We start from the raw sequence: 288,358 nt of genomic DNA, 5'->3' as shown, positions 1-288,358 counted from the left end.
ATGAGTACCGTGATGAAATCTCATGCTGTTTCATTCCATTCCACCCAAGACATGAATTCTCCCTTTGTCCATTATATCCATACTATACACGCCACCCTCATATTAGTCACTTAGTAGCTCTCTAGGTTATCAGATCTACTGTTGTGTTCTCACAGTGCTGGTGTTCAATTAACCCTTATTTTACTTAATAATGACTCCAAAGTGTAACAATGTTGATGCTGACATATTGTTATAATTGTTCTATGTTATTGTTAGTTATTGTTATTAATCACTTGCTGTGCCTAATGTATAAATTAAACTTTATCATAGGTATGTGTGTATAGGAACAAACACAGTATATGTAGAGTTCAGTACTATTCATGGTTTCAGTCATCCCCTGGGTGTCTTGGAACATATTCCCTAGGGACAAAGAAGGAGTACAGTATCATCTCCCCTACTAAGGATTCCACACATAATGAAAGAAGAAATCTTACATCTTACGAGTTAGTTAGAGAAAAATAATAACTTTTCAATGGTAGAGTCAAGGTGAGAAATTATATTATTTGACATCTTATTGAATCCTGAAAGAACTATATGATTCATTTTTCCTAAAACAAAATCATTGATATGTCCCTCTGGTACGGACCGAATGTTTGTGTCACTGTAACACTCAATGTGAAGGTATCTGGAGAACAGGTCTTTGGAAGGTAATTGGGGTTAGATGAGGTCATGAGGATGAGCTCCTCATGATTAGTTTAGTGTTCTTAAAAGAGGAGACACAGAAGGGCTTGGTCTCTCTCCCTCTGCAAACATAAGAGCATACAGAGGGAGCATACAGTGAGATCATAAGAACGTACATGAGAAGACCATCTACAAGCCAAGAGAAGATGCCTCAGAATAAAACCCACTTCACTAGAACCTTCCAAGCCCCTAGAGCTGTGAAAAATACATTTGTGTTGTTTAAGGCACTCAGCCTGTGATATTTTGTTATGGCAGCCCAAGCAGACTAATACAGCCTCCTATTACCTGACACATTTTATTAATAAAGTTATCTCTATAACGCTTATAATTCACTATCTAACAGCACATTATATGTGATATCAGCACATCTAGAAGGTAATCTTATAGGGATTTGTCTTACTTATCCCTGTATATCTAGTAATTAGAATACTCTCTATTGTGGGTACCAAATAAATAGTTTTGAAATAAATCAGAAAAAAATCAAGAGGCTAAAGCCATCTTCTGCAGAATTCAATTATTGGCTTAACTTTTTGTGATCATTTCTTGTTCTGTTTTGTCATTAAAATATATTCTGAGAATACATTTACCAATGAAAAATCTTAAGATTCTTTAACAAGCATGTCTATACCTCCTTGCTTCAATATAATGATGAAGAGGATGGGGGCGGAGAAAGAGAGAGGGAGAATACTGTGTTATTAAAAATTGAATAATACCTTATAAGACTACTAAATTGAACCTTTGCGAACCTTCAATCAATGTAAGAACTAAAACATCGCTAACAATCTTGAAGTTCACCATATGCTCCTCCACGATCCTATATCCCATTTTGCTGGCTATCCTTCATATGACTAAGCTCACATTCATATTTTCATTACCCTGTCTCTCAGTCCTCTATTCCAATGTATTTATTTACTTCTACCTTCCAATTAATGATTCTGTTTTTGCTTGCCGATTTTAACTTCATCATCATCTTCTTCTTTTTTTTTTTAGATGGAGTCTTACTCTGTCGCCCAGGCTGGAATGCAGCGGCATGATCTCAGCTCACTGCCACCTCCCTCTCCTGGGCTCAAGTGATTCTTCTGCCTCAGCCTCCCAAGTAGCTGGGGTTACAGGCTCCCACCACCACGCCTGCCTAATTTTTGTATTTTCAGTAGAGAAAGGGTTTCACCGTGTTGGTCAGGCTGGTCTCAAACTCCTGACCTCAGGTGATCTGCCCACCTCGGCCTCCCAAAGTGCTGACATTACAGGCATGAGCCACTGCACTCAGCCTTCATCTTCATTTTTAAATGTGTCAGGCCTAGATGTTTTATATTCTTGTAATACTTTGTGTATTATTTATATAATCTAAGGCTACAGTTTCTGCTGAAGCTCATTATAAGACACATTCTTTCATGGTTGATTATTCTCTTTTTACTGGTCCAACATATTAGATTGTATCCAATTTGTGACAACTCTAAGAGACTTCATTAGAAATTCTTTCTCCCAAGAATTGAGGTTTGTTTTTGTCCAGGAGTCAATGGGCACTGATGCAACCATGTGGCATGCTGTGGGGGCCCTAGTTGAATGTGGGCATCTGAGTACTGGCTCCTACACATTGTTGCTGACCACAGGCTTAGTCTCTTAATCCCAAAGCAAGTATCTGTAGCTTCAACACTAGTTTTGTGTTTGCTTATTGCTCATAATTCAGGTCTTTGCCTTTTGTTTGATTTGTTTATGTTTATTGCAAACCCAGCAATGTTTTAAACATTAGAAATAGAAAGATTTTTTAACTTTTTTTATATTGTTAAAGTTAAATCTCATTTTTCTGCATTGCAGAGCTCTAACTTCTGTGCATATCTAGTTAGGCCCGCATTCTTGAAAATGTGTGCCCTGGATCCAGGAAAGAATGTGGGACTGTATATATGTATATGCACACTCATGCACATACATCTTGCAAAACTTCGTTTATCTCTTCCAGGAATTTCCTGAAGCCCTACTCTAAGGGAACCCTTGGCTACCTTTTTGTGACAATCAAAAGACTTTCTCTTACTATCTTCTGAGAATATTTTCCCTCAAAAACATTCCTTCTTGGCAATAGATCATTATCAATGGCCCTTTCTCAATTGTGCTGCTATTAGCAATCACAGACTGTGGTAGTAATACAGGCACAGGCATCAAACTTGCTTTCCTGGAGCGGGGAGATTGGAATGCATTTGCTCCCCCTCTAGTCCACCTTTTCCCTCAGCCCACAAGACTAACTGTGCAAGGCTTTATCTAAAGAAAATAAATTACTTCTCTGTAGGAACGATAGTTTAATATCTAAGTATCTTAGAATTTCACCTAGATCTCTCTGGGGAGTAACCCCCTTTTAAATACTTAGAGTTTCACAATAAATAGTACCCTGTGGACATTTCTTGCTTCTATTCCTGACCTGGCTTTTATGCCCAACTGATGGCATTTTCTTCAGTTCTCTTAGACCACCAGTCCTACTACCCTTCTTTGAAAATATTCAATCTCTTCTATAGAAAGACTCCGTGTTCTTTAAGCAGTCTTCTTTCTCCTTTTTCCCTAATAAAGTTTTATTCTTTTTCATGTGGTCTCCATTAAAACTAATTACCGTCACCTTTTTTCACTTCTTGTTAGAGAGGTTAGGTGTTGGAATGATGGGAGGCAGAGGTTGAGGAGAGGACTTTTTATGCCTCAGTGCCGTGAGCTATGATTAATGTGTCCCTCACTTTGCTATTTCTCACTTTCCACCTTTGAGTATTAAGGTTCTCCAGATTAACTTGTTAAAGCCACATTCACTTTTTCCTAGAGAAAAATTTGGTAAATTAAGGAAAACAGATATTGCCTATTGGTGATACTCTTTACTTACCCAAAGAAAAATGTATTTATTTTACTGAAAGGTGCTTCACTCCTTTCTGTGCTTTTTTCAGATTAACATGAACACAAATGAGCTTCTTGAATTACCATGGCAACATTCTTTGTTAAAAGAAATAATGACACTCTTGATTAATTTTTTTTATTCCCTTTTTGATAGAAGACTAGAAGGGGTTATTAAATTCTCAAGCAGTACTTGTTACTAGATAACAATATTCCCAACCTAAGGCCACCTGATCACGTTCTCCAGCTTCTCTTCTCTCAGTTCCTTGCTTTGCACCTTCCTCCACCTGATACAAGTCTTTTCTTGCGCATCTGAGGATTCTCCCCTTCTCAGTCATTGGATATTCAAGCATTGAAACCCCAGTTGGCATGGACAAAAACTTTCTCATAGTTATGTGTCGCCTTAAAAGCAGTCCTTGAAGACAGTGTTGCATTAGTTTGATTTGCCTCACAAGTACATCTTAAACTATTTCTAAGAATTCATCATGAACATTTTTGATATAGCAAATAATATCCACAATGATTTTAAAATAAAAAATTTCCATTATGGAAAAAAAAACTTTATTAACTTTTGTAAATCTGTTAATAGCCTGCTTCTTTTCATACTGTCTTTAATTAAAGACTACCCTATTCAAGATGACGGCTTGAATACTACATGTATTTCCTACGTCTTCTTTCGCAGACTTTTGGAAGTGGCATTTATATGGATTTTATATATAATAATAATTGTAGGCAGAGAAAAACTAATAGAAAATGATGTAGCTTTATGTATGAAACAATCCCTTTGTGTTCTTTTTTTAATCACTATATTTTTTCTATTTCAGAATATATGGATTTTGTTGTTTTCACCAGTCTATACACTATACCATCAGATTTTCATCAGAAACTTTCTATAGAATTAGTTTTTAAAAATATTATCAGGGGATGTTCCTGAAAGATTTCTAGAGTTAGAGAATAGGCCTATAGGTGTACATTTAGATGAGGTTAATATTACGTATGATTACATAATATGTAAAACATCTGAAAGTATATAAAATCCTTCTTAAATAATTTTAATTATATATTCTATGCTAACTGAGTAAGGCTTTTCTATTTGATATATGATATATTTTACAAGGTTTTTTTTTAACAGTGGTTCTCAAAGTAGAGTCCCCAGATCAGGAGCATCAATATCATTAGGGAACATCTTAGAAATGCAAATTTTCTCAGCCCCACCTGGAATTCAGAATAAAATGGGAAACGCAAGGATAGGAGCCCAATAACGTGTGCTTTAATAAGCCCTCCACGTTATTCCGATGTACGAAATTTGAGAACCATTGCTTTAGTGCTACTATGCCTAAATTATCAAGGCTTTCCTTCAGTGAAGAAAATCACTGGTCTCTCTTTAGTTGCTTTTTCTATCCTCCAAAGCCGTGTATAACAGAAAGCAGTCTCTTTTATGACATGTAGCTTTGCAAAGTTATTGCATAAAAATGAGTCTAAAGCATTAGAAGCCCAAGACAATTAAAAATATACTTGAAAACAGGTTTAATTTAAAAATCCACTATTTGTTGCTTTCACTTCTATTAAATACTCAATTTATCCAGTATAATCTACAATATTTCATAATTTAAAAAGCTTTGTTTTATCTTATCCCTAGTCTTTTTATTGTAAATTCCATTGGTATAGTTTCCATTTTGGAGAAACTTTGTAGCTGCAAGAGAATTTGTGGTTTCAATTTGAGGAAATGTGAAAGTGAAGCAAGATAATCTAAATCAACTGTCTATCGTCCTTCCTAAAATCCCGTTTATTAAATATATGTTTTATACATCTGTAAAATCACATTTTAAGTCCTATGTTAATATGTTATATATATAATTCCATGTAACATTATATAACAAATACCATTTATATGCATAAACTGAATTATATATAATTATATATATTTAATACATTTGTGTTCATGTGTGCACCTGCATATGTGTTTCATAAAAGTTTTGAAAAGACAAGAATAGTTACAGGGAGACTGAGCATGCCAATGTATAAGACATGAAGAATGGAAACTGGTGTGGCTTAAAGCCCAGTACAAAACCCAAAAGATTTTCTTTGAAATGACATGCTGAAAGGTTTAAATCCAGGAGTCTTCAAATAAAAAGAGCAAGAGGAAGCTCTGCAATGTAAACAGTATGTCAGCCAAACCTTTTTCCTCTATCAATCCTGAGAGGAACGCAGCAAGGACATTTGCCTCCAGGGTAAAAACCAAACCAGATTTTCAAACTAACTAGGAAGTGTTGTAATATAACTTTGGTAGCTCAAAAAAATTGAACAGCACCGTTTGACATAGTTTTCTTCACCCCCATGCATACAGGAAGAACAAGTGGAGGTAGAAGTATGGCACTCTAGTCTCTGAAGAGGCTGTATGACAAACAAGACATTAGGCCAGACATTCAAGTAGCTTCTGAGGTCTGTGCGTGTCAGTGAAGCAAGCTTATTGAACCTACTTCTTAACTCTCCCCCACAATGACAAGAAGCATGCCGCTGCCATCAGTTCTGGTTATTAAACTTTTCTGTCTGAACCTTAAATCCAACCATTAATACTGTGCTTTGTGATTTTGGGGACTGGGACCCTGCAAATGGCATTGTTCCTTTTTCAGCCAGCTTTCCCATGGGATTTTCCAGTGTGAGCTTCTGGAAAGACATCGTGGTGCTAGAGAGACACATGACTTGCAATTTCTTTTAAGCTTCCTGTTTTATAGTCTTTGTCACCCCAAAATTTCCTTCATTCTTTCAGTATCATAATATTCTTTCATAAATACCAAGCCATCTAGGCAGAATTTTCTCAGTAATCTGTGTCTCACCAACATGGAGCTCTTCCTCCAACTCTACCTTAGGAGAATGGATTAAAAATTGTAGTAAATATGTACAGCAGAACACTGCTCAGCAACCAAAAAAAAAAAAAAAAAAAAAAAAACAACAGCAACTGCTGCATGGATAAATCTTACAGAAATGTTATGGAGTAAAAGAAACCAGACACAAAATAATATATATTTAATGATTGAATCTGTATGTAAGTTCACAAACAACACTGATTTATGCTGACAAAAGTCAAAATGATGTTTTCCTCTGCAGGGAATGTCAAGCAAGGAGGATGTGAGAAACTTCTGGGTTTCTGAAAATATACTCTATGTATCAGTCTTAGAGGTTGTTGTACAGGTGCCTGCATATATCAAATCTATAAAGCTCTATGTTTATAATTGATATATTTTATGCAATTAATACACTTTATGCACTTACTATATGTTATATCACAAAAGCAAGACAAATTAAAATGATAAGTCATATGGTTTTTGTTTTCACATTGGATTATTACTGACATAAATATTTGGGGAAAGTCAATATCATTAATACTTGGTTCTAAACTCAAAATTTCAGCAGCAATAACAAAAATAATATTGAAAAAGTAAAACATAAATCTCTGCAGAACAGAAAAGATAAAATACAAATTCAACAAACATTACTGAAGAAAACCTACAAAGAATTATTGTTAATTCATTCAGACATATTGAAGTAATTATATATTTATATTTACTTTCTGTTATTCTTGAGTGCTAGTTCATAATGGGTTTAGAATGCTTGTTTTGAAGTCAAATCAACTTAAAATGTTTAAAGGAATATAAATTTGAAACAAAAAATGAAAATGTGTTTTATAAATGTAGTAGAAAGCAAATATTATAAAAAATAGTTAAGAATACCAGTTCCATCATATACCAAATACTAAAAACAATAAGGTCTTACTATTTATGACAATGAAGGTGGTGGTGAACTGGAAGAAGTGGAGTGAAAGGATGCTACAGTTTGTTGTTATTAATTCAAAATATTTATAGAAAATATAAGCTTAAATGTGTTTTAAATACTCAAAGAATAGAAATAGATATAAACAAATTTTAAGAGGGGGAGAAAAAGATAGACATATTGAACAATTCCAAGATAAACATGGTAAGAAGTTAAAGGATAATATGAAAAAGAAAAATAAGATGTTAAAAACATTTTTTGAAATATTATGTGTGAAATGACTATATTCCATATTATATTCTAAGACTTAAAAAGTTTAAAATAAAACAAAAATAACTAAAGAGATCACATCAATATACAACGTATGCTATATATAAGGAATATCAAGTAAACAAAATGACCAGAAATGATAAAAATATAGAACCAGAAAATATACACCAGGCAAATATTAACAAATAGGTAACAGGTGTGTAAATATAAATACTAGACAAAGCAGAAGCCAAGGCAAAATCTTAGAAAGGTCAAATAAGTATTTTATGTTGAGAATGGGTTATCTATTAAGGTAACAAATTATGAGACTGTATTGATGTTTGAAATTAACTTTGAAATAAATTACAATCATAGAACATGGAACATGAAACTGGCAAACATAATCTTAGTAAAAAAGTTCAAATAATGTTAAATTAGCTCAAGAGAAACAAAAGTATTTACAAGCTTAGAAATATTTCAGTAACATAATTTATTCACACAAAATCATACATGCACATATGATTTTATGATACATATACTTTCACATGCATATTTATATTTAAATTAGTTTGCTAAGAATAATGGCCTCGATATGGTGTCGGTCTGTGGCCCAGGGTTGGGGACTCCTTTATAAGCTCATTTAATGCTATTAGAAACCTCATGAGAGAAGTTTTATTTTTTCTTTTCCAATCTATATAGTTTTTCTTCCTGTCTCCCTCTCTCTCTTCATCTCTCCCTCCCTCCCTTTCTTCCTTTCTTCTTTCTATCTGTTCTTCCTTTCTGTCAGTCTGTCTCAATGTACTGGCTAGGACATCTAGTACGATGTTGAATAGCAGTGAAGATCTTTGTCCCTTGCCTTATTCCTGATCTTAGAATAAAATAAATAAAATTACTATCTTACCTATAATGATGATGTTAGCTGTAGGTTTTTTGTAAATGTTATTTATATTTTGTAAATGTTATTTATTGTTTCAAGAAATATTCTCTATTCATTGTTTGTTGAGTGTTTGCGTAGTAAATAAGTATTGAATTGGATCAAAAGACATTCTTCAATAATATGCTCATATAATTTTACTTCTTTAGCTAGTTGACACTGTTAATTTAAATGATTAACATTTAAGTGATAAAGCAGTCTTACATACCTGGAAAATATCCTATTGGTCTTGGTGTGTAATTCTTTATAACATCGTTGGAAGCAATTTACTAACACTTTCGAGGATCTCTGTGTCTATACTGATGATATTTATTTGTCTGTAGTTTTCATTTCTTGTAGTCCCTCTTCGAATTTTGGTATTAGAGTGGTGCTGGCTTCATAGAATAATATAGGTAGCATTCCCTGTGTTTCTATTTTCTACTTCAAGAGACTGTGGATAATTTGTATTGTTTATTCCTTTAAATGTTTGAAAGGACATTCTTTCAACAAATCCTTTGATTTATTCCTTTAATTGTTTGAAAGCACAGTTTCATCTGCACTTGGTGCTTTCTTTTTGAAGGTTTTTAAATTATTTGATGCATTTCTCTAATACATATATGTCTTAAAATTATTTTAGTTTGTATAAGTTTGGTAGTTTGCATCTTTCAAGGAATCGACTTGTTTCATTTAAGTTATAAGTCTGTAGATACTGCATTTTTTTGGTAGCATCCTTTTAGTATGCATGAAATAAGTTGAAATAACTACTTTTTCCTTTCTGATATTGGCAATCGGTGTCTTCTATCTTTTATCTTTGTTAGTCTATTACCCAATAGTTGTTTTATCTGCTCCTCCCACCCTTCACCATCAAGTAGACCTGGGTGTCTCTTGTTCTCCACTTTGTGTTCATGAGTTCTCATCATTTAGGTTCCACTTATCAGTGAGAACATGAGGTATTTAGTTTTCTCTTCCTGTGTTAGTTTGCAAAGGATTATAACCTCCACCTCCATTCATGTTCCCACAAAAGACCTCATCTCATTCTTTTCTATGTCTGCATAGTAGTCCATGGTGTATATATACCATAATTTATTTATCCAGTCTAACATTTATGAGCATTTAGGTTGATTCCATGTCTTTGCTATTGTGAATAGTGCTGCAATGAACATTCATATGCATGTGTCTTTATGATAGAATGAATTATATTTCTTTCGGTATATACCAGTAATAGGATTGCTAGGTCAAATGTAGTTCTGTATTTAGCGCTATGAAGAATTATCATACTGCTTTCCACTGTGGTTGAACTAATTTACACTCCCATCAGCAGTGTATGTGTTTCCCTTTTTCTGCAACCTAACCAGCCTCTGTAATTTTTTGACTCTTTAATAATGGCCATTCTGTTATGAGATAGTATTTCATTGTGGTTTTGATTTGCATTTATCAAATGATCAGTGATATTGAGTTTTTTTGTATGATTTTTGGACACACATATGTCCTCTCTTGAAAAAAGTCTGTTTATGTCATTTGCCCACATTTTGATGCAGTTGTTTTTTCTTCTTAATTTGTTAAATTTCCTTATAGATACTGAATATTAGACCTTTTTTGGATGCATAGTTTGCAAGTGTTTTCTCTCATTCTGTAAGTTGTCTGTTTACTCTGTTGAAAGTTTCTTTTACTTTGCAGAAGATCTTAAGTTTAATTAGATCCCATTTGTCAACTTTTGCTTTTGTTGCTATTGCTTTTGATGTCTTTGTCATGAAATCTTTGCCTGTTTCTATGTCCAGGATGGTATTGCCTAAGTTGTCTTCCAGGGTTTTTATAGTTTTGGGTTTTAGATTTAAGTCTTTAGTCCATCTTGAGTTGATTTTTTGTATATGGTGTAAGGAAGGGGTCCAATTTTAATCTTCTGCATATGGCTAGCCAGATATCCTTGCATTATTTGTTAAACAGGAGTCTTTCCCCATTGCTTGTTTTTGTCAGCTTTGCTGAAGATCAGATGATCATAAGTGTGCAGCCTTATTTCTGGGCTTTCCATTTTGTTTCATTGGTCTATGGGTCTATTTTTGTACTAGTGCCATGCTATTTTGGTTACTATAGTCCTGTAGTACACATTGAAGTCAGAAAAAACCTGATGCCTCCAGCTTTGTTTTGTTGTTGTTTTTTTTTTTTTTTTTTTTTTTTTTTTTTTTTTTTTTTTTTTTTTTTTTTTTTTTTTTTGCTTATGATTGCCTTGTCTATTTGGGCTGTTTTTTGATTCCACATGAAATTTAAGTTAGTATTGTATAGTTCTGTGAGAAATTCTGTTGGTAGTTTGATAAAAATAGTATTGAATCTGTACATTGCTTTGGTCAATATGACCATTTTAATGATATTGATTCTTCCTATCCATGAGCATGGGATGTTTTTTCATTTGTTTGTGTGTTTTCTGATTTCTTCAAGCAGTATTTTGTAGTTCTACTTGTAGAGGTCTTTCACCTCCTTAGTTAGATTTAATCCTAGGTATTTTATTGTTTTTATGGCAATTGTGAAAGAAAATGCCTTCCTGATGTGGCTCTTGGCTTTGCTGTTTTTGGTGTATAGGAATTCTATAATTTTTGTATATTAATTTTGTATTCTGAAACTTTACTGGCATTGTTTATCAGCTGAAGGAGCTTTTGGGCCGAGACGTTGGGGTTTTGTTGATATAGAATCATGTCACCAGGAAACAGAGATAGTTTGACTTCCTCTCTTTCTATTTGGATGTCCTTTATTTTTGTTGCTTATTGCCCTGGCCAAGACTTCCAATACTATGTTGAATAGAAGTGGTGAGAAAGGGCATCCCTGTCTTGTGCTGGCTTTCAAAGGGATTGCCTCCACGTTTTGCCCATTCAGTATGATGTTGGCTATGGGTCTGATGTAGATTGCTCTAATTATTTTGAGGTATGTTTCTTCAATACCTACTATATTAAGATTTTTTAATATGAAGGAATGTTAAATTTTATCAAAAGCTTTTCTGTATCTATTGAGATAATAATGTGTTTTTTGTCTTTAGTTCTGTTTGTGCAATGAATTACCTCTATTGATTTGTGTATGTTGAACCAACCTCACATCTTAGGGATGAAGCCTACCTGATGGTGGTGGATTAGATTTTTATGTGCTGCTGGATTTTTTGCATGTATTTTGTTGAGGATGTTTGCATCAATGTTCATCAGTAAAATTGGTCTGATGTTTTCTCTTTTTGTTGTGTCTCTGCCACGTTGTGTTATCAGAATGATGCTGGCCTCATAAAATGAGTTGAGGAGGAGTCCCTCCTTCTCACATTTTTGGAAAAGTTTCAGTAGGAATGGTACCAGCACTTCTTTTTGCATCTGGTAGAATTCAGCTGTGAATTCATCTGGTCCCGGACTTTTTCTGGTTGCTAAGCTATTTATTACTGATCTAATTTTGGGGGTTATTATTGGTCTATTTAGAGAATGAATTTCTTCCTGGTTTAGTCTTGGAAGGATGTATGTGTCCAGGAATTTATTCCATATCTTCTAGGTTTTCTAATTTGTGTGCCCAGAGGTATTCATAATAGTTTCTCATGATTATTTTTATTTCTGTGGGATCAGTGGTAACATCTCCTTCATCATTTCTAATTTTGTTTTTTGGATTGTCTCTTATTCCTTATTAGTTTAGCTAGCTGCTTATCTGTCTTATGAATTTCTTCATAAAACCAACTTCTGGAGAGGGCTGGCAAGATGGCTAAATAGGAACAGCTTTGGTCTGCACCTCCCAGCAAGACCCACACAGAAGGTGGGTGATTTCTACATTTCCAACTGAGGTACCCAGTTCATCTCATTGGGACTGGTTAGACAGTGGGTGCAGCCCATGGAGGGTGAACAGAAGTAGGGTGGGGCATCACCTCACCTGGAAAACATAAGTGGTTGGGGAACTCTCTCCCCTAGCCAAGGGAAGCCATGAGGGACTGTACCATGAGGGATGGTGCTATCCAGACTAGATACTATGCTTTTCCCATGGTTTTTGCAAGCTGCATACCAGGAGATTCCCTCGTGTGCCTACACCACCAGGGCCCTGGGTTTCAAGCACAAAACTGGGTGGCCATTTGGACAGACAGCTAGCTAGCTGCAGGAGTTACTTTTCATACCTCAGTGAGGCCTGGAATGCCAGAGAGACAGAACCGTTCACTCCCCAGGAAAGGGGGCTGAAGCCAGGGATTCAAGTGGTCTTGTTCAGCAGATCCCACCCCCACAGAGCTCAGCAAACTAAGATCCACTGCCTTGAAATTCTTGCTGCCAACACAGCAGTCTGAAGTTGACCTGGGACACTTGAGCTTGGTGGGGGTAGGGGTGTCCACTATTACTGAGGCTTGAGTAGGCGGTTTTCCCTTCACAGTGTAAACAAAGCTGCCTGGAAGTTTGAACTGTGTGCAGCCCACCACAGCTTGGCAAAGCCTTTGTAGCCAGACTGCCTCTCTAGATCCCTTCTCTCTGGACCAGGCATCTCTGAAAGAAAGGCAGCAGCCCTAGTCAGGGGTTTATAGACAAAACTCCCATCTCCCTGGGACAGAGCATCTGCGGGGCAGGGGTGGCTGTGGGTGCAGCTTCAGCAGACTTAAATAGTCCTGCCTGCTGGCTCTGAAGAGAACAGCAGATCTCCCACACAGCACTTGAGCCCGCTAGGAGACTGACTGTCTCTGCAAGTGGGCCCCTGACCCCCATGCCTTCTGACTGGAAGATACCTCCCAGCAGGGGTTGACAGACACCTCATATAAAAGAGCTCCGGCTGGCATCTGGTTGGTGCCCCTCTGGGATGAAGCTTCCAAAGGGAGGGGCAGGGAGCAATCTTTGCTGTCCTGCAGCCCCCACTGGTGATACCCAGGAAAACAAGGTCTGGAGTTTTACCTCCAGCAAATTCCAGGAGATCAGCAGAAGAGAGGCCTGACTGTAAGAAGGAAAATTAATAAAGAGAAAGCAGTGACATCAACATCAACAAAAAGGATGCCTACACAAAAACCTCATTTGAAGGTCACCACCATCAAAGATCAAAGGTAAATAAATCCATGAAGAAGAGAAAAACCCAGTGCAAAAATGCTGAAAATTCCAAAAATCAGAATGCCTCTTCTCCTCCAAAGGATCACAACTCCTTGCAGCAAAGAAACTAAACTTGATGGAGAATGAGTTTGATGAATTGACAGAAGTAGGCTTCAGAAGGTAGTTAATAACAAGCTCCTCTGAGCTAAAAAAGCATGTTCTAACCCAATGCAAGGAAGCTAAGAACCTTGATAAAAGGTTACAGGAACTGCTAACTAGAATAACCAGTTTAGAGAAGAGCATAAATGACCTGATGGAGCTGAAAAACATAGCATGAGAACTTCATGAAGCATACGCAAGTATCAATAGTCAAATTGATCAAGCAGAAGAAAGGATATCGGAGATAGAAGATCAACTTAATGAAATAAAGCATGAAGACAAAATTAGAGAAAACAGAATGAAAATGAACAAACAAAGCCTACAAGAAATGTGGGACTATGTGAAAAGACCAAACCTACATTTGATTGGTGTACCTGAAAACAACAGGGAGAGTGGAACCAAGTTGGAAAACACACTTCAGGATATTATCCAGAAGAACTTCCCCAACCTAGCAAAACAGGCCAATATTAAATTTCAGGAAATACAGAGACCACAAAGATACTCTTTAAGAAGAGCAATCCCAAGACACATAATCATCAGATTCACCAAGGCTGAAATGAAGGAAAAAATGTTAAAGGCAGCCAGAGAGAAAGGTCAGGATATCTACAAAGGGAATCCCATTAGAGTAACACTGGATCTCTCTGTAGAAACTCTACAAGCCAGAAGACAGTGGGGGACAATATGCAACATTCTTAAAGAAAAGAATTTTCAACCCAAAATTTCACATCCAGCCAAACTAAGCTTCATAAGTGAAGGAGAAATAAAATCCTTTACATAAAAGCAAATGCTGATGAATTTTGTTACCACCATGCCTAACTTACAAGAGCTCATGAAGGAAGCACTAAATATGGAAAGGAAAAACAGGTACGAGCCACTGCAAAAACATATCCAAATGTAAAGACCATCAACACTATAAAGAACTACATCAACTAATATGCAAAATAACCAGCTAGTATCATAATGACAGGGTCAAATTCACACATAACAATATTAATCTTAAATGTAAATGGGCTAAATGCCCCAATTAAAAGGCACAGACTGGCAAATTGGATAAAGAGTCAAGACCTATCAGTGTGCTATATTCAGGAGACCCATTTCACCTACAAAGACACACATAGGCTCAAAATAAAGGGATGGAGAAATATTTACCAAGCAAATGGAAAGCAAAAAAAGCAGGGGTTGCAATCCTAGCCTCTGATAAAACAGGCTTTAAACCAACAAAGATAAAAAAAGACAAAGAAGGGCATTACATAATGGTAAATGGATCAATCCAACAAGAATAGCTATCTTAAATATATATGCACCCAATACAGGAGCACCCAGATTCATAAAGCAAGTTCTTAGAGACTTAAAAAAAGACAATACTCCCACACAATAATAGTGGGAGACTTTAACACTCTGCTGTCAATATTAGACAGATCAACAAGACAGAAAACGAACAAGGATATTCAGGACTTGAACTCAGCTCTGGACCAAGCAGACCTAATAGACATCTACAGAGGTCTCCACCCCAAATCAACAAAATATACATTCTTCTCAGCACCACATAGCACTTATTCTAGAATTGACCACATAATTGGAAGTAAAATACTCCTCAGCAGATACAAAAGAACAAAAATCATAACAAACAGTCTCTCAGACCACAGTGCAATCAAATTAGAACTCAAGATTAAGAAACTCACTCAAAACTGCACAACTACATTGAAACTGCACAATCTGCTCCTGAATGACTACTGGTTAAATAATGAAATTAAGGCAGAAATAAATAAGTTATTTGAAACCAATGAGAACAAAGACACAATGTACCAGAATCTCTGGGAGACAGCTTAAGTGGTGTTCAGAGAGAAATTTATAGCACTAAATGCCAACATGAGAAAGTGGCAAAGATCCATAATCGATACCCTAACATCATAATTAAAAGAACTAGAGAAGCAAGAGCAAACAAATTTGAAAGCTAGCAAAAGACAAGAAATAACAAAGATCAAAGCAGAACTGAAGGAGACAGAGACACGAAAAACCCTTCAAAAAATCAGTGAATCCAGGAACTTGTTTTTCGAAAAAAATTTTTAACAAAACAGACAGACTGCTAGCCAGACAAATAAAGAAGAAAAGAGAGAAAAATCAAATGGACACAATGAAAAATAATAAAAGGGATATCACCACTGTTCCCACAGAAATACAAATTACCATCAGATAATACTATAAACACCTCTATGAAAATAAACTAGAAAATCCAGAAGAAATGGATAAATTCCTGGACACTTACACCCTCCCAAGACTAAACCAGGAAGAAGTCAAATCCCTGAATAGACCAATAACAAGTTCTGAAATTGATGCAGTAATTGATAGCCTATGAACCAAAAAAAGCCCAGGACCAGACAGATTCACAGCCAGATTCTACCACGGGTACAAAGAGGAGCTGGTACCGTTCCTTCTGAAACGATTTCAAACAATAGAAAAAGGGGGACTTTTCCCTAACTCACTTTATGAGGCCAGCATCATCTTGATACCAAAACCTGGCAGAGACACAATAAAAAAAAAATTCAGGCCAATATCTCTGGTGAATATCAATGAGAAAATCCTCAATAAAATACTGGCAAACCAAATTCAGCAGCACATCTAAAAGCTTATTAACCATGATCAAGTGGGCTTGATCCCTGGGATGCATGGCTGGTTCAACATATGCAAATCAATACACATAATCCACCACATAAACAGAACCAATGACAAAAACCATATGATTATCTCAATAGATACAGTAAAGGCCTTCGATAAAATTAAACACCCATTCAGGCTAAAACTCTCAATAAACTACGTATTGATGGTACGTATCTCAAAATAGTAAGAGGTATTTATGACAAACTCACAGCCAATATCATACTGAATGGGCAAAAGCTAGATGCATTCCCTTTGAAAACTGGCACAAGACAAGGATGCCCTCTCTCACCACTCCTATTCAACATAGTATTGAAAGTTCTGGCCAGGGCAATCAGGCAAGAGAAAGAAATAAAGCATATTCAAATAGGAAGAGAGGAAGTCATATTGTCTTTGTTTGCAGATGACATGATTGTATATTTAAAAAACCCCATCGTCTCAGCCTAAAAACTCCTTAAGCTGATAAGCAACTTCAGCAAAGTCTCAGGATACAAAATCAATGTGCAAAGAATCACATGCACTCCTACGCAACAATAATAGACAAACAGAGAGCCAAATCATGAGTGAACTCCCATTCACAATTGCTACAAAGAGAATAAAATACCTAGGAATACAACTTACAAGGGATGTGAAGGAACTCTTCAAGGAGAACCTCAAACCACTGCTCAAAGAAATAAGAGAGGACACAAACAAATGGAAAATCATTCCATGCTCATTGACTTTCTTCATGGAATTAGAAAAATCTACTTTAAATTTCATATGAAACCAAGAAAGAGTTCGTATATCCAAGACAATCCTATGCAAAAAGAACAAATCTGGAGGCATTATGCTACCTGACTTCAAACAATACTACAAGGCTGTAACCAAAACAGCATGGTACTGGTACCAAAACAGATATATAGACCAATGAAACAGAACAGAGGCCTCAGACATAACACCACACTTCTACAACCATCAGATCTTTGACAAAACTGACAAAAGAAAGCAATGGGGAAAGGATTCCTTATTTAATAAATGATGTTCGGAAAAACTGGCTAGCCATATGCAGAAAACTGAAACTGGAGCCATTCCTTACCCCTTATACAAAAATTAATTCAAGATAGATTAAAAAATTAAATGTAAGACCTAAAACCATAAAAACCCTAGAAGAGAACCTAGGCAATACCATTCAGGACATAGGCATGGGCAAAGACTTTATGAAAAAAACACCAAAAGCAATTGCAACAAAAGCCAAAATTGACAAATGTGATCTAATTAAATTAAAGAGCATCTGCAAAGCAAAAGAAACTATCATCAGACTGAACAGGCAACGTACAGAATGGGAGAACATTTTTGTAATCTATCCATCTGACAAAGGGCTAATATGCAGAATCTACAAGGAACATAAACAAATTTATAAGGAAAAAACGAACAACCCCATCAAAAAATGGATGAAGGATGTTAACAGACACTTCTCAAAAGAAAATATTTATGTGGACAATAAACATATGAAAAAAAGCTCATCATCATTGGTCATTAGAGAAATGCAAATCAAAAGCACAATAAGATACCATATCATGCCAGTTAGAAAGATGATCATTAAAAAGTCAGGAAACAAGAGGATGTGCAGAAATAGGAACACTTTTACACTGTTGGTGAGAGTGTAAATTAGTTCAACCATTGTGGAAGAATGTGGCAATTCTTCAAGGATCTAGAACCAGAAATACCAATTTTCCCAGCAATCCTATTACTGGGTATATACCTAAAGGATTACAAATCATTCTACTATAAAGACACATGCACACATATGTTTATTGCCCCACTATTCACAATAGCAAAGACTTGGAACCCACCCAAATGCCCATCAATGATACACTGGATAAAGAAAATGTGGCACATATATACCATGGAATACTATGCAGCCATAAAAAAAATGAGTTCATGTCCTTTGCAGGAACATGGATGAAGCTGGAAACCATCATTCTCAGTAAACTAACACAGGAACAGAAAACCAAACACTGCATGTTCTTACTCATAAGTGAGAGTTGAACAATGAGAACACGTGGACACAGGCAGGAGAACATCTCACACGAGGGCCTATCAGGGGATGGGGGGCTAGGGGAGGGATAGCATTAGGAGAAATATCTAATTTAGATGATGGTTTGATGGGTGCAGCAAACCACCGTGGCACATGTATACCTGTGTAATAAACCTGCACATTCAGCACATGAATCCCAGAACTTAAACTATAATTAAAAAAAACAAAAAAACAACAAAAAAAACTTCTGGAGTTCTTGATCTTTTGAATAGATTTTTGTGTCTCAATTGCCTTCAGTTCAGCTCTGATTTTGGTTATTTCTTTTTTTTTTATTATTATTATACTTAAAGTTTCAGGGTACATGTGCACAATGTGCAGGTTTGTTACATATGTATCCATGTGCCATGTTGGTGTGCTTCACCCATTAACTCGTCATTTAGCATTAGGTATATCTCCTAATGCTCTCCCTCCTCCCTCCCCCCATGCCACAACAGTCCCCAGAGTGTGATGTTCCCCTTCCTGTGTCCATGTGTTCTCATTGTTCAATTCCCAACTATGAGTGAGAACAGGCGGTATTTGGTTTTTTGTCCTTGCGATAGTTTACTGAGAATGATGGTTTCCAGTTTCATCCATGTCCCTACAAAGGACATGAACTTATCATTTTTTATGGCTGCATAGTATTCCATGGTGTATATGTGCCACATTTTCTTAATCCAGTCTATCGTTGTTGGACATTTGGGTTGGTTCCAAGTCTTTGCTATTGTGAATAGTGCCGCAATAAACATACGTGTGCATGTGTCTTTATAGCAGCATGATTTATCGTCCTTTGGGTATATACCCAGTAATGGGATGGCTGGGTCAAATGGTATTTCTAGTTCTAGATCCCTGAGGAATCGCCACACTGACTTCCGCAATGGTTGAACTAGTTTACAGTCCCACCAGCAGTGTAAAAGTGTTCCTATTTCTCCACATCCTCTCCAGCACCTGTTGTTTCCTGACTTTTTAATGATGGCCATTCTAACTGGTGTGAGATGGTATCTCATTGTGGTTTTGATTTGCATTTGTCTGATGGCCAGTGATGATGAGCATTTTTTCATGTGTTTTTTGGCTGCATAAATGTCTTCTTTTGAGAAGTGTCTGTTCATGTCCTTCGCCCACTTTTTGATGGGGTTGTTGTTTTTTTTTTTTTTCTTGTAAATTTGTTTGAGTTCATTGTAGATTCTGGATATTAGCCCTTTGTCAGATGAGTAGGTTGCGAAAATTTTCTCCCATTGTGTAGGTTGCCTGTTCACTCTGATGGTAGTTTCTTTTGCTGTGCAGAAGCTCTTTATTTTGGTTATTTATTGTCTTCTGTTAGCTTTGGTGTTGATATTGCTTCTCTAATTCTCTCAGTTGTGATACTAGCTTGTTAATTTGAGCTCTTTCTAACTTTTGGATGTAGGCATTAAATGCTATGAATTTCCCTCTTATGACTGCCTTACTTGTTTCCCAGATTCTGGTATGTTTTATCTTTGTTGTCATTCATTTCAAAGAACTTCTTGCTTTCTGCTTTAATTTTATGATCTACCCAAAAGTCATTCAGGAGTATGATTTTTAATTTCCATGTAATTGCCTGGTTTTTAGCAACTTTTTTAGTATTTACTTCTATTTTTATCACACTGTGGTCCAAGAATGTGTTCGGTATGATGTCAGTTATTTTCCATTTGTTGAGGTTTGTTTTTTGTGCAATTATGTGGTCAGTGTTAGAGTATGGAGTGTGTGTCATGTGGTAATGAAGAGAATGTATATTCTGTTGGGTTTGGGTTGAGATTTCTGCAGAGTGCCAACAGATCCATTTGGTCCAATATTGAGTTCAGATCCTGAATACCTTTGTTAATTTTCAGCCTTGACAATCTATCTAATGTTGTCAGTGTAGTGTTGAAGTCTACCACTATTATTGTGTAGGAACCCATGTCTCTTTGTAGGTCTCTAAGGATTTGCTTTATGAATCTGGGTGCTCCTATGTTGAGTGCATATAGAATTATGATAGTTATTTTTGAATTGAACCCAGTACCATTATTTCATGCTCCTCTTTTTCTTTTTTGATCTTTGTTGGTTTAAAGTCTTTTTTGTCTGAAGTTAGGATTGCAACTCCTGCTTTTTTATTTTTTCCATTGTCTTGGTAGATTTTCCTCCATCCCTTTATTTTGAGCCTATGTGTGTCATTATGTGTCAGATGGGTCTCTAGAAGACAGCATACTATTAGGTCTTTATTTCTCATCCAGCTTGCCACTCTGTGCCTTTTAAGTGGGGCATTTAGCCTATTTACATTCAAGGTTAGTACCAATATGTGTGGATTTAATCCTGTAACTATGCTGTTAGCTGGTTATTATGCTGGCTTGTTTGTGTGCTTGCTTTATAGTGTCACGGATCTGTGTATTTAAGTGTTTTTTTAATTAGCTGGTAGCAGTCTTTCTTTTCTGTATTTAATGCTTCCTTTAGGAGCTGTTGTAAGGAAAGTCTGATGGTAATGAACTCCCTCAATATTTGCTTTTCTTATAAGGATCTTATTTCTCCTTTACTTAGGAAGTTTAGTTTGGCTGAATATAAAATTCTTTGTTGAATTTTTTTTTTCTTTACTTGGCGAAACATGAAGAATACAACAGACAAACCAAGCAACCAACTCAATGACAACAAAACAGGTCTACCCTGGAGTCATACTCTAATTTTTTCTATTTTCCTCCCTTTCTGATCCTTTATCCCACTTTCTTTTTCTTCCTCTTCCTTCTCCCTCTTCTTTGTCAAGTAGAGGATTGAGTTATTATCACTGATCCATATAAAGTCCCTCTCTCATTTATTTTAACTCCCACCCCCATTTCTATTCCACGACTTCCCATGTGCAACCTTCCTAATATGTTTGATACGCATCTTTTTGTTTGTATGTATTTTTAGAAAATGTTTATTGTTTTTGTATGCAAAAAAAATTAATAAAAAAAAATAATAAAAAAATAATAATAATAAAAAAAAAAAGAATGTTGATATAGCTTCCCATTGTTTTCTGGTTTGTGTGTTTCAGCTGAGAGGTCTGCTGTTAGCCTGAAGGGATTTCCTTTGTAGGTGACCTGCCCTTTCTCTCTGGCTGCCTTTAACATTTTTTCTTTCATTTCAACCTTAGAGAATCTGAAGATTATGTGTCTTGGGGATAATCTACTTGTGTAGTATCTTTCAGGGTTTCTCTGTATTTCCTGGATTTGACTGTTGGCCTTTCTAGCAAAGTTGGGGAATTTTTTATGGATGATATCTGAAATATGTTTTCCAAGTTATCTGCCTTCTCCCCTCCTTCTCAGGGATGCCAGTGATTCATAGATTTGGCCTCTTTACATAATCCCATATTTCTTGGAGATGTTGTTTATTTATTTTTATTCTTTTGTCTTTATTTTTGTCTTACTGTCTTATTTCAGACAGACTTCAAGTTCTGGGATTCTTTTCTCAGCTTGGTCTATTCTGCAATTAATACTTGTGATTGTATTGTGAAATTATTGTATTATGTTTCTCAGCTCTGTCAGAATTGTTAGGTTATTTTTGATACCAGATATTTTGTCTTTTGGCTCCTGTGTCATTTTATTGTGATTCTCAGTTTTTTGGATTGGGTTTTGCCATTCTCCTCTTCTCCTGAATCTCAGTTATCTCCATTCTTAATCATGTTTTCAATTCTATCTCTGTCATTTCAGACAGCTCAGCCTGGTTAAGAACTTTTGTTCAAGAACTGTTATGATCATTTGGAGGACGTACAAAACTCTGGTTATTTCTGTTACTAAAGTTCTTGAGTTGGTTCTTTCTCATCTCTGTGTTTGAGTATTTCTTTAACTGCAGTGTAGATTGAGCACACTCATAAACTTCTTCACTGGATGTTTTCACAGTACCCAAGCCTTTGTACAGGGTCTTTATTTGGAGCTGACACCTTGTCTTTGGTTTCAGAGAGGATATATTAGTGAGGTATTTTTGGTGTTGAAACTTTCGGGTGATTCAGTAGGTGGCACTTAAGCATATTGGTCAGTTGGTAGACTTGCTGCGTTGTGTGTCTCCCCTAATTTTCCTCACATTTCCAGCTGTGTTTCCTCTCAATGATCTGAACATGTGGGCTCCTCTCCCCATTGAGTTCTAGCTATAGATCATGGCTTGGCACTCCTGAACTGCCCATTGCAGCTCTGGGACAATCTCAGTGTTTATGTTTCTTTCCCAGCTTGGAGGCAACAGAGGCAGGAACCTTAGCAGTGGTTGTGGCCAAGGGTCTTTTGCTTCTCTCCTGGGTGTTCCACCCCAGTGAGATGCAGGTCAGTAATCTCTCAGTGCAATCAGTCCAGGATGGAGGGTCTGTGCTCTTGGCCCAAGCCAGGGTTCCCTTTCTGGTAATGAGTGGTGTGGGTAGATGGAACCCATAGGAGTTGGACTGATCTTTTCTCTTTGGGTTGACTGCAGCTTGTTAAAGGTATGGATAAGGCACTTAGGGTCTTTAGTTTTTTGTTAGTCTGAGGGTAGCAAGGGCAGTTCCACTGCAGAGGAAGTGGCAGAGAGGCTTTCAGTTGCCCCTGGGGGCTCTGTCTAGGGAGTTGCAGGGCTGCTCTTGCTCAATAACCTTAGCAGGGGTGGCTGGAGGCCGAGGCCTGGAGGACCTGCCCAGTGAGCTCCTTCTCAGAGAGATGTAATGCTGCTGCTGGTGGCTGGCTGGAATTCCAAGTCAATGGGTCTTGTCTTGTGAGGTGCCATGGAAGTGGGACCTGCAGACTGTCACTGCTAAGCTCCCTGGATTCAGCCCCTTTCCTAGGGGGTATACATAGGGGTCTAACCTGCTTTGCTAAAGTTGCAGATGCTTTTGCTGGGAAGCCCGGAAAGCCTAGGTATCTAAGGCTCCCCATGTGTGCCTGAGTGGCTGCTCTACTGAGACTCAATGTAACTGTGTGTCAGACTGAAAGCCCTGATGAAGTGGGCTCATGAGGAAATCTCCCTACCTGAAGGTTGCAAAGATTCATGGGAGAAGCATGGGTTCCCAGGGTCACTTGTTTGCTCACCACTCCTCTGGGTGGTTTAGGTTCCCCTGGCTCTGTGTCACTCCAAGGTGGGCTATTGTCCTACCTTGCTTTTCTTCATTCTCCATGAGTTGAGTTATTTACTTGATTAGTCCCAATGCATGTACCTTGATGTTTCAGTTGAAGGTACTGTATTTACTCACTCCTTCTGTTTTTCTCCATGAGAGCCACTTACTAGCTGCTTCTAGTCAGCCATCTTGGCCACCCCCATTTTTTATTTGTATTACTTCCTTTTGATTATTTATATGAGTTTCATTCTCTTTGCCTGCATTACCCATCCAACCTTGCATGTTATGTGCTTTTCTATTTGGACCATTAACTTATGACACATAGTTATTTTAAGTGCCCTAAATACCTTGCCAAATAATTACATCTGTGTCATCACAAATTTGATTCTAATGATTGCTTCATTTCATTAGATGTGCATATTTTTGCATTTTTATATGCCTTGTGATTTTTTGTTTTGTATTGATTAGTAGAAAATAAGGTACATAGATCTTTATTGTGCAAATCTATGTTATTCTGGATAGAAATTGGGCTATGTTTGATGTTTGTTTTAAGTATAGGGTCCAAGAGCTGCAACTTCCCTTTCTGTTCTCTTGACTTTAAGCTTCCCAAAACACTCTCCTTCAGTGACTGTCTCTTTCATCTCTTCAGCTGTAATCCACTCTTTTTAATGGAACTCAGTAACTTTGGTAATATGGTGTGGGGTAGGGACAGTGTTCTAATATTTGCTATCAGTCTTTTTGATGATTTGTGTATCAGGTTTGTGAGCTTCACTGGTTTGTTTTCTTTTACTTCCCCCAATTGTAGCTTTCTTCCTCCCTCCAACCCTGCCCCACCACCAAACCCTACTCTTTTCCCTGACTGTAGTGTTCTCAATCCATTTTTTTAAAAACCTTCTGGAAAAACAGGAAGGCTGGGGACAGCTTGAGTGCAAAGGAATTCCCTTTCCTCACATGAAATAAAATTTTGAACTGCACTCTGACAAAGTTATTTTCCTTAGAGAGTAGGACTCTGTTACTGAGAAGAATTTGGCAGTATATCACATAGTTACTGCTAGAGCCTTGAGGGAATCTTTCTAGTGTCCTCACCATAAAAACCCAAGGCAGGGTATGGGTGGTTTCCTGGTGCAAAAGCCCATGAAAATGTGGTGTCCTCCAGGGGTTTATAACTCAGCCTTTACCAATTAATGAAAATAACAGTTTAATACTTCTATCAGTTTATTGCTCCAGCCACTTCTGCTGCAAGTAAACAGATCTTAGTTGGTACATCTCTCAGGCTGCACCTATCTGTCCAGTTGTTGGAGTGATGGGTTGTTCTATGGCTCAAATTTTCTAATGGTTCCAAGAAAAGTCACTAATTTTTTGTGTAATTTTTTATTGGCATAAAAATGGGAGTGAAGACTTCTCAGTTCCTTTTATGTTGGAGCTGAAATGAGAAGTCCTACTCAGTCTCTTTTAAAGGTAAACTCACTGTAAGTGACTTAATTTAAAAGTAAAATAAAATGGATATTCATGTGTTGACTCTTTTGTGAAATATCTTAATGCGAAAGTCTGGATTATCTAAAATAATCTAGTTAAGATACCTGAGAGTCAACCAAATAGAAATCCCCAAAATGTAATAAACTTTTACTTAAAAAATAAAAACATTTATGGAATAAAGAATTTGAAGAATAGTAGAAGTACAAAGTACTCTGAAAAATGGCATCAGAATAGATGGCAAGGTATGGATGTCAATACCTTACCAATTTTAATTACCCCTGCATTTTATTAGCAAACATTAAAATATTTATCTATTTTCAATAAAGACATATGACTGTGAAAGCTATAGTTTAATTTATTTTTGCTGTTTTGATTGATTTTGTTTTGGTTGATTTAAATACTGTCCCAGAGAGACTTGCACAACTTTTGAAAAACATGGCCAGAGTTAATAATAATCCACAGATTCCTCAAACAATTAGTAGCAACAATAGCAACAATAGTTTATGATAAACTTTCGTTGTCTAGGAGATACCAAAACATGAAGATTTTGGCAGATTTAAGTGAATATTAATTCAATCACAGGAGATTTTCAGGGCTTTATTAAATGTTACTAATGTAGATACTTCTTTCCAAGATAAGCAAAGTAGAATCACACAGTATGTATTTGCAGATATTGAGTAAAAATGATCATCTAGTGAAAGAAAAGTGTGTGATTTTTTTTTTGCCAACTTCTCTTTTTATATTAAGTCCAAACAATTTCAACTAAATTAGCAATACAGAAAAATACAAAGTCAAGACATGTTACATGTTACCATTCTGAATATAAGCAATTTTATAAATAATTTCTAATGAAAGAAATTACAATTTGGTAATTTTGTGTATCATAATAACACATTATTAATTTATATATTGCCAAATTTTACTTCAAATGGGTATTTATTGATCTCAAAAAGGCAAGTTCCCTTTTTCTAAACATAGACATATATTTCTGTCTAAAATAAATGTTTTTTTAATTTGAATGTATAGGGAAGTTACTGTTAACATTATGACAGATGTATTTTATTTCATGGTTTTAAGTATTTCGATGAGACATATAGATTAAAATTGTAAGGAAACATGAAAAAATAAAAATAGTAAATCAAGGCCAGGTGCGGTGTCTCACACCTGTAATCCCAGCACTTTGGGAGGCTGAGGTGGGCGGATCACGAGGTCAGTAGTTCAAGACCAGCCTGGTCAGCATGGTGAAACGCCATCTCTACTAAAAATACAAAAATGAGCCGGGCATGGTGGCACGTGCCTATAGTCCCAGGTACTTGGGAGGCTGAGGCAGGAGAATCACTTGACCATGGGTGGCAGACGTTGCAGTGAGCCAAGATCATGCCACTGCACTCCAGCCTGGGTGACAGGGTGAGACTCCATCTCCAAAAAAAAAAAAAAAAAAAAAAAAAAGTATGCTTAATGGGTTTAATAGACAAGAATTAGTGCTTTTTTTAAAATCAGAAAACATTAATTTTATTTCTTTTTACTTCATTTTTAAAATTATATTCAGTTTTGTCTTAGTGCTGCCTAATTACATGCCTAATAAGCATAGCCAGGTGCAGATTGAGCCACTGACTCTAGCCTGGGTGACAGAGCAAGAGTCTGTCTCAAAAAAAAAAAAAAAGAAAATAATAAACACACAAAATACTAATATTAAAATGAATACATAAATACTAATGTTATAATCTTATGTTTATAATTTTATCATAACGTTTGATTATATAAATTACCCAAAAAACAGCACTTAAAATACGTGTTTTTTAAATATATTTAATTAATGTAATTATATTATCAGCTTAATGAAATTTATAAATGTCTTAATTAGGCCAACTATTATTCTACTTGTAGAAGAATGTGTGTGACATTACCTGTTACCAAATAGACTGTTAATTTATGTATTCAATTTTTTTTCTTTTTATGTAAGATAATGTTTCAGGATCCTCACAGAAAGACCTACTCACATCTATTTGCATGTATGGGAACCCAGGTGCAGATATTTGAAATAATCCTAATTTTATGCCATTCTATATTATGTGCTAAAATTTTATTAAAAATAAATATATTTTTCCTTTGTCTCTAACTTTCTACTCCTAGCCTATAATTATACCTCTTATATTTTGTTTGATATGCGTTTAAATCTGTACATAAATTGTTAAGCTATATATTTTTGCTTCACGTTTATAGGTTTTAAAGTTATATAAATAAGGTATGCTTCAAATTTTACTTCCCTCATAATGTTTTCACTTAACAATTTTTGAACATGTGCATGTAGCCTGTTTCTTTTAAATGTTGCATAACATCAGTGGTATAAAATCTAAAATATTTTACATAATCATTCTTTAAAAAGTAGTCAGCTAGGTTGCCCCCAAATCTGTATTACCAAAAATAGAGCAATCTTTCTACTACTTACAAATGTAAGTAATTTGCATGAATCTGTCTGGGATGTAAGTTCGTGATGAATTTGCTGTGTTGTAAAGTGCAGGAGATTTCTCCAGGTGGCCTTGAACTGACCTAGTTTTCCTCCTTTCTCACTTAGAATTCTCAAGAATAACTGTGGAATGTGCTGGGAATGTAATTTTAAGCGGAAACCAGCTGGAAGAGTTAAGGCTCTGCTCTAGTCCTCTAGGTCTCCAACCCCGCTCCCCAGAAACCGATGTCTTTCATTGCATTAGCCCAGCAATTCTCAACACCCTGTGTAACTGAACGCAAGTCCGGATGCTCTCCACGTACAGAGTCCAGTTACGAGCAAGTTCTGGGAGAAAGAAAGTGACTTTATTACCCAAAACTAGTAATGGGGAAATGTCCGATTCATGTCCAAAGCAACCACTTCAATTTGGGGGAAGAAAGCAGGGATTTAAAAAGAGAAAACTTGATTAGGAATGCATGCAGGAATTGTTCTGAGTACATTGTCTGTGTGTCTTGCACTGTGGCTATCGTGGGTAACAGTCCACCTGGATCTCGGACTGCTGTCATCTCAAAAATGTCAGAGTTGTTAACTACTGCCTCGAAGTAAACTCTGAAATTTTGCCACTGGATCTCCAGGCTTGATTTTTGTGTCTCAATATTAGCCCCTGGAACTTCTAAGAAGGCACATAATTAGAAAATAGCATACAGTTAGATAAATGTGAATAGAGTATATATATGGTGAGAAAAGGCAGGACATGGAGTCTATTTTATTTTTTTATATTTTATTTTATTTTATAATTATAATTTAAGTTTTAGGGTACATGTGCACAACGTGCAGGTTTGTTACATATGTATACATGTGCCATGTTGGTGTGCTGCACCTATTAACTCGTCATTTAGCATTAGGTATATCTCCTAATGCTATCCCTCCCCCTCCCCCCACCCCACGACAGTCCCCGGTGTGTGATGTTCCCCTTCCTGTGTCCATGTGTTCTCATCGTTCAATTCCCACCTATGAGTGAGAACATGCGGTGTTTGGTTTTTTGTCCTTGTGTTAGTTTACTGAGAATGATGGTTTCCAGTTTCATCCATGTCCCTACAAAGGACATGGACTCATCATTTTTTATGGCTGCATAGTATTCCATAGTGTATATGTGCCACATTTTCTTAATCCAGTCTATCATTATTGGACATTTAGGTTGGTTCCAAGTCTTTGCTATTGTGAATAGTGCCCCTATAAACATACGTGTGCATGTGTCTTTATAGCAGCATGATTTATAATCCTTTGGGTATATACCCAGTAATGGGATAGGTGGGTCAAATGGTATTTCTAGTTCTAGATCCCTGAGGAATCACCACACTGACTTCCACAATGGTTGAACTAGTTTACAGTCCCACCAACAGTGTAAAAGTGTTCCTATTTCTCCACATCCTCTCCAGCACCTGTTGTTTCCTGACTTTTTAATGATGGCCATTCTAACTGGTGTGAGATGGTATCTCATTGTGGTTTTGATTTGCATTTGTCTGATGGCCAGTGATGATGAGCATTTTTTCATGTGTTTTTTGGCTGCATAAATGTCTTCTTTTGAGAAGTGTCTGTTCATATCCTTCGCCCACTTGTTGATGGGGTGTTTTTTTTTTTTTCTTGTAAATTTGTTTGAGTTCATGGTGCTGGGAAAACTGGCTAGCCATATGTAGAAAGCTGAAACTGGATCCCTTCCTTACACCTTATACAAAAATTAATTCAAGATGGATTAAAGACTTAAATGTTAGACCCAATACCATAAAAACCCTAGAAGAAAACCTAGGCAATACCATTCAGGACACAGGCATGGGCAAGGACTTCATGTCTAAAACACCAAAAGCAATGGCAACAAAAGCCAAAATTGACAAATGGGATCTAGTTAAACTAAAGAGCTTCTGCACAGCAAAAGAAACTACCATTAGAGTGAATAGGCAGCTTACAGAATGGGAGAAAATTTTTGCAACCTACTCATCTGACAAAGGGCTAATATCCAGAATCTACAATGAGTCTATTTTAAAGCGGAGAAAAAAGCCTTCTGCAGTTTGCTTCAAAGTTATCTCTTGAAACCGAAGGGAAAGAAAAAAAAAAGTTTAAAGTGCATTTTGACGTTAGGTTGCCCAGTTACCCTTGGGGTACATAACTCAGAGCTAGATGCTTTCTGGGTTCTCTCAGCTGGGGTGCAAATGGGGCATGTGCAATTGAGACTGTATGTGTATCTGCCCCAGACAGATTTTCTGAGCCTTGGAGGACCACTGGCCATGAATCTTAGGTTTCTGTTGTTCCTTGATGCCTATCTGTTAGTAGCAGATGCACTTCATGTAACTTGTGGAAGGCAGGCAATTAGTTGTTAACCCATGCACATAAACAGGCTGCTTCACATAAGACCTGTGAAGTTTTGTCAGTCAGAAATTTTAAATTTATATTTAGAATGGTCCTACCAAACTAATCTTTCAGTAGCATTTCACATCTCCAGATATTTTGCCATTTCAGTTGGTGGAATATGTTTTAATTTGTATTTTCCCTATTATTAATGACCTATGAAACCTGTTTTATCTGTTAGGTGGAACTTCAGATTTCTCCCTATGAAAATTGATCATTCACATCTTTTGCCTATTTTACAAATTTACTATTTTTTTCTGGTTAATTAACAGGTGTTTCTTACATATTCTAGAGAAGAATCTCTAACTTATTTTACTTTGACTATGCTTTTGCCATGTTTATTTCTTTGACTAAATGATTCTTCGATGAAGAGAAATCCATAATTTTGTTGACAAATTAATTTATTTCATGCCTTATGATGCTTAGACTGAAGATATCTTTTTCCACGAATATATGTGTAATATATATTTGGTATATCCAATACCAAAAATCTGTCATTTATTTATACTGCTATCTTTATTATATAGGAAGTTCCGATAGTAATAAAGGTCTTTCTTGTTATTCTGTTTCACTGATCTGTTTGCTTCAACACAAATTGATTTAATTAATTTGCAGTTGTTTTTAGTAACTCAGAAACTTTTATTTATATTTACCTTTAAAATTAATTGAAAGAAGTTTAATGGATAGAAAAGTGTATGGTCCTAAAGGTAGAGAATAATTACAAAATGAACACACATGTATAACCACCACTGAGGTGAACGAAATGATACATTACCCTCTGAAGGACATTAGAGGTCTTCCTTAATTTCCTACACAGTCATTACCTAACTGTGCTCAGTATATATTAATTTGCTTGTTTTAAACTTTATGCAAATAAAAGTATGCAAAATGAATTTTTAATCTAGCTTTTTACACTCAAAATTATGTTTGTGAGATTTATTCATGCTGAGTATAGATGGTCTTCATTAAAAAGTCATATTCCACAATAGAAATAAGCTAAAATTTTTTATTATAATGTATCTAGTATTTTCAATTTGGGGCTATTTGAAAAAGGGCTGCCATGAATATGGTTGTCTTCATCCTTAGATACACATATTAATAAGTGTTTGTTGGAGATACACCTGCAAAGGATAATTGTTGTATCCTAGCATATGCCATAAAATACAAGGAATTCCTCAAAGTGATTTTACCAAACTGCCCTCCTTTTGGTCAATGTCTTTGTTAATGCTTGGTGTAATCACATTTTAACTTTAGAAATTATGGTTTTGGATAATGGTATCTTATTTTGGCTTTAATTTTAATTTATCTGATGATAAATGATTTTGAGCATTTTTTCAAATGTTTATTGCCCATTAGAATATACAAATTGTCTGACTTTTAATTTTTATGGTATCACTTTCATTTTTACATTGTTTTATGGGGAGAATATATATTTGGGGTGATGTAGATATATAATACATAAAATATTGAAACTAATATATAAATTACATATATTTCAGTTTCATATATTGAAAATGTTTCCTCTGTGTCATGTTTACATTTTTACCTATTGATGATATTCTTTAGTAGAACACAGTATTTTTTCTTTATAATTTATGTTTTTGTGTGATGATTAAGGAATCTAATTCAAAGTTTGCAATGTTATCTTTCAGAAGCTTTTTCCTTATACCTTACATTTATATTTGAATCTGGTAAGGATTGATTTTTGTGTATGGTTGGAAGACAGAGGTCCAGTTTTTCTGTTTCATAAGACTACCTAATTGATCCAGGTCTTCCTTTCCATTTCTCTGGAGCGCTATCTTGGCCAGGTGATATAAATCAAGTGACTATAAAAGTGTGGGTCGTTTTCTGGACTCTTTGTTAATGCCTCCAGCAGGCAAATAGGCCCCATTAGGCTCATTTTTCTGGGATTTCATTCTTCCTTTCTTGAAAGTTATCAATGCCTTGATAATTCTCTAAGACCTTCAGCAAGGTTTTATGTTTTCTATTATTTTTTCCATCTAGGTATTTTCAGTGACCATGTAGTTCTGAAATAAACTTCTCTGCCACATAAAGAAAAAGAACTGAACATTTAGTTTTGCTTTTAATTACAAATAATTGATTTATACTATTTGACACTGTTTCTAAGTATATTAAATTGATCATATTTTTTTCCTTTAGTCCATTGTATAGACTAAATGGATAAAACTAATCATCCCTATTTGCACAAGACTGTCCCCATTTTAACACTGTAAATCCAGCATCTTAGGAAACTCCTTGGGCCCAAGCAACCTGAGATACTTGTTTACCATATTAATATTGGCCCATATATTGATAGATATTCTAATTTTATGTTTTTCATTTATTGTTGGGATAAACTCTACAGTATACTCAAACTTTAACCTTAATTGTACTCTAGTAGTAAGTAATTTTTTTAAAAAGGGTTTTATATTAGTGTAGATTAGGTTTGGCTACACTTAACAGATGAACCTAAATAATGGTGGATAAATAAAATACTTGTTTTTATTCTGTTTCTCATGTTTTGAAATTCTAGAACTGGTAGGCTCCAAGTTGGTATGGTCTATTCTCCATGAAGTCAAATTCCCAATTCCCTCTTACATTATTTCTTCCTCATAAATGGCCTTCATTCCAAACCACTACTCATGGTCCAGCATGCCTACCAGAGTTATGACCATTAAGCCGTTAATCAGAAAGTGTGAGAAGGCCTCCAACTTTCCATTTATAAGAACATTTCCTATGAGATGTGCAAACCACTTCTATCTTTTTAGCCAGAATATAATCATATGGTCATATCTATATGAAACAGATATTTAATATTTTCGTGGACTCTTCTGTTCATTATGTGTTTACTATTGAGGAAGATAAGAATGGCTATTTAGTAAAAATTAAGTATTTGCAACAGATATTTTAGAATAAAAAGAGTTTATATTCTTATGTTCTTTTATTTTGATATCTGATTTGTGGAATCTAGAATACATAAGCATCACAGAATGGTGGAAACAACTCTTTATTCTTTTTTTCTTTTCTGGAAAACCTGGTCTCTTAAAGTTTGTTAGAAGTTATTATAGTGTTTGGCCAGACTTGGTGTCTTATGCCTGTAATCCTAGCACTGTGGGAAGCCACGGAAGGAAGATCACTTGAGCTCAGGAGTTCAAGACCAACCTGGGCAACATAACAAGACCTTGTTATTATTAAAAAAAAAAAAAAAATTAGCTGATCATGGTGATGCACACCTGTAGTCTCAGCCTCTCAGGAGGCTGAGACAGAAGGATCCCTTGAGCCCAAGAGATTGAGGTTGCAGTGAGCTATGATTGTGCTACCACACTCCAGCCTGGTGACAGAGCAAGACGGTATCTAAAATATTAAAAAAGAAAAAAATTAAAGAAATTCTTATAGTGTTTGCACCTTCAACTTTTTAGCAAAAAAGCATATTCATCTAATCAAATGTTCTTTTCAATTTTTTGTGACAATAGGTAAATTGCATACTTTCTCAGAAGTTTTATTAGTTTATTAGCTTATCAACTTTATTTACAAAATTTTTAGTCATATTATTGTTTTATAGTAGCTTCCAAATTTACATTCTGAGTTTCTTTTCACTCTTCCCAAACTTCCTTTCTTTCTCTTGATGAGTCTTACCAGAGGTTTGAAGAGCTTGTGTTTGATTTCCTAATTTTTTTTCCATTTCAAGTCTTATTTCCTAGAATATTTTCATTGTTTTTTTTTTATGAGTTCCAGCTTTCTATTTTACCTTAATATTTATTATTTCAGAATCTTAAATTTAATGTGAAATAGCTAGATTATCCATTTGCCCTTTTAATCTGAAGCTTTCATCTGTAATTTTATAAATTAGCTTTCATATTACCCCCAAACTTTCTCATTTCTATTTATTTTATCTCTGTGTGAATCTTCAAGTGACTTATGTCCTCTAGATTATCCAACAGTGTTTTTGTTTTTCAGTACTTTCCATCTCCTTATCAACTTCTGATGCCTCATAGGAGAGTTCATCTACCTATGATTCCTTGTTATCTACTGGTATATTTATCCTGTTTCCCAAGCAATTATTAAAGTCTGTATTTCAATGATTGAACTTTTCACACCTCTTCCTTTTCAATTGGTGTTTCTTTATATCTGCTTGCTCATGTGGAGGTTTTCAGAATCTTTCTTTATATACCTGAGGATATTTATTATGCTCACGTGAAATCTCATTTCCATGTGATCTTTAATTCTGGTTCTTTTAAAATAAGATTTTTTTAAATTTATTTTATGCTGTTTTTACTTTTCTGAAATATTATATTCCATGTGACTCATATTCTTCTAGAGTTTAAGCTGTTTTTGATGGAAGTCTATAATTAGTGAGATAAAAATTCTAGGCCCTGACTTCTGTTTCTTCTAGTGAGTTTAATGAAAAATGGGCATGTCATAGTTTGGGAAGCTCCTATTCCTACAATCTTGACTTTAAAACCTATTTGCAAAACCAAGTAAACTTGTCTCTTGAATCAAACACTACTTTTCAAGAGTTTCCCTCATCTTGAATATGTTCATGTCTGTGAGAGTTTGCAAAAGATACAGAGAAAATACTAGAAAAAATGTATGATTTCAATAAAAATCTACTGCTACCACCCCTCACCCTAACTAGGGTCTGGTGACATCCAGACATGGTAAGGAAGCAGCACAAGTTGAAAGTTCTACTTTAATTGATCTAAATATATGTGGGGCCTGGCCATAGTCTACTATGGGCTGTTTCCTCCTTAAACTACATTACTGCTTTTTTCAGTCCTTTTGTTTCCCAGCGTTTTCACACTTGATTTTTAGGTCTTGCCACTTCTATTGGAAGTATGATGTACTCAAGTTTGGGTACAGCAGAAAGAGTAAACATAAATTGCAATCCTATTTTATAAAAGGAAAACCAGCCTTTTATAGAATACATTTTACAGTTATGGGTACTTTTGTATTGAATACAAATATTCTGTCATAATGAATATTTAATAGAAGCAATATACTAAATCCAGCTGAGAATAAATTAAAGGAAAATATATAATGCATAAACCACACACAATTATATAACATTTATATATAAATTTATTAAGTATATGAAAATTTAATTCATATATATATAAATTAAATTTAAATTTTTTTTAGTATTTAAAAGTAGAAGCAATGGCAATTAGGTATTTTTACATAACAACATACATGCTTCTTGTGTTATATTCCTTAGTGTTCTTTAACTATTTTAAAGCCTTAGCTATTTGTATCCTTGTTTTGTCATGTTGAACCCAAAGCCAGGGTTATCCCAGCTAATTTGCAATAGAAACAGCCTATGAAGGGCATTCTGTTAACTCTGAGGCTATGAGTGACAAAAGAGATGTATAAAATCCTTGACTTTTGGCAAGAAGAGGCTATCTTTTTTCTTTTTTTTTTTGAGATGGAGTCTCGCTCTGTCACCCAGGCTGGAGTGCAGTGGCGCGATCTCGGCTCACTGCAAGCTCCGGCTCACTGCAAGCTCCGCCTCCCGGGTTGACGCCATTCTCCTGCCTCAGCCTCTCCGAGTAGCTGGGACTACAGGCGCCCGCCACCACGCCCAGCTAATTTTTTTTTATATATATTTTTAGTAAAGACGGGGTTTCACCCTGGTCTCGATCTCCTGACCTCGTGATCCGCCCGCCTCGGCCTCCCAAAGTGCTGGGATTACAAGCGTGAGCCACCGCGCCTGGCCAAGAAGAGGCTATCTTAAGGTCTAAATATTATCAGAAAAAGTGTCTCTTAGTAGATTTCCTTATTGCATTAATTTTTTAACTACTTCCTTTAGTTTTGAACTTCATCTTTTTGAATAGGCTCATAAAAACTAATTTTCAGATTATCAAATTTTTTATTCCTCATAGGTTTTTCAGAACATACTTATTTTACGTAGTAAAGAACACATATTTGGGATTTTGCTGAATAACACTGTAATTTTCTCTTAAATCTCCATTATTACTAATAATCACCCTACACATACATCTGATGTTCTTTTTAATAACAAGGAATCACTCAGTTGTTTTAATCAATTACCCACTGTGAATGATATGTTCAAATAGAACCAAATTCTATCATGTGTATCGTATTGCCTTACCAGTTGATAGAAAAGTATATGATAAATGTTTGCACTAATCTTAGCAACTAATTTTTATTACTAATTTTGCTAGTATGTATCATTTATTCATACAGATCTATTTTATAACTACAAAGTAGTTCATTTTTTGAAATTATTTATTATCAACAGATTTCATATGTATTAGAAAAATATCTAAATGTCTTTTTGCCTAGGTAGTATCGTAGTAGAAACAATATACTTTAGCTTTCTTATAGACTCTATCTGCCGTTTTAGTCAAGTTTAAAAAATTGTAATTGCTTACTATAAAGGATACATTTAAAAAGTTGTATTATTTTTGTCTCTGGTCCATTATTGTTTGCATGTGGCAAATGGTGTAACAATGCTCTTAAGGAATAACTTTCTGAATAAGATACTCATGCTATTTGTTAATGGCGGGGTTAGTATCAATTTTTTAGCATGTTATAGAATTTATTATAGATTTATTATGAGCCATATTTATCTCATCTTTCTAAAGATACATCATTTTTTAATGATACGTAACTCAAAATATACAAAAGCATGTGAAATCTCCAAGATTAAAATATTCTTACAAATGTATCTAGCTTCATTGCATAAAATATATGAAAACCTTCCCAACAATTGATTCTTATCTTTAGCTAGAAAATGTATGAAGATAGGAAACTCTTTAAATCTCATAGCAAATCATTCAATTTTTGACAGGTCTTCCCTATTAGGTGTTTCTGCTACAAGTTGGTCCTAAATATATTTTCCATTTCTCCAAGTTCTATTCTTTACATTCTTACTATAGAAATCTACCTGCTTTCTAAAATTATAATTCTCTAGAGATTTCTTTTATAGAGATCATCTTCCCTTACAAATTTTCCAAGTTGTATCTTTCTAAGTGATATAGAAATTATCACTGTTCCCAAATGGGTTCCACTTTGCTTAAGCTAGTGAAAATTTATGAGCTAAATTAAATTTACCTAGCAGAAAATGAATATATCATTTTTCTTTCACTGTTAATGATACATTATTAAATGTAGTCTAAGGTCATATATGTTCTTTGAACAAGAATGTCATATTTTATCTTCTCTCAATTAACTCATTTTTGACTATGTGACTAGAAAGCCCCTTTTAAAGCATTGAGTTCTATTCCAAATCTAGACTGCTTTAGTATTTGCATTTTTTAAAGGACTGGGGAAAGATAAAGGCAAGAGTACAAGCAAGGCCTTACTTACGATAAATGTGTGTGTATTTTTCAAAAATATAGTCAGTTCAATACTCTAAATTATCACATGTTCAGTTTTTTGGAGTTCATTTGAATAAACTTCATGAGATCCAAAAACTGAAAGATAGACATTGAAGAGGAGACATCAATCAAAATTTAGAGTATTATGTATATGCTTCTAGGATGGAGAGCGGACATGATTTAGAAGCATTTGGTGACATTTTAGTGCTATTGGTAATGTTCTTATTCTTAAAGTGGGTAACTCTATTAAGTGTTCATTATTTTTTTCAAAACCAGCATAAATATTATACATATTATTTAATGTGTATCTAATTACAATTATGAAAGTATAATTTTTCACAAAAAGCTAAAATCATAACTGCTAATATAAATTAAAAATACATCAAATATTTTAATTTAATTAATATAGGAGAGATTAATAAAGGAGAGATTCAGAAAAACATTTAGACCAATTCAAAAAGCAGTTGAGAAACTGTGTAGTTAAAGGCAAGCTGATAAGGAAATGTCATTACAACATTATGGGGTCAGATACATCCCTAATTAATATCCTATAAAGAAAATGAAGTGTGTCTTTAGCCCACTTGATATTGTCAAGATGTACAACTCAGATGTTTGCCTTGTTCTCAAGTTTTTTGGGTAATTTTTTAAGTAAGTTTAAAAACAGAAAGAAACTAAAATTAATAAATTAAAAAGAACATGTATATTTGTACAATAAAAGATTTGCTTCACATAAGATTATGTTAATAACCCACATCTCATTAGATATTAAGTAAGACATTTTCTTTTCTTTTTTTTTTTTTTTTTTTTTTGAGATGGAGTCTCGCTCTGTTGCCCAGGCTGGAGTGCGGTGGCATGATCTCGGCTCACTGCAAGCTCCGCCTCCCGGGTTCACGCCATTCTCGTGCCTCAGCCTCCCGAGTAGCTGGGACTACAGTCACCCGCCACCACGCCCAGCGAATTTTTTGTATTTTTTAGTAGAGATGGGATTTCACCGTGTTAGCAAGGATGGTCTCGATCTCCTGACCTTGTGATCCATCCGCCTGGGCCTCCCAGAGTGCTGGGATTACAGGCGTGAGTCACCACGCCTGGCCTATATTTTCTTAAATTGTCTCTTTTATCAATGTTTAAAATGGAAATGAAGATAGGAATATTAAATAAAAAATCAATAGTATCTTAAGAATGTTTCTTTTTCTGCATGACTCATCTATTCAACAGCTGTTTGTTGTGTTCTGTAGTGTGTCTTGTACATGTTGAGTGCTGCTCTGAGAATTTGGAAATATGAAGGAAACAAAATATAACAATTATTTCCTCTTGTTGCATTTACATTTTAGTGGCAGGCAGTAGATAACACTTAAATAAAACTAATAACAGAACTTCACATAGTGATACATGCAATGTAAATATATATATATAAAATAATAAATAAAATTTGGATAATAGGAGAGAAATATGGGGAATGGATAAAGAAGACTGTCGGTTTAGGTCAGTAAAGCCTTCTTAATGAGAAAAGCTAGTTGTGCTAAGATCACATGTGCTTCTGAATGGAATAAGTGATAAAAATCGCATCTTGCAATTAAAAAAATAGGTAACTAATTTACCTCTCTCAGATAAATTGAACTTAACTAATATACTGTGCGGTCAAATTTCCAAATAGAAAAGGCTGGTGTTTCTATCCTGATACTCTGTTTCAAAGCCATTTTTTGAAATATGGAATAAAATATGAATTATCTTTGGAGTTGTGGGAATGCCATGGATTATAGTATTAGATTAAGTTTAACAAGATTGTTTAATTGTATTGCAAAGCAAACCACAATTGCTGCTCAATCTTAAGATGTGGTGGAAGTGTTTATATTATCTTTATCTCTATTGCTATAATTATCATTAATCTTTAAGGTTTGAAATGAATAGCTTCTTTTTTTTATTATAAAAGTGATACATGTACATGGGAATAAAATTTTAAACCATATAGAGGGACATATTATTGAAAGTAAAATTTCCTTCCCTGCCATTCCTCAAATTCTTGCTCACATTTGTCATTTTCTATTTTTGGTTCATCTGACATGTTATGTTCAGTAGACTTGATTAAGTTTTCTCAGTTTCATATATGATTCCATATTATATATACATTATTTTCTCTAAATGAAATACTATGATTGAATCATAGAGAAAGAAATATTTGTATGTTACTGAGCTCATGCCACTTGGTTCAAATTTCAAGATCAGATGGAATATGTCTTCTTCAACTGACTAGAATGTTTTATCTCATTTTTGAATTTTCAGTTTCTTGTTCATCTTCTTCCCCCAATCCCTCTTACACTTGAATTTTCTACTGATTTTCTATTATTTTGTTATTAAACAAGAAATTTTACTTAATAAACCATTAACATGTTTATTTAATCAAACAACTAACTAATATACTTCCTTCTTTTTAGGTGCATTATATGGCTGTTGGCCTGGGATCTTTTAAAGTTGTGTATTTGGCTACTCTTTAATTCTAATATCTTACACTTTCTTGACTCCTTTTTTTTTTTCAAGTCATATTGCAGCACTCCAGAAACATACTGGATGCTTGCATGTTATCAATTATTTTCAATTTATCCTTTTACTAATTGATAATACATGGCATTTTATGTGGAAAATAATTTTTCCTGAGAACTGTACAGACATTGTTTTTTCTAAATTCACCAATAATCACCTCTTCCCCCAGCATTTTTCTTCCTTAGTTTGGGTTTTCCCAAAGGAGCCTTTTAAGCAAGAATTTGATTTCAGATAGTTGATTTTGGAAATGAACCTAAAAATACTTGCAGTGTAGACAGGAAATCTCACAGAAAAGGGAAGGCAACCAATACAAGGTTTGTTATCAAGTGAATTATCACAGTGGGTATCTGAAACCTCATCCCGCAGAGGATCCTTGAGAATCAGTGTAACTGTTGTGCCTCAATGTAATTCCCCCTGAGGAGTGAGGAATTAGGGATATTTACTCTCCAGTTTTTATCATGCATCGAGCGGGGCATTGGATTCCCTGGCATGGGTTCTATGAGCTGAGAATCTTAGACAAAGAAACTCAGGTGCTGGCAGTTGGACTTTGGGTGAGGAGTTGGAGCTCTGACTGCATATGCTATGTTGTTTATTTCTACATAGTCTGTCATCTTGTATCTGTTTTCCTACTCTAGAAGAATTTATGAATTATCTTTATTCTTTGAATTTCAAAATTTCAGAAGAATGAATCTATGTATATGAGGATCATTTAGTCTGTCTAACATTTGGTAGTCTAAAGTCTTTCTTTAGCTCTGTGAAAAGTTATTCTGTTATTATTTTGATTATTTCCTTCACTCCACTCTCATTCTTTTTTTCTTTCAGAAACCACTGTTAGACAGATGTTGGTAGATTTCCTAGGCTTTATTTTCTCACACACATATTGATTTTTCCCTAAACAATTGTGTTTTTATGTTCCGTGACCTCTATCTTGTTTGCTGCTTTTTTTCACAGCAAGCTGTTAGGTTTTATATATTCTTTTTTATCTTTTTATAGAAGGAATATATTCTGAGGACCTTTTAGGAGCATTCTCTGATTGTCTTGCTCCCATCTATGGCCTTATTCTCAAATTAGTCTAAGTATTATTGAATAGAGGCTTTATTATTGTGACAACTTTTTCCAGAGAAAACTCTTTCTGATGCAGGATGCAGAGAGTGGTTTTTCAACTCCCAGCAGCCACTCCTATTTTTTGGTATAGATGTCAAGTACATGTCAGGTATATTTTATTACAGATTTCTCTTAGTTTTGATGTTAAATATTCCTCCCTCCTTTTATCTTATTTAAAATTTTAGTTGATTTCGATAGAAGGATATGAAGTAGTTCACTAATTTTATCTCAGGTTAACTCACCTTAAAGTTAATTCATATAAATAGAACCTAAAAGATATACCTTTTTTTGTAAGTAGCTTTCTAAATAGCTTTCTTTCTTTCTTTTTTTGTATGTAGGTTTCTTTTTTTTGTAAGTAATTTCTTATCAGTTATGAATATTTGTACTTAGTTTCAAAATGAAGTGTTTTTCATCTTTTATTTATTTTGTTTTGGGACAGCGTCTCCCTCCATCTGAACTCCAGGCTGGAGTTCAGTCATGTGATCATAGCTCACTGCAGCCTTGACCTCCTTGGCTTAAGCGACCTTCCCACCTCAGCCTCTTAAGTTGCTGAGACTACAGGTGTACACCACCACAGCAGGCTAATTTTTTAATGTTTTGTAGATATGGATCTTGCTATGGTGCCAGGACTAGTCTCAAACTCCTGGGCTCAAGTAATCCTCCTGCCTCAACCTCCGAAAGTGCTACGATTACAGACGTGAGTCACTACGCCTGGCAAAATGATATTTTTCTAATTATAGAAGTACTATCAGTTCATCACAGAACTATTTTAAATACATGAATATATATAAAAAGTAATGCCAGAATATCTATTACAACAGCTCAGATGTTACTTAATCTTAGGTAGTTTTCTCCATATATATTTTCACTAGTGCAGTCCTTTAAAAAATATTTTAATGTGCATATTTTCATTATTATAATTTATGGTAAAGAGATTAACACATACGTTTTCTAATAAAATCTATGTTTTTAGTACTGTTAGGGTTCTCCAGAGGAACAAAACTAATAGATGATACATGTATATATCCTATTTGTTTATGGATTTTTTTGTTGCTCTTATAACTAATTTTTTAGTAAATGTGTATGTATATATACACATATATATACACATATATACACACAAATACATATATGTCAGGTTACAAATTATAGAAAAGGGCATGTGTATACATACATATATAATTTATACATACATATGTATGTGTATATGTACCCTTTTCCATAATTTTTAACCTGAAATATTTTGTCTGTTGTGGACCTAATTCTAAAAATGAGACAAAGAAGTCATGACCATGGCTTATACCCATTAAACCATTCCAAGAAATATTACAAACGGACCAAGTAACAGAGCAACTGGTTGTAATGAATTCAGGATTTGAGCCAAATGTCCAGCTCATTTAGTCTGACTTTAAATATATATATTAAAAACCAGCTGGGCACAGTGTCTGTAATCTCAGCACTTTTTGGGAAGCCAAGGCAGGAGTATTACTTGAGTCCAGGAGTTTAAGACCAGCCTGGGCAACACAGCAATACCTATCTCTACAAAAAAATAAAAAATTTGCTGGGCATGGTGGTGTATGCCTCTGGTCCCAGCTACTCAGGAGGCTGAGGTGGGAGGAACATTTGAGCCCAGAAAGCTGAGGTTGCAGTGAGCCATGATTGTACCACTCCAGTTCAGCCTGGGTAACAGCAGGACCCTTTCTCAAAATAAATAAATACATATATATACATATATATATATATAGAGAGAGAGAGAGTGAGAGAGAGCGCGCTAGAATTAGGTCTACAACAGACACAATGTTTAAGCTTAAAAATTATGGAAAAGAGCACATAGGTACATATATATGTAATGTGGCTTAGGGCATATATATACATACATATAAACATACATATATATGTCATATTATATGTATGTATATATGTGCCCTTTTCCATAATTTTTAATCTGAAATACATAGAGGAACAAAGCTAATAGGTAGTTATAGGTATATATCCTATTTGTTTATGGATTTTTTTCATTATACAATATAGTTATATATATAATTGCCTATTTGAAACCTTCAGAAAAAATAAATTGCATTAAATATAGTTTTGACAGGCCTCACTTATATTTTTAAAAAAAGGAATTACAAAGTAGATTGAGCTAGAATAAGATAAAGATTACTGTAAATTCTGTATTTATTTGTTTTATTTGTATTAAGGGAGTAACAATTAGCGTAATTTAAAATTTTAATATTTTTCATCTGCAAATCATTTCCTAAGACCTTAACATGCTTTCTAGTTTCTACTTTATTTTATTTTAAATTAAAAATCTCATCTGCTATTTGACATTAATATCATTATCCTGATTTTTAATAATAATTTTAAAAATAATATTTATTATGGCAATGATGGAGGCTAAAAACATGAAATAAGAAAAAGATTTGGAGTCTGTACTTATGTTGAATAGAAGTGAAATAACCAACGTTAAGAAGTGTGAAGAAGGTAAATGGCGTTCCTTCTAAAAGACATTGCTTATTAGCAAAGAAGCGCTATTTGTTTTTAAAAGCAATCCAAGTGTAGAGAGAGGAAAATCTGATTATTCATAAACACGTTCAATTTGAGATTTTTTCTTCTACGCTTTCTAGTGGTGACATACATGCGATTCTAGTTTAAATGAGACGTTTGCACTGAATCTGTAGACAATGTGTATCTCTTCTATATTGAGTCTGTTCAATTAGGAAAATTACAGAAGAATCTACAATTAAAACAATAACAACAAAAAGTGGTCCACACATGAGAACTTATTGAAAGACACAAAAGAGTTCATAACGTTAGAATGAATTGGGAAATATAAATAATATTTTTCAAATAAATATGTAAAGGAGGCTGATAAGAAGTCTTCTGAGATGTAAAAGAATCAAGAGATTGCTTTGATATGGACACCAAAGGGGAAAAAAGATTAAAAAGACGTGCTAAAGTGTAAAATATGATTAAAAGGAGAAAAGAGGGAATTTGATCCTAATAAATAATGTTTTCATGTTGTTTGTTTTTTAGGCAAGCTCTTACTCTGTCATCCAGGCTGGAGGGCAGTGGTGCAATCACAGCTTGCTGCAGCCTGGACCTGCTGGGCTCAAGTGATTCTCCCACCTCAGCATGCGCCACCATGCATGCCCAGCTATTTTGTGTGTTTGTGTGTCTGTGTGCAGACAGGGTTTTTCCGTGTTGCCCAGGCTGGTCTCAAACTCCTGGGGTCAAGCCATTCACATGCCTCAGCCTCCTAAAGTGCAAGGATTATAGGCATAAGCCACCACATCTGGGCTAAATAATGTTTTCACAAAAGGTGTACTATAATTGACAATTAAATTTTAATCAGGTAACAAAAGATACATTACATAGGACCAAAATAAAATTATAAGAAGACAATACAAGAAGCAAGAGACCCAATTCTCACTGGAGAGTAAAGAAAGACTATAACAAGTAATAAGTATATAGAAAGTAATTAAAAACAAACAAACAAAAAACTGATGGGCTGGGTGCTGTTGCTCATGCCTGTAATCCCAGGACTTTGGGAGGGTGAAGAAGGTAGATGTCTGGAGCCCAGAAGTTCAAGAGCAGCCTGGGGAACACGGAGAAACCCCATCTCTAAAAAAAAATAGTAAGCCAGCAGTGGTGGCGCATGCCTGAAGTCCCATCTACTCAGGAGGCTAAGATGGGAAGATCACCTGAGCCTGGGGAGGTTGAGGCTGCAATTAACCGTGATTGTGTCACTGCACTCCAGCCTGGGTGACAGAGTGAAACCTTGTCTCAAAGCAACAACCACAACAAAAGGAGTGGTAATTCCAGTCTTAATTCAAATCTGAAAAGAGTATTACATTAGTCAGAAAAAAGTAAATGAGAAAATAATAATCCTTGACATTCAATTCATATGCAAAATGTTTCACAGAATATTTTTACAAATTATTTTCACAGAAACTGTCACTTACATTATACCGTATAATTTTCCACATCGTACATCATATAAGTGGGCTTTGACTTGTCAATTGGATGCACATATGCAATGCTTAGAGTTAACAAAAGACCATTGGTTTTTCCAGAGGAAAAAAGAAAACTTAATTTTCTAAAAGCCGTCTGCAGACTAGGGTCACACTAACTCACCAACTTCAGGGCAAAAGAAAAGTGCACTTTTATGGGGGGTGTTGGAGAGTTAGAGATTATAATGTTAAAAATCTCAGGTCAGGAGAGGAGTGAAGAGAGTGAAGTATAGAGTCTTGACTGAATGACCTTTAAGCCCCAAATCATCATTCTCTCTTAACTGGCTAATTCCAGGTGGTTGGTGGGATGGCACCAGCTTGTCTGTTGGTGGCCAGGTGGGGAATCTCTAGCTAGAGTTGTTTTTGATATTGTTTTCAGGAATTGCTCTTTGATTTGGTTACAGATAAGCAGTGTTGCAATATTCTCCAAGGACACACGGAGTATGACTACTCGCTCACCCTACCATGGCCTCTTGGTTCTACTTTTCACTATTGAGACAGGGAGTTCATCTTTTCATCTTGTCTGTCAATTGAAAGCATGATTTGACATTAATAAGGCCTTATGAATGCATCCCTAGTGTCCTTTCGAAAGGATTTTGGAGTGAGTAATGATAAAAGGAGTTACATCGTAGAAAAATGTGTGATCTTAAGTAGGTTTAACAGGATTACAAGAGCTACCTGTATAGTCAGCACAGTTTATATATATTGGGAATTGATTCTCTGTCAACTTTTCTTAAATCTGAACTAAAGTTGTGACTGCTGGGTATGTCATCATCATTAGTACCGCTTCAACTTAGTAGCATTTTAGCTTCCTCAGAACTCGATGTTGGAAGAGTTGATTTCATGAACTGTCATGAGATGGTAAACTAGACTTCCTCAAACTTAAAATTTTTTCTAACATTATTTCAATCATTTCTTGTGCCATAACAGTTAAAAATGGTCAAAGTATACATGCTTAGATAATCAGCTATTACCCTGCCTGTTTGACTAATTAGCCAGTGATCATTTCCATCAGACAAAGGTTCTCTGGCATGCCATTAAAATGCATAAAGACAATAGAAGGAATTCTCAATTATTCTGTAACACTCAGTACAGATCCTTGCTTGCCATAGATTATTTGTAAGAAAATCACAAAGCTGTACTCTTTCTGGTACATAGGTAGTACTATGATATTCTACCTCCTCATTATGACTGGTTGTTACATTTAAGCAATTTGCTTTCAATGGAGCTACCACCACATTTCTTTGAAGGACCTGTGTTTTATCAACTTAAAGTAGTTTTGACAACTCTTTGACTCCAAAACATATTAGTCCACTAGAGGAGAGTGTTCCTACTTATTTTGAGCTAGTCTTTTCCAAATGTATCTACAGAAAATGAGAAAGGAAGATGTAATTATATATAGCAAGTACGTGAATGAAATTCATATACTGTTGACTGTGAAAAGAAAAAATAGCTTTCATAGATTATTCCAATATCTGTTTTATTCATCAGTACTTTAAAAATATCTGAAATGAGTAAGACTTTTTTTTTTTAATTTCAACATTTCAATTGGCTTTATTCAGGATTCTGCAATTGGGCATTTCATTTAATAAAATAGAATAAGTGTTCAAATGAGCTGAGCAAAAGAAGTGGGATTTATATACAGACAAAGACTGAAGAAAGCAGAAGCAAAGAACAAGGAGTGTATTAGTTTTTTCAAAGCCATTTTTTTTTTGTAAGGCAGAGATAGGAAGACAAAACAATAAAATAATGACTGATAGCTCATATTGGGTTACTTCAGCCTTCTTTTGTGTAAGGATTAAAGCAGAGGGAACTTCATTACAATGCCCATTGAAGATTTAAACTGGCTTGTTTGGGTAATTGGCTGTTATTTCTCCTGATTTTTTGGAAGGTCAGGTAATAGCTGAGATTATTTGGATTTGGTGACCTGGAACTTTAGCATGGGTGACTCCATTTTGATTTTTAGTCTAGTATGTTGGGGCCTAGACTTTTAAAAGTCCTTTTCATGAGGAACTTTTGAGATATAATTGTATAATTTACTTTTTTTTAACACTTACACAGTCAACATACTAGATTACCATTAAGAGAGAGTGAAATTGATTTACTGTATTTTCAATTTGAGTGTGTATGCTCTCATGTCACGTTTTGGAACAATACATGTTTCAAATAAAAAATAATGTAACTAATTGCATTACATAATGTAACTAAGTCCAAAAAGTATATACAATTCATCCACAAACTTCATGGCATTTCATTATGAAATAATGGTGTACGATTACTACATATAAAAAATTAAAAGCACATTTCAAAATCAATCATTTTTAAAAAATTCTAAGATGTTAAAAATCTTATATTCTAAGACTTTTTCCTAGGCAATTTTTCCTGTGGCATAAAACATCTATATGGATAATTTTCTGAAGAGAAATTAAAGGAGGAAAAAAATTATTATATTTAATTTATACATGTATGTATATACAATGTGTAATAAATACTTACACACGAATGTCAGCAAATATACATTCATATAATATAAAGGAAAACAAAAGTGCAATTTTAGAGGCGATTTCATCTTAAGAATAAAAGAAGGAATTTCTGACAAAAAGGCAATATTTAAAAAAATTATGTGCTTACTTTTACATTCTAATAATAACACTGATGGCTAAATTACTCTATTTGTTGAAACAGAATGAGGAAAGGTCATTACTGTTTTTCACTGAGCACTTTTAAATGTTCACACACACAACACACATACAAGGTGGGGCACGGTTTTTTAGTTCTAAAAGATGCTTCAGTGTTTATTATCATGTATTTCATCTGGTTTCTTCTAAAATTGTTTATGCCTACAGCTTGGAAAATTATAGTTTAAGTAAGAATAGTTATTTCTTTGTGCCACACTTTTAGAGCAAAATTGGAAATCACAGTTTGAATCCTCTTCTTTCTCTGATTCTTAAATGCAAAATCTACTAGTCATAAATGTCAGTTTTACATTGGAACACATCTACTTAAAAATACAGTACATACAAAATGGAAAGTGTCTTCTTTGTTCTTTCCTACAACTTGAATAATGTTGAGTCAAAGGCATTTGTTGTTTAATACTATTAAACTTCAGTCCTATATGCGTTATCAAATAAGCCTACATTTCAAGTTTAAAATCTTTTTAAAACATGCCTTTTCCTTCCTACTGTTCTTTTAATTTTGCACGTTATAAGCCTAATTCTCCAATCCACAGGTTTACACAGGGGGTGCGGAAAATTGCAATTCTCACCCCTGTGGGAGCTTTGCCTTTCTCTGCAAGTCTGTTCTACTCCAAGACCCAGGAGAAGTTGAGGAAGCAGTGTGTGTCCCCTGGCAGAGTAATCTACTCCTAGTCTGTGCTACATCACATCTTTGTGTCGTGTGTGTGTGTGTAATATTGTGATACTGTGCCAGCATACCATGGCTCAATAACTTGACACCTGCAGGCAGGTGGAATTTACTGCTTGTAACAGGGAACTAAAAACGGTTTTGATGTGGAGATAAGTTTTTTACCACCTATAGTTAAGGTGGAACCCCATGTAGATGATAAGAAAAATAAAACAGTAAATGGAGTATGATCTTTTTTATGTAGTCTTATTATGTTGCATAATCTTCTAAATATGTTATACAACATAAAAAAATTTTAACTTGCCTTAAACATTGCATTATATTGAGAATCATAGTGCAACAAGACAGGGCTAAGTATCTCAACAAGCAGTGAAACCAAGTACTCCAAATATTTGTAAATTAAGAACATCTCTATAAAGTATTTTAGGACACTATGTCTGGGATGAATACTTTTCCTAAAATTAATTCTAATGACTGAAACTTAATTAGACATATTGCATGACAGAATTTAATAATAGTTCATAAAGAAAACCATGCATTAGGAGCTGCAGATTTTGAGCGAGACAAAATAGGAGTACCTTAATAATTAATAAAAATAGAAAAAATAAAAAGAAAACCAATATGTAAACCTACTACCAAATTTCTGTATATTCTTTCAACAGGTAATGGGGAGATGAAGGAGAGTGTAGATGAATAATTTCCCCTAAAATATTCTTATCTATGTTTCAAGTTAGTTCAAGTGTCCAAAAAAATAAAACGGAGAGGGAAATGACAAGCTTCATTAATAAGAAGAACTAAAACACTCAATTAGTATTTTTTTAAAAAAGCATTTCCTCACATATTGCAGTCATTTGTGTTAGTGTGGTACACACATCTGTGGAGTATACAAACATCTGTGAAGTGCTATAATTGTTTTTGGTAATAGGTTCTTCAGAGCTAACATCTGATGCTCTGCAATTCCAGAATATTTGATGCTTCTATCTAGATGAAGAACTCACATTATAGGCCCATACCCCTGTCTCTCCCTATGTCCACCCTCACTATTGGTTTGAAACATTTTAAAAATCTAAATGCATACCAAGTGTGTCACATAGAGTTTCCTTCTCTAGACTCCTTAAAAATTCTACCTGTCTCCAAGACCTCTGGTGGCCTTTGATTCTCTATTTTAATGTTTCGAATATCTATACAATTAGTTGGCAAAGAATTGTTTCAAATCAGATTTATTGTGATGAATTTATATTTAATACTTAGAAAAATTATGATGTCATGTTCATGCATACTGGCTATATAAATGAATGTCTAATATCAGTGAAGCGATGGATGGATTGAGGACCCATTGAGTATTTCACATTACTAGTCTAAGCATTTAACAAAATCAATTCTTATTCATAGTGTTGTTAGAAGAGCACAGGTCTTGAGATGGGATACACTTGCTTTGGAACACTTATCATTGTCTTTAAATGTGACTTTGACTCAGTTTTCCTTAATTTCCTTAAGCCTCTTTTTCTTTATCATGAGAATGATTATTTATGAATGCAAAAACTGTGCCAGTGTTAGATGTTCAGTTCCCTGCCACCTTCCCTTTTCAGTGCCAGCTGAAGTATCAAAATATAAGAACACAAATGATATGTTTATATAATTGTAACATTGTCAATACATTTTTTAAAAAAGATTTTGAAATATGGCTCTATGGTCAGAACTCATTAATATCTAGTGAATAGGAAAAATTATAATTTTCTAATTTGTTATTAATAATTCATGTCTAAGAAATTTATAAAAAGATGGGTAAATGAATTAGTTCTGTATTTTCTTATGACATTGCAAATTTTCTCACTTTGGAAATGTTACTACTTTTCTGGCACTTTGATTCTGAATGAGAACTACTTAAATCATTGCAACTGACACTATCCAGATTTGTTAAAAGTAAAATACCATTGATAGAGGTGGGAGACAGCCAAGTGCCTAGGCAGACAGGGAAGGGTCCCCCAAGAACCTCCAAACCACCCAGGTCATTGTGCACAAGGGGCTTGCCTAAACACACACACAGTGAAAAATTCCATGCCTTAACACAGGCACAGTAAGGGAAATAAATCAATGCGAGTGGCTCAGACTATGGGCCTCAGTGTACACTGGATGGATGGCATGGAGCCACCAGGAATTCACGCTTTATGCATGGAAGGAGTCTGGCCTCTTCAGCTCTTGTGGGGAAGTCCTGGTACTCCATTGTGAGGGGGAAATCTGCTTGGAGAACCCCTCTCTTTGCAGAGAGCTTTCCTTTCACTTAATAAATTCCAACCTCCTCACCCTTCAATGTGTTCTTATGCCTAATTTTTCCCTGTCCTGAGAAAAGAACCTGGATTTAGCTGAACTAAGGAACAAAAATCCAGCATCATTTTAGTGGTCTGTATGGGGACACATCAGAAGGGTGAGTAAAATGCAGACACAAAAATCTCTTTTACTTTTGTTTCTGAGCTTTCTCGTCCTCAGACTTTTTCTGAGTGCGAGGGAAACTGTCCATTCCTACCGTCATTCTCAGGGGTTGGGAATGTTGGCCTTGGTCCAACCCAGTCTTTTCTTTGGCATTTTCCGTTTTTTTTTTTTCAGGACTGTAATGACATCGATCTTTTCTTTTATAATATTGGGGGTGTTCACCCCCCACCCCAATGGCCATGGGCTCACATGCAGAACAGATGGGCAAGTGGTGGCTCCTGCCCCCTGCCCGTGCATGTCCTCCTGGCCAGCATTTCCCGCTGGCCATCCCCTCCTGCCAGATGCCCATGGAATGTTTCCTCCTCTGGATGAGTCCGGAAGGAGAAGACAGCAAAAGTTTCTCTCTTTATTGGAGAAATCCATTTGAATAAGAATAAGAGGTTCTTCCCCCAGGCATCTTCCCTGCCCAGCACTCAAACTGTTCTTTTTTCTTTTCTCCACCCTGTCAGCAGTTAACACAGCCCTACACTTAAGCTGATTTTTTAATTTTTTTTTTTTAATTTTCTCTACCAGGTCAGGAGTTGATAGGTTGGCATGAAGGTAGTTGTGGGTTTTTTTGCCATTAGAATGGTAGGGATGGCAATTGCTTTTGCACCAACCTAATAACATATCCCTGTGAGTACAGGGGGCTTCTTTATGCCAGAGGATTTTTTTTGAAAGGTGTTTTACTAGGCCAGGACCTCAATTCACAAGATACCTTTCTCTTCCTTGTTTGAGGAGGTAGCAAAGGAGCAACGCTGCTGACTGGTGGCTGCAGTCTGGCGAGGGACACCTGACACTTAATAATGAGTCCATTCAACCTCCTGAGGGAGTTCTTTTGCCCCAAACTCAATTCCAAGCTTTGGGTTGAAGCCCTAGGAAAGAAAACTGGATTGGAGGGATCCAGAGGCAGACAACAACAGAGGTTAGAAGGCACAGTGCAGGTAAGCATGACTAATTCCTGCTGATTAAGGCAAGCCTCCCTTTTCATGCATGGAGGTCATGCTAACATCCATGGAATAGATGAGGTCTAGGCAACTCAAAGGTTACAACAGCAGGGTGGGGCAGAGCGTATGTGGGTAAGAGTAGATGATCCCAGCCCCTAGATTCCCTGTTAACATGAGTGAAAGCTGCATTGGCACCCATGGTGGCATGCTGTTGAGGTCGCCAGGACTCGGGGATATAAGGATGGAAAAAAGAGAATGGATGCCTCCTCTCTCTCCCTCACATACTCTGAGTATTCACTGGGAGGAGAAGGGAATTAGGAGTGCCTTATCCCCTCTTCCCTGATTGGTAACCATCATCATCTTCAGTCTATAATTCTCTCAAATCCCTCCTGAACCCCTAGGACTTTGAAATAAAAAACAAACAAATAGCCTTCCTTTTCCTTTTTTCTCCTCTGTCCTCTCTTCACAGATAGGTAATTGTGTCCTCATACTACAGGACACTTCCCTTGGATGCATACTCCAAACTGGGAAAACTTAAATTTCCTAAACCTTAAACTGGTTGGCTTAGAATTGAGCTTGGGGGAAGGGAACCCAGAAGCCCGAGATGCCAGAAAAAAGGTAAAAGCTTTTTTACCACTCGGACTTTTGGTTTCTCTCTCCCTGTGCAAAACAGTAAAAGGAATGGTAAGGATCACTGTTTATATTCTCTGTAAAGTTTTGATTAATGAAAAAGGATTTGTGATGTTGGTTTTAAGCTGAAGCCAATCTGGTGTGCTTTGCATATCTTTCTATATGGTTCTGTTAGAAAGAAGGATATCTTAAGATAAGATGCAGACCTAGGACCCCCATAAACTAGCTGTTCAAGTCAGCCCAGCAAACTGGTCAGTAACAAACTTTGCAGCAGGCCTCCATCTTGTTTTACATTAATTGGGAGCATGACCTGTAACCTCTGCAGTTTTACAATAGTGAGCCAGGTTCAATCCTAACTTGGGGAATGAGTACTTTCAGGTTAATAGCTGTGTGAGTTTTGTCATTTGTTAATTCTCTTCCCCTCTATGAACAACCTCTAGCTTCCTTTCTTAAATCTTCCTTTCTCTGAGTTATCCTTAAAGATTCTGGATGTTATAAAAACTGCTTTCCCCACTTTGAAAGACTTTTTACACTCACGATTAAGTCAGAACCTTAATTAAGGCTTCTTGGTTTTACCTGTGAGGTTACTTTTGGTAAAGCACAAAAGCCAGAAATATTGGCCACTTGATATGGCTAAGGTCAGGTAACAAGGGATCTAAAAGGATTTTCTTAAAGAGCTCTCAGCTTAATTAAAAGTGGATATCCAAGCTATAGGTATATTTAGAAGGTGTTTATGTTTTTCGTTTCTTGGATCTTGTTTTTGTGGAAAAGATTTTTTTCTTCTCAGTTGACTAAATTACTTTTCTCCACTTTGTCTTGCTACTCTTAATGCATGTGTGAGTGGCCCTAATAAAATTCCTGATGGTCTGGGACTCTTTGGAAAAAAACGGAAAAGGTGCCATAAATTCCATTTTAGTAGAAACCTGTGTTTTTCTCATAGGACTCCAGGAATTAGAGGCGGATAGATTCCTCTCAAAATCTGTTTTGTCTTCTAGCTGTATCTGTTTATTAGACCCTAGAAATTGCATGCTTTCCAAGCCTTACTCTTAAAGGGTGCTCCCCAGAGGCCAATAAGCCAATTGGGAGATTGGCAAATGAAAAATCTTGTAACTACTGAATCTTATTCTGTCTGTCTGTGTAGTTACATATGTGTTGTGTGTTTTGCATATAAAAAAGAGCTCTAATGAATTGGCTTAAAAATAGGCATTTAGATCAAATGTATTTTTAAGAAAAGGTAAAAGCTGTAATACCTTTTATTTCACGTGGCTTGAATCTTTGAGAAATAAAAAGTCTTAAAGATAATTGGTGAAATGCAAATGTTGTTAAAATGTAAATAGGTGATCTAAATTGTGCAAGTCAGATACTAGGTTTGCTAAATGTTTTAAGGTTGTAAACTGCTTCTTTCACCTTTGAGAACTGTTTGACTTGCCTGCTTTACATCTTGGTACGGCCTCAGGAGATATGGAATTAACCACATCCTTAACTATGCTGGAAAGAGTCAAATTTTTTCGGGACCTAGTGCATAATTAAAACAACTTACCAGATTTTTTATTAAAGTTAAAAATTGCTAAATGTTACCATTATAACATGTAATTGAGGCCACTGAAAACAGATTTACCTGCAAGATATGTAAGAACAGTAAAATGTGTTTTTAGTAAAAAATTTTAAGAAGGCATGGAAATGTACATTTTTGCCTAGGATTAAAGGATTGTTTTAAATTAGGTAAAATAAACTAAAGATTTAAGCAAGTTGCGGACGTTTGTAAAAATGAACTTTGCAAAAGAAATTCTGTGTGTAAATATATTGACTAAACTCAAAAGGACATTATATGTTTTTTCCATAAATTGTGCATTAAAATAAAAGCACTACAAGGTTCTCGTAAGGCACTAATCTGCTCTTTAGCAAAACTTTTAAAGGGTTATACAAAGCTTATAAGAATCTTACCTCATGGTCAATCTGGTTAAGAATGGGAACAATTGTCTTTTAGGTTTCTTTAGGAAATTGAAGTTTCGTTGGGCATGGTGGTTCACTCCTGTAATTCCAGCATTTTGGGAGGCTGAGGCAGACAGATCACCTGAAGTCAGGAGTTAGAGACCAGCCTGGCCAACATGGTGAAACCTTGTCTTTAGTGAAAAAACAAAAATTACCTGGGTGTGGTGGTGGGTGCCTGTAATCCCAATTACTCTGAAGGCTGAGGCAGGAGAATCACTTGAACTCAGGAGGCAGAGACACAGTGAGCTGAGATTGTGCCACTGCATTCCAGCCTGGGCAACAAAATGAGAATCTGTCTCAAAAAAAAAAAAGAAAAAAAGAAAATTCAGGTTGACATTAATAGTAAACTAATGTAAGGGTAAAATTTGGCTTTCTCTTCCTTGTACAAAATTTTCATGTACTAGTAAACGATAATGAAAGATTTTCATTTGCCTTTCAAATAAACTGCCAAGGAAAAGAAAGTGAAGATCAGAGACAAACTGGAAAGCTAAGTCTTCCCTCTTAATGAGTAAAAGTTTTGCTTTGTTTTAAAATTTTTTCTAATCATTATTTTGGCTAAATAAATAGCTAATGTTAGTCTGGAATTGTAGTTCATTATTTCAAGTGTTTTAACCTTCTAACATATTTAACAGGCTTCCCAAAATCAAACTGCAGTTTCAAGGTTATCTTTTCTGATCCCTAGCTTTTGGATGCTACAAAGGGCCCTTGGAGCATCCAAAAGAGAGGTAAACAAGATTATTTGACATTTTGGGGTATAGGGGCTTGCCAAAATGATGCTGAATCTTCCTCACATTATACTTCAGTGAATAACATTAATATATGTTCCAAATATATTTTCCAAAATTGTATGGGATTTTTAAAGTTTTAAAGTCTGAGTATATGCTATCAATCTTAATTACCATTAGTAAGTTATTGTAAACCACAGAGATAGTGAAATTTCTTTGTCGTTTGTGTTTTTAACTGTAAAAACGCTGAACATTATATTATTTACAGACAATTGTCTTGTTTTGATACTCTTCAAACGATAGTTTATTATAAGCTATAGAACTTTGACATGTGCTCTCAAATGCAAGTTTCTGGTAACTTTGGAGGTTGTAACATTGGAATAGAGGAAAAAAGTACAGGACTCTTGAAGAGCTGAAATGTTCATGAATAGTAAGCAGAACAAGAACAAACAGAATGGACTGAACTAATAGAAAACGGAAGTAATCTTTTTTTCCTTTTGCTTAAAACATTGCTGATCCTTGTTTTGTTTTTCAGAGTCAAGGAAACTTATTTTAAGCTATTTATAGCCTTTAATAATTGACTAAGGTATACTCTTGTGATCATAATTTTGAGTGTATTTCTTTCTTTCTGCCTGTCTTCTCCAAAATTTTGAAACTATAGTTGTAAGTATTCTTAACTTATGGCAATATAGTTATTTGCATTAGTGCAGTAAGAATCCATTTTCTTTTTCAAAGGAACAAAATTGCAGAAACTGGTTGTTTTACCAAGGCTTTGACTGAAAGAGTGTGCTTCCCTTTAAGGAATCAAGCTTAACTTGCAAAGCCAATAAAAGCCCCTTGGGAAAACTGACCTCATACCTTGTCTACATAGTCTAACCTGTGGTGAGTAAAGAATGCCACTTTCTAACAGCCCCAGGAACCCCATGTTCTTGGGACCTCAAGAAGAGAGGAGTTTACCCAACTCTTAGATATTTGAGGGTACAAATCCATGGCTTGGCTCAACTTTAAAAGGTTTTATCTGAGGTTCCTTGTGGAAGAGAGTCCCATCAAAGCCAATTTAAAAGGCCTATGTAAAGATAATTATCTTGCTGCACTTTGATCCTCTTCAAATGATAGTTTATGATAAGCTATAGAACTTTGACAGGTGCTCTCAAATGCAAATAATCAAGCCAAGTATAAGGCTAAAGTTTGTTTTACAAACAATATGGTCCTATCATGATTTGTTTATAACAAAAAGAGGACTGGAGAGAGAATTATGTTTCAAAAGTTATCATGCGTTTGCCACTAAATTCTAATCTCAGTTGTTTTTAAGTTCTTTCTCTACATTTTAGACTAACCCTGCTTATTTTATAAACCAACCAGTTATCTCTGGCTGCAACTCAGAAGACACAATAAAGAATCAGTAATATAAAAATCTGGATCAGTATTCTAGTTCTGGGCAATTATCCTGCAAATCCTGCCTGGTGATAGGAATAAATAGGGTGCCCATAACTCAGATATTTCGTTTGGGAAAATAAGACCACAGTAGCTAAACAAAGCTAAGCCCCATGCACCCCAATCTTAGTAGGCATAACTGTAGCCAGTTATCTGGGTGTGGCAGCAGCCTTGGGATTTTTGAGCTGTCCTCACCCTACCCCTTGTTTCATTTTGATACATACCTTCTAATAACCCAGTTTGTATAACCAGTTTGTCTCTTCTCATTTTCAGGCCATCAAACTCCAAAAGATCATGCAACTAGAGCCTCAGACAAATACCCCTTTAACCCGGGACCCTTAGATTGGCCTCTGAGGGAGATTTAAGTGCCATTTTCCCAAAACAACACCCCCTGTCAGAAGGAAGCAGTTAATGTTGGTCATTGTCCTTATCCCCCAACCCACCTAAGTCATTGTGCACAAGGGGCTTGCCTAAACATGCCCATGGTGAGAAATTCCATCCCTTAGCACATGTGCAATAAGGGAAGTAAACCATTGTGGACTGGCTCAGACTAAGGGCCTGCATGCACACTGGAAGGACAGGGTGGAGCCACCAGAAATTCACACCTTATGCAAGGGAGGGGCCTGGCCTCTTCAGCTTATGTGTGGAAGTCCTGGTATTCCACTGTGAGGAGTAAGCCTGCTTGGAGAACCCCTCTCTTTGCAGAGAGCTTTCCTTTCACTTATTAAATTCTGTCCTTCTCACCTTTCAATGTGTCTATGTGCCAACTTTTTCCTGGTTGTGAAAAAAGAACCCAGCTTTAGCTGAACTAAGGAGTAAAATCTTGCATCACCATTAAGAAAGCACTGTAAGCTTTTTTGAAATACATTTTTATGAAAATAGAAACTATAATAATTACTAGAATTGTGCCAAATTACAGACATACCAATACAAAAGAAAAAAAAGAAAATACCAGTTATGAGAATTTGCTTCTCAACTGTAATTTTGTTCCATATTTTACTCTTTCTTTAATGGAGTAGTTTCTAGGTGAAGATACAAAATATTTATCATATTGAGAAAAGTGTGGCTTCATTACAACTGATTTGCCAAAACTATAATGTCATCAATCTGAATTTGAATCCATTATTTCATTTTGGTCAATTTAGCTTCAGTCTCAATTTTTGACATGGACTTGTATTTCATTCCCTTCTTGTAGGAGTTAGGGATATTTTAAATTCAAAATGTGGCTTCACATTTTACATTTTGATATTAGAACTCCGCTTCTATCAATGGTATATATTAGAAATGCTCATTTCAAGACGCTTTCTATAGATTTTGTAAAACCTATCTTGAGAATTCTATTCAAAATCGTTAAATATCACTTATATAATAACTACAACCAAATGATTCTTAGGGTTTGGTATTAAGCATTTTATTTATTCTCCTAAAAACGGGCTTGCACTTCTTAGACTGTGAAAGCCAATTATTCACTGTATTTTCACTTTTAATTTGTTTAAAGCAAGTGAATAATTAAGGTTTTATTAAAATGCAATAGTTATATGTATCTTAATTTTTGGCACAAATAAACACTCTCTCATTCTCTTTCATTAGTTGGGTCTTATTATTTTATTTGTTGTCAGAGTTCTAGTGCTTGTGGTGTGTATATGTGTGTGTGTGTGTGTGTGTGCGTGTATCTCTGGTAAATCATCTATATTTATGGAGGTCCTTAAATTATAGATTAAAAACAAAATAAATTTATATTTGTAAACAGGATCCTCAATACTATTTTTTATTCTGAATGAGAAAAGCAAGGTTACCAAGTGTAGCAATAGATTCTAATTTTGCATGGATGATTAAAGTGAAATAACGGGTAAGATCGTGGAATTTTTCAATACTTCAGAGCAGATTACTGAGGAAAGTTGAGAAATCTTTTTTAAAAACTTAGAGGAGGTAACAACACTTTGAAATTCCTGTCTATACACTGCAATTATTTTTGAAAAATAAAAGCATTATTTAATAATGATACACTTTGGACAGTGTTTTGCTGAAAATTAAATAGGCACCACCTTCCAGAGCAATATCACCATTGTGGTATTGCTAAAGCTTTCCAAGTTTGACCATCTGTACTCCTAGACTTATCCTAAAGAAGTAAATAGCTTCACTGAAAAATCTCCAATGCTTTTGTCTTCTTTACAATTGCCTTGAATATGAATAAGAACTTTCATCCTTTGAACAGTGTTTGAAAGAATCTACCTGAAACACAAATGATCGAAAACCAACAGTTGTATAGTAATGGTATGTAGAAACTTTGCAGAAGAGAGCAAATCTGTTTCTCTAACTTTATATATGAAGAAATAAATATGAATCAATTTTTATTTAAAATGTGTTCAAATATACTCTTAATCAAGAAACAGAATGCCTTTTATTCTTTAAAAATTAACAGGAGATAATTTCTACCGTTTACACTTTATTTCTGTCAATAAAGTATCCACTGTATTTGCTGCCTTTCTTCAAGTAACACACTATTCCATAACTTCCTTCCAAGAAGCGTTATGAGTATGCCTTTTACTAAAGTACCAGCTACAGAAGTCATGCATTTCTCAGAATTTTACCTAAAAACTACTGTTATATTCTTTCCCTCTTTCATTTAGGCATTTAAATGAGATGGGTACTTTACAAATACTCATTAGTGGATCTGATTCTTTCTCTAGCAGTCACCTTCACAGGAGGAAATAGAACTGGCATCATGCATACATTCAAATTCTAAAATTGTATTCTTTTGAGAGAATAAAAAAATTATCTTCTCTTCTTTCTCAATTTTAATTCATTTTCTCTTTTGGCTCACAAAAGGGGCACAATTAGGTGAGGTGTCATGGGAAAGAGGCCGGGGAGACAAAAGGGAAAGACATTCTCCTTAATTGAAATTGTATTTCCTGCTTGTTAATTATCTGGATGCTGAGCTACCTGACTTGAGAAAAGTAACTTTTTAAAACGTTGCCATGTCTTTGTAACAGATTATTAACATAAAGTTTAAATTTTAATTGGATTTTTGGTAAGTGACCTTTATTACTCCTGGAAGGGACATGATATGCAATAATTAAATAATCCCATTGGAGTCAAAAAGATTCCAAATGTCAAGATGGCATTGAAAGTGGAACAGGCTATGCTTCTAATTTTCAAAATCAAAATAGCAAAACAAACCACGCACAGCAAACTCATTGAGACAATGAAAATAAGACTACTGTCCACCAATGCATTACCCATACATCTTTACAAATATGTAAAAATAAAATCCTGAGTCTTTCATGCTTAACCGCAGTAATGAATAGGACCTACTACTTAAGTGTGATTAGATGTTCTTGGTGATGAGAAACGTATTGAATTAAATATAGTATTGAATTAAATATATATTTTATTATGTAAAAAATATATTATGTCACAATGCTACATGGGAGTAGGTTTGATGGAGTCATTGACATTGGAATTTACTCTGCAAAAAATTTGACTACTGCAACTCCACTAAACTTGTGATGAGGAAACTTGTGATGATGAGTGAGAGTATGAGATTGTTCAGAAAGTAATATAATGTGTACCTTCCCAAGAAGGAGGAAGTATGTCTGTGACAAGATAAATACTGTTTGGGAATTTTAATACTGTATTTTCTTCTTCCTAAAACATCAGTTTCCTCTGATCATATTTAAGAGGTTAGCCAGCCTTATATTTCATTTCCTCACAGTATGTCTAAGGCAGAGCAAAAAGTAAAGGGAGCAAATCAGTTTAGTTTTTGCTTTCTGAATGTTTAAGCTCTTGGAAGAACTTAGTAAATTTAAAGTATAAGTAAAAATAACAAAGAGCCTGGTGCAGATGTCAAAATAGGTTCCAATCTTGCCACTGACTAAAGTATTTTATCAAAGAGAGACAAGCTGATAAGGAAGACAAATTGTTTTCGCTACCATTACCACTTGTGAGGAGACCCGTGACAGGGCAAAATTTTCAGATTTATCATTTGACCTGAGAATTAAAAGCTCAAGGCTATTTAGTAATATGTTTAACATATATTTTAGCAAGAATGGTGTACAGGAGCAACGTAAGCCTCTCATTCTGTTGCTAAATATACTCAGTAGAGCCTTCAATTTTATCTCTGCTCCAGAGGGTTCTGGCTCTGAAGACTTTTTCTCTGACTGAAGTGATGTGATTCATCAATTTCTGCCTTTCACAATTGTAAACACAACTTTACATGCCATAAACTATTTCTTTCTACTACGATCACTGTTAGCAAATGATTACTCTTACTTTAGCTTACAACTGGACCCAATTTGTATATAGACTTACTTCCATCAAAACATTTGCTTTGCTTAAGCATTTCCTTAAATCAAAACCTACTGTTGGATTCTATGTTAATATAGCACATATGTATTGGGTAATGTACAAATGTATATGTAGAGTATAATTATGCATAGTTATAAAAGTACATACACACATGTATCATATGTATACAAATTATGAATTATTAGGTAAACAAACCACTTAAAGAAAATTTAGAATATACTTCTGATGGTTATTATTAAGTGTCAACTTGATTGGATTGAAGGATGCAAAGTATTGTTTCTGGGTGTGTCTGTGAAGGTGTTGATAGAGAAGATTAACATTTGAGTCAGTGGACTGGGAAAGGCAGATCCACCCTTAATCTGGGTGTGTACCATCCCTTCAGCTGCTGGCACAGCTAGAAAAAGCAGGCAGAAGGTGAAATGAGGAGACCTGCTGAGCCTTCCAGCTTTGTCTTTCTCCTGTGCTGGATGCTTCCTGCCCTCAAACCTCAGACTCCAAGTTCTTTGGTTTTTGCACTCTTGGACTTACACTAGTGGTTTTCCCTGGGCTCTTGGGCCTGTGACCACGGACTAAAGGCTGCACTGTTGGCTTCCTTACTTTTGAAGTTTTGGGACTCAGACTGAACCACTACTGGCTTTCCTTGGTTCTCAACTTGCAGATGGCCTATCATGGGACTTTACTTTGTGACTGTGTGAGTTAATTCTCCTTTATAAGCTCCCTTTCATATATACATAGCCTGTTAGTTCTGTGCCTTTACAGAATCCTGACTAATATGATACTCTATTTCCATTTTCAAATGGGAGGCATTAGCCAGTTTAGTTGACCATTGATTCAGATTTGAGGAGCATTATTTTTAACATGCACTAGTCAAGGTTTCACTAGGCATTTTTAAATTGCCCAAAAAATAAGCAACATCTTATTATTTATAAATTTTATTTTATTCCATAGCATTCATAAACAAAGGGCTTTATCTTTGTTAAAATGCTTAATCATAAACAGTTCACCCATAATTTTCTTTAATTTTTGTATTGGTACATAAAATATGTCTAATTACATACTGTGCTTTTCATGATGTATATATATTCTGTATATGTACTATATATAATACTATTCTAATTGTTTTATATCAATTATAAATATATATCTATATGGTGCATATTATATATATTCTAAACTATATAATATATAAATATGTATGTATATTATATGTAAAATAATGTTTAAATCAAGATGGCCATTACTTTTGGGAGAAAGAAGAGAATGTTAATTGGCAATTGAGAGGGTACAGGATGGCAACTTTTGCACTTCCAGTGGTAATTTATTTCTAAAACTGGTGGTGTTTAGGATAATTTATTGTGCTGTGTATGTGTTATATATCTCGTATCTTTTATCTCAAGTGAGAGACATCTTAAGTGAAATTAAAAAAAATAACTAAAAAGAAAGCTTAATTTACATAAATAAAGTATGGGCAGAAACTTGGGGGTAAGGTAGGAGGGTTGTAGGAGTGGGCAAAAGACTGCAAAAACATGAACAGAGACTGGATCCCAGATTTACAGAAATGATTGAGGAAATTGTTTGCAATGGCAAGTCATCTTTACACCTAGGTTAGTGTGGAATGGTTGAAAGTATCCTTTTGAATCCTCTCTAAAGAAAGCAGAGTAGGTGATTAGTTCCATTGGTCAGCACTTGCTGTTCCTCAATTTGATTAACACAAAACAAAACAAAATAAGCAATACAAAAGTGAATCACAATAATGCTTTCTCTCCAAAATCCCTTTCCTCTTACAGGAGAGATACATGTGCAAACAGATGACTTTTTGGCTAGAAGATCCTCCGTCTTCTCTAGATCTGGAAGGGATCTATGGTCAGCAGAAAGCTGACCTTTTTTTTGTCATTTAGATTGCTACAGCATAGGGATGACTTTTCATAATTGAGTGACATTTTAGAGTTGCACCTGTAACTATTGTAGTAGTTTCAATATTTGTAATTTCACTTATGACTATCATTATTATATGTAATTATTTTGAAATGCCTACCATTTAAAACATAATTTTGAATCAACTACTGCTGCTGCTGCTATTACCACCACTACAACAAATATAATTATGACTACAGCTAGACAATATTTATTGAAAATTTATTCTCTTCCTTCCTAATCACATTGTAAATAAGCTTTTACTAAGCACTTATTTTGTGTCTTTCATTATTTTAAGTGTTTTGTATGTATAAACGATTTCAATATTATTTTATTCCTTTAAGCTTCACAACGTATTAATGAAGCAACTACATTCAGTTACCTACTTTAGAGATGAGGAAACAAAAGAACAGAGAAACCCATAAAACTAATATGTTGCATAAAACTAACGTAACATTTTATAATATACCATTAAAATAATTTGCATTGGAAGTGGAGTTTTTTAAAAAAAATTGTTCTTTGAAGCTTAGAATATAGAGTAATAAATCATTTGAATAAAGTAACAGGCAACTCTTTATATATATATATATATATATATATATATATTATTTTTTTTTTTTGGGGGGGTGGCAGTTCGCTTACCCTTAAATAATTTTGTTGTACAAGTTTTCTCTACCTCAATAGAAAAAAGAAAAGTGAACTCTCTGGTACTGAATTCCCTAGTGTTGTCCAGAAGTCCAGCATTTTGCTACTAGAAGGAATCAATTAGGGGCATAGTATTTACCTTACTTAAATGTGATATTAAAATACCCTTGAATATGGTTTTTGTCTATTTTAGATTTCATATAATTTTATAATTACAATTTACCCTTAATTCATTTTTTATTTAAATATTCAAGTTTTAGCAGGAAAGCACCTATACTGAAAAAGATTCTCCTATAAGGTAGTAATCCGCCTCCAATTACTGTTCTCTCCTAGAATTCGTCAATTTTCTCCATTGACGTTTTCTTGTTATTTTAATTGTAAAAATAACACTTTTGGAAGAAACCTATTGCATTAGTCATTAAAATGTTTGGAAGAAAAGCTTCAGCCATCACATCATGTTTCACCTTACAGTTCTAGAAGACAAAACCCATGATTGTGTTACCAATGTGCCCTCCCATAGCATAGTTCCTAAATGATTCATCTTTATAAAAAAAGTTTTTTAAGACTAATAAGAAAGATTTAAAAGAGAAGAAATATGATCTTATCTTCTTTTCTACAATCCATAAGCCAATATAGAATAGGAAAGCACTTTTAAGTAATGCTATTTCATGCTGAACTTGAATAGCACAGGGAAGATTATTTTTCCTATAGAAAGGAAAGTCAAATGGCCAAAAGCTTATTACTTACTACATAGCCCAAGATACAAATATGAGTAGCAGTTATTTCCAAATGAAAGTGCCACATAAAGGCAGCAGTACAGTCAAATATGAAAATTTTTCGAAGAATCTGATGTATAAACACAAATACTGAAAGAAATTAGTTTCTATAATCTCTTGCTATTTGTGATATTTGGAATTAAATGAAGCCATTCTATTTAACTTTCTACAGACAAAAAAGATTATCCTGTATTTCCCTTAAAAGATAAATGAAAACTTATAAGAAAAGCATTGCTTGTAACCTACATAACCTACAGCCACAGCACAGTCATATTAAGCCTGTTTTGAACACAGTGGTGCAGATCATGACTTGGGAACATTTTTCATTATCTAGGCAGATGACATCACAACAAGTCAATTTAACATTTGGTAAAGAAAAATCTCACTACTTGATCACACTGTGATAAAAATAAGTTTATAGTTGGTTGACATTGTTCTGAAAAGAGAAGCTTCTATCATACAATCATTTGTACCTTACATTTAAATATTTTATATTTCTTTCACTTCAACTTTCATGCTTTCTAAACAGAAAGAAGCCAGGTAATGAATATTAAAAAGAATAGTATTTGAAAGAAAGAGATCTGTGTATTTACTAACACAAATACATAAAAGACACTTTTCCAGCCAGGCACCTTGACTCACGCCTATAATCCCAGCACTTTGGGAGGCTGAGGCAGGCAGATCAACTGAGGTCAGGAGTTTGAGACCAGCCTGGCCAATATGGTGAAACGCTGTCTCTACTAAAAATACAAAAATTAGCCAGGTGTGGTGGCAGGCGCCTGTAATCCCATGTACTCAGGAGGCCGAGGCAGGAGAATCGCTTGAACCAGGGAGGCAGAGGTTGCAGTGAGCCGAGATCACGCCATTGCACCCCAGCCTGGGGCACAAGAGCAAGACATCGTCCCCACCCCCGCCAAAAAAAAAGACACTCTTCCAACAGTGTGGTTATTTATGAACCTCTCATAAAATATAATATTTATGTATTTTAATTTTTATAACAAGTAGATGAACAATTCAATGCTACATTTGTTAAGTCTCATGAAATTATGGCACTTGAAGAATTTGCTCATCCTTCAGTTGCTATATAACTAGTTTATTCCAAAATGTCTCAATGTCTTCCCTAGTCATTAAGTTTGAGTGATCTCAAAAGCAATGTGAAGTTTTTATTTTTCCCCTTTATCTGTCAACACAAGTCGGTATTTTCCAAAATCCTAATCATTATCTATTAGATATTTTTGTTTCTCTGAGCAGCCCTGTGAAATAAATAGCGTTGGGATTTTATAGCTTTTAATAAATGAGGACCTAATGCTCATTGAAAGGAAAAATGAGTTGCCCACTCTTGGAAAGCCATTCTCCATGTATATCTTGCATTTCTGCCTATCCTTTGAGCAAAGGTATTGATATATTTTGATTACAGACTATGTTTTCAAGAATATTTGTATAGTAAATAGCCTGGGATAAGATTTTAACACATTCTCACTAGAATGAATCATATTGTAAAGACTGACAGTACCAAGCGTTGGTAAAGATAGGGAGCAATGCTAACTTTTATTTTAACATTGAAAACATGCGGAGACTGGGCATTTTATCTTTTGTGGTTCTACGATTCTTAAAATCAAAACATAGGTTTGATTTTCACCATAATCTGACCATAACTGCAGATATTGTGGGTATCTCTTTAAATACTTCCATAAAGGCTTTCTGGCTCTCCTGGTATGCCTTAAATTGTTCATTGTTTGACCTGAACCTGTCATTCTCTTTCTTTAAATTTTCTAGGACCCTAGGCAAAATCCAGGCAACTCCAAAATCTTTAACGCTATTGCTCCATTAAAACTCAAGTGCTAGATCTGTTGCAATGAACAATATTTCAGTTTTCTTCTTTCTCTGACGCAACATTGTTGTGTCTTTGGTGCCAAGGTAACATTTTAGCTAGCAGATGGCGTAAGTTTTAGACACTTCATAGTTCTTGACAATTTTGGTGGCAAAGCTTACATGCTAAAAGAGAAATGATTTTCTCAAACTGAAAATATAAAGGCTATCTATGTGATAGAAGATACGAAAACCCCCCTGGGATATGGTAGTGAATGCTCTTTCCTAAGTTATGGACAAGGAGGACTGAAATAGGATCCCTCCATTGTCCTATCTGTTAATGAGTATTGAAACAAGGTGCCCAAATGATTCTTTGGGTGTTAATCACTTTCCTCTTAGCAGGATAAAAGAAAAGGTCGAGGGGTTCCTAAAAGTGAAATAAGTCATATCAGCAATGAGGAGGTGGAGCCTTGTCTGGGCCAAAACCACAACTTTGTTTAGTTAAGTCCAGGCAGATGATATGATGCATAAAATGGGAAGCAAGTGCAAGATATTGCTTGCTGCAACAAGGCCACTCTCTCACTCCATACATTTTTAAATTTACCCTTCTCTCAATCCCAGCATCAGCCACTTTAAGGAGAAAGATGATTAAAAGTGGGGCCAAGGTCTCCTTGTGTCCAAGTAGGAGTGAAGGGCATACATTCCTAGATTTCAACTTCTATGGCTTTGCTCAGTCAATGGTATTCAATTGATTAACCTACTTAGCTCCATTGGGTATGAAGGTAAATTGTTTCAACAAAGTGAATTTAGGCAGGGTTTACAGTAAGAAAGAGAACTAACATGTCTCTGAGAGTTATTTATGTTATTTTGCTTCTTCAATGTTCTCATTCTGTTACTTCTAGGTCTGAATGTGTAGTAGAAATTATGTGGGTTAATATGCTTGTACTTCCTTATCCTGTGAGTGCCAAAGACAATTATCTCTAGCGGGGAAGAGCTGCAGGTGTAGAAGAGTTAGTAAGACAAACTTCCTGCCATTTGCCACCAGAAAGTGAGTCAGGATCTAATGCAAATACTTCTACCCTATGATTTGCAAAGTTTTTACTGTATAAATGACATTCTTTTGATTAATAAGTTAGAAGCCTCAGTTGCACTGTCCCTGATTGTGGAGTCATCACAGCTCTCTCAGAAGGGATGCTTAAATAACTTTGAAAAAATTCAGGATCCTGAATGCCAAGTAGTTTCCAAGGCTTATGCAGGTTGATTCACAACACTCTACCCCTTTAGCAGTGGTAGAAGTACTGCCACCACTTCAGTGCCAAGAGCCAGAAAGGTGACTCAACTCTCATTGTACTATTTGGGTATTGAAATTAGTCCAAGTCTGTATTTTAGTTTTTCCATCTGGAGCCTCCAGCAGCAGTGGCCTCTGCCTCGTAGAGCAATTCCCTGTTGTTCTGGAGTTGTAACCTCACTGACATGACTACTTTTTTGAAAAGCAACTTGCTACTGAGGGCTTATTTAAATGGGATACCTAACCTATAGAGACACTATGATTCTCTGGCCTGATATTTTTATATTGGGATGGGTCAACTAGTACTTAATAATTAAAATAGGGGAGATTCCTAAAGCCTTGCTATATGTGTCAGTTATCAATATATTGCCTCTAACCTTTAAATTCGTCCTTCATTACTGTGAAATAATAAGCCAAATTCCTTGAACCATTTCTCCTTTACAAAGTATATCATGTTTTCTGGATAAAAGGTACGGGAGAAACTGTTGCCAAACTTCTGCACACCCACACCAATAATTCCTGTTCAGTGGAATGAATGTGAGGACAAATGGTGGAGCTTTCCCCAAGCCACAGGTCCAGAACACATGGGCCCTTGGCAGCCTTGCAATTTTGGCTTGACCTGGCAATGACCTTCCTATGACTTTCTAAAGAGAGAATCCAGTATCCTGGGAGTCTCTGCATACACTAGCACCATCATTCTCTCAGCAGATTGAGTCCCAGAGGCTCATCACCAGGCCCTCACTGTTACTACTGAACACCCACCCTTCACCACACACTCCTGAAGGCATTTATGTAGTGTGATTGCTTCCCAGAGAGTTTCCACTTAGTTGCAAATCCTTCTGCAGATTTGTACATACACTGACTTTTTTCTCTGCAGAACAGCAGGCACTTACCTACGCCCTTAAACCACACTTTTCTGCATAACCTCACCACTAGTTCCTGGTTACCTGAATATCTTGCATGTACTCTGAAGTAAAAAAAGAAAAGTGAATTCATGAAGCCATCACTGTAGCTATGCTGATAGACATAAAAACCATGCACTTTTTGTGAAATACCTTTCTGTCACATATTAAAAATGCAGCTTTTATGGGTGGAGGATTTTTATAAGAAAGTCATTACTATAGACTCTAATGTCATTTGAGGAAAAGCAAAGTCATACATGATAACTTAAAGCAATAGGAAGATAAAAGTTCTAAAGCTGAATAATTTAATGCAAGCCAAAGATAATTCGATAACTTTAGAAAGAGATTTGGCTTAAAAAAATCAAGGTTACAGTAGAAGCATATTCTGCTAAGCAAGATGCAACAGACAAGTTCCTAGATGTCATTAAGAAAATCATTGAGAAGAAAGGCTATCAGCCTAAACAGATTTTTAATGCAGAAGAAATGGCCTTATCCTGGAAAAAAAAAAAAAAGCCACAGAGAACATTTATTAGTGAGAAAGAGAAACGAGTAGCAGGATTTAAAGAAAGAAGAGATCAGCCAACTCTACTGTTTTGTCCAAATGTAGTCATCTTTATGGTAAGTGCTATAATAGCACTAATCTACAAAGCTGCTACTGCCTACAACTTGAAGGGAAAAGATAAACACAAGCTTCCAGTTTTGGGGTTGCATCAGAAGAAAGCATGTATAATGAGAAGACTTTTTCTGGATTGGTTCCATTGATGTACCTGAAGTCAGGAAGTACCTTGCCAGTAAGGGACTGTCTTTTACAGTTCTTTTGATATTGGACAATGCCTCTGGCCAACCAGAAATCCATGAGTTCAATACTAAAGATGTCAAAGAGGTCTATATGCTCTTAAATGCACTGTCTCTAAATCAGCTTCTAGATCAGGGAGTCATGAGGGCCTTCAAGGCTCATGACACATGGTAATCTATAGAAAGGATTGTCAGCACTATAAAGGTAAACCCTGATAGACAGAACATCATGAAAGTTGGTGGAAAGATTTCACCACTGAGGATGCCATTGTTGTAACAGAAAAAGCTGTGAAAGCCATCAAGGGTGAAACAATAAATCCCTGCTGGAGGAAACTATATTCAGATGTCATGCATGACTTCACAGGATATATGACACAGCAAATCAAGAAAACCATGAAAGATATTGTGAATGTGGCAACAAAAATGAGGGGTAAAGGGTTTCAAGATACGGATCTTGGAGAAATTCAAGAGCTAACAGATACCACACCAGATGAATTAAAGGAATACTACTTGATGGAGATGAGTGCTTCCAAACCAGTGCTAGATCATGAGGAAAAAGACAGAAGAAGCAGCACCAGAAAACTAATTGACATTTGACACAGTGACAGAAGGATCTGATTATTCAAGACTGCTTGTGATTTCTTTTATGACATAGACCCTTCTATGATACCAGAAATGAAACTAAAGCAAATGGTAGAAGAAAGATTTGTACTGCATAAAAATATTTTTAGAAAAGCAAAAGTCAAATAGAAATTATTATGTATTACTGTTAACTTACATCAAGTGTCCCTGCATTTCCTGTCTCCCTTTCAACCTCATTTACCTGTTCCACCTCTGAGATAGCAAGACAAGGACCTCCTTTCTCTCCTCCTCTACAGCCTACTCAATGGGAAGACAATGAGGATGAAGTTCTTTAAAATGATCCACTTCCACTTAATAAGTAGTTACTATATTTTCACTTCCTTATAATTTTCTTAATAATACTTTCTTTCTCTGGCTTACTTTGTTGAAAGAAAACAGCATATCATATATATAACAGACAAAATATGTGTTAATCTGCTGTTTTGTTATTGGTGAGGCTTCCAGTCGATGTTAAGCTATTAATAATTAAGTTTTTGGGGAGTTAAAAGTCATACATGGATATTTGACTATGTGGAGGGTCAGTGTTCCTAATTCTTGTGTCATTCAAAAGTCAACTGTACTTACTTGGCTGCTAGGTATGCCATCCGTAACATACAGCTCTGACCATGATTTGATTGTTATTCCTCTTAAGCTTACCTGGAAGACAATCAGAAACTGCAGAAATGGTCCCTTTTTAAAGCAGCTATAATTGTGTTCTATTCTCCGTCATTCCTTTGGGTGGATGAATGCAACCTGGCTGGTGGCATGAACAAACAGGACAGGTGGTACTGACTGATCTCAGGTATTTCTCTATAAAAGGACTAGACTCAATTATTCTAAATGAACAGGGAATTGTAACTCCATTCAGCCTGTTGGGTGACCACATAGGGAGTATTTCACCTTTGTCTCCCTATTAATGCAGGTCCTATCTGGAAAGCCCCAACAAGTGTGAATATTGCTTTCTTTCCAGGGCACTATGTGCATCTTTGAGACTCTACTTTCTGTATATAAATTAGCCAATATTTGGCCTCTCGACTTGACACAGTGACTTGAATCTTGGGCAGGTCATACGTTACCTTCAAGTATTTAAAGAAATATCACCTCAGTCTTGGAAGGCATTCAGTTCAACTTTAACCCACTGGCTAGAGTGGTTATGGATGGCACATGTGCTGCCAACTGCCCCTTTGCAGGCCAAGGTGGAATGTGTGCAATCTTGCTGTACCTAGATTAATGCCTCAGGAGAAATGGAAATGTAGTAACTTGGCTTTATATGGTAGATGTTGATGCTTTAGCCAGTGTTCTCAGCCAGGACCAGGAGGGCATGGCTTAAGTCAATACTGCAGATCGAGCTCATCCTTTTGCTTGGAGTCCTGTTGATAACAACCTTATTCAATGAAGTACAAGAAAAAAAAAAGATCAGATTAGGTTTCAGCTCCTATTGAACAGATTAATCAGAGGAGATGAGTGAAGTGCTCATGAAAAAATTCATCTGAAGCCAAGTAGACATAAAAACATAGAGTTGTTAATGTCAGAAGAAAATTCTCAATGGATCCCTTATGTTTCTTCTGTTCTTCCGAGGAAAGACTTTCTTTCTGGACTATCTTCTCAAAATGTCTGTATAGCAGCTATTTTAGTAGTGTACTGGATAGTGTCTTCCTCCAAACAGATTTCTTTTCTGATCAAGCCAATAAAGATGTCTCCCTGATGGGCACAGATTGGCAGGTTTACCACCAGCTCATCTATAACAATTGGGGTTTCCTAAGCTTGGGGATACAGATCTGTGATGTCCACATTGCCCTCCTGTGATTGGGATCTAGTGGAAACCAATACAAACATGCAACTCATACTACCTGGTGTTTTGTGAGTAAAAGTCATTGTTAGAGCAAATAATTTTATATTTTCTTCCAGTATCCATTAACCTATGCAACCACATTGTTAGCTTGCAGGTAGTGTAAAACTTCAGACCCGTCACTGGTCACTGGTCTTGCTACCCACATTTACTCCTCTGTCATGCAAAGGAAACAAGACTAGAATCTATATCTCATATTTCTCAGTAATACGATTTTTACATACAATCATGATATTTGTTATTACTCCTAAGCTATCTACTGGGAATATACACTCTAAATATATTTTAACATAATAAAAAAGTATTCCTTGTGTCCTTATTTCTAATATTTAAGAATACATTTCTTGCAATAAACAGCAACATCTAGAAGTTTATTGAAATCATGTTGTCCTATAGGAAGAGTTCACCACAGTCATGTTGATTTTAAACTTGGGAAGCTTATTTTTTTATTTCAAATTGAAACTGAGAGAGTAATCAGCAACAACACGGCTGTAGGGGAAAACAGCATTCTGAAGTAAAAGTAGTTTTGGTTCTTTGAATTACAGAGATTTACTTTGTTACAAGATTTATGTACAACCTAAAGCAATGCACGTTAAAAAATACATCCTGGGTGATTAATCTGCAGTCTTTGGAAAAAACAATACAAACTTGAAATTTTTTTATAAAAACTTTAAAATAGTGTGCTTTGGGAGTTATATGTCATAATTCTTAGATAATTCAAGATATAAAAATTCTCATAAAAGCTATAATAGAAAAGTTAATGTTTACAATTTATAATACTGTATATAATAAATTAATTTGAACATTTGATTTTATGACATAAGATTATGTTATTACATATTTATAACCATCATGTAAATATAATGAATTTCTACAAACAGATTATTCTTGAAGTATATTTATCGCAAATCATACAGAGCCTTGTTTCTTCAAAAAGGGTAGGCTAGTTCTGAGAATAATTAACTGAGGATAACCTTAATAAAACTAACACAATAAAATACGTCTTATTTATTTTGATAGGAATTCAGTCGGAATCAACTGAGTCTAAATTATGAAATAAATTTAACCAGGTTACAAAAGAGCCTTTATATATTTATATTAATAAGAGACATAAATAATATATAGTATGTATATATTAGCCTACTTAAATTAATTCATGAATGTATTACTTCAAAAAAATCTTTGGATTCCTAGCTCTAGTTTCAATATGAAGGAAAAAAAATGTTTAAGAGTAGTGTATCCTGTCCAGGGGAACTGTGACAGTTTCTGAATAAGTACATCTTGTATTATGGAAAAGATATATATTTAATTCATCCTTCTCAAATTCTTGTGTTTTTACCAAGCTATATAATTTTAAAACATGAAGAATTCTCCATGTAATAAATGTTTTAAGGTTTTTGTTTCAGCCTAAAAGACAAAAGATATGTCGAAGTGTTAAACCCCACTGCTTATAAATGTGACCTAATATGAAAAGAAGGTCTTTGCAGTTGTAATTACGTAGGAAGTCATACTGAATTAGGGTAAACGTTACATCCAATATGAATGGTATCCCTATAAGAAGTCTCTCACACACACACATACACACACACACACACACACACACACACACACATGCTAGAGTGATGCTTCTATAAGCCAAGGAACACCAAGGATTTCCAGCAATAAACAGAAGCTAAACTAAACAAGTAAGGACTCTCCCATATAACCTTTACAGAGATGCTCTGCTAGGTGCTTGATTTCAGACTTCTAGAACTGTGAAGGAATAAATTTCTGTTGTTTTAAGTCACCGAGTTTGCAATCTTTTGTGCATAAGCTAGGAAACTAAGCCACCTACATACTCAGTATATTCCATTCAGCCAAAAGTATTGCAGAGAGATATTTATATAATAATCTCTATGCTATTTAAAAATAATGACCCCAGAAAAAATTTTAATTCTATATGACTTGGAATAATATTAACATGTTTAAACTAGATGGGTTTGATCAATTCACTGAAAATTATTAAAAATATATATCATTGAGTCAAGAACTGAAAAAACAAGTTTCATTCATAAACACAAAGGCATATAAAGATAGATGCTTATGACATACTCTTATCAACTTCAATCAGGAATGAAATAGAAAAGCTTAAGTAAAATCTGTAATTCCAATGTAAAAGATGTTTCCTTACATTTAAGAAAAAAGTAAAATAATTATCATGCATATATTTTTGCACAGTTGTTGTTTTTTCTTGCACTTTTCACTCATTAAATTTTTTCAGGCCTTGGATTATTAATAAGTTCTAGTCAAGAAAAAGGTCCTCAGCATTATGACTGATCAACTTGTATTCAGTTTCAGTAAAATTCAGTTGTATCTTGTGGGAATTGTATTGAAAAATGTTCAATTCCTGAAGCATCAATTCAGTTTATGATGCTGAAAAATGGCTAAAAAATAGTGTGCTAGATCCTTGGTCTGATTACCAGCAGAATTGGCAACATCAAGGGAAAGCTTAAGAAATTTAAAGGCTTAGGATTAATTCTTGAACCATTTTTTTAAGAAAGAATCTCCTTTTTTTTTTTTAATTCAAAGGGTACATATGCAGGTTTGTTACATGGGTATGTTGTGTGATGCTGAGGTTTGAAATACCAATGGTCTCATCACAAATGTAGTGAACATATACCCAATAAGTAGTTTTTTAGCCCATATCCTCCTTCTCCCTCCCTCCCTCACCCCCCAGTAGTCCCCAGTGTTTGTTGTTTCCATCTTTTTGTCCATGTTTATTCAGTGTTTAGCTCCCACTCCTGAGTATGAACATGCGGTATTTGGTTTTCTGTTCTTGTGTTAATTCACTTAGGATAATGGCCTTCATATGTATCTGTGTTGCTACTAAGGACATGATTTTGTTCTTCTTTATGGCTGTATAGAATCCAATGGTGTATATATACCACCTTTACTTTATCCAGTCCACCACTGATGAGTATGTAGGTTGATGTCTTTGCTTTTGTGAATAGTGCTGTAATAAATATGAGTACATGTGTCGTTTTAGTCGATCTGTTTATTTTCCTTTGGGTCTATACCCAGTAATGGGATTGCTGGGTTGAATAATAGCTTTGTTTCAAATTCTTTGACAAAGCTTCAAACTGATTTATACAGTGGCTGAACTAATTTGCATTCCCACCAGTGTATTAAGTGGTCCCTTTTCTCTGCAGTAGGGATAGCATCTATTTTTTTTTTTTTTTTTAGATTCTAATAATTGCAATTTTGACTGGTAAAATAAATCTTGGCAAATTGTGGTTTTGATTTGAATTTCTCCAATCATTGGTGATGTTGAACATTTTTTCATATGTTTTTTGGCCCCCAGTACATCTACTTTTGAGAAGTGTTGTCCATGATTTAACTGGATTGTTTGTTTTTTGCTTGTTGATTTATTTAAATTCTTTGTAAGTTCTGGGTGTTAGGCCTCTGTTGGATGCATAGTTTGAAAATGGTTTTTTTTTCCCCATTCTGTAGGCTATCCGTTGACTCTGTTGATAATTTCTTCTGTTATGCATAAGTTCCTTAGTTTAATTAGGTACTGCTTTCCAATGTTTGCTTCTGCTGAAATTGCTTATGGGGACTTAGACATAAATTTTTTGCCAAAACTCATATTGAGAAAGTATCTCCTGGGTTTTTATCTAGGATTCTTAATTTGAGGTCTTACATTTAAATCTTGAATCCAACTGACGTTAATTTTTGTATGTGGTTAAAAAGCAGGGGTCCACTTTCATTCATCTGCATATGGCTTGCCAGTTATCCCAGTGCTAGTTACGGAATAGGGAGTGTCCTTTTCCCGTTGCTTACTTTTTGTCAGTTTTATTTAAGATTCGGTGCTTGTAGGTGTGTGGCTTTTAAAGTCAGGTGAAGTCATGCCTTCAGCTTTTTTCTTTTTGCTTAGGATTGCTTTGCCTATTTTAGCTCTTTTTGGTTCCACATACATTTTTTTTTCTAAATTTGTGAAAAATGACATTGGTAGTTTGATAGAAAAAGCATTGAATCTGTAGATTGCTTTGGGTATTATAACCATTTTAACAATATTTATTCTTTCAATCTGTAAGTATTGAATACTTTCCCATTTATTTTTGTCATCTCTGATTTCTTTTAGCAGTGTTTTATAGTTCTTCTTGTAAAGATCTTTTACCTCCTTGGTTAGCTGTATTACTAGACATTTCACTTTCTTTGTGGCTATTGTAAGTGGGATTGTGTTCTTAATCTGGCTCTCAGCTAGGATATTATTGGTGCATAAAAATGCTACTAACTTTTGTACATTAATTTATATCCTGAAACTTTACTGAAGTCTTTATGGTTTTCTATGATTGAAATGATAAATGATGAAGTCAGCAGAGATATAGCTTCACTTCTTTCTCTGTTTGGATGTCTTTTATCTTTTTCTCCTGCCTGATTGCTATGGATAGGACTTGTAGCACTATGTTGAATAGGAGTGGTGAGAGTAGGCTTCCTTTTCCTTTTCCTGTTCTTAAAGAAAATGTGTCCAGCTATTGATCATTCAGTATGGTGTTGGCTTTGGGTTTACATAGACGGCTGTTACTATTCTGAGGTAAGTTCCTTCACTGCCTAACCTATTGAGGGTGTTTATTATAAAACAATGTTGAATTTTATTGAAAGCTTTATTTCTCTTGAGGTGATCATATGGTTTTTGTTTTTCATTGTGTTTATGCGGTGAATCAAATTTATTGATTCGCATATGTTGAACTAGCCTTGCATCCCTGGAATAAAACCTAATTGATCATGGTGAACTAATTGGTTATTGTGCATCTGGATTCAGCTTGCTACTATTCTGTTGAGGATTTTTGTATCTGTGCTCATTAGGGATATTGTCTTAAATTTCTGGCAGGTTTTGGTATCTGGATGATGCCAGCTTTGTAGAATCAGTTAGGAAAGAACCCCCCTCCCTCGATTTTTTGGAATAGTTTCAGTAAGGTTGGTACTAGTTCTTCTTTGTACATCTCATAGAATTTGACTGTGAATCCATATGGTCCAGGACTTTTTTTTAGTTGGTAGGTTTTTGATTACTGATTCAATTTTGTGACTTGTTACTGGTCTGTTCAAATTTTCACTTTCTTTCCAGTTCAATCACAGGATGTTGTATTTTCAGGAATCTGGAAGATCAGGTCACTTACAACCAGAGCCCCATCAAGCTAGCAGCAGATCTTTCAGTAGAAACTTTACAACAGCCAGAAGATGTTGGGGGCCTATTGACAGTATCCTCAAAAAAAATACATTACAACCCATAATTTTTCATCTTGTCAAACTAAGATTCATAAGTGAAGGAGAAATAAAATTTTTCTCAGACAAATGGACTTAAGGAAATTTGTTACAACCAGGCCAGCCTTCAAGAGGTCCTTAAGGAAATGCTAAACTCAAAAACAAAAGATCAATTCCTGTTACCACAAAAACAGGCTACAGAACATAGACCTCAGACAATACAAAGCAATTACACAATCAAGTCTACAAAACAGCCAGCTAAAAACATTATGACAGGATCAAAATCTCATATATCTTTCCTGACCCAGAATGTAAATGATCAAAATCCCTTATTTAAATGCCATTGAGTGGTGAGCTGGATAAAAATACAAGACTCCTCTGCCTGCTGTCTTCAAAAGACCCATGTCACATATAATAACACCCACTGGCTCAAAGGAAAGGAATAGAGCAAGATCTCCCATGTAAACAAAAAACAAAAAAGATGAGGAGTTAGTTTTCTTATATCAAATAAAACAAATTTTAAACCAACAACAATCAAGAACGACAAAGAAGGGCATTGGGTAATGATAAAAGCTTCAATTCAACCATAAGACTTATTTATTCTAAACATATACACACCAGTGATGGAGCACCCAGATTTATAGAACAAGTTCTACTTGACCTACAAAAAGACTTACATAGCCACACAATAATAGTTGGGTACTTCAACACCCCACTGACTGTGTTGAACATATTATTGAAATAAAAGAACTTAAAAGGAAATTCTGGACTTAAACTTTACACTTGACCAATTGAACCTAAGAGACATCTACAGAATATCCCATCCAGCAACTACAGAATTTACATTTTTCTCTGCACATGGGACATACTGTAAGATTGACTATGTGCTCATTTATAAAGCAAATCTCAATAAATTAAAAAATTAAAATTATACTAAGCATACTTTCATATAACAGTGCAATAAAAATAAAAATAAATACCAGTAAGATTTCTCAAAACTAAAAAGGACATGTAAATTAAATAACTTGCTCTTGAGTGAACAAAAAGTTAAGGCAGAGATCAAAAAATTCCTTGTAATTAATGAAAATAGAGATACGACATACCAAAATCTTACATCTAAAACAGTGTTAAGAGAAAGATTTATGGCACTAAATGCCTTCCTTAAGAAGTTAAAAAGATCTCAAATTAATAATCTAACGTCAAACCTACAGGAACAAGAAAAAAAAAATAAACCAACTTCTAATCCAGCAAAAGAAGACAAATAACTAAAATGAGAGAACTGAATAAAATTGAATATATAAAAATACAAAAAATTAATAAAACCAAAAGTTTGTTCTTCAAAGAATAAACAAGATTGGTAGACTATTAATAATATTAACAAAGAAAAAAAAAGGGAAGGTCCAAATATGATCAATGAGAACTGACAAAAATGACATTACAACCAATCCCACAGAAATACAAAATATCCTCAGAGACTGTTATGAATAAAAATTAAAAAATCTAGAAGAGAATCTCCATTTTGAACAATATCCCCAGGTGGTTTTTATGCATAATAGATTTTGAGAAGCAAGCATCAATCTAGAAAACCCCAAGCTATTTCCACTCTAGTTCCTCAAACAGAATTGTTGAACCCCAAAATAAAATTTTGTGTACATATTGAGCAATTCCATGGAATTAGATAATCCTTAGTTTACCTGTAATTACCTTGCTGATGACAGAGAGTCCTGACAGACTTCGTGAGGGCAGAAGCTTGAACAAAGTCCACTGCCATCACAGATTGTGGTAAAAGTGGTTGTAGAATGGATAGGGTTTCCAAAAACAACAATATGGTGCTGTAATTACTGTTCTCATTTATACTTTAGATAATTTGTGGTATAATATTATCAAATCCAATTTGAGGTGAAAGGGTTTTAGATTAAAACAGCCATTCCATTATAGAATGCAGGAGACAATGCCCACAAAATATTTTTTTCTAATTTTTTACTAATATAACAAATATTTTCAAAAATAGCTAAAACCAAAAAAAAAAAAATAAAAAAGCAATAAATCACCATTATTGCATCTTGCAGCTTTGATAATTACCAAACTTTACCCTAGGTGCTCCAAATATCTTTTTGTTGTAAAACATATATTTTAAATTCCAAACCACATTTTCTTTATAATTACATCTTTGGACATATTCTTTTATAACCACAATTTCCTTTCGATGCATAATAAAATGAACAATAATTATTTGGCATCATTTAATAATTCATATTATAAGTTCTCCAACTGTCTCAGAATTCATGTTGAAGTTTAAGTTAGCAGACAAACAAGATGTATCCATTGAATTTAATTGCTATTTTTAAAAATGTTTTCCTTTATGTAAATACTCTTTTTAATTCTTAAACTAATTTTAACATAATTAGAACTAAAGTAATATAATATAACTTTATGAAACCTTACGTGCTATAGTAGATGTTCAGTTTTTTTTTGCACAGGATGGATATTTCTTTTCTTCAAACACTAGTAATCAGAGAAATAAATAAAATTATCAGATTTTTTTAAAAAATTAGTAACGTAAGAGAGATATAAAAATCAATTTGCTCTTTTTTTTTCTATGATTGCTCTAAATAAAAATTCTGGCATCTGGTCAATTTATTTCCTACTTCTTCAAAATATTTTAAATATTTACATGTGTTTTTTTATATTTGAAATATAGAAAAAAATTACTATTTAACATTAACCCTTAATGAAAAACAAACAGTAGCTAATTACATTACATATTATTTATTTTATATTTTTATTTATTCTGATTGTATTGTGATTTTTAAATGTATAAAATACAGGTTCATAGAATGAAAAGGCAATAGTTAATTTTATGGAAGTTTTTAGTTTATTAGGAGTAGAATTTTACTATTTGTGATCAATGTCACCCATTTAGTACTACTATGATAATTATTGATCTTAATGATCTATATATGCTTTCTTGTGGTATATATATATATATTTTTTTTTTTTTCTTTTTTTTTTTTTTTTTCGAAACGGAGTCTCGCTGTCGCCCAGGCTGGAGTGCAGTGGAGCGATCTCCGCTCACTACAGGCTCCGCCCCCCAGGGTTCCCGCCATTCTCCTGCCTCAGCCTCCTGCGTAGTTGGGACTACAGGCGCCCGCCATCTCGCCCTGCTAATTTTTTGTACTTTTAGTAGAGACGAGGTTTCACCGTGTCAGCCAGGATGGTCTCGATCTCCTGACCTTGTGATCTGCCCGCCTCGGCCTCCCAAAGTGCTGGGATTACAGGCGTGAGCCACCGCGCCCGGACACTTCTTGTGGTATGTTTTTACACATATATGTATGTTATAATTTTATAATATGGACTAATCATATTCTTAATTGTTTAATGTAAATATAAATTGAAAATACATAAAATTAGTCAAAGTTAATTTCTATACATTGTTTACATGGTAATTTTTACGTAACATTAACATTTTTTCTCACAATTTTTAGGCAACATAATATTTGATTTATACATTAACTAAATTTCCCACATTAAAAATGAAAATAGGAAAGCATAAAACATTTTTTTACGTCTTTCACAATTTTTTTGGCTTATTAATTAATTTTTATTGTTTGAACTGCTTGTTTCTGTGTCCCTGACTACTTTAACAAGATTGCTCCTTAAATAGTTTTGTCATATTTTTTATTGAATATAAGTTACTTTTAAAAGTTAAGATTTATTTTGACATTTCATGTTATTATTCAAATTGGTTATATATCAAAAGTGAGTTGAAGGTAGGCAGATACGTCAAGGTTGGATGCAAAAGACAAATACAATATTTTTAAAAGGAAAAGTCCTTTCATCCTCTAAACACAAGGTTTTGCACATCTGAAATTAAGATCACTTGTTGAATATTTTAATGTCCACACATGTTCAAAACACCGCTCTGCACACTAAGGGCACACTCAGATGGAGTTAATATCTTGGTTTATCTGACAAGAAGTGAATTTATCAATCTGTAACATGTGCATGCTAAGGATATTTCATGTGCATGAAATGGATATTTCTACAGAAATGAAATAATGTAATTACCATTTCATTAACTGTCACAAGAATTTGTAAAATATATTTTTGTCATCTGAAAACAAAGAGCAAACTTTTTAGAACATTAAGAAACTTAACCTCAAATTCTCATCAAAAAGACAAAACATCCTCAATTAAAAATAATATTTTTAATGACCAGTTCCACATGCATGACTGCATTTAATTCTAAAGTATCACCTACCTTACCTTTGATATTCTGCTTGTATCTGTTAATTGAACTAAGATGTGTCTTGTGATTTTACCTTGTGACTAGTTGGTCCTGAATCACATCATGAATCTTAAAATGCTAACCTTTCCTGAGACAATCAAAGGGTACCTTGATCAAGACCATTTCTAATGGCTTTTGTGATTTTGTTAATATTTAAAAGTATGGACTATCTTTTTTTTCGCCTCAAAATGAGTATTAATTACTAATGTCTCTTCTCTCTCTCTACCTCTTTTCCCCCCTTTCTCCCCCTCTCCTTTTTCTTTTTTTTTTTTTTTTTTGTGGTAGGGGTGGTCCTACATTATTGGAGTGAATGTCAAAAACGTGCTTCAATTTTCATTGCCAAAGTGATCAATATATTTTGCTGCCTTTCAAAAATTGTACTTACAAATTTGTAGCTATTCAAATGCATAGTGCAGACTAAAGCTAATAGAATAGTAAAAATATCTTTTTATTTAAAAATACATCTGTAATCATTTTTCAGAAATTATCTTATGCTCTTATGATGCCTCAGATGAATCCACACTCTTGGTTGATACATATTTTGAACGTTGATACTCAGTATAGAATGACAGGTAATAGAGTTGCTACCCAGAACCATGCTCTGGCTAAGGAAAGAGTAAAAACTTGGAGGCTGCCATACATTATTCCTTAGTCTAGGGCTCTGCAAAAAATTTCTGTAAAGAGTCAGATAGTAATTAACTTAAGTTTTGCAGCTTAATTGTAAATTAAGAAATTTCTTTGATTCTTACATTTTCTTTGTCAAGGTAGTCATTTTAAGAATATTCAGCGCACAAATGCCGATACATAATCAGTGCACCGTATTTGCTTAGGCGAGTAATTAGGCAAATTATTCTTGCTGAATGATTTCCACGGCTTAAGTTAGAATCCTGTAATACTAAATTTTTAGCTCTCCAAATTTATTGAAAATGTTTACATTTTAAATACCTTCTTTCTGTGAGTAAATTAAAGACACTGGAACACTAGACTATTATTAGAGTGCTGTGCAGAAATGCTGATAGCATCAAATACATAATTCTTAGGGGAGAATTTCAAAGATATAGCAAGTGATTATAGTGGCATTAGTGGCTAGCAAATGAAAATTTAATCTCAACTTAACAGCAGGATGTAAGGAAATTGTGGTGAATATAGAAATATTTGGCGTATTTTTACAATGTCTTAGTTAATGAACGTTTATTTTAAATGTGGTAATTATAACAATAATAACATAATTAATGTATCCAGCTATTTCTAATATCCTAAAAGTATCTTCTAAAATCGTTTTCTTCAAATATTATTTATAGAGGAGCACATCAAATAACTTTAAACAAAATCTCTGTGAAGCAAGTTTACCTATGTAACAAACCTGCACATGTATCCTAGAACCTAAAATAAAATTAAAACAGGTAAAAAAAAAGGCTTTAATTTTCTGATTAAAGTTATGGAGGAGTAGATAGAGATTTATTGTGATTTTCAAGATAGTGATGTCTTTGTTGAGTAAATGCTTATAATCTAAGAGTCTATCACCTTAATATTTACCTTCACGCGTAAGACAAAACACACAGAACATTAAGTCATAAATAATATATTGTAAATTCTTATCTTGACATTAAGGGTTTGTTTCCCTCATTCAGCTTTAAGAGAGAACAGTGTGAGTTTATCTTTCCATTCCAGGTGCTTCTCTTCTTTCACAGTTTTAATTCAGCTTCACCTGCTGATTCCTGTTAAGTCATGTGTGACAGGGACCAAAAATATATAAGTAGAGATAGGTTTAATATGATACTACAGTTTGTCATGTAAAGGCATGGCTTCCAGAGTTAGACCCTGAAGGTAAACCATATCACTTACAATGGGTCCTTTGGTGAAGTATTTAACTTTTACTAGTCTGAGTTTCTTCATTTCTAAAATAGAAGTAATAATTATATACACCTCTTTAGGTTATTGTGTGATTAATAAGTTAATGAATGCAAAATATTTAGAAGAGAAACTTGGTGAGTACATTTGATCATAACCTCTACCTGCACTCTCATGCTCAGTAGAATGCTATTGCTTACTTATCTTTCAATTCTCCCTAAACACTCCCACCTCCAAACTTCAAATATGAATGGCAGGTTGTTTTATTTCTTCAAGGCCTCATTACACAGATTGAAGCAATGAGTGAGAGGTGGCCTGGATCAACTGAGAGGCTGAAAGAATTTGCATTGGAAAATGGAAAGGAAGGAAATGACAAACAGAGAGAGGCAAGAAGGAACTGGACTAGTTGGAGTATTTAGTGGGAGAAGTTTGGAATTAGGGTAAATAAGTTTTTGGAAGCAGCCACATTGTATGTGAGAGATATTGCTAGAGTAGGAGAGATGGGTAAGGGGGATAATTAAATAAATGTTACTGAATTGTAAAAATGACCTGTTATTTAGGTATTTCTTTTTAATGTCAAAACATGTTTAAATTACTTTTTCTAATTTTTAATTACATATTCTTTTAATAAAATACCCACTCAAGGCAAGAGGAAGCTACTCTCACTCTATGCAGATTACATATGTATGTGTGTAACATATACCAGTATTTCTGCCTAAGAAATATCCTACTTCAAAGATAAACTAGAGAAAATTATACAATTACAATGCACACCTATACTTCAAGGAACCAATTTTCTATTTGGTCCTGTAAATCTTAGCAATGCTGTAACATTAAGAAATGTACTTCACTCTACCGTAAATACTTGATAAAACTATTCTATTTTGCTGGGGAAAAAAGTGCCTTTATACTACATTTTGCTCTGTAGTGGAGCTAGCAGTTTAGGGGCCACTCTGTATTTTTTAAGAAAGAAAACACATTAATTCAGTAATGGTTTTCTGTTTTTCCCACTTAACCAATTGTTTTAACTATGTGTTTATTCTCTGTGGGATAGCAAGAATCCCCATTGGCTCCAGCATGAATGTGTTTATGCTTAAAAGTTATGTTGGATTGTAGCTAAAATGAAAGCATTATTTGGAATCTAGATTACTTAATACATACTGCTTTCTTTATCATTGTTGCACGTTCTTATCTAGAACTGTCTTTTACAGTGAAAACAGTACAAGCTTAGGTAAGAAATGTTTCTGGATGTTATAGTTCCCATTTCAAAACAAAGGAGTTAAAGAGACACATTGCTTAAGGAAGGAAAATTTCTTGATTTTCTCCTCACTACTCAGTATTAAAAGTATAATTTGCAGAAAATGCACGTACTGTGGAATAAAAGGGAACAAATCATATTCTTGAAGTACACAGAATTCATAATTAGGGCCATTAGAAGCATTAGTTGGCTTTTCACATGTATTTTGACAGTGTTTTCAAATATGTGCAGACAACACAAATAAACACGATTTCATCATTAAAAAGAGAAATTATTAAGCCTGAAGGCATTTGTATATTTCCTAGAGCTTTAAGACTACGGGGAAAAGTTGTATATATATAAAATAGTTATTTTTAAAAATTATAGTGGTTTCATGTAGATTGAGTAAACATTAGGCTTAAAACCAGAATTACAGAATTATAGAACTATCCCAGAATTCTTTGGACATTTTTCACACTATGTACTAACAAATCAATTTGTTTTGTGATTGGATATTGTATAACATTTATTTATGTGAGTCTCTGCAGGTCTAACTACTAATATTGCCAAAGAATAGGCACAGACCACACTGGCAGTGAATAATAGGAATATGTGCAGGATTTTCTCAGTTGTTATGCTATGGTCGGTATATGCAATCTAGCTGCTTTAAACACACACACACACACACACACACACACACACGCACTTACTAATCCATTGTTTAATTTGTGGTTTCTTTTATGTTCTCTTACTGGCATGATGGTCTGCAGCACTTAAATTAAGTACAGACATTTTATCACTGCAACTGAGGAGTAAGAAAATGGAAGCAATAACAATGAAATGTAGTTCAACTATAAAAATTCAATAGATTCTAAAATGTATGGTCCCCCAAAAATCACTGAGGAGAATAATTTGAAAATGATAATTGAATGTTATACACATTATCTGACAAGCCACAATAAATATTATAATGATATAAAATTGAATGTTTGCAAGAAATTAGCCAAATATTGTATTACAAATTATACAATATAATAATCTTAATAATTATTACAAATCAAATTATTAAAAATATTTTTTAAATAAACGAAGCTAGAGATGTCTGACTTAGATTAAGCACATCTGAGCTTTTCCAGACAAGTTGAGATTATAAATTCATTCAGCACAGTCCATCACACTAATTTTTCAAAAGTAGGAGAAAACTACAGTTGTGTTAGATTTCAAACACGGCCATAACTTTTTTCAATTTGTAACCCCCTTGCCTTGTGAACTGACCTCTGACACTGAATCTAGGCCTGGCCTTGTGATTTGCTTTCAACAATGCCATGTCAGCTAATGGGATGTAAGTAGAGGCCTGAATTGCTCTTGCAGAGGGCTTGTCCTCCCTTGCAGCTCTGGGTCTTCTGTCACTGCTGCTCTGAGAAGCCCAGGTTAGCTTATCAGATGATGGCAGACACATGACCTAGTCACCCCATCAACCTGGCTGACAGTCTGCAAACCATACATGTGAGGGAGACCATGCTGGAACATCCAGCTGCCAGCCCATCTACTTGCCAACCTGAATGCAAGAACAAGCTTTAGAGAGATGAGCTGAGCTGGCCCAATTCAAAATAATTGACCAGATAAATCATTAAAATATTGCAAAATATTGATGTAATGAAATGGTAGCTGCTTTAAGTCACCTTGTTTGGGAGTATTTTGTTAAACAGTAAAAGACCTAAACATATACAATGCACAAACTACACATCTTTGTTGAAGATTGTATGATGCAACATACACAAAACGAAAGGTTATAAAGCAGTTTTAACAAGTGTAGAGATAGATTTATATTTAGGAAATTGGGTTATAATAATAAAATTTAAGGATCACTATCATTTAAAGTGTACTTAATGCAGTTTCACTTACTTTACATGCATTAACACATTGTATTCCCACATCAACTCAATGGAGCAGCACTATTTTTATTCCTCTTTCTGTATAGGAGGAAAGAGAGGCCAGATTTGATAAGTAAGGCAGATCATTGATTTGAACCCAGGCAGTCTGGCTCCAGAAGCTGTATTGTTATTCATTATATTATTGCTTCTCGTGACAGATATTCACAATAGATTGTAAGGTAAATAAAACAGGAAACAAGATTATGTAAGTTACAACCCAACCCTTTTTTTTTTAATCAATATTTTGTACAGAGACAAGAATAAGAAGATGAGGAAATGGCATGTCTATTTGTTTCCTATTGCTACTGTACCAAACTACAAAATGGTTTAAAACACATATTTATTAGTTTGCAGTTCTCTGTCAGGAGTTTCACTGGACTAAAATCAAATTATTAGGTCGTGTCTCTTTTTTGAGGATCTAGGGGAGAATATGGTTCCAGCTTTTCTGGGTTGTTGGCAGAATTCAATTTTTTGAGGTTGATGGACTGATGTTCTTGTTTTCCTGCTGGCTGTAAACTGAGAGCTGTTCCCAGCTTCTAGACGCTGCTGCATTCTTTGGCCCATGGCCTTTTTCTCTATCTTTGAAGATAGCAATTACTGGTTGAATCATTCTCATCTTGAATTTCCCTGATGTCTTCGTCTTCTGTAGATTTCTAATTGGTTGGCCTGGACATTCCAGAATTATTTCTGTATATCAAGTACTTAACCTTAATCACATCTTCAAAAATCCCTTTTTTTCATATAAGGTAACATATTCACAGATTTCAAGGACATAGGCATTTTAGGAGTGCCCTTATTCTGCCTACAATAAGTTATAATGATAACCCCAAATGAGCAATTGTTATTTCTGAATAATGAGTTTATTATGGGTGAGTTTTGCTTCCTTTCTTTGGTTTAAGTAATTCTTTCATAATTCCTTAAAGATATTGTATTATGAATCTGATATAAAAATGTTTTATATATTACTTTAGGCATATTATTCAGATATACAAATTTTTGCATCCTTTGAAGATGGATACTATATTGAATTCATAGAACTTGTATCCTGGGCATGTTTATTATTTTATTGCTGCAGTCAAGATAATTTTGTGATATAACATAAAATTGGACCTGTTTTTACTTCTATAGTAATTCCAGTTGACATTTTCTTTTCTAGTCATTGAGGTGGTACAAAATAGGATTTTTAAGCTATTCTGACTTTCTTTAGTAACTTATTATGGTATTATCATTTATAAATTTCTCATGGAAAAAGTTAATGATCCTTTTTGAATATCTCATTTTCTTCCACAACTAAGTAGTAGTTATTAGTTATTCACTCTTAAGTATTATAGATGCTCATCAAAAAACTGGCATTTCCAAAGATATTTTAAGTAATGTGGTGACTTTTAAAGTGTGCTTGTTACACTGTTACTTTTTGAAGCTCTCATTATCTCATTTTCTCTCTCTCTGCCTCTCTCACTGTCTATCTCCTCTCTTTCCTCTTTTCCAGCCCTTGTAATTGAAATGCTATCTTTTCCATTAATATCTTAGTTCATTTGAATTTGTATTTTCAACTCCATTTCCTTTTTTTTTTTTAAATTTTGGGCTTTAGGAGACATAGTGTCTAATTGAAATCTCACAGTATTTGCATTGTGTACTCATGGGACATGAGAAATGCTCTGTGTGAATGGGACCGCACAGAACATTGGACATACATATTGCACACATCTCTTAGGCTCATGCACATGCTTCCTTGTTCCATCATAGTTCACTCACAGAACACAAGTTTGGAGATAAATTATTAAGAATTTCAATATGGTGACAGCAGTGCATTAAGCTAAGGGTGACGTCCTTCTGAGCATTGGCCCTGTGTGATCACACAGTTTGCATACCCATTAAGCAGCCCTGTTTCTTCATTTCCTGTCTCACTTGGGCTTCCTGTAATAACCTTTCAGATGAATGACTTCAGTCCCAAACATTTACTCATTGTTTTATTTTAAGAAAATCTATACCATGATGGTAATAGCAGTGGTCATCATGATGAAATACTAGTCAGATGGCACCAAGTACCCCAGTGATAGCGGGAAATGGGCTGGAGGTAATGTATTCAGAACTGAAGCATCACAATTATTTAGATCTTCATTTGTGGGGAATAAAATTAGATACAAGTACAAAGGAAAAACAACAATTTATGCAATACCTCTAGCACTTGAACATATTGGAGTGATAGGAACTATAAAGATATTGAAGTTAGCTACATTTCATTTACTGACCTAAAGGCCTTGAAGAAAGAGAATGAGAGGTGCAGGTCAGTTACCTATCAATTCAAGCCAAACTTTGCAAGATACAAATCCTTCCTGGAAGAATTTGAAGACATTCATACTGTCAGCAGCCAAAATTGAGATTGTGCTGAAAACAAAACTTATGTTTTGATTTTAAGAGCTGCGGAATCACCAAAGCTATTAAATTCACAGCCCCAGCATGTCTTCACTGAAAAAATTAAGCCCTTGATAGAGGGTACTGGGAACTGGAGACCAAGGAAAGAATATTGTATAGATCAACTTGAGAACTTTGTAATTCATATTCTTTTGAGTCCTTTAAACTTGTAGAAATGGTCCTCTGGCTTTTGCTATAAAAGAGAAAATGTACACTGCCTGGAGATCAAGGATGGCCTTATCTAAGACAGTGTTTAGAAAAAAAAGCAAACAGTTTTACTTCTGCTTTCATATCACAATAAGCATAAATACACACAGATTTCTGTAACCCCAAAATACGTGGGAATTTTTCCCTTCCCACAAACAATCAATCAAATGTACAGCAGACACCAGCTGAGTGTCCTCCAGTTTAATTCTGACACTATCTACCTGGAGATGGCATCAGATCTCACAAGTTGAAGGCTCAGTTTCCAAGATTGCCCCCCTTCAGACACCTGTTGCAAATCCAGGTCTCTGTAACTTCTGACCACCTGGCTTCAAATGGGTTCCCATAACACACTTTCTGGGTTTCATTAATTTGCTGAGTGGCTCACAGGATTCAGAGAAACATGTTTACTGGCTTATTGTAAAGGCTATTACAAAGCACACAGTTGACAAGATACATAGGGAGAAGTATGGGAAAGGATGCAGAGATTCCAGCCCTCCCTAAGTGCATCACCTTCTAGGAATCTCCACATGTTCAGCTCTCTAGAAGCCCTCTGAACTTTGTCCTATTGGGCCTTTTATAAAGGTTTCATTGGATAGGCATGATTGATAACTGTGTAGGAGTAAGAATGGACAAAAAAGTTATGATCTAAACCCAACAAGACTTGTCTGTTCAAATTGTTTTTGGCCTCTCTGTGCAGCATTCCTTCCTGCAAGGTATCAGCCAGGACTCCCTCTGGAATGAGGATCTCGTGATCCACAGTTGGATTAGAGTTTTGCCTTTGCCAACCTGCCTTTGCCAGCTGGAAGGAGGGCAGGAAAACATCAGAGAGAGATAGTCTGTTCACTATAACCAGGGCTATGGGAGTTATGACCCAGGAACTGTGGATAAAAACATATATACATATGTTTCATGATACCACAGGTGGATAGTACATTGGTATGGTTTGGCTGTGTGTTCTCACTCAAATCTCATCTCGAATTGCAATCCCCACATGTCAATGAGAGGACCTGTAATTCCTAAGTGTCGAGGAAGGGAAGATCATGGAGGCAGTTTTCCTCATGCGGTTCTCATGATAGTGAATGAGTTCTCACAAGATCTGATGGTTTTATAAGTGTTTGGAAGTTCATCCTTCACCCTTCTCTTCCTCCTGCCACGTTGTGACAAAGGCGCCTGCTTCCTCTTCTGCCATGACTGTAAGTTTTCTGAGGCCTCCCTAGCCATGCCGAGAACTGTGAGTCAATTAAACTTATTTCCTTTATGCATTACCTGATCTCAGGGAAGTTCTTCATATCAGCGTAAAAATAGACTAATACATACATTAATGCTGCTTTTCCTCACAGTTTTTTTTTCCTCTTGCCTGTATGACCTCTAAATCAATAACTAACCTAAAGCCTTAGCATGTATCATGTAGGTAGTATGGTTTATATTATATGAAAAAAGGAAAAATTTCTTCTAAGAACTGCAGAAGCTGGTCAACATGTAACGCAGAAACATGGAGAACATGTGTGAGAGTGAACCTTGATTGTATTTCCCAGAGAAAGAGGAGGAAGACTACAAAGCTGCTTATCATGAGAGTTTACTAATACGGTTGTGATTTCTCATGAGTCAGGATTGATAAATATACCTGTATCCAGTTCTGATTCACTACTGACACAGATCTGTACTAGTTTTCTATTGCTATAATAATTCTGTATAACAAAATAGCCACGAAACCCAGTGGCTTAAAAGAGCAATCATTTATTTACCAGCCAGTGAGGCAGCTAGATGTTTTTTTTTTTCTATTCCAGGTTGGCCCTATGTGTGTCAAATACATTTTCTCAGGCATATGCTATTACCAGATAAGTGGTCTGAATGTAGGTGGTCTGGCAACTCCTTGGCTGATTCTTGCAGTCTCATTCTCCAAGAGGTTAACTCATACTCACTCAGATGATGAGTGAGCAGAGTCAAGAGCAAAAATAAAAGTGTGAAAATATTTTTAAGCTATATGCTAGATACAGGCACACTATCACTTCCACTGTATTCTATTGGTCAATAAGTCAAAGATGCAGGTGAGATTCATGGAGTAAATTAATATACTCTGACTCTTATTGGGAGGAGCTGCAAAGTCATATTGCGAAGAAGTAGGTATAGAAAGGAGTAGATAATTGAGCCATTTTTCAAATAATCCATCTCCCTTGAAGCTTGGAAAAAAGATATAATCATTGCTGCCTTGAAAAAGAATTGCAAAAGTAGTCAGATAACTCAGAGAAGTGGGCATGATAAAATGCATTTATTACATGAGAATTGGGATCCTATCTGTGAATATGTTCCCTGATGGGGTCCAAGTGGCTTCCCTTTATTGAAGCTATAAGTAGTGCACCAGTGGAAGGACTGGGGTTGGCAGCATCCTTGAGAAGCTCTTAGTTGTAAGCATAAAAAATCGCCGAAAACCAGGCATCAAATTGATGACACAAATTACATTATTTCAGAATAACAGAGACAGTTATTCTGTCTCTGTTATTTAACCATCTGAGGCAAACCAGATATGATTACCATAGTGGTCAGCAAGGCAACAATAGAAACCAGGAAGGTTTTGTCTTGCAAGAAATTGTGTCAGTGGGAACATATCAATGTGTTTCTTGGTTGAGAAAGATGGCATACAATAATAGTATAATTTGAGTTACCTATTCTGCAAAATCAAGAGATAGTAAAAAGAAGATAATATCACTGCTTTAGAAAACAATTATTTCTTAATGCTTTCCCTCCTCTTGTCCCCTGTCCCCCAACAGGCCCCAGTGTGTGTTGTTCCCCTCCCTGTGTTCATGTGTTCTTATTGTTCACTTCCCACTTATGAGTGAGAATATATGGTTTTTGGTTTTCTGTTTCTGTGTTAGTTTGCTGAGGATGATGGCTTCCAGCTTCATCCATGTCCCTGCAAAGGACATGATTTCATTCTTTTTTATGGCTGCATAGTATTCCACAGTATATATGTGCCACAGTTTTTTAATCTGTTCTATCGTTGATGGGCATTTGGATTGGTTCCAACTCTTTGCTATTGTAAATAGTGCTGCAATAAACATACGTGTGCATGTGTCTTTATAGTAGAATGATTTATAATGCTTTGGGTATATACCCAATAATGGGATTGCTGGGCCAGATGGTATTTCTGGTTCTAGATCTTTGAGGAATTTCTACACTGTCTTCCACAATGGTTGAACTAATTTACACTCCAACCAACAGTGTAAAAGCGTTCTTATTTCTCCACAGCCTCATCAGCACCTATGGGTTCTTGACTTTTTAATAATCGCCATTCTGACTGGCATGAGATGGTATCTCATTGTGGTTTTGATTTGGATTTCTCTAATGATCAGTGATGATGAGTTTATTTTCATTATGTATACCTATGTAACAAACCTGCACATTCTGCAGATGTATCCCGGAACTTAAAGTAAAACGAAAAAGTAAAGAAGTAAAAGTAAAAAAGACAAAAAGCAAAAATAAACAAAGAAAATAATTATTTCTCACCAAGTTCCCACATCTGGCCTATTTCTCAGACACAGATCTTATCGTTTATTAGAGTTTTAGTCTCTTTAAGGACCTTGCAATGATACCAAAAGTATATAAAATAAATATTACCTCAACATTTCTCTAAGAGATACTTAATACATTTACCACTATAACTATATAGTAGACAAAAAATGACTTCAACAATAATTAAATATATCTGAGATGTATGCCATATTGAGTTTTCATTTGAATGAATGAATTAGTAAGTCCAAGTTAGATAAATGGAGACTTGGCCTAAGTGTTTTCATAGTGGGTCCAATAGGCTAGCAGACCTAATTCAGACCTGAAGTCCTTCCTTTAGTTCCTTTACCATGTAAAATAAATAGGATTTACTTTGACCTTGTTAAGGTCTTTCTAGTCAGGGTCCCTGACCTGGAGAGTAATAAAATTTATCACAGAAATTAGATCTACCCTAGAAAACTTCAAGGATACAGTAGTAGAAGTTCCCATTACATCCTCATTCCACTTTTTATTTTTATTTTTTTTTTTTTTATTTTTATTTTTTGAGACGGGGTCTTGCTCTGTCGCCCAGGCTGGAGTGCAGTGGCGCGATCTTGGCTCACTGCAAGCTCCGCCTCCCGGGTTCACGTCACTCTCCTGCCTCAGCCTCTCCGAGTAGCTGGGACTACAGGCGCCCGCCACCACGCTCGGCTAATTTTTTGTATTTTTAGTAGAGACGGGGTTTCACCGTGTTAGCCAGGATGGTCTCGATCTCCTGACCTCGTGATCCGCCCGCCTTGGCCTCCCAAAGTGCTGGGATTACAAGCGTGAGCCACTGCGCCCGGCCTCATTCCACTTTTTATATAATCCCTGAAAAAAAAAATGAGTCATGATGCAAATGGTGAGCTATATAAATGTGATCAAGTAGTAGTTTGGACATAGTGTCGTTACTCCGTTCTATCCACACAGCCTCTAACAGTTGATGTGCCGCTATTGATATGGCAAATGTGTTCTTTCTAATTACTGACAAAAAAAAAAAGACCTCTTGCATGTTCCATTCTTTTTCTGAGATTCTATCAAACCTGGGAAGGATTAAAGAGCTGCCTGTTTTGGATGGGGCACAGAGAAAGAGATGAATCTGCAACAGTTTCAGGTTTCTATGTGTGGAGTGGAGGGCAACTACAAAAGGTGTCTACAGTGCAGACCACTAGGGTTCTGGAGCCATCATACCTTCTGGAGTAGAAAATTATTAGTAAATAATAATTACTATTACTCTTTAAAAAGTAGTCTTTAGCTTTTTGTTAGGCACTAGATGAAACTAAGCAGCTAAAAATGATCCATTAAGTAACTATGAAACTGGTTCTGTTCTTCCTAAGCTGTGTTGTCAGATAAATACCTTTGTAAGTTTAGACGAGTACAGTGATGGCAGCAGTGGCCTTTCCGGGTTAGCTGCTGTGGTGATGCCAGCTGCAGTAGGGGAGGCATGACTGGTGCTGTGTGCTCTGTGGAGCCTGCAGGAGTCCGGCCCCCTACCAAATTGATGGGGTGGGAGCTCTGCTCTCCCGGGAGGGGGCAGCTGCAGCTGCCCAGCCATGGCTCTAGACCTGGTTTCCCCTGTGCTCTCAGAGACGCAGGAAACCCCCTGCTCTCCACAGGCTCGGATGTTCCTACTCCCTACTCCTGGCCTATCCCCACTCCTGGCACCTACTCTGATTTCAGAGCAAAGTTGAAGATGAGCCCAGGAGCTGTTGTGAACCAGAAGGGTGCACAGGCATGCCAGCCACACCACCACGTCGGCTCCCTCTGAAGCTTTGGGGACCCACGAGCTCAGGGAGGGAGGCGGGCAGGATGACACTGAGGGTGGCTCAGCATGGGCCTGCAGGCATCCCTCAATACCTGCAGCCTGGGTGCCATGGATGGCATGTTGATGGGAGCAGAAGGCAGACAGGTTCCTAGGTGGGAAGGACCAGGTCCCTGGTGAAGCCCTGCCTTCAAGCCAGGAGTGGCCTGAAGCCTGGGGACCAGGCTGCCAGTTCCAGGTGGAGTCCGTAACCCAGAGTGAGAACTTATGGTGCTATTTCCAGCCCGTGGTCACAAATGGACCAATCAGCACACACTTCCTCCCTTCTAAGCCCATAAAAATTCTGACTCAGCCATACTTGCACACTCGTCGGGATGACCTGCCTGCAAAAGGAGCTACCCACTATCTGTTTCTGGTCTCCTCTCGGCTGAGAGCTGGACACTTACTGTGATGATCTGCTGGCAGAAAGGAGCTACTCACTTTGGGGCTTCTGAGAGCTGTTCTGTCACTCAGTGAAGCTCCTCTCCACCTTGCTCAACCTCCAGTTGTCCACTTACCTCATTCTTCATGGACACATGGCAAGAACTTGGGACCTGCCGAATGGTGGAACTGAAAAAAAGTATAACACAAACAGGGCTGAAACATGCCCCCACTAGCCATGCTGGGGAGGGGACAAGAAGGAGAGAAGAGTTGCGACCCTTCTGGGATCCCAGACCTTGGAGCTCCCCAATCCAAGACTGTGATATGCCGTAACACCCTTTATGAGCCTCTGCAGTTCCTGACCTCCCCAAGTTTTCAGGCCCCATTGCATTTCCCTTGTCTAGACACTGGTGCCCACAGTGGAAGCCGCTTGTGATACATCTGGTCCAGACACAGCCTTGCATGGAGCCAGCACCTGTGCCAGAACCTGGAACTGACCACTCTACCCCAGCTGGCATGCCTGGGTGTGTGCAGTGGCTGGCTTACACACCCCTCACCACTCTGCACCTCATTTGCCCTTGGCAGTCATGGGATCTGGGTTGGTAACGTGAGTGAGGGCAGCCTGCTGGGCTGCGTGGGCAGAATGAGCCCAGCAGGCGCAAGCAAAACCCAAGCAGAGACATTGCTGGCCACAGAGGTTTCTGGCTGGTGAAGGGACAACCTAAGGATCCTGTGACAACAGTAACAATCTATCATATGATGGAAATTATTCCAACCCATGTGATTCAGCCATAGTAGGTATAGGGAGCATAAGTAAGTTACATAAAAAGAACTCAACATCAGCTACATTTCTTGCATCAATACCTTTCCCTCAGCTAAGACTGGTTTATAAATTAGCTCATGGAGGAGGAAAATACTGAGGACTAGCTCACGGAAGAGTCAGTGAACTATATACGTGAGCTGAAAATGGGCTGCAACAACATAAAGTGTAGAATTAAAAGATAATGTTGAGGGGAAATACCCTACTGGATGGAATTCCAAGCAGTATACTTGGTTAGCACTTTTAGCAGAGGACACAGGGTTTCTCTGAACCTAAAATTGCAATGGCCACCTTGTCACGTTGACTCCTACTACTGATAAGCCACTAAACCAGTAAAACTGATAAATCAGAAGATATGGGACACCACTTGGTGCATTCACATATAGTAATTATAGTAAGTGGGTGAATTTATTAAATATTGCTTAACGAAAGCAAGGTAGCCAGTGGCTTAGACTTCTCAGGGATGAAGGCCTGTGTCACCTAACTGGAAAAATAATGTGACTAAGAGTGATGGGAATCTTGAATGGATGGTAGAGGAAGAAGAGGATAAAAACCAATTCTGTCCTTAGGCCCAGGAAAAGCTGTGGAGTATGCGATTCTTCTATTAGCCCTAACATAAGATTTTTTTTTTTTTCAAAGTTGTGGTTACGAAAAATATGAGATTCTACCCTCTTGGAAAACTAATAAAACTGGCAGTTTTCTAATGCTGGATGAAGATATGAGAGTCCTCTGTTAGAAGCAAAAGGCATTTTTAAAAAAATTTTATTAATTATTATCATTATTATTTTAGAGATGGGGCCTCACTCTGTCGCCCAGACTGGAGTGTGGTGGTATGGTCATATCTCAGTGCAGCCTGGAACTCCTGGTCTCAAATGACCCTTCTTGGCCTCCCAAAGTGCTGGAATAACTGATGTGAGCCACTGTGCCCAGCCTAAGATAAAGGACATTATTATTCACAGCACAATGACCAGCATGAGCTTCATACTTGTATTGATTCCTCTTGCTTTCCAAGTTCATGGAGGAATTGCAGAGAGGGCAATTTGGATGCCGCACAGACAATGGGTCTGTGTTATAGCTGAGAAACCTCAAAGTTAAAGTACTTTAATATTTTTAAAGGGACCAGTAGGATTTGCTGCCCCACCTTTGTCCTGAAAGAAACACTACCTGTGTCATTAAAACTCCTTTACTATACAAACCTTACTTGGAAAGATAGTCAGGAACAAATGTTGTCATGAGAGTATAGAAATGCAGTGAACAATCTGCTTACCGAACAATGATTGGCTATCTGCCTGAAGAGTGACACAGTAGGCTCATTGTGGGTCATGAGTGAATTTCAAGAGTGCACGAGGTAGACTGTAGCAGATGTGGTAAATGTCTTGCCCTCTATGCTCATCTCTGAGTTTACCAGCAGCCATACATGCTGATAGCTTCTCAGTTCCAGTGCCTGTTTCCTATGTTCCTCTGACTGAAGGATTTAGCCACTGGAATCTGCTCAACCCACATTCAGTGAAGGCTGCATGTGCCAGGAATTTGGTGTCCACAGGGGAGTTCACAACACATGAAAAACAGAAGTTAGCAGATGTATTCCACACTTCTCAATTCCTTGGTGTAACTTTGGTGTAACCTCGGCATAAGCACATTCCATGTGCTTCCTCAGAACTGTTGACAGGATCAAGCACCAGTCCCCCATAGCAGTCACCTGCTCATTTAGACATACTTAATTGGACTGTCTCCCTTTCACAGCTCACTCTCCAGACCCCCTCACTTGTACTTCCCTCTCACTATTGTGAGTACTTCCCACAACTATCTGCGACGAGACCTTGCTTTAGGACCTGGTACAAAGGGAATCAAAATATTGACAATTACCATATTCATATTCTTCATCTTTCATTTCACTGTCTCTCAGGAGTTTGAATTTCTCTTCATATTTGTTCTAGTCTTAAGCATTTATCTTCTTATGAATTTTTCTTTATTTTTAAATTTCTTATCTATTCTTGCTGATTTATAAGAATTCCATGCATATTATTCTTGGTATCATTTTTTGTCTCTTTTGGACATTGCAAATATATTCTTTTAATATATCACTATCAGATTCTTCAATGACATCTTTCACTGATATGAATCCTTAATTTCGATGTAATCATATTCATCATTTTTTTTTTTTTTTTTTTTTTACTTTCTAAAACCTTAGTTGGATGATCCCTCTTTTAAAAATTTATTTTTTGGTTAGCACGTTAGCTCACCTGTTAGTGGATATTTGCTTCTCTATATAAATTGTGGAGTAAATTGATCAAGTTTCTTAAACAAATAACTGCAATGTTGGTAGATTTTATATTGATATTTAGGTTGTTTCATTGATGTAGTTTAAGTACATGGACTATATTTGCATTTATTCGGTCACCTTCATGTTCTTAATGGCTAGTTTGTATTCTAAAATAATATTTTTATTTTAATGCTTTCGAATGATTTCTACATAGTCCTTTTTCTATAATTTAAATATACACTGGCATCCACAGTTGTTGTCTAAAGATCTTATATCCATCTGATAATAGCGGTTTTTTTAAAAGATGATGTTATCTGTTTCTCAAAAGCTTTGAGAATTTTCTTTATATGCTTCATATTTATAAATAAAATGTTATGTGTCTTAGGTGTGGAATTTTTTCTATCTTACCTACTTGTCATGCAATGAATCTTTTGAATTTCCCAATTTTCATCTTTCTCTAGGTCTGAGAATTTTTTCTCTTTATTTCTTCAACACTTTCTTCTCTTCATTTACATTTCATTGGGTATGTCTACATCTCGATGCTGAAAATGCTGTAACTGCCACCTTTTGTTTAGAAAGAGAGGCAGTGAAGAATACTTTTCTCTCCTCAATATTTCATTTTAAACCCTTTTGTAAATGGTGGTAAAAGGTAATGGACCTTTTAGGTTGTAATCCACCAGGTTCAGGAGTTTGGACAAGGAGGAATTGGATAAGTGAAAGAACCAGATGATCTGAACTGAAGACTCCAGCAGGGCCTTTAGGCTGCTTTGATTTTACTCCAGCTATTGGCTAAAAGATAATTAACATTTTTAACGACAATGTGAAGAAAAGCCAAGGGCAGACATTTATACATTTCCTTCGACCTGCCTTTTCTCTGCTGCATCAATATGCCCCTGGCTCCAAGTTACAACCACTATGTTAGAAATGCAAAATGCTTGTTCCCCGGTGCTGCAAAGAAATAGCACTTGAACATAAATTTAATTCTCTCAGCAAGGCAATTTTTACTTTCTGCAGAAAGAGTACACTTGCCAGCAGTCTTGCCACAAGAGTACACCGAACAAAGAAAAAGCAGACTTATTTATCCCTGACACATTTGGGTTGTCCTTAATGCTGTGTCCTGCATCCATTGGTTGGAGCCAAACCTCACAGTATAAAGTGATACCTGATTTGCTAACAACCTAAAACTTTTTTAAGTAGGTAAAGGTAAGGGAAAACAAAGGAAAAGAGGAAGTTGCTTATGATAGATTTAAAGAAGTAATAACATTTCTAAATAAGGAAGGGACATAGGCTGTGAGCTGGAACATGCCTGTGAGCATGTTCAACAGCTACATAGAGTAGGGCTTAACAAAGAGCTATTAGCACAAAGCAAGGAGGCTTGAAGAAAGTCTTTAAAAGAAACTATTATTTCTAATATATAGATTAATATATTCGATTATTAATTTATTAGATTATTAATTAATATAATAATTAATAATAAATTAATATTAGATATCATTAATTTATTATGTTATTAATATATTAGACAATTAATATATATATTCTAATATATATAATATATAAATTATAATATATATAATTTATTAACAAGAAGGGAAACTTTGAAGAGGAAACTTTTTACTTTCTACAACTAGCCAAAACATATTCTACTTCAAGGCAGCCTTTACTTTCTCTAAGAGTCTTTCATATTAGGTTTGTTAGTTTCTGTTATTCATATTTGCTCCTTCCTTTCATAATTTTTTCATCACTTGTTTTGGGGTAGATCCAGCAAATTGTACTAGTTTACTATTTTGACCAGAGCTGGAAAACATCCTCAGTAGTCCTAAGAATGCCTAAAGTTATTCCTTTCCTTATTACACCCCTCTATAAATTTGTTTCAAGATTTGAAGCAATTCTTGCATGAGTGCATACATTAATCCAGCATCACTCGTGCTCTTTACAGGCATTTTCTTAAAATATGACAAAAAATCATTTATTTTGATCTCCATAATACAGTTTTATCCCAAAGTTATTTTAATGAGTATAGGATTGCCACACAAGTTTAAATTTTCTTCAGTAAAGTTATATAAATAAAACCTATTTTTAGTAGAACCCAAGACATTTTTCTAACACTGTATGTTATCTATTAAAATGTATTGGTCCATTTATAATACTTGCACAATCCTTGATGATGTATTTCTTTATCAAAGCAATTAAATAGCAAAATGAATAACATTTTTAACTCATTTTGGAAAGTATACCTAAAAGTAGACTATAATTTTTCTATATATTGAGCTAAACCAAATATCTAAAAACCTAAAAAGGAAAATAAGTTTTAATTTGAATATGAAAATTTAGTGCTTAATAGGAAAAGTATTTGTGCAAGGTTGTGCTTTTTTTCTGATTTTCACTTATTGAGACACTTTAGATGATACACTGGAAGCTAACAGAACAATAAAATGAATTATCTCATTTCATATCCATAATCACTGTTAATACCTTGGTATATTTCCATTAATATATTTATATCATATCCATTCATGCATACATTAATATGAACATATGCATGTAAAATATATCATATATAATCATTTACCAAACCTTATTTTATAGTTTGTACTTTATTACTTAACTCTATATTTTTTTCTTTATGGTTGCCTGTTTCTCTTAGGCTTGATTTTTTTTTTTTTTTTTTGAGACAGAGTCTCACTCTGTTGCCCAGATGGGAGTGCAGTGGTGTGATCTCAGCTCACTGCAACTTCTGCCTCCCAGGTTTAAGTGATTCTCCTACCTCAGCCTTCCGAGTAGCTGGGATTATAAATAAAAGGCAATTGGATAGTAAAAGCTTACATGTTTCTGGAAAAAAAAAAGAGAGAAGTAAAATACTTCTCATTGAACAACCCTGAAAACCAATATCGGCTAACCTCAAGTCTTCAAATATTCAGTTTACTCTCCTTCCAACTCAAAAATGCAGTCAGTTTCTCCTGGAGAAAGACAATTTCATATGGTCACAGCATGGAACTCAAAGTACAAGTCTTCTGGATCATGAACAATAATATTTTCACTTAATGTTATTGTAGTTATCAATATGGATGAAGATGATATTAAACTAAATATTGATTTCACATTTTTATTGAAGAATTGCTGCTTTAACATCTTAATGGATATAATTAGTCAACAGAATTGTATCTTCCCAAAATATGCAGCATATAATTTTTCTATGAAATTAAATTCACTATAGTCATAGTATAGAAAGTATTTGATTAAGTCAGTGGCAGATAGAGTACTGACAATATCTCTTAGCAACATTGCATCAAGATTTCATCAACTCTTTTTAATTTTTTTTGTACTTTAAGTTCTAGTGTACATGTGCACAACATGCAGGTTTGTTACATAGGTATACATGTGCCATGTTGGTTTGATGAACCCATCAGGTTGTCATTTACATTAGGTATTTCTCCTAATGCTATCCCTCCCCCACCCCCCCCACCACCCGACAGGCCTCAGGTGTGTGATGTTCCCCGCCCTGTGTGCAAGTGTTCTCATTGTTCAATTCCCACCTATGAGTGAGAATATGTGCTGTTTGGTTTTCTGTCCTTGTGACAGTTTGCTGAGAATGATGGTTTCTAGCTTCATTCCTGCCCATGCAAAGGACATGAACTCATCCTTTTTTATGGCTGCATGGTATTCCATGGTGTATATGTGCTACATTTTCTTAATCCAGTCTTTCAGTGATGGACATTTGGGTTGGTTCCAAGTCTTTGCTATTGTGAATAGTGCCACAATAAACATATGTGTATGCATGTGTCTTTATAGTAGCATTAGCATGATTTATAACCCTTTGGGTATATACCCAGTAATGGGATTGCTGGGTCAAATGGTATTTCTCGTTCTAGATCCTTGAGGAATCGCCACACTGTCATCCACAATGGTTGAAATAATTTATACTCTCACCAACAGTATAAAAGCACTCCTATTTCTCCACCTCCTTTCCAGCATCTGTTGTTTCCTGACTTTTCGATGATCGCCCTTCTAACTGGTGTGAGATGGTATCTCACTGTGGTTTTGATTTGCATTTCTCTGATGACCAGTGATGATGAGCATTTTTCATGTGTCTGCGGGCTGCATAAATGTCTTCTTTTGAGAAGTGTCTGTTCATATCCTTTGCCCACTTTTCAATGGGGTTGTTTGTTTTTTTTTTACTGTAAATTTCTTTAAGTTCTTTGTAGATTCTGGATATTAGCCCTTTGTCAGATGGATAGATTGCCAAAATTTTCTCCCATTCTGTAGGTTGCATGTTCACTCTGAAGGTAGTTTATTTTGCTGTGCAGAAGCTCTTTCATTTAATTAGATCCCATTTGTCAATTTTGGCTTTTGTTGCCATTGTTTTTGGTGTTTTAGACAAGAAGTCCTTGCCCATGCCTATGTCCTGAATGGTATTGCCTAGGTTTTCTTCTGGGGTTTTTATGGTTTTAGGTCTAACATTTAAGTCTTTAATCCATCTTGAATTAATTTTTGTATAAGTTGTAAGGAAGGGATCCAGTTTCAGCTTTCTACATATGGCTAGCCAGTTTTCCCAGCACCATTTATTAAATAGGGAATCCTTTCCCCATTTCTTGTTTTTGTCAGGTTTGTCAAAGATCAGATAGTTGTAGATATGTGGCATTATTTCTGAGGGCTCTGCTTTGTTCCATTCGTCTATATCTCTGTTTTGGTACCGGTACCATGCTGTTTTGGTTACTGTAGCCTTGTAGTATAGTTTGAAGTCAGGTAGCATGGTGCCTCCAGCTTTGTTGTTTTGCTTAAGATTGTCTTGGCGATGCGGGCTCTTTTTTGGTTCCATATGAACTTTAAAATAGTTTTTTCCAGTTCTGTGAAGAAAGTCATTGGTAGCTAGATGGGGATGGCATTGAATCTATAAATTACCTTGGGCAGTATGGCCATTTTCATAATATTGATTCTTTCTATCCATGTGCATGGAATGTTCTTCTATTTGTTTGTATCCTCTTTTATTTCATTGAACAGTGGTTTGCAGTTCCCCTTGAAGAGGTCCTTCACATCCCTTGTAAGTTGAATTCCTAGGTATTTTATTCTCTTTGTAGCAATTTTAAATGTGAGTTCACTCATGATTTGGTTTTCTGTTTGTCTGTTATTGGTGTATAGGAATGTTTGTGATTTTTGCACATTGATTTTGTATCCTGAGACTTTGCTGAAGTTGCTTATCAGCTTAAGGAGATTTTGGGCTAAGGAGATTGGGTTTTCTAAATATATAATCATGTCATCTGCAAACAGGGACAATATGACTTCCTCTTTTCCTAATTGAATATCCTTTATTTGTTTATCTTGCCTGATTGCCCTGGCCAGAACTTCCAACACTACGTTGAATAGGAGTGGTGAGAGAGGGCATCCTTGTCTTGTGCCGGTTTTCAAAGGGAATGCTTCCAGTTTTTGCCTGTTTAGTATGACATTGGCTGTGGTTTGTCATAAATAGCTCTTATTATTTTGAGGTACATTCCATCAATACATAGTTTATTGAGAGTTTTTAGCATGAAGGGCTGTTGAATTTTGTCGAAGGCCTTTTCTGCCTCTATTGAGATAATCATGTGGCTTTTGTCATTGGTTCTGTTTATGTGATGGATTACATTTATTGATTTGCATATGTTGAACCAGCCTTGCATCCCAGGGATGAAGCTGACTTGATTGTGGTGGATAAGCTTTTTGATGTGCTGCTGGATTCGGTTTGCCAGTATTTTATTTAGGATGTTCGCATCAATGTTCATCAGGGATATTGATCTAAAATGCTCTTTTTTTTGGTTGTGTCTCTGCCAGGCTTTTGTATCAGGATGATGCTGGCCTCAAAAAAGAGTTAGGGAGGATTCCCTCTTTTTTCTGTTGATTGCAATAGTTTCAAATGGAATGTTACCAGCTCCTCTTTGTATCTCTGGTAGAATTTGGCTGTGAATCCTTCTGGTCCAGGACTTTTTTTAGTTGGTAGGCTATTAATTATTGCCTCAATTTCAGAGCCTGTTATTGGTCTATTCATAGATTCAACTTCTTCCTGGTTTAGTCTTGGGAGGGTGTATAGGAATTTATCCATTTCGTCTAGATTTTCTAGTTTATTTGCATAGAGGTGTTTACAGTATTCTCTGATGGTAGTTTGTATTTCTGCAGGATCGGTGATGATAGACCTCTTATCATTTTTTTATTGTGTCTATTTGATTCTCCTCTCTCTTCTTCTTTATTATTCTAGCTAGTGGTCTATCAATTTTGTCGATCTTTTCAAAAAACCAACTCCTGGATTCATTGATTTTTTTGAAGGTTTTTTTGTGCCTCTGTCTCCTTCAGTTCTGCTCTGATTTTAGCTATTTCTTACCTTCTGCTAGCTTTTGAATTTGTTTGCTCTTGCTTCTCTAGTTCTCTTAATTGTGATGTTAGGGTGTTGATTTTAGAATTTTCCTGCTTTCTCTTGTGGGCATTTAGTGCTATAAATTTCCCTCTAAACACTGCTTTAAATGTGTCCCAGAGATTCTGGTACATTGTGTTTTTGTTCTCACTGGTTTCAAAGAATATATTTATTTCTGCCTTCATTTTGTGTCCCAGAAATTCTGGTACATTGTGTCTTTGTTCTTACTGGTTTCAAAGAACATCTTTATTTCTGCCTTAATTTCATTATTTGCCCAGTACTCATTCAGGAGTAAGTTGTTCAGTTTCCATGTAGTTGTGAGTTTTGAGTGAGTTTCTTAATCCTGATTTCTAATTTGACTGCACTGTGGTCTGAGAGACAGTTTGTTGTGATTTCTGTTCTTTTACATTTGCTGAGGAGTGCTTTACTTACAATTATGTGGTCAATTTTAGAATAAGTGTGATGTGGTGCTGAGAAGAATGTATATTCTGTTGATTTGGGGTGGAGAGTCCTGTAGATTTCCATTAGGTCTGCTTGGTACAGAGCTGAGCTTAAGTCCTGGATATCCTTGTTAACCTTCTGTCTTGTTGATCTGTCTAATATTGACAGTGGGGTGTTAAAGTCTCCCATTTTTATTGTGTGGGGGTCTAAGTCTCTTTGTAGGTCTCTAAGGACTTGCTTTATGAATCTGAGTGCTCCTGTATTCGGTGCGTATATATTTAGGATAGTTAGCTCTTCTTGTGAATGGATCCCTTTAGCATTATGTAATGGCCTTCTTTGTCTCTTTTGATCTTTGTTGGTTTAAAGTTTCTTTTATCAGAGACTAGGATTGCAACCCCTGCTTTTTTTTGCTTTCCATTTGCTCGGTAGATCTTCCTCCATCCCTTTATTTTGAGCCTATGTGTGTCTCTGCATGTGAGATGGGTCTCCTGAATACAGCACACTGATGGGTCTTGACTCCATATTCAATTTGCCAGTCTGTGTCTTTTAATTGGGGCTTTTAACCCATTTCCATTTAAGGTTAATATTGTTATGCATGAATTTGATCTTGTCATTATGATGTTAGCTGATTATTTTGCTCATTAATTGATGCAGTTTCTTCCTAGCATTGAAGGTCTTTACAATTTGGCATGTTTTTGCAGTGGCTGCTACTGATTGTTCCTTTCCATGCTTAGTGCTTCCATTAGGAGCTCTTGTAAGGCAGGCCTGGTGGTGACAAAAATCTCTCAGCATTTGTTTGTCTGTACAGGATTTTATTTCTCCTTTACTTAAGAAGCTTACTTTGGCTGGATATGAAATTCTGGGTTGAAAATTCTTTTCTTTAAGAATGTTGAATATTGGCCCCCAGTCACTTGTGGCTTGTAAGGTTTTTGCTGAGACATCAGCTGTTAGTCTGATGGGCTCCCCTTTGTGGGTAACTCAACCTTTCTCTCTGGCTGACTTAACATTTTTTCCTTCATTTCAACCTTGGTGAATCTGATGATTATGTGTGTCTTGGGGTTGCTCTTCTCGAGGAGTATTTTTGTGGTGTTCTCTGTATTTCCTGAATTTGAATGTTGGCCTGCCTTGCTAGTTGGGGAAGCTCTCATGGATAACATCCTGAAGAGTGTTTTCCAACTTGATTACATTCTCCTCATCACTTTGATGTACACCAGTCAAACATAGATTTGGTCTTTTCACATAGTCCCATATTTCTTGGAGGCTTTGTTCATTTCTTTTTACTCTTTTTCCTCTAACCTTGTCTTCTTGCTTTATTTCATTAATTTGATCTTCAATCACTGATACCCTTTCTTCCACTTGATTGAATTGGCTATTGAAGCTTGTGCATGCAACACAAAGTTCTCATGCCATGGTTTTCAGCTCCATCAGATCATTTAAGGTCTTCTCTACATTGTTTATTCTAGTTAGCCATTCATCTAACCTCTTTTCAAGGTTTTTAGCTTCCTTGCTATGAGTTTGAACATGCTCCTTTAGCTTGGAGAAGTTTGTTATTACTGACCATCTGAAGCCTACTTCTGTCAGCTTGTCAAAGTCATTCTCCATCCAGCTTCATTCCACTGCTGGCGAGGAGCTGTGAGCCTTTGGAGGTGAAGAGGTGTTCTGTTTTTTAGAATTTTCAGCTTTTCTGCTCTGGTTGCTCCCCATTTTTGTGGTTTTATCTATCTTTGGTCTTTGATGTTGGTGACCTACAGATAGGGTTTTGGTGTAGATCTCCTTTTTGTTGATGTTGATGCTATTCCTTTCTGTTTGTTAGTTTTCCTTCTAACAGTCAGGGCCCTCAGCTGCATGTCTGTTGGAGTTAGCTGGAGGTCCACTCCAGACCCTGTTTGCTTGGATATCACATGCAGAGGCTGCAGAACAGCAAATATTGCAGAACAGCGAATATTGCTGCCTGATCCTTCCTCCGGAATCTTTGTCCCAGACAGGCACCCACCTGTATGAGGTATCTGTCAGCCCCTGCTGGGAGCTGTCTCCCAGTTAGGCTACACAGTGGTCAGGGACCCACATGAGGAGGCAGTCTGTCCATTCTCAGAGCTCAAACACCATGCTGAGAGAACCACTGCTCTCTTCAGAGCTGTCAGACAGGGACGTTTAAGTCTGCAGAAGTTTCTGCTGCCTTTTTTTCAGCTATGCCCTTCCAACAGAGGTGGATTCTATGGAGGCAATAGGCCTCTATTTGCCTCTATGGAGGCAAACTGCTGAGCTGCAGTGGGCTCTGCCCAGTTCAAGTTTCCAGGCCGTTTTGTTTACCTACTCAAGCCTCAGCAATGGTGGACGCCCCTCCCCCTGCCAGGCCGCAGTCTAGCAGGTCGATCTCAGACTGCTGTGCTAGCAGTGAGCAAGGCTCCATGGGTGTGAGACCCACTGAGCCGGGCATGGGAGAAAATCTCCTGGTTTGCCAGTTGCTAAGACTGTGGGAAAAGCACAATATTTGGGCAAAAGTGTATGGTTTTTCCAGGTACAGTCTGTCACAGCTTCCCTTGGCTAGGAAAGGGAAATCTCCCAACCCCTTGGACTTCCTGGGTGAGGCGACGCCCTGCCCTGCTTTGGCTCACCCTCCCTGGGCTGCACCCCCTGTCCAACCTGTCCCAATTAAATGAACCAGGTACCTCAATTGGAAATGCAGAAATCACCCATCTTCTGTGTCAATCATGCTGGGAACTATCAACCAGAGCTGTTCCTATTCGGCCATCTTGGAACGGGCTCATCACCTCTTTTACACTGGTTACGAATATGTAACTATCAAAAGAAAAATCATCAGTATTTGTACCAAAGTGTCTCACAGGGAAACAAATAAACAAATATTTATTTCCCCTAGCAATCTAACAAAATTTACCATACCTTTGACAGAGAGTTAGACTGTGTTTATTTTTCATATTCCTGATATACTAGTTTTATTGCCTAGGGGGTGGTTGATAGTATTAATTTATATTTCAAAATCAATTGTACTTTCTTCTCCTTTATCTTTTTTGCCATATTTATTGATTATTCTGTCTACTGATTGAAGGTCTTATTATTCCTTGCTATTTTTAAAAGTTGATAAAAAAAATAAAGATAATTTCATAGTCTGCTCTTCCCTAAACTCTCCATTTTTCATGTGAATTCTGTTGAGACCACTACAATTTTTAGTTGGTATTTCTATTTGGTATGTCAAAATTTGTACATTTTGTATTTTTACTCATTTTAGTTATGAAGCTAACAGAATCAGAAATCAAAACCCTATAATTTCATCTTCATACCTATTTGATGCTCCATAGTCTGATATATTTGGTAGTGTTAAATTATTTGGTTAGTTTTGTTGTGTAAGACATATTCACTTAAAATATTTTTGATGTGCAATCACAAGTCCATATAAGCAATTTCTCTTACAAATTCTCAGTAAAAGTGATGTAATATGCTAAATTTATTCTGACATTCTCCATAAACATTAGCAATAGCATTTTTAGTGTTACATGTCTGGGCAAAGTTCGTTTTGCTTACTTAAGGCAGTGATATCAGTGTGTCAATTGTCTCCATAACTGAAGAGTTGCTCATTTTAACCCTGGCTATATATAGCAAATGCCCAAGTTTATCATCTTGGATAACTGCTCAGCATTAAAAATAATGTTGAATCTTCTGCCCCTTCTTTTTTATACCAGCAGTGTTCCCACTTGTCTTTAATAACCTTTCTGAGATCATATTCAAGCTCTTTCTTTCCTTAACTCAGTGGAAAAATTGCTGTATCTTTGGGAACATTGAGATCCAATAGTATTGATATAAAACCAGAATATCTAAACAGTAGAGAAAGTAACTGTGAAATCCTCGTAAAATGGCAATACAGAGCATCACTACTAACTTTGCTTCCCAATTCCATACCAACTAGTAATGTCTCTATGATTAAACAGCTTTTTATGGTCTGCGAGTTAGGGTAAAAATTGTGGTCTAGTGAAAACAGAAGAGTTACAAGATGTTTTTCCCTTAGAGCAAATGATTGCTGAAATACCACAGGTGGAATGTCCCAGGATATGCATTCATAAACAAAGATTCTGGAGACTCTGCCTTGAGCAGATCTGTGAAGTATGGGTAAGAAGGGTGGCATTCTCTTTGTTCCTCAAGGAGCTGAAAAATAGTAAATCAGATAGGCTGAAGACTCTCTTACCCTAAAGCTGGGAACCCTCTAATTTTGCAGCTAACATTATAAGGAAAAACACTGCTTAGTGCCTGGACAAAGGAACCAACAAGTCTTAAGCTGGTTTAGCTCTGGCGCACACAGAGGAAGATTTAATTTCTACCACTCTTAGGAACAACTTCAGTGAATAACTGAAGCCAAATTCCAAGGGATAGTTAAAATACTCTGACAATGTACTTAATATGTTCCAGCAGACAGAAAATAAACAAAAAAAGAACTAGCAGTAAAGTAGGGTTACTGGAAGAAACAGGTGGCAATTTGAACAATGGGGAGAGGGAGAGAAAAGAGAGAGAGAGAAATGGAGAGAGAAAGAGCAAAAGATTCATTTTAGGGATGTCAAATAAAAATCAAATCCAAAACTAGTATGGAAAGATTTTATTTGCAAAGATTATTGCAGGTGGGGGAAAAGTACTATTGTAACAGCATCTCCCCTGTTTGGCTATTGTGACCGGAAGAACTCTCTGAATATAAAATATGCAAATAACCCAAGGGATAGAAGAAAAAGAATTTTTTCTTTATAAAGATGAGTGAACAAGGTTAAAAATAATGAGCTATGGGCATGTGGGATAAACGAAAGAATCATAACTGGACAGTAGATCAGAGAATGTTTTACCTAGAGGCCAGCCTACTCTCAGGAGAGACTGGTAAAGAGAGGTTGAATGCTAGTTAAGGCTGAGAGTGAGTGAAAATTCAAGAACCCTGAAGGAAGGAAATAATCTTAACCAAAGTTTGGTCAATAGAAATTTTATTCTTATTCATCAGCTAATTATTTATAGGCAAAAAATGGAAATATGAAAGGTGTATATCTGGTCTTGTCATAAGTGCACACGGTGGCATCCAAAGTTTTATCTAATATGGGGAAGGGAGCTTCTTTGCAGTACGTTGTTTCCCAGAACAAGAAAGAAAGGCTGTGTGGGGATAGGGTGAAGGTGGGAGGAGGGGAGCGAGTGAGTAGTGACGTGTGTGTGCAATTTCGTAACTTCCACTTTTTATTAGGATTACAGGGCTCAAATAAGATTAAATGTCAGGGAGATGTTTTTATAGCACAATAAAATTGTGTAAGACTTATACTTTTTGTATTGCAAACAATCAGGAGGTAAAAAGAAGAATAGTCACTGTTGGATAACTAAATTCTTAACTGAAAGACTACATGTTAGAAATATCATAAAACTTAGACCAAAATTTCAGAAATAAAGCAATGAACAAAGAGGTAAAAGAGTTAGAGTACCAATAGTGACTACGAATGTGGAAAAAAATTTAAAATAGTTATGAAGCATCTTTTAAAATGATAAAATTAAGGAGAGACAAATATGTAAGAAGCTATAAAGAAAACTTCTCGATATGAAATTTTACAGTTTGTTTACCCAAATTCAAGGCAAGATTGAAAAAAACATGTACACAAACAAGCACTCCTATAAGCAGATATTAGTAAAAAAAATTAATTTTGGGGGGTCAACAGAAAATATTACAAGCCTCCAATTAGATAACATAATTGATTTGTAGAAGTAGAAATAATGAAACTGATATTAGGTTTCCTAGCTGCAGGACAGGAAGCTAGAAGACTATAGAATAGCATCTACATAATAATACAAATACACCTGAAACTCAGTGTCCATATATGCAACTAAAAATATATCATTCATCAGTCAAGATAATAGATATTTGCCAAGTTCAAGAATTCAGAGGTTATATCACTCATGCCCTATACCAGAAAAAAAAATTAATAAAAAGACATCAAAATAATGCATTAACCCAGACTAAAACTTGAAATAGAGGAAGATGAAGAAAGAAAGACTGTGGTGAATAATTAACCTTTTTGCATATATCTCTATCAATCTATTGATCTATCTATCTAGTCTATCTGTTGAAATCTAAATTAAATCTTGTTAACGGAGTGCCTCAGATTGTAATATTTATGCTGAACAGGATCCTTGAAACAAAATAGACATAATATTTAGTTTAGTGCAAAAGTAATTGTGGGTGCTATCATTACTTTATATACCTTAACAAGAATAATAGAAACTGCCAAACCTCAGAGCCAGACAGGCGGAAGGTGGGGAGTGATATATTTCAAAGGTGACACCAGAGTGGGTGGAGAGTACAAAAGTCACATTAGTTTAACATTTAACTCTTATACACTTATCTCTTGAAGGAGGAAAGCAGTGAAATAATAGATTTGTACAGGGAAACCACTAAATTAACTCGTGGGAAAGACAACAATGAATGGTAATATGGTTCACACTGGCCAAAGTAAAGAATTTTGGGAGAAAAATTAAACAATTAAAGTATGATTAAAAGTAAATTTAATATGTATACTGTTAAATGTAAGTGGGTCATTGATTATCAGAGATTATCCTACTGAATTAGGGAGAATAAACAGTTACATGGTGCTTGACACAAACCAAATGCAAAGATGCACAATAGACAACCACATAAAAATAAATATTAAATGGCACCATTAATATCAGATATGGGCAAGTTAATGATAAGATTATTAAATAAGATAAATATGCACACTATATATTGATTAGAAGCTTAATTAATGAATTAGAGATACTAGATTGATCCACATACTTACATGCACACCCCAAAATATCAATTAAATATACAAAGTCAAAACTATGAAAAATTCAGAGTAAAGAGAAATAAAGCGCCGGGCGCGCGGTGGCTCACCCTTGTAATCCCAGCACTTTGGGAGGCCAAGGCGGGCGGATCACGAGGTCAGGAGATCGAGACCACTGTGAAACCCCGTCTCTACTAAAAATACAAAAAAATTAGCCGGGCGTGGTGGCGGGCACCTGTAGTCCCAGCTACTCGGAGAGGCTGAGGCAGGAGAATGGCGTGAACCCGGGAAGCGGAGCTTGCAGTGAGCCGAGATTGCGCCACTGCACTCCAGCCTGGGCAACAGAGGGAGACTCCAACTCAAAAAAAAAAAAAAATTTTAAGAGAAATAAAGCTTGGAAAGCAAAAATTTATTTAGTTTTTATTGCATATTAATATATATTATTATATTAAATATATTAAAATAATGCATATTATTTTAATAAGTAGACTATTTAATATTCCAAAGTTACTAATTGTATATTCAAAATAAAATTAAGTTATTGATGGCATTAGTATATAGAAATTTTTGTATTCATTATTTAAATGGAGAATATAAAGAGAATATTCATTTTTTGTGTTTCCATGGAACATTTTCACACATAGTCTTTGAGAAAAGTTTAGCAAATTCTCTTATCAGTGAACTCCAAAAGAAAAATACATATAAAAACATACCATATATTATTATTTTCAAACCAAGGCACAAATTTCTGAATTACCTTAGAAAGAAGAAGAGATGAACCCTAAAATTCAATCTATCTGAAAAGCAATGAAAAGGAGAGAACACTTTAAACCAAATTCTAAGCCTGAGAATTTTGAGGAATGGTGTCATTATTGTAAACAGAATTAGGTGGTGATCCCAGTTTTAGCCAGAGCAAACTAACAAAGTCTTTGAAACGTGGTGTGGAGCTACTAAATTGGAAAATGTAGTTTTTACCATTATGATTGGCAAAGACAGTTCAGAGAACGAGGGATGAGAAGAGAGACATCACCTTCTCTGTATTGCATTGTAGCTCATAGCAGCTACATTTCCTCATGGCTCCACCTCTTGCTTGACTGGCCCACCTGTCAGGCAAACTGGCCTCTTCTTTTACTAGAAGAGTAAAAGAAGTTAACAAAATACCACAGATGGAGTAACTTAGCAGAATTTTAGCATTATTCTAGCATTATTTTCTGCTAGAAGCCTATGATTAAGGTGTCAGTCTATCTGGTTAAGGAGTTTATTCTTGGTATGCAGATGGCCACGTTAGTGCTATGGCTTCACATGGTCCTTTCTCTGTGTATACAAGCATTTCTTAGTATCTCTTTATGTGTCCAACTTTCATTTTCTTATAAGAACCCAAGTCAGATTTGATTAGGGGCTACATTAATGGCCTCATTTTAATTTAACCACCCCTTTAAAGGCTCTGCATCCAAACAGTCACATTCTGAGGCACTAGAAGTTAGTGCTTTAACACATGAACTTGAGAGGAATACAATATTGTTCATACCACTCTTTTATTTGCTCTTCAGCCTATGAGTGGTAGCAGTGTCTGGCTGTGGTTAATCACTCATAATTTTGTGTTAGCATTGTTGCTTTTTGATCACCTTTGCTTTTTACTTTTAGAAATATTTTGGAATTATACTTCACTTCATTATGAATTTTGATACTTTAAGAATAAAAACCTATACAGCATTACATCTCATTTCCTCTAAAACTCACATTTCTGTTGGCTACTGTATTAGTCCATTTTCACACTGCTGACAAAGACATACCTGAGCTGGGCGCGGTGGCTCATGCTTGTAATCCCAGCATTTTGGGAGGCCGAGGAGGGTGGATCACAAGGTCAGGAGATCAAGACCATCCTGGCTAACACGGTGAAACCCCGACTCTACTAAAAATACAAAAAATTAGCCGGGCGAGGTGGTGGGCACCTGTAGTCCCAGCTACTCGGGAGGCTGAGGCAGGAACCCAGCCTGAACCCAGGAGGCAGAGGTTGCAGTGAGCTGAGATCGCACCACTGCACTCCAGCCTGGGCAACAGAGCGAGACTCCATCTCAAAAAAACAAACAAAAAAAACATACCTGAGATTGGGCAATTTACAAAAGAAAGAGGTTTAATTGAACTTAAAGTTCCACCTGGCTGGGGAGGCCTCACAGTCATGGTGGACACAAAGGGAAGCAAGTCACATCTTAGATGGATAGTGGCAGGCAAAGAGAGCTTGTGCAGAGAAACTCCCATTTTATAAAATATCAGATCTTGTGAGACCCATTCACCATCATAAGAACAGCACAGCAAAGACCTACCCCCATGATTCAATCATCTCCCACTGGGTCCCTCCCACAACACATGGGAATTATGGAAAATACAAGATGAGATTTGGGTAAGGACAGAGAGCCAAACCATTTCATTCTGCCCCAGCCCCTCCCAAATCTCATTTCTTCACATTTCCAAATAAATAATGCCTTCCCAACAGTCCCCCCAAATCTCAACTTATTTCAGCATTAACTCAAAAGTCCAGAGTCCAAACTGTCATCCAAGACAAGGCAAGTCCCTTCCACCTATGAGTCTGTAAAATCAGAAGCAAGTTAGTTACTTCCTAGATACAATGGTGGTACAGGCATTGGGTAAATACGACCATTCCAAATGAGATAAATTGGCCAAAACGAAGGGACTACAGACCCCATTCAAGTCCATAATACAGGTGGTAGTCAAATCTTAAAGGTCCAAAATGACCTCTTTTGACTCCATGTCTCATATCCAGAGCACACTGATGCAAGAGGTGGGTTCCCATGGTCTTGGGAAGCTCTGCCTCTGTGGCTTTGAAGGGTACAGCCTCCCTCCCAGCTGCTTTCATAGGCTGATGTTGAGTGTCTGCAGTTTTTCAAGAAAAACAGTGCAAGCTGTCGGTGGATCCACTATTCTAAGGTCTGGAGGACAGTGGCCCTCTTCTCACAGCTCCACTAGGAAGTACCCCAGTGTGGACTTTGTGGGAGATCTGACCACACATTTCCCTTCTGCACTGCCCTAGCAGAAGTTCTCCATGAGGGCACTGCCCCTGTAGCAAACCTCTGCCTGGACATCCAGTCATTTCCATAAATCTTCTGAAATCTAGCTGGAGGTTCCCAAAACCAAATTCTTGACTTCTGTGTATCTTCAGGCTCAACACCACATGTAAGCTGCCAAGGTTTGGGGCTTTCACCCTCTGAAGCTATAGCCTGAGCTCTACATTGGCCCTTTTAGCCATGGCTAGAGCCACTGGGATGCAGGGCATCAAGTCCCTAGGCTTCCCACAGCACAGGCACTCTGGACCTGGCCCATGAAACCATTTTTTCCCCTAAGCTTCTGAGCCTGCGGTGGGAGGGACTGCCATGAAGACCTCTGACATGCCCTGGAGACATTTTTCTAATTGTTTTAGGGATTAACATTAGGCTCCTCATTACTTATGCAAATTTCTGCTTGAATTTCTCCTCAGAAAATGGGATTTTTTTTTCTATCACATTGTCAGGATGCAAATTTTTGGAACTTTTATGCTCTGCTTCCCTTATAAAACTGAATGCTTTTAACAGCACCCAAGTCACTTCTTGAATGCTTTGCTGCTTAGAAATGTCTTCAGGCAGATACCCTAAATCATCTCTCTCAAGTTCAAAGTTTCACAAATCTCTAGGGCAAGGACAAAATGCCACCAGTCTTTTTGCTAAAACATAATGAGAGTCACCCTTGCTCTTGTTTCTAACAATTTCCTCATCTCCATCTGATATCACCTCAGCCTGGACCTTACTGTTCATATCACTATCAGCATTTTTGTCAAAGTCATTCAACAAGTCTCTAGGAAGTTCCAAACTTTCCCACATTTTCCTGTCTTTTTCTGAGCCCTCCAAACTGCTCTAATCTCTGCCTGTTACTCAGTTCTAAAGTTGCTTCCACATTTTCAGGTATCTTTTCAGCAATGCTCCACTCTACTGGTACCAATTTACTGTATTAGTTTGTCTTCATGCAACTGATAAAGGTATACCTGAGACTGGGCAATTTTCAAAACAAAGATGTTTATTGCACTTAACAGTTCCATGTGCCTGGGGAGGCTTCACAATCATTGCAGAAGGTGAAAGTCATGTCTCACATGGCAGCAGACAAGAGAGGAGTTTGCACATGAAAACTCCCATTTTTAAAACCATCAGATCTCGTAAGAGTCATGAACTGTGACCAGAACAGTGCAGGAAAGACCCACCCCCATACTTCAGTCATCACTGGGTTCCTCCCATGACACATGGGAATTGTGGGAGTTATAATTCAAGATGAAATTTGGGTGGGGACACAGCCAAACCGTATCAGCTACTAACATAATTTTAGTAATATCACCATCCTGACCAAGCCCTCAGAATAGGCATGCATACTTTGTAGATGTCTCAAATGTAATGGAACACTTTTTCCTGTTTTAAAAATTAAATACTAACATATAGAAGTTTTCTATTACGTAACAGTATGAACTACCAAAAATAAGAGTTCAAGACTAGTATTGATGTTGTGGTTTCTCACTATAATTCCAGGATGATATTTTTCATGAAACTCTCATGGTAATTTAACAACTATGAATAAAAACTCTTAAGATATCTTAACATAAAAATATGACTCTGACAGTGAAAGGTTTTAGTCAAAGTAAATCATATCATGAACCTAAACTCTAGATTCAAGGAAGTACACTCTTCATCTGGTGAAAAAAAAACCCCACAAATTTATAACATAAAGGAAGTGAACAGAGTGAGAGATGAGTTAGGAGCAATGCTTTTTATTTTTGCAGAGGTAACTAAGTATAAACAGGGTCTTAGAGTTTTTAGAGAGCTTTAAGTAAATTATCTCATTCTCCCTCAACATTATTCTGAGAACGTTGCAATTAACATTACATTATAGATGTAATAACTGAAGCTCAAGGATCTGAGTATTACAATTTTTACTACATTGTTTTTGTATGTGCACATTCTAAGTATCATGGTTAAACCATGTATGGAATCCTCTTCTCATCCTTTCTATTCATCCACATCCCTGCTTGTTGATGACATTTTAAAGTGGAATAAGTTGGCTGATCAGCTGCTTCTTACAGATTATAAAATAAAAACTTAATAGAAGATGAACTTCAGTATGTTGGCTACTAAGTTAATTTATTGTATCAGGATATATTCATTATTTTATACCAAAACAGATGTCAGGATATAAACTTTTATTGTTTGAAATTCTTCACAATGAAGTCTTAAATTATTCTTAAAAATACTTATAAGAGGGAAAACAAATGGGTTCTCCTTGGAAATAAGTGTATGTCTTGCAGATTGCCTGTGAAGAGAATGTTCAGGTTGTATGAGCTTTTAACACTTTACTCCTGAAAAAAATAAGAGGATACATCTATGCACTTTTTAAAACTTCATTGATTGATTTATACTATAAAATTAAAAAAGAAAAGATTAGTTATTTAGTTTCATAGTACTAGTTAAAAGTGGAACTGCAGATGGGAAAAAACATTCTAATTTCCTGTAAGGAAATAAAAAATAAAATATCTAGTAATATATCTAGTAATAGCTTGGTAGCATTCAGTAAAAACAGTTTTGAGTTTTATTTCTGAGTCAAAATTTCCAGCATACAAAAAAATCATGTTGATTGTATAAATTATTGTTTAAATAAAATTCAAGTAAAATTATTCTCAAATACATTTAAAGTAAAATATAAAAACTTTGACATATGTTTACATATATGCTAAATATAACTATTCAGAGAATAATAAGCATCAAATCTTGTTGAAGTTTGCTTTCTAACTTAATTTAATTAATTGTTTAAAAAATTCCTTTAGAAAATTTTAAAAAATTGTTGGATTAGTCAGTGTTCTCTAGAGGAACATAATATATATATTATATATAAAAATATATATTTTATATATATTATATATATGTATATAGAGGGGAGTTTATTAAGTATTAACTCACAGGATCACACTGGAGGACCACAATGACATTTTGGATCCCCTAGAATCAACATCAGCTCAGAGCCAGTGTCCAGTAGTCCCTGAAAAGTCTGATCATTTCCCTTTCCCCAGTGCACAGGTAAAAGGCTGGAGGTCCCTTTGGGGAAGGATGGGAGAAAGATTCACTCCATAAATTGTCAGTAATGTAGTAGGGTGCTTCCTCAAGGGAACAGGGCCTCCCCTTCATTCAAGGGGTTCTGGGTCTGTAAACCTGGCTCAAGTCTAGAAATTGATTGAGGAGTTGTGATTCTCTTTTGTCCATTCGACCTAGAAGTTTTCTGCTTGTATTAATTAAGTAGAGATGGAGTAGGCTTCCTATCAATTTCACTTCTAGGAACACTGTGATTAGTTAGCCAATGCAAGAGCTCTACAAGAGTCAGACTATTCTGATTTCCGCTTTGCCTCTGCTATCCACTATGGTAGCTACGCCCACCTTGCCTTTAACAGTTGAGAGCCACCACTTGGCTTCTGCCATCTCGGGATCCAGTTATTCCTATTGTATTTAAATATTGTAGTTGAGTGACTGCAGTTCTCACTATTAGATCTGATATATAGAGAAGAGCAATTACAGGGCTCTTCAAAGATGCAGGTGCTGCCCTCACGAATCTATTTTGCAAGGCATTGGTCAAGGGTATATCTTCTGGACCCTCCCCGCTGGGATGAGTAGGTGCAAAGTGACTAATCCTCTCCACGATCCCCATCTCCTTAAACCTTTGGATAACTTCCTCTACATTAAACCAAGGGAGATCAGGCATTTCTGGCTCACTCACAGTGGGCCATCTTTTAATGCGTATTTCAGCTAACCAAACAAATAAACTATTAGAACATTTGTTTAACTCCCCAAGCTGCAACATTAAATGCAGAGTCCCTATTTAGTGAGCCCAAATCAATAAACTCAGCCTGACCCAGCTGTATGTTCCTTCCACCATTATCCCACACCCTTGATATCTATTCCCATACTTGTTCTCTAGATTTCTGTTTATAGAAATTAGAATACTCAAGCAGTTTTTTTTTTTTTTTCTTTTTTGGAGTCTCTCTCTGTTGCCTAGGCTGCAGTGCAATGGCACAATCTCGGCTCACCGCAACCTCTGCCTCCCAGGTTCAAGCAATTCTCCTGCTTCAGCCTCCCGAGTAGCTGGGATTACAGGCACATTCCACCACATCAGGCTAATTTTTTGTTGTTTTTTTAGTAGGGACCTTTAGCAGATCAGCCACTCACATGATAAAAGCTTGTGACTGTTTCTCCACAATTTCAGCCCTTTCTCTACAGGAGATAAACCTCTCATTCAGGGCAATCTTAGCAGATTTGAGGCTCAATATCTGCTTCTGAAGCTGGGAGATAGAATCCCTGAGTTCATCATTTTCTTTCATCACTTTGTCCCCTGAACTGAGGAGCAAATAACCAGCTTCATTTTGTTTCTTGGTTCTCTACATATGGTCAAAGGTATTATGTATAGCGTCACTAAACTCCTCACCTCTCATGAGCGATAAATCAGGAGTGTCAAATGCATTTATTCTGCATAACTCTCTAAACAGTTCATACCAAGGACTACCAGTGTTCTCCACACAATTAGAAGTAGAGTCGTTAGCAATTTGGGGTCTAATCATATTAAGCAGCCAACTCCAGAAACCCTAAAACCAATGAAAGAACTCCATCCTTAATATTCTTTTCCTTTAGAACAACTCCTGGTACCAAAATCTGTATTAGCAACAGAACTAATATATATGGGAGTATATGTATATATATGTGTATATATACGTATATATACACATATATATATACTCCCATATATATTAGATATATACATATATATACACACACACACATATACACACATATATAATAAAAATATATTTATATATATAAACTCTCATGTATATTTTTATATATTTTTATATATATATATATCAGACTTTATGAAGTATTAACTCACATAATTACAAGGTCTCACAATAGGCCGTCTGCAGGCTGAGGGGCAAGGAGAGCCAGTCTGATTTCCAAAACTGAAGAACTTGGAGTCTGATGTTTGAGGGCAGGAGCATGAAGCATGGGAGAAAGATGTAGACTGGGAGGCTAGGCAATCTCTCTTTTCACATTTTTCTGCCTGCTTTTTATTCTAGACATGCTGGCAGCTGATTAGATTGTGCTCACCCAGATTAAGGGTGTGTCTGCCTTCCCCAGCCCACTGACTCAAATGTTAAATCTCTTTAGGCAACACCCTCACAGACACACCCAGGATCAATACTTTGTATCCTTCAATTCAGTCAAGTTGACACTCAGTATTAACCATCACAATTGTTTTAGAAAATTTGCCTTTAAATGCACTTCACCCACAATGGTGGCACAATGTATTTTGAGTAATGCGTGGATAGGGAGAGGCAAACGAGACAAAGAAAAAAAAAATGAAAACGTTGAACCTTTTAAAGACCCCCACTGACCACATCCCAGTTTTCTTCAATTATCATATTTTCTCTTCTACTGTCTCTTCTTCATTGACTTTCCCCAAATCGGCACATTTATAACATCTTTGAGAGTTCTGTGGCCAATAATCCTGCATTAAACATCATACCCTTGATTCTTTGTAATTTTAATTTTTTATTTTTTAACAAGATGTGAGATAGTGAGATAACTGCATTGTGCTTTTCTTCCTTTCTTTTTTTTTTTTTGACTGAGTCTCGCTCTGTCACCCAGGCTGGAGTGCAGTGACACGATCTCAACTCACTGCAACCTCCTCCTCCCAGGTTCAAGCGATTCTCCTGCCTCAGCCTCCTGAGTAGCTGGCACTACAGGCATGTGCCACGATCTCTGGCTAATTTTTTACATTTTTAGTAGAGGCGGGGTTTCACCGTGTTAGCCAGGATGGTCTCGATTTCCTGACCTCGTGATCCGCCCATGTCGGCCTCCCAGAGTGCTGGGATTACAGGGGTGAGCCACCGTGCCTGGCCCCTGTGTTGTGCTTTTCATACCATGGAATACTATGAAGCAGTAGCATTGAAGGGACCAGGATGAATTCATATCACAAATATATACAGTATAAAACAATAATAGTGAGCCAAATATAAAACAATATACAAATATAAAACAATAATAGTGAGCCAAATAAGCAAACTGAAAAATATAGAGGATATGATTCATTAATATAAAGCTAGGATCAGGCAAAAGTAGACAATATTTTAAAGGCATAAAAACATAAAATTATGAAGAATAGAAAGTGGATAATAAATACAAAAATTTGTGGTGGTGATTCCCTTTGGGGTAAAGGAAGGGGTTCACAAAAGGATTCAAAGTTCTTGCAATGTTCCATTTCAAGCTAACTAGGGTATATAGTTGTTCTTTTATTTTCACCTAACACGTGTTCTGTTGTTTAATAGGTATACAATATTTAGTAAAAAATTTAAAATCAAACAGAAAAAGTTAAATTTTTCTTGGGCTCTATCAATTATATTTCATCTTTCTTCATCTTTTATATTCTTTGAAGGGATATGGAAAACTAATCATTTAACAAATGTTAATTAATTAATTAATTAATTATTTTTAAGTTTTAAGTTTATGGGTACATGTGCAGGTTTGTAATGTAGGTAAACTTGTGTCACTAGGGCCTGTTGTAAGGTGGAGGGTGGGAGGAGGCAGAAGATCAGGATAAATAATTAGTGAGTATTAGGCATAATGCCTGGGTGATGAAACAATCTGTACAGCAGACACCCATGATGCAAGTTTACCTATCTAACAAATCTGCACATGTACTCCTGAACTCACAAGTTAAATAAAAAAATAGAGAAAGTATTTTTTTAAGTATTTTGTCTTGAAGTACCTTGTCTTTATACTACTAAGATTTTATACATAGGTTTGTTGAATATCAAATTTGCATTATATAGATTTATATCTTTCATGACTTAGATGATTTTGCAGTTTTAAAGACAATGCTTAGTCTAAAGCACAGCTATTAATAGTGTATTTAGGTTTCGTGAACCATAACATTATCAGAGGAACATCTTTAAGACAAACTTTTTCATTTTATCAAGGAAATGTCTCAGAGCCCTGAATTTTATGTTAAAACAAAACTTAAACAGAATAATATCAAAACAGGATCAAGCAAAATGAACTAAATTTAACATTGTAATTGTCTATTTTTAATTGCTACATGTACACAAAATCACAGCTTTGTACATATGATTGCTACATATACATATAATTACAGCTTTGTACATATCTATATAATAGATTCTTAAAGTCTTCACTAAAAATTTTGGGGCAGCAATAATTTACACAGAAAAATTAAAGTTAAATTATTAATACAAAAGTAAATATTCCCTTAGTAATTATAACATTAGCAATATAGTGATAGGACTGCAATAGCACAGTATATTAGTTTACCAGGGCTGCTGTAACAAGGAATCACAAACTGATAGCTTAAAAAAACAAAAATCTATTGTCTCACAGTTCTGGAGGCTAAAAGTCCAAATTCAAGGTAGTAGTAAGGTTGGTACCTTCTGAGTGCTGCAAGGCAAAAGTCAGTTCCATGTTTCTCCTCTTGTCTTGCAGATGGCTTCTCTTCATGTCTCTTTACAGTGTTTTACCTATACATATGCCTATCTCTATGTCCAATTTCCCGTTTTTATAAAGACACCAGTCATATTGTATTAGGGTCCACCGAATGACAATTCAAGGAATAAAAATATGCCTTAGGCTTTCTCCAAGATTCATACTTAAAATATGAGGTAATTTTTAATATTTAACTATATGGAAAAATTTACAGTATTATAAAAAACATTTTTAAAATGTCTAAGGTAAAACTTTCTAATCTTTCATTCAGATCTCTAGCTTCCCCTTTCTGAGTTGTGGGAATATTTTCCTAAATATATGTACTGATGGTAGTGTTTTAACTTATTTGTCCCAATGGGATCAGGCATATATTTTTTTTAAATATGCTGAGAGAAATGGCACTTTTTGTAAATGCTGAATCTTGTTTTAATGAAGAGGTAAAATTTAAAAATGTGAAGTTTAGCTTGATCATGGAACATGTTATCCCGTATATTATCACACCTTTAATTTGGATAGTTGGTAGGTAGAAATGATAATGTTTGACATATTTTAAAATTGCCTACAAGTGGCAATTTTATATGATTTAACTTAGTAAGGATGGAAAACAAAGAAGATAATGTTTCACAATCCTCATCGCCCAAAGGAGAGTCCAGAGAGGAGGTGCATCAGTTTAAAATATTACATAGATCAAAACTGCTTCTTTTCCCTTATCGCCACATCTTAAGAAAAAAGAAAATATTAAAATAAGTTTAGGAAGGATTCAAGGACCAATGCGGACAGCATGGACCATAATGCAACACTGTGTAATAAAGAATTAACTTTAACTAAAGAGAGGTCTCCGCTCTGTCCCAGCACTTAGGTGATGACCTTTTAAACCTTTGAAATTTTCCAAGGGAGGAGAGTGTCTTTGCTATTGATTGTAGGCCCCTCAGACCACAAATTTATATTTTATGTGAAGAAGGTGACTCTTGGTGGGCACCTAGATATTTTATGCTAACACAATGAGTACGGCTGGTGGCCATGTCAGAAACATGAATTATATGGTTTTCCCAACTGGAGCTCTAAATCATGTGCTATCAGTTCAAATCTGGGAAGACGAGGGGGCTGGAGATTAAGTTCAACCACATGGGCAATGACTCAATCAATTACACCTTTGTAAAGGATGAGCTTACCTGGTTGGCAACACTCTTTGAGCAGTGTCACACCCGGATGTGGAAAGGGATTTTTCAGATGGAACCTTGAGAATCATAAAAGCTTCACATTTCACATTCAATTCTTTGAGTCTTCACCTTATATGTATTTATTTGGCTGATTCTCATTTTTACCCTTTTGCTATAATAAAACTGTAATTACATGTACAGCACTCTTCTGAGTTCTGTGAGTCATTTTAGCAAATTATCAAACCTGAAGGAGTCTGTAGGGAATGCTGGATTTGTAGTCAGTTGGTCTGAAATGAGGGTCATCCTAGAAATCCCTGAACTTGCAACTGATAACAGAAGTCTTGGACAGACTCAGCAGCCTGGAAGACTGTATCATTATTCTTATCACTATTTAGTTTTGAGACAGGATCTCACTCTATCACCCAGGCTTGCTGGAGTGCAGTGGCACAAACAGGACTGATTGCAGCCTTGACCTTCTGGGGTCAAGTGATGCTCCTGCCTCAGCCTTCTGAGTAGCTGGGACCATAGGTACATGCCACCACACCTGGCTAATTTTTCAAATATTTTACAGAGGTAGGATTTTGCTATGTCGCTCACACTGATACGAAACTCCTCGGCTCAAGTGACACTCCCACCTCAGCCTCCCGAAGTGTTGGGTTTAGAGGTGTGAGCCACTACTCCAAGCCTGAAGGACTGTATTCTTTACCTCTAGTTTGACCTAACTTCATGTAATCATAATTAAGTAAACCAAAGAAAATTTTAGCAATAGATGTGTAGAACCAGTTAGAGACTGGAGAAACAGAGAAGCTGAAAAGTTAAAGTGCTTTAGCTAATAGACATAGGTTTGTCATATGGAGGACTATGTTTACGGTTTAGTTTTTATGAGATATTACTTTCATTTATTTGAATTGACCAGCTCCTTTTAAAGGAGTGGGGATGCATCGATTTCATTTAAGTTCCAAGCTTTGCTGTAATCTTATCTTTTTTTTTATTATACTTTAAGTTCTAGGGTACATGTGCACAACATGCAAGTTTGTTACATAGGTATACATGTGCCGTGTTGGTTTGCTGCACCCATTAACTCATCATTTATATTAGGTGTTTCTCCTAATGCTATCCTTCCCCCATCCCCCTACCCCATGAGAGGCCCCAGTGTGTGATGTTCCTTGCCCTGTGTCCAAGTGTTCTCATTGTTCAATTCCCACCTATTAGTGAGAATGTGCAGTGTTTGGTTTTCTGTCCTTGTAATAGTTTGCTCAGAATGATGGTTTCCAGCTTCAACCATGTCACTACAAAGGATGTGAACTCCTCCTTTTTTATGGCTGCATAGTATTCCATGGTGTATATGTGCCACATTTTCTTAATCCAGTCTATCATTGATGGACATTTGGGTTGATTCCAAGTCTTTGCTATTGTGAATAGTGCCACAATAAATGTACATGTGCATGTGTCTTTATAGTAGCATGATTTATATAAATCATGTAATCTTATTCAGTTTCTGCTGGACCATAAAACAAAAATACTTTTGATAATTTATTTAAATGGGAGGTATTTCCCATTGTGATCATTCTAAACTACCTTTCTTATGAATTCTCATTGTCTCATTGCACTCAGTAGAACAAAATCTATTTCATTTGCTGGTAAGTCTTCAACTTGTTTACCTTCAACTGTTAGGGAACTCTTATGTAAAAACTTGCCATTTATTGTACAAGGAAATAGGGAAATGCTGAGCAATAAATTACGAAAAGGTATCAGATCATTCATTTATTCAGTTATACTGACATCAGACTGTCAGAAATTTTTTAAAAGATTGGCCTTTTTAAAGATCTGCAATAAAGAAAGCAATAAATAAAATGGTTACCAGCCTCAGGCTGGGCACCATTATGTACATGGTTCTTTAATACATCAAATGTGTTTCCTTTATACAGGCTTTCTTTAATACAGTAGATCCAAAATCTTGTCTAAGAATTGCCTGGAGTCTTGTGATGGAGGTTCCTTGTGAAAGATTCTCCTTTCTTATGTCCTTGCAGGGTAAAAGAGACTTGGGAACACTCGATTAGGGAGAGTAAAATATACCTTCAAGTTTTATACTTCAAGAAGGATTTTTTTTGAGATAGATGCTCAAAACAAAATACTGGAAAGGATCACAGTATTTTACACATAAAATGTTTAATATTTTTTATAAAGAATCATACACTTTGTCTGGGAAATAAGGGTTGCTGCAGCTTTCCAACAAATACAGTGCAGGTAATTTATTTCTTCATAAGCATTTTCCAGACTTATTGATATGTTTATGTGTAGAATTGTCTTCTTGTTGCTTGCCTTAATTCATCATTAGTGATTATCATGTTCCAGACTTCCCATCACGGTTTCCACTTTCAATCCCAAAGCCATTTATTTGGGAGTGATTATCCTTATCTCCCTGATGCAATACCATTTTCATCTTTCAATTTATTTTGTTCAAATTAGTAGCAACAGAAACAATATGCAGCAAATTAAACCACAAAATATATGAAAAATACATTGCAATGGACTAAATGTGTTTCCCCCAAATTCATGTGTTAAAATCTGACCCCCAATGTGATGGTATTAGAATGGGATTAGTGACCAGATGTGGTGGCTCATGCCTATAAACCCTTTACTTTGGGCTGAGGCAGGCAGATCACTTGAGCCCAGGAACTTGAGACCAGTCTATGCAATACAGTAAAACTCAATCTCTACAAAATATATAAAAATTAGGTGCTGAGATGGTGGGCACCTTTAGTCCCAGCTACTTGGGAGGCTGAGGTGGGAGAATCAGTTGAGCCAAGGAGGTGGAGCTGCAGTGAGCTCTGATTGCACCACTGCACTCCATCCTGGGTGACAGCAAGACTCTCTCTCAAAAAAAGAAAAAAAAATTGAATCAGTGCCTGCTGTGATTTGAATGCTTATACCTTCCAAAACTCATGTTGAAATTTAATTCTGAATTAAATTTTGGAAAGTAGTATTGACAGACGGTCATTTAAAAGGTGATTGGCTCATGAGGGCTCTGCCCTCTTGAATGCATTAATACACTCATAAGTTAATAGATTAATGGATTATAAGTTATCATGGGAGTGGAACAGGTGGTTTTATAAGAAGAGAAAAAGAGATCTGAGCTAGCAGGCCCAGTCCACTCACCATGTAATGCCCTGCACCTCTCCAGGTTCTTCAGAGTCCTCATCAGCAAGAAGGCCCTCACCAGATGGGGCACCCCAACCTTGAACTTCTCAACCTCCATAACTATAAGAAATAAATTCATTTTCTTTATAAACTATTTGGTTTCGAATATTCTGTTACAAGCAACAGAAAATGAACCATGAAAGGAAATAGATCCTGAGAGCTGAATGTTTGGGCAATGAATACCTAAAAAAGTGAAAGTGTCTTAGGAACTAGGTAACAGGTGGAGACTAGAATTTCGAGAAGTAGGCTAAAAAAAGCTTAGATTCTAGCCTAGATCCTTGTCTATAAGACTAAAAGACTAGGGAAAGTTTCAAACTCCTTAGAGATTAGTGAGGTGGTTTTGACAAGAATGCTGATAGAAATATGAACAGTAAAGGTCATTCTGATGAGGTTTCAGATGGAACTGAGGAAAAAGGTGTTGGAAACTGGAATAAAGGCTGTTCTTTTAATAGTAGGCAAACAATGTTGCTAACCTCTGTCCATGCCTGAGGGCTTTGTGTAAGGCTTCATATGGGAGTGATGAAGTAGGGTATCTGGCCGAAGAAATTTCTAAGAAAAATATGGAGACAGTTGCAGGGTTCCTTCCTTTCGGCTGCTTACCCTGAGATTCTAGAGAAAAGAAATAATTTTAAAACAGAATTTATAATTAAAACTGAAGTAGAACAGAAAGATTTGGGAAACTCTCAGTCTGGCCACTCAATGAGTAAAAAAGGATGTTCAGGAGAGGAAATCAAGGATATAGCCCAGGGACTATTTGCTAAAAATGATTAGCACATGTACAAGGAAGCCAGATATTATTCCTGAAAAGAATGGAAGAAAAACTCCAAAGTAATGTCAGAGATCTTCAAGGCTGCCTTCCCATCACAGGCCCAGAGGCCTAAGACGGCGAATGATTTCAAGGGACAGGCCTAGGGTACTCTCCACAAACTTACTTCCAAGGGCTGCCTTAGGACTCTGCTTCCCATACCTCAGTGCAACACTCTGAGGCTGCCCCAGCCATGGCTCCTGCTGCAGCTCCAGGAGTTGCAGGTTATAAGCCTTGACACTGTCCATGTGATGCTAGTTTGCAGAAAGCGAGAGCTGTGGAGGGTCAGCAGCCTCCACTCAGATTTCAAATGATGTATTGAAAAGCCTAGGGGCCCAGGCAGAGTTTTGTCACAAGGCCTACCATAGAGAGCACTCACTCACTGGAGCAATGCTGAGTAGAAATGTGGGGTTGTAACTGACACAAAGATTACCAACCAGGGCAATGCATAGTGGAGCCATGCAAGCAGGACAAATACTGGGACTCCATAACTGTGAAGTCACCAGCAGCATGCAATGCCCACCTGGGAAACTTTAGGCACCAGAGTCCAACCAGTATGAGCAGCCATGTAGACCCTACCCAGCAAAGCCACAGGGCCAGGGCTTCCTGATATATTGGGGGCCAAACCTCCACCTCAGTGTGTCCATGAGATGGCCCATAGAGTCATAAAAGGTTTTTCTCCAGCTTTAAGATTTAATGTCTACCCTGCTGGGTTTCAGGCTCGCTTGGGGCCTATTATTCCTTTTTTTCTCCCCATTCTTACCTTTTGGAAAGGAAAAGTCTATCTTATACTGGCACTACTGTATCTTGAAAATGCAAAACTTGTTTAAGATGATTACACAGGTTCACATATGAGACTCTGGACTTTGGAATTCTGAGTGGGTGCTGAGACAAGCTAAAGCTTTGGACTATGGGGAGACAACAAATATATTTGTATGTTAGAAGGACATGAGTTTGGGGGATCCGTGAGTAGGATGCTATGTTTTAAATGTTTGTCCCCTCCAAAACCCATGTTGAAACCTCATCCCCAATGTGATAGTATTGAGAAGGGGGTCGTTAAAAGGTTATTGGGTTATGGGACCTCTGCCATTATGAATAGACTGATCCATTCATAAATTAATGAATTAATATATTAATTAATTAATGGGTTATTATGGACATCAGACTGGTGGCTTTATAAGGAGAGGAAGGCAGATCTGAGCTAGCATACTCATCTGCCTTGCCATGAGATACCCCCTGCCACCTCCGGACTCTGCAGAGCCCTCACCACCACAAAGGCGCTCATTCAGTGCAGCCCATTGACCTCAGGCTTCTCAGCTTTCATAACTGTAAAAATGATTTTTTAATTTAAATTATCCAGACTCAGGTATTGTTTTACAGGCAACAGAAAATGAACTAAGACAGTACCCTTAAAAAAAGAATCCCAGAGAGTTCTCTAATTCCCTTCCTGCATGTAAGGATATAATAAGTCATAAGAATTCAGCAGTCTGCAACTCAAAAGAGGATTCTCACCAGAACCTGAGCATGCTGACATCCTGTTCTCAAATTTTGAGCCTCCAAAGCTGTAAGAAATAAGTTACTGTTGCTTATAAGCTACCCAATCTCTGACACATTATTATAACTGTTCAAATGAAGGCATACATACATTAAAAAGTGAACAAAGATAAAGTTAAGATAATCTTAAAATATATCTTTGACACAAATATTACAAAAAATTTTCAGTTCGTTTTCATTCAAATTATATAAGGAAGTCTATAAAAATCCAATAATAATTTTTGTTTCTGCTTTTCTATCCACTATTTCCCTCCAATTAAATATCCCTAAGGATTAGAAAAATCACCTAAATTTATGTTACTAGGAGTTTTGCTATTGAGATTCTTGCAGAGTGATGCTCTGGAAGAAAATATACTTTAATAAGTCTCTTTTTGCTCTTGCTTCAGTTTTGTTTGAGTCATGTAAATAATTAATACCCAATGGGAAAGCATTACAGTCAGCAGGTCTACTTTCTATGTATCATATTTCTAGATTTAAAAAAAAATTCAGTCCCATTAATCTGTTATTTGGAAATGTTATGAAATGTATGAATAACATTAGTATTAATTCATAAGACATGTTGAGAAAAGTTATAATATCCTCTTTTGCACAATTGTGATATAAACATTTATTTTTTTCTTTAGATATTGAAGAAGGAATCTCCTTTTTAATGACGAACATTTCCTTTCTTTCTTACCCTTTAATGTATTGCTTGAAATTTTTTTCTTTTTTTTTTTTTTGAGATAAATTTTCACTCCTGTTGCCTAGGCTGGAGTGCAATGGCATGATCTTGGCTCATCACAACCTCTGCCTCCCAGGTTCAAGTGATTCTCCTGCCTCAGCCTCCCAAGTAGCTGGGATTACAGGCACCTGCCACCACACTCAGCTAATTTTTGTGTTTTTAGTATAAACAGGGTTTCACCATGTTGGTCTGGCTGGTCTTGAACTCCTGACCTCAGGTGATCTGCCTGCCTAGGCCTCCCAAAGTGCTGGGATTACAAGCATGAGCCACCACGCCTGGCCTCCTTGAAATATTTTCGTAACAGTCATCTTAAAATAATTTTCTTTAACATCAGTATACTTTGGAAAAATTTATTATTACATTTTCACACCATGAGAATACCAAACTCTTTTCTAGTTTTGTTATATTTAATGTAAATTTAAGTAGTGAGGAAAATGGCAAGAGTCTGGATGTTATAGTACTGTATTTTCTTTTGAGGTTAGTTTTTGTAGTGTCAAACTATATTTTTATTCAAAATTTTTATAGCATATAAACTCATACAATAATTAAGTTTATTACTGAAATTACTTCAGTAATTAGAAGATATTAGTGACTATATATAGAGCTATTTCAGCTAAAGGTCTTTATTCAAATAAGCTGAATTAAATAGTTTTAAAGTTATCTGTTCAGAATTAAGCTGCAAATAAATAAAAGTTAAGTTCATCACAGCCATATCTTCTGTTTACTAACTATTCTAATAATTTTCCATAAAAATGCATCATTAATTTTAAAATAGATGCATCATCATCATTATTATTTTGCTTTGATAAATTGCATGATACCATATTTTATTTGATGGTAATATTACAAAATTAAAATCTTATGGTATAGCATAATCTACTTTTATTAATTTAAAATACCATATTTGTATACTAATTTAGGTTATATTAATTATAATTTTATTCAAAATGGATTTGTTCTATGGGTCAGATATATTTTGCTAACCATTTCTTTTTCTGGTCATTTTTTAAAAACTAAATCACTTTAACAAGACTTCATTGGTCAGTTATTATATTACAATGTACAAAACTCTTAGATACTCTTGATTCAATAAAAGCAAATTATCTCTACTTAATATGCCATATAAAATTTTTTCACGATACATTGGAGGAGTCAATGATAATAATAAAAAAATTCTCATTACTTATAACCGCTACCAATCAAGTACATGGTTTTCCTCAAAATATAATGTCCTAGGTAAAACAAGAAGTTAAACTGTTGTATCATTAAAATAGAGTGCAAAATAATGATTGCTTTTTATGAAAAACTCAGTGGTCAACTTTCAACATAATGCTGAATATGAAATTAGTGAACTAGAATATGGGGAAACTGCATAGTGTACTGAAACATTAAAACAGGGTCCCGAACATCTCTCCTTAAATATTACCTTCTCAAAAAGTCATTCCATGGCAAATTTTATTTCCCATACATATTTTCTCCTGCTCCTAGCATTTATTTAGGCCCCTGGAATTTATGAATATCTAAAATATTTGTTTTATCTGTTAATTTTTTTTTTTTTTTTTTTTTTTTTTTACAGTCAGTCTCTTCCCATTGAAATATCTGAGAAGGGTTCTTTACTACTTTGTTCCCTGATGTATTCTTGGTGCCGCAAACTATTTATTACATAATGGAAGCTTTATTAAAGATTCACTAACTTATACTGCTGTTAACATCCTAAACAAATCTAAGTAAATTAAGAGTTGACTCTCCATATTCCATATCCTTATTCCATAGAGTAGCTTCAGTCAATAGAAGCTCCAATACTCCCTGGCTACACCATCTGGAATATGTCTCCATGTTCTCTCCAGCAAGGGATGAGAGCCCTAAAAGGCTTGACTGATAATTAGATGGTTTGGTCCAGAAGTGCTACCCATCACTTTTTTTCAAGAAGCAAACACGTGGTCTGCTTAACTTCCAGAGGAAATAAAGTGCAACCCTCTAGTATGCCTGGAAAAGGAGGAGAACCATATGTGTGTAAACGATAACAGTTTTTTTCAATACAAATTTCTATCATAAAGACCAATAAATAAATACATGCACTAATCACAGAATAAATTGTGATTTATCACATGCCTTTGATTTAGGAGACTGCTAGTGTACGTGCTGTGTGAGGGTTCAGCTCTAGGCCAAAGTGCTGCTTGTGATATTTTAGGCTTGATATTGGTAAGAATACATGGTGTTCTTAGGAATCATTAAATTGACATACAAATAAATAACTACCATTAGAGAGACACAAAGAAAAGATTTACCTGAGAAGCTGATATAGTTTGGCTCTGTGTCCCCATCCAAATCTCATCCCAAATTGCAATCCTAATTGTTATCCCCATATGTCTAGGGAGGAAAGTGGTGGGAGGTGATTGGATCATGGGGACAGTTTCCTCCATGTTGTTCTCATAATAGAGCTCTCATAAAATCTGGTTGTTTGATAAGTGTGTGGCTCTTCCATGCTTTCTCTCTTCCCTGCTGCCTTGTGAAGAAGGTGCTTTCTTTTCCTTCACTTTCTGCCGTGATTGTAACTTTCCTGACACCTCCCCAGCCATGTGGAACTATGAGTCAATTAAATCCCTTTCCTTTATAAATTATACAGTTTTGGGTAGTTCTTTATAGCAATGTGAAAACCGACTAATACAGAAGCTTTCAGTCAGTAATTTGGAGAAAGGGGCTTTTGGGTAAATACAAGGTTAGTCTTATGTAATAACATAACAGTGAATATTACTGCATTTAGTTAATGCCAAACCAAAGACAAGTTTATGGGAACTCAAAGCCACTGGATTCAACAGTAAGGTTTTTAGATATTTTTCCTTTTTGATGTTTTTTTTTTTTATTTTGGAAAAAGATAATCACTTTAGCCTTCAAAGGTTTAATATTTCCTCCAAAATCTTTGATAAACTCCAATTATGTGTTCTGTTTTTTGAACATGAAGGAAGTATAAAGAATTTTCTCTTCTGCAAGTAGTATATATGTGCAGAACACATCTTTTTCTACTAAATACATTTTTTCTAATAAATTACACTCTTTTGAAAATCAAACTAATCTCATATAAGGCATCTGCAAATTATTCTTGAATTTTTATATTTTTATATGTTTTACATTGAGCATTTTCTTATCTCAATTCTTAAATGATACCAGAGTTAGAAAATATTATTTTCTAAATGCAAAATAGGCTATAAATGTGGATTACATATTCTAAAATAAATACTAAGTAGCAAAATTGCATAAAACTTTGTTATATTATTAGTTATTAAATTTTATTACTTTTATTAATTATTAAAACTTATTGCATTATTTTCAGTTGCCAGCAAATATTTATATTCTAGTTGTTGGGTGTTCCATTCCTGTGGTGCAACCTACTGTTTGCAAAAATACATCTCACATCATATCACTCTGTCAGAATAGTGTCATAAAGAACTAACATCAGGTGTTGCTTTGGCTGCTATGGTTGCTGTGTCGTTTACCCAGAGTCTTGCATCCTGTCTGTGTATATATATATATATATATATATATATATATATATATATATATATAATTGTGGCAATTATTTTATATAAGCTACCTTGCATTCAGAGTAATATCAGACCCTTTATAGTCTCTGAGTTAACAATACCTATCTTCTTTTTATTATTTACTTATTTTCATTATTATTATTTTTAAATTATACCTTAAGTTCTGGGGTACATGTGCAGAACGTGCAGTTTTGTTACATAAGTATACGCATGCCATGGTGGTTTGCTGCACCCATCAACCCGCCACCTACATTAGGTATTTCTCCTAATGTTATCCCTCCCTCAGCCCTCACTCCCCCATCAGGCCCTGGTGTGTGATGTTCCCCTCCTTGTGTCCATGTGTTCTTATTGTTCAGTTCCCACTCATGAGTGAGAACATGTGGTTGATTTTCTGTTCTTGTGATAGTTTGCTGAGAATGATGGTTTCCAGCTTCATCCATGTGCCTGCAAAGGACATGAACCCATCCTTTTTATGGCTGTATAGTATTCCTTAGAGTATATATGCCACATTTTCTTCTTTTTAAAAAAATCTCAAAAGCTCTATGATGATAACATATTTAACTATCCTTGTATTGATTCAGCTTCTCTACTGTATGTTGTCCTATGTTTAACTATCATCTCTAGTTCAATAATTGTTGTGTCAGAATATATTATTGTGTATTATCCCCAGGTAGAATGCATAGGTAGTATATCAACTGAAACATTGCATTTTGAAAATCACATCCATTGTTTCTGAGAGATGAGGTTATAAAGAATACTTTTGTCATATCCACTTGCCTACCACCCAAGATGTTACTATTTTTGTCTAATGCTAACCTATTCTTTTTAACTTAATATGTGTGTTTGTACATTTTTGTTTAAAAAGAGTGCACATGTTGTTTAAGAAAAAACTGAAAAGCTTAGATGGCTAAATAAGTGTTTTCACATTAAAATAAGCAGACGTTCACATTTTGGGGAAATCTAGAATATTTCTCACTTCAAGTGTCATTTGACCATGAAGATCATGATGTCATCAGCATTCCCATTCCATTTCCCAGAAATGAAGTCATCTTGATGTTTATAGTGTGCTTCAGTTTTGGGTCATTTTTATCAGTAAATTCAGACATCTTAACAGATTTGTAAAAAGACAATGCACACACTACATTTCTTCTCTTAAAACTATCTCTTACAGATGAGTAAAATCACATTTTTAAAATTACATGTTTTTCAAAACTTCTTATGTTTCATGGGCTCAAGATGTTTTATGCTATAACATAATAAGAAGAGAAAGGTAATCCTCCTCCCCCACACGCCCCATGCACAGTAAGAGTATGCCCAAGAGAACAGAGGCAACAGGTGATTAAGGACAGTCTCCTAGTGTCCACTAAAGCAGGCATGAACAGCATAAGAAATCAGTTCTTTCTGACTGAAAGCAGTTTATAAAATGCTAGGATATTGTTGATATTGTCAATGTGAGATCAGAGATGACACAAACAAATGAAAAAACATTCTATGCTCATGGATAGAAAAAACAGTATTATTAAAATTGCCCAAAGAAATTTACAGATTCAATGCTGTTTCTCTCAAACTACCAATGACATTCTTTACATAATTAAAAAAAAACTTTAAAACTCATATTGAACCATATAGGAGCCTGCATAACCAAAGCAATCTTAAGCAAAAAGAGCAATGATGAAGGCATCACGTTATTTTACTTCAAACTACACTACAGAGATATAGTAACCAAAACAGCATTATGCTGACACAAAAGCAGACAAGACAAATGAAACAGAATAGATAGCCCAGAAATAAGGCTGTACCCCTACAACCATCTGATCTTTGACAAAGCTGACAAAAACAAGCAATGGGAAAAGGACTCCCTATTCAATAAATGGTGCTGGTATACCTGGCTAGCTATATGAACCTGGAACCCTTCCTTGCACTATATACAAAAATCAACTCAAGTGGACTAAAGACTTAAATGTAAAACCCAAAAGTGTAAAACCCTCAAAGACAACCTAGGCAATACCATTCTGGACATAGTAACTGGCAATATTTCATGACGAAATGCCAAAAGAAATTGCAACAGAAACAAAACTTGACAAATGGGATCTAATTAAACTTAAGACCTCTGTACAGAAAAGGAAACTTTCAACAGAGTAAACAGACAAACTACAGAATGAGAGAAAATATTTGCAAATTTTCCATCGTACAAAGGTCTAATGTTAAACATCTATATGAAACTTAAGCAAATTTACAAGAAAAAAAAGCAACTGCCTTAAAAAGTAGACAAAGGACATCAACAGACACTTTTCACAAGACCTACATGCAACCAACAAATATATGAAAAAATGCTCAATATCACTGATCATTAGAGAAATGTAAATCAAAACCACAATTAGGTACCATCATACACCAGTCAGAATGGCTATTTTTAAAAAGTCAAAAAGCGACAAAGGCTAGTAAGAGTGCAGAGAAAAGGGAATGCTTATACACTGTTGGTGGGAGTGTAAATTAGTTCAACCATTGTGGAAGATGGTATGATGATTCCTCAAAGAGTTAAAAACAGAATTGCCATTTGACCCAGCCATCCCATTACAGGGTACATACCCAAAGGAATATAAATTTTTCTACCATAAAGACACATGCATGTGTATGTTCATTGCATCACTATTCACAATAGCAAAGACATGGAATCAGCTTAAATGTCCATCAATGGCAGATTGGATAATGAAAATGTGGTACATACACACCATGAAATACTACACAGCCATAAAAGAAAATGAGATCATGTCCTTTGCAGGAACATGGATGAAGCTAGAGGCCGTTATGTTTAAGCAAGCTAATGCAGAAACAGAAAACCTAAAACCACATCTTCTCACTAATAAGTGGGAGCTAAATTATGAGAACACATGGACACAATGAGGGGAACAACAGACACTGGGGCCTACTTGAGGGTGGAGCATGGGAGGAGGGAGAGGATCAGAAAAAAACACTATTTAGTAGTAGGCTTAGTACCTGTACAGCAGGCCCTCATGACACAAGTTTACCCATACAACAAACCTGTGCATGTACCCCTGAACCTAAAATAACTTTTAAAAAATTAAATGAGTAAAATTAAAATTTTAAAGAGAAATATTAGAATTTCACTGTGTCTTTCTAGGACTATGTCTTTTAAAAATAAATAATTATAATTTAAATTTTTTTTCTTTTTGAGAAGGGGTTTTGCTTTTGTTGCCCAGGCTGGAGTGCAATGGGTTCAAGTGATTCCCCTGCCTCAGCCTCCCAAGTAGCTGAGATTACAGGCACCCACCACTACTCCCTGCTAATTTTTGTGTTTTTAGTAGAGATGGGGTTTCACTATGTCGGCCAGGCTGGTCTCAAGCTTCTGACCTCAGGTGATCCACCCGCCTTGGCCTCCCAAAGTGCTGGGATTACAGGCGTGAGCCACCGCGCCCAGCCTTAACTGATATGTTGAAGCATTTAAGAAAAATATTTTGAAGCACAGCGTAAATGTTAAATTATACCAATACAAAAGGTTTCTTTTTAAATAATTTTTTCGTTTTTCTACCTATTCCCCTGCCAAGAAAAAGGTATAAAATGTACTCAAGCTATGCTATATGTGGCAAAATTAGAAAAAAAATCTTTTCGATTACTACTTATTTTTACAGTAATTATTAATAATACATTCTAGAAGTTGTAATAAATTATCCTGGCACTTAGTACTTGAAATAACATAAAATGTAAAAATTCCAGATTTTTTTATTAGATTAAAAATCCCAGCTAAAATATATTAGATATATAATAAAACACATATTTGAAAAGATCTATTGGGAGGAAAAGGCATATTAGCACAGTACACAGAAAAAAATCTGTATTTCATACATCCAAATTATGTATTGGTTAAATAGAAGGATAATAATATTAAGAATTATGCCAATGAGAGATAATTTTCAAAAATAAAATTGTATCTGCTGATCATATATTTCTTAAAATAAACATATAATGGCATTTTAGCAGAGACTATAAGAGAGTCCAAAGCTCATACAGCTCACTGCACAACAGCTAAAAATTGAGAGACAAGGTATTGGAGCAAGGAAAGCAACTTTACTTCAGAGATTGAGCAAACCCAGAGGTTAGTGGACCAGTGTCTTAAAGAACCATCTTAAGTTAATAGAATTTGAGGTTCTTTTTATGTTAGAGGAAGAAGAAAGAGGGAGGGGCTTGAGATCAAAAGCTGGCAGATAATCACAGACATCCGAATGGCAGCAAAGGTCACGGGCAGGGGAACCTTGTGAAGATTGTTTGTGGTTGGTCAGGTCACAATGGTCCTATAAATCTTTAACATAACATTGTTATTAATACTTGTGTATTCACCCTCCTTATTTAGGGTTGGGAGCTATTATCATCCTTGCTTTAAATTATAAACTAAATTCCTCCTGTAGTTAGCTCAGCCTACTTATAGAGATAAACAAAAGGAGTTAATGGAAAAGATATCACTGCATAGTACGGAGGGTTAGGAGCAAAATGGAGCTAGTCATGTTAGGCCTCCTTTTGACTGCTACCAGTTGATTTCTATATATGAACAGAAGAACAAATGGTTTATTGATTTATAGTGAAATAAAAATAATTCAGAAATGATGGATGACATCTAATTTAAAAGGCCTGTTAAAATAAATGGACTTTTCTGTCCTTTTCTGTTTTTGATCTTAAGGGGAAGATGTTTACCATTTAATATTTTATAATTATTTCAGCTTGTTGGTATTTGCCATGTAACTCTAAAGTGGAAAAAAGTAAGATGCTAGGGAAAATATATAACTATTGTCAAGATTTTAATAATCAGTGTGGGATGGTTTAAATGTTTTGGAGGGATGAATCCATAGACAAAAAAACAGAAACATCTGTGCAGTTATAAAGCGCAAAAACAGACAACCACACAAGAAAACAGTAGCTTATCACTTTAGCCTTGTGTTTTTTAATTCATATTGTATTAAAAATAAAATGAATTGGGCCATTTTTCTATGAAATTTGTATCCAAATACAAACAGAAATTTGTGTTATGTGGGGAAATTTGTATCTAAATAATACAGTTGATCACAGGTTATAAAGCATACACAATTGCAAATCATTTTTATTCTACCTCTAAATGATTTCCTTAATCATTAAAGATTCTTGGGAAACAGAAGATTTACATCACACAGATGGCAAATTAATCACATTCATCACCATTTTAAGCATCGTATTTTGGCAGCTGTGAAACATATAATTGCATATATATGCATATTAATATTTTTAGGTAGTTAATGTTATTGTGATAATATTTAACATTTCAGTATTAAATTTAAATCAAGATAAATTTTAACATATAAATTATTATGTTTCCTTACTCTTAAAATTCCAGTAGTTGATTACAATCTTTAATTTAATTTTCATATTAAAAAGTCATGAGTTTAGTAAGTTTACCCAGAAGTATAAAAAAACTAAGAACTTGGCAGTGTGCGATCTCTGTATCACTGTTTTCCCTGGTGCAGTGTTGTTACAGTCTCTTCCTCAGAGAAATCTTGTGCTCTTCAGAGAATGAAGTTCTTATTAGATGAATAATTGGGACAAATTTTAGTTGAAATCATATTTTCTTTGAAACAGCATAACATGTGTATTTCCAGTATCTGAGTATTACATGACCATGTATTGTAAGATCATACACTAAACTCATCTCTAATATATTTTTTTGAGATAATCTACTTATGAATTTTTTAGCTACATACAGATATGCTTATAAAAACTTCATAATCGGCTGGGTACGGTGGCTCACGCCTGAAATCCTAGCACTTTTGGGAGGTTGAGGAAGGCAGATCACCTGAGGTCAGGAGTTCAAGACCAGCCTGGCCAACATGGTGAAACCCCATTTCTACTAAAAATACAAAAAATTATTTGGGCGTGGTGGCAGGGACCTGTAATCCCACCTACTTAGGAGGCTAAGGCAGGAGAATCACTTGAAGCCAGGAGGCGGAGGTTGCAGTGAGCTGAGAGGGTGCCATTGCACTCCAGCCTGGGCAACAAGAGTGAAACTCTGTCTCAAAAACAAAACAAAACAAAACAAAACAAACAAAAACAAACAAATAAAAACCTTCATAACATATCGTAACCCAATATTGAAACACAATTCCTTCTCCTTTTAGAATTATTATGTTATTAAACAGGACAACACACTCTTTAAAATAAAGGAATAACGGCACTACCATTGTGTATTAGTCCATTCTTACACTGCTATAAAGATACTACCTGAAACTGGGTAGTTTTTAAACAAAGGGGTTTAATTGACTCACAGTTCCACATGGCTGGGGAGGCCTCAGGAAATTTACAATCATGGCAGAATGGGAAGGAGGAACCTTATTCACAAGGTAGCAAGAGAGAAAGAAGTGCATTTAGGAGAAATGCCAGATGCTTCTAAAACCATCAGAACTCATGAGGAAATACTCACTCTCACCAGAGTGAGAAATTGCCCCCATGATCCAATCATCTCCCATTAGTTTCCTCCCTTGACAGTTGGAGATTATTGGGATTACCTTTCCACGTGAGATTTAGATGAGGACACAGCCAAAACCATGTCACATTGATTATTATCTTGATAATACTATTTCAGAATCCAAACATTATAAACTTTAATAAGATAATCATATGTTGTAGGGGCTAGAATCCATGTATGCTGGACAGTGTCTGGCACTCAAACTACTCATGTTTTATTGGTAAATCTGATGAGTTTAATGAAGACTGATATGGTTTAGATCTGTGACCCCACTCAAATCTCATGCTGAATTATAATCCCCAGTGTTCGAGGTGAGGCCTGGTGGGAGGTGATAGGATCATTTGGCAGATTTCTCATGAAAGGGTTAGCACGATCCCCTTGGTGCTGCTGTCATGATAGTGAGTGAGTGCCCCATGAGATCTGGTTGTTTAAAAGTGTGTAGCACCTTCCCTCTTGCTCTTTTGTTCCTGCTCTGGCCATGTAAGGTGAGCCAGTTTCCACTCCAACTTCCATCATGATTGTAAGTTCCCTGAGGCCTCTCCAGGATGCAGCCATGCTTCCTCTAAAAACTGCAGAACTGTGAGCCAATTAAACATCTTTTCTCTATAAATTATCTAGTCTCAGATATTTCTTTTTCTTTTTCTTTTTTTTTTTTTTTTTTGAGACGGGGTCTCGCATTGTTGCCAGAGGTTAGAGTGCAATGGCACAGTCTTGTCTCACTGCAACCTCTGCCCCCCGGGTTCAAGCGATTCTCCTGCCTCAGCCTCCCAAGTAGCTGGAATTACAGGTGTCCACCACTACACCTGGCTAAAGTTTTGTATTTTTAGTAGAGACAGGGTTTCACTATGTTGGCCAGGCTGGTCTTGAACTCCTGACCTCGACCTTGATCCACCTGTCTCGACCTCCCAAAGTGCTGGGATTACAGGTGTGAGCCACTGTGCCTGGCCATCAGGTATTTCTTTATAGCAATATGAGAATGGACTAATAGAAATGCCAACATTTTCTTTTTAATGTTGCAACTCAATTTAACATGTAATTTTAAATTGATTAATCATTATTGCATAATTTTGTACTTTGTTTTAAAATTATTTAAAATACATAATTAATTTAAAGGTAATATTCAACTCAAAAGTTTGTGAAAATCAAAGAAACCATCAAAAATATAATGAATACTTTTTTGAGGCCAGCCTTTCCATTTATTCCATCCTAGTTAGAGAAAAGATCTAATTGGTACAGAATGATTTTCAAAATTACTCTGCATTTAATTGATGTTTAAAATCATTTGAGGATTATTAGGCAAGCAAAATATCCAAAAGGATATATTACTAGACTCTAGCAGTCTAGTGTATTTGAATATGATTTAAAATATTTCTACATTAATAATCATATTCTCTGAGATATAACTTTTTACCTTATTGTAAAGGAAAAGGTATGCAAAGAAGTTATATAATTTGCTTAGAATTAGATAGGTGGAGACTGAGTTCAGCTACACATTGAGTTTATATCATAGAAATAAGACTTAATTATTAGCATAACTTCAGAAATACGTTTTCCCCTCTTTATGGAAGCTTCATTACAAGAAGGAAGATCATCAAAACATGCTATCAGGAAGAAACTTATGGGCAATCAATATTTGACATTTATGAGAAACAAATATATGAATTGATAAGATGATAAAAATTTATATTACTTTATATGCATTTCATCCTATGTTTCTGCAAAGTAAAAGATGTAGTGATAAATTTCCCTGTTCAATACAAAATTATATACTAGGTAACATTTTCCTACAAAAACTCAATTTAGAAGTTTTATATATTATCCATGAATGTCATTAATTTAAATATTGCATTAACTCAGAAAACTGGCAGTTTCTCTTCCAAACCTGTTATAGCTCATTGAGTGGTAAATGGGGCAAGGGTGTATCTTAATTAAATTCATATGTGGTATCTCTTTGCTAAACTTGCAACAAATGATGGGATTCAAGATTTTCTCTTCATTTCTTAAAGATCTTCAACTATTTTCTCTATTATTTATCTTATGAAAGTCACTATAATAAATTAAACTATACACTATAGAACCCATTTCAAAGGAAAATCCATAGACAGAGATCTGTCAGGGATCAGGCAAAGTACAAATTCTGCATAATAGTTTTACACATTAAAGGACTCATTATGTCACCGCATTCCCAATCTCTTCTTTTCTTTATGGCAATGATTACAAGGTAATGTTACTTACATACATTTCTGTTAAAATGAACAAGAAAATAATGAAGTTTTAAAACTACTGAAATGTTTTGTTTTAATTTATTTCACAAAACGGCGTAACTTTTAATATTTTATAAAGTTAACAAATTATAAAAGAAAGAAGAAAATATATCTTGACATGAGAAATAAACTGCTCATTTTATTTAGAAGCTGAATCTAGTTATCTATTAGTCTGTGTATATTTAAATTGCTGCCAGACTATTTTGTGTTCAACTTTCTTAATTTTGCTATGTATGACAATAATTCAAAAGAATTTTATATTATTTATAGAATAATATATTCACAAAATTTTTATCTTTATTTCTTTAGAAATTATTAATAATAGTCCATCAGAGCAGATAGTATTTTATTCTCTTTTTTTTTGTATCTAAGGCTTAGAATGAAGTCTCATATGTAACTGGTATTTATTAAGTGTTTTCTGAATCAGTACACCAGAAACAAACAATGCCATTTTTATACTTCCTTATGCAAAATATTTCTGCAGTGATTGAGGATAGAACAGTAAAAAAATACATAAAATTCTCTGTCATGAATATTGTATTCTAAAAAAGACAGACAACAAGTTTCACACTGACATTCACATAATACACATACCACTGAAAGATTAATACTATTATGTAATTAAGCCAGATTATAAGGACAATGAGAAGAAATGAGTTTCCATAGTAAATAATGTAAAGTTTCATAAAATATATTAATTAGGCTATCAATCCCCAAGGGAAAAATTATGTAATAATTGCTCCAATTTGAATGTTTTACCACCTTCCAAAACTCATGTATTAGAAAGTTAATTCCCAGTGTGTCTGTGTTGAAAGGTGGTGCCACTGGGAAGTGTTTGGGAATGAATGAATACTTGTATAAAAAGGGCTTGCAGGAATAAATTCTTTCTCTAAAATTTTCCTGCCATGTGAGAAACAGTGTTCCTTGCCTCTAGAAGATGCAGTTCTCAAGGCCCATCTTGGAAGAGAATATTGGGTCCTAACCAGACATCAAAACCCACCAGTTTCTTGATCTTGAACTTTTAAACCACTGGAAGTGTGAAAAATAACTTTCTGCTCTTTATAAATTACCCAGTCTCTGGTGTTCTGTTATAACAGCACAAAACAAAGTAATATTTATCATAGATTTTTTGTTTGTTTGTTTTTGAGACAGAGTCTCACTCTTGTTGCCCAGGGTGGAGTGACAGAGTCTCACTCTTGTTGCCCAGGGTGGAGTGCAATGGCACGATCTCGGCTCACCACAACTTCCTCTTCCTGAGTTCAAGTGATTCTCCTGCCTCAGCCTCCAGAGGAGCTAGCATTACAGGCATGCGCTGCCATGCCCAGCTAATTTTGTATTTTTAGTAGAGACGGGGGTCTCTCCCTGTTGGTCAGGCTGGTCTCGAACTCCTGACCTCAGGTGATCCACCCACCTCGGCCTCCCAAACTGCTGGGATTACAGGCATGAGCCAACGCCCCTAACCTATCACAGATGTTTTTTATCTTACCCTTGGAATATCTTTTGTAAATAGTGTTTCATAGAACACATATTAGATATATATAATCAAAGTCATTTTTATTTATTTTACTCTGTGAAATATAGTTGTTTCCTTAAAAGTTAGCACAGTAAATGAGTCCTGCAATATTATTAAAGTGATTAACTAAAAATGATTTATTAATTTTTGTTTACTAATTAATGCCTGTGCAAGTAAATTTAATTTGTCAGGCACTGTACTAAATGCAGATGATGTGAAATTAAATAGCACATACCCTCATTCCTAGAAGAGTTTACTTTCATTATTAATATTTTCTTCTTGAATAAATAAAGCACTTAGTTTTCTCAGAAGATTAATAGTCTTATTACTATGTTGAAGTCAATCTGGTTGACAAAGAAGTAAAATTTGTATATATTTCAACAGGAAAAAAGTACATTTCTAGTAATGACTCAGTAAGTTCATGTACAATTAATTTCTTTGCAGAAAACAACTATAAATTCTAGAGGTTACTTAAAATTATCTGGTGGAAATAGAGAGTGAAACAAAGTAGGCAAATTCTTGTTGAGTATATATATGCGGAGAAACAGAGTTGTATGCAATGAGTGCTCATTTTCACAATGTTGCCCACCACATTTCAGTGTGCCATCTGGGCTGTTGGTTGTTTTGGTGAAAATAAAAATCAGTCATTCTTGCCTAAGGAGCCAGAACCCTGAATACAAGGAAATTTTCTGTTAAATAACTGGGTGGATAACCTTATCTATAAAAAAGCCAAGAGAAGATCCCAAATTCTGTCTACCCATGTTTGGCTAATACCTGAAAGATGCATATGCTAAACAGACTCAAAAATCTCAGTTAAAAAATATCAAATGTAAGACTGAAACACTTCTGAAGAAACAGAGTTTGCAGTTCAAGCCCAGTTAAGGAATTACCTGCTAAAGCAAAAGAAACAACACATTAGAAAAAGACAGCAAAGTATATAACTTTTATTACTTACAATTCAAAATTCATTAATACATTAAGTCTCCCCAAATGAAGTTCATTCTCAAAATAAAAGAAAATTAATTAACTGATTACAACTCTGAAATTACCAGTTCTTGGAACTTCAGGCAAGAATTGTTAAATGGCTCTTTTATACTACTTTGAGTAATATAAAATAAAATGCTTGCAAGAAATGAAAAGATAAATTTAAGCTATTGTGAATGGTGTTACTATGAACATATGCTCACATGTGTCTTTATAACAGAATGATTTATATTCCTTTGGGTATATACTCAGTGATGGGATTGCTGGGTCAAATGACATCATGGATGGAGCTGGAGGCCATTATCCTTAGCTAACTAACACAGGAACAGAAAACCAAATACTACATGTTCTCACTTACAAAAGGGAGTGAAATTATGAGGACACATGACAAGTAGAGGGGAACAACACATAATGGGGCCCATCAGAGGTCCAGATTACAGGAGTAGACTTGACCTTACCTGGAGCTGAAACAAATTTAGAGAGCCAAATGAAATATAGTGAAAGAGGAAGTAATGGGAAGACCCTTGTGGGCACTCTTGGTTCCCAGGGAAGTCATTCCTGACTTTGTCTTGCAGGGGTCCTTGGGTAGAGCTGCCAGTGGAATTGGGGAGAAATGATAGGGAGGAAAAGAACACTTCCAGCAGAACTTTGTAACAATTTCGGCCAAATAAGAAGCTTCCTGGACAGAATCTGGTGGAGGTGGCAAACGGGAAATGCAGATATGAGCACAAAAACTGTGGCAGGTGGGAAGATGCAAAACCTGAAAGCCCTGCTTGCTCTCTCAGTGGGGAGGCTTGTAACCTGGGTCAAGTTCCAAGCGCTGCTCACTGGCTACCTAGAAATAAACTCAGTGCTCTTGGTGGGGTACAGTGGAATTGAGGCTGGCCTTTCAGGCTGCATTGGAGCTGGGTGAGGTCTGTCACTGCCAGCTTTCCCCAGCTTCCCTGGCAACCTGTATAATGCAGCAGAGGCAGCCATAAACCCCCTGGGAACATAACCCCCTCAGCCAGAGAATGATACCTCCATCCCCCAAAGCAGCTGCAGCAAACCCCACCAAGAAAAGTCTGAGCTTATATACACCTAGCATAACCCTGGCCCCACTGGATGGCCTTTTTACCTACCCTGATAGCTGAAGACAAAGGACATAATTTCTTGGGAGCTCTGCAGCCCTGCCCACTGCCTGAGAAACCCAAATGCTTATCCAGGCAATCCTAAGGCAAGCTTGTATTCTCCCTGTACTACCACAGCTGATGCTCTCTGAAAGTGCCAGCTACTGGCTGTAGGCCCACCACACAAAATCAGCATGCTAAACAAAACTACAACCAAGAACTCTCAAAGAGTTCACTTCACTCCCCTGTTATGTCCATTGGAGCAGGTGCTGGTATTCACGGCTGAGAGGCCTGAAGACAGATCACATCACAGGACTCTGCACACACTCTTCAGTACCAGCCCAGAGCCTGGCAGCTCCACTGGGTGGCTAGACCCAGAAGAGAAATAATAATCATTGCAGGGAAGCTCTATCCCTAGAGGAAGGGGGAGAGCACAACATCAAGGGAGCACCCCATGGGATAAAAGGGTCTGAACTGCAGCCCTTGAACCCCAGATCTTCCCTCTGACACAGTCTACCCAAATGAGAAGCAACCAGAAAAATAATTTTGATAATATGACAAAACAAGTTGTTTTAACAACCCAGAAGATCACACTAGCTCTCCAGCAATGGATTTAAACCAAAAAGAAATCTCTGAATTGCCAGAAAAAGAATTCAGAAAGCCAATTATTAAGCTAATCAAGGAGGCACCAGAGAAAGGTGAATACCAAATTAAAGAAATAAAAGATACAGTGTATGGATAGAAAAATCTCCAAAGAAATAAATGGCATAAGTAAAAACAATCACATCTGAAAATGAAGGACACACTTAGACAAATGCAAAATACACTGAGTAGCCTCAACAATAGAATCAAGCAAGCAGAAGAAAAAACTTTAGAGTTCAACAACAAGGCATTTGAATTAACTCAATCTGACAAAGAAAAAAGAGTGCCAAAAAAGGAGCAAAGTCTCCAAAAAGTTTGGAATTATGTTAAATGACTAAACCTAAGAATAATTGGTGTTCCTGAGGAAGAAAAGATATCTTTAAGTGTGGAAAACATATTTGAGATAATAATTGAGGAAAAGTTCCCTGGCCTTGCTAGAGATCTAGACCTTCATATAGAAGAAGCTCAAAGAACACCCGAGAAATTCATCAAAAAAGATCATCACGTAGGCACATAGTCATCAGGTTATCTAAAGTCAAGACGATGGAAGAAAAGTTGAGTTGTGAGACAAAAGCATCAAGTAACCTATAAAGGAAAACCTATCAGATTAACAGCAGATTTCTTAGAAGAAACACTACAAGCTAGAAGGGATTGCGGTCCTATCTTTAGGCTTTTTAAACAAAACAATTATGAGCCAAGAATTTTGAATCCAGTGAAATTAAACTTCATAAATGAAGAAAATATAGTCTTTTTCAGACAAATGAATGCTGAGAGAATTTGCCACTACCAAGCCAGCACTATAAGAACTACTAAAAGAAGTTCTAAATATTGAAACAAATCGTCAAAATTAAACCTCCTTAAAGCATAAATCTCACAGGACCTATAGAATAAAAACATAATAGAAAATATTTTGTCAGTAAATATGATGAATAGAATAGTACCTGACTTCTCAATACTAATCTTGAATGTAAATGACCTAAATGCTCCACTTAAAAGATATAGAATGACAGAATGGGTAAGAATCAACCAACCAAGTATCTGCTGACTTCAAGAGACTCACCTAGTACACAAGAACTCACATCAACTTAAGGTAAAGGGGTGGAAAAAGATGTCCCATGCAAATTGACACCAAAAGTGAGCAGAAGTACTTATTCTTATATCGGACAAAACAAACTTTAAAGCAACAGCAGTTCAAAAAGAAAAAGAGGGACATAATCAAATGATTAAAGGACTAGTTCAACAAGAAAATATCAAAATCTAAATCTATGCTCACCTAACACTGGAGCTTCCAAATTTATAAAACTATTACTACTAGACTTGGGAAACTAGATAGACAGCAACACAGTAATAGTGGGGACTTCAATACTCCACTGACAGCACTAGACAGGTCACCAAGACAGAAAGTCAACAAAGAAACAATGAACTTAAACTATACCCTAGAACAAATAAAATTAACAGATATTTACAGAACATTTGACTCAACAGCTGCAGAATATACATTCTATTCATCAGCACATGAAACATTATGTAAGATAAACCATACGATAGGACACAAAACAAGCCTCAAAAAATTTAATGAGATTGAAATGACATCAATTACTCTCTCAGACCACAGTGGGATAAAATTGAAAATCAAATCCAAAAGGAGCCCTCAGATCCATGCAAATACATGAGCACTAAATAACCTGCTGCTGAATGATCATTGGGTCAACAATGAAATCAAGATGGAAATTTAAACATTCTTTCAACTGAATAATAATAGTGAGACTACCTATCAAAACCTCTGGGATACAGCAAAAGCAGTGCTGAGAGGAAAGTTCATAGCATTGAATGCCTACATCAAAAAGCCTGAAAGAGCACAAATAGACAACCTAAGGTCACACCTCAAGGAGGTAGAGAAACAAAAACAAACCAAACTCAAATCCAACAGAAGAAAAAACAAAGATTAGAGCAGAGCTAAATGAAACTGAAACAAAACAAACAAACAAACAGGAAACTGTACAAAAGATAAGTGAAACAAAAAGCTGGTTCTTTTAAAAGATAAATAAAATTGATCGACCATTAGTGAGATCATCCAAGAAAAGAGAGAAGATCCAAATAAGCTCAATTAGAAATGAAATGGGAGATATTACAACTGATACCACAGAAATACAAAATATCATTCAAGGGTACTATGAAAAGCTTTATGTGCACAAACTAGAAAACCTACAGGAGATGGATAAATTCCTGGAAATATACAACCTTCTTAGGTTAAACCAGGAAAAACTAAAAACTCTGAACAGAACAATAATGAGTAGTGAGATTGAAATGGTAATAAAAAAATGCCAACAAATAAAACTGTAGGACTAGACAAATTCACAATTGAATTCTATCAGACATTGAAAGCACTGATACCAATTCTATTGACACTATTCCAAAAGACAGATACAGGGGGTATCCTCCCTATCATTTTATGAAGCCAGTATCACCCTAATACCAAAACCAGGACAGGACATAACAAAAATCAATCAAACAAACAAACAAAAAACCTACAGACCAATATCCCTGATAAACATAGATGCAAAAATCCTCAACAAAATACTAGCCAACCAAATCCAAGCATATCAAAGAGGTAATCTTCTAAAAGATTAATACATTGATATTTTTAGATAAACTGATCAAAAACAACAATAAATAAATTATAATATTAGAAATAAAAGGAGAGTATCACTATAGATTATGTAAGTATTAAAATATAATATAAAGATTATTCATAACTTTATGCCATTTAATTAGAAAAAAGTGAGCAAAATGGACAAATTCATTGTTGCTTACCCAAAGTGAATTCAATGATGCTTCCCAACTCATCTTATGAGGCCATTGTCACTGTGATACTGACTAGAGAAAGTATTAAAGAAAAGCAATTCACAAGTTTTCTTTTGGAATATTGCCTCTTTTTACCCCATTGGTGAAGGAGTGATTCCTTCCCTAGATTTGTGGGAATGGCCAATACACAACACCCAATACTTGAACAGGTAACATATCAACAGTTTGTTGGTCATACATACTGCCCACAGGAGGACATTGCATGCCATGCAGGGACACAAAGATGTTGCACTCAGAAACAGTGAAAAACTAAGGATTGTGTGAGGCAGACATTATAGTAATGGAAGGTATCCCTGGCTCCTAATGGAGAATATAATTGGATTGTTAGAATCATTTCACATTTTGGCAGGAAACTGTAACCCACTAGTTAGGGACAATCAAGAACTGTACCTGGTTCAATTGACAGAACATGTTATTTGGCTACAGCAACTTATCTTCAGAAGCACAGTAGGATGGGAACTTTTCAGTTAGGCCACTCAAGGCTCTCACAATTTTACCAAATATTAGGACAGCAGATAATATTGGAGCTTGATTTTAGTTCTTCCCCTAAAAACATAGACATAAAAAGTTATTAATATAATTTTAGAAAATTATGGGAAATAAAATATAAAAATATGTAATAATAATATATATATGTATAAAAACCCAGCCTGATCTGGTTCAATTTGTTCCAGCAATGTAAGGCTGGATTACCACCTAGAAATGAATCAATGTAATTTATCATTTTAATGAAATAAAGTGGAAAAATACATAATCATTTTAACGGATGTAGAAAAAATTATTTGAAACAATTGTAGAAACTTTCAGTGATGTTAACAAAAATGATGGAATAAGTATATCCAAGGGATTTTTACTTCACTGAAACAGCAAAATTATGAGAAAAAAAAACTGTCAAAATCCACCTAGTTAAAATTCTAGAAAATAGTCAAAGGTTTATGGCAACCAATCAAACACAGTATCAAGATAGAAGCAAAATGATAGGTGAATCTGAAGCATTTTTACTTGCCGTTGCCTCACCTCCTTCCCTGGTTTGACAGCATTCTTTTTTTTTTTTTTTTTTTTTTTTGAGACGGAGTTTTGCTCTTGTTGACCTGGCTGCAGTGCAATGGCATGATCTTGGCTCACTGCAACCCCCGCCTCCCTGGTTCAAGTGATTCTCCTGCCTCAGCCTCCCAAGTAGCTGGTATTACAGGCATGTCATCACACCTGGCTAATTTTTTGTATTTTTAGTAGAGATGGGGTTTCGCCATGTTGGCCAGGCTGGTCTCAAGTTCTTGACCTCAGGTGATCCACCTACCTAGGCCTCCCAAAGTGTTGGGATTACAGGCGTGAGCCACTGCGCCTGGCCGGACAGCATTCTCAAAGACAATAGCATGCATTCCCTGTGTGGAACCCTAATTTGTGGTTCTGGAATGAGCAAAGCAGACCTTCTTCTCAACAACTGTGTTTGTTTTGACTTGTCTAAAGGCTAACTAAAAAGCTAACTTGAAAATCTCTCATGGTGGAAAAGTGGCATACTTCATAAATATTGAAAGGCAAATGGCCAAACCACTGCCTCTAGAAACAAAAGATTGCAATTGAGACAAACAATAAACACACAGAAATCCTGGAAGAAAATTCTTGACAGAATTAGAGCGTTGAAAAATACCGTGAAAGCTGGGTATTTTAAAAAGCTACATGAATGCCCAGGGCATGATGTATGCTCAAAAAATGACGTGATAGAATCTAAGCTTCTAACTCTGCTTTTTAGGCTCTTTGCAGGCAGAAAGTGAAAGCAGAGGCAAGGTTGTAAACTGCCTGGCTAAATAATGAAGAAGTGCCTGATACCTAGCTAATCTGCAAATACAAGAAGAGTCGTTTTTCTTTCTCTTGTTTTTTCTTCTACAAGTATTCAAAAAGAAAATTGCAGTCAAAACACAAAACTGTAGGTGACCACAAACTTTAGGAACAAATTTCAGACATCACAAATGAAAAGATAGTCTTTACAAAAATAATTTAGAAAAGTCACTGAGCAAACAACTACAACATATAGCAAACAACAAAGATAAACCTTAAGAAGGAAAAATATCTTATTTCCAGAGTTATCACATCATATTATTCAAAATGTTTGTTTTAACAAGAGATTACAAAGCATGAAAAAAAGTACATATGACCTATTTGCAAGATAACCAAAACTGTCTCTTGAAGCACAGAAAATAAAATTAAATAAAAATTCTCAAGCTAAAAAATACAATAACTGAAACAAAAAATTGACTAGAGAGTTTCACCACATTTGAACTGGAGAAGAAAGCCTTAGTGAACTGAATATTGGTTAATGGAAGTTATCCAGTCTTAGGAGCAGAAAGTAAAGTGAACAATTAAAATGATCAAAGCCTAAGGAACCAGTGGGATGCCATTGAATGAGCTAATGTACATAATGTGAGTTCTAGTAGGATGGTACAGAAAGACATGAACATAAGATGTGTTAAGAAATAATGGCTGAATTGTTTTTCAAATTTGATACAACACATGAATGTACACATCTATGGAGTTCAGCAAACTCCAACTAGGATAAACGTGAAGGAATCTGGTAGATTATAATCAAACTATCAAAATTTAAGGGCAAATAGGCAATCCAGGAAGCAGCAAGAAAGAAGTGACTTCTAAGGCAAAGTAGTCTCCTCTTATCTGTGGTTTTGCTTAGTGCAATTTTAGTTACCAAGTGTTACTCATGGGTCAAAAATATTAATTGAAAAATTCTAGAAACAATTTATAAGTTTTAAATTATGTAACATTCTGAGTGCCGTGATAAAATCTCACATTGCTCTGCTCTGTTTAGCGCAGGATGTGAATAATCCCTTTTCCCAGCATAGTATACACTTCCTACCCTTTAGTTGCTTACTAGCTATCTCATTTATCATGTCAAAAATGTGATACAGGTATCTCTGGATAAGGAGAGACTACTGTACAAGAATCTTCAAGATTAACAGCCTATTTCTGATACAAATCTATGGAAGCCAGAAATGAATGCAATGACAGTTTTGTAGTGCTGAAAGAAACTATAGTACCTAGGTTAATATAAAATATTAGTGAATTTTGGTTTATACCTCCAGTGTTTTCTTATATGATTTAAAAAATGAATGGATAAAAAACAGTGACAATTATGTGAATGTGCACACAATTTATAAAGATGTAATCTGTGACAATAACGACTTAAGAGGGAAGGATAGAGCTTTATAAGAGCAGAATTTGTATGGCAAAACTGAGATGCTATTAGTTCAGGGTAACTGCTAAGAAAATAACAAAATACATAAAAAAATGAAAAAGGAATTAAACTGATAAACCATAAAAAATCACTTAAACACAAAAGATGGTAGTCATGACAGAAGGGAAGGAACAAAAAAGATATGTGATACAGAAAACAAATATTTTGTAGCATATTGTAGCAATATGATATTTTGCTATTCTGATAACTTATTAGTTATTTTAAATGTAAATAACTCTATTTACATTTAAGTAGATTAACTCTCCAATTTAAAAACATACATTGGAATAATTTGTCAAAAAACACCATAAACTATGCTGTCTATAAGAGCTCACTTTATACCAAGGACATAAAGTTTGAAAATAAAAGGATTAAAAATAATATAACATGGAAATGCTAATCCAGAGGCAGTTGGTATGGCTATAGTAATATCAGAACAAAAATAAGATTGAGAATAGGGTATGCCAGCTTAATAGATAGGGAGTTTTCTTATGTGATGATGAAAATGCTTTGGAACTTGGTAGAGGTGATGGTTGTACAATATTGTAAAGGTAGTATGCATTTAAAAATGATTACTTTCATGTTATGTGGGTTTCATTTTAATATAATGAAAAAAATAAACAGAACCTCTAAAAAATTGGAAGAGAGACAACATCCTCAATCTGATTAAGCAAATAAAAAATAAAACTATAACCAACATACTACTGAATGCAGAAACGCTCAGTGCTTTCTTTGTAAAATAAATGAAAATATTTCCACTCTTTTTTTTTTTTTTTTTTTGAGACAGAGTCTTGCTCTGTTGCCCAAGCTGGAGTGCAGTGGAGTGATCTCGGCTCACTGCAAGCTCCATCTCTAGGGTTCACGCCATTCTCCTGCCTCAGCCTCCCGAGTAGCTGGGACTACAGGCGCCCGCCACCCCACCTGGCTAATTTTTTGTATTTTTAGTGGAGATGGGGTTTCACCGTGTTAGCCAGGATGGTCTCGATCCCCCGACCTCATGATCCTCCCGTCTTGGCCTGCCAAAGTATTGGGATTACAGGCGTGAGCCACCACGCCCGGCCAAGATATCCGTTCTTACCACTTCCATCCAACATTGTATTCATGGTCTTAATACATGAATAAAGATAAGAAAGTAGAGAGAAAGACACACCAATTTGAAATAAAAAAGTAAAACTTTTTTTTTTTGCAGATGAAATAATTATGTAGATTTCTACAGAGTCTAAAAAATCATTCTAGAGGTAATAAGTGAATTTGCAAGTATATATGCAATTTTATTTCTACATACAAGCAACAAAGAAGTATGTAATAAAATTCTACTAATTGCTTTTATAACACATAAAAAAGAATAGATTTAACAAAAGAAATATAATGCTTATATATTAAAAACTACAAAATATTATAAATGCTATTTATATTCAACCTAAAGATATATATTATTCATAGGTTGGAAATCCTAACATTAATCAGATGAAGTTTCATACAAACTATTCAAAGAATTTCAGTAGAAATCTTAGCAGGCATTTTTGATGAAATAGGCATGTGGATCATAAAATCTGTAAGGTAGAGCAGAGTTCTTAAAATGCAAAGAAATTTGCATTAAAACTTTTATTACCTCACATTTCAGCTCTACTATAAAGTTTCAGTTATCACAATAATATGACATTGGTATAAAGATATAAATATTACGAAATGAAGAATAATAGAAAACCAAGAAATAGATCTACACTTTTATAGTCAATATTTGACAAAGGCTCAAAAGTAATTCAATGGAAAGAAAGATATATTCAAAAAACTATGCTGGAGGAGTAGAATATTAATGTGAGATTAGTAAACTTCTATCATTATCTCACTCCATGCACACAAATTAATTTTAAAAATTACAAAAATGTAAACGTGTTGAAAGTATACAACATTTATGATAAAGCTAGGAGAAAATCTTGGTGATGTTGGGTTAGGTAAAGATTTATTAAAAGATAAAAAGCATAAAATGGAATTTCTCAAAACAGAACCTTATGCTCTTTACATAAAGTGATTTTGAAAATTCAAGTTTCATACTAGTAGAAAATATTTTCAAAATATATAGCTGACAAAGTTTTCATATGAGAATATAAAAGAGGACTTAGAATTCAATAAGAAGACCATTAACTTTCCAAAAAAAGGCAAAATATGTGAACAGCCTCTCCACAAAAGAAAATGCATGAATAGCCAATAAAAATATGAAAAGATCATGTAATCAAGATTGATAGTCATCAAGGTGATACAAATGAAAGCCACAATAATATTCTACTATATTGTCACTAGAATGGCTAAAAGTAAATAGGTTTCATATACAGTTCCTTTGGAAAACAGTATGGCTGTATCTTATAAAGCGGGAGGTCCCCAACCGCTGGTAGCTGTTAGTAGTCTGTTAGGAACCAGGCTGCCCAGCAAGAGGTGAGTGGCAGGTGAGGCAGCAGAGCTTCATCTGTATTTATAGTGGCTCTCCATCACTTACATTACCGCCGGAGTGAGCCCTCCTGTCAGATCAGTTGCATCATTAGGTTCTTATAGGAACACAAACCCTATTGTGAAGTATGAGTGTGAGGGATGTAGTTGCATTTTCCTTATGAGAATCGAATGCCTGATGATCTGTAACCGTCTCCCATCACTCCCATATGGGACCAACTAGTTGCAAGACAATAAACTCAGGGCTCACACTGATTCTACATTATGGTGTGCTGTATAATTATTATAAATACAATGTGATCATAACAGAAATAAAGTGCACAATAAATGTAATGCACTTAAACCATCTCAAAACTATCTCATGCATCTCATGCCTGTAGAAAAGTTCACAAAACTGGTCCCTAGGTCAGGTGCGGTGGTTCACACCTGTAATCCCAATGCTTTAGAGGCTGAGGCAGGTGGATCACGAGGTCAGGAGTTCAAGACCAGCCTGACCAAGATGGTGAAACCCCATCTCTACTAAAAACACAAAAATTATCCAGGTGCGGTGGCAGGCACCTGTAATCCCAGCTACTTGGGAGGCTGAGGCAGGAGAATTGCTTGAACCCGGGAGGCAGAGGTTGCAGGGAGCCGAGATCGGGCCACTGCACTCTAGCCTGGATGACAGAGCAAGACTCTGTCTCAAAAAAACAAACAAACAAACAATAAAACCACAAAACAAACAAAAAACCTGGTCCCTCATGCCAAAAAGGTTGTGGGTGGCTGTTATAAAGTTAAATATATGCTTATCATATGGCCTAGCAATCTCAGAGTTGATCCAAGAGAAATAAAGATCCGTTTCCAGAGAAAAATCTGTAAAAAAGAATATGTATCATAGTATTTTTCTTAATACCCCAAATTTGAGAAAACTCAAACGTCCATAAATTGATGAATTGAAAAATAGTATTATATCTATACTACGTTTTTCTGCTTTGTTAAATTGCCAAGCACTATACTAGTGCTTAGCAATTATAAACAGAGTATAGATAAATAATTATAGATAAAATAGATAAATTTGATTACGTTTTGTTTTTATTAATATCCTACTTTGTAGTGCATTGCTAAAGTACTACTAGTGCTTAGAAATTTAACAGCATATTATTGTAAGTGGAACTCATATTTTTAATATGATATTTTAACACTTTATAATATTAAATATTAATATAATTAAAATATTATGTTAAGTGGAACACAAAATACTACCTATAATATCATTCGATGCATATGAAAATCTAGAAAAATAAAAATTCAGTGATAGAAAGTAGATTGTAGTTGCCAGATTCAGAAGTCAAGGGCCGGGCTCAATTCTAAAAGCATATGACTGTATTTCTAAAAATTGATGGAAAAGTTCTATATTTTCATTGTGATGGTAGCTACATTATTGTACAAGTTTATCAAATTGTGCTTTTAAATTGGTGAATATCTTAATGTAAATTACATATCAATAAAGCTGGGGGAAAACATAACCAGCTATTCACCTGAATGTAAGCACAATGTAGACAAGAAATAGGTCTAATTTAAATCTGAATTCTTCCATTGTGCCTGGCACATATTAGGTAATTAGTAAATGTTAGCTAAATGTTGAAAAAATAACCATGAGTTGCATTATTTCCCATTCATATATAAGATATACTCTTCATTTATTTAATTTATTTTACATGTATACTTTATTTTATATCTGTAATTTAATTTATAGGTATACTTTTGTGGACTTTTGAAGTCTATTTGAGATCACATATTTAAGATCAAGTAAGATTTTATATTCCATTAAAAAATGTAAAATTTGTTATATAATTTAATAATACTTGATTTTTTGGTAGTTTTTCATTTTAATATTTTGCATATGATTATTCTAAAATCCGTGGCTTACTGATTTGTCAATGAAAGACAGGAAACAAAAACCAGTCACTGAAATCATGGTGGGGAAACACTGACATAACAGCAATCAACTTTTTTTTCCTGTGCTTATGTTTTCCCCCTTCTGCATGTTTCTTGATTTTTTCAGGAATATTTCTTTTCTGCAACCATAATAAATTACAAACAAATATTCAAGGAAAACATAAACATAAGCATAACAGAAAGGCTAGCTGGCAAAGGCAGTATTTCACCATTAAGTGCCTGAAATAGGAGAGGAAAAAGAGAAGCAAAGTGATTGAATATACTGGTTGAAGAGAGAGGTGTTAGTATAAGGGAGGAGGTCATCACATAGGGCTTTGGAGCAAGGTGAAATGGACTCTGAGGATAAACTACCATTGAGCATGCATGCACTTTTCTGTGGTCTAAATGTGTTTCCCCAAAATGCATATACTGAAATCCTATTCTGCAAGGGATGGTATTAGACAGTAAGGCCTTTGGGAGGTGATTGGTCATGACTGGCAAAGCCCTCATGAATGGGATTTGTGTCCTTATGAAGAGATCCAAGTGAGACCCCCTTCCTCCATCCAACATGTGAGGATACAGTGAGACGACACCATCTATAAAAAAGTGGGCCCTCACCTGGGGCCTTGATCATGGACTTCCAAGCCTCTAGAACTATGAGAAATAAATTTTTGCTGCTTATAAGGCATATAGTTTATGGTATTTTGTTATGGCATCCTGAAAAGGCACCTTTCTTGCTTTTACCTCTGGTCAGCCTGACCTTTAACAGCACAAGACATTTATAAGCATTACCCCTTGCCTGACACAAACCAATGGAAAACAGGGGCTTTGGACACTCTGTTTGGAGTGGCAGCCAGAAGGGAAACTCTTAAGCACTGACAAGGGAATAATTCAACATAACTGGGGGAGGAATTTCTCACGAACATGGGCAGTGTAAGCTGTCTGTAACTGTTATTCTTCTTAGATAAAAGGAGAGGAGCCTCTCCAGCCTAATCAGATCCACTTAATGTCATTTCCCAGAAAGAATGAGAATCCTCCTCAAGGAGGCAAGAAGAAATAGTCTGCTTGACATCCAGATGCCTCATTACAATGAATCAATACTAGTCATTCTGTAACTTTATCAGGAGAAAAAAAAATCTTTCCCATTATATCTGTATGGAACTCAGGAATTTCTTGGCTGTGTAAATTAATTTTTGAACATTTCAGTGTTTTCAGTGGTAATTTGGCAGAGTTAGCAACCTCTGCTAACTAAGTCATTGCTCAAAAAGAACAGTTCATCTCTGTTGGGTTGTGCATCATTTTGGTCTGCATGCCACTCTTGTTTCTCTGCTTTCCACTTTTATGCCTTAGAATTCAGCTGTGTGTTGGTGCATCCTGATAGTATTTCTTCCACTTTCATTTAAAATGAAAAACACCAGCTGTTCAGATGTCTTACTGTACATCTGTCTTCTCTGCCTGCTCTGCTTTCTAAATTCGCAATTCTATCAGCATCATTACTATTCTTTCCATTTACTCTGGGTCACAATTTTAGCATTAGTTTGACTTCTACCACTGTTTTATCTCCCATCAGTCACCTTGTTTATCAACTTTTCTCTGTTAATTGAGTTTCAGGTTCATCTTTTCTATTTGTCTACCACAGAATATTCTCCAATCTCTCTCTCTTTTTTTTTGTATTTATCAGACAAATTAATACTCTCCAAACATTGCTTTTAGAATTTTGTTCTCTTGATTAAAACCTCTTGCTGCTTCTGCATTGCCTAGCATATCAAATCCAAATGACTCAAATTCTCACCTAAGGCTTCCTATACCCTGAAATTCTCACAGTGATTCTCTCCTCTGGCTTTAAATGCTCATATCTGCTCGTGTATCTAAATGTATAGTCCTTTTTAGACTCTGTGAAGTCTTATCTGGAAGAAATGAGTCAACTAATCACATGCATATTTAAGCCACACATTTTTTTTCACAAAGACATACAGTCAATTCTCATTATTTGCAGTAGTCATGTTCTATAAAGCTGCTGAGAATGTTGAATTACTGATTACTTCACTCTTACTCCTATGGGAAATTATATATCTATACATTTATCTACTTATATCTATGTCTGTGTCTACACACAGACATACCCGTACAAATCACCTATAGAGTATAATCTTAATTTCTAGAAAAAAAACTCATCCTAGTAGATTCTGCATTCTTTATAAAAGATAAAATTAGAATCAAAAGTATTAAGTGACTTGTCTGAAGTACACCACTGTAGGTGTCAGAGTTGAGATTCAAACCCTGTCCAATTGTCTTCAGAGCTAGAGCTTCTTGCACTACATTGCACTGCCTCCTGCCGTCTCCATCTTCTGGTAACTTCTGTATGAGATCTTAGACAAATTGCCTTGTTTGACTTAACTGCTAACATGCTCCTAGGGTCACTTAAACTTTGCTACTCCATGAATGTCTGCAAATGACCATGAAAGCACTGTATTGATTTGGGGATTACAAAAAAACTTCATACAGTAAGAGCCCATTAATAATAAAGATCCACTGTAAACTGTATATGCCTCTTCTGTGAGCTCCTAATTTAACATCTGCAGCAGCAGCAAAAAAATTATGCATTTTCAGTAATTTCATTGTGCTTCATGTGGCAATTTACTGTACGAACAATGTAGGTGTGTGTGTACAGATAAGGGTACAACACTTGTCTTTATTAAACAGTTACTACATAGCTAGCTAGATTGCTGTAGAAATTTCACTCAGTGCTCATTCAGCAGACATCAATAGGAAATGTACGTACAAATGTTTGTATAGAATGTATAAGACTATTTTTTGTCTTGTAACTCAATATTTAGAATTTTGGGGATGTTTTTGTTGAAAATCTTTGTAGATGTATGTTATATTTGTGCTGGTAATTATAATGATGTCTAATGTCTATTGAATATCAACCACACCATAGGCCCTATGCTCAGCACTTCACATACACTAGCTTTCTTAGCATTTACATCAATATGCCCTGTGTTCTCTCATTTTTTACATGTCAAACAACTTGGCGGTGGCAAAGCAAGCATTATAATCAGGTTTTTCTGATTATAGAATTTGAGCTTAGAATCTCCTTGTACGTGGATAGCTCCACATTCTTAGCCAGTCATTTCTATAAAATTGGAGAATATTCTGTTAAATTATTTTTCTTAATATGAAGAAGACATTCCAAATCTTAAAAAAAAAATTAGTTAGTACTGGTTGAACGAAACAAAATTGAAAGCTCAGAAAGGACATAGGACTTTAGCTTACAGACGAGAGCTAGAAAGAGTATTGTTCCACACAACAAGGAGAAAGGAATACAAACCTTGCATGATGTCATCAGAGACCTGAGGTCACCAGACAAAAAATTACTTTAAATCTGGAGGGATACAGTCTCCTACCTGGAGAAAAACCTTTTCTTCAGGAACCCAAAGCCGATCATAGGAAATACCGATGAGAATCTTAAAAATAAAACAAAACCAACCCAATTTTCTCAATGTTACTGGGTCAAGGAATAATAGGGACTGCCAAAATCAGCCCAGATTCTCTCCCATATGAAACAGAAGCTTTTATTTGTAGAAAGAAGTCCAAGAAAATAAAATCCTCCTGAAGGCACTGGTAAGCTATTCACTGGAGTTGGGGAGCAGGAGAGCAGCCCCCACAGCAAATCTCTTTTCTCTGTTATCTACTCAGTGAAACAGTAGCCTCACGTTGTGGGGGGAATTGTAACCTGAAGGTACTGGGGAAACCATGAAAACCCACTGCAGATGGAGAAAGAGGCACAGCAAATGAAAGAAAGAGAGAAATACCTCATACTTCAAGGACAGATATACCTGCTAGGCCCAGGATTACTTTTAGAGAAGGGCAGGAACACTTGTGAAGGCCAAACCCTAAGACCAGTGTTCACGTGGCCTACTTCAGACTGAGATTTATCAGAACATTAAAGAATGACCTCCCTAGCTCACTCCTGAAAACATACAAACAGTAAATAAAAATGCAGTCAAAATACATCTGGGAAAGTTGCAAGTGACGGTGGCATGATGTGAACCAAAAAGGGAAAGCTGAGAGTTTAATTCGAAGACCTAAAGGCAATGAGAAAGCAACGCTCAAAACTAACTCAACCTGTAACCACATAAACACGAAAGTTCACACTAAAAGCCTGTTAGAAGGAATGACATACTCATTTCTGTGCAGAAATAATAGATATCTCAGTTTTTATCTTATACAACATTTCTAGCTTTCAGCCGAAGTTCCAAGGCATACAAAAAAGCCAGAAAATCCCACTTAGAAAAGACAAAGGGATAATCAAACCCAGGCTCAGATATTTCACAGATATTTTAATTGTCAAGCAGGACGTTTAAATTAAGTAGAATTAATATGTAAAGTTTACACTAAACAGAGTAGATAGCACACAATACCAGATATCTAATTTCAGGAAACAGATGGAAACCAGTAGAAAGCATCAAGCAGAAATATTGGAAATCAAAACTACAGTAATGGAGGTGAAGAATGCCTTTAATGAGCTTATCAGTGGACTCAACACACAAGGAAAAAGTCAGTAAGTTTGAAAATAGGTCACTAGAAATTACTCAGATTAAAATACAAAGAGAAAAAAGAAAGAAGATCGTGGGGTTAGGGAAGATACAGAGCATGCAATAACTGTATGACCATAGCAAGAGTTTTAATGCATATATAATTAAAATGTCTTCCCAGAAAGTAAAGAAAGAACAATTAAAAAATTTTGAAGAAATAATAAACGACAAGTTTTTAGTGGCCAGCACCAATTTACAGAATCAGAAAGTTCAGAGAATATTAAGGAGAAAAAAAATCAAAAACAAAGACAAAAAAACAAAAGGCAAACAAAGCATTCATTCAAATTGTTGAAGAAAATTTATGACAGAAAAAAAGTGAAGGTAGCTAGAGAACAAACACATATTACCTAAAAAGTAATAAAGATAATAGCTACAATAGGCTTTTTGTTGGAAACTCTACAACCAAGACAAATATTTGGTTTTGGTCTATAACCAAGAAAAACTCTCCAACCAAGACACGTTTAAAGTGCTGAAAGAAAAGTGAAAAGACTATCAAATGAGACTTCTATGCCTAATGAAAATATTCCTCAAACTAGAGTTTTTAAAGACCTGATTTATAGGAAGTATTAAAAAAGTATTCAGACAGAAAGAACAAAATCATTAGAAATACTGACCTGCACAAACTATTGAAGAGTATCACATATGGGATAAATGAAGATTAAGAAGTATATTTTTACATTTTTTAATTCATCTAGCATATAAATGATTGCTTAAAGCAATAAGTGTAACAATGTAGTGTGTGCTTATGACTTATATAAGAGTGAAATATATGAATACAATGACAGAAAGGATGGACGATGTTAACTGAAATTATATATTATAAAGCTTTTAATATTACACAAGAAGCATTATAATATTAAGTAATAAAATATTCAAATTGTTTTTACAATACATTGAAAACTGTGGGGTAACCACAGAATGTTAAGGAAAAGAGATACACATAATAAATTAACAGATGAGATAAACAAAATCATAAATATATTCAATTAAACTGATGGAGGGCAGAAAAACAGAGGGAAAAACAAACAAAAAATAAAGCAAAATGAAAAACAACTAGCTAGATGTATATTTAATCCAACAATATTGATATTTACTTCAAATTCAATGGTTTAAACCTACCAAGAACTTACTGGACATGTAAGAAAAAACAACTATATTTTTTCTACAAGAAACTGTCTTTGAATGTAAAAACACATAGGTAAAAATTAAAAGGTTTAAAAATGTGTTCCATGAAAACATTAAGCAAAAGAAGGCTAAAAGAGATATATTTATCTTAAGCCAAGTCAAGAACAAAGAATGGTATTAGGAATAAATAGAGACATTCCGCAGTGAAACAGGAGTCAGTCCTCCAAGAAGAAATAATCCTAAATGCATCTTCACCTAAAGAAAAATATGTCATGCAAATAATTGTGGATATAAAAGGAGAAACAGATAATTCCACAACTGTATTTGGAGACTTCAACTCTCCTCTTTCATTAGTTAAGAGAATAAGTAGTCAGAAAATCAGGAATGATATAGATGGCCTGACATCTTTTCTCTAATTTGATTCAATGGATATTAGAAATAGTGTCCATAGTAGAATATTTGTAAACTTTAGACCATATCTTAGCAAATGGAAAGTAATAGAAATTTTATAAAGCATTTTGTTGAAACATCAAAATATTAAATTAGAAATTAATTACAAGAAGACGTCATAAAAACTCCCCAAATATTTAGAAATTTAACAACATATTTCTATATATTCCTTGAGCCAAAATGTTTCAAAAGACACTAAAAAGTAGTTTTAATTACATGAAAAGAGAAATATAACATATTAAAATACGTTGGTTGAAGCAAAAGCAGTGCTGAAAGGAAATGTGTAATGAATATGTATATTAGAAAAGTTCTAAAGCCACTATCTCAAACTTCTATCAGAAGACTCTAGAACAAAAATAAAATTAAACAAAAAAAAAATGAAGGTGGAAGAAAACACTACATGTTAGAGAAGAAAACAATAAAATTCAAAAGATAAAAATGGTGAAAACTAATGAAACCAATAACTGATCAATAAAATTAATAAACTTCTAGCCAAACTGACCATGAAAAAACAAGACGCAAATTACTAATATCCAGAATAAAATAAGAGACATTACCCTTTATATCACAGACTATAAAAGCCTAACAAATAAGTACCACAAACAACTATATGACCATAAATTCAACAACTTAGCTGAAATAAATGAATTCTTTGAACAACATAAACTGTTACCCAAGAAAAAAATATGTATCTGCATAGTCCTGTATCTTAAATAAATTGATACTTGAACACTTTCCAAATTTCAGGTGCAGTTGGCTAGGTCAGCAAATTTTACTAAACATATAAAAACAATATGTTATCAATTTACACATTCCATTTCAGGATATAGAGGAAGAGAGATCACATGCAAACTTCTTTTATAAGGTTTGCATTACTCTAATAGCAAAAGTAATGCAAAAAAAAACACTAGAGACCAACATCACACATATAAAAGCAAAAGTCCTCAAAATACTAGCAATTTGAGTCCAACAATATATTAAAAGGTAATATATTATGACTAATTGGAGTTTATCCACAGAATGAAAAGTTGATTCACTATTTGAAAAATTAGTCAATGTGTTTTCACCACACTAACAGGTTAAATAAGAAACTCATTAAATGTCATATCAGGTAATGCAGAAATAGCATTCAACAAAATTCAAGATTTATTAATGATAAAAACTTACAGCAAATTAGAAGGCTAATCCTGTAACCTAATAAAAAATATCTGCAAGAAGACAATAATGACATCATCATGAATGGTGAAGAATGAATGCTTTCACCCTAAGATGAAGAAAAGGGCAGGGATATCCTATCTCATCACTTCAATTTAACATTTTGCTGGAAGTTCTAGCAATTTTGCTAAAGCCAGAAGAAGAAATAAAATACCCTTTTGCAGAGAGATGAATAAACTGTTTTTTTTCACTAAAAATATTGCCTATATTGAAATACCAAAAATCTAGATATTTATGTAACCACACAGTATATTTCCTATAATATTTATCAATAACTGCAGTGATTTTAATATATGTTCTCAGATACTTGACACTTTTTTCTACAGGACATATAGCATAACTACTGTCCCTTTGAGAATGGGCTGGACTTAGTGGCCTTCTCCTAATTAATTTAATAAAGAAAGTAAAAATAGTTATTTTACAGTAGAAAATCCTGGAGGACATAACCTTAAATAAGATGTCAAGGTTAACATAATCAGTAGTATTTCATGTTGATATCATATACCCTCAGATATGATACGAGAAGAACACATCTTTTTTGGACTATTTCAAACCAAATTTGAGGGAAAGATTACAAAATACCTATAATCTGGCACTCTATAAAAGTGTAACTATCATAAAAAAAAAAAAAAACAAATAAAAGATTAACCAGGCATGGTGTCCTGTCTGTAATCCCAGCACTTTGGTGATTGTTTGAGCCCAGGAGTTCGAGACCAGTCTGGGCAAGATGGTGAAGGCTCATCTCTACACACACACACACACACACACACACATGTACACACACACAAGCCAGGGGTTTGGTAATGTGCTCCTGTAGTACCAGCTACTGGGCAAGCTGAGGGGGCAGAATCACCTGAGCCCAAGGAGGTCAAGGCTACAGTAAACCATGATTGTGCCTCAGCACTCCAGCCTGGGTGACCAAGTGAGAGCTTCTCTTTAAAGAAGAAGAAGACAGAGAAGGAGAAGGAGAAAGAGGAGGAGGAAGAGAAGAAGGAGAGGAGGAGGAGAAGGAGAAGGAGGAGGAGGAGGGAGAAAAAAGAGAAGAGAAAATAAAAGAAAAGGAAAAGAAGGGAAGGGAAAAAAAAATAAAAGAGAAAAGAAAAGTAAAGAAAAGAAAAGTTGAGAAACTGTTACAGGGAGACAAAGAATTATAATGACCAAATACAACATGGTATCCTCGATTGCTTCTGTGTTAGCCCATTCATTGCTGCTGTAACAGAATACCACACACAGTAATTTATAGTGAATTGAAATTTATTTCTCACAGTTCTAGAGGCTGGGAAGCCCAAGATCATAGTGCAAGAGGGTGAGAGGAAGCAAGAGAACAGGAGACTGAAGTTGCAGCCTCAAGCCATGTTATAATAGGCATTAATCCATTCATGAGGGTAGGGTCTTCATGACCTAAACATCTCCCATTAGGCCCTACCTCCCAACACTGTTGCATTGGGAACAGTTTCCAACATGTACTTTTTAGAGGACACATTCAAATTATAGCAGTGTCCTAGAACATAAACAGGACAATAATGGGCCAGGTGCGGTGGCTCACCTCTGTAATCCCAGCAATTTAGGAGGCTGAGGCAGGTAGATCACCTGAGGTCAGGAGTTAGAGACCGGCCTGGCCAACATGGTGAAACCCCATCTCTACTAAAAATAGGAAAAATTAGCCAGGCATGGTGGTGGGTGCCTGCAATCCCAGCTACTCAGGAGGCTGAAGCAGGAGAATTGCTTGAACCCGGGAGTTGGAGGTTGCAGTGAGCAGAGATAGTGCTATTGCACTCCAGCCTATTCAACAAAAGGGAAACTCTGCCTCAAAAAAAAAAAAAAGGACAATAAAGGAAAATCTGTTGTAATACAAAAATACAAATAAAGTCTATGTTTTAGTTGATGGTATTGAAGAAATAGTAACTTCCTAGTTTCTTAAAATAAAAATATTAGGACAAGCTGGTTAAAGGGTATAAAAAGCTCTGTGTTATATTTGTAACTGGTCTATAAATCTAAAATTATTTCAAAATTTAAGTTTTTAAAAGTCAAAGAAAGAGAAGATATGCATTATGTATCTTCATTAATAATCATAGCTAAGTTAATAAACTCTCCATATCTGGCACAATTCAAGAACTCGTTAGTTCTTTTAGTGCACAAGTGTTCTAACAATCAGATTCTTGTAACAATCACGTAAAGAAACTTTTTGCATTGAATTTGTAGATTGCTTTTGGCAATATGGTCGTTTTCATAATAGTGTTTCTACCCATCAAAATACCACCATTGGCCGGGCACGTGGCTCATGCCTGTAATCCTAGCACTTTGGGAGGCCGAGGCGGGCAGATCACAAGGTCACATATTGAAGAATGAAACTGGATCCTCATCTTTCATCTTATAAAAAATCAACTCAAGATGGATCAAAGACTTAAATCTAAGACCTGGAACCATAAAGATTCTAGAAAATAACATCAGAAAAACACTAGACATTGGCTTAGGCAAAGATTTCATGACCAAGAGCCCAAAGCAAATGCAACAAAGCAAAGATAAGCAGATGAGACTTAATTAAACTACAAAGCTTCTTCATAGCAAAGAAATAATCAGCAGAGTTAACAGACAACCCTCAGAGTGGGAGAAAATCTTTACAATCTATACATCCAACAAAGGACTAATATTGAGAAATTTACAAAGGATTCAAACAAATCAGCAAGAAAAAACAAACAATCCCATCAAAAAGTGGGCTAAGGATATGAACAGGCAGTTCTCAAAAGAAGATATACAAATGCCCAATAAGCGTATGGAGAAATGTTCAACATCACTAATGATCAGGGAAATGAAAATCAAAACCACGATATGATACCACTTCATTTCTTCAAGAATGGCCATAATTGAAAAATAAAAAAATAATAGATGTTGGTGTGGATGTGGTGAAAGGGAACACTTTTACACAGTTGGTGGGAATGTAAGCCTGTATAATCACTATGTAAACAGTATGGAGATTCCTTAAAGAACTAAAAGTAGATCTACCATTCGATCCAGCAATCCCACCACTAGGTATCTACCCAGAGGATAAAGTTATTAAACAAAAAAGATACTTGCACACGACGCTTATAGCAGCACAATTTGCAGTTTCAAAAATATGGAACCAGCCCAAATATCTATCAATCAATGAGCGGATAAAGAAAATGTAATATACATATACCATGGACTACTACTCAGCCATAAAAAGGAATGAAATAATGGCATTCAGAGCAACCTGGATGGAATTGGAGATTATTATTCTGACAGAAGTAACTCAGCAATGGAAAACCAAGCATCATATGTTCTCACTCATAAGTGGGAACTAAGCTATGAGGATACAACAGCATAAGAATGATACAATGGACTTTGAGGACTCACAGGAAATGGTGGGAGTGGGGTGTGGGATAAAAGACTACACAATGGGTACAGTGTACACTGCTTGGGTGGTGGGTGCACCAAAATCTCAGAAATCACCACTAAAGAAGTTATTCATGTAACCAAACACCACCTGTTCCCTCAAAACCTATTGAAATAAAAGATTAATTTATATTTAAAAAAATGAACTTTTTGATATTAAGGACCAGAAATCAAGGTAGGATCACAATATGCCTATTTATAACATGACAGATACTTAGTTAGACAGCAAGAATAATTAAATAATAATAGTAAAATTAAAAGACTTTTAATGAATCCTAGAAGGTTTTAAGTTTTTAATATCCTTTCTTACATAAAAGTTGTTTAATGTTAATATAACTAAACAATATTCACCTTGTAATTGTAACACTGGAATAAATTTTAAAATTACCTAAATGTCTTAATTGTGATAAAACTCTTTGAAATTCTCCTTGGCCTGAGAAATAATAATTTCTTGATTAAAGTTCTCACAAAATATTTTTTCTTCTTCTTATTTTACAGGATCTCCCTTAAAGACATTATAAGTTAGTAATTCAGATCACAAATTGCTTCAGTCAAACAGACTACTTGAGATCCAAATTTCTTCAAGTAGAAGCTGCATAAAGCTGAACATGTTACTAAGCATCCCTTGAATATATTTTCCTCATTTCAAAATTGAAATTATGATTCATGATGATGATGATGATGATGCCATTTAGTCCCACAGATTTAAAAGATTAGGTAATAATAATACCAGCAAATTAAATGTGAGTGGCATGTATTGCTACATAAAAGTTAGTTTTGATCACTAAATTATGTTCCCAAATGATATGAACTAAATTGTGCTCCCTCCCAAATTAATATGTTGAAGAGTTAATTCCCTTAACTGTATTTGGAGATAGGTTCTTAAAGGAGTTATTTAAGCTTAAATGTGGTTATAAAAGTGGGACATTGATCAGATGAGGTTAGTGTCCTTGTAAGAAAAAACACTGGGCCAACGCAGTGGCTCACACTTTTAATACCAGTACTTTGGGAGGCCGAGGCGGGTGGATCATCTGAGGTCAAGGAGTTCAAGACCAGCCTGGCCAACATGGTGAAACATTGTCTCTACAAAAAAAAAAAAAAAAAAAAAAAAGCCTGGTGTGGTGGCACATGCCTGTAATCGCAGCTACTCAGGAGGCTGAGGGAAGAGAATAACTTGAACCCAGGAGGCAGAGATTGCAGTGAGCCAAGATCGCGCCACTGCACTCCAGCCTGGGCAACAAGAATGAAACTCTGTCTCAAAAAAAAAGAAAAAGAAAAGAAAAAACACCAGCTCTCTCTCTCTCTTTCTCTCTCTCTCTCTCTCTCTCTCTCTGTGTGTGTGTGTGTGTGTGTGTGTGTGTGTGTGTGTGTGTGTGTGTGGTGTCTATCTCTGTCTCTCCATTACGTGCACCAAGGAAAGTCCATGTTAGGACATAGGCAGAAGGCAGCTGTTTGTAAGCCAGGAAGAGAGCCCTCATCAGAAACACAACCCTGTTAGAACCTTGATCTGAAACTTTACAGCCTTCAGTCTTGTGGGAAGATAAATTTGTGTTTTTTAAACTACATAGTCTGTGATTTGTTATGGCAGTCCAAGTAAACTAATATAGATTTTGTTACCAAGAGGGGTTGTAGAGGAATGCAATTTAAAGATGAGTTTCCTGAGTTAGCTCTAAGATTTCTGGCATTGGATCTCTAATATGATTAAAATTAAAGACACTAATGACTCTGTTTGCAGTATAAAGAGAATATTAATAGTTCATTCTGTGATCTGGCAATAAAGACATGCAAAATCTCACCAGTGGAGACTTCTAATCAATCATTTAAAAGAAGCAAAGATTTTGGTGATTTTTTAAACATGTTTGGCAAACTAATGAATACACAGGAATAACTCATTTTATTGGACTTCACTTTATTGTGCTTCTCAAATATTGCATTTTTTACAAACCAACAGTATGTGAATATCCTGTTTTGAGCCAGTCTACCCATGCCATTTTTCTAACAGCATGTGCTCATTTTGTGTCTCTGTGTCACATTTTGGCAATACTTACAATATTTCAAACTATTTCATTATTATCATATCTGTTATGATGATTGCTGATCAGTGGTTTTTGAGGTTATGACTTCATTTGTTTTGAGGTGCCACAAATTGCACCCATATAAGATGGCAAACCTAACTGATAAATATTGGTTGTGTTCTGGCTGCTCCACTGACTGGCTGTGCACTCATCTCTCTACCTCTCTTTGGGTCTTCCTATTCCCTAAGACACTACAATATTGAAATTTGAATTTAGACCAATTAGTAACTTTACAATCACCTCTAAGTGTTCCAGTGAAAGGAAGAGTTGCTCATCTCATTTTAAATCAAAAGCTAGAAGTAATTAAGCTCAGTGAGGAAGGCATATCAAAAGCTGAAACAGGTCAAAAGGTAATTATCTTGCACCAAACAGCATGTTGTGAATGCAAAGGAAAAGTTATTGAAGGAAATTTAAAGTGTTACTTAAGTGAACACAAGACTTATAAGAAAGTGAAGCCAACTTTCTACTAATAGAAAGTATGATTGGTATAGATAAAAGATCAAACCAGCCACAACTTTCTTTTAAATTAAAGCCTAATCTAGAGCAATGACCAATATCTTCAATTCTAAGGAGGCTGAGGGAAGTGAAGATGCTGAAGAAGAAAAGTTGGAAGGTAGCAGAGAATGGTTCATGAGGTCAAGGAAAGAAGCAGTCTCCAAAACAAGTGTGAGGTGCAGTAGCAAGTGCTGATACAGAAGCTTGAAGATCTAGCTAAGATAATTGTGAAGTTAACTACACTAAACAACAGATTTTCAATGTAGACTAAACAACTCTTCATTGGAACAAGATGCCATCTAGATCTTTCATAGTTGAAGAGGAGAACTCAATGCCTGTCTTCAAAGCTTCAAAGACATGCTGATTCTCTTGTTAGGGGCTAATACAGCTGATAATTTTAATTTAAGCCAATAACTATTTGAAATTTTAAATGTCCCAGGGCCCTCAAGAATTATGTTAAATTTACTCCGCTTGTGCTCTATAAATAGAACAAGACTGGTTGACAGCACGTCTGTTTACAGCATGATTTACTAAATACTTTAAGCTCACTTTTGAGACCTTGTGCTCGGGGAAAAGATACTTATTTTTTATATTTTTAGAATATTAGTACTCAATGGATATGCACTTGGTCACCCAAGAAGTCTGATGGACATGTACAAGAAGATTAATGTTGTTTTCATGTCTGCTAACACAACATTCATTATGCAGCCGATGGATCAAGATGTAAATTTGATTTTCAAGTTTTATTCTTTAAGAGATATATTCCGTATTTCATAAGGCTATAACTGCCATAGAGAGTAATTTCTCTGATGTACCTGAGCAAAGTAAATTGAAAACCTTCTGGAAAGTATTTACCATTCTAGATGTCACTAAGGAAATTCATAATTCATAAGTGGAGGTAACAATATCAACATTCATAGGAGTTTGGAAGAACTATATTACAATCCTCATGGTTGAGTGAGAGGGTAGGGCTTCAATGGGAGAAATAACTGTAGATGTAGTGGAAACGGCATCACAAGATAATTAAAATTGGAAGTGAAGTCTGAAGATGGGACTGAATTGCTGCAGTCTCATGATAGAACTTTAAAAGATAAGGAGTTGTTTCTTAGAGGTGGGTAAAGAAAGCAATTTCTTAATTTGCAATCTACTCCTGTGAAGATGTGAACATTGTTTAAATGAAAATAAAGAATCCTAAATATTACATAAACTTAGTGGATGAAACAGTGGCAGAGTCTGAGAGGATTTATTCCAATCTTGAAGAAGTTCTATTGTTGGTAAAATGCTATCAAACAGTATTGCATGCTGTAGAGAAAAAATTTGTGGAAGGAAGAGTACATCGATACAGCAAACTTCATTGTTGTTTTATTTTTAAAAGTTTTCACAGCCACCTCAGCCTTTAACAATCACCAACTTGATCTGTCAGCAGCCATCATTATCAAGGCAAAAGCTTCTGCCAGCCAAAAAATTACAACTTACTAAAGATCAGGTGATAATTAGCATTATTTAGAAAGAAAGTATTTTTATTTAAGGTATGTACTTTGTTTTTAGACATAATGCTATTTACACTTATTAAGTAATAGAATAGTGTAAATATAAATTTTATATGCACTGAGACACCAAAAACATGGTGTAAATTACTTTGTTATGATACTTGCTTTATTGCAGTGGTCTGGAACCATACCTGCAATATATTCAAGTGATGACTATAATGAGACTGACTGGTTGTTCATCATGTAATTGAACAAAGTGGGGAAAAATAAGGGTGAGCTCATGCTTTTGAATTCCCAGTTCAAATATCCCATAAGTGCTATGAAAGCTTCTGTATATGCCTTGAAGAAGACATTTATTTCCTGGATCCTTAGAGCTGAGGTTGCTGAAAATTCAACCCATAATCTCATGGTGTGATTGGCTGAATTAAAATGCAAACTGAACTTCAAGCCTTGTAGGGTGTTTACTTTTCAATTGAAGGCATGGATTGTGTAGGAATGAGATCCTTAATGTTGTATGTGAATTAGTGGAAAAAATCTTATGAAGCTGGGAACATTGTGCTCCACTGTCCTAATGAGTCTTCTTTGCCAATGAAAAAGACCTCCCTGTACTCACTGAGAGTAGCATCTGCACCCAAAATGGAACTGGAAGACAGAATATCAAACCAAACAGGATTTTTTAGTGTTTTTTTTTTTAATCTTAGTATCAAATGAAATATTCTTTTTTTGGAATATTTGGAACCCATTATACTTTTTCTTTATTTCTACTTTCCTCACTGGAATGGAAATATCTAACCTATGGGTGTCCCACCATTGTATTTTGGAAGCACATAACTTCTCTGGTTTCACAGGTTCACAGCTGGAGAAAAAATTTGCCTCAGGATGAATTGTACCGCGTGTCTCACCTGTATCTGATTTATTTATGTAGATAAGAACTGGAACTTTAAAATTTAAATTTGATGTTTGAATGAACTAAAGGTGTGGGGGACATTGGAGTAGGGCAAAGGTATTTTGAATATAAATAGATCAAAATTTGATGGAGAGGTGATGTGAAAAATGTTATTTCCTCAATTATATCTCCCCAAATTTAGATATTCAAGCCCTAATGAACAATGTGACTATATTTGGAGAGAGGCTCTATAAGGAGCTAATTAAGGTTAAGTGAGTTTATAAAGTGGGTTCTTGATCCAAATGGATTAATGTCCTTAAAAAAGAGATAAAGAGAGCTCACATTATTTCTCTCTCCACATTCACACTCTAAAGAAAGGCTATGAGAGGACACAGTGAGAAAGTGGTCATCTGTAAACCAGGAAAGGAACTTTTACCACAAAACGAACTCTGCTAGAGTTTTGATCGTGAACATTCTAGCCTTCAGGTATATGAGAAAATAAATTTATATTATTTAAGCGATACAGTCTGTGGTATTTTGTTATGGCATTCTAGATGAAAAATACACTAAACATAGTAAGTTTCTAAAGAGCGCTTCTGAACATTATTACACTGTTAATATTATACCTTTATTTTTATCCCATATTTGATGAGTGTGTCATTAGAAAAAATATAATGTCAAAGTGCAGTAATGAACAACACTTAGTCCTATATTATCAGTAAAAAATGGGCATTCTTTAGCTTCTCTATTATCATCACCTTATACTGTACCATTTCTGCAGTGCTCAAGACAATTTGTCATATCCTTATATGTGTACATGAAGAGCAGATTCAATCACGTGTGATAATTTATCCTCTCAATTCCAAAAGAAGTTTTGCTTTCTGCATGTGCCTTCAGTAAAATTTTCAAATTAATATGCTATTTATGTTTTGAATTTAATATTATTATTTTAGTAATTTTAGAAATTCTGACTAGAGCTTAACAGGATAAACTATTCAGTAATAGATATGCACTACATACTTAAAAGATGGAACAGTTTTGCTTTTTTTACTTGCTATATAAATAAGTTATGTTACAATTTCAATCACACACAATTTCATATTGGTTTTACATTTTTAAATTTCACTAATAGATGTATAATAAATAAATATTGCCATTAATAAGTGACCTTTAAATAATTGTAAATCAGTTATTAAAATTATTAAATTAACCATTTAAATTTAACTATGACTCAGAATTAGAATCAGTATTAACATAATTTTTCCCAATCTTATTTTCAGCATATTATTAATAGAAAATTTTTTAAATATTCAAAATATTATGTTTAAAAAATATTTTAAAATGTTTAGCGGTTTTGGCTTGGGCTGTACCTTATGTTATGAATGTGGAAATCGAAAACACTAAAGATAAAGAACAATTATACATTTGAAGTTTCACTAACAGAATATTAACTGTGTTCTGTATACTTAAATATCTAATTTCTTTTCTGAAGTTCTTCAAGCAAAATAAGAAGTGTTTGTTTCACAAGATATTTTTTATTGTGAGATTAGAAATAAAATTGCAAGTGTGTTTATCAATTCAATATTAAATCTGAGTCATATATTATCTTTGAAATGTATGCCTAAAATGAATACAATATTCCACATCCAAGCAATTTCCTTCTTCCTAAATTCTGAACTTTAAGCCTAGAATTTGATCTGTGTTTTTCTCATAAGTATGTCTGGTATCACTCACGTAGAATGTAAATCAAACTTAATTTATTCAACATATAGGTGACTTGAATCACTCTCATATTTGCATCCTTTAGGCAACGCTGAAGGAGCAAAGATTAGACAAGATATTTATTTATTTTATCAACAACTTTTTATCGAGAACTTTATATGCATTTTGCCTTTTTTGGTGGTAGAAACACAGCAGTTAGCTAAGTAAAGTTTCTATTCTAATTGATCCTGTGCTTAACATTAACAAAGTTTATATGTACAGACCTTCTTAGAGTATTTCTATGTATTATGGAGACATAATAGATTTATGTAAGATGACAGAAATTAATTTTCAATTAAATGTGACATGAAAATTACACTTAAAAATGAGAAGTTGAGAGAAAATCCTAACCATCATTAAAATCTACATAGGTATCCAATGATACAATCTGTTTTTGTCTCACTGAAAATGACTCATGCTATTATTTTTACATCTCCTCCAAAACTAAAGTTGGAATTTAATTGTCATCGTAACAGTGTTGAGAGGCAGGATCTTTACGAGATGATTAGATTGTGAGCACAATGGATTATTGCCATTATCCCAGGAGTGGGTTAGCTCTGTCTAGCGTATTGCTTATTCTTATACTTTCCTGCTTTGGGATATAATCTAGCAGGAAAGTCTTGTCAGATGCCTGTGCCCTGCACTTGAACTTCTGACATCCAGAACTATGATTGGAATAAATTTCTATATTCTATAAATTAGTCTGTGGCATTTTGTTATAGTGGTAGGAAATGGACTAAAACTTCCTAGAACTGTAACACAAATTTTTAGGAGCTAAGAATCAAACAGTGGTACTTAATACATTTATCTGTGGTATTTAATAGAGGTACATTAATGTTTTATGTTTCCTCTACCTTTTCAATCATCAGCATCATTACTTTGCATCATTATTATTGATGTTATCATTGTCTTTATCTTTTTTATCAATACTCTTTTCTTATTGTTTTCACCAGATATTTATTGAGTGCTTGCTATGTTGTTAAGATATTAGGTGTTATGTGTACCACACTAAGGTCACAATTCATCTCAGTAAATAGATCCACAATTTATCCTACCGATCAAAGAAAGCATTTTGGATATGTTTGAGACTCCTCATTGCTATCACACCTTGCATTAAAGCAAATGCTGTCTCTTTTGTCATTAAGATATATCCTAAATCTTACTCCTTCTTACGTTAGCCTATTCCATTCTATTTCAAGTCATCATCGTCTCTCACTACTTGTTTTTTTCTTTTTACTTTTTTTTTTTTTTTTTGAGACGGAGTCTCGCTCTGTCGCCCAGGCTGGAGTGCAGTGGCGCAATCTCGGTCACTGCAAGCTCCGCCTCCCGGGTTCACGCCATTCTCCTGCCTCAGCATCTCCGAGTAGCTGGGATTACAGGCGCCCGCCACCACGCCCGGCTAATTTTTTTGTATTTTTAGTAGAGACGGGGTTTCACCGTGGCCTCGATCTCCTGACCTCGTGATCGGCCCGCCTCAGCCTCCCAAAGTGCTGGGCTTAAGCTACTGAAATACTTATCCAAGTGGTTTTTCTGCTTCCTTGTTTTCTACAATGTATTCTCCACATAGCAGCTAAATGGCTTTCTTAAAACAAATCAGATGAGGCCATTCTCTTTTCTGGACTCACCAAAGGCATCTTTAGCATATTGAATTAGTTTCATATTGCTGCTAAAGCCGATTACCATACACTTAGTGACTTAAAACAACACAAATTTATTATCGAAATTCTGGAGATCAGAAGTCAAAAACGGGTTTCACTGGGCTAAAATAAAGATGTCATTGGTGCTATGTTTCTTGTGGAAGCTCTAGCAAAGAATCTGTTTCTTTGACCCTTCCAACTATTCACACCCTTTGCTTCGTAACCTTTCTTCATCTTCAAAGAAAGCAATAGTCACTGTTTTTCATGCCACATCACCATGACACTGACTGTTCTGCCTCTCCTTTATACATTTAAAGACCCTTGTTACTACATTAGCACTATTCAGATAATCCAGCATAATCTTTTTATTCTAAGGTCACCTAATTAACTACCTCAATTTCATCTAAAATTTTAAATTCCCATACCATATACTGTAAGATATTTATAAATAGTGTGTATTAAAATTTGGACCACTGGGAACCACTGTTCTGCTTACCAAACATATTTCTTACAATTTCACATAACCTGCTCCAAACCATCTTTCTGATTTTATTTTTTACCACTCTGTCTACTTCAATGCATCTAAGACATGATCAACTCTTTGTTCCTCAAAAATGTAAATTTTATTCAAATGGCAGGGCCTTTACACTATCTTTTCTCTCCTCCTTACATAGTCTTCTCCAAGATACATGCTTCAATCCTGCATCTGCTTCATTTTACTTGTTTAAATTATCTTTTTTTTTAAAAAAAGTCCTTCACTAACAAAGCTACCTAATATAATATCTTCTTTCACTATCCTTTTACCCTGCCTTTATTTATTTATAATATATATGTAGCTTTTTTATTATTATCAGTATCCCTCATAAGAATTTAAGTACTATGATGGTTAATTTTAGAAGTTAACTGTAAAGGTTACCTAGATAGTTGGTAAAGCATTATTTCTAGTTGTGTCTGTGAGGGTGTTTAGGGAAGTGATTGGCATTTGAATCAGTAGAATGAGTAAAGATTTGCCCTCAGTGTGGACAGGCATAATCCAATAGGCTGAAAGCCTCAATAAAACAAAAATCCAGAGAAAAGGCAAACTTACTCTCTCATTCTCAGAGGGAGCTGGCACACCCTCAGAGCTCAGACACCCTTCTTCTCTTGCCCTTGGACATCAGAATAGCAGGATCTCCAGGGTACCAGAATACCAGATTCTCTAGTCTTCGAACTGTGGGATTTGCACTAGTGGACTCAGGACTTACCCCTAAGAATCCAGGATTTCCAGATTTATGACCTCCAACTGAGAATTGTATCGTTGGCTTTACTGATTCTGAAGATTTTGGTCTTAGACTGAACTTGCTACAATCATCTCTGCCTCTCCAGTTTGCAGATGGTTTCTCCTGAAGCTTCTCAACCTCCTTAACTGTGTGAGTCAGTTTCCCTAATATGTTTTCTATCTATCATTTTCTATCTATCTATGTATCTATCTATGTATCTATCTGTCTATCTATCCATCTATCTATCATCTATCTATCTATCATCTATCGGTTATCTATCTATCTGATCAACATCTATATCCTATTGGTTCTGTCTTTTTGGAGAACCCTAATACAAGCACTATGAGAACTGAGACTTAGTATGTTTCGGGTTCACCTTGGTGTTCTTAGTATCTACAAAAGTGACTGTTGGAGACTAGGCACTTAAATATTTGTTATATCAATGAAGGAATGTGCAAAAGCTTTATTTTTATGCCAAGGTCTATAGTGGGCACTTCACATTTTAAATCTTATTTAATCTGCACAGTTTTCCAGTGAGGTCACTTATTCCCTATACTTCATAGCCAAGAAAACTGTGTTTCATCGAAATTAACTTATTTGAGACTACACAGTAGCAAAACCTGGATACAGACTCAGCTACATCTGGCTTTATATTTCGTATTGTTCCACATGGAAGTCTATATGTCTACAAGACTATGCTACCTTACAGAGATAAGTAATGCTAGTCCATTCCTTAAAAGCAACTGTCATCTTATTGCAAATGTAAGATATTTAATTTAAAAGGCATAAATTAGGGTACAGAAAAAAATTAGATTATGGAAAATATAACACTGTACTTGACATGTAATTTACTCTCATAAAAATTTATTGAATATTTGTTGAAAATAAAGTTCTTTAAGGTCAGACCAGTGAAAAAGTCACTGAAAGTTGGAGTCGTCTGTGAAATCATCACAGAAGCAGTGAATTGAGTAGTATGAGAACAAAAATTTCATACATTTTGCAATACCTACTAATTTTAGAATTCTTTGATGATTTACTTGGCAGATGAATTTGCCTATGTCAAATAGAGATAGAAAAGAGAAACCTTGGTTATGACACAGTTAGGATATTTTATAGTACAGTGGTTCTCTACCCTGGTGTAACACTATAATCCCCTGGGAGTCTTTACAAATACTGTCCCATGGGTAATTCCCTCCAGAGACAGAGATTCAGTTGGCATCAGAATCTTTGAGAGTTTTCCAGGTGATTCTAATGTTCAATGTCGAGAACCACTGCCATAATATCTGTGTTGATGAGAATATTGAATGAAGGCCAGGGGCTGCATCAGGCATGTAAATACTTTGACTTATTAAATTAATGGTTGCTTTAAACTGTGCTTCGGCAAAGAAAGAACATTTAAATAAAAGCTTTGTACTGTCTTCAGTGTAATTTCTGTATGTAATAAACATATAAGTGATACATTTATTTATCCAATAATTCAGTTATGATAAACCTATACATATCTTCTCATTAATAAATGATATAAATTAATATGGTTATGTAGTTAAAATTATCTCTTTGTGCACTTAAAATAAGATATGTCTTACTTTAAAAATCTCAGAAGTAATGGTTTCTTTCTTTTTCTCTAGGTAGAAGTTTTTTCCATATGGTTCTTATAGAGTAGCAATTTCATTTAAAATCACAGATTGCTTATCAATGTAGCAATCTGAACAACTGAGCACAAGCATTACCTAAAATGTCTTAGGTTATTTTGCTGTATCACTTATTTCCTTTGAAAGAGACTGCTTCTTCTAAAATTTCTGTATGTAAGTGCTTTAGGAGTAATGGGGAAACCACAGTCGATTGTGGCATAGGTCTGGCCAAGGCTGACCAAGATAGATGTGAAGTCCCTCTATGGAGCACTGCTTAACCTCAGCTTGGTGACAAACTGCTCAATTGTCATTGCTGCCAGAGTTGTTTGAAATATTCAGTAGAAAGTTACTCCTTGAAATTAGGACACCCCAATTCAGATGACCCTTTAATAGAAGAAGCCCTTTTTTGTGTATACAGTTGCTGTTGCTACAGAGGACTGAGGATAAAGAATTGTCTGACACATCTGGTCACTCTGCTTAGCTTGAGAATCTGTAAATTAAAAAAAAAAAAAAAAAAAAACCTCTTAAACTTTCACACTGTGGTTGTGTAATTGAAGCCATGCTTGTAATCTGACTCTTGGCCAAGAGGACCCACCCTGAAGGAACTCAGTCAAGTAGATCACCTGCTTGTGGTCTTCCCTTTGGGCCTCTCCTGGCTGCTGGGAGCAGTAGCTACTGGCTATGTTAATAGAGAAACCAGTGTTTCGTATGAAACAGAAGAGTGAATGCAAGCTCCTTTCACTTTCTATTTTTTTTAAATCATAATTTCCCTAAAGCCAGATACACTGAATGACAGAATACAACCTAACTTTAACATGATTATATCTTAATAATTGTAAATGCCAATGTAATTATTCCTCTTCCAGCCAAGAATAAACCTAAGAATCTAAGAAAAAGGAAACAAAAAATGACGGCTTTATAGAGTAGGTTGAAGGCTATATAATAAAAAGTTATCATAATCTAATGGAATGACGCTGAATATCTGAATCTGCAATTGAATATCTAAATCTGGTCAGCTATACATACATCACATAAAATAGCAAATAGCACTAAATCAGTATAAATTTTTGTTCTCTGGTTAAATTTACAAGTAAAATGGTCCTTAAATCTGTGACTTTTCTTAAGAAATTTTTTTTCCTTTTAGATTTTTATACATTTACTCTTTATATTGTATTGAAAATTTTCATGTGTATGTTCCTTCTATATTCCTCAGCTGAGTGATCTGCAGTGTGCAATGAAAGGGTCTGTGTTCAGGCAGAATTACAATTGAATGCATAATCAAAAACCATGATGAAAAATTTTATTCAAAATGAAGAGCAAAGAGAGACAGGACTACAGTATGATAAATTTCTGGGCTTTTATAATCATAGATTCTCCATGAACTTTTCAGTTTAGTTTTCTGTCAGTGCCTTATTTTTAAGCAGCAGACTTTTTACACATTACATCTTTACTGAAAAGGCAGTCATGAGAATACGTTTGAAATTGTGTGCTAAAGTTAAAATCAAATGACAATAGCCATGACTGAGAATTGAGAAAAAGCGAGGGAAAAAAAAATAAAGGTAGATCTGTAGATTTGGGGATGTGATTAACCAGTTATCAAGATAGTAGAATACATTGTTGCTATAGCAAAGGGACAGCAAAATGGACATGTTGGCATTAACTCAGCAGGTGCAGAAACCAGCCAATGCCTTCAGGCAGCTGCTTTGTACATGTTATTGAGAATTATTGTTAACTTCAAAAGTATACCTTAGAGAGTGACTGAGCAAAGTGAATGAATATTCAGCCTCTTAGTCATTTAGTTGCTTGTTTTCTTCCTTTGCCTCTTTATGTATTAAGCAAACTACCTATGGCTGCATTTCAGGCTGCACTGTTAATTTTCTATTTTCAGCTGTGGCCTCACGAGGTACTTGACTTACTTTTGCAATGGCTGTGATATTATTATTAAAATTTATAAAAAAGATTCTGACATTGTTTTCTTATTTTGGATTTTATTTTCCAACAATGAAAGTTAAATTGTGGCTAACTACCAAGTTCCTTTATCTTAAGGAGATCATGAAAACTTAATTTCATAGATTAATTAGAATTGAGATGGAGATGAAATCAGTATATTTTACTTGAAACTTTTATATTTTTTTTCTTTTTTCCCTTTAACTCTACTACTAGTCTTCTTTCATCACTTATTTCTTTCTTTATCAGTTCCTGTTTTCCCAAACATTCAGATCCCTTGTTTTCTAGCAATGTTGTGGTCATAGGAAACATGGCTGGGTCTTGGATGGGGCAAGCCAATGACCAGGGGAGTAAGGTGGTTAGCCATGGTTGTATATCATTGTGTATATACATTGTGATATACTTTGTGTATATCATTGTCTGCTAGAGACATTAGACATGTTGAAAGTACTGGCTTGAATTTTTTAATGTTTTAAAAGGGAAAGTTATTGTTTAAAATGAGAAAGTTTTAATAGAATCAGAAAGGGTAGAAAATAAAGGCATTATGATAATGAAAGTTTTTATTAATAAGTTTTATGATAAACATAACATATCTAAATTAAGACAACTGTACCAAATATATGTGATTTAACTATATATATCTTTGGCCTAGTTCACCAATTTTAGACACAAAACATAAAAATAAGAAAATAAATACCATTAGAGCAATTTGTATAATTACACTCTATTTTAGACAAAAAAAAATTCTTTTCATATTACTTTCTTGGCAACAACATAAACCCAAATATTAAAAGCTAAATATAACATTTCCTTGGAAGGGGCAGAAATGCAATTATTTTCCTAAAATTACTATCGATTACATAAAATCATTTTATAAAAGTTCACTTCAAATTAGTCATATTCATTATTCAAGGGCCTATTATTCTGATTTGAATTGAAATGCACATTTCTTAGTATCACATATATAGAATAATAAATTATGTATTACAATCTCAACTTTTGCTTTCAACAAAAATTGCAAAAATTAGCATGAGTGAGTTGAAATAGAAATTTTAAAATATATTAATTAATTGGAATGTTACTTCCCAAAGTTTTTAATTAAATTTTATTCATGGGCATTTGGAACTTTCTGTGGGAAATGTGGTAAAAACTGTTAGTTATCTATTGAAAATTCAGTCTCTCTTTTTGTATCAGTTTATGAGCAGACACAGGAATATATTCAGCTATTTATATTTGCTTCCCTTGGAAAATGTAAGTGGTCAAACATATCTTACAAAGTCATTGGCTAGGTCTTTGATAAAGAATGTTTACTTAGCTGGAAGACTCTTTCACTTTCCTCTTCTCATCTTCCTGGGTATGCTTAGGAATTAGTGGTTGGTACTTTACCATTATGGTTGGTGTCTCGCCATTTATGATGTGCCAACAATTGTCTCTTATTCTTGCCCTTACCAAATAGGTTTTATAATATAAGGGTTTCATGTGGTTAACATACACAAAAAGATGTGACTGTTCCAGTCATGGAGAGTAAAAGCTTTGGGAGTTAAAGCCTTGATATTTACTGATTTGAATGTGAAATTAAAATATGTATTAATGAGTAGAAAGTTTAACATGCAGGCATATAATCACATTAAGGCAAATACAATTTTTAAAGTTTTACAGGACTATTTATTTTGATGTTTTCTCACTTAAAAAACATTAGTATTCATTGTCTACTATGAGTTTTTTTCTGTAAAAGTTCAATATACTTTTCTTTATCATGTTAATTTTTTTAAATTTGATTATACTTTAAGTTCTGGGATACATGTGCAGAATGTGCCGGTTTGTTACATAGGTATACATGTGCCATGTTGGTTTGATGCACCCGTCAAACCATCATCTAGGTTTTAAGCCCCACATGCATTAGGTATTTGTCCTAATGCCCTAATGCTATCCCTCCCCTTGTCCCCTACCCCCTGACAGGTCCCAGTGTGTGATGTTTCCCTCCCTGTGTCCATGTGTTCTCATTGATCAACTCCCAATTATGAGTGAGAACATACAATGTTTGTTTTTCTGTTCCTTTGTTAGTTTGCTGAGAGTGACGTTTTCCAGCTTCATCCGAGTCTGTGCAAAGGGCATGATTTTATTAATTTTTATGGCTGCATAGTATTCCATAGTGTATATGTGCCACATTTTCTTTATCCAGTCTACCATTGATGGGCATTGGGTTGCTTCCAAGTCTTTGCTATCATAAATAGTGCTGCAAAAATCATATGTGTGCATGTGTCTTTATAGTAGAATGATTTATAATCCTTTGGGTATATGCCCAGGAATGAGACTGCCGTGTCAAATGGTATTTCTGGTTCTAAATCCGTGAGGAATCACCACATTGTCTCCCACAATGCTTGAACTAATTTACATTTCCACCAACAGTGTAAAAGCATTCCTATTTCTCCACATCCTCTCCAGCATCTGTTGTTTCCTGGCCATCCTAACTGGTGTGAGATGGTATCTCATTGTGGTTTTGATTTGCATTTCTCTGATCACCAGTGATGATAAGCTTTTTTTCACGTTTGTTAGCCACATAAATGTCTTCTTTTGAGAAGTGTCTGTTCATATCCTTTGCTCACTTTTTGATGGGGTTGTTTGCTTTTGTCTTGTAAATGTGTTTAAGTTCCTTGTAGATTCTGGACATTAGCCCTTTGTCGGATGGATAGATTGCAAAAATTTCCTCCCATTCTGTAGATTGCCTGTTCACTCTGATGATAGCTTATTTTCCTGTGCACAAACTCTTTAGTTTAATTAGATCCCATTTGTCAATTTTGGCTTTTATTGCAATTGTTTTTGATGTTTTAGTCATGAAGTCTTTTCCTATGCCTATGTCCTGAATGGTACTGCCTAGGTTTAGTTCTAGGGTTTTATAATTGTAGGTCTTACATTTAAGCCTTTAATCCATCTTGAATTAATTTTTGTATAAAAGGGTCCAGGTTCAGTTTTCTGCATATGACTAGCCAGTTTTCCCAGTACTATTTATTAAATAGGGAATACTTTCCCCATTGTTTGTTTTTGTAAGGTTTGCCAAAGATAAGTTGGTTGTAGATGTGTGGTGTTATTTCTGAGGCCTCTGTTCTGTTCCCTTGGTCTATACATATATGTTTTGGTACCAGTACCCTACTGTTTTGGTTACTATAGCCTTGTAGTATAGTTTGAATCCAGGTAGCATGATGCCTCCAGCTTTGTTCTTTTTGCTTAGGATTGTCTTATCTATATGGGCTCTTTTTTGATGCCATATGAAATTTAATGTAGTTTTTTCTATTTCTGTGAAGAAAATCAATGGTAGCTTGATGGGAATAGCATTGAATCTATAAATTGCATATAACAATTTTCACAATATTGATTCTTCCTATTCATAAGCATGGAATATTTTTCATTTGTTTGTGTCCTCTCTTATTTCCTTGAGCAGTGGTTTGCAGTTCTCCTTGAAGAGGTTCTTCACATCCCTTGTAAGTTTTATTCCTAGGTATTTTATTCCTTTGTAGCAATTGTGAATGGGAGTTCACTCATGATTTGGCTCTCTATTTGTCTATTATTGGTGTATAGGAATGTTTGTGATTTTTGAACACTGATTTCAAATCCTTCGACTGCTGAAGTTGCTTGTCAGTTTAAGAAGATTTGGGGCTGAGACGATGGGGCTTTCTAAATACATAATCATGTCATCTGCAAACAGAGACAATTTGACTTCTTCTCTTTCTATTTGAATACCCTTTATTTCTTTCTCATGCCGACTTCCCTGGCTAGAACTTCCAATACTATGTTGAATAGTAGTGGCGAGAGAGGGCATCCCTGTCTTGAGCCAGTTTTCAAAGGGAATGCTTCCAGCTTTTGCCCATTCAGTATGATATTGGCTGTGGGTTTGTCATACATAGCTCTTATTATTTTGAGATATGTTCCATCAATACCTAGTTTATTGAGAGTTTTTAGCATGAAGAGCTGTTGAATTTTGTCAAAGGCCTCTTCTGCATCTATTGAGATAATCATGTGGTTTTTGTCATTGGTTCTGTTTATGTGATGGATTATGTTTATTCATTTGCACATGTTGAACCAGCCTTGCATCCCAGGGATGAAGTTGACTTGATCGTGTTGGATAAGCTTTTTGATGTGCTGCTCAATTTGGTTTGCCAGTATTTTATTGAGGATTTTTGCATCAATGTTCATCAGGGATATTGGCCTGAAATTTTCTGTTTTTTTTTTGTGTCTCTGCCAGGTTTTGATATCAGGATGATGCTTGCCTCATAAAATGAGTTAGGAAGGAGTCCCTCTTTCTCTATTGTTTGGAATAGTTTCAGAAGAAATGGTACCAGCTACTCTTTATACCTTCTGGTAGAATTCGGCTGTGAATCTGTCTGGTCCTGGACTTTTTTTGGTTGGTAGGCTATTAATGACTGCCTCAATTTCAGAACTTGTTATTGGTCTATTCGGGGATTCGACTTCTTCCTGGTTTAGTCTTGGACGGGGAGTATGTGTCCAGCAATTTATCCATTTCTTCTCAATTTTTTCATTTATTTGAGTAAAGGCATTTATATTATTCCCTGATGGTAGTTTTTATTTCTGTGGGATCAGTGGTGATATCTCCCTTATCATTTTAAATGTTTCTATTTGATTCTCTGCTCTTTCCTTCTTTATTAGTCTGACTAATGGTCTATTTTGTTAATCTTTTCAAAAAACCAGCTCCTGGATTGTTAATCTTTTGAAGGGTTTTTCATGTATCTATCTCCTTCAGTTCTGTTCTGATCTTAGTTGTATTTTGTCTTCTGTTAGCGTTTGAATTTGTTTGCTCTTGCTATCAGTTCTTTTAGTTGTGATGTTAGGGTGTGGATTTTAGATCTTTGCCATCTTTCTGATGTGGGCATCGAGTGCTATAAATTTCCCTCTAAACGCTGCTTTAACTGTGTCCCAGAGATTCTGATATGTTGTCTCTTTTTCTCATTGGTTTCAAACAATTTACTTATTTCTGACTCAATTTCATTATTTTCCCAGTAGTCATTCAGGAGCAGATTGTTCAGTTTTCAGGTACTTGTGCAGTTTTGAGTGAGTTTCTTAATCCTGAGTTCTAATTTGATTGCACTCTGGTTTCAGAGACTGTTTGTTATTATTTCCATTCTTTTGCATTTGTTGAGGAGTGTTTTAGTTCCAATTATTAGTTGATTTTAGAATAATTGCTATGTCATGTTGAGAAGAATGTATGTTCTGTTGTTTTGGGGTGGAGACTTCTGTAGATGTCTATTAGGTCCACTTGGTCCAGAGCTCAGCTCAAATCCTGAATATCCTTGTTAATTTTCTGTCTCAATGATCCATCTAATATTGACAGTGGGGTCTTAAAATCTGCCACTACTATTGTATGGGAGTCTAAGTCTCTTTGTAGGTCTCTAAGAACTTGTTTTATGAATCTGGGTGCTCCCGTATGGGTCATATATATTTAAGATCACTCTTCTTGTTGCATTGATCCCTTTGCCATTATATAATGCCCTTCTTTGTCTTTTTTAATCTTTGTTTGTTTAAAGTCTGCTTTATCAGAGACTAGGATTGCAACCCCTGCTTTTTTTCCTTTCCATTTGCTTGGTTAATATTCCTCCCTTTATTTTGAGCCTATGTATGTCTTTGCACATGAGATGGGTCTCCTGAATCCAGCACACTGATGGGTCTTGATTCTTTATCCAATTTGTCAGTCTGTGTCTTTTAATTGGGGAATTTAGCCCATTTGCATTTACACATAATACTGTTATGTGTGAATTTGATCCTGTCATCATGATGCTAGTTGGTTATTTTGCACATTAGTTGATGCAGTTTCTTCATACTGTCATTGGTCTTTATATTTTGGTATGTTTTTGCAGTGGCTTGTACTGGTTTTCTTTTCCATATTTAGTACTTCCTTCAGGAGCTGTTGTAAGGCAAGCCTGATGGTGACAAAATCCCTCAGCATTTGCTTTTCTGTATAGGATTTTATGACTTCTTCGCTTTTGAAGCTTAGTTTGGCTGGATATGAAATTCTGGGTTGAAAATTTTTTTAAGAATGTTGAGGCCAGGCATGGTGGCTCACATCTGTAATCCCAGCACTTTGGGAGACGAAGCGGGGCAGATCATGAGGTCAGGAGATCAAGATCATCCTGGCTAATATGGTGAAACCCTGTCTCTACTAAAAAAATGTTTCATGACCTAGTATATCCCTTAAATGAATGGACATAGTATAGCTCGGTGATCCCAAACAGATAGAATAGATGGGCCTGGGAATAAGAGATTGAAGTAAGAGCAACTCTGACTACAGAAAGCAAGTCAATCCAAGCGACCTACTTGAGAAATTAGTTTCCACAATCTTAGTCCATGTGAATGTAAAATTCCTGCTTGTCAGAGGTTGGAGTGTTAGAAGAAGAACTGGAAGAAAGACCAGAAAGAAGAGGCCTATTCCAGACAGAGAGAACAGCAAGTGTAAAGTCGTTATGTGTCCAGAGCAGTGTAAGCAGGACAGAGAATATCAATAGTTCATTGCATTATTCTCACAGGTGCAAACACACGATGCAAAAGACAAAATTTTGACTTTCTTCCTGGCTGCTATAAAATTAATCATTTTTTTCTTGTTTTCTTCTAAGCTCCTGTGATTATGTTCTCCGAATCAACTCTTCATCTTTACAGTTTTTACCAGTAAGATTTCTAAGACTCACTGTAGTCATATTATTTGCAATGAAACCAGTAACTGTATGCCATATCTAAACTCTTTAAATTACACAGAATTATATACTGTAAACCATCCACTCCTTGAAATTCTTCTTTAGTTTCGATGATAGAATGGTTTGCTTATTGGTTAGGTTTGCTTATAGGTTATTCTTCCTTTGGTTAGGAAGAAATAGCACTGGGCAGGTTTATCACTATACGACTGACCAACCTCATTGCTGTGAGTTTTGGTTCTATCACACATATTAACCATCCACTGAATGGTTTATCTTAACCACATGCTGATCTAAGTGTGCATATTATCTTGTCTAATGTGACCTTTAACATTCCTACCAAAAGTAACTATCCTTTGCCACTAAAACATTTTTCCTTTTGTAATAGGTTTTTAAATATTTTTGAGTGAATTCATGATTATTAGCTATAGTATTCCCTGCTTTCATTTCAGCCTGAAGTCTACAGACATAAATAACATTTATAAATCATTGATTTCTTTTGATTTTTCTCTTATGTATAAAATTTTACCCTGTTATTTAATTTATTAAATCCAGTCATCCCTTCTGGCCTTCATAATCTAGTATAGAATGATTTTACTATATTTAAGCAATGCTATTTTCTAGTATTCCTTGGGCACCTAAAAAAAGCTTCAGTTAGATACATTTTCACCAAGAGTAGTCCCAAGATTTTATTCATTCTTTTCAGAGTTTCTGTTTTTGATTGACAGCCAATGTTTTTCTATTCCCAAAAGCCTTTTTCACTTAGTAAAAGTCACCCATTTTTCTTCTCTGAAGTATGTAATATTTAAAAATCATATTATTCTATTTTTATAGGACTTATTATTTTCTTGCCATCTAATCTGTAACTCAATATTCATATGTATACATGTGTTTCTGCATGTATGTATTTATGTATATGTGTACATGTGTGTATGCATGGGTTTATTTTCTTCTTTTGCATCTGTCACAAACCTTAGAAATGCTGAGTGCACAATACATACTTAGACAAAGCAAATGTTTTTGGTTAATTGTTCTTCACTCTAGACCTCCCTTAGTTGAAAGTTAGAGGTAGAAATAATTGGTTTTATGTATTCATTTTTCAGGCTCACATTAGAAAATACTTATTGTGGGAATGTTTGTACTATGCATCACATGCTATGGAGTCACAAAGCCTGGTTTGGAACCCTTGTTTGTGGGTTATTAACTGTGTGACCTTAAACAAGTTACCTTTCCTGAGTCTTCATTATCTTATCCTTATTATACAACTCATGGAGTTTAGAGGGGAATAATAATGATGATGGTGATCATCATTACTATCATCAATACTAGAAATAATGATTGCACTAACTGTGTGCCAGAAACAGTACTAAGAATATTCCAAGAAAAGGAACACATACATGAATTTTAATGAACTCAGTAATCTATAGAAGACTAAAATTTGGGATGACATAATAAGAAATTTATAAAGCTATGCTTTTAGCTCAAAATTGGTATTCCGTCAGAATTCTTGGAAAATTAGTAGATCAAAAAATACATATAATATGCAGAATCCATTCCTTATTAAGGACTAGAGCAGTGGATCAGAAATAATATATTGGACAGTGAAACTGGGTACTCATAATGCATAATTATAATAATCTAATAAAGGATATTATAGAACTACACAATAATGATCTTATACTTAAAAAACTAGATAGAGGATTTTTTTCAGTAAGAATGTATTAAGTACATTTATTTCCCAGGCTTTGAAATAATTCCTGAGCGTGCAAATTTATCTGAAAATATTATGCTTATAAAGAGTTGACTATAGGACTTTAATAACAAAGTAAGCCAATAAGAAAGCATAAGACAGTGGGCTCACAATTAATGGTTAAATACAGAACATGCAGTAGCAATTCACTCTGAATCACTATACAGATGCTGAGTATCTTCCTAAACTTGATATGCCTTTGGTACCCCATTTAGAGTATATTCATTGCTTCATCACTTTTCATCCCTCAGGATGATAGGGAACATGAGGAAAAAAAAAAAAAACAAAATTTTCCAGCGATGCCTAAAGGTTGTTGATGGAAAAACATTTGAAAAATAATTTTACAGTAAGCAGCAAGTTGCTATAAATTAGTATGTTGTCACAGATAACTTTGAAAATTTATAAATGTTGAGGAAGTCTGGCCTTCCAGATATTTTAGGAGGAGTATATTGGCCAGACTTTCTGATTAAGTGCATTGGTCAGAAATTCTAGATTTACGATATTTAAAATTGCCAGCAACAATGTACAAATTCATGGCAACTCCAAGCATAAAAATAAAGCTATTTAATTAAGAATTTATCTACTGTGTTTTATATAGTCTTAAAAATATATACGCAAGTCCTTTACAGGGAAAACTACAAATTGCTATTGAAGAAAAGCTGTATGGTGAAGTATATACGTGTTGCAATGATGCCAATAATCTTCAAACTGCTTATTGAATCAATTAAATTCAGGTCAAAATCTCAGCATACTTTTGGCAAATTGAAGTGATTATATTATGGAAAGGTGAAGAGTCAAGGTTAATCAAGAAAAATTTAGAAGAAAATGAATGTGAAGTTCTCAAATTATTATTTATTTGATGTATTTATAAAACTTTAGTAACTTAGTCAATCTTGCATCAGCCATAACATTGAAAACCCAAAAATAAACCCCTCACCATTTTATGTAAGATCTAAAAATAGAGACATATATCGTTCATTATTTATAACTATCTAAGTAGATAAACATCAATATCAATATAATTTTAGGTATGTTAAAGAAGGTACAAAATGTCTTGTCAAGGACAAGAACAGTGAATCAAAATTAAAATATCGAACAGTGAAACCAAATACTCTTATTGTGTGAGTCCAATAGTCAAGTATTGGTCTTTATAGAATGTTAAAAAAAAAAAGTCTTATTGTTCAAACAAACTTGCACCTCAATATTTTTAATGGTACTGCTTAGAATAGCCCAAATGTCCATCAACAGATAAGCAAATAAACAAAATATGGTATAGATACATCTTTATTTATTCGCACAATGAGCTGTTATTAAGCAATAAAAAATAAAATACGGATGCATGATACAACATGAATGAGTTTTGAAAACATGTTAAAGTGAAAGAAGTATCACAAAAGAATATATACCATATATACCATATGATTCCTTTCATATTAAAGATCAGACTAGGGCAATTCATAGAGATAGACAATAAATTAGTGGTTGATTGTGACTGGTAGTGAATGAGGGTGAAATATGGGATTGATAAGTAAAGAATACTTGGTGGTTTAATTTAGGTAATTTAACTGCTTAAACTGACAAGACCATCTTGTGTGTGAACATGCTAAAAACCAATGAATTGTAGAATTAAAATAAATGAATTTATGGTATTTGAAATATATTTCAATAAAGCTGCTTTAAATTGGCAAATGTTATGCACATAGAAAAACTGCATACATATTGTTACTAAAAATAGACTTCATGCCATATATGCATATTTAATAAAAGTATATCAAATTTATATTATTCCTCAAAATATAAAACTTCAGAAAAGAAAAAAGCCATTAGAATTCATAATAGAACGAAGAATTACTTCCATTGTGGCCTTTGATTAATTGGTAGATTTTAACAAGTAGATTTTGACATAGTATATTTTTCTTTTATTCATTCAACAATGGTAAAATGAAAGGTAGAGATTATTTCTATCTTGGGAAAAGATTAATAAGTAGTCAATTACAATCAAAGCTTTGTATTTTTAAATGGAAGAAGTGAGTAATAAAAGGAAAGATAAAGACATTAACATTACAACAGCAAATCTTGAACATAAAATTTGGTATTTTATAACCGAAATTTCAGGCAATTACAAACTCTAATTTTTTTGTTTGTGAAAATTAACAACAAATACTCTTGGTTCAGGGCATTATTAAAGTTCCACCTAAATACACGTTTCTTTTCTGCATTAAAGTTTGTAATCCTGATAATCACAATAACAATAATAATTTAAATATTGATATTTTACAAGTGAAAAATAAATTTACTAATTTTTTAGGATATACTAGTTAGCAGATCAGAATTTTGTTTAGCATACATAGAAGAAGATTTTGCATTAGAATTTTTTTTTTTTTTTGAGATGGAGTTTCACTCTTGTTGCCCAGGCTGGAGTACAATGGCACGATCTCCACTCACTGCAACCTACGCCTCCCGTGTTCCAGCAATTCTCCTGCCTTAGCCTCCTGAGTAGCTGGGATTACAGGTGCGTGCCACCACACCTGGCTAATTTTTGGTTTTTAGTAGAGAAATTTCACCATGTTGGCCAGGCTGGTCTCGAACTCCTGACCTCAGGTGATCCACCTACCTCGGCCTCCCAAAGTGCTGGGATTACAGGCATGAACCACCCCACCCGGCCAGCTTTAGAATTTAGAATTTGGTTTAATCCAATTGAATTGTGCATCTCTGCTCATAAGGAAGGTAAGAGCTATATATGCAGATGTGATGCTTAAAACCTTGAATTAAGTAAAATACCTAAATATTTCCTGGAAAATAATGAAAAGAGATAAGAAAAGACCAACACCTTGTCTATTTCTTAGACTTGTTGAGCAGAAAAGTCTGTATAGGTGACAGAAAGAGGACTTTAAAAAAATGTATAAAATGAATTTGAAGAGTGTGATAATGTGTAAAGAAACATAATTAAGGGATATAAAAATAAAAAGTAATCAAAAATTGAGAAGATATTTTAGCCTTGATGTCCTTGCCCTTAGAGTATACCTATCTATGCTTCTCTGTTTACCTGTGTATCACATTCATATACTTTTTCAGTTGTATCATGTGAGTTCATATGGTCTTTCTGAAATAAAAAGCCGAAACCAAACAGTAGAACATAATAATTGACTTTATGCTGTTTTTCTCTGAATGACAATATACAGACATGACAAAATGTTGACTCATTTGTACCACAAATATGAGCAGAAATATAACAAATAATTCACATGTTAAACAATAAAGAGAAAAACTAATGGAATATACCAATTATTTACAAATTTTAAAATAGCTAAAGTGTTTCATTTGTTCCACAACATTATTATACTTCTTTTTAATTTTCACAATTATGGTGTGTTGTATTGTATTTTTAATTTGCATTTTTCTGATTATTAATAATAGTAATTATATTCCCATGTGCTTTTTGACCATTTATGTGTATGTGAAGTGTATGTATGAAGTGTGTAAATATTCTATGTGTATGAGAACTGTGCAAATATTTTATTCCTATTTAAAATCATGTTATTTTTCTTAAGATTGACATGCAATAGTATAGGAAGGATAGATAGCAGAACGATATGAGGAAGTTTTTAAGAAGATAGAAATGTTGTTTAATTTCAACCGAACGCTTTATAAACAGTTTATCCTATATAAATTATATATTAACAAATTTGGTAAAATACAAAAATTAGGTAAAACTTTAGTCATTAAAATTGCCGTATTTAGGGCAATTGATGCAGAAATAAAATATGTTTATAATAGTAATTAACATCTCATTTTAACCTGAACAAGACAATTATTTTAATACATACTTAATGGAAAAAGAAAATAAAGCATCTATATTGTTGAGCAACTTTTTGAGTCTGACTTATAATCAATGCAATTGGTTATTAGATCCAATTATTCAACTAAATAACTTCATGCACTTTTGTTTTTATTCCTCCCTTTGGTTTTGTCTATTGCATGAATAGGTAGTATCTTTGATTATTTGAACTCCCTTATTAAATGTAGAACAGTATTGAGAACTTGTATTCTAATATCTCGTTCATCAATCAGACCCATAAACAGGAATTCATATTTGAAAAGAGAATAGAGCAATATCTAACAGATCAAGATATTTTAGTAGTGTGATTTATGAACATATTCTTTGATATCATTCAATTCCTCTCATAAATTCTTTGTCTACTTCTTATTATCATCTTTATGACTTTAGATTGTTTACATTCTCTCAGTTTCAGGTGTTTTTATCTGATAAATGGGATCAAACATTTATGTTAATATAATAGTTGAGAAGGTTGACATCAATTCAATGATTTAAAATTTATTACATGTCTCTGTATCTAGGAAATACTCTATAAACTGGAATTTTTAGCATAATATGTTAGCATTTTGTTTGCATTAAATTCAGAACAAAACAAAAATATAGCAAACATCCAAATAGCAACCAGGAATCTACCACCAACAACAAACATTGCAAGTTTAGAAAAGTAAGGTGAATTTTGCTTTGAAAAGAAGTTTACCTTTCAACAAAAATCTTCAAAGCCTTTTTCAGCTTTCTTAAAACTGAGGTACATCCATGACCAACTGAAATGTAGATGTTAAGAAATAAGCTTGAAAATTTTTACTTTATACTAAAAAAGTAATGTTAAAGGACAGAGGTTAGTAAGATTTTTATGAAACTATAAAGGATATTAAAATATTTGCGAGGCATATATGAAAGTGTATTCTAAACATTTACATGCGTACATGTGCAAACCTCCTGTAATTTATAATGTGGAAGAATAATGTGACTGTTTCAAGAAGCTTCCAAAACCAATTTAAATATTTATCTGAAATGAATCTAGATACCTCTTGAGATTAGCCTAATTCAGATTCCATTGTCTTATGGATAAAAACGAAGACACTATAAACTTTGTTTATAAGTAGTATAATAATCAACTATAACCTTTGGTTTTCTATGTTATAGTAATAAAGATTTGTTGAATTTACAATTTTCTAGAACAGAGAGAAAGATTGAGGTGATAGTTTCCTTAGGTTAGAAATCACTGTTTTTGCTGTAGAAATTGTTCTCAGGTTCTTTGTAGTTAGAATGTATGTAGTTCCTGTCATTTATCTACTCCTTTATTATTAACATCCGTTTTTATTGAGGTAAAATGAAATAATTCTTTCTGAGATAAACCAATTAGAAAATTAGACTCTTTTCATTTTGGCTACTTCTGTAGGCCTTCGTTTTGCAAACAGTGACTAAGTAACTAATTGGTCACACATTATTTTAATTGTGTAGAATAGCTATAATTTTTTTTAGAAAATGAAATAGATTTTGTATCTTATTATAGCATATTCACCTGGTTTTTCAGTTTCAATTTTTTGTATTTGTGCTCCAAAGATAAATGTGCTATGGTTTTATAGCAGACACACATCAGTTACCACCCCAAAATATATGTGTGTGGATAAAATTTAGTAACAGCGTTACCCATGTTGCATGTTAACTCATTATTAAGTATGACTTCTTTTACTATTTGCTCTTTTTTGCCTGATTTAGCAGAATAGTTTTGTTTTTTAAGTCTCATTTGCAGTTTCATTGCTTAAATTGTATTTATTCAATATATTTTTCCCCTTTTCTGTTTTATAAAGAAGTGCTCAGATATACATATTTTCAAAAAATTCTTTGTACCAATAGGGTAAAATATTTACAACTTGATATTTCTGGCAGTTTTATAAAAAAGTTAAAAATTGGTATATTTTTTGTACTGAATGATTCATCAGATAAATGTTTCCTTTTATGATTCCTAACTAAACCAAACTCCAAGGAGTTTTATTATTTGGAAATTTAAGACTAAGGGATCTTTAGATCAAAAGAGAAAAGTTTTTAAAAAATAATATTATTAATGCAAAATATGTTTGAATGTTTACTAATTGCCAGGAACTGTTTAAGCACTTTATGTGTATATCTTATTTAAATTCTAATGCAACTTCACAACCTTATCACAAAGTAAGCTTAACAAATTCAATTTAAACAGAGAAAGACAGAGAGTAAGAGGTGGAAAGAGACTTATTTAAATTTCCCAACATTACACAGCTACTAATATGGCAGAACAAGAACTCAAAATCATGTATGTTGATACCACAGCTTGAGCTCCCATTAGTGAATTTACCTACTGCTCAAGATAAAAGCAAATGAAAAGGAATGACATATTATTGATAATACTAATGAAGCTTGGAAATTTTTTGCCCTTAGTCTGACATTAGATCTATCTTTAAAGTTACAAAACTAATTAAAATGGCCTAAGTTTCATGATGGAAATTTAAAACACATATCAGAAACATGCTTTACTGGGACAGAATATATGCTATTTTCTCTTGTTATGTGAAACATCCACTTGATAATCTGTAAGCAACCATTTTTAAGAAGCTCAGAAATGCATATAAATTTGTAAAATGAGCATAAACTGTTAGAATTATTACTGCTGTGTTATATCTGAAGTCAAAAGTAAGTATTACTGGTCAGCGCCCCATACAACCTCAAAATATACGTATTGTCTTTATCATTTTAATCGGCACTTCCAATGCTATTTTCCTGCCTTTAGAAATAGAATAAACGAATGCACTTAATAAAGGGATTTTAAAGTTGAGTCTTTTGGTGCCACCTTCTGGCATAAATTATTGCATAAAGTATTTTAAATTATAAAAAAGATCTAGTGGTTAAATAAGTTAAATTAGATGGTTTTATGTCTAAGAAAAGACATTTCTACTTTACGGTAATTTACTTGCACTGAAGTCAGTATAGAGAAGGAAGATTTGAAACTGACTTGAACCATACAAAGACAATTATTCAAAAACCAGTATAATTTTTAGTATGTAGTAACTGTAAAAAAGAAAAAAGAATAAACCAATACGAAACGGTAGTGGCATTAAACGAACTTGATTAATCTATTAATTTTATTAACTAGATATTGGCAGGAATGTTAACTGTTTTTTTTTTTTCCTGTGCAACTAAATACAGGACTCAATACCTTTAACTGTTATTTGAACCAATTGCATTTGATTCACAACTTTAGTTTTTACAAACTACTTCATACTCAGGTTATTTTGTTTCATTAGTTTTTTATTTATTGCAAAGTTTAATATTGTGCTATTGTATTTACCACACATTGTGCTGATAAAAATAGAAAAACAGTTTCTAGAAGTAAAGGTGAGGTAGGAAAATTCTATATAATCATGATGACCTATTTTTTCAGTAATCCATTAAATATTGAAATATTTATTAAAATGTCAATCAAGCTCTAAGTTCACTGAGATTATATTTCAAAATGATTTAAAGTCTCCCTTTTTTCCTTCAGAATAAAAAAAGAGTATAAATACATACACACACATGTATGTGTAAAAACTCTCGTACAAAATTTTGTAAATTACTTTGAAATTTAGTTTTCATGAACTCAACATACCCTGAAAATGAAATTTGACATACTACTTGAAAATGAATTTTGACATACCACATCACACAGTTTTTTTCAATAATAAGCTATTTAAATAAGGAAACACCTTATTATATTATTAGACTTTACTCTGACTTAACTCCTCTTAGTTACTTAATCATATAAAGTACTATCCAACTGTTTTGAATAGTTTATGTAACAATATGCTACAAACATAAATGAATGGATATTTAAAAAAAGCATTTGGCCAAGAGATTTCTGGAATTAACTTATTGTGTGACCTTGAGAAATCCTTTAACTATTTTGAGGCTTTGTTTCTTCATCTATGAAATAAGAGGATTGGAGTCAATAACCCTTTCAATCTTATCAGCTCCTGATATTCTCTGAGCATATGTTTCTGCTAGTTAGGGGAATATGAACATAATGGGACACTGTATTGTATTGATTTCTTTGTTCTGGTGGCTGGAGGAGAATCTCAGGAAAAACAAATAAGTAGAATGACAAACTTTTTTTGTCTTGTTTGGGCCTCATTTGTCTTAAGGTATACTAATGGATTTTATGTTTCAGAGTCTCAAAGAAGTTAATGGCACCCCTGAAGATTATCCTCAACCAAGCTTGTTTATAGTAAAAGCCATTGGCTCATTGACAATAGTTCATCAAAGTATAGAGGAGGAAAAGATGTATTGAGAAGTACTGATGCTTTGAGTTTAATGAAGAAGTTCCCCAAGATGAAGACAGATGAGATTTGAGAGTGGGGATGGGTTTCCTGATTGGTAGGGACCTGTTCAGTTGCAGTGCCTGTGATAGGTTAGTAAAATGTGTGTGTGTGTGTGTGTGTGTGTGCACTTGCACACAGGCATGCTTGCATGTTGGAAGAGGAGGAAGAGATTGAAATGCTCACTAATTAGAATCCAGAGAAAATAAAAATACTCCTGCTGAATGCTGATACAGAAGAGTAGAGTTGTTCAACTTTCAGTGCTTATGCAGACCATGGTCAGTTGGGAATACCAAAAGTAGCAACCATAAGTTAGATATAGAAAAAAACAGAAGCCGTGTCTTTGTTGTTAGCCTTCTTCCTGAAGGGAAGATTTTTTAATAAAGGCTTATTTTTTGAATTCCTTTACACTAAGTATTGGGGGCTCAGAATCAGATTTAAATTCAAGAAATCCCACACTTGTCCGTGGAATGTTTAGGTAAACGGGGCTTTGGACAGTGCTTCACATTCAACAGTGTTTTGTAGAACAATGACAATTTCTTTTGTTCCTCTAACAGTAAGTTGTTTTAATTACATCTGACTTCTTTCAAGATATTTTCTTTTCTGGTTTTCTGCAGTTTAAATATGATATGCCTAGATGTAGAGGGTTTGGCATTAATTCTACCTGGTGTCCTTGGAGCTTCCTGGATCTGTAGTTTGATGTCTATAATTAATTGTTGATAATTATCATTATTATTCAAATAGATTTCTTGCTGCTTTTCCTTTCTGTTTCTGGTATTCTAATTATACACATGTTACACATTCATAATTGTTCTGTCTTAGATATTGTATTCTTTTTTTTTTCATTTCAGTTTAAGAAATAGAAACAGTTAAGTTTCTATTGACATGTCTTTTCTTGGCCATACTATGTCATTTGGTAAATACATCAAAGGCATTCTTAAGTCCTGCTTCAGTGTTTGTGATTTCCAGCAATTGCGTTTGATTCTGTCTTAGAGATTCCATCTTTCTGCTTATATTATCCATCTATTCTGGCATATTATTTGACTTTTCCATTTAGGCTTTTGACGGGAGTCTTTTTTTTACCTATCTTGTCTGTTAATTATAACATCTGTGTCATATATGAGGTTAGTTATGATTAGTTCTTTGTCTTTTCAGAGGGTATTTTTTTGCCTTTTGGCGTTTAATAAAATGTTTTTTGAAAACCAGACATGGCAACTGAGCAAATGGAAGCAGGGTAAATAGGTCTTTATTATGAGGATTCAGGTTAATCTGGATAGGATTTTTGTTCTGTAATTAATGTTTATTTTGGTTATAGGTATCAGAGGCTTCAACATCCTTCAGAATCTTTGTGTATGACTTGACTCTTGACTTTTGGGTTCCTTATGAAAGGTGGACTGTGTCTTGCAGCCATTTCAACTATAATCCACTGTTATTATAGAGGCAGCATTCTGTAATTTTATGATTAAGTCTATGTCTGTTAGTGGGCCAGTTTCCCTGGGTTGTAACCTGCACAAGTGTTCCTTAGCCTTTTTTTTTTTTTTCTGTAGGTGAGACAGAAAATGTAGAGAGTGCTGGAATGTATTCCTGATGGGATAAAGCTCTAGAATAATTTCAGAAGGTACCATGAACTTAAGTAAATATATGCCTGCAGTTGTAAAATATGATAGCTTTGGATGATCCTGAGGTTTTTATGTCCACGAATTTATACCTTGTTTGCCATATCTGGATCTGTATTGATACTTATGAATATATAACTATACCTAAATATCCATACGTATATCCACATAGACACATATAAATAATGAATGCCATTGTTCTTCATTTTTAATTTTACATAAAATTATAAGAGCTTGGTTTTGAATTCTCTGTTATGGCTGATCAAAATTGTCTAAGTTCAGTAGTTTTAGAATTAGACTAGAGATGCAATAATTTGTGCAGATACATTGAACAAGATAGAATTGTAACAATCAATTTGAAAATAATTGGCATCTTTGCAATATTGACCTCCAATCATGAGAATGGAATGTTTTTCATTTATATAGCTTTTCTTCAGTAGTGATTTGTAGTTTTCTATGTAAAGGACTTGCAGGTATAATATGTTTGAGACTATTTTAAATAATGTCATGTCTAAAGTAAATTTTGTCTATTTTATTTTTATTCAACAAAATAATTTTTACATTTATTTTTATAACAAAGTGGTATGCTATATGATTACCAATTTTCCCGTTATGTATTTTATGGTAAATTTAATGTAAAATTTTCATGCTATTGACTAGAATATGCCCCTGAACACTGGATACCCTAGGTAGACAGACAGACAGATAGATAGATAGATAGATAGATAGATAGATAGATAGATAATAGATAGATAGATAGATAGATAGATAGATAGATTAAACGTAATTCTTTCTTGTTCTACTAATACCCTGAATGTTGTATATATTATTATTGATCAGTCCTATTCTATAAACTATAGAGGAAACAATGCAATATATTTTCCACATCAAATTAGAATAAATTTTGACTATTCGGTTCGAATTTTTAACTTGGGTATATATTTAATTTTCTAAGTTTCAATTTTATATTAGGTTTAAGAATGATTATACCCTTTGTAGGAACATTTTGAAAACCAGAGACAAATATATTTAAGGAACATAGAAGTTATGTTACTCAACAAATGGCAGTTATATTATACAGAAAATGGGTATCATTGGTCTTTAATTTCTTGGATCAGTGCTGTCCAATAAAATGTACTGTATCCTTCTATATTCCTTCATAGTATTTCTCAAACTTAATTAATGATGATATTACTGTAATGTTAGTCAATCCACCTGGCTGTAAATTCCACAGGAACAAAGGCCATCACCTCTGTGTTGTTCACCTCTGACTCTGCAGAGCTTGATATCTAGTAAGTGCTCAATTAATGTTTATTAAATAAATAAATGAACTGTTATCAGAGTACTCATCATACTATGTGTAATCACAAAAATGAAAAAGTGTAATTCTAAGAAGATTTTATTTTAAAATATAAAATAATTTTCAATAATTTTATTTAATTTATGTATTAATATTGGAACCACTACAATGTTATGACTGAATCAAAGAGCACCTGAGAGCTAAGATGTGTATGGAGAATTTAACAATGAATTTTTAGGATAAGATTGTTAAATTAGATATAAAACTGTCAGTGTTCAATAGGTCATGTATTTTGGGGGTTGTTTCACTTACTGGGCTTCAGAAAACATTTGTATTAGTTAAGAGCAAAAATAATAAAATTTCTTTACAAATTAATCTACAAATAACTTCTGGGATCTTTAGTCAATAGTTAACAGAGAAAGGACTAACTACTTTCTCCTAAACAATTCCTGGGAAGCCTTTGCCCCATGGGATATTGTAAAGGTGTTCTGTACATATTTTTCTTTCCTTCCTAATTTTCAGATAAATTTTTCTTCATAAGAATATTTGATCACATTAATATTGCTTTCATTCTAAACATTTAATGATTAGTATATAACATTATATCTGTGGCTACAAGCTGAGTCTCAAGAGCCATATAAGCCTGGGTACGAGACTGAGCGAATTAGGAAAAATGATTAACCTTCTTATGCCTCAGTGTTCTCATATGTAAGAGTACTGTGTTCTATATCCTAGAAATCCATCAAGGTTGAATGCATATGAAACTTTTAATAAATCGTAGCTACTATGTGTTTTTCAAATATTTATGCTTAAAAATAATATATAATAAAATTAATTGAGATTCCATGAATATCAACATCTGATAAAGCAATAACACTAGGAAGAAAATAGTTATATTTTGTATTTCTATAACATATGCGTTATAGGTTTAAATGGCTTATACTATTGGTTCCAAACTTCCTATACTACTAGAACTACCACCACTATCATCACCAGCACCACACAAACACTCACACACGCATGCATACACACATCTCTAAAATCCAACTTTAACTTTGAAAGTAAAAGATAGGGCCTGCAGGTTAAACTTTTCAAAAATATTTCAATCAAAACCTTAGATGTGTTTAATGTGCCTCTTTATTACATGTTAATTGTATTGTGTCTACAACTTATTAAACATATTTTAAAATCAAGTGTTATTAGTGCTTTTAAAATCCAACATATGAATTATTTTGTGGATGGGAAAGAGTAAATAGACAAAACTATAGAAATAAACTTTCTTTGTGTTAGCTGACAAAAGAAGTTTGTTTCTGTTTGATTACATTATTAAAAATCTAAATATAGCTTTGTTATTTCTTTTGACCTTTTTTTGGCCTAAATAATTCTTAGTATGTTTTTTTTTTTTTCTAGTGGAAGAGTGAAACATATTATGAATATAAAATACATTATATTCTAATATTTTTCCTTACATTTTTTCAAATTCTAGTAATGAATTTTGAATAAATAATTCATGGATACTAAGCTGATTTTAACTTATGGTGTGTAATAGTTATCTTTGCACTTTCTTTCAAGGAATTAGAAGAGAGGTATAATATAAATTAAACCAGAGAAAATGCTTCTATGAAAAAGTATAGGATAGGTTTTCCCAAAGTTTGTTGTGACAACAACTTGAAAAGGGTTGCCTGTGATGCTTGTTAACAACGCACATCCTGGCTCTCCATGAGTCAGACATTGTCTCTGGGATGTTAGCGGCTCTCCAGGTAATGCTTATGCAAACTAAAAAGTTTTAAGTAACACTACACAAGTAGGCATCTGTTTTAATAAAATAAAATGTCTTTTTAATTCAACACAGAATAGGAAATCTTACTTTTCCATTTATTGAATCTTCAACAGATACTTAGCTCTGGCAAAAGTGAGTTATTAAGTGTGTGAACCCCGAAAATCTGAGACATATCTCAGTTAATTTACCAAATGTCAAGTTTGAGGACACGTGTCCATGACACAACCCCAGGAGGTCCTGATGACATATGCCCAAGGTGCTTAGAACACAGTTTGGTTTTATGCAGTCTAGGGAGATATGAGACATAATCAACACATGCAAGATGAGCATTGGTTTGGACAATGCGAAGGAAAGGCAGGAAGACTCGAAGTGGGGAGGGGTCTTTGAGATTAGAGACAAACAGTTGCATTCTTTTGAGTTTCTGATTAGCCTCTCCAAAGAAGGCAATCAGATATACATTTATCTCAGTGAGCAGAGAGGTGACTTTGAATAGAATGGGAGGCAGGTCGGTCCTAAGCAGTTCCCACCTTGACTTTTCCCCTTAGCTTAGTGATTCGGGAGCCCCAAGTTTTATTTTCCTTTCACATTTCCCCCCTTTTCTTTTTTAAAAATCTTTTGGAGAAAGCGTTTTAAAAGAAAATGAGTCTCTGATTTCAGGTTTTGTCTGATCTGTCATGGCTAGGGTGGTTTATTCCTGGACAGGTAAGTCCCAAGTTATTAAGAAAGCTCATTTCTAGAAGGCTGTGAAGTCTCATGGCTTGTGAAGAGAAAATAGGGGGAGGAAGGGAGAAAAACAACAACAAACAAAAGAATAATCCTGAAAAATTGATATAGGCCACATTACTCTGAAGTCCATACATCAGTAGGCAAGTATGAAAGTGGCTTATGTATGTAAATAGGTTGCTGCTATTTTCTTCTGAAGTTTAAGTTGTCCAGCTTCAGTTCCCAGGGCTTTATGAAAGCACAGCTTAGTTTTCAGTGACTCCAAATGTTAAAAAAAATGGGTAAAAAGAAGGAAAAAATTGAAAACATTATTTTGCAGGTGTTTTGCCAAGAAAAATTAGAATTTGGTTCAAGCTGTAGAAAATAATAAGACCTTCATATACTTCACTCTTCACTGTTCATATACTTCACTCAGTTGTTAACAGCTGTAAATAGCTTAAAAGAAAAACATCAGGCAAGACTAAAATCTAACAACAGGTATATTATAGTTTTTTAAACATAATTTTTCTCTCTCCAGTATCCCATTTTTACTACAGACAAATCCTGGCAGGACTGATTTGCCTTATTATACTTGGCCTAATAATTTGTATACCGTGCAGCAAGAAAAAAATTTTTTTACGTAAGCTTTTAAATTGGCTTTGATGGAAATTTGTTCCATAGAAAGAATCTCAGAAAAGAATTTTTTAAAGAGCAGCCCAGCCATGGATTTGTACCATTAAATACCTATGAGTTGGGTGAATTCCTCTCCTCTTGAGAGGAATTCTCAAGATAAAACTTGGGCTCCTGGGCCTGTCAGAAAGTGACATTATTTACTTACTACAGGTCAGGAATCCTGTACAGGGACTGTGTAGATAAGGATATGAGGCTACTTTTTCCAAGGGGCTTTATTGGCCTCATAAGCCAAGTTTGATTCCTTAAAGGAAAGCACACCATTCAGGTTAAAGTCTAGGTAAAATAACCAGTTTCTCCAACTGTGTCCTGTTACAAATAAAAAGAGATTCTTATTGCACTTATGCAAATAACTGTATTGTCATAAGTTAAAAATAGTCATAAATATTTTCCAAATTCCGTAGAAATCAGGTAGAGACAAGTAAGCTCCAAATTCTGTTCATATACTTCACTTAGTTGTTAACAGCTATAAATAGCTTAAAAGAAAAGCTTTTTTAACTCTAAAAAACAAACCAAAGGAACAGCAACGTTTTAAGCAAAAAGTTAAAAAGATTACTTCAGACTTCTATGAGTTTAGTTAATGTAGCTAATTCCTTTTCTGCTTGATATTCATGAACATTTCAGATCTCCATGAGTCCTGAAAATTTTTCCTCTATTCTGATGTCACAACTTCCAAAGTTATCAGAAACCTGCATTCAAAGCATCTGTTAGAATTTTATAGCTGATTATGAAACCACCTTCTAAAGAAGATCAAAACAAGACAATTGTTCATGGATGACAAAAGTTTTAGGGTAGCCACTGTCAAAGACACAATTGACAAGAAAAGTTGTTACCTCTGTGGCACAAAATAATTTCACATAACAATTAGAATTATTACTGATAATGTACACTAAGTCATATTAAATTTATAGGAGTTTCCCATAATTTTGGAACACATACCAATAACATATTTATACAAATACAGCCCAAAGAAAATCAAACACCATTTCATATTTGACAATGCTTTCTGTATAATTTTTATACCAAATAAGCCAAATATGTCATTTTTGGACTTTAGGGAATCTCTCTTTTTCTTTTTTTTTTTTTTTCTTTTTTGGAGACAGAGTCTCGCTCTGTCACCCAGGCTGGAGGTCAGTGGCATGATCTCGGCTCACCGCAACCTCCGCCTCCCCAGTTCAAGCAATGCTCCTGCCTCAGCCTCCCGAGTAGCTGGGACTACAGGTGCACACAGCCACACCTAGCTAATTTTTTGTATTTTAGTAGAGACGGGGTTTCACCATGTTGCCCAGGCTGGTCTTGAACTCCTGAGCTCAGGCAGTCTGCCCCCCTCGGCCTCCCAAAGTACTAGGATTACAGGCATGAGCCACTGCCCCCAGCCGGGAACCTATTAATAACATCTTTAAGGATTAATTATATCAGAAAAAAAACATAATTTATGATTTTATTTTGGAAAGTTTGTCAAATATCAAAGGTTTAAAACACTTGATATCACAAAATAGGATTACAGGTCATTATAAAATTAGTCACTCATTTCATAAAACTGTTAACTCAAGGATTTCAAAAAAAGGCAAAACATTCATTCTTTGAGAGAGATTTAATTTTTCCAAACAATATGCCCTAATAAAAAACAGCATGAAGCCAATTAAATTTGTTTTTCAAATTTTATAAACAATCTATAAAATTTAATCTTAATCATAAGATATAGCTTTCATAAGCCTTTTATAACCTTTAATAAGGAGCTAGTTAATGGTTCCAGAAAAGTGTGTTAATCTGACACAGGTGCCCATATGCTGGGCTTGCATCAGTGTGCCTTTGACATTAATGGTTAATTTATAGATAAATTGAACTTATTTTATCTCTTAAAATTGGCCCTTAAAATCTTACATGCCCACCTCTTCCGCAGTAGTCCCTGGGCCTCGAAGAGTTGAAGGGCTTTAATTTCTGGCCCTGTGTCTTAGGAATGCAGTTCATTTGATTGGCATCGTCTATGGGCCCTGAAGTTGAGGCTTTAACTGCTTTAAGATTTAGCAGGATTTGGTGTCTTTTTAAGACCCAGGAGTCAAAGCCCTGTAACTTAATGTCACAAGTATTTTGAAAGCATATACAAAAAGATAAATGGATGTAATAAACTCAATTAAAATTTTTTTTTATCTCAGGTTTTTTTTTCCTAAGTGAATCAAAGCTTAACAATAATGGCATAGTAATTATTTTGATAAAACATAAAATCTGTTATGCCAGTTACCAAAAGGCAAAAAAAAAAAAAAAAAGACATTCTGCAGTGTACAGAATATTATGTTGGAAGAAAACATTTTCTTTAGATCTTTAAGAAAAATATTGTTAGCATCAGGCCATAACAAGCAGAACTTGAGAAAAAAAATTATATAACCTGAAACTGATTTGAAGGAGAGATTATCATTTAGCACCTTTTAAAAGGGGAGAGAAACTAAAAATGGTGAGATGCAATAAAAGTTGAACTTTTGGGTAAAAAATTAAAATATCTTATAATTTATTAAGAGTAAAGTAGTCTCTTAAGGCAATGTTATTATTCTAATTAATTCTTTGGTGTATAAGTTTTTTTTTTACATTAAACCCAATCTCTAGAAAGACCATTATAATTTCCCTTTAATTATAAACAACTTGATCATATAAAAGTTTGTGTTTCTTTAAAAAATCCTTTTATTGTGAATTAGACCATTCATTAGTACCAAGTATCAAACCAGAAAGGGCTTGATTTAGGAACCAAACTTAGGCTGCCATGGTGGGAAAAAAAGAAGGCAGAACCTTAGCTATGGAACTGAAGCAGGGGGTGACAGTCACTGCTTTCTGTTTGGCTTGGCTAGCAAAAAAGTGGCCTTGTTATGTAAATAAAGCCCCTTTAATAGTTAATCCTTTTTCTGGCCATTTGTCTCTCCCACCACAGCTCCTCCTCCTCTTCTTCTCCTTCTCCTTCTCCTTCTTCCTCTTTTACTTCCTCTTCTTCTTCTATTTTTTTTTTCTTTCGTGTGAATTTAGCCTTTTCAGAAAACTTGTTCTCTGAAAAAGACTTAGCTATTACAATAGTTTGTGGCCTTCCCAAGCTTAAACCTACTGGGCAATATAAACATATCACATATTTGTGGCATTAAAATTTTATGGGGGTGGGGTTAGGAAAAAGTATCTAGAAATCTTCTAGGAGGTAATAAAGAAAAATTGGTTATAAAACACTATTTCAAAGCCATTTTTTATCCTAAATTCCAAATGTATGGCACTTCCATAGAAACTGATATTCTAGAATGTGATCCTTGTTCAGTATGCATCTTTAATATAAACTAAGAAAAGTATCACCAAGCAGTGAGAATTAAACTGATTATTCATTTAGATAACGATTGCAAATTTAGGTGATCTTTGAAAAAAGAATTAAGTTATACACTTAACTCACAACATAAATCAGTGAAATTTCAGAAAGATTAAACGATACGTGCTTAGATATTAGCAGGGTTAGTTATTGGGAGACTGAGTGAGTTGAGAACAGACAAAATCCAAAGATGTTTCCTCTTACTTCAAAACCTGTGCTGGTAGACTCAGTTTTCCCCAAGAATTTGATGTTGCTTCTTTTTTAAAAAACGGTTACGGATTCCCACCCCGCCTCACCCCCAGCCTTAGATAAAATAGTGTACTTTCTGCACAGAAGTGAAAAAAAGTGCTAAGACATTTTTAAAAAATTTTATCTCCTTTTATTTAACCTCCTCTGTCTGTTTAAGAACAGGGCCTCATCTATTTTCAGGGGACAGATGGTTCCCAACACTCTGTATAGTGTCTTGCATTCTGTAGTCTAGGCTGCAACTTCTTTACTTTTTTCTTTTTTATGTTGGAATTCACCCCTTTACAAGCTATTCATTGAATTTCACTATCAAACATACTCTTCTTTAACTTTTAATACTTAATTCCTTTGATTTTTAAACTACTCTTCTAATTTTACTAGTGTCTCAGATGAGGAAAGACAAATCTTTATTTTTTTTTCTTGTGTTCCATCTTGAACTTCTCATGAACTACTGTTAAAAAATCATTTTGCTAAAATTTGTATTCCATTCAAGGATTCTGCATCTCCACTAATAATTACTACATCTCAGCAAGCCCCAGATTTCTTGTAAGGGAAGAGATTCAACTTCTGGGCCCATGAATGAGAAGAGCATGGCAGAAAAGTGATGTACTTGTAATCCTATTAATTGCCTGTGAGCCACAAATTCCTCATAAGCTAGTCTTCAGTTGTCCTTATCATAATTTTTTACGGTTTTACTAAATTAGAAATACATAATAATTGATTTTATGAAATACATGTGCCTTTAAAGCCTTGGCTGAAAATTTTCTAACATTTAAAAAAATTGAATTAAAAATTAATACATTTATATAGTATAACATTATCTTTATTTGCCTAGGGTTCATAATAGTATGTCAAATTTCAAAAAAAATTAGAACTCTCAAAACAAACTTGCATTTTTTATATAAAAATACATTCAACTTTTAGTAAAAATTGTTTATATTAATGTCAATATTTTTGGTGAAGTAAAATTGAATGTAGAAATTTTACATTTAAATTTTATTTTAGTTGTTGAATTTTTTTTTTTTTTTTTTTTTTTTTTTTGAGACAGAGTCTCACTCTGTCACCCAGGCTCCGGGTTCACGCCATTCTCCTGCCTCAGCCTCTCCCAGTAGCTGGGACTACAGGTGCCCGTCACCACGCCCGGCTAATGTTTTTTTGTATTTTTAGTAGAGATGGGGTTTCACCGTGGTCTCGATCTCCTGACCTCGTGATCCACCCGCCTCAGCCTCCCAAAGTGCTGGGATTACAAGCGTGAGCCACCACGCCTGGCCTAGTTGTTGAATTTTTTGTATTATTCTGTATGAGATGTTTAATTGAAGGTATTAACAAGAATGCCTTATATAAATTAAATCTGTTTATGGATGTAAAATATAGCACTTTTAACATTCAATGAAGTAAAACCAATTCAGTGTAAGAGCAAATTATGCAGTAAACTTGTTTTTAGAAGGAAACTTTGAAAATGTGCCTTGTACTATATAATAACATTAAAATAAGTTACAAAAGTGTTTTGAAATATCATTTATGTGTTATTGAAAATAGCAAGAAGGAACAATGTACTCAACATCTCATTGCATGGATGCCTGTTTTATGGCTTCATTAATAATGGGTTAATTTAACAATGTATGTTCATTGAGAGAGCTGACTTTTTTCTTGTATGTACAAATTATTCTATTTACATTTGAATTTAAACTCATAACTAAAAATATATGTTGCTTAAATGAAATACAGGGAACTAACTTTTTTTTTTCTGGATGCTACCATGAAAGCACAAAAAACTCCAATTTTAACAAAGGTAATTATTTTTTAATTATTTACTAAAAGGTGTACATTGTAAGTGGCTCCCAAATATAGAATATGAATAGTTTATAATTAGCCTTTTTGTAACATTAAGCAGAACACCATAAATACTCTGCAGCACGAATGCAAATTACTGTATCACAGTATTCTCTTTATAGCTGATAAGTGTTGGAGTCTATCTAAGAAGTTGCATTAAAAATACCTAAAGGTCTTTTTAACAAGTCAGTTTTACCTAAGAAGAAATACTATAACATGAAACACAATGACAGTACTTTAGCTATAAATAGACATTATTATTTACAGTAGAAAAACTCTACATATATCTCTTTTCATGATAAAATTGTGTAAAATTATTCTAAAGAAATTCTCTTAAAATAATTCTCAAGTTAAAACACTATTTTAACTTCAGAAATGTCTGCTTCTTCAAAGCATCTCCTTTGAGTTCACATCTATATAATTGCTCCGTTAATAAGAGTAATTACCAGCTTTAAGGAATATTTCAATCTTACAACCCCTCTCCCACCAAAAAAATAGGCTGTTTGTCTTCAGCTTGGGCTTTTCCCATGAACATCAGATGATAAATCTACCTCTATATTTAACACCTTCACTTGGATGCCCAACAAGCAACCCAAGCTTCGAAATGTCCAAACTGAGCTCCAAGTCTTTTCTCATCAAACTTGGACTACTGAGATTTTATCTCATATCAGTTATTGCCAAGCTCCTCCTTTCAGTTTTTCAACTCTAGAATATTGGAACTATTGTTGACTTTATCTTTCTCTTACACTATTTGATCCATTAGAAAATTCTTTGGCTTTTACCACTTCCCCTTATCTCCATTGCTATCATTCTGATTCAAATTAATGTCATCTTTAGACCCTATTTTTATGTTTGTTTTTCTTCTTTCTTTCTGTAGTTCATTCAGTACGGCTAAACAGAGTTCTCCTTTGGTGTTATAAACCATATCTACTGCTCAAAACCATTCAAGTTACAAATTGCACCATATTGCTTGTCTCTGATATTAAATACATTACTTCTCAGAATTTCTTTCTACATTTCTTTTGTTGCTTTGCTCTAAGTACTTTCTTGGTCTGTTCCTCATTTATACCAAAAATATCTCCATCAAGCAAATTTTGCATTTGCTTTTCTCTCTTATGTTATTCAGTCCAGGCTGTCATAACCAAATACCAAAGACTGAGTGGCTTAAACAACATTTATTTCTCATTGCTCAGGAGGCTAGGAAGTCCAAGATTAAACCTTAGGCAGATCCAGTTTCTAATCAGGGCTCTCTTTCTGGTTTGCAAAAGATGGTCTTCTGCTTGTATCCTCATCTGACAGAGAGAGGAAGCTCTAGTTTCTCTTTTCGTAAGGGCACTAATCCCATCATGAGGACTCTACCCTCATCACTTCACGTAAACCCAATAACTTCCCAAACATCCTACTTCTGAATAACATACTATTGGGGATTAGGGGTTCCTCAGGTGAATTTTGGGGGAACGCACATATACCATCCAATACATGCCACACCCCAGTCCCCCAAAACTCATTCCTTGCTCATATGAAAAATACATTCATTCCATCTCAACAGCCCACAAAGTCTTAACTCATCCCAGCATGAAATCTAAAGTCTGAAATCCAAAGTCACATCTAAATATCATCTCAAATAGATATGGGTGAGACTCAAGGTACAATTACCCTGAGGCAGAATTTCTTTTCAGCTGTGATCCTGTGAAATCAAACACGTTATATACTTCCAAAAGAAAGTGGTGGGACAAACATAGGATAGACATTCTTATTTCAAAAGGGGAAATAGTAAAGAAGAAAGGATTTATGGGTCCCAAGCAATTTCAAAATCTGCATTTCCTAACCCCTACTCTGCTTTGTTCATCAGGCTCATCTCATTAGAATGTGAGGTTCAAGAGAACAGATTTTCCCTCCATCCCTATTTACTCAAGAAACTTTGTATATAGAAGATGATGCATATTGAATATACCATTGACTGAATAAATGTGTACTAAAAATTAAATATTTTGACTTTTAAAATAATTTAATAAAGATAAATAATTTCAGGATTTAAGAAAATCATATCATCAATATGACTATAGCAATAAGAAGTAAGGAGATTAAACTCAAACGACAAATGTTTTGATCTGTCAGATCATACAATGTTTTAAGACTACATAGAAGAAAGCATTTAAAGAAAAAAGGTTTAAAATGTCAGTTTATCAAAAGATAGATTATCTCAATTTTGGGATTTAAGGTTGGTAATCTTAACTGATTAAAGTTTATCCAACTCAGAGTCATCACCAATAATTGACTGTTGAGCTAGGCATGGGACACTCTGACTCATGTCCCCTCTTAATTGAATTTGAAACAAAAACAATTTTGTTTCAAAATTGTTTCAAATTTGTTTCAAAACAAATTTGAAAAAAAAAATTTGAAAGAATAACTTGGGTAATCCTTAACCACTTATGTGAGAATAAACTAAAACACTAAAAGAAATTCATTTAGGCTAAAAGGACAACTGAATAAAATACTTCTACAGGTTTGCAGGTGGTAACCATGCCTAGTTTCCTTCTGTAAGTTAGTGATGTGATCAGTCTGGGATACTATATATATATGCCCTAATATATATTCTACTGAAATATGCTATATATATATATATATATATATATATATATATACCCTAAATATATGTATATACCTATATATATATATATATATACCCTAAATATATATATATACCCGTATATATATATATACCCTAAATATATTCTACTGGGGAGTTTTAAAAATCATTCTATTACCAGTGTGAAGAAAAAATTGGTAAAGAATTCTCCAGATGTCCTCAATCTTGTTATGAGTGGTAAAGGGTAAAACTGCATGTTAACAGTAGACTCACCTTTTCTCCAACAAGGGTCAAGAGTTAACCCTTGCCCTAGATCTAAAGATGATGCTTTCTTAAGCCTTCTATCTCCTTCTTCAGGGATAAAGAGGAAGCTTGAGCCTTAGAGTAAAACCCTTATCTTCAGAAGTCTCAACCCATCAAAAATTTACAAGGCAAAGCCCATAAACCAGTTTTACATAGGCTTATTTCTCTCCTGACATGCGTCACGGTGAACTCACACTCCTGATATAAAACACACCTCCTCTAGGGTTTATTTCTGCCAACAAAAGCCAGAGGGGCTCTCATTATGGAACTAAATTAGAGCTTCTCCACACTCCTTGGCTCCACTGACACCTTGACTTTTACACCCACGATCTATCTTGAATCTATTACAACTATTTTCATTCTACCTTTTCTGTTTTTGTTACTTACCTCAAGAAAGCCTCAAACTCCCAGGTCATCCCTTATTACTGTATTCTACATTTCATGAAGCTCCACACAGTCACAGATTATCGCCTCCTACCTTTTCCATTCTACTGTTGATGGATGCTGGGCCATTTTCAGGTTCTGGTTATTATTGATGATGTTAGAAACATTGCTGTACATTTATCTTTGTGCACATGTACAGACATTTCTGTGACATGTACTTAAGGTTTTCACATAAAACAGATACCAGTTAAATATCTAGATTTCAGATAAACTTATACTAAAGACAAGTTGTTAGTATAAGTATCATCAAGTGTTCACTCCTTCCAACTCTCACTTGGCACTCTGGAACTCACAGTCCATCAACAAGAAAATTGCTTGCCTCCTCAACTTCACTGAATTGTCTCTTCACATTCTCATTCTGACAAAAACCTGTGTTTGTCTGAAAACACTGGATTACCAGCAGACCTCTCATGTATTACTATTTCTTTTTCTCCCAGAGTCCTCAGGCCTCTGGGACTGGGAGTTGGTAGGAATCTTTCTTGTTCTTTATTGCTAATTTTCAACCATTCTTCCTCTTTCATTCTTTAAACCTCTCAGTTTTGAAACATGCCATCAGATTATATGATCCAGAACTACTCACTACTGTTCCATCAATCCTTTTGTATACTCCTTGAATTTCTCTGTGAATTTAATTCTTGGTTACTTATTATTTTCTCCAATAGTGAACCTATTTTAATGTTTAGAGATTTTAATTAATAATGTATTGATGATCCCTTCAACATCCTGGCTCCTCATGTCCTTGAAATGCTCTCTTCTGAGAATCTTAGCAAACCATTCCTATGATCATGCTCTAGATCTGGTTATCAACGATAATTGAAGTGCTCTTGGTTTTCATCATGTCTCATGGATTATTACAACTCTTTTTCTGGTTCCTTCTGGTCTCTCCTCTTCTTCCAGACATGAATATTATGACCCTCACTCTTGCAGTCTTCCCCTTTGTCATTTATAGCAATTCCTTTCTTCCAATTACTAAGGCAAAAGCTTATCTTTAATTTTGTTTTCTTTCACAACTTACATCTATTTCAGCAAGAAATCTTCCTATCTCTACCATCAAAGTAGGTTCAGAATCTGACCACTTCTCACCATCACAGCTGCTATGGTCCTGGTTCAAGCAGCCATCGTCTATCACTTGCATTGTCAGAATAGTCTATCAATAGGTTATTCTAACTCTACCTTTGCCCTTTCAAAGTCTAACCTCTAAATTCCAGCTGATAAATGCTTTTAAAATGTATTTTAGGTGAAGCTGTTTTTCTGCTTAAAATTCTTAAACGGTTGTCGTTTAATTAAGCCTGTAATCGCAATCCTTAGAATGTCTTCCAATTCCTTCGACTCTCTAGACTCTATAACCTCCCTGACTTTACTTACACTCTCTCTTCACTCACTTTCCTCTTGGCACACTGACCTTTTTGCCAGTCCATGAACCACAGGACTTATGTCCCCACCTTAAGCTTTTGCAACGGATTTTCCGTCTGCCTGGTGTACTCCTTCCCTAGTTATATGCAGACCTATTTCCTTATATTCTTTAAGTCTGTTCTCAATGGTTATACTCTCAGTGACTTATCAACCTATCTAAATTGCACAGATCTCGTCTCTTATGCCTGCAAATCCTCCACACCCTGCTCTATTTATTTCTAAATTATATATATATATATCACCATTTAATATAGGCTGTTTGTGGTTTATTCACTGTTTCCCTCTTTGGAATGTATGCTTAACAGAGATAAGGTTGGATAACTGGCATCTAGTCGATACTCAGCACATATTTGCTGCATTAATCAAGTAAACCAATATTTTTTAAAGTGGTACAATTTTGTAAGTATTTGCTTTTCTTTAGGCAATATGAATCTTGTCTACAGCTATTCAACATCATTTTCTTACGGTAAATAAACTTTATAATTCACTCACCTTCGCTGACATGTAGACAGCTAGATTAAGAGTATTATTCATAAACCCAGGTTCTGAAACAAATTGAGTACACAAATAATGCTAGTATATATATATATATATTTTTTTTTTTTTTCAGGGGGGTTCCTTAACAACATTTCTCTTGTTCTTCTTTATGCCATCTTCTCCTAGCTAATGTCTACTTCAAATTAAATGTTTTGTTATAAGAAAAGATGTCCTTTAATAATAAAGTAATTTTATTGTAAACTACTATACATTACCTCACTTAAATCATACTTTCCACAATTGTAATTAGATAATTGCTTCACACCAAATTTATCTTTTCCCACTAAAATAATAAGTAATTTTATTATAAACTACTATACTTAAACTCAAATAATACTTTCTACAATTGTACTTAGGTAATCGCTTCAATCCATATTTATCTTTTCCCAATAATGAGTTTCATTAATATGAGAATTGGTCACATTACATTTCTCTAGTATCTATTTATAATTTGTATAGCAATCCCCAATAGCTATTGAAATATTCCAAAAATAATGGTAATTATGTGTTGAATAAATTATATACAAGGAGATCAATGGCTTTATAAACCCAACTATATTTTATGACAATCAATTCATATTATTTTTTGCTAATGAGTATTATAAAACATTCTCATTAAGAATGATTGTCAACAATAATATTAGATATCATTAAAACACTTGAATTTGCATTTGGCAAAATTTACAATATATTTAATATATTTATGTACATTTGTACAAGCATGAGCATTACATTTCTTAAATGTTCAATGAATAGCATATCGCAAGTTCTTAAATGATTGATTTTATTTAACAGGAACATTAAAATTATCTATTCTAATTTTGCTTACAAAGTATCAAGGATGAGATCTGTTTAAATGCTGAAGCTGAGTGGCCTAGAGAATCCCTATAACTTTCAAAGTTCACTTCAATCACATTTACTCATTTAATTTCAAAAAGTAACATTTTTGTTTGCTGTAATGTCATTTTAAAGTTCATAGCTTTTGCTATATGGTATGTTATTTTAAGCATAAATTATCTAATGAATAACACTGTCATCCAAAATAAGTTATCTTATTAGATTATACACTAGAAAAAAATGCCCTGGGAATTCCCAAAGCATTTGGAGCATAGTAAAAATTTTTAAAATGAATTAGACTTTACGAACTAGTTTAGCTCCTGAAAAAAAGATACTAAAAATATATGACTTTATAGCCTTAGGAAGGAATGAAACTATATATCAAAACCACACTGTTACTGCAATTGATATATTTAATCACTGACTATGGAATATGGCACTCCTCTATATAGGAATACTTATTTTTATCAATCAATAATATTAAACGAAAATGACTTTTCATCAATCTCACCAAGAGCAGTCATGCTTTTCTAGTTTGAAACCTGCTATAAAATATGTCTTTGGCTATCAAATCTCTGTGGCAAACAGAGCTGAAAATGCTAGCTCGAATTAGTTTGTGAGAGAGCAAATAGCTCTATTTGGTCTTCACCGAGTTTTAAAAGATGTACTTAGGTTAGAAAATTGGATAAAAGCTTACTGCATCTAAATGCTACATTTAAGAATCTTCTTAAAATTTATGGTGAAATAAAAAGTTGTATAAATTTCAACCAACGTTTCATGAGAAGTGAGTTTCAAGTGGTAATTTGTAAATATTAATTATGCATTAAATATAATTCCAAAGTAAATGAAAAGAGGATCTTTAAAATATAGCATAAGAATGTATTCTCTGTAAATAAATAAAAATGCAAAATTTTAACCCAGATTTATTTTTATGGAATATTATTTTAACAACGTTTTAAGTTATTTTATTATATTACTATGTGATACAGTCTTTTATTTTTTTATATTTTTATAAAGAAGTGTTGAAAACATAAAACATTCATAGCATAAGTAATACCTTTTGTAATCTGATGTAACCAAACAATTTAATGATTTTGGAACATCCTGCTTAAAAAAATTTGATTTTCTGGTGTGCTTTGACCAAAGTGCATGATATATAATAAAAATATAAAATAGAGTACCTGTCATTCAGAACCCAGACTTGCATAAAATATATTGGTTTCATGTTATAAATTGCAGTTTTTATATTTACTATCACTTTCATTTGATTTTTAAGCTGCCATGTTAGTTTATATTGTAAAGAAAATATAATTAATATTGATCTATTTTTTAATTTGGTTTCAAAAATACAGTAGAAAGTTTTAATGCTAAGAAGTACAAAGATAGACAAATAAGTGATCTATTGAAATATGAATAAGGTCTAGAGACTGTTTCTTGTATATATAAGAAGATGTTACACAATAACTTTTGATATTGCATATTCATATAAAAGTATGATGAAATTATGTGGTCCAATTTCAGAACAGAATACTAACATAAGCCATAAAAAACCCCAAATAATGGTCTTAGGTCATACCAGCAAGATACACAGCAGCAAAAATGGACCAGTGATCACATTGCTAACATCCAGAATTTACATGTACTATTTAGTTTTAATTTTATGTAAGAAATATAATACATACTAACTATAAATAACATGAATTATTAAAGCACTATGAAGAAATTCTTCTGTCATCCACTTAGTCATACTGATCTCCTGGCTATTCTTCAAATATATTAAACAGGCTACCAGCACAGGCTATGGTTCCTATTGTTCCTTATACTCTTAATACTTTCTACCAAGAAGGGGTTCCTTGATTCACTCCACACAACATGACCCTGTCCCTATCCCAATACCTTGCTTTTTGCTTCTTTTACAGCTCCTTTCATTATTTGGTATATCATATATATTTTTTTTTTCTATATGTAGCCCCTAACTACAATTTAATCTCCATAAGAACAAATACTTTCTCCACTTAGTTTACTACTGAATCCTTCATGTCTTTACTAATTCTTGGCAAGTAATAGATACTCTGCAAATATTTGTAGAATGAATAAACATCTCTAATCTACCCCTCTCTCCATGACTCTAGTTTGGAGATGTCAGTCCTTGGCAACTCCAGAAGAAGGGAGCCTGAAAAATAAGACCTTGACCTAACTGCCTACCCTACCTCCAATCTCTTGCTGGGGCTCACAATGGCAGAAGTAATAGAATTCCAAAGATCAAGGGAGCCCATTGAGACCGATCATTTAGGTCAGCCTCCCATATAGGTCTGGGCAAACACAGAGAGGAAAATAGACTTGGAGGGAGAAACAAAAACAAATTAGCACAATAACATTTTCAAACACTTTTACAGCTATTTCTGATTCACAAAGCACTCTATGTGGCCAAAATCCCACATATTAAACACTTCTCGGATGTAAAATGCATGTGATAAAAGTAAATTCCTTATATAATTTATACAAATATTCAATAAGTTAGTTCTGTTACAGTGCTTAGTGAGTGCCTGCCATGTAGATAATGCTCGATAAAAACCAGCCATTATTATTTTACTTTTATTGCTGGGTTATTGAGTTTCAGTAATTATAAATTATTTTTTTCAGTAATTATAAAAAAGTTTTTTTGCATAAATCTTTGAAAGAGCTTCTATTTTTCAGAATTAATCATTTGCATAGTGGTCTTATAGGGACAAACTATTAAAAAGGTGTATTTTATGTTACATATGTTTGTATCACTACATTGAAACTTGGTAAAGATTTTTATTCTCAGAGCAATAATTGAGGAGACTTATCACCACTCACTTATTGAAAGAGCATTCACAAGATTTTCATTTTTGTTAGTTTGGCAGATAAAAATCCTATCAGATTATTTTTAATTTAAAGTATCTCACTCGATTTTATATGTTTACTAGACACATTTAAAGTATATGTGTAATGGGAAAGATGTGATTGAAAACCAAGAATTACAGGTCACCTCTGTTTTGTTCTTTGTTGTTTTTTTTTTTTTTTTTTTTTTTTTTTTTTTGAAATGTAGTCTCGCTTTGTCGCCAGGCTGGAGTGCAGTGGCACCATCTCAGCTCACTGCAACCTCCACCCCCCGGGTTCAAGTGATTCTCCTGCCTCAGCCTCCCAAGTAGCTGGGACTACAGGTGTGCGCCACCACATCCAGTTAATTTTTGTATTTTAGTAGAGTTGGGGTTTCACTATGTTGGCCAGCATGGTCTCCATCTCTTGACCTTGTGACCCGCCTGCCTCAGCCTCCCAAAGTGCTGGGATTATACGCGTGAGCCACTGCGCCCAGCCCACTTCTGTTTTTTCAAGGTTAGAAATCTAGTTTTTGTGAATGGTGAAAAGAGTTTTTAAATTCTCTTATTCTTAGAGACTTTAAGGGGAAAGAAGAAAATACTGAAATTTTCAAATTTTTGAAATGTTTCAAATTTCAAATGTTTACTCAGAAATGAAAAGCTGGAGTCTTCAGCCCATTCGAATGTTGGTTAAATATCAGTTTGCTTTAGTTGGTGAAATATAGAGGAGATCCAGAAAGATTTGAGATCTAACTTTTACTTGGAAGAATTTAAATTTAAAGGGAATTTGAAGGGAGAAGATCTACAAAGAGAGGTAGAAGGAAGATGTCCATTGTCAGATACGTGATTTTCAAATATACTGGCTCTGTCTGTGATTTGCATATTCATTTTCTTAATGAAGTCCAACTTAGCACACTTTTATTTATGGTTAGTAGTTTTCTGTGATCTCTGTAAGAAATATCAATGAAATATCCTGCTATGTGTTCTTTTAGTCGTTACAATTTTAATTGTTTTGTTATTTTGATCTATCATGAATAATTTTTGTATATAGTATGAAACGCATTGACATATTTTTTTTCCTACATAGATATTCATTTTTTCCAGTACTACTGGTAAAGGTTTTATTTTTCTCATTGATGGCACTAGGACTCTTTTTAAAAATCATCTAACATAAAAGCTTATTCTTTCACAGATTTCACTATTATGAACACTGTAACTTTTAGAAAATTTTAAAGTCAAGAGACTCAATCTTTAAAAATTTTATTGTTGTTCCATAAAAAAAAAGTTTTGGTTAGTCTAGGTGTTCTGTATTTTAATGCATATATATTTTAGAACCAGTTGGCAATTTTGTTTGGAATTTTGTTTGGGCTTGCATTGAATCTATACATCAATGTGGGTAGAACTGTTACTTTAACAATACATATTATTTCAAATTATAAATTTGGTGTATCTCTTCATTTATTTAGGTGTTCTTTAATTGCTCTCAGCAGAGAATTTTGTTTTACAATAAATATTTTTTCTTAAATTTAGTCCTAAATATATTGTGACTGTGGATGCTATTGCTGACGTCAATCTTTAAAAAAATTATATTCCAGTTGCCTGTGTTAATATACAGATTTTAATATATTTATTATGTGATATTACTAAATTCATTGATTAAGGTTAGCCTTTTTGCAGTTTTCTTACAATTTTTTTTTTTTTTTTTTTTTTTTTTTGAGACGGAGTCTCGCTCTGTCGCCCAGGCTGGAGTGCAGTGGCACGATCTCGGCTCACTGCAAGCTCCGCCTCCCGGGTTCACCCCATTCTCCTGCCTCAGCCTCTCCGAGTAGCTGGGACTACAGGCGCCCGCCACCACGCCCGGCTAATTTTTTATATTTTTAGTAGAGACGGGGTTTCACCGTGGTCTCGATCTCCTGACCTCGTGATTCGCCTGCCTCGGCCTCCCAAAGTGCTGGGATTACAAGCGTGAGCCACCGCGCCCGGCCTTTCTTACAATTTTGTGTGCATTTTCTAGTTATCTGAGACTAAAAGCAGTTTTACTTCTTACTATTGTTACAGTTTTTAAATTTTTTACACGACATATTCCATTTGTAAGAGACAGATGAAGTAGTGTTTAGAGAAAGAAAAATTGACTTAAACACAAGTTCATTTAAGAAAAAGAGTTAGAAAAATGAATCATCAATAGACAGGCAATAGACCATAAGTAAGGCAAACTTAAAGAGGGTTTATACAATTGATGTCAAAATTTATGAAAGAGCTGTAGGAACCTTGACTGTGTGGAATGGGCACTCTAACAGAAAAACTGCACAATGGAGCAAAACAGCATGTTTAGAAGCAGTCCCTCACATGCTCAGTGCTTGACAATTGAAATTGACACTTTAGTATATTTGAGTGAGGATAATCTTCACAATAGGTTTTGCTGGGTCAATTGGTTATTATGTAGGAGAAAATGAATATGGATTCATATGACATGTCATATACATATAAATTCCAGATTCACTATAGGTCTCTGTGAAAAATAAAATAATAAAGTTATTACAACACAATATGGAAAATAACTTCATGAACACTAACATTATCAGAAGTTTCATTAGCAAAAATGTAATAAATTATAATACAATATTATATACCATGTAAAATATTTAAAAAGTTGTTTATTCAAAGATATCAAAAAGGAGTGAAAAGGTAAGTTATTGATTGAAAAATTATTTCTCTCATGTATTTCCCCCCAAATATGAATATAGAGGATATGAATAAACCTTCTAAATTAATGGAATAAAATTTAAATTTAAAATTTGGCAAGAGACTTGAACAGATAATTTACTAAAAAAAAAAAAAATCCAAATAGATAAGAAACCCGTGAGAAGCTCATCAATCTTTTAATTATCATTACAATCTACGTTAAAACCACAATGTGAAATACTGCATACTACTAAAATGGCTAAAATGGAGAAGATAGAAAGCATTTATTGTTAATGAGAAAATAGAATAATCAGAAATGTTATACAATGGTCGGTTGCACAAACTTTGAAAAACCATTTGGCAGTACCTACTCAGTTTGATACTCTATGGCTAAAACATATATCCCAATGTATATGCTAACTAAAATGCCTATATGTCTTTGCAAGGCCATCTACAAGAAGGCTCTGAGTAGCAGTGTTGTGACAAACAGGATAGTGCTTCCCTACTCTTGCCCCACAAGATACCCATTCTTTATTCTAAAAAGCTGTAATTATCTTTTGATAATTATCTTGTGATAAAGAAGCCTTGCAGATATCATCAAGGTTAAAGACTTTAAAGTAAAGAGATCATCTTGGATTATCTGGGTGGGCTAATCTAATCACATAAATCCTTAAAAGCAGAGAACTTTCTCCAGCTGAAGGAGAAAAAATGTGGCATAAGTGAAAGAGCAATTAAAAGCATAACAAGAACTTAAAGCGTTGCTGCTGGTTTGAAGCTGGAAGTGACAACCTGGCAAAAATGTGGATTATCTCAAGGAGATGAGAGAAACCTCAGGCTTAAAGCCTGCAAGGAAACAGGAACTCAGCCCCGCAAGGAAGGAACTGAATTCTGCCCACAAACTGAATTTGTCTAGAGGCAGCTTCTTCCCCAGGACCCCCAGATATTGCCCAGCTGGCTGACACCTTGAATTCAGTCTTATGAGACTTGGGACAAAGGAACTGAATAAGTCAACCTGAATTTCTGACTTAATAGAACTGTGAGATAACTAATTAGTTTTTTAATCCACTAAATTTGTTAGTTTGTTCTGGAAGTAAAGAAAAGTAATATACCTATTAATTACAGCCTCAGACTGAAAAGAAACAACTCTAATTTTCCTCTAAAGTAGAATGAATGCAAACATTCCAGCATAAACATATGATGCAATAAAATACAGCAGTGAAAACGAACTGAATGTCACTTTATACTACAGCATAACAAATCTCACACACCAAAAATGTTGAATAAAAAAGTCAAAGATAGAGAAGTACATACTATTTGATTTTATTCAATCCTAGATGTCAGGATACTGTGAAATTTTGGGCAGGAATCCTAACTGGAAATACACATGAGAGAGTTTTTGAGATTTGGGTAATGTTTCTTTTACATATTGCTAGTTACTAATTTGTGTTCATTTTGAGAACACTTATCAAGCTGCATCCTAATAATTGTTCCATAAAATATTAGGTGAACATATACTACTAAATATCAACAGTTCTTAGATAACTAAAATGAATAATCCATTGGAAGAGTCAGTCCAATGAATACAACAGAAATTCCAGAAACATATTCATACAATATGTGATACAATCACATACATATGATCATGTGATTTATGACAAAGAGGACTGTATCATGCAACAGAGAAATAAATGGTTTTCAATAAATGGTGCTACTTTAATTGGATATCCATATTAAAAAGTGAATTTTGAACTCCAACTCACAGTACACAAAAAAATTAATTTCAGATAGATTGTAGATCTAAAAAGGAAAGAAAAACAATTAAGCTTTTTATATGAGAACTTATATGGGATAGGCAAAGATTTATTAAATGACATAAAAGCACTAACCATTAAAGAAAAAATATTATAATCTGGACTATATTAAAAATGACAATTTCTTGGAATCAGGAAAGATAAATCTTAAAGAGTGACAATAAAATATTTAAAGTGAGAAAAGATCTTTGCAATATATATTACAGAAAAAATTTATACAGTAATACTCTTTATTAGTGGGGCATATGTTTGAGGATCCCTGGTGGATGCCTGAAACTGGTAGTACTGAAACTCACATGCACCATTTTCTTCTATACATACATACTTATGATAAAGTTTGACTTATATATTAGGCACAGTGATAAATGTGATTAATGACAGTGAGTCATTAATAAAATAGAACAGTTATAATAATATATTGGAAAGTAAAATAAGGTTTACTTGAATACAAGCACTATGATACTCTGACACTCAATCCAGCAACCAAGAAGGCTAAGTGATTAATAGAGAAGTAGACAGTAGACAGATTGGTATAGTACACAATTTCATCACAATACGCAGAACAGAAGTGCGGTTTACAATTTATTAATTGATTATTTCTGGAATTTTTATCTAATATTTTGGTCTGTGGTTGATTACAGGTAACACAAACAATTAATCAAATGTATGTTTACCCCTGCAAAGTAAATAAGAATAATTCAAGTAAACCAACAGAAAAAAATGTGCAAAATATTTCACAAGCACAAAAAAGAAGAGGTTAAAATGACTAAAGCAGTAGAAAATTTGCTCAATTTCATTAACTTTCAGGGAAACGCAAATTAAAACCACTATATCAGACCATTACACATCAACTAAATGAGTAAAGGTAGAAATGAACAAAACTCCAAATCATACAGGTGTTGAGGCTGAAAAGAAATTTGAACTCACATACACAAAGAAAATCTAGAATTCTATCTGCTTTTATATTTATAATCTATTTTCACGTTCCTTGGGTTTTTCATTTATCAGACTTTTGTATCTAATTTGTACTCATTTTTGTGATTATTTTCTCATTTAATAATGAATATATGTAACTACATATATAGTTGAATATATATATATAGTTGGAGATATATATTATATATAGTTGGAGATATATATAGTTAGATATATGTGTGTGTGTGTGTGTGTATATATATATATCCAAGAAGGTAAGTCTGGCTGTATTTTAAACTATCTACTGATCACTGTTGAATTTAATTGGTAAAACTCAGACAATGGTATAGCACAGAGGATTTTTCGGGCAGTAAAACTACTCCTTATGATACTATAATGGTGGAAACATGTCATCACTGAAACCCATAGACTGCACAACACCAAGAGTGAACTCTGTTATGAACCATGGGCTTTGATTGATGATATATTAATGTTGGCTCATCAGTTATAACAAATGTCCCACTCTGGTATGGCATATTGATAATGGGAAATACTAAGCATGTGTTGGGGGAGGAGATACACAGTATATGTCTAAAACTTTTTCTCAATTTTGTTGTGGGCCTAAAAATATTCTAAAAAAGTCTATAAAAAAAAAGCATACACACACACACATCAATGTATTAAGTCTCAACAGTTACCCTTCTTTAATTTTTTCATATATTTTAACCATTAATATTAGTATATTTAATTGCTTTCATATTGAATGCATAATTCAGATGATTATATTTGCACTTGGGAGAATATGTTTTCTAAGTGTCCATTTTGATGTTTATAACGATAACTTCTTTTAAAATACTTTAATGTTGTCATGTGTCACCTATTTTTTATGCTTTATAATTGGCAAAAATCAGTTGCTAATCTTTTTATTATTAGTCCTTCATGTCATCTTGTTTTATTTTGGGAGTGCTTGTTTTTAGATTGGAATAATAGCAGTTTCAAGTACGTGAATTACCTCAGGAAATATTTGTAGTATGTTTTAGAATGTTAGAGTACTGAAGACTCTTGTTTCTGAAAGTTTATTTAGACAATTTATTTTTACTTACTATAAAAGCTGAAAAATAATTTCTAGAATAATGATAATTGCATCTCTAAATAGCATCTAAACGTAATTTTTGAAGAAGCTTTTCAGATTTTCTATGTCTCACATTATTATTGATTCAATGTTTAAAGAGCATAATTTATTTAAAATTAATTTCATATAAACAAAATATGCTCTGTAGTTGAAAAAAATAGATCTCTGCTTCTATGATGGCAGAGTTTTTCACTTTTAAACACCTATTGTAACTTGATATTAGTCTCTTAGTAATATTAAATAAAATGCTAACTGATTTTATAGTATAATAAAATGATATTACAATATCTTATGTTTTATTTTTTCTAATCCATTGAGAAATTAATGGATTAGATAAATCTTTTCTTTATTGATGGAATGATCCTTTTTATTTCTGCACTTTTTTACATGTTATATCTATCCTTTTACTCTGCTGCAACAAATATTTTATCTTTTCCTCTATTGTTTGAATTATATTGATATCAGTTTGAAAAAGAAACAAATACTATATAGCTCATTATTTTCACATTGAGAAACAGAAGAGTTGCTTATTTGTAAGTCATCAAAGCTAAACTTTCCTGTTTTTCAGTAGAGATTTCTTTCAACTATATATGTTTTTTTTTCCATAAATCCCTAGAGAAACTCTTACCGTGAAATAGCTTCAAATTTTAAATTTCTTCATTTTTAAATAGTAATTCCCAGAATACACAATTATATGCTGAGGAAATTACAAAAATATTTAAACACCTAAAACTTTTTTGTTTTTTATATACATTATCTCTATTGCATCTGCTAACTTTCCCCAATGCCTTGACTTGACGTAGAATGAGAACTACTGAGATATGTTTTTCAGTTAGCTTGCTTGTTACAGGGATACAGATACCTTTTTTTTTTTTTTTAATTGAGACAGTCTTGCTCTGTCACCCAGGCTGAAGTGCAGTAGCGTGACCTCAGCTCACTGCAACCTCCACCTCCTGGGTTTAAGCAGTTCTCTGCTGCAACCTCCCAAGTAGCTGGGATTACAGGTGCGTGCCACCATGCCCAGCTAATTTTTTATATTTTTAGTAGAGAAGAGGTTTCACCATCTTGGCCAGGCTGGTCTTGAACTCCTGACCTCGTGATCCACCCACCTTAGCCTCCCAAAGTGCTGTGATTACAGGCATGAGCCACTGTGCCCAGCCACAGACACCTTTATAAAGTGCCTCTAATACAAAAGAGGGCCAAGAAATCAACTCACCCTTGATGTGCCACTGGGCCTATGACAATTAATTTGCACTGAATCAATGAGTGTGGCTTAGGTAATACCAACTTTGAATAATTTGTTGAGTTAGACTCTTTGGCCTAGGAGAAGACAATAGTAGAGAATGTTACATTTGCATTTGAAAATTGTATATTATTATTTAATAGGATGTGCATACATCTCTTAAGTCAACCAGCTTGTTTTCTATAAACATTCTACAACCAATGAAAACAGTACGTTAAAGAGTCCTAATAGTATTTTGTATTTGTTCATTTTTTTAGCAATTTTTTCTATATTTAATATATATTTTGAAGCAATATTATTAGGTACTTGAAAGTCATTAGTATCATTTTCATTTTCAATGGATTTTTAAAAATTTTGTCAATATGAAATATCTTTATCTCTAACATTTTTGTCCTTAAAATTTTTAACTACATAAATATTTTTTGCATTTAATTTATCTCTGATTGTGTAATTTTTCTTTACTGTTTCATCTCCTGACATTTGTGAATAAAATATAAAAATGTTTCGTTTCTAATTATTTGTTGTGTTAATCATAATTTATATCACCTCAAAAATTTAGAATATTAATGTATATTTATTTGCCTTTACTCATTTTCTTCCACAAAACTCAAACTTCCTGAGTAGATCTGGCAATCAAGTTGCAAATTTTCCATTTACCGTAGAGCACAAAATGTGACATTTTCACCTTTTCTTCTTCCTTTCCTCCAATAGCCTCCTTCTCAGAGGTTACCTACTAATATGATTGTATTCTCCTGGACTTTTTTCTGTACATTTATGCATTTGTGTATTAAAATATACATATGTTAAATGTTCCCATATGCACTTCACTTTACTTGTTATTTTATGTGCTGTTTTACACAAAGAGCATTATTCTGTATGTATTATTCAGAAACATTTTTCTTATATAAACCTATTTCAGAAATATTTCTACACAAGTAAATCCTGGAGTTACTTGCCTTGTCATAACTAGGACAGTATTTTATATTTAGCATGAAACATGAAGTAACTAATCCTACACTGAAGGATATTGTATTAGTCATGGCTTTCCAGAGAGAGAGCCAATGATATAATTCAATTTGAATTTAAAGACTAGAGAAACAGGGGAACTGATGGTATAAATCCCAGTCTGAGGGCAGGGGAAGAGTCCCAGCTCCAAAAGTAAGGCTGAAAATTTCTCCTTTCTCTGTTTTGTTTGTTTGTTTGTTATTGTTCCATTCAGGCCCTCAATGGATTGAACAATGCCCAACTACATTGGGGAAGACCATCTGCTTTCTGAGTTCACCATTTAAATGCTAATATCATCCAAAACACCCTCACAGGCACACTCAGAAATTGTGTTCAATCCAAGCACCTGTGGCCCACTCAAGTTGACAGGGAGTTAAGCATCACAGACAGTTAAAGTCAATCCTCTCCATGGGGTTACAAACTAAAATTGTGAGAAAATACTTTTTTTTTTTTTTTTTTTTTTTTTACCAGAGCTTGGATTTAAACAAGAATATTTTAAATTCTATTAAATACTTCCAACTTGTTATAAGGAAATGCCTCTACAAGTTTATATTATGACAATAAATACAAAAACATGCCTATTTTTTATATCCTTACAAACTCTGGAAATTATTCAACTTCTTGATATTTCTCAGTAGGATGATTAAAGAATGCGATTAAATTGTGGTTAGTTTTGTATTTCCATTATTAATGATGAGAGTAAGAATATTTTTGGTATCTTTATGGATGATTCAAATTTCCACTATCACTGCTTTTCACATAAGCTGCAAATATTTATATTGAATTATTAGACTTTTTCATATCAATTTCTTGGAATTCTTATTTCAAATATTATTCCTTTGTGACATGTATTGCATGTAGTATCGTGGGTCAGTTATTTGCCTGTAAATTTGCTTATGATATTTCTGCTATTCAGAAATATTTAATCAAGAAGTATAAATTATATACATCTTTATCTTTGTGCTCTTGATGTCCATGTTTTATTTTAAAAGATTTGTTTAAAATTATAAAACACATTCTCTTACATTTTAGAGTGATAGTTTAGATAATTTTAATCATACATATTTTTATGAATGCTCTAAGAATGACACTTTTTAAAAAAATTGTCTCAGCCCTATTTGCATTATTTCTTCAGTCCCCACTTATCTGAAAATCAGCCATTATCATGTAACAACATCTTTTTCTTACCTGAGTAAATTTTGAAATTTTCCTTTTGATACAATTGATATATTTATTTAATCTTGTGCAAATATATCCTGACAAATTTCCTTAAATCCTTTTCCAAATTGACTTGCTTCATTTTGGGCATTTATTCTTTAATATTCACATTAGAATCTGCTTTTCAAATTACTTGACTAATAATGTTGACATTGTAATACGGATTTTATTTTCTAATGTGTATATTAACTAGAGGAGAAACAACGTACTTTTATCATTGAGTTTTTCTGGCCATGAACACATTTATATTCATTTTTGTGTTCATTAAAAGCTCTTGTGGCATTCTATGCAAACACAGTAAATATTTCTACTTGGGGATATTTTGAGGACAATTCATTGTTCACATTGCTATTGTTAGATGGTTTAGTGTAATTATTGCTTGTGTAAACCACATTATTAATTTTTGTTTATTGAGACGATTATAAATTTAAGTTTCCTATAGTCACAACAATAATGAATAATGAATAACCATAAAGTATCAATAGCATACAGTGATCTACATAAGCATTTATTTAGACCATGAGGCTACACTTTGGCCTGAGGTCAGTTGACCTAGACTGAATCCAGCCAGATACTTCTGTTGGTCTTATCTAGGCTCACTCACACATCAGCCTGGCTGGAAGTCAGCTGAAGTAGAAGTGACTTGTCTAGGAATGCATCTTCTCCTTCCCATTCTCAGCCTTTCATAGTCAACTGGCTTAGGAGAGTTTCCTCTCATTGATATGGCAGAAATGAGTGCAGGGAGAACATGCCCAATATTACAAATGCTTTTCTAGCCCCCATTTGAGTAAATTCTGATAATGTTCTGTTATGCAAAGTAACTCTTGTGGCTAAAACCAAACAGAAGTGGAATAATATATTCTACCTTACTAGTTGCAAGAACTGCAGAGTTACATGGCAAAGGGCATTGATTGAGAAACAATAGTTTTAATGCCATTAATGCAATGTATGAGGCATCTACAATTTTTAGCTTCCTTATTATTTCTAACAATCTTTCAGTTTGTAGTTGTGCTCACTTCAAAGGAACGTATATTTTTACGAAGTTGTAACTATTATGCACAAATATATATATTGCAGATGATAACAAGTGCTATCAAGCAAAATAAATCAGGGTTATGGAAGTAGAGAAGGCTGGGACTGCAGTAATGGGAACTTCTCTTTTTTATAGGGAAGCCAGGAAAGGCTCCTCTGACAAGGTGACATCTAAGTTTAGCAGACATCTGAACCTAATGTACGAGTAAGTCAACGAGAATATGTGGTGGGAAGAACGCTCAAGTCAGTGGCAAAAGAAAATGCTATGCGATCATTTTGAAAAGCAGCAAGTAGGCTGTGAGGCAGAAGTGGAGTGTAACTTAATAACTGTGGCAGAAGATGAGCTCAGAGAGGGAGCTGGAAGTGAGATAAACAAGCTTTCTGCCCTAGGATAGGCATTTATTCTCACTGATGTATAATGCTACTGGTGGATTTTGATCAGAATAGGAATGTGAACTAAATTATTCCATCAAGGTCATTTTACCTGCATTATGGAGAATCGATTATATGTAGACAAAGATGGACAATAACTTATACCAGGGTAGTAGTGGTTGGTTGCTGAGAAACACCCATATTTGAGATAAATTTTGAAGGTAGAGCCAATATGTCAAGTTGATGCATTGGCTATGATATTAACAAAGAAAGGAAGGAGCCCAAATATTTAGTTTTAGTATCTAAAAGAAATTATTTACTATTGAGATAGGAAAAAATGTGGGAAGAACAGCCTTGAGAGATAAAATAGGAAAAACAACTTGGGAACATGAAATTTGAGAAAAATATTACATATGCAAGTGGCGATTTTGAAAAAGCAGTTGTATATATGCTTGGCATTTTAAGGGGCAGGTCATTGTTACACAATGACTAAAATATTTTGAATATGAATCAAAAGAGTCTGTTTCCAAGAATGGTGTTTGGTAAAACTTTGAGACAAAAAAAGAATAGAAACTCAACATGGAAGTTGATCAAATTTAGCTTTACATAACTGAACCTGATATCATTTTGTTTCATTAACAATTTAATTAGTGTGCTGAATACTCTATATTAAATACTAGTTTTAAACATATATATGTTTGCATGTGCAATTATTTTATTACAGTTTTATTAAACCAGATTACAAGCAGATTTTAAAAATAGGTAATTATTGGGCATTTGAAGGGATATGCAATGGTTCTCCATATACAGAAAATTGGGTCATCATGAAACAATGTTAATGACAATAACACTAATTATAACAGTAAACATGTGTTAACAGTTAATCAAGATAAACATTCCTGAAACAAATAGCCATTTACATGATACTAGGCCTCTGAAGAATATAATAACAGTCAAAAATTGAACCATATCTTCACAGCATATATTACATTTTAGGATTGAAAACAAATAGAACCTCATAACTCTCCAGGTAGAAGAATTTGGGCACCAAAAATGCAAAACATCAATAACAACAACCCTCAGGGTAACTCATCTTATTAATTATCTTACATAAAATTAAAAAAGAAAGAAACTTAAGAAGTGTCTGTAGAATTTTGAACCAACTCATGCTTTTCTGAATGAGCAACAATTTCAAATATATAACAACTTTGAAAGTATTCTTATCTTTTTTCATTATAAACTTATTTAAAAATTTTAACAATTCAGCTAATATGTGAATCCAAGTTAAACTTTCAAGAATGGAAGTAAAGGTATAAAAGTACTGGCAGGAATCAATTAAACTCACTTATACAGAGAATGTACAAGAAATAACCAAAGTACTTGTGGTCCTAAAATAAAATACAATTTTCAAGAACCATTGCTAGGTGTTCATTGAGAAATGTCATCTTCTAAGTTTTATCACTCCTTTTTTCTGGGTTTTTCTGAAGTTGATTTAATCATGAAAAACTTTCATTTTCTTCACCCTCTCCTTTACAAACATATGTACTTATACACATATACAGAGCTTTTTATACTTTGCACTGAAAGAAAAAAATTTTTTTTTGGTGAAGCTGAATAGTAGATCTTCATGATCAATGATATCTGGGCTCCAAGGGAAGACACATTCTATTTTCTGTATCTTATTTATTCAGTCTTATGTGGAAGCTTAATAAGCAAGAAATGGTTGAATCTGCCACCACAAACAAAACTTTCTTACTCTGTCTGCAGTGTGTTGGATGAAAATGAAAGAGCTTTTCTCCTTAATACAAAAAGCAAGACTTAAACCAGGGTTGTGTCTGTCTCTTTCTAAAACAGTAGCATAAAATAAATACCATGTAGAATCATGAGCCAATTCAACCTCTTTTCTTTATAAATTACCCAGACTCAGGTATTTCTTTATAGCCATGCAAGAACAGACTAATACAAGACCATAATAAGTCTTATGTCTCACAACTTTTACAATGTCTTAAAGGACTCAGACTTAATTTCTTATACATTTTAGTTTTTTAAACAATGCCTTTTTAATGTTTGATGTAAGTGCTCCAAGATGATATAATTCAAATATAATTTCTAGCCAAAAGAAATATCACAAGAGTCTGTTTTTACAGATATATTTATTCACATATGCCATTAATCATCATTCTCTGGTAAGTAGGAGAACACTTGGATTCTTAAAAAAACTCACAATAAAATTTTACTTTAATCATAAGCTGAACATATTTTTGGACCATATTTTATTAGAATTAGAGTTACTCTTGGCTAAATCTTTGTTGTGTCCTTTCAAATCTGAGATTGCATGAATTAGAAAGCTGGAAAATCAATGAGCCTGTTTTGGTGTCAGCATAAACACATGATGGCATTTCCAAGAAGGGTCACACCTTGCTGAAAGAGATGAAAATCAAAATTCCCAGAGCCATTCATCCTTTTAGGGTCTGTTATCCAATCAAATAAATGAGCTACTCTTATTTCATAAAAAACAACTTGCTTTTATTATTTGTGTTGCAAGAAGAAAAAACTGCCAAAAGCCAAATGAATGCTGTAACATATCTTACCCAAATCTGGTATTTAAATTCTTTGGAATGCACAGCCAATAGTCATAGTATTAGGTCAACCAAAAAATACTTCACGTGTAGAAGTAAGATTACAGATATTGACTTGAATTAATGGTATCTATTAAAATATCTGTTTGGCTTCGTGATTGTCTCTAATCTCCAAAAGTATTCTTATATTTTTCTTTTCTAACTGCAATTTTGACATAAATTATTTTATGACAATAAATCATGTTACAGCCTTAACATCTAATAAAATATTTAAACTTTACAAAATGCTTTCTGAAAAATAAAGCGGATAACGTTTAATAGTATCTTATTTGTTTATCTTGGAAAAACAATGGCAACAACAGAAACACTTTACAGAATAAGAGATCAGTTTACTTTTCCACTGAAGCTCTTACTATCCGAAATAAAAAGATAAACTGGCATAAGGTCAAATTACAGATGAAAAATAGAATGAAAGAATAAGTGAAATGGACATCTCCCCATTATCCTCTTTTAAAGGTTATTTTCATTTTGACAAAGTATCTCCTTCCATGTCACACTGATTCAATTGGCTTTATGCAATCCAAATATCATTTGAGACTCTCCCTTTTTCATAAATATTTGCAAAAAAAAGCTTTCTTTTGAGAATAAGTAACTTATAACCTGACAGTTATAAGTCAGGTCATTATTTTTTATTAAAACAAAAAACTTTTAGCAATTTTAATTTAAAATTTCTTCACCAATAATTGGAAAACATGGAGTTAGTTTAAATAGATTATTAGCTGTCTTCCTTGAGCAACTCTTACAGTTCCTCCTAAAGGAAAGCTTAATCATATGTAAGCCCTGTGGCAAAATGGCATGTAGTACCAGGGAAAACACATTATTGGAAAAATTCGTCAGAGGTCACGTTCTGTGGCTACTTAGGAAAAGTGGCACATCCAACAATGGTTATATTTTAAAGATGGGATTTCTACTCTTTGTGTTAAAAATACGATAACTCAAAATAAATTTAATGTTATCTCATTCACGCATGCTTTTTTTGAGGTAAAATACATATAAAATTTACCATTTTTGCAGTTTAAAATTGTACAATTCAATGGTATCTGATACATTCACAACATTGTGGAACCATCACCACCATGTAGTTCCATGTTTTAAAGATATGTATTGCAGGCATATGAAGAGAATTAAAAAATGAAAATAAAGTCATGATTTCTACATTCAGTCTTAATTCAGCCTTCACATCTGCTCTGTCCCTTTGAATAGAACTTTTAAACTTTAGAGCCACATTTTACTAATCTCTAAAATGTACGTGTGTGTGCACATTGTGTGTGTGTTTTTAAACTTTAAGGGATCTCCAAAGTCTAATTTTACGTTTCTGAGAGAAGCCTGATATTAATGTGATATATGACACATTAATTTAAGACAAAAGTCTAAAAGACAAATAGATTACTCAAGCCACAGAAATAGTGTATCATTTGTATTTTTAAAGTTTTCCTACTTTTAACAACTAAATATGTTTAAACTAATTTAAATGAGACTTTTACTGAGAAAGCATTGCTTAGCTTTGATAGCTAACTTCTCAATTATAATCCATGTTATGGTGGCATCTGAGGATTTCCATCCTGGCTTGCTGAGCACAGTTTTTAACTATAACAACCATTGACTTTATTTTTTAAAAAAATCTATCAGTTATTTGTTTGTTTGCCATTTCTGTACAGTTTTTTCTGTTTTTATTTAATGGATATTTTTGTTTTAATCTTTGTATGTCATTAACTTTTAAATGTTTCTTGGCTCATTACCAGAAACATAATATGAATAATTGTTTCTTGCCTTGAAGCTATATTTTTAAATGTACGCTTTTTAAAAGTAAGCATATCTTTTTAGTTTTGTTTCATGACTATAATATTTGATTTTGTAATTTATAAAATTTGGGGTTTTCTTTAGTTTCGATTATTTTGCTGAACTACATACATTTTTTAGGCCCCCATCAACTTTTTAATGAGATTCCTAAATACTTAGTCTCCTATAAATTTTATTATAACTTACCTTAATATTTTCAGCCACAAATGGACCCATTGAAAATGTACTTGAATATGGTAGCCATGTCAAAATTCCACAAAAGTTTCTAAAATATTCTATCAATTTTTGACTTTCTCTAGTTCTAGACTGGTAATTAGTTTAGCAGCCAGTGCTTGTGAGCAGGATGCACTTTTAGTAGAAATGTTTTACTAGTCTCCTTGGTATCTCAGCAACATAGTCCTCAACCAAGATCAAGAAAGTGGACTCATGGACTCATATTTAAGAATTCTCTGGTCTTCTAATGTTTTCCATTACCTAGAAGTGGAAAACCTGGAAAAATTGTAAAATGGCTTATTGTATAATCAGTTAAGATGCCAGTAGGTTAAAACATTTTCTGCAAGTAGGGGAAGCTGTTATATAGCCTTTATTGTATATTTTTTAAGGTCATCATATAACTTATTGTGTAAGCTAGTATACCTTCTGGAGGAAAAGGAAAACAATATTCAAAATGATGAAAATAAAAGCTGTGAACTGGTACTATTTGGGGATAACTCCAAAATATAGTTACCCCCACCTTCAACCCAGGGCCATTTGGTATGATCTCCTCCATGGAAAGAAAGCAAAGGACTGGGATGCATGAGGATGAGTGAGAATAACCTCCCTCACTATCACACCTAATCAATCACTTGTAAAATTATTATATTCTATTTCTTTTGTCTTAGAATCCTTATGTTTTGCTGTCCTGCTACCTAAGGAGGAATGCTTTCGCCAGGGAACCCATCTATCGTTCTGTTACATTAAGAGAAGGTAAGAAAGTTCCCCTCTCATTCAAGCCTTCTATGACACTGACCCAACAGGCAGAGATGAGTTAATGTACTGTCTAAGGTGATTTATCTTGATTACTAAAAGGAAATTGAGCTGCTCCTCCATAATAGTGTCAAGAACAGCTATATAATCATATCACAAAGTGAAGAGAGTCCCTAAAATTCATTCTAGTTTTTCCATGCTGAATAATCATGGTCAACCTATCAGGACAGAAACACAGAAAACTTGGACCCATGGGAATGAAGATTTGTGTCAATATAACTCTCTACATAAAAATGTCCAACCAGCAGATATAGAGGGTAAGAAGAATATAGAATAAGTCATACAAGAAAGATTTTTTTGCCTAGGCCTAATGACTAGTTACATAAAAGCAACCATCTTTTATGTAAATTTATCAATTTATTTGCCCTCCTACCTTGCCTGAGTCTTTTATTCAAATGAAATATCCGAGTCAATGTTAAAGGCAAAAAGGTGAAAAGATTGTGAAAGTTATTCTGTTAGTTGTCCGTCCACATTCATATTTCCACCTACTCTATCCTTCTACAAGCACTGAAAAACTTACTTCCAGGTGCTAACAACTGACATCTAAAAAGCCCCTAAATCTCCTTCCAGGAGGGTTTGTCCAGTGGAAGGAACTGAAAGGGGTTGAAGAACAGTTGGAGAGAGAAGTTACAGGATTTACTATCCTGGCTCACATGAATTGCTGTTTGGCTGTACTTTGACAGTGATTGCTCACCACATTTTTGAAAAATAGCCCCAGCAATCAGATTTGATAAGCACTAGTTCCCTATTTCCTACCAGCCTAGGGGTCGTAAGGAATGACCGCTCTTGCTAGTACTGTACAATTCACCATCCTGTGTTAGGTTTCCTTAACTTTTTCTTTACTTTTATAAATAGCATTGCATTAAACTCTTCATTTATGCATTTTTAGTCACCATCTGTTTCATGTTAGAATTCTGACCAATCCTATAATGGACATTTGACACTGTTAGAATTGCTGAAGACCTTTTCTTTTTGTAAAAAATTTATCTGTACTGATTATAATTTTTATTGTGTATAGAATAACTGCTGCTGGTAAAGGTCAAAGAAGGTGGGATTTAATAAAGAAGTAAAAAAGAGGATTATTGATATAAGGTAAATGAAAATTGGTCTTTCATTTTATAGTTGTATCTATATTAACATTACATACACATATATACATATATACTGAGAAATTACTTCATGAATAATAATTCATAAAAATAAATGAGCTGCTTGAGAGCAAAGACTTGATACAGTTTAAGGTCATAAGTAAATTTCTCTGCACATGATACAGCATTTTTGAAACAGGAATTAAGAGAAAAGAGATACAAGACAATGCAAATTCAAAAGTGAAAAGACGAACTAGGTAGCAATGTAGAAAGCTGGTGAACATGAAATTTCTTTGGGAAAGGTTGACAACCAACTTTTTATTACTATTAGAGACATATCCACTGTAGATTATTTATTCTATTGCATAATAACATTAATCCATCTCCTCAAATATTTAGTAAAAACTGATACACCAAGAAAAGGCTTGAATAATAGAATTAGGAGTAAAAATAGTGCAAAGCACTGACATACATGATGGCCTACCCAACATTCACGCCTCTGCTTCAGTTAAAATGGCAAGGCCAGCACTGAAAAGACAATACAAGTCTTTTGCTATTTTCAGCCATGACAAAAGCAGCAGAGTGAATGCACTGGAGACGAGAATGGCAAAGAAAAAAAGCTACATCCTAGAACTGCCCTCGGAAATGATTAAGATAAATTCCTTTTTGGCCTAATATACTGAGGAAAGGGGAAGATTGACAGTCGGGTTACTTTTTAAATGATATTTTTATTACAGCCTTTAATATGAAGTTTTATAAGTCACGAATCATGCATGTTCATCAGTAAAATAAGCATCACATTTATAATACTTACCTTTAACATATTTTGAATGAATTACATTCTATACGGTAAGACAATTTTATTTCACCTACGGTCTTTTCATACACTTCTCCTGAATATAATACCCTAAAGACATGTTTTTCTTTCACTTTCTGGTTCCCCATTTTCTCTCCTTATTTGCTGTTTTATCCCCTTTGATATGACAGGGCAAGTTTCAGGAGGTCAATGAAGATACAGGGAAGGTTTCCAGATGATTGGTTTCATGTAATTGGGTCATGTACTAATCTGTATTTGGTAGATTCAAAATTTCTTGCCGTTTCCCTTAGGTGATGCTTATGTGGATTTCCTAAAAAATTCATTTGCTGTGCATTTCAGCAGTTCACACTGTCAATTAAGAAATTTTCCTTCCGATGGGCCATTTTTCCTACAACCTCTAGTTGGTACCTCTGTTTGTATATCCTGGCCTTTTCAGGCATATCTGTTGGACAGAGATGGCTCAGTCTAACTCCCTTTTGCCAGGTTCACAGGAGAGTTATAGGCATCCTTACCCCATCAGTTTCTGGGGGTGTCAGCTATCCCTGCTCTGCTGCCCACAGTAGTGATTCTAGTCATCATTGCTCACCTTTGACTTGTGTAGATGGAGTCAGTATACCCTAGGTTCCATGACCTCATAGCAAACTCTTTCAGTGTTTATTTTGAAGACTCTCAACTGGCTTGATACAGATAAAAACACTTCTTCTCATTCCCCATGAGTTAGAGTTGAGAAAGAAAATATAAGGCAAACCATCAGCTCTCTTTACAATAGAAACTTTTCTTTGTCCCATAAATAATTCACATATACCTGGATCTACATATATATATGTGAATATACATACACAAACATATGTATATTAATTTATATACATCTTCAAAAGTAATAGTCTATTTAATCTCCTTAGTGATTACTTTTTCTTTAAAAGGATGGAGGTAATGGACCAGGTGCCGTGGCTCATGCCTGTAATCCCAGCACTTTGGGAGGCCAAGGTGGGCAGATCACCTGAGGTTGGGAGTTTGAGGCCAGCCTGACCAACATGGACAAACCCAGCCTCTACTAAAAACAAAACAAAATTAGCCAGGCGTGGTGGTGCATGCTTGTAATCCCAGCTACTCCAAAGGCTGAGGCAGGAGAATCGCTTGAACCCGGGAGGCAGCGGTTGCGGTGAGCCCAGGTTGCACCATTGCACTCCAGCTTGGGCAACAAGAGCAAAACTCCATCCCCCACACCCACAAAAAAGCATGGAGGTAATGATATGCTGTTTGTGAGAGTACCCTTTAATATCTGCTTAGTATATCCTGCAGTGGTGATCTCTTCTCTGTCTTTAGGATGCAGGACTACTTGAAACCAATAATTTATTATTTGCTTTCAGTTTGGGAGCCACAGTCGAAATCAAGAAAAGTCTCCTTGTAAGTGCTTGCACATGTTTAAAATATTGTAAACCTATACACTGTTGGTTGTTTTAAAGAACAAACATCATTTTACATTGCAAATATATTATTTTAATTTTGAGTGATATTAATTTGTGTTCTTTATTTTTTCCATTTTACTTTTCACTCTTTCCCCCTCAATTCTCTTATGATTTAAAGTTCTCTCCTCAATTCTGTTAGGATTCAATAATTTAGTACTTTCAGTGCCGATTTTCCCAGGGGAAGTATATAACCAAACACAATTGAACCTTTTTTAAAATACATCATTTTTTTTTTAAAAAAAACCTTTGACATTCCATGACATTAGGCAATTTGATAGTCTAGTCATAGACAAAATTGTTGATAGATATTCAGGGATTGTAACAGGGCATCTGTCAAGTACGAAGACTTCCTCTGAAGACTAGAAAATATTTTTCCTGGATTTAGGCTAAAGAAGGGCCAAACGATATAACAATGTTCCAGTTTAGGGCCTGTAGCCTGTGTGGTGAAAGACAGAGAAGTCCTGTGCCGTGCTTTTTATAGGCATCCAGTAAGGCTTATTAAAAAAATAGCATGTATGTTCATGTCCTTCACCCACTTTTTGATGGGGTTGTTTGTTTTTTTCTTGTAAATTTGTTTGAGTTCATTGTAGATTCTGGATATTAGCCCTTTGTCAGATGAGTAGGTTGCAAAAATTTTCTCCCATTCTGTAGGTTGCCTGTTCACTCTGATGGTAGTTTCTTTTGCTGTGCAGAAGCTCTTTAGTTTAATTAGATCCCATTTGTCAATTTTGGCTTTTGTTGCCATTGCTTTTGGTGTTTTAGACATGAAGTCCTTACCCACGCCTATGTCCTGAATGGTATTGCCTAGGTTTTCTTGTAGGATTTTAATGGTTTTAGGTCTAACATTTAAGTCTTTAATCCATCTTGAATTAATTTTTGTATAAGGTGTAAGGAAGGAATCCAGTTTCAGCTTTCTACATATGGCTAGCCAGTTTTCCCAGCACCATTTATTAAATAGGGAATCCTTTCCCCATTTCTTGTTTTTGTCAGGTTTGTCAAAGATCAGATAGTTGTAGATATGCGGCATCATTTCTGAGGACTCTGTTCTGTTCCATTGATCTATGTCTATGTTTTGGTACCAGTACCATGCTGCTTTGGTTACTGTAGCCTTGTAGTATAGTTTGAAGTCAGGTAGCGTGATGCCTCCAGCTTTGTTCTTTTGGCTTAGGATTGACTTGGCGATGCGGGCTCTTTTTTGGTTCCATATGAACTTTAAAGTAGTTTTTTCCAATTCTGTGAAGAAAGTCATTGGTAAGGACATGAACAGACACTTCTCAAAAGAAGACATTTATGCAGCCAAAAAACACATGAAAAATGCTCATCATCACTGGCCATCAGAGAAATGCAAATCAAAACCACAGTGAGATACCATCTCACACCAGTTAGAATGGCCATCATTAAAAAGTCAGGAAACAACAGGTGCTGGAGAGGATGTGGAGAAATAGGAACACTTTTACACTGTTGGTGGGACTGTAAACTAGTTCAACCATTGTGGAAGTCAGTGTGGCGATTCCTCAGAGATCTAGAACTAGAAATACCATTTGACCCAGCCATCCCATTACTGGGTATATACCCGAAGGACTATAAATCATGCTGCTATAAAGACACATGCACACGTATGTTTATTGCGGCACTATTCACAATAGCAAAGAGTTGGAACCAACCCAAATGTCCAACAACGATAGACTGGATTAAGAAAATGTGGCACATATACACCATGGAATACTATGCTGCCATAAAAAATGATGAGTTCATGTCCTTTGTAGGGACATGGATGAAACTGGAAAACATCATTCTCAGTAAACTATCGCAAGGACAAAAAACCAAACACTGCATGTTCTCACTCATAGGTGGGGACTGAACAATGAGAACTCATGGACACAGGAAGGGGAACATCACACTCCGGGGACTGTTGTGGATTGTGGGGAGGGCGGAGGGACAGCATTAGGAGATATACCTAATGCTAAATGACAAGTTAAATGGTGCAGCAAAACAACATGGCACATGGATACATATGTAACAAACCTGCACATTGTGCACATGTACCCTAAAACCTAAAGTATAATAATAAAAAATAAAAAAATGAAAAAAAATGAAATAAAATTCACACCAAAAAAAAAAATAGCATGTACGAACTCAGTCACTCTGGGCTATACGGAGGTTCTTTGAGAGCTATTATCCCAGCACAATGAGAAATTGCAGAAGGATTCTCAGCTACAGCCTGAGATAACTGCAGAGCGCTGCTGATCCTGAGTCTTTAGAGACAGTTGGGAAGAACATGCTCACATTTACAATTTGGAAACAAATAAACAGATGTAATGAGGCATCTCAACAAGTTGGTTGACATGCATGTAGACAAATGATGTCAGGGCTACAGGTATTTCCTACTACTAGTATAATGGCCTCCCCGCATTTTCACACAACTGGAAATCTTCACTTCTGAAAATGGAGGTAAGTAGCACATGAACTAAGATGAACTTTTTCCTACCTTAATGAAAACGTGATTCAAAATAAAGATTAACCTGAGTTCCCAAAAATACATATGCACTAATGCATATCAGAGCTAAGACTGAAAACTGGAGAGTGTTTCTGTGTGTGTATAAGAGAACATATACCAAATGAATACAAGTATTTAGAAAATAATATTTGTATATTACAGATGTCATTTGGCTGTATAATCAAGAAGATGAGTGGCAAATAAATTGTAAGTTCATATGGAATAATGAAAGAATAAAGTTAACATTTCATAAATAATTTAAATCTAATTTATTATACACAAACTATCTATCTTTGTTCCTTCATAGCACAGAGAATTTTTTAAAACCTGCAGAGAGTAGGGTGATTTTTTCCATTATCACTTTGAGTTAAAGCTCACCACATGCAATGCCTTAGGTGTAATAAACTACTCAATTCTACAAACATTATTTATGCCACCAGGTGCCTTATTTTCATAAAGAATCAATTTTCCATAATCCCTAGAATAATTAAATTACACGAACAATACTGTGAAAACACATACAGAAAAACTAAGCTCAGAAATATTTAAGTAGCTTATGGGAAAAAATGAATGATAGAAATGTTAAGTAATGAAATATTAAATGATTATTTTTAAAACATGACGGTTGATTTGCCTTTGCATGTAATTTGTACACTGTGCATATTGACTTCTAAGACCAACGTATCATCCCCCAATCCTCTCTAATTGCAAAACTGTCAGGCTCCTTACTTTGGCAAGCAGCGCCCTGTTCCAATAGCTGTTCAAAAAAATCAGTGCTGATGAGAAGACTTGTGCCAGAACTCGTAAGCAATTAATTTCTACATTGATCTCTGGAATTCATCCAAACTTTTCAAAACTGAAAAGAACCTTGCCATACTGTCACTCATGAATATATTTCCAATTAGGCTGTCTAATAATTTCACCGTGAAGTGGTGAGATTAACTAAATCTAATATTAAGGTATTTGGTTCCTATTTTAATGTATAAATGTATAATGCATACTTCTATCAGTGAAGGATGTTTATTAAAAACAAACCAATGAACAGAGCTAGTTCTTGTTAAAACACATTTGGACCAGAAAAAAAATATTTATTTCAACATGGAATAAAAATAAATGTCCTGATCAAATATCTTGAGATTATCCTTCGAGGAATAAACTTGCCACACCCCGTAATTGCCTTCTCAGAGAATCCTCATGACTATAATTTCCTCATATATATAAGGAAATTACATATATATACATACTATATATAATAAATACATATATTCATATTTTTATCTGTACCTAAATACCTCTTACCGCTTACCATTTCCTCTCCAGTCCATGTCACCAATATCCCACTCCTGTACTGACTTTAAACTTACCTTCCTAATATCTGTTTTCCACGTATTAATCATAGTCATTGCGTTAGTTTTCTAGGGATTATATAACAAAACCACAGGCTGAATGGCTTAAAGAAATAGAAATTTATTCCCTCACAGATCCAAGATGAAAGTGTCAGCAGGTTTGTTTTCTCTTAAGGACTTCTTCCTTGACTGGCAGATGACTGCCTTCTCTGTGTGTCCTCACGTGGTCTTTCCTCTGTTTGCATGCATCCCTGGTGTCTCTCTGTGTATATAAATTTCCTTTTATTGTAAGAAAACCATTCAGATTGGATTAGAGCCAACTTATATGACCTAATTTTACCTTCATTACTCCCTTAAATGCCTCAATTCCCAAAGCAGTCACTTTTGGAATTACTGAGATTTAGGGCTTCAATATACAAATTTTGGGGTAACAAATCCAGCTCTTAATAATCATCCTTTTCAAGCCAAAGTAACACTCTGTCATACCTGTGGTGTGATTACTTCCCAAAACATCTAAAATGAAAGGAGAATTTGGTTCTCTCTTCAATATCTTTCTCACAATTTTCCACCCCTGTACCAGACAAATTTACTTCTTTCTTTTCCATAATACTGAAGTAAGCTAGAGCTAGTGAACTGGTGATTCTTCAGTGTGAAACCCTCTTCTCTAGATATCACTAAGACTTTCTCCAATTTGTATGCTAAATCTTTATTTTACCTATTATCTGATACTTACAGAGGGTTCCCTGGTCGCCTGTCAAAAGTACTACCACCCTACTTCTCTGTCCTTTTACTTGCTTTTCTTTTTATTTTTTATTACTGTCCAATATGTATTTGTTGATTATTTGTTAATCTCTTACTGGCACAAATAGAATACAATGACTTCTCACAGATTCTGTCTAAATGTTCCACCCTAGCTTCCCTGAGGAATGTCTTAGCTTTAAGCTTCTTCTCACATAAACAAAAGTAAGTTCTTTTATTTAAGAACTTACTTTGTAGTTTTCTTCATACGTTGAACTTCTCTGATAGTTGCTATATGAGATAGGATCAAATAAACAAATTTTAATATAAACAAGATTAGTAATTTTGTACCTACAATATATTCACATGTTTTAAGCTTAATGACTTAAAATAAGGATGGATAAAGTTTCAGACATCAGAAACAAGATAGTTTGTCAGATGCTGGGTTCTCTTCCTCCAAGACCAGTTGAGAGAAGCCTAAGAGTCTCAACCACAAGCCCCTCTACTCAATTGAATAAGCATCAGCCTCACTTCTTGTGTTTTGATTACTAGTGATTCAGATCTGCCTTATTTTTCCTAAAGAAACATTGTTTTCTTCACTGTTAGCTTATATACTAATCTTTCTGTCTGACTAGAAATTGCATCTACCTATTAGATCTTTTGTTCTATATATAATTGCTTTCCTGTTTTAGCTTGGTTTTCCTTCATATTGGTTCAATTTCCCCCAACACTGCAAATATTACTATTTGTTTCCCATGCTTGCTTGGGGATGAAATGCATGAGGAGAGGTTAAATATTTAGGGTGAACCGTCTGGTCTCTTAAATCATACAATTTGCACTTTCTATTCTTTGTAGAAAACACATTGAATGAACATGATACGGTGCTGGCTTATGGTTTTATACTGAGTATTAATAATAAGGCTTTTTAACTCTGAGGAGAATCCTGGTTTGGATGATACACTGTATGGTCACCCTATAAAGGAAAGTGTTAACACAGTGGGTTGGGTTACTCAATATTTGTATATCTCTGAAGGGTCCTGGAACGATGATTGTTCTTTAGTCATCCCTTGGGAATGTGGTCTTTGGATTGTTCTTTATGTCACCGACAGATGATGTTGTTTTATACACCTGGATAAACAGGGCACACTGTACTGCTAGGTTATGTTGTAAATGCATCTGTAAATGTTTACCAAAATTTATAATATAGATCTGGGCCCTGTACTAAATCTTGGGTATCAGTTATCATGGCTGTTAGCAGGAATGTGCCTACATGATCAATTCTTATGATCATTAACTACCCAGGCCTGGAGAATTAAGCAGAATTCAGTGGAAAGATACTTCTCTCATGGGTTCCTATAGTTTGCTGCTAGAGAGAAAGTGCATCCTATGGTACCCTATGAGTAAAGGATTTGTAAATCTGTTCTTGATGACTCTGGACTTTGCCTAATATATATGTTTTACTTGTTGCTTTTACTCTTTTATTTTTTGTTTTTAATCATTCTGTAATAAACTCTAGCCATGTGTATAACCTGCTGCTATGTCCTATGAGTCTTTCTGGCACATTAATTAATTTAAGGTAGTTGTAGAACCTATGAAACACTGTGATGTGGGCACCATTCACTTTCTTATAGATAATGGAAATACCATAGGTAGATATTAGATAATTTGCAGAATTATCTAATAGTCAGGTGACACGTCAAGAGAATTTGCTCTTGTAACTTCTCTTTCAATTAGATAGCATAATTTTTAAATGAAGTTATTCTAATTTTTTTTTTAATTTAAATGCCACCTGGATAGCTGCATCTAATGATATCTGTTTTGATTTTTAAATAAAATGCCTGTGGGTGATCTCAGGATTATCCAGCTCTACAGACCAAACTCTGCTGAGTTTGTAGGCCTTATATCTAAATGCATACTCAATATTCTCACAGAGGTATCTGAGAGATACATCTAACCAAACAATTAATCTCAATTCTATATGGTAACCTGAGCTATTTTATCTCCTGTTTCCCCTGAGACTCTATTAAATAACAACAAAATTTTTAAAATCATGAACTTACTATAAATATGATAATTAGACAGGACTGGCAAAATGAAATAATTTCAAAGTTTCTGGAAAACATTAAGGATGGTAGGGTAAAATGAAAAAAATAGAAGCTAAAATATGAGGAGAAAAAGATACAGCTGAGACAAGTATCAATAATCTCTGCAAAAATACAGTAAAGTAGCAGATACAGGGGAAGATGGCCATACAGAACAGGGGAAGACAGAAAACATGACAATCTGCTAAAGTCTGTACAATTCTTTTCACTGCTTGTCCTTCAGTATTCTCATGTTCACCATGTCCAATAATTTGGCATCTAGATGAAAAAAAACTAGGTTACAAACTTTACCCAATTTGTTACTTGTCTGAAGTATTTTGTTAATAGTTTATGGACTGCTATGTTGCACATTCTTACATGTAGGAAAACAAAACATTCAAGTCTGTTTTACAATTTACTCATCAAAAATTAAAACTCAAGCCCTGCACATATACACACAATGCCTATAGCTTCATGCCTAAGCCTGAATTAAAACTTAAGGCTCACTAAACATTTCCACAAAGTTTGTGCATTGCCACTTGTGATGCCAACAGAAAAAGATAGAAAAACAAACCCGCTTTAATTTAATTCTGCATTATTACCTTAGGGACACAAAATAGGAAATATAGTATGAATATCATTTTCATCTCATCAGGAATTCTAGAAGCTATCCACACACATCTTTATTTCCTCCTTCCTTACCCACGCCAGATGTGTAAGCCTGCTGCAGACAAGAGGCAAGGTACATGAGTATCACCTAACCCCAAGTCTTCATGCAAACTCACATGTCCAGGGATTTGTAAAAAAATCAAGAAAGATATATCTTATTATAATTTCCTGTGGCTTCCAAGGGTTGATGAAAGAAGAGAGGCAGGCCAGGCCCAAGGTCATTTTACCTAACTTGACTAGGCCAGCACAATCTTCAAAATTCCTTAGTCAAAGCCTGTATCATAAAAGAGTAGTACACACCCTCCACACCAACACACACAGATTAAAACATCATGCACACACACACACACAGACACACATAAAATCCTAGGTCTCAGTGAATCAGAGTTAATTTACATGATATAACTTACAATTATAATTGACAATATAATTTTTAGAAATACCTGAGAAGATATTTATTCATAATACAAAATTAAGAGAAAATGTATAAATTAAGAATAATAGGAATAAGAAAAAGTGCGTAAAATTTTCATGTTATTGCCATAATAAACTTTTCAATGAAGGATTCTCAAGACAAAATTAGAAGTTTTAGCTAGAAAAAGTCACATGAAAATGATAAAAAAATAAGAAATATGAGAAATATTCTATAAAGTTCAGAAAAATAAAAGGGAATGAAATATTATTTAGTGCTATAAAAAACTAGCTGTTAAGCCATGGATAAACATGGAAGAAACTGAAAGTGCATATTACTAAGTAAAATAAGAGAATCTTAATAGGCTACATATTGTATAATTCTAGCTATATGACATTCTGGAAAAGGAAAAACTAAAGAGACAATAAAATAATCAGTGGTTGACAAGGATTGAGAAAGGGAGGGATGAATAGGAGAAGCACAGAAGATTTGTAGGGCAGTAAAACTATTCTGTACAATACTACAATGGTAGATGCATGTCATTACACATTTGTTCAAACCCATAGATTATAGAGTACCAAGAGTGGACCTTAATGTATAGTATGAACCTTGGGTGATAATGATGTGTCAATATAGGCTTATAAATTGTAATAAATGTACCTCTCTTGTGGGGGATATTAATGGAAGAGGCTTTGCAGATGTGTGGGCCGGAGGTACATGTGGAACCTCTATACCTTCTCTTCAATTTTTCTGTGAACCTAAAATTGCTTTAAACAATAAAGTCTGTTTTTAAAAAAGCAACTCACAGAAAGGACTATAGTATTATGTGGACATTTACCTTGAATAATTAAGCTATATCCAGATTATTCCCAAATCTTTTTGTCTTTGCTTTTGCTGGCATATGAAGATGAATTACCAGCACCATTGGAGTATACTACAAAAATTTCATAGACGAAAGATAGTAAGCTGGTCTTTTACTGTGCTATTAAATTCAAAATGACCATCAAAGAGGTCAGTAAGATCCTTTAAAGAGTCCTCAGTCAGCCAGGCGCGGTGGCTCACGCCTGTATTCCCAGCATTTTGGGAGGCTGAGGCGAGCAGATCATAAGGTCAGGAGATCGAGACCATCCTGGCTAACACGGTGAAACCCTGTCTCTACTAAAAAAAAAAAAAAAAAAAAAAAAAAAAAAAGAGTCCTCAGCCACAGCAATCAAATCTGGAGGTTATGAAAATGTGCAAGAAAGAGCCCGCCACATTCACTAAAGTCAAGGAATCTATGGATAAACAGAGTCAAAGATATTGTAAGAAAAGTTTCCAAATTTTTCCTCATCTCAATCACTTTTATAATGATGCTAAAGAGTCAGGACTTTATAGATAAGAGAAAAATAGCACAACAGTGAGGGGAAGGAATCACAGAGATGTCCTTGTGGTGATTGGTAATAATGTGAGCTAAATTCACATCTGTCAGATTAGAAACTCTAGTATGCACGTGTTGCATAATATTCTATATGAAAAGGTGATAATAACCACATAAATTAAAACAAAATAGACACAAAATACTGCCCTGAAAACCCTGATTATATGTAACTAGTGGTGAGACAAAGGCAACTGCTTTGATTATAATCATAATACATTTGTATTTTTCATATGCATCCTTATATTGAATACATGTGACTCTTTTTTAACCTTTATATCTGATTTTATTGTTGTCGTAATTTAAATACTTAGCAGTGACATTGTTCAACCTGTAAATTCGACCTTTGGCAGGGCTCTTCTTGTCTTTATCATCACTGAATTTACTCTACTTGAGAGTATAAATTTATCAGAGTAAAGTAGAAAAATAATTCTAAGCCAGGCATGGTGGCACATGCTTGTAGTCCTAGCTACTCCAGAAGCTGAGGTTGGAAGGATCACTTGAGCCCAGGAGTTCCAGGTTTCAGTGAGCCATGATCCTGTGATTGCACTCCAGCCTAGGGGACAGAGAGAGAGACCCTGTCTCAAATAAATTAAATTAAATTTTAAAATGAAAGAAGAAAAATAATTATATTCAAGTTATTTTCTAAGATTTACAGTCTCTCGGTGAATAAATCAAGAAATAGGTATAAAGATTTAGGGATTGACGCAACGGGAGTTGAGCACATTAGTAATAGCATCATTGATGATGTTTTGGTTTTCAGATGTTTTGTGTTTTTGAAGCAGGAGACAGACCAAATGGAAGGCCAGAACTTACAGATCCAGAAGTTCTCTTTCAGATGGTAAGACAAAATGAGCTACTAATAGTCTGTTTTTTAAAGATTTCACATTGACCTTACTCTAAGTGAAAATTTCTCCAAGCGTTTGCACTGTGTCTCTTGAGAGTTTTTTAATATTTTTATTTATTTTCTTTTATGGTATGTTAAGTGACACTGCAGTGAGGAATACTGACCAAATGCTATTCCAATCCCAAATAAATGCCTTAATTTTTTTTATCATTGTTGAATATGAATACATTATTTGCAAATAATGATTCAAATTGTTGCACTTCACCTGCTCTATTCCTTAAATTTGCAATATCATATTCCTACCTATAACAATTTTTTAGAATAATTTATAATTAAAAATGTTTATTGTTTACAATTAGAATTGTTGATTCAGAATTTCATACTGCTCTGAATATATACCCAGTATATAAGACATTAAAGTTAACAACTTAGGTGAGGTCACATAAAATGTGAGTTATTTAAATAACAAAGACAAATAGAAACTAATTGTAATTAAGCCAAATGATAGATGTAAGAAAGTTTGAGAAAACAATGGAGATTATGGAATGAATTAGTAGCTGTTCATTACGTTTTCCAGCCATTACAATTTTATCAATGGTGATTTTATTCTTTTAAATAAAGGAATTGACATATAACTCTTTCTGTAGGGTTATAAATATGTGCATTTGTTGGAGTGCAGAGGGCAATGTCTACAGAAATGTATTAATTTTTTTCTTACCTTTATGGTGTAACTCATTTTAAAATTATACTTCATATTCTTGGGCATTGATGGCTAGAAAAGGCCACTAGCTAGGATTTAAACACAATACCCTCCAAGTGTCTTGAATTTGACATTTGCAGCCGAGCTTGCTCTCAGTTTCGCTATGCTTATTAATGGTCACCAGGAGTTCACAGAACCAGGTCACCCAGATGTGATCTAAAAGTTCTCTGATATTCAAAACTGAAGGAAGCCCATTGCTACATCTCCCTACAATTCTAAAGTACATTAAAATATGAAATAAATAAATTTAAAATAAATTATAGGTAGCCAGGGATAGGGAAAATTTTTGTTTTCGTTTTGGTGAGTTTTGAAAATCTCAAGTTCCCTCCAAGGGAATTTTCATTAAAAATGGTATTTTTCAAAGATGGGCATCAAGGACAATTGGTAGCAACACAATACATTTTCGTCATATGCCATTCCCAGAATGATCAGCAACATGTTTGACAACAGAGACCTAGGTACAGTCTAGATGTCACAAGGTAGTAACATTAATTCCATATGCTGCTTCATATTTTAAATCAATAATTATTAAGGAGACATTATGCATTAGAGAAATTACCTTTGGTTCTGAAGAAGATATACGTGAGTTTGACTATGGCTTGTATTAGCTTTAAAAGATTAGACATACAGCTTAATATCCCTGAGTTTCATTTACATTTTTCTGAATACCTAAAATAGGAACCAAAAATGTTGCTTTTTAATTTGATTTTAAACTATTTAAAAAATGAAAGTTTTTTTACTCCAGTTATGAGTTATGAGAGTATAAAAATGGCAATCATTCAGATAAGAGCTGTTAGTTTGCAAAGCAATATACAGTTTACACAGGAATTTTATACCCATTAAAAATAAAATATTTTTTAACAAAATCTGCATTAAATATTTTTGATTCTTTTGATTGACACATTTTTTAGTTTTATGGAGAAATATGGATATAGCAAGTTATTTAGCAGAAATAAGTCACATCAGAGTTTATTGAGATTAGGGGAGCATCATTAGACTAAGTGCTTTATATGTACCATCTTATATAATTGTGATATGCTTGTGATTGTTATACTGAACATTTTATTCATTGAAATATATTCAAATGAGTGATGATATTATTAAGCAGCTGTCTTCTGGTTTTTGTTATAAAAAAAAAACTGTATGTGGAGGACACATTTTGTTCTTTCCCAGCCTTCACCTTAAAATTCCATACTCTTCATATCTTCAAATTGGTATAATAGTGGAAAAATATGCATATTTACATTTTATAAAATTGTTGTGTCAATTAATGTATTTATTTTCTGAGCAAATGTTTGTCATTTATATTTCTCTCAATGTATCTCAGAATAATGATGTAAATTTGTAGAGCCTAACTTATAAGAAAATAGTTATTTTTACATACAAAACAAACTGTTTTATGCTACCCACAGGTATGTTGGCTTTTCTTCGTTATTAATTTTGCCAATTTTGATGAAAAATCCTTAAAATTTTATTTTATATTTAATTAATTTTATCTATTTTAAAATCATAATAATGATTAGATTAAAATGTTACTTCTCATGCTGCTCTCTAAGGATTTTTCCATATGAAAAATTGAATAGTTTGACAATAACATCATTCCTAATTTGCAACATTTAAGGATAATTTGAAAACAACTTTTGAATATCAGTATAATTTACTTATAGAAGTAGTAGCTCAACAAAAATATACATTGCTCGGTAATTCGTTTATCTAACATGCTGTTTTGAGGGAGGCTTAGTATTGTAAATGCACATTTACATATGATTTTTCAGTGATTATGTATCAAATAAGTATGTTTCTCTGTATTTGTATCTGTGGGTATGATAGCCCCAGTTGAGACAGGTGCTGGCAGTCTCAGCCAACTGTTCTTCAAAGGACTATACACAGCTATTTAGAATCATAGCATCAGCTTAATATTCCCAGATACTTTAATGAGTTTTCACTCTAATTAAATGTGCAACTTGCAGAGATTATTTGGTGCCAGATTGCTGTGACTGGCAACAGGCTTTCTTTGTTCAGAATCAAATTTTATATCACCTAAACACATCTATTTTCAGTAGTTTCATTATAGATGAAGTTAGGCTTTGTTTCAATTAAATAACTTACAAACTAAGTAAACAATTACAATTTTCAGGAGTGCAAACACAAAGTAGAGAAAATAAAAACAATATCCACCAAGCAGGAAAACAGATGGAAGAAATAAAGAGTCATCAAAGTTCAGTGTTAAAATTTCATGTTGGAATGTTAGAATACTTATGGGCATAACACCATGGTGTGGTAGCATGTTACTTCCATCTCTAAATGGTGATTAATTAACACCAAATATATTTTTGCTGGTGCTTCAACAAGGTTAAATGATGCCTTATGCACTGTGTGGTAACTTTTGTCAGAAGTCACTTTCAAAGCATCTTTTTAGCTGCAACAATCACACATTTTAACCATAAAAATACTTAACATAAAATATATTCTGTAAGTTTTAAATTTTAGGTTATTTTGTACATTTTATTTATTTTAAAATATTCTGAGCTGGCCTGTGTTAAAAAGAGTTTACCAGTTGTTTTCTACACACTACATTCAATATTGTATTAAAGATAGCCAAGTAGGAACACATTCATCACTGGGAATCCAAGGAGCAACTTTAAAATGCTATGCAATAGATATCATTTTTCCATATTTCTGCCTAAATGCCAAATCCATTTTTAGGTTGTCTCCTAAGCAAGAAGATATACGTGGAAAGCAGAATAAAATCTTTCCCATTGCCTCAGTGTGCTGAAAAAAAAGAATCAAGGAAGAATATAGGTCATAAAGGCACGGTGTTTAGGTCAGAAAGTAGAGCTAGTGAGAAATCCACAGAGTATTTCAGGGTTATAATGTAATGGGCTGCTGGGCTTTTGCAGACTGAAAGAGGGAATGAAATGTTTTAGAAAGGCAATTGAAAAAGACTGTATTTAAAGTGAACTTTGATCTGTCTCATAAACAGATCCCTGGAGATTTTTTTTATACAAATAGAAATTACGATTTCAATTTGAGATTATCGCATCTAACCACCAGGGTTAAAATAAAATGTTAATACTCGGATAAGGATCAGCAAAAGTCAGTATACATTGAAAAAGGCAGATCAGAATAGATGTTTAGAGAAGAGAATTCGATTATATAAAAGCCCCATTATGTGGAATTATAGTTCATTGTATATAATTTTATATAAGCTAACTTTCTATCGTATTTGTTTTATTGTATGTAGTAGTAGGGACTGAGATTGTCTTAGTCCATTTAATGTTGCTATAAAGGAACACATGAAGCTGCATAATTTAAAAAGAAAAAAAGGTGTATTTGGCTCATGATTCTGATGTCTGGAAAAGCTCAAGATTGGCCATTCATGCTCCTTCTACTCAGGGTGGAAGGTAGGCAAGGGATCTGGTCATCAGTGTGTGCGGAGATCACATGGTGAAGAGTAGGAACGAGAGAGAGAGAAGGTGCACGCTCTTTTTAACAACCAACAACAACCAACTCTCTGGAGAACTAATACAGTGACAACTCCCTAATCTCCCCACTGCATTAATCTACTTATGAGGGACCCACCCCATGATCCAAACACCTCTCGTTAGGTCCCACTTCCAACATTGGGGATTACATTTTTTTTTTTTTTTTTTTGAGATGGACTTTCGCTCTTGTTGCCCAGGCTGGAGTGCAATGGCATGATTTCGGCTCACTGCAACCTCCACTTCCTGGGTTTTCAAGTGATTCTCCTGACTCGGCCTCCCAAGTAGCTGAGATTACAGGCATGCGCCACCACACCCAGCTAATTTTGTATTTTTAGTAGACACAGGGTTTCTACATGTTGGTCAGCCTGGGAGATCACATTTTAACATGAGTTTTGGAGGGGACAAATATCCAAACTGTAGCAAATATATTTTAAAGTCATCATTTTTGTGACCCTGAAAAAATTTTGTTTTCATTTTTTGGTGTGACAGAATGATAATTTTTGTTTTCCTCTGGTATTAATGGTCATCTAACCCTGTAAAGGTAAGGACTTTAATATAGTAATCCTTGCAAAGTATATATGAAAAAAATAATTGTGTACTTGCCTTACAGGAAATTCATTCTGAAGAAATGGGAATACCCAAGCTTTTCTATATGGAGGAATGCCATGATCCACCATCACGATCATGCTTCCCCGAGAAAGGGAAAGAAAATGTTATCTTAGACTCTGACCACAAGAGGTAAGGAGATGAGGCAGTTAGCTCTGGAAGACTGAGCAAAGATTCAGATGAGAAAGAAGATAAATTCATGGAGGAAAAAGAAAGAATAGAGGAGAAGGAACTTTTATCTGCTCATGTATCATTGAATCTTGTACTCTGAATATGTTCAAAATTGCCTATCAGAAGGCTCACGTTGTTTTCAGTAATGATCTCTTTACACATGTTTCAGGTAAGGCTGCAGCTAACAATCCCAGACAGCACTATATTTTAAAGAATTCATAATACACAGTCCTGCATCTTATTTTTCTCCTCTTCATCTTCCAAGAATATTAAATAAGGTAATCAAAATATGTGAAAGAATAGATTCATATTTGGATTTTATTCTCAGTGAATGTATAAAACAAAGAAGGTTCTAAACACTGGAAATAAAAACAGCTGCCTTTTATTCAGCATCTACTAAGTTTAAAACACTGTTCTGGGTGATTTATACTTGTTATTTGTTTACTGCTTAATATTTCACTAGGAGTTTGTATTATTTTGCCAGTTTTGCTAAGTAGGAAAGCTCAGAGCTATCCAAGTTTACTCAGCTGGAAAGCCATAGAGATTGAAATTTGATTGAGGTTTTTCTAACTCCAAAGCCCCTTCTGTTACCACACAAACACACACACATACACACGCATACACATATATACAATTCCAAACTGAACACTGTCTCTGCCCTACTGGAGCTTAGAGCATCATCTTTTAAAAGATATATATTTTTTTAAGTAGCATACATCACATAATGTTATGTTTTATTTTGCAATACAAACAAACAAACTTGCTAAAGCTCCTAAACCTGCTCCTTTTGAATTCCTAAATTTCTTCTATATTAGCAAAGAGAAAGGCCACCTTTTTTTCCTTTAACTAATATTAACTAATTATTCTAAAATTTTTGCTGTTCATGAAAGTTCCTTTTCTGTTTTTTTTTTTCCTCATCTCCTTGAACACTACATTCTCCTGGATTTTCCCCTACCTCCTGGGACCTTCCTTTTCTTTAGTTTCTGCTGTTTCATCTTATGATATTATTCTCAAGGCTCTGCCCTTGTCCTATACCTCTACTACGAGCTAACCAATTGTTGGTCAACCATATCTATTTTCCAAGCTTCATCTGATGAACCAAATGTCTTTAGCAAATATATCTATTCAAAAGTATTTCATTCAACATTCATTTCTTCAGTAATTTTTTACTAAGTTACTATTGTATGACAGGCACAGTTTTTAGGTTTGGGAACACAGTAGTCAACAAAACATATCAAGTGCCTTCTCTCAAGCATTTTGGATGTCCCATCAATATCTCAAACTCATTTTGCCACAAACCAGACTCTTTGTCACTTCCTATGAAAATACATTTTTTGAATACTCTATCTGAGTGACTGATTCATTTGTATTCTTAAGTTAGAATCTTGGAGTCACCGCATCTCTGCATTTACACACTCTATCATGTCAATAAATGCTACAGGTTTTGACACTCATCTCATAAATCCTTTTCTCCCTTTCTACTCTCATAGCCCGACTCACCACTTCTCATGGGATTCCTCAGGAAAAGCCTCAAACTTTTTTTCTACCTACTGTGTAATCTATTTTCTGTACTACTTCTCAAATGACCTTTCTAAAAAGCAAATTTGATCAGGACACTGCACTGCTCAAAATCCCTGACTGCATTCCCAGAACAGCTTAGTGCACAGAACTTTGTCTCATTTACTCTTGTCATATTAATTTTTTACTTATGTACGGTCTTATATGCAATTCTTATATAAAATCTACAAACTGAATAGTGCAATTTCTTCTGTATATTCATGCATTTAATATTTGTCAGTTCTGACGCTGTTGATTTTGGAGAGCTTTCTGTGGATCTATCTTGATTAATTAGAGAACTTCCTGACATGCTTCCTTTTGTATTCAGTGCATCTCTAAAATGCACTGAAGTTTAACTGATTTCCTTAATTATTTTTCAGTGTGAATCATGAGTGTGTTAAATACATTTGAGCTCTACTTGCTTTCCAACCCCATCACACTGCCTGGGCCATGAAAGGCAATCAACTCATACTTACTATGGTGGTGTAGAAACAACGGTATACCAGACCTATGTGGCCTGAGGTTAAAGGTTTTATGTGGGAGTGGAATAGAATTGGCATTGAAGTACATATACTGTTTGAGTTGGTGTTGAAGAAAGAAGCTTTTGGTAAAAGCAACATCATGTAAAAAGTGACAGACAAGTAAAATGTACAGAGGAAAGAGACTAACCTGTTGGAAAGACGGTGTCAGTAGCTAGCTAGCCTGAACTGTGCACTGGGATTGATAAGTGATATCTAATGTAACAAAAATTTGTGGAGCTCCCTTCCTTCCCTCCATCCTTTCATCCTTCCTTTTTCTTTTTTCCTTAAGGTTCTTTCCTTTTTTTATTTCCAGGCACCACATAATACTATTGAAGGTGCAAAGTTTATTCATTCATTGATATCAGAAGTTGTCAGTACCTATGGAGTCCTTTTTTCCCCCAGAGCCATGTTTTCTTTCCATTAGACATGTGCACATATTTTTTTACTTTCTCATCTTTTCACACAAATGTAAATCTTTACACAGAAACTAAAACGTGGGTCTTGCTATTTATCCTCCCTCATTCTGCTCTACCGTTACATCTAAAGAATAAAATCTGGAATTCAGACCCCATGGACTACTGTTTTAGTTTCCTCTTGTCTGTTATGTGGATTAAAACTTTAACTTGCTTATCAGAGGTTCTTGGTTTGAACCTGTGTTTTGAGACTGTCTGTTACACATGGTGTCCTCTCTAAGATTGTTTCCTATCTTTCTCCTCTCCTCTATGTACAACCTCATGGAACACCTAGAAAACTTGTACAGCATGCTAAGAGCACGGTCTGTGGAACCAGACTAGTTGGCTTGGAATAATGGTTCTGCTCCCTACATATTGTGTTAAGTAGATTACTTAACATTTTTTGTGTTTCAGCAACAAAATAGAAATAGGAATAAAATATGATTTGCATAGAGTAATCACGAGATTTAAAATATTTAATATGTATAAAGCATTTAAAAATATAGTAATAACATAAATTTTATATTATACTATTCCTCTGAAATATCACCTCCTGCTAATAACAGATACACACAGTGTATATAGGTGTATGTATGTACATATATACACACACATACATACATGTGTATATATACATATATTTTAACATGTAGTTTACTTAAACACTTGAAATTTTGTATACAGGGCTTGGTGCCTCTCCCTATGTTTATCTTCTATTTAAATAAGCTATGAATATTTATTTTTTTTCTTAAATGGTCTTTACATTTTATTGCTCATTAGTTGATTGCCAGTGTAGTTGCATTTTTTCTTTTCATCATCATGAGTGACAGGATGTCAAGTTGAGGCATTTTAATGCCAATGAAAATGGTAAATTATGTATCTTGATGACTAACAAAACCTTAATCAACAATGTGGAAAAGTTTATGTGCATTCTATTGACATTCATTGGCACTCTCTGTTATCCTTACATAATTAAGCATATATACATATATATATACTTAACACTCTCTCCCTCTCCTTCTCTCTTTCTTTCTCCATATGTGTGTGTGTGTGTGTGTGTGTGTGTGTGTAACTTTAAAACTTAATTATTGGTCAAGGTTTAAAATTTTTGTCACTTTGAATTGATATTTTTGGAAAGAAAATAGGTCTTATCTTTTTTTTGAATACCTGATTTTAAACATTGTATAGACATATAATAATATTTTAATCTTCTTTTAGAAGCAACTTATTTGTCAAGTCAGAGAAGCTACTAGTAATAGCTATTTAATCTGTGATGTCAATAATCACATCAAATGTAAATGGTCTGAATGTTCCAAAATATTGTATGAATTGTTATAGCCTGAAATTTTGACTTTAGAAAGATGTTTCTTCACCCAGCACTTACAAAGCTGGGCAACGGTGCAGTGATATATCACTTAAAATGAAACAAATGGAAATTAAGAATACTGAAAAGTTGAATGTTTGTGAGAAAGACCAGATATTCTGGGCAAATAATAGGGCAAAAAATGACTAACTTGTGTGGATATAATAATACTTGGTAGAATTGCTCAAATTATTTTGGATTTCTGGTTTTTAAAAGTTGATTTGGAATTATTTTAAAATACAAAACATTTAGACTTTTTAAAACTTTTTAAAATAAAATTATTATCCTTGTTTGGTTATTTTGTTTTTACTCTATATTTTTGGACATAAACTTATATTTATAAATGTTTATCTTTCTCGTTTGAGTGTCTTCATGGCTATATGGCTTATATGTAATGCTTAAGCCTTATTAACTTATTTCTGTGTAGAAGAGTTGGTCAAGCTTAATTTTATCATTTTCAGTAGGTTGTATGACATTTGTACCAACATGTTATATTGAAAACCAATCATTCCAAGACTGACATATATGTGTGTGTGTCTATTTGTGTGTTTGTATGTGGCTGTGTATAATATGAATTACAAAATCGTATTTATTATATAATGCTAAATTCACATCAGTAGTTACTGACACTACATACAACTATTTCTTCACATTTTTATAATTTCTGTTTATTCCCTCTATCTATTAATTTCAATACCAATATCAAACTTCTGTGATTTTTATAGCATGTATACATATAATGCTACATTTCAAATTATCTTTCTCACATTCAACAATTTGTGTGCTTTGAATTGCTTCACAAAATAACACTATTCTTGCCAACATTTACTGTATCTTTGAATGTACATTTCTTTAATTTTCCATATAATACTTTGGCAGATTGCATTTTTCCAAGATGACTGCAACATTATCTCTCCTCTAACATGTTTCTATTTCTAGTATCCTGTTACTCTTCATCATGAAATATTGTATAATCCTCATCCCCTTAAATTTGAATGGGTTTTAATATAATTCGTGACCAACAGAATGTATCAGAAGGCATGCTCTATAACTTTCAGTCATAGATCATGAAAAATGATGCAGCTTTTGTCTTTTCAGCTGAAATACTGGGATACTCAAGTTTTGAAGGCTTCACATGTTATGTAAACATACTAGTGGCTATTATGTCACCCTGCTGTTAGAAACACTAAATTAGCATTCCATGGAATGGAATGGAGAAAAGAGAAGCTGGGCTCACCACTTGCTCATCCAGAACCCAAACCCCAGCAATATGTCAGCCTCAGCCACTGTTTGACTGAATTTACATAAGCACCTAAGGATGGAACCACAAAAGGGAACATTTTTTGAATCCTGGATCCAGAAAAATAATGAGAGTTAATAAAATAAATGCTTTGTTTCAAGTCATTAAATTTTTAAGTAATTTTTCGGTACAACAATACCTAAGTGGAACAGAAATGCAATACTTGGAATTAGGGATCTGATGTAACAAAAACATACAAAATGTGCATCGTCTTTGAAACCAAATGGTTGGTGAATGTTAAAAGACTTGAGGATACTGTTGGTAAACACTTGGAGGTCAGAGATGAAAGTGTATGAGACAAGAAATAAAATAAGACTTTAAAAATATGTATAGTGTTTTCTTATCAGTTATCAGGGTAAGAAGTTGATGTAATAATTATCTTTGATGTTAATCAATGGATGGTTTCATACACACTGTAATTTAATTTTAAATATTTTTATTGAGATATAATTTATATACCATATAATTCACCAATTTTCAAGTGCACAATTTAATAGTATTTAGCATATTTGCAGAGTTATGCACACATCACAATAATCTTAGTACGTTTTCATCACTCTTAAAGAGATCCTATAGCCACTCACAGTCACTCTCCATTTCCTACCCCTAGCCTTAGGCAACCACTAATCTACATTCTATATTTATTGATTTGCCTATACTGAATATTTTATGTGAGTAAAATAATATAATGTGTGGTGTTTTACACTTGGCTTCTTTGACATAGAGCTTTAATATTGGCCCATGTTGTAGCACTAGTACTTCAATCCATTTTAATGTCAAAATTATTTTGTTGTATAGTTATACTGCATTTTCCTTATCCATTCTTCAATTGAAGGACTTTTTGGTTAATTCTACTCTTGGGCCACTGTAAATAAATCTGTATTTATAGATTTTTTTTTTATTTTATTTATCACAGGCATATACCTAGGACTGGCATGCTGGCTCATGTAGGTGATAACTCTGCGTTTATCAGTAACTGTCATTTCTTTTCCAAAGTGGCTGCTCCATGTTATAATCCCAGCACCAATGTGTAAGTGTTCAAATTTCTCTGTTTCCTTGCTAAATTAGTAATTGTGAGCCCTTCAACTTGTAATCATTTTTAAGATTATTTTGAATCTGGGACCATTGCATTTCAAAATCAATTTAAGAGTCAGCTTGTTAAGTTCTGCAGAAAAAAAAAAAAAAAAGTAAAGAAGAAGAAGAAAAAAAGAGAAAGTTTTTACAGGGATTGAATTTGTATATTAACAACGTTAGGTCCTCCAATCAATGAATATTGGTACTTTCCAGTTATTTAAATCTTAAATGTTCCCTGCCTGATAGCGCCACAGTGGGTGCAACCTGGGCTATGTACATAATCTTCCTGAGCTTCAGAGATAACAATGGTTTTAGCTGAGTTCTGTTGGACTGCTTATTTCCTGATGTTTCCATTAAGCTTTTGGCTGGTCTGTCTCTATTAGTATTACACTCAGATTTTTGCCTCTATTAATTAATTGCCAGCAAATGACTGTATTCTTTTCAAAAACATCCTAGGATGTTCCATATGTTGTTTCAGTCTGACCCCCCAAAAAATGAGCCTCTTGACAGGGATAGAGTGTTGCTATGCTTTGATAGTTGTTCTGGTCCTCCCTTGGACGTCGACTATGTGCTATGAAGGTTTAGTTTGGATTAAATTTGCATCATAGATCTCTACAATGCAGGAGAAAAATACACCACCCACACTGATATTTCCTTCCTTCAAATAAAAGAGTGAAAGTTATAGTTATGTGCATTCAGTTTTATGCATACTAATGTTTAGATAATAACTCGAAGATTTAGTTTACTTCTTATCCACGATATTTTGCAGTTAATATTTTAAATATCTAAGTATTTTAATTTCCCTTATAATTTGCAGTTCTGAAATTTAAACAGTTTAAAAGGAAATATTGCATTCTCTTATGTTCATATTCACTATCATATCTTTTAAAAGGAAATTATTCTAATCCCAAAATTATTCAATACCCAAGGGTTTTTAAAAAATTCTTTTTAACAGAAAAAATAGTATTTTCACAACAAGAACAGTTGGATTGACATACTGGAATGAGGTTTGTTGTATGTCTGATAAACAATCAGGAAAGTCATGATAATTTCAGAAAACTAATAACTAGACCTGAGGACTAACCCTCAAAATACTAAAGATTTTATATTTGTTAAACAACTTTGGAGCAAATTTTTCTTAAACTTCTATTACATAATGTGTATATTCTGCTTAAGCATGTGCATTTTTATGAAATTTAATTTAAATCATATGAATATGTCTACAAAATAACTTCTGCAGAAAATATTTTATGGGAGTTAATAATTGGTTTATGTTTTACCAATCTTAAAATATATGTTCATTGTGGTATATCATATATGAATCCAAGCAGAAATAAATGTAATTAAATAATGTACTTTTAATGATTATAAAATTGAAAATACACCCATTTAGAAACCATTGCCCAGAGAGTATACTGTTACCCATCCATGGGAGAAATTTAATTCAGTAATTCCAAGAACTTGATTTTCTACATTTTATTATCTACACAACAGTTGGAGTGATCTTTAAAAGCAAACAAGTATGTCATATCATTCCATAGCTATAATAATTAAAATGATGTCTGACTATTATTATAATAAAAAACCAAACTTACAACATTCATTGAAGTCCTGTATATAACCTGGGCCCTGGATCCTTCACTCTATAGTTTATTTATTTGTTTCTTCAACAAAACATGTTTGAAATAATATAACATAATGCCTATAAGCATGCAAATTATGAATATGGGTTTCATATCTGCGTTTCCTTAGCAACATATTTATAATCTTTAAAGATAGTAATGCTATTACTTCGCAGGCTTCTTGCAAGGATTAAATCAAATAATACATTTAAAATATTTAGTGTCTGGCTCACAGTTTGTGCTGAGTAAATATAGGCTATTTTTATTATAATGGTTTTTATTTCAGAGGCTTTACAACTCTTTACTCTTACTGGAATGCTCTCCCCATACAACAGCTTTTTATAAGGCTGTTTCTTTCTCATACTGCATAACTCAACACAAATTTAATAGTTTCAGAAAAGCCTTTGTGAAAAAAACACAAAATCAGTCACTTACCCAACTCATACTATATCCCTTCATTATATTTTATCTTTTCATGGCAGTTAAATTTATGCATAAATATTTAACATTTGCACATACTGGTTTAATTACATCCAATAAAATGAAAACTCCATAAATTCAGGGATTTTGTCAATCTCATGGATTGATTTCTCTACAAAAGCTAAGAGAAGCTCTTATGTATAGTAGGTCTCAAAGAATAAATAATTAATACATATGTATGTCAAAACAAAAGCATAAGTTCCAAACAATATCCATCGTAAAAAAGACATTTATCAAATTTATATATTGTGCTTAAAGAAAAATATAAAACATTTTGTCTCAGTGTCTCTACCACAACATATTTTATCAACAGCAACAATTTGATGGTAAATTCAATGTTTAATTTTTATTTCTCTTCTCAGTCCTCTAAAGCTTTAACAGTTACCACTGCCTCCTCCTTAAAACACGTCCTTGATTTGGATTCCAAAACATTATGGTCTCCTAGATTCCTTCCTACTTTGCAATTTGCTTTTTCTTGGTCAACTTGGCTGGCTCCTCTTCTACCCCCATGTCTCTCAGTAGAAAATTGACCTCTTGGGTCTTTTCTCTTCAGTCTCCTGTCACTTCCTTGATGATCTCATAAAGTGTCATGACTTTAAATGTCCCTGAAAATTCCAAAATTTTTGTCCCCAGCCATGCTGTTTTCCCTGGAATCTAAATTTGAATGTCTGTTTATGTGGCATCTAGTTTAGAATTTCTAATAGACATGTCCAACTTAACATGTCCCCAAATTGTTGTACTCTCGTCCCTCCAAACTACTCCATCTGTAGTCTCCGCCTTTCTTCATGCTGATCTGGTAAGAATCCTTGATTGTATCTGTGAGTTTCTCCTTTCTCTCAGACCCTGAGGGCAATTCACATGAAAATTCTGTTCTGTCTTGTCTTCAAAACATACTACCACATCAACCTCTAATACTCTTGTCCAAGACTCCATCTGCTCTTATTTAGAAATATTGCTATAGTTTTATAATTGGTCTCCCTGCTTCCATTCTTACTTTCCCTCCCAGAAATGCACAGTTTACTCCCAATACAAGATCTAGAATGACACTGACACTTACAATGGGTAAGAGGTATCATGTCACTTCTCTTGTTTGCTTTTTTTAAATCTCATTGAACATTAAAAACAAACAAACAAAAAACACTTGGCATTTTACGCGGTTTGGGTTGTGGGTTGCAGCAGCCATGGATCAAGTTGTAAAGCCCAAAATAATAACAACCAAGAAATTCCTTGAGAAGAGAGAACTGAAATTCAGTGAAAATATTAAAAATGCCATGTTGATTAAAGAGGAGAATGCAACTGCAACAGTGACAGAAGTACTTAGAAATGTGTATGCATTGAAAAACCTATGTGGCTTTTTGTACAAAAAGAAAAATATTACAAGACCATTCTAGAGTCAGATATCACTGGAATTCTTCAAGGAAGTCAGATTGTTCCTTATTCACGTATGGCTCCCATAATAAAAAATGAACAAATAATCTAATAAGAGATCACATGTATGGCTATCTTTTGCTAGATATGATAGAATTAGGCATTGAGAAATTTGTCTCATTAATAGACATTAAGAACAGTAAATGCCCTGAGAAAACAAAACCCATGATAATATTTGCTGGTGAGGATTTTGATGTTAAAGAAGACTCTATAAGGCTAAAGAGTCTTCTTACTGATTTCTTCAGCAGCCCAGGAGTATCAAATATCCTCCCAACTGGATCAGAGTATGTTTTACACTTCACCACACAGTAAGGGAAGATTTATTTTAAAAGTTATGAGTTACCGCTGAAGAAATCTGTTGCAGAATACCACAGATTGAATTGGAGATATGGAAACATCATTGGATCGGGTTCTGAAGAGGACACACGTGGCATCAGACGAACTTTATAAATTATCTATGCAAATGCCAAAAACTTTCAAGCCAAAGAGGAAGAAAATTATCTCCCATGATACTTTTGGTATAATTTGTGGAAGGATTCATATGCAGAAGTAAGGCCTAAGCAAACTACAGACTAGGAAAATGAGGGATTTGATGTGACCTGAAGAAAATAGAAGACCATGAGAAAAAAAAACAAAGAAAATTTTTAAAAATAAAAAAACTTAGCCAACACACCAACAGCAATCAAACCATAAAAGCAAAAATTTATATTACTCTACAAGACCCCATATAATATCTTTTTCCCTCTGATCTTCTATTTTGCTTTTCTCACCCTTGTTCTCTCCATGCAGGCCACTTGGTATTTTCTCTGTACCATAGAAAAGCCAGGTATGCTCCTAACTCACAGTGTGTGTACTTGCCGGTCCCTTTGTGTGGAATACTTTTCTCTCAGATAACTTCATGGCTCCTTCCTGCACTCCCTTGGATTTTCTTCAAATGTCTCCTTTACAGTTAGGCTTTTCCTGACTACTCTCTTTAAAACTGTAATCCCAAACTCTACATGGCACACCCAATTTATGTTCTCAGGTTTATTTTTTTTAAAAAAACAACTTTTATTCATTTGACAACTACCCATTTATTTCATTTTTTAATTTCCTGTCTTTTCTTAGTAAATAGAGGTTAATTTAAATCTTATTTTTTAAGTGCTGTATTCCTACAGGAGGACAGAGTTAAAGTAGCTAGTCTGTGATCCATTCATTTTCTTTATTTTCCAGAGAAAGTGAGCTCCCTTTAATTGAAATTTTAGATAAATAGACTAATGACATTTGCTATAAGCAAGAAAGTATCTATTAGATACCTTTTCTAGGATGCCTTGGCTGCAGGATTCCTTACATCAAATCAATATAAAATCCTATGAGACATGATTCTTTGAAGAATGTTATGAAAATGAAACAGGATTGGAGGTATAAGTTGGTATTTCTCATCATTTAAATGCTCACTACAATGTGAATAATTACATAAACCTCACATAAAAAACTGATTTATTAATCTGAGCCAGATATGTATGCCCTAGGCAAGAAAAGGATCTGGAGAATGCTAGAGACCCTAGGAGACCCTAGACAGGTCTCAGAGGTCTATCTCTGCTTCATGAGACTCGTTTAGTTGTCTATATTCTTGAAATTGTTAATAAAGATTGAAACTGGCTGAGCTTATGCGATGTGAATATAATTCAACAATTCCATGTTATGTGTTACCTCACCAAACACTTTAAACAGTGCCTGAAATATTATGATTTATGAATATTAGGGGTATGAATAAGTAACTAGATTATCCTCACAGTAATCTCATGAAAATTTTGAGTTTTTTATTTTAATATCATTAGGTAACCACTTTTGTTTAAAATGATAAATGTTGTAGATGTAGAACTATATTTAATAAAACAAGAGAGCGCAGAGCTCTTTCTTTTTATAGAGATTTACTATTGTTTTTTGTTTCAATTTCATTTAGTTCTGCTCTGATCCTGTCATTTGTTTTCTTCTGCTGGGTTTTAGTTTGGATTGTTCTTGTTTCTCCATGTCTGTGAGGTGTGACCTTAGATTGTCTATTTGTGCTCTTTCAGAGTTTTTGATGTAGGCATTTAATGCTATAAACTTTCCTCTTAGCACCACTTTTACCATATTCCAGAAATTTTGATAGGCTGTGTCACTATTATTGTTCAGATCAAAGCATCTTTAAATTTCTATCTTGATTTCATTGTTGACCCCAAAATCATTCAGGAGCAGGTTATTTAATTCCCATGTATTTGCATGGTTTTGAGTGTGCCTTTAGGAGTTGATTTCCAATTTTATTCCACTGTCGTCTGAGACAGTACTCAATTGTTTCTTTGTTGACTTTCTGTCTTGAAGACCTGTCTAGTGCTCTCAGTGGAGTATTAAAGTCCCCAACTATTACTGTGTTGCTATCTCATTTCTTAATTCTAGTAGTAATTGTTTCATAAATTTGGAAGCTCCAGTGTTAGGTGCATATATATTTAGAATTGTGATATTTTCCTGTTGGACTAATCCTTTTATCATTATATAATGTCCCTGTTTGTCTTTTTTAGATGCTGTTGTTTTAAAGTTTGGTTTGTCTGATATAAGAATACCTACTCCTGCTCACTTTTGGTGTCCATTTGCATGGAATATCTTTTCCACTCCTTTACCTTACGTTTATGTGAGTCGTTATGCATTACGTGAGTCTCCTGAAGACAGCAGACACTTGATTGGCAAATTCTTATCCATCCTGCCATTTTGTATCTTTTAACTGGAGGATTTAGGCCATTTACATTCAATGTTAGTATTGAGATGTGAGGTGCTATTCTATTCATTGTGCTATTTGTTACCTGAATACCTTGTTTTTTTTTTTTGTTTTTATTTTTTTCATTGTGTTGTTGTTATAGATGTCTTGTAAGACTTTAAGGAGATTCTATTCTGGTGTATTTCAAGGATTTGTCTCAAGATTCAGAGCTCCTTTTAGCAGTTCTTGTAAGTGCTAGCTTGGTAGTGGTGAATTCTCTCAGCATTTGTTTGTCTGTGTACAAAATTCATGGTTGATAATTGTTTTGTTTAAGGAGGCTACAAATAGAACCCAAATCCCTTCTAGCTTGTAGTGTTTTTGCTGAGAAATCTTCAGTTAATCTGATAGGTTTTCCTTTATAGGTTAACTGATGCTTTTGCCTCCCAGCTCTTAAGATTCTTTCCTTCATCTTGACTTTAGATAACCTGATGAGTATGTACCTAGGTGATGATCTTTTATGATGAGTTTCCCAGGTGTTCTTTAAGCTTCTTGTATTTGAATGTCCAGATCTTTAGCAAGGCTGGGAAACTTTTCATCAATTATTCCCTCAAATATATTTTCCAAACTCTTAGGTTTTTCTTCTTCCTCTGGAACACCAATTATTCTTAGGTTTGGATGTTTAACATAGTCCCAAATTTCTTGGAGGCTTTGTTCATTTTTAAAATTACTTTTTCTTTGTCTTTGATGGATAGGATTAATCTGAAAACCTTGTCTTCAAGCTCTGAATTTTTTTCTTCTGCTTGTTTGATTCTATTGTTGAGATTTTCAAGTGCACTTTAAATTTCTCTGTGTCCTTAATTTCCAGAAGTTGATATTTTTTAAAAATTTACACTGTATTTCACTGTATAACTTTTCTTTCATATCCTGAATCATGTTTTTAATTTATTTAAGTTGAGCTTCACCTTTCCCTGGTGCCTCCTTGATTAGCTTAGTAATCTACCTGAATTCTTTTTTTTGGCAATTCAGAGATTTATTCTTGGCTTGGACCCATTGCTGGCAAGCTGGTATGATCTTTTGAGGATGTTAAAGAACCTTGTTTTGTCATATTACCAGAATTGCTTTTCTGTTTACCTCTCTGACTATGTCAGAGGGAATATCTAGTATTCAAGGGCTGCTGTTCTGATTCTTTTTTCCCACGGGGTGCTCCCTTGATATGGTGTTCTCCCACTTCCCCTAGAAATGGGGCTTCCTGAGACCTGAATTGTAGTAATTGTTTTTGTTCTTCTGGGTCTAGCGACCCAATGAAGCTACCAGTACTCCACTACTGGGGAGTATCTACAAAGATTCCTGTGATGTGATCCATCTGTAGCAGGGGAATGAAGTAGACTCTCTGAGGGTCTTGGTTGTTTTTGTTTAGTGTGCTGATTTTGTATTGGTTGGCCTCCAGCCAGAAGGTGGAACTTTCAAGAAGAGTGCATTAGCTGTGGTCCTATTGGGAGGATGCAAACTTGCCCTAGGGACACCTGGTTAAGTATTTAGGGTTCTCAGATGGTTGGCAGGGCCATAGCGCTCCTAAGATATTATGACCTTTGTCTTTGGCTACCAAGGTGTGTAGAGAAAGACCACCAGGTAGGGGCAAGGATAGGTGTGTCTGAGCTCAGCCATTCCTTGGGTCTGGGTTGCTGTGGCTGCTGTGGGGAATGGGGGTGTGGTTCCCAATCCAATGGAATTATATCCCAAGGGGGATTATGGCTACCTCTGCTGAGTCATACAGTTCGCCAGGGAAGTGGGGGAAAGCTAGCAGTCACTGGCCTCACCCCACTCCCATACAGCTGGCAGTCCTAAAGGCAGGTCTCACTCCCACTATGCCCCCTAAACAGTACCCAGTCAATTTCCAGAGAGCTGGTGACCAGGACTGAGAACTTGCCCAAGACCACAACCTTCCCTATTTAGAGACCAAGAGAACTCACCGTTTTTTGGTGTCTTGAGGAGCCTGCAGTGGTGATCCAGTTCCCTCAAAAGGTCTGTGGATTTCTCTTCTTTTTTATATAGATTTACTAAATTAGAGCAAGAGAAGTGATATCGTGTAGCTAATATTTATTAAAGTTGTTGGGTAAATTAATCCCCTGTGATAAACATACATTAAAATTTTAAGTCAATAAAAGCATCTTCCTTTCATAAATGCTCTGTTTTGTCAATAAGTTTTTGTTTAATCTTCCTGTCAAGTATACGTGTCAATAACCTTTGGAAATGCTTAAATAAATTTTTCAGTATTTTAGGAATGTCCATTGTCCTTCCTAACAAGTAGACTTATATGGCAATTCAAATTTATGATGAAATATTAGAGAAAGTACACAGTTAATGTAAAGTTAGGATATTGGTTATGTAAATATTTGATAATTTAGTGCTCTAATCCATAGTTAGCTGAGTTGTCTTTCAAGACCTGTACAAAAGAGTTCTTTTTTTTAATTCTTAATTATCCAAAAACTCAATTTGATAGTAAACTTTCTTAATTAGGTTTTAACGAAGAATGTGAGACGTATATCTTTTTACTCACTATTTATTATTCCGTGCTTCTTTTTGCATTACTCCAGCCTTTAACTTGAACCCATATGAGTCATTGTTTTTTGAAAACTTTTCAATTCTGTTTTAAATTCCTATTGAAGTTTCCTTGTCTAACACATTACTAAAATAAGTATTATTTCTTTCTAATGGCACAGTTGAGGAAATATTTTGACAGCACCACTGCTGCAAATTACATATTAAGGAAATATTTGTGTTTATTAACTTTCATGCTGAAAAACAGCAGAGAATAGGCAAGAATAATTAATATATTTGTCCATTGCAGCCTCTCAATTTTGTTATATCTTTTAAGACTTTTGAGGAAAGTTGTGTAACTGAATATGTCTAGCAATAGAAATCTTGGACTTAACAGGTATTTAAAAAATACAAGTTTCCTAGGAAGATGACTGTACTTTAAAAATTTTAGCCTTATGCATGATATGGCGTATGCTAAGCCTTTACCATGAAAGAATATCATAATCAGCTAAGTGTTTGCCACTTCTGATGGTGCACAAGCTCCTTGAAATCCATGTATCTCTTTCTGATATGTGTTAAACACTTAGCTGATTTCAAGGAACTAAGTGTTAGCTCCCATCAGAAGTCTACCATCTGAAGTCCAACTACCATCAAAAGTCGAATTGTTTTCCTGTTTACCTCTCAGAATTGTTTTTCTGTTTACCTCTCATTTAGGTAGACTGTCAGAGGGAATATCTGGTATTCAAGGGCTGCTGTTCAGATTTTTTTTGGAGTGCAGGAAGAGTGAATACAGAACTTAGCTATGGTATTTTACTATAGAGTTTAGTAGGGAAATATTATTGTGGTCCCTGTGCCTCAATTTAAGTGATTTCCCTTCTTGGATCCAAATCTTGGCACTGTTTTGGAGGTGCTTAAAAGGCTATTCTGTAGAGTTTGTTGTATGTTTTAATAGGGTTCTTAACACAAAATATTTATGAATTATAACATTTTAGTAACATTGCAACTTAGTATGAAATTTATCCTTGACTTTAATAACGTGTTCATGAGCAAGACGTTGTGAGTCTGAAAAATTGTAAGGTTCCTATTGATAGAAAATATAACAAAATTTATGCAAAAATTTGCATTTGCCTATTTGACATATATAAAATGTACACCTGAACATTGTTCTTTCATAAAAATAATATTATATATGTGATACAAAAAATAAATAATTTGTATTTTAAATTTTATTAAGGGGCCAGTTTTGGTTTTACAAATAGTGAGTTCTTACGTCTTTCTAGGCAAACTATCATAATTTGGCCAGTGGGAGCTCATTTAAGATGACTGTCATGTCCTGTTAATAAATTGTATAAAATTTAAAAAATCTTATTTTTTTCCTGGAAGAAAAAGCCATATGTCATATAACCACTATGTACCTTTCCTGAGCCAGCTATAGAAACAGACATGCATCAAATAAACCTGCAATTCCTCTTAGTAGAAAAGGATATTAATAATTATAATCTTAGCCATAGTAATTACTTGAAATTTGGAATTGTGAAGTGGCTTTGTTTTGGGAAAATTAATAGAATAGTGGTTAAGAAAATAAACTTTGAAATCAAGTATTCATTTTGATATTTTTATAGTTACTCTCCAGCACTACTTCATAATGTACTTAAGCATATATATGTACTTAAATATAGCTATATATCTAGGGATTTTCTACACATTTTGCTCATTTAATGTAATTGTTGTTATAACTAAAATGAAATTAGAATTCACATATAGATTTTTAAAGGTGAAATAAAATGTTTGTTTTAACTGGGGAACAACTATTTCTGTCAAATCTAAAAGCAACAGAAAATATAATGTACATGTTTCTTAAGTATACAATATAGATGTTTTCAATTTTATTTTTATCAGCATTTTGTTGCAATAAGAGAAGATTACAATTTAATTATTTGCCTTCAGGAGTTATCAGACTTTCAAAATAGTAGCATATATATCTATATCTATAGTGAAAACAAATAATATATTTATACTAGATCTTAGCCAAAAGGCTGAGAAGTGATCCAAATAATATATTTAAATTACAATGTTATGATTTGCTAAATAACATGTTTAAATTAGAATAATATGTCTTAAAATAATAGGCTTAATTAATCAAATTATATTAAACACTCTAAATACAATACAGAAAAATCTTACTGTTTTAGTGTTGAGCCATATGAAAAAGTTTCTACAATGATATACCTAAGTATAGAACACAAGGTGATGGTCTGAGATCAGGCTTATTTCTTATAAATTCTCCTCTAGATAGCTAAGAATTAGGCCTAGCCAACCTGAACACAGTGCCTATTGCCTGAGAAGTTGTCCTAATTTAACTTTGAAAACACTAGGAAAGACATCTAGATTTAAAACATATTTCAAAATAAATGAGAAAACTATGGAAAGAATCATAACTTTCTGAAATTATACTTTTATTTGCTCTTTGATTTTTCTGAGCCAAATTATAGATTGAGTTTATTCATATGAATATCTATAAAAACATACATATATAAGCACATTAATGTTATTGTGCCTATGTGTGTAACTTTTATTCAACTGTCAGCTTCATATAATCATTTTCTCAGAAGTGTTCTTAGGTAAGTGTAGCCTGTTAATTACCTCAGTACTACTAATTATTCTAAAGATTAGAAGGTTACAAAGGAATTTCAGAAAATATGTACAACTTAACCTCACAGTACTTGTAATATTGTTCATATTATCTCAGAAAATATTATATATCAAAAATAAAACAAAGTTTAAAAGTTTAATTAGAACAATATCTTTGGTCCACATGGTTTCAAAATCATCTGAATTTTATGAGACATTTATGAAAGACAGTAGTATTTTTAAATATAAGGGTTCCAGAGCCATCTTTATATTTACATGGCCTCACATTTTAGCTTGATTCAAATGATCTGATTTACAATAATAAAGATAAGAAATATAGAAATTAAATGTTCCATTCAATTTAGCTTTTATGCAAAAATCCAAATAATTTCTTGAAAAGATATATTATGCTCTTAAACAATTTTCCCTCTAGGAACACATAGTCACCACAGAGATAAAACAACACTGAATTATCTTAAACTAATAGGATAAAACAAACTTACACTAAATGCCATAATATAATTTACTTTGCCAAATAATTTATTTGTAAATGCCTGTGAAGTAAATTTTGCTCAAGGTTTAATGTTTAAAATTTGTTAGTCTTCAGTTGTAACTCTGATTTCTATTCAATATTTTTGAATTAAGTGCAACCAATTTCTGATTCTTAACTATCTAACTTTAAAATATACCTTTTGCCAAAAGACAAACACAAGTACCTTCTATTTTTCTTTGTGAGTTTGTGTGCATGTGTATGTGTGTGTTGGTTATGTTTATTTGTTGAGTTTGGCATAGTTGACAACTGACTGCTGATCTGCTTTGAATTAGAATATTTTTATTCTTTAATCCTGGGTAAGTTTGGCTTTATCTCATGGGTTCTGAGGCTGTTTGAAAAAAATAATATTTCATTTGCATTTCTGCTTTTAAGAATTTAGAAAATATTACACTGGAAAATGTTTTAATTTTAGATACACTTTAATACTGATTGAAGTCATTCTTATTCAACTATACTTACATTGATTTAATTAGAAGAGGAATTTGTTTTCAGTATTTCTTAGTACATTGTAATTAATTAACTTAAAATAGGTTTTGAAAATACTAAGAGGTCAGATATACAGTAATCCAGTTTATCAGTAACTTCCCAAAGTGCATTTTTTAGATGAGTTGCATATCAAGATAGGTTTAACAACATATAATGAAACCTTACCGCACCCATAAATAGTACAAAATTAAATAATACAGAAGTTTATTTTTCTCTTAAAAAAAAAAAAATGAACCAGGGCCAGGCGCGGTGGCTCACGCCTGTAATCCCAGCACTTTGGGAGGTCTAGGCAGGTGGATCACAAGGTCAGGAGATGGAGACTATCCTGGCTAACACAGTGAAACCCCGTCTCTACTAAAAAAATACAAAAAAAGATTAGCCGGGCGTGGTGGCAGGTGCCTCTAGTCCCAGCTACTCGGGAGGCTGCGGCAGGAGAATGGCGTGAACCTGGGAGGTGGAGCTTGCAGTGAGCCGAAGAGGCTGAGGCAGGAGAATGGCGTGAACCTGGGAGGCGGAGCTTGCAGTGAGCCGAGATCGTGCCACTGCACTCCAGCCTGGGGAACAGAGCAAGACTCCGTCTAAAAAAAAAAAAAAAACCGAAAGGGTTGTCACCTCAGTCTGGAATAATGACTCCACAAAGTCATCAAGGTAGCAGGTGCCTTCTAGATCATTGCACTGTCACTCCAAGGTTTTGTTCTTAGTCTTTGTGATGGTTAATATTGAGTGTCAACTTGACTGGATTGAAGGATTCAAAGTATTGTCCCTGGGTGTTCTGTGAGGGCGCTGCCAAAGGAAATTAACATATTTGAGTCAGTGAACTGGGAGAGGCTGGCCTACCCTCAATCTGGGTGGGCACCATCTAATCAGCTGCCAGCGTGGCTAGAATAAACAGGCGGAAGAAAGTGGAATGACGAGACTTGCTGAGTCTTCTGGCCTTTATCTTTTTCCCGTGCTGGATGCTTCCTGCTCTCGAACAACAGACTCCAAGTTCTTCAGCATTTAGATACTTGTGTTTAAACCAGTGATTTGTCAGGAGCTCTTGGGCCTTCGGCCACAGACTGAAGGCTGCACTGTCAGCTTCCCTACTTTTTGAGGTTTTGGAACTCGGACTGGCTTCCTTGCTCCTCAGCTTGCAGATGGCCTATTGTGGGAAGTCACCTTGTGATTGTGTGAGTCAATTCTCCTAAGAAACTCCTCTTCATATATACATATATCCTATTAGTTCTGTCCCTTTAGAGAAAGCTGACTCATACAGTCTTTTTTCTCCACGTGGCTACTACCACACTGGTCGTCGTATATGTGTCCTAAGAAGCAGGATGTAATAGGAAAAGGAACTTGTAGCTTCCATAGTTAAGAGTATACGCTGAGAATATCATGATTAACCTAAGTTGACAATGTTGTTCAGCTCTTGCCTACGTCGTCTTCTCTATTCTAAGAGAGACTGAAAAATTCTATCTTGTTCGTAGTTGCCATTACTGAGATTTCTTTCAGCTAAAAACAGGGATACTGTGATTAAAGTAGATAAATACACATTCATACTATTAACCTAGTCATCACTGCCTCCTTCTGTGCAATGGCTCTTCAAGGAATTAAGGAGGAAAATTAGAATTCACTTCTTTCAGATCGTTTTTGACAAAAGCTGCCATCGTACAATATTACTCAGGTGTGTTTAAGAGGAATGTAAGTATTATTTCCTGGCTTTTACATTATTTCCTGAAAGTTCCTTTAACATAAGTTTAATAATTGGTTTCCAGCTACATGGAAATATTTGACACTGGCCATTAGGCTTTTCCAGTAAAATAGTTTCAATAATGACTCTCAAAAAATGTTAACATTCAGACTTCAGTTACCTGCTTAGCTTGATTTTATAATTAGAAATTTTGATTTTGCTTACAAATATATAACAAAAATATATAAAAGAAAAATAGTACAATAAATGACCACAAAAAGGTAGACAGTATGGTATCCCCTTTGTGTTGGAGAAGAAAACATGAAGCTGACAAATATATTTTTGGTTATGCTGAGTTCGAAGTGTTGATAATACATTTATTTGGAAATATCCTCTAGACATAGAACAAATATTTGAAGTAGAAATTTGAGGCTCAAAATAAATGAGATTTTTGAAAAGCAGATAACGGCTCTCAATGATTCTAAATCTCTTGATCTCTAAAAATTATATCTTGGCATACTAAAAATATTTGTAGGTGAATCTAAAACCCTTTTGAGAAATAGAAAAGAAGTTAACAAACTGGAAGTACCATAAGTTAACATGAAGTAAATGAAGTTGTGACTCCAAGAAAATGTGAAAAACATTTTACAAAACAATCTATCCCAAGGAAGTTTATCAAGCACAATGAATAGATTTTGCATCGTTAAAAAATAAGTGATTATCAATTGGTACTATAATAATAAACAGCCATAAGAATGACTGTTTTTTATATGACTGCAAGAGATTTGAAACACTGGCATATGTGAAATTGAAGATATTTGATGAAGCAAACCAAGAAAGAAACATACTGGCTCTATGACACAACTGTTAGGTAAAATAGCAGTTGACTAAGCCACCTTTGAAAAAGTATTTCTTAATAGTCACTAAACAGGCGTGGGCTGAATAGAAGTAACATACCTCTGTGTGGGTTCATTTGCTCTTTTTTGGGTTATAATTTTCAGTTTTTCTATGACAAATTCCTGTTCATCCTTTGGAAGAAATCAAGCATGAGCTTCTCTGTGAGGGATTATCTAACCCTCTACCTAGAGGACCACCTTTAACATATATATGGACCACACATGTCTCTTTTGCAGTACTTGCCCAATTTGCTTGGGATGCTCATTTATTTTGACCACACACATACTTATAGTCCCATAGATCTAAAAATATGGAGGACAGGAATTTTGTCTATTTTAATCAGTAGCTTGGAAAAGTACTTTGGTGCTATACTAATGAAGAAGTATAGTGAGAAAAAAATAGAAATATTTTAGATAAAATTTTAAACATTTTGAAAAGTGTTGAATATACCAGGATAAAAGGAAACATGAAGAGTTTAAAGTCACATACGTTTGGTCACAAAATGCACAATAACTGAATGGGAAATATGTTCTTCTTATTAGTAAGTAATTATCATGAAAAATAGAGGTATTTTAATTGATTTTAATTTAAATAAGGATTGACTATGTGGAGGATATTATAATTCTATCAGCATTTCAGAAACATAAGAATCCTGTTTAGAATAAATCAAAAAACACAGTACTTTGATCTGGTCAGATCACATCTCACTTTTGAACATTTTGTTTGTTTTTTTATTACATTTATTTAGTGTAACAGTCAAAAGCCATAAGGAGGTAAACAATGAAAATATTTTCTTGAATCACAGTCCTCTATCTTCTTGGTTTCCATCCCTCTCAAACTCTTTCTTGAGTTTCCTTATGTCTGATAAGAAAACACAATTATGAATTATCCTCTTCCCCCACTTTACATAAAAGCACATATATAGGCAATATTTATATTTTGCTTGTTTTCCATGAAAATATATTTTAAAACATGCCCAACTTGAAACATAAAGTCTTTTTTTTATTATTTTTACTGCTGCAGAATTTTATATTGAATTTTATTTAGTCCTCTATTGATAAACACTTTTGTTGTTCCCAGTTGTTTGAAATTATAAGTGATACTTCAGTGAAAATATGTCAAATATTTTGTTTCACATAAAATTGCATAATCATGTGGGATATTCTTATACGTAGAGTTAATGTCTCACAGTATATGGGAGATCATTTATAATTTTAATATACGCCATCAAATTGACCTCTTAATATCTCATACTTTAAGTACAATTCTGGTACAATGCACATATCCTTGCATATTTTTCTATTAGATTATTAATCTTTTTTATCATTCACTAGAATCTTCTGGCTTGTTAGCAAGAGTAATCTCTTTTTATGATATAAGTTGCCAAGATTTTCTGTGTTTTGCTATTTATCTTTTGACTTTAGAGTATTTTTTGGGTCAGCCAAAAACACTGAACTAATTTTTTGTTGATGTGGTCTATTTTTTCAATCTTTTTATTTTATTTCTACTTTGAGATTGTGTCATAGTTTTAAAACAAAAGTTTCTCTAATTAAGAAAAAAACTTCCTTGTCTTTCTCTAACATTTTTGTTCGTCTCATTGTTTATAATTAGAATTTTGATCTATTTGGAATTAATATTGTATAGTTTGAGTTATGTATCCAACACTTTTCCAGGTCATTAGCTTTTTATTCCAGCAATATTTAGTCTATTTATCCCTCTATCATCATTGCTTTCAAATGTCACTTCTAGTAGAGGCAATTAGGACTCACTAGATAGTCCAAATGATTCCTTATATATTATTGTCTGCTGTGCAATTTGGCTGGGACCATACGTGTTCTTACGTCTGAAGAGCAGTAACCAATTGTAGTGGGTTTCTCTTTTGAATAGGAGGTCATTGAAAGCTGATGTGCCACACTCATCCCATTTTTCTCCCTTCATGTCAGCTCAACTGTCACATGTTGCAGAAGTTTTAATTCCACAGTGGCAGAGCCATTATCAACCTAGGTACCTGAGTAAGCATGCGTAACAAAACCTTGCCAGTCCATACTTGCCATGTAATATGAACAAGAGATACAACACTGAAATTTGGAGGTTAATAACAGCAATATATCCTCTCCTAGCTAGAACACTAAGCCATATTTGTCTTATACTAAAAGCATATGTCTATTTAAACATATTTCTTAATTTTTATTTCCATTAGTTTGTGTGTGTGTGTGTGTGTGTGTGAGGAGATACATACCAAGATTGACAAGGAGGCCCCTTCCCGTCCTCTTTTTTTTATAGCTTAACAGAAAAGTATCTCACAGGCCCAGACAGCTTAAAGTAGGGGTACATCAATGACACAGAATTCTCGAGTCTCATTTTTTTCTATAAAGATGACTTTACCGATTTGGGAACTAGGTTTTTGAAACATTTTAGTATTTATGAATTTCCTTTTACATACAAAGAGATTTTGCAAAAGAATTACTTGGCCACATTGATGATACTAGCACTCAAAAGACATATATTGTCTCTAGTTAAAATGCTGCATTTGGAGTTTAAGACCATCACCATTAATATAAATCTCAAGTATCTTGGATATCCATATTTATATTGAATTGCTCTAAATAGATCTACATCTATAATTATCATTAAGGCTATAATCTTACATATTTATAAACACATTGATTTAATCAATGTTCGACAGTTTTACATTCATGCCAAAAATTGATTAGCAATTTAAAACAAGGTGGATGTCTTTAAATGTATTGCTAAAATAGTTTTTATTTTGTTGTAGGAAACTTTGAAAATTGGATAAAAGGTTAGTCAATCTACATAGAATAGAAATAAAATATTTAAAAAGACTGCACAGTATTTCTTAGAGTTTACAGATTCTACTGAATTTATAAAAGAGACTATCTGCCTCACTTTTTTTTTCCTATAAAGTGGAGATAGTAACAGATAATCATTGTAAAGATTTTGAGAACGCTATGTCACAACAAAGAGTGTTAGAATTAACATTATAGCTACCACAAAAATTATGACTAAATTTAAAAAACTAAGGCCTTTGGAAGAATCAACAGGATACAAATGCCAATAATTATTAATAGTATTATTAACATTGAAAATGCTGACAGTGTTCACAGAGTAATATTTTTAAGACAATCATCAACTTAGTATGAAATTTTTTTAAGTTTTTAGTTGTAATAAATGTTCATTATTTTAAAAAAGATCATACTTAGAAGGTTTGAAAAGTATAAAAATATCAAATCTCTTTTTTTAAGAAACTCTAAGATTTGGTGGTTGTATTCTTTGGAGGTTGAAAAAAATATCGAGGAATATCATTTAGCACACAAATTCAGTCACTGCATTGTTCGGATAGCTATTTTTTTCTACCATCATTATTTTCTGTTAACATGGATTCCACTCAAAACAAAACAAGAGGCTGACCGTTTTTCTAAAGTTTTAATCCTTATATTGGGGAGAATGTGATGAGTAAGAACAGAATAAATTTTTATGTCTTTCTAAAGTAAATATTTATAACCATGGTTAATATTAATAATGGAGAAATAAATCATGCTCTGCCTCATTGATGTCTTTGTCATGCCTTCTTAGGTGGATATCGCTGCTTATTCCAACATTCGGTCATTGCCAACATTTTTAGGTTGACTTGATTTACAGCATCTTCTGTAATTAAATAATTTCTGTACTCTAGCCAAGCATTATAAGATGTATCTCATGCCTACCTGGACTCTAAATTTATTCTGGAAATTAGCTGGCATGAATTTATTTCCTCTATTCTCATTTGATAATTTTTCAGATACATCAACTGTTTTGCCAGCATTTTATTAAGGTATAATCCACTCTACTTTTTTTTCCTTTGGATTTTCATGAATTAGATGGCTTTTCTGCAAAATTTTCTGGAGCCATATTTTATTCTAAAAACATTGTAACTATAGCTCATCTGGAAGAAAACTCAAAGAGTTAATTATTCATAAATTTGAATGTTGCTTCTATTGACCTTATAAATAATTATATTTGATAATCTTGACCTGATTTCTTAGGTGCTTTTGCTTACAATACTTCATGTATTTTATATATTATATACTATATTTACATAAGACTGCATAGAATATATGAATCATGTATAATACATATGTAAACATAACACAATAAGGAATATGTGCATTACACACGTTTCAAATATACACATATGGTATACATCAGAGAGTAACTGTCTCTGCCTCTGGTGTCAAATTTTATAAATAAAAAATAATGATGCCAGGTGCTATGACATATTTACTAGCACCACTTCATCTTCATCTTTCTGTAAATTTCTTCTCAAGCATAGTCTAATTTTAAGATAATTCTTCTCTTTCTGTTTTCACATTTTGTGCCAGAAAATAACTTGAAATCATTCATATACTAGATTCCATTTCCCGCAATTTATATGTAATATTTATGAGTTTTTCTAATTAAAACCAATCCAAGCAGACTTTCTTCTGTTGCAGTTATCATTAGGCAATTTAATTTTGTCTCTCTACTAAGATGTTTGTTTGCCCTTCAACTTTCTTAAACAGTTTTCCATTTTTCTCTCTGCTGATGTGTCTATCAACTGATGTGTTGCAGTATTGGCAATTCTACTTTATTTTCCAATTTTCTCATACATGTTATGAATGAAATGTCTTCCTAGTTACAGAAACATTCTGTGTATCTGGCTTTCTCAGAATCCCTTTAAAGATGCAGCAGGTAGAGTGACAACTGAAATTTTTAATGAAATGTTTCCTTTATGTATCCATTTGTGAGTGGTTAATAAGAGTCTAAAATCCCCTTCAAAGTAGTGCACGTGTAGTACCTGTTCAGCTGGCACTGATTCTGTGGCCTTCTATCTTGTCAGCAGCAGAGAATTTGAATCTTCATTAATTTTCTTGTAACAGTAACTCAAATAATTTAAAAGTATTTATTAATAATGGATGGAAGATTAATGTAAATGAATTTGCTAGGAATAAGATAAGTTTTCTAGGAACTAGATGAATTTACCTGAATAGAAAGGGAAAAGGTAAAATGACCTCAGAGATGGTGGCTTTCTCAGTCTGAAGTGGTCTGAATTCATTCAATCATTCTTATGTCTTGACCACATGTTGCTGAGATTTGATATAGGTCTGGCTTCAAAGCACAGCTTTTTAAACACTTGTTTATATTCCCTAAGGGAGTATTACAGATCACAATCTTTGAAAATAATTCAATAACACATTATTAATAAACAGATGACCCCCAAAATCAATGACTTAGAAATCAGTAGTTTCAAAATAAAGGTTGTAACAAAGATGACATTAAAACTAATATCTAAATTACATTTTGATTAATTTTGGCCATTGCATTTTTCCAGAAAAAAATTGATGTCCTTTAATTTGTATTTGTTTGCCGTATAACTGAATTTATGCATCTTTTAAAACAAAATCTCAATGATTTTTTTCTTCTAAATTTATGGTTATATCTTTCATTCCTAAACTTGTCCAGTTTTTCTGGCTTCTCTGTCCTTTTATCTGACTCTCTCTCTCTTTCCCTCTCTCTTTCTCTTGCTGTCTCTCTCTCTATATATATATATACATATGTTTTTACTTAAATTCTAGTAAGTTGTCTCTGTGTATTTTAAAATAACAAAATTTTGTATTTATCATTTTTATGTTTTGATTTTTAGTTCTTTAATATTTTAATATTTACAGCTTTTAAATTAAGGAACTTATAGTTCTAGAAAGTTTTTTTTATTTTTTTATTATTTATTTATTTATTTTTGAAACAGAGTTTCACTCTTGTTGCCTAGGATGGAGTGCAATGGTGTGATCTGGGTCACTGCAACCTCCGCCTCCTGAGTTCAAGCGATTCTCCTGTCTCAGCCTCCCAAGTAGATGGGATTACAGGCATGCATCACCACGCCCGGCTAATTTTGTGTATTTAGTAGAGATGGGATTTCTCCATGTTGGTCAGGCTGGTCTTGAACTCCTGACCTCAGGTGATCTGCCCACCTTGGCCTCCCAAGTGCTGGGAGTTTAACTTGTTCTTTTGTTAAGTTTTTAGAAGATGAGTACAAGGTTCATTTATTTTCCTTTCTTGTTAAATAATAAAGGCACTGAAAGTAAATTAAAGGCATTCAAAGGCTTATATGGAAATACTCATTTTCATTGGTTTGTGGATAGATTATCACTTTGAATTTCCTCTTTGACACAAAGGCTATCTAAAAGTAGGTTTCCTAATTTCAAAGAAGTTATAATTTTGAATAATTTTTATTATTTGTATTTAATTCGATTGATTTCTAAAATGTAGATTTTTAAATGTCTTACTTTAAGAATTTTAAGCACTTTGTAGTCAACGATATGAAAAATTTTCTGCAAATGTTCCAAATGTGTCCTTGATTTTATGCCTGAATTTAAGAGCATTACTGCTCTTTTGCTTTGCCATTTCTTGCTATTGCTTGAATTGTCCTTTATTTTTAAACTTCTGCAAAATTAAGTATATATACTTTAAAATTTTACAGAAATAATTGAAATTCTGGTATTTCCATGCAATATACAGAATATATTTTCTACTAATAGAATTTTCCTGTTTGAAGAATCCTTAATAACCACTTAACTAATTATCAATCTCTCAATCATTTATATATATATGTGTGTGTATATATATAAATTATATATAGTCATATAAAACATTTTGTTTTTCACTGCAAACAGCTTAAACATATTTTATTTCTTTTGGAGGTCTTTGCTTGTTTGTTTTGGGTTGTGTGTGTGTGTGATTTTTTTTTCTGAGTTATTATTTATTGAGTATTTTCCTCACATTGATATTCAGGAGACATAATCTGAAACATCTACTAGTTTACACATATATTTATTTAATCTGCTATGTGAAAATTATCTTGACTGCTATATGTTTCTTGGGCTAAACTTCTCAGATTTTAATGTGCATATGAATCTGTTAGTATTTTAATAAAATGCAGACTTGACATTGTAAGTCTGGGATGAAGTCTGATATTCTGTTTTTCTAAGAAGCCCACAGGTGATGCCAATATTTCCACTCTGTAGATTGCAAATAATTTAAATAGTAAGGTTGTACTTTGCCATTCTTATCTCTCTGTAGTCTATAGATGTTATTCTGTAACTTTTTGTCTATAGATGTTACTCTGTTTCTTTTTGTTACTCTATATGCTGTCTGATTCTTTTTTTTCTTTAACATTTCTTTTTTTCTTTTTTTGAAATGGGGTCTCACTCTGAGGCCCAGGCTGGAGTGGCGCAGTGGCATGATCTCAGCTCACTGCAACATCAAGCGATTCTCCTGCCTCAGCCTCCTGAGTAGCTGGGATTCCAATTGCACACCACCACACCTGTCTAATTTTTGTGTTTTTAGTAGAGAAGGGTTTCGCCATGTTGGCCAGGCTGGTCTTGATCTCCTGACCTCAGGTGATCCACCTGCCTCAGCCTCCCAAAGTGCTGGGATTACAGGAGTAAGCCACTGTGCCTGGCCTGATTATTTTTCTTCTGTTAGTTATTTACACATTTTCCCAGAGAGCTTGATAATTATTTTCTCCTTACACTTACAGCTCGATAGTATTTTTTATTATAATTCTGGGTGTACTTCCTGATGTTGGTGAAGGTTTAAATTTGCTGATTTAGGTTCTCCTTTCTGTATTAAAATAAATTCCTCTTATTTGTTTAATGGTCATATTTTATTATTTTCACATTAGATCGCATGGATCTCATGTACTTTTAGTATTTTAATCCTGTGTTTTAAGGTAGTTTCCTTCAATAATTGTAGGATACCATTTTTATTTTCATTAGTGATCATGTTTTTCTCCAATTCAATTACATCTTTTTTACTTGAAGATTATTTTGTTAGTGACAGTATTTTTATTTTTGTGCTATACTTGAAACACCCTAAGGATTTAATAACAACACTAAAACTCGTTATTGTTTCTTTTCTTCAAGTTGTCTTTTATTTCCCCTGCCCTTTCCTTGCAGTAGAGACCTATTTAGATTGGTCTTTTGTTCTCTCTGTTGGAATAGCAGGCTTCAGTGTGATTTTGGTTTTGCTTTCCTGCTTGTTAGGGAGCCTTAGGGACAACAGTGGAAGCTGCTACGGCCTTTAATACCTCAAACTAGTGGCATGGCCTAGCCAATTTCCTGGTCCCATTTCTAGGTACTGAGAATAAGTCATTTCTCCCCTGTCCTTCATATTTACTGGCAGTCTTAGGGATGGAGAAAACTGAGTTAAACCCTTAGCAACTTTTTAGTTTCTGGTGGCAAGGATTACTGGGCATTCCCACTGTGACTGATGATGAGTCCAAGGATCTTCACAGACGAAGGAAACGCCACATTCAAATCTTTGTCCAGAGGCTTTTTATATTTAAAATCTAATCTAAAAATAAGAATGTGCAACACTGGGTCTCTGATCTGTCTCCTTCAGGATCGGTCTCAACAGGGAAATGGATTAAGTAAGCTTTTTGCTTGATTTTACATTGCGGATGTATGTTAGGTGGTAAAAGCATAGTTTTCTATCTAACCTAAATCTCCTTGTTTCTCCCATGAATACTTCAAATGAAATAATTTGAAATATGACTGATAGAGTCCAGTACATTCCCATTATATGTGAAGAATTTGGATTAAAAATAGTCTTTATGGCAGCCAGGTTTTAACTTCGCTATTGTTCATAAAATTATTTCTGGAAATTGTAAGGGGTTGTTTTATTCTCTTCTGAGAGCGGGCATGTCATAGCCATGTCCCTGATTTTTCTGAGCTATTTTTATTGGTGTTTTTAAAACATGTATCTACTTTATTTTTTTATCAGTGATATTCATATAGAACGCAAAAAAAAACAGGATCTATGAAAATGGCATTTGCTTATTGAGTAACATAAGAAAAGTAATATATTAGCATGGTGAGTACTCCACTGGTATGGCACTCTAGGAAACTAAATGTTGGGATAAATGTATTTGCTCTTCTTTTCTAATTTGAAGTTATTTTAATTATGCCTAAGACAATAGAACATAGAGATTTAATGCTCATCTTTACTGAGCACTGAATTGTACCTGGTTTATAATTCAGGATTATAAAATTAATATTATTTTTGTAGCCAATGTTATTAACTTTGAGAAGAATTTAGTAAGAGTATCCATTTAACAATGTTAGCATTGGAACAAAGTGTAAATAGTTTTTGCTGTCATACTCAATCCATTTATAAAGAAAATTTGAAGTATTTATAGATCCTATACATATTTTTAAATTTATGCATTTATCTTTAATAATAAAATAATTCTATATAAAACATTCTTAAAAATACAATGCACTTTGGATTATGATTTTTTTATAACACTAGATTACTATTGCTAGGTTGCCTCTACTTTCTGCCTGTTCACAATAACCTAGCAGTTCTGATCTAAAGATTTTGAAGACTGTCTTTTTTTTTTTTTTTTTTTGTTTTTTTTTATACTTTAGGGTTTTAGGGTACATGTGCACAATGTGCAGGTTTGTTACATATGTATCCATGTGCCATGTTGATTTCCTGCACCCATTAACTCGTCATTTAGCATTAGGTGTATCTCCTAATGCTGTCCCTCCCCCCTCCCCCCACCCCACAACAGTCCCCGGAGTGTGATGTTCCCCTTCCTGTGTCCATGAGTTCTCATTGTTCAATTCCCACCTATGAGTGAGAACATGCGGTGTTTGGTTTTTTGTCCTTGCGATAGTTTACTGAGAATGATGTTTTCCAGTTTCATCCATGTCCCTACAAAGGACACGAACTCATCATTTTTTATGGCTGCATAGTATTCCATGGTGTATATGTGCCACATTTTCTTAATCCAGTCTATCGTTGTTGGACATTTGGGTTGGTTCCAACTCTTTGCTATTGTGAATAGTGCCGCAATAAACATATGTGTGCATGTGTCTTTATAGCAGCATGATTTATAGTTCTTTGGGTATATACCCAGTAATGGGATGGCTGGGTCAAATGGTATTTCTAGTTCGAGATCCCTGAGGAATCGCCACACTGACTTCCACAATGGTTGAACTAGTTTACAGTCCCACCAACAGTGTAAAAGTGTTCCTATTTCTCCACATCCTCTCCAGCACCTGTTGTTTCCTGATTTTTTAATGATGGCCATTCTAACTGGTGTGAGATGGTATCTCACTGTGGTTTTGATTTGCATTTCTCTGATGGCCAGTGATGATGAGCATTTCTTCATGTGTTTTTTTGAAGACTGTCTTCTTGAATAATGAATGCAATTTCATTAGATTCTAAATATGTTGATGTCTTACAGGGCCACATTTCTCAGTATTCCAATGTCAGATATATATTAGAACTAGGTTTCCAGTATTTTTTTTTGTATTTCTGTATACTTTTTATTGAAATGCTTTTAGCAAGTGCACATATCTTAAGTGCATATTCCAATAGATATTTAAGAAATACATCCCTTTATAATCAAGATATGGGAAACTGCCAGAACCCAGAAGTCTTCCACATGTCTCCTTTTTCTTAGACATTGTTTTTGATGATATTGACCATTTTGAGAAGTACTGGTCAGATATTTTGTAGCATGTCTTTCGTGTGGGATTTTTCTGATTTTTCTGATGCTTTTCTTATGATTGGTCTGGGGTCATAGGTTTTGTAGTGAAGGCTGCAGAGCTAAGTTGCCATTCTCATCGTATCACATCAAGGACACATAAAATAAAAAAATCACTGTTGATGCTAATCTAAGCTGAAGTAACATTTGTCAGGTTTCTCCACTGTAAAGTTCTCTTTTTTCCTCCTTTTTACAGTGCTGTTAGGAAAGAGTAACTGCATGGCCCGCAATGAAAGAGTGGCAAATTAGGCTCTACTATCCTGAGGGCAGAATATGCATAGAAATTATTCTGAATTCTTCTGTACAGGCAAGGTGTCTCTTCTTCCCCATTTATTTATTAACTCAATCAATTAGTTTCATCAGTATAAAGTCATAGATAGTTATTTCATACTTTGGGTTATAATTTAACACTATTTTATTTATTTGGTTGTTAAAATTGTTCCAGCTTTTGTCAACAAGAGCAATTTCAGTTGGCTCCTATGTTGCTCTGAAAAAATCTAATCATTACGGAATTTTTTTTTAGCACTTTCTAACTTTCTGGCACATCAAGGTGCTCCAGGTTCATACTGCATATTTTTTGCCTGAGAATCAGTCATGTCTCCAAAATGCACTTGATCTTTTTATTGGTGAATGGAGTTAGAAACCAAGATACGGGCACTAAATGTCCTTGTTACTATGGGCATGTTACTTCTAGGCTCTCTCAGCTAATTGAAAAAGGGAATATACAAATGCATATAAACCCATGTATATATCATATATTCATGAATATTTCTATAGGTAGTAATCTGTATTAGTTTCTTTAGGCTGTAATTAACAAAGTACTACAATCTAAGTGTCTTAAAAAGACAGAAATGTATTATGTCACAGTTCTGAAGTCTAGAAGTCTGAATTCAAGGAGCCTGCACAGTAATGCTCCCCCTCTGTGACCTACAGCAGAAAATTCCTTCTTGCCTCTTTCTAGCTTCTGGTGCTGAGACAGAAACTTGCTGGAAATTTTCAGCATTCCTTCACTTGCAGCAACATCACTTCAATCTCTGCCTCTGTGATCACATGGACTTTTCCCCTTGCGTGTCTGTCTCTGTATCTCTTTTCTTTTTAAAAAGACACCTTTCTTCCTATCCATGAGCATAGAATGTTCTTCCATTTGTTTGTGTCCTCTTTTATTTCGTTGAGCAGTGGTTTGTAGTTCTCCTTGAAGAGGTCCTTCACATCTCTTGTAAGGTGGATTCCTAGATATTATATTCTTTTTGTAGTAATTGTGAATGGGAGTTCACTAATGATTTGACTCTCTGTTTGTCTGTTATTGGTGTATAGAAATGCCTGTGATTTTTGCACATTGATTTTGTATCCTGAGACTTTGCTGAAGTTGCTTATCAGCTTAAGGAGAGTTGGGGCTGAGATGATGGAGTTTTCTAAATATACAATCATGTCATCTGCAAACAGAGAAAATTTGACTTCCTCTTTTCCTAATTGAATACCCTTTATTTCTTTCTCTTGTCTGATTGCACTGGCCAGAACTTCCAACACTATGTTGAATAGGAGTGGTGAGAGAGGGCATCCTTGTCTTGTGCCTGTTTTCAAAGGGAATGCTTCTGGCTTTTGCCCATTCAATATATTGGCTGTGGGTTTGTCATAAATAGCTCTTATTATTTTGAGAAACTTTCCATCAATACCTAATTTATTGAGAGTTTTTAGCATGAAGGACTGCTAAATTTTGTCAAAGGCCTTTTCTGCATCTATTGAGATAATCATGTGGCTTTTGTCATTGGTTCTGTTTATGTGATGGATTACGTTTACTGATTTGCGTATGTTGAACCAGCGTTGCATCCCAGAGATGAAGCTGACTTGATCATGGTGGATAAGCTTTTTGATGTGCTGCTGGATTCGGTTTGCCAGTATTTTATCGAGGATTTTCGCATCAATGTTCATCAGGGATATTGGCCTAAAATTCTCTTTTATTATTGTGTTTCTGTCAGGCTTTTGTATCAGAATGATGCTGGCCTCATAAAATAAGTTAGGAAGGATTTCTTGTTTTTCTATTGATTGGAATAATTTCAGAAGGAATGGTACCAGCTCCTCTTTGTATTTCTGGTAGAATTTGGTTGTGAATCTGTCTGGTCCTGGACTTTTTTTTGGTTGGTAGGCCATTAATTACTGCCTCAATTTCAGAACCTGTTATTGATCTGTACACAGATTCAACTTCTTCGTAGTTTAGTCTTGGGAGGGTGTATGTGTCCAGGAATTTATCCATTTCTTTTAGATTTTCTAGTTTATTTGTGTAGAGGTGTTTATAGTATTCTCTGATGGTAGTTTGTATTTCTGTGGGATTGGTGGTGATACACCCTTTATCATTTTTTATTGTGTCTATTTGATTCTTCTCTCATTTATTCTTTATTAGTCTTGCCAGTGGTCTATTTTGTGGAGTTTTTCAAAAAAACAGCTCCTTGATTAAATGATTTTTTTTGAAGGGCTTTCTGTGTCTCTATCTCCTTCAGTTCTGCTCCGATCTTAGTTATTTCTTGCCTTCTGCTAGCTTTTGAATTTGTTTGCTCTTGCTTCTCTAGTTCTTTTAATTGTGATGTTAGAGTGTTGATTTTAGATCTTTGCTGCTTCCTCTTGTGGGCATTTAGTGCTATAAATTTCCCTCTACACACTGCTTTAAATGTGTCCCAGAGATTATGCTATGTTGAGTCTTTGTTCTCGTTGGTTTCAAAGAACATCTTTATTTCTGCCTTCATTTTGTTATTTACCCAGTAGTCATTCAGGAGCAGGTTTGTTCAGTTTCCATGCTGTTGTGTGGTTTTGAGTGAGTTTCTCAATCCTGAGTTCTAATTTGATTGCACTGTGGTCTGAGAGACAGTTTGTTGTGATTTCTGCTCTTTTGCATTTGCTGAGGAGTGTTTTACTACCAATTATGTGGTCAATTTTAGAATATGTGTGATGTGGTGCTGAGAAGAATGTATATTCTGTTGACTTGGGGTGGAGAGTTCTGTATATGTCTATTAGGTCTGCTTGGTCCAGAGCTGAGTTTAAGTCCTGGATATCCTTGTAAATTTTCTTTCTCATTGATCTGTCTAATATTGACAGCAGGGTGTTAAATTCTCCCATTATTATAGTGTGGGAGTCTAAGTCTCTTTGTAGGTCTCTAAGAACTTGCTTTATGAATCTGGGTGCTCCTGTATTGGGTGCATATATATTTAGGATAGTTAGCGCTTCTTTTTGAATGGATCCCTTTCCCATTATGTAATGGCCTTCTTTGTCTCTTTTGATCTTTGTTGATTTAACGTCTGTTTTTTCAGAAAGTAAGATTGCAAACCCTGCTCTTTTTTTTCGTTTTTTGGTTTTGTTTTGTTTTTGCTTTCCATTTGCTTCGTAGATCTTCCTCCATCCCTTTATTTTGAACCTTTGTGTTTCTTTGCATGTGAGATGGGTCTCCAGAATACAGCACACTGATGGGTCTTGACTCTTTGTCCAATTTGCCAGTCTAGGTCTTTTAATTAGGCCGCTAGCCCATTTACATTTAAGGTTAATACTGTTATGTGTGAATTTGACCCTGTGATTATGATGTTAGCTGGTTGTTTTGCTTGTTAATTGATGCAGTTTCTTCATAGTGTTGATGGCCTTTACAATTTGGCATGTTTTTGCAGTGCTGGTACCGGTTGTTCCTTTCCATGTTTAGTGCTTCCTTCAGGAGTTCTTGTAAAGCTGGCCTGGTGGTGACAAAATCTCTCAGAAATTACTTGTCTGTAAAGGATTTTATTTTTCCTTCATTTATGAAGCTTAGTTTGGCTGGATATGAGATTCTGGGTTGAAAATTCTTTTCTTTAAGAATGTTGAATATTGGCCCCCACTCTCTTCTGATTTGTAGGATTTCTGCCAAGAGATCTGCTGTTAGTCTGATGGGCTTCCCTTTGTGGGTAACCCGACCTTTCTCTCTGGCTGCCCTTAACATTTTTTCCTTCATTTCAACTTTGGTGAATCTGACAATTATGTGTCTTGGGGTTGCTCTTCTTGAGGAGTATCTTTGTGGTGTTCTCTGTATTTCCTGAATTTGAATGTTGGCCTGCCTTGCTAGGTTGGGGAAGTTCTCCGGAATAATCTCCTGAAGAGTGTTTTCTAACTTGGATCCATTCTCCCCATCACTTTCAGGAACACCAATCAAATGTAGATTTGGTCTTTACACATAGTCCCATATTTCTTGGAGGCTTTGTTCATTTTTTTTTCACTGTTTTTTCTCTAATCTTGTCTTCTCACTTTATTTCATTAATTTGATCTTCAATCACTGACATCCTTTGGCTGTGGAAGCTTGTGCATGCGTCA

General features: G+C 34.4%; 1 long non-coding RNA gene and 1 pseudogene across 1 annotated transcript; both read left to right on the top strand.

Annotated features, from left to right (window-relative positions):
* Positions 1 to 79,653: 79,653 nt before the first annotated feature.
* On the top strand, positions 79,654 to 234,855 carry LOC134736476 (uncharacterized). The gene is made up of 3 exons (XR_010120503.1): positions 79,654 to 79,764; positions 233,619 to 233,703; positions 234,782 to 234,855. It is a non-coding gene; the product is annotated as an uncharacterized lncRNA (long non-coding RNA).
* Positions 234,856 to 261,713: 26,858 nt separating this feature from the next.
* Positions 261,714 to 262,558, top strand: LOC129480081 (ribosome production factor 2 homolog; annotated as a pseudogene).
* Positions 262,559 to 288,358: the final 25,800 nt, after the last annotated feature.

This window comes from Symphalangus syndactylus, chromosome 4 (genome assembly GCF_028878055.3).
Source record: "Symphalangus syndactylus isolate Jambi chromosome 4, NHGRI_mSymSyn1-v2.1_pri, whole genome shotgun sequence".
NCBI classification, from domain to species: Eukaryota; Metazoa; Chordata; class Mammalia; order Primates; family Hylobatidae; genus Symphalangus; species Symphalangus syndactylus.
This window is presented reverse-complemented; position numbering and strand designations above follow the sequence as displayed.